General features: G+C 42.0%; 5 protein-coding genes and 2 long non-coding RNA genes across 44 annotated transcripts; 5 read left to right on the top strand and 2 right to left on the bottom strand.

Annotated features, from left to right (window-relative positions):
- Positions 1-24,903: 24,903 nt before the first annotated feature.
- Positions 24,904-34,659, top strand: LOC114020796. Its single transcript, XR_005225063.2, has 6 exons — positions 24,904-25,046; positions 28,999-29,123; positions 30,432-30,801; positions 31,327-31,435; positions 33,805-33,906; positions 34,002-34,659. It is a non-coding gene; the product is annotated as an uncharacterized LOC114020796 (long non-coding RNA).
- Positions 34,660-37,744: 3,085 nt separating this feature from the next.
- Positions 37,745-65,702, top strand: PLAC8 (placenta associated 8). 7 transcript variants are annotated; one of them, XM_037896775.2, is made up of 6 exons: positions 44,400-45,422; positions 47,042-47,163; positions 60,446-60,590; positions 61,997-62,121; positions 64,322-64,430; positions 65,544-65,702. In XM_037896775.2, the coding sequence occupies exons 3-5, from the start codon at positions 60,482-60,484 to the stop codon at positions 64,424-64,426; spliced, it is 339 nt and encodes a 112-aa protein (XP_037752703.1). In that variant the 5' UTR covers positions 44,400-45,422; positions 47,042-47,163; positions 60,446-60,481; the 3' UTR covers positions 64,427-64,430; positions 65,544-65,702. The 7 variants fall into 7 exon arrangements, with proteins under 7 accessions (XP_037752705.1, XP_043401561.1, XP_037752704.1 ...); XM_037896773.2 differs by having other exon boundaries at positions 46,989-47,163; XM_037896777.2 differs by lacking the exons at positions 44,400-45,422; positions 47,042-47,163 and adding an exon at positions 37,745-38,335.
- A 392-nt stretch (positions 65,703-66,094) lies between these two features.
- COPS4 (COP9 signalosome subunit 4) lies at positions 66,095-77,865 on the bottom strand. Its single transcript, XM_037896771.2, has 10 exons — positions 77,459-77,865; positions 75,695-75,774; positions 73,988-74,139; positions 72,565-72,668; positions 71,982-72,135; positions 70,157-70,307; positions 69,258-69,428; positions 67,696-67,811; positions 67,142-67,226; positions 66,095-66,600 (listed from the first exon to the last, which is right to left on the bottom strand). The coding sequence occupies exons 1-10, from the start codon at positions 77,530-77,532 to the stop codon at positions 66,467-66,469; spliced, it is 1,221 nt and encodes a 406-aa protein (XP_037752699.1). The 5' UTR covers positions 77,533-77,865; the 3' UTR covers positions 66,095-66,466.
- A 2,147-nt stretch (positions 77,866-80,012) lies between these two features.
- On the top strand, positions 80,013-141,645 carry LIN54 (lin-54 DREAM MuvB core complex component). Of its 6 annotated transcripts, none has more exons than XM_043545611.1 (14): positions 80,013-80,198; positions 107,855-108,585; positions 116,286-116,406; positions 120,975-121,120; positions 121,242-121,400; positions 129,307-129,523; positions 131,120-131,193; positions 131,382-131,579; positions 133,014-133,105; positions 134,488-134,559; positions 136,864-136,966; positions 137,252-137,389; positions 137,584-137,786; positions 139,028-141,645. In XM_043545611.1, the coding sequence occupies exons 2-14, from the start codon at positions 107,896-107,898 to the stop codon at positions 139,227-139,229; spliced, it is 2,415 nt and encodes an 804-aa protein (XP_043401546.1). In that variant the 5' UTR covers positions 80,013-80,198; positions 107,855-107,895; the 3' UTR covers positions 139,230-141,645. The 6 variants fall into 6 exon arrangements, with proteins under 6 accessions (XP_043401546.1, XP_043401549.1, XP_037752696.1 ...); XM_043545614.1 differs by having other exon boundaries at positions 80,127-80,198; positions 121,245-121,400; XM_037896768.2 differs by lacking the exon at positions 80,013-80,198 and adding an exon at positions 84,575-84,888.
- Positions 131,733-158,226, bottom strand: THAP9 (THAP domain containing 9). 3 transcript variants are annotated; one of them, XR_006290460.1, is made up of 6 exons: positions 157,836-158,226; positions 154,861-155,056; positions 153,063-153,369; positions 151,842-151,992; positions 145,435-150,424; positions 131,733-132,570 (listed from the first exon to the last, which is right to left on the bottom strand). XR_006290460.1 is itself a non-coding variant. In XM_027827955.3 (5 exons), the coding sequence occupies exons 1-5, from the start codon at positions 157,913-157,915 to the stop codon at positions 148,465-148,467; spliced, it is 2,694 nt and encodes an 897-aa protein (XP_027683756.2). In that variant the 5' UTR covers positions 157,916-158,226; the 3' UTR covers positions 144,238-148,464. The 3 variants fall into 3 exon arrangements, 2 of the variants coding, with proteins under 2 accessions (XP_027683756.2, XP_043401545.1); XM_027827955.3 differs by lacking the exon at positions 131,733-132,570 and having other exon boundaries at positions 144,238-150,424; XM_043545610.1 differs by lacking the exons at positions 131,733-132,570; positions 157,836-158,226 and adding an exon at positions 157,582-157,756 and having other exon boundaries at positions 144,238-150,424.
- Positions 158,227-158,292: 66 nt separating this feature from the next.
- On the top strand, positions 158,293-162,157 carry LOC114020795. Its single transcript, XR_005225061.2, has 4 exons — positions 158,293-158,871; positions 160,072-160,143; positions 161,151-161,220; positions 161,864-162,157. It is a non-coding gene; the product is annotated as an uncharacterized LOC114020795 (long non-coding RNA).
- Positions 162,158-162,998: 841 nt separating this feature from the next.
- On the top strand, positions 162,999-230,815 carry SEC31A (SEC31 homolog A, COPII coat complex component). 25 transcript variants are annotated; one of them, XM_043545591.1, is made up of 29 exons: positions 162,999-163,151; positions 169,237-169,319; positions 169,853-169,976; positions 173,488-173,686; positions 175,001-175,096; positions 177,256-177,396; positions 179,586-179,728; positions 180,784-180,883; positions 183,190-183,351; positions 183,532-183,684; positions 185,956-186,183; positions 186,854-186,928; positions 190,950-191,000; positions 193,392-193,469; positions 194,761-194,827; positions 196,165-196,343; positions 199,504-199,630; positions 202,540-202,685; positions 204,960-205,133; positions 206,020-206,193; positions 209,711-209,803; positions 210,510-210,642; positions 212,138-212,431; positions 216,984-217,022; positions 218,909-218,964; positions 221,397-221,669; positions 223,322-223,441; positions 229,022-229,093; positions 230,203-230,815. In XM_043545591.1, exons 2-29 carry the CDS (start codon positions 169,241-169,243, stop codon positions 230,380-230,382), a joined length of 3,756 nt encoding a protein of 1,251 aa, XP_043401526.1. In that variant the 5' UTR covers positions 162,999-163,151; positions 169,237-169,240; the 3' UTR covers positions 230,383-230,815. The 25 variants fall into 25 exon arrangements, with proteins under 25 accessions (XP_043401526.1, XP_027683776.2, XP_043401532.1 ...); XM_027827975.3 differs by having other exon boundaries at positions 212,138-212,476; XM_043545592.1 differs by having other exon boundaries at positions 163,003-163,151; positions 169,240-169,319.
- Positions 230,816-238,909: the final 8,094 nt, after the last annotated feature.

The raw sequence follows: 238,909 nt of genomic DNA, 5'->3' as shown, positions 1-238,909 counted from the left end.
ATCAAATCTGACTAGCTCCTTAAGAAGACAGACCACACCCTGTCACATATGAAGAATGGTAGGCAAACCCAAAATGAAGTCTTTGACAATGTCCATGTACTCTCAGGATTGTTTTAAATACAGCAGTCTACTCTGGATGGGTGGCTTGAAGGTGTTCATGTGAAGATCCTTGAAATTGCAGCTTCAAACCAGCTGGGTGGGGTTTTTTTAAGTGGATAGATCCATCCAAAATGTTCCCTCTTTTCCTAAAATTGGATTTTTGTGTATTAACTTCTCCCGGTGGTACATATAATCCGCACCCCCAGATTGGAGTGCTGAAGGAGTATCTTCAGCTATACTTGATATGAGAACTTGACGTTACTGCATGATTTTAATCCCGTACCTTTTGACAGTAATGAGAGATGCAGCTTAGGTAGTTAAGGTACCATGGTGTGTGAGTGGCCTTACAAACCTGAAAGGCCAGTACTGGCATGGATAACCAGTGATCTCTAGGGAAAATGTGAGAGCTCTCAGCCCTGCTGATTGATTTAAAATTTTAAGTAGACTTACATTTTCAAAGCAGTCTTCAAAGGGAGAAGGTTTGGGGGTCGGGGGAAGAGTTAATGAAAAGTATGTAAGAGAACATATGTATACATTTTTGCAAACCAGATCCCAGTTACCCTAAAGGTCAGCTTCAACTATTCTGTCCCCATCTATTCTCTATGTAATGGTGGGTGTGGGTGTGGCAGGGGGAGGGAGCAGGATCTCAAGATCCTTGAAGTTCATGGTTTTACTTCTACAAATCTGCTTGTTCTCCCAGATGATGATCCTGCAGGTATATATGTAGATACCCTGGTATAAAGAGTGCCAGTGTGCTGAACTGTCTAAAATTCATCCTTGGTATGGAGGCTTGAAGGCCCCCCTAGACCACGTAAACCTTGTACAGCCAGAGATTGTAGATGTCTTAGGTCTGAGGAGGCTAATATATAAGGTATTCAAGGATTAGGAATACTGGATCTGTGATTGTGTATGTAGTGGTGCAGAAATCTTCCAAAGGGGCTGAATTAATGCCCCACAGCCTCTTTCTGAGATGGAAGATGAATTCCATCTCCTTTGTAAACCCCCCCATGGAGTTCTGCAGATACAATCAGGTTACTTGGGTTGGGATTTTCAAAACTATCTAGAGGATTTAGGAGCACAAGTTCCATTGACTTTCAGTTGGACTGGTGCTTGTGAAAGTCATGTAGGAGCATTGGAAAATCCAAATCTTGGTCTTCCACGGCAGAATTTCAACTTACACAGTGTAGCAGCTCTGGAGCTAGACGTGTTAAAACGGTAAACAAACATTTTGAAATGCACCGGTCTTTATTTTTTGGACTGTAACAATTATTCCAGAAATTTTAATTTTTGTTTTAATCACAAATGTGCGCTTAATGTAAGCGTTATGGCCCCAGTTCTCAATTGACTTACACTAGTGTAAATTGGGAGTAATACTGCAGGCTGTAGAGTCAAACCAGTGTAAAACTGATGGTATAAAGAATCAGTCCACTTGGGTCAAAATTTTTACCGATTATCATTTTATGTTTACGCACTCATTTCTTCTGTTCTCCCTTTCTTTCTCCCATTCATTTTCTTTCATTCTTTCTCTGTTGGAACTTTTTTTTTTAACCCCTTGCTTACTTTTTTTTTTAATTAAAAAGCCAATTTTCACAATGGTTTTAATCATACCAAACTCAGGACATTTTAAGTTTCGTTTTCTATAATAACTGTAACTCAACCATATTTCTTGTGTATATATGCAAAATTGACAATCTGTATTCAAAATGACAGGTTTCAGAGTAGCAGCCGTGTTAGTTTGTATTCGCAAAAAGAAAAGGAGTACTTGTGGCACCTTAGAGACTAACCTGTAGCTCACGAAAGCTTATGCTCAAATAAATTGGTTAGTCTCTAAGGTGCCACAAGTCCTCCTTGTATTCAAAATATAACAAGGGACTTGAGTTACTATGTGAACAAAGATTTCAATTCTGAGTTTTGCAAGATTAAAGCTCACCCTTGGTATTGCATAATTTCTTTTGTATTTAACAAACGTCATTTTGTGATGGAAAAACAGGTGACTGTTCTTACAAAATATCTTTTCAGGTCAATTTGTGATATCCTATAATTAAATTCCTTGATGACAAGTAGCCAATAGCAATTTTGGAAAGCCGCCTGGTTAATTTACATGTTGCAATTTGTGTAGGATATGGAATATATATATATAAGGGACTTGGTTGAAGTTGGACCAAGAAAACCGATCTCTTGATCTCTCTCTCCAAGACTGCTCTGCAAGTGGTATGTGCATATGTCTTTGTTTAGTTTGAGAGAGAATTTGGCAAAGTTCAATGTATTAAAACTTGCAAAAGCTGTTAGCTGCTGAGTTGATTATTTCTGGGAAGGGAAGTTAGTAAAATGTGTAAATGTTTAGTTTTCTGTTCAGCAAACCAAGTAAGGTAAAATGAAATATGCTGTAAATCCTGTTAGTGGGTATTTGACAAAATTATGCATCTAAGCTGAAAAGCAGAAAGTCTTTTTTGTTTGGTTCTTTTTGCCTGCCACTCTTCAGATTGTACAAATATATTGAAATTGATATTTCCCAGAAAGTTTGAGGCTGATTTTACTGAAAAATGAACTTTGCTACAGTTTAAATTTGGCTGCCTATATTTCAAAATGACCGGTGGAGACCAAGTACATCTTACTAATGGTATTGTGATTGTGAAACAGATTTCAGAAGAATTAAAGGAAACTTCTATCCTATGTGTTTTGGAATTATCCATGTTTTAAGAGAAGGCATATGTTGCTTGCAGTTTTCAGGATGCTCTATCCTCCTTTCACCTATTTTCTGCCCTCTTGAAAGATGCAGTGATCTCTTCACCCGCCATCTTGTTCGGTCACAAAGATGTATGTCGTATTAGTGATGGCAGAGTGCCAGAGGCTCAGGTGCTACAAAAAGCCAGAGCTGAGCATACAGGCTGCCCCGCCCCCCCGTGGTTTCTGCTGTAAGTGCACCGAGTCCCTAGTGTAACTGAAAAGCTTCTCCAGTAAACTCAAGGTGTGTGACAGAACTACGTATCTGTACTTAAACTCAAAGAAAGACCACGCAAATACACATTTGCCTAGGGCGCCATTTTCCCTAAGGCTGGGCCTGGAGGAAGTAGCTCCGTTGCTGGCAAGCTTCCAGAGGACTCTGGAGAGCAATTCTTGTCTCTAGTCTCTGAGGGATGCCTCACGTCTCAATCCTCTCTGTGGGCTTGTTTAGACATGGCAGATTCTGCAGCCGGGGCCATGACGATGCACAGATCATCCTGGGTGCAGTCCTCTGGGATTCCTGGGGCAGTGCAACAATTGAGGACCTCCCTTTTGCGGCGTGTGCTCTAGTTGCATTTAAAACAGAGGAGGCGCTACACACGCTAAAAGATTCAAGAGTGGTGTTGAAGTCTCCAAGCCTTTATACGCCAGCAATGAAGAGGACAAAACATCACCTTCCATATTAGTCCAGGTAGCAATCCTACCCCTTCTGCCAGCCTGATCTGTCCAAGAGGTGGTAAAGGCCGATCAGGAGGAAGCCACTTCCTCACTTCCTTCTACTTCCTTATCTTCTTCATTCCAGAAGCTACAGAGCTCAAAGCAGTCATTTTGACTCTTATGTTGAGGACAGCACACTATCCGACCCAGATCTCAACTGGCCCTTTCCACCTTTCCAGGACAGATTGTCCCATTTTCTACATTGGACAAGTGGGTGCTAGTCCTGGTGGAATTGGGTTACACTCTCCAGACTCCTCTCTATCCCACCCCCATGCTCCTACCCAATCCCTCTTCAGGGCAGACATGCCAAACCCGTGAAAAAAATGCAGAAATTGGGCTTCTTTTTGGCTTAATTGGCTTGGAGTTGCTTGTTGGCTAGTTTTTGGCTTGCAGCTTGTTTGGCTTGTAGCTTGTTGCTTCTTTTTTTAATCGGTTCCTGGCAAGTAGGGGTAAGGGGGGGCAAGCAGAGGCAAGTGGGGAGAGAGTCAGAGGTGCACAGCGGGCCCACCGCAGTCCCAGACTGCACATTGTGGGGATCTAGTCACATAGGGCGTTGGGGTTCTTAGGGATTGGTTTGTTTTGGCCTTGTTTTGAAATGGGATTAGCTTGACTTTTGGCTTATTGTGAAAGTCAGGGTGCTTATTTACCACGTGAAAGTTGGCAACTGTGCTTCAGAGACCCCTCTCATGAGCCCATGCCGAGGCAAGAATTGCAGGCTCTATGTTCTTTGGAAGTGATAGAAGAGGTGCCCCTTTGTCATCGGTGCTGGGGAGTTTATTCCTGATATTTCTTAATACTCAAAGCCAGAGGAGCGCTCAGGCCCATACTGGATGTTTGGAACCTGAACAAATACACCAAGAAGATAAAGTTCCATGTGATATCCCTGACTATGATGATCCCTTCCCTGGATCTGGGAGACTGGTATGCTGCCCTTGACTTACAGGATACCTATTTCGATGTAGTGATCCATCCTGGCCCCAGGAGGTTTCTGAGGTACATCATAGGAGACAACCATTCACCGTTCTGCCCTTCAGTCTGTCATCAGCACCTACAGTTTTTACCAAGTGCATGGCAATAGCGGCAGCCTACCTTCACAAAGGATACATCCACATGTATCCTCACCTGGACGACTGGTTGGTTCGTAGTCACTACGTACATCAGGTATGGGCCACTGTACACCAAACACTGTCTGTTCAACTTCCGGGACCTGAAACAGAACAAAGAAAAATCGACCTTAATGGCTCTGCAGGGGATGGAATTAATTGGGGACAATCCTGGATTCAACCTTGGCCAGGGCTTCCCTGCATCTTTCCAGATTTCACACACTATGAGATCTCTGTGCATCCCCGCTCATGAGCCATTCCCAGACCACTATGAGGAGTCTCTCAGACTTAGGTCATATGACAGCATGTACATGTGTCACTCCTCACGCCAGGCTGCAAGTCAGAGCTTTGCAGCTATGGCTCAAATCAGTTTATCACTCTCATATTCATCACCTAGACAAGCTGGTGCATATCCGGGACAGGGTACTGTCATCTCTGACGTGGTGGGTAAGACAAGAACACCTGTGCAGGGGAGTTCCACTTTCTCCCCCTCTTCCTATCATGACTGGTAAATGGATGCCTCAGCTATGGGGTGGGGAGTATATCTGGCGATCTTCAGGCTCAAGGACCATGGACAACCCATGAGGCCACTTTGCACATAAATGTCCTTGAATTATGTGAAATATTTTGTGCATGTCAGCAGTTCTTGCCTCACGTTCAGGGCAAGGCTATCCAGGTGCTCACCGCCAGTCCCACAGCCCTGGTTTGTGTGAATAAACAGTGGGGTGCCAGGTTGGACAGGAGAATGTCAAGCTGTGCAGTGGGTGCATTTGGAGCTCAGTCACTCTCAAGCCATCACACCTGCTGGGACTTCAAAATGGCCTGGCAGATCGTCAGAGCAAGTCTTTCAGTTTGGACTATAAGTGGTCTCTCAACATGAATGATCTAGCGTGGCTGTTCAATATGCGGGGGATGGTTCCCATCTGTAGATCTGTTTATGACATGACAGAACAGGAAGGGTCCCTGTTTCTGTTCCAAGGCAAGTCACAGCCCGCGATCAATATCAGACGCTGTCCTGTTTCAATGGAACAAAGAGCTTCTATCTACACACCCACCAGTGTCCCTGATTCCTAGGGTCCTTTTCAAGCTCAAGCAAGCTCAGGATAGAATGTTCCTTATAGCTCCAGCCTGGCCAAGACAGACATGCTATTCAGCTTGGGTCACATTCGGACCTTTGCACACTGTCCACTCACGAGTCTTTACGATTACCAGTAACCAGAGCCCTACTGATACAGAATCATGGCCAGGTGCTGCACCTGAATCTGCAAGCACTGCACCTTATGGCATGGTTCATGAGTGGTTGAAAATAGAGAAAGCACATTGCTCTGCAGCAGTCCAGAATGTGCTCCTTAATATCAGGAAGCCATCCGCGTGAGGTACTTAGCTTAGTAAAACTGGAAATGTTTTTCCATGTGGGCAGCTTCCCACAGTGCATCCCCCACTCAGACAAAGATTCGATCAATTCTCGACTGTCCTTAAGGAGTCTGGTCTAGCCCTCAGTTCTGTTTGGTACATCTGGCAGCCATCTTGGCATTTCACCTTTGTGTAGATGGTAAGACTGTTTTCAGTCACTCAGTCATGACCAGGTTTCTGATCGGCAGAAACCATCTCTCAGAGACCAATGCCTTCCTGCGATTTGAATCTACTGTTGTCTGTGCTAATGGGCCCTCCTTTCAAACTCTTAACATTGTGCTGATTTCTATACCTGTCAGCAAAGATAAACTTCCTAGTGGCCATCACCACGACCTTGAGGATGGGAGAAGTGAACACATTGATGTGTTCTACGAAGACAAGGCTTAGGTGAGACAACACGGCAGGGTCCTCTTGATGGTGGTGTCTGATTTCCACTTGAATCAGTCTATCTACTTGCCAATTTTCTTTCTGAAGCTGTGTATGCACAAGGACAAACAGAGGCTCCACACCTTGGACGTTTAGCAAGCTTGGACATTTTATCTAGATAGAACAAAGTCTTTTCAGGTTACTTCTGAGCTCTTGTTTCTCATGCAGAACATATGAGAGACCACCGGATTACCATTCAGAGGCTCTAGAAATGGATCACCAGCTGCATTACAATCTTCTGTGATGCCAAAGGAGTAGCACTGCCTGCAAAACTCAGAGTGCAGTCGATCAGTGCTCATTTGACCTCAGCAGCATTACTGGCACATGTCTCAGTTATGGACCTCTGTAAAGCAGCAATGGGGTCTTCCATTCATACTTTCACCAGACGTCATGCACTGTCTGCTGCATCAAGAGAGGACACAGACACACAAAGGCGGTCCTGCAGTCCCTCTTTTGTTGAGACTCCATGCCCCACGTCCTGGGGTAATACTTGGGGAGTCACCTGGTATAACGGACACATGCAAGCACTCAAAGAAGAAAAAATGGTTACTCGCCTTCTCATATTTCAAAGAACAAGAGTTGTGTTGCATGTGTCCATTACACGACCCGTCCTCCTTCCCTGGCACCGGAGTCTACCACTGGCTTCTGGTGCAAAGGAACTGGGGGAAGAGGAGGAGGCGGAGTGGCTCTGCCCTTTATACCCTCACTTTGAAGTACCGGGAGGGAGCTTGGCTGTGGGTGGGACCTCCCCTATGGGTACGAGCAGGGAAAACTCTCCATCACCAGTGCACACACCTGTGGTGTAATGGACATATGCAACACCTCTTGAAGAACAGCAGTTATGAGAAGGAGAGTGACCATTTTTTCCTTTGTGAAAACCCAGTAATAAATGCCATTCAAACATACTAAGAAAATATGTATTTTGATATGGTGTCAAATAAAATCCAGGTGTACTAAAGGGACACTAACTATAAAACTAATTGATTTACAAAATTAATTGAACGTAGTTTCTGATCCAGTGCTTGTTTCGGAGCCCTCGCTACTTTCTGTTGTTTTACAATCAATCGCTTTTTCTTATTGCTTAAACGTGCGCTCCTCCCCTATATTACTGAGTGAAAGACACACACAAAAACCAAGGGGAAGTGAGTGTCTGACTGTACAGGGGAAACAGTTAAACCAACTACAATTAAATGTACAAAGTAAGCAAACTAAAATATGAGAAAAATGTTTTGTTTAATCTTTCATTGATAGTAATCTTAGGTGTTATGTGTAACAATAGTAGCTGAGTAACTGTCATCATGCAACATTTTCAGACTTAGGTGATTTGTTAAGTTGGTGTGCCTTTCCTATGTACATTTATAATGGGTACAATATATTCTACATATGTACAATACTATACGCTGTTGTCTAAAAATGTATGAAAACTGTTTATGGTTGCCAGAATCATTCCTGATTTAGGGCAAACCACCACGGAAGGCAAAGGGAATTTGCCAGAGTAAAGGACTGCGTGAAATCTAGTGTTCGGCTAAGTGTCAGCAGCAGCAAGAAAACCCTGATTTGAGGGCTAATCCCTGTCTTTGAGAACAGCAGCAGGAGAGATTCCTGTTTCTGCCACGGTGTCTGTAGTATTTTGCCTTGTGATGGTCTTAGATCACACATGCCAAGTAGGGTCAGTGTAGGTCTGAAGTCACCTGGAGATGGCCAAGGAGCCGTGAGATGCTGCTGGAAAATACGTTGGCCATTTAGTTAGGGGCACCCTTTCCTTTGAATCAGGAATTAACTACTCCCCAATGTGATGTTAGGGGAAAATATGCTTTTAGATTGAAACTTTACCCATTCATAACCTGGTCTGAAGAAACTGGGCTGTCCCTGGGCTAACCCCATTGACTACAATTTGGCCTAAGATGTCTACCAAAACTATCCAGGCTTTATAGCATTGCTTCTAATGAAGTGAGAAACATGGTGCCATTTCACAAAGCAATGTGAGTAACATTCCCCTCATTGCGCCCCCACAATGAATGAGATACCCTGACTGTGCAGCTCTGCTATCATTAACAGAGCTTTTTAACGTGTTCCTTTTATTTTTTTCTTCCAGGCTGTAGACTTCTAAACTGATTTAGCGAAACTAAGAATGGCCTCGTCCCATGTTGTTACGAGGCAGCCCCAGTTTGGTATTGCTTCTGTTGCACGTAATTCCTGGCAGACTGATACATTCGACTGCTGCAGTGACTGTAAAGTCTGTAAGTGAATATCTGATTTTTGTTTTGGCTTGTGGTGTCTTGTTTTTTGGATTAATGTTATATCTCTGTTCATGAATGGGAGTGACTTTTAAATAGTTGGTGGGGGAATAGTTGTCTATTATTTAAATTTAAAAAAAGAAAAAGGCTTGTAGTGAATGGTCACACATGCATACTGCAAGCCACCCACTAGATGGCGAGACACTCACCCATTCATTCACACACACAGAGCAAGTACTGGTACTTCTGCCCCAGTCAGACAACCGAGGGCCACAGATCTAATGGGCTGGTACCAGCTGGTTATGAATCTATACTCTGCAGATAACAGACACAACTGCTCAATATAAAACACACAGGTGGAGCTAAAACTTTGGTCTTTCAGTTCTAAACTATAGATCTCTACTACTTATGTTAAAGGAGAACTCCACATCAGGTATTCTTGTTTTAAAGAGAAACCTTCACACTACACCTTCAGCCCTCAAACGACATGACATCTATATTTTTTTTTTATTTATGGTTAAATTTACTTGCTACCACTATTCTGCAATTATTCTTTTGTTCTTCCGAGGAACAGTCCTACACACAGATCGTGGTTTATTGTAGAATCAAAATATTTACCAAAGATCTACATGAACGAAACACAAACCAAGTCTTCTCTATATACTAACGAAACCAGCTAGTGTTCCAATCAAACATAATGGAGTGAAACTCAAATATCGGCTATTTGTTTTGCTCTCTAAAGTTCATCATGAGATATCAGATTATTAGATCCCCTCTTTCTATTCTCTGGGGGACCTGAATCGTGATGTCATGTGCGGCTGTCACCTGCTACTTAATTTGTTGTGGGGGAGAGAGCTGCAGCTGAGGTAACAGCTTTATGTGACATCATTGCTGAGGTCTTTCAAAGACCCCACCTTCCTTTCCGCAGGCTCTGGCCCATTGGCGCATGCCTAACTTTCTCCTTCTCTTTGTCTAGGCACTTCTATGTCTCTCCTCCAAGTGGTGGTGAAAGTTAACTGACTGCATAAGGGGGGGGGAAAATATCCATTTGTTGTTTTGTCTTTATGCAGGTGCATGTGGAACGTTCGGTTTCTGTTGTCTTGGATGTAAAGTTGCAAAAGATATGGGTGAATGCTGCTGCTGTGGTACAAGCGTTGCCATGAGGACTCTCTACCGGACAAGATACAGAATCCCTGTTAGTTACTATCTAATCCTTTGTTTAGCCCATGCTCAAAAGAATGTGTGATGAACACCAATGAGGGGAGGAATAACATGAAGGGACTTGGGAAGGATAGAATTATGGCCATGACATTAGTGTTACAGTTCATGGCAACTGCACCTGTGTTCCCCCTCTGTGGCCATCAAGGGCACCCACTCTTAAGCTTCCCACTCCCCAGCTGTCATCTCTCTTAGGCGGAGACACATGTCTCTCTCCTTCCTGACTGGGGTATTTCCAGGCCGCACAGTCCCCTGCCTAGATTGTGACATCCCCAGCAATGCAGACTGCCTAATTGGTCTGCATCTGCACTTTGCTTTCTCTCTAGGGACTATGAACAGCTGTAATTGCCCACAGTTGTAAGTTACTACACAGCTTCTTCTAAGCAAGCATACTTATTCTTAGGTTTTCTCTGTAATGATTTTACCTTATTAAAACAGAAGAGCATACGAGCAAGCTAATAAGCTTACCAGAGATCACCCCCACTCTAGCAAAGGCCAGTCTTTCAAACCCCACAAAGGGGCTTTCCTGTGATCACAAGTTCGTAACAGCCTAAGCTCAGAACTAGCACAAACCATGAATAGTTCAGACTTTCCTTTATACAGCTTCAGACTCCGGGAACAGGTCGTCAGCAGACCATGGTCCTCTCAGTAGCTTCAATAGGTCGGATCTTTGCCTAACCAGAGGTGGGAATTTGCATTCACCTCCCCTCATGTATTCCCCAAGAAACCCACTTAACTCTGTACGAAAAGTTCTTTCTTGCTGGGCACATTGTTCAGTCTAGTCTTCTGAAGCTTCCAGCACTTCCCAAAGTTTACATTGGTCATCTCTCTCCCCTAAGAAGTAAAATACAATAATACCTAAACTTTGCATTTGTAATACAGTAGACCCCCAAAGACACTTAAAATTAATCATGTTTTTAAAGGATTTTGAAAAATGAGATTCAGCTTAATGTCCCTAGGAAAGAATAATCCAAAACTCAGATACTCTGTTGGTGGAAACACATGGAAAGGAATAACACTGAAATGGACTTTGGGGGTGAAACTGGTCAGCAAATTAGACATAAGCTCACAAATGTAAGATAGCAACAACAAAAGGCCAATGAAATTTTTTTTGGAATCTGTACAGATAGTAGGTTGGATTTTTCAAAAAAAGCCCAGCTTCTATTTAGGCATTTAAATGAATTATCCAGATTTTCAGAGGTGCTCACAATAGCTTCTGGGTGATGAGCACTATTCATAATGTAGCCACTTTACTTAGGAGCCAAGATCTTTTTAAAACCTGTCCCTTTGTCACAAAGCAGGAAGGCCAGAGTCCTTTTGTGCGATCCTAGCGAGCCCACACCTACAATATTTTGTTTCCTGGTGGGATCTTCAATACCAGAAGAATGTAGATACACTGGAAGGAAATCCAAGAAAAGCAGTGAAAATAATTAGGAGCCTAGTGGCACTGACTTTTAAGAAAAATTAAGAGCTAATATATATAATTTGGCCACACAATAATACAGGGGATTATAACTGCAAAGTCTGAAAGGTGTAGAGCAATATTTTAAGGTGTGGTATAAGAAATATTAATAGGATGAAGGTAAGAGAAGGAAAACATAGGGTGAGTGTCTGAAAATACTTCCTAATGTGAAAAGAAAGTAGGCTGTAGAGAAGTGTCCCAATTTAAGGGCTGAAAACCCATTACTGGAGACATTACCATGGAAACTGACAAACCCCCAGAGAACATTCTGTAAGGCACAATCCTGCACAGGTAGGGATGTGGACTATCTTGACCTAGCAGGGCTTCCACTCTCTAGTCTCATTTGATATCTAGCTGCTAAAGTGTGTTTGTTATTGGGGAAACCTCACCCGTTATTTAAATCTGCTTCCGAATGTGAGTAAATAGCTTGTTTAGTGCCTAAATCAGCCCTTTTAAGAGGCAACTTGGTACCAGCAGCCTAATCTCTTTTCCTTGTACAGCAGGCAACTGCTTGCCAGCTGTGAGCACACTTCTTTTTTTCTGCTTGTAATAGCAGGGACATGGACTAGATAACCAAGTAAGGCTTGGCCTCTTATTATCTGTGATTGTGACAAAAATCCTTTGGTAAAAGTTGTTTAATTTTTTTTCCCCCATAATGTCCCCATCACTCAAAGGCAGCATTGAAAGCCCATGCGGACCTGATTTTAGGTCCATTCAATGTACTAAAGTCACTGAAAAGTTAGATGTACATCTTCTGAAGTCTACAGCTGGTAATAATATTTTAATTCTTTTTAACTAGGGAACCCTCCTCTGTGATTGCTGCACTGCTGTGTGTTGCGCTCCATGTTCTCTTTGTCAACTGAAGAGAGATATTAACATAAGGAAAGAGATGGGGATATTCTAGCAAGGTTTGTCACTTATTTATATTTGTAAGCATGTTTGATAAATCAAGAGGCTTCTGTAATGCAATGTCTCATTTAAAGTTAGTTGCAGAACAAATGGCTCATGTGTTAGAAAAGTTAGTGTACAATTAAAATGATATGCAATTAGTGAACAGGTCTGATTAGGATAGAGAGGGAATATTCTCTTTTGCTCACCCTGTGTATATTTAACTGAAGTCTTCCTGGGCCCAAGATGGCCACCCATCTGTAATATGGCTTTTTGGAAATCAGCAGGTACTTGACATGTGTTAGAGACACCACAGCAACAAGGATTGAGTGTTACCTTAGAGACTCAAGCCAATTAGAAAGGAAAAGTGTATTGGTTTTTATGAACAAAATGTCGGGCAGGGGAAAGCAAGGCCATGAGGCAGCAAGAGCCATCTATTACTTGGGGAGAGCCTTGTTGGTAAACCAAAGGTGCAGAGTGTCCACATCTAGCTGGCATCTGCAGTGGGACTCCACAAAGGAATAGAGCATGTCAAACACAAAGAAGAATGGGGCCTGTGGGTGTGCTCTACCGAGAGCCAGCGTAACTCCACTGTTGAGTGTGTTGCAGAAGGAAGCAATTGCCACGTTTCTACTGTGCTTCATTCCAAGAAGCAGACACACCTGCTCAAGCAGTGCCCTTGCATAGCAATGTGTGGAGTGAGCAGCCATTCCCTCAGCTCCACTCCATTGCAGTGTTGTCCGCAAGTAAAAGTGGTTTGTTTAGTAGGACTTCACTTGCTTGTTCAGGATTAGCCTGAGTAATTTTACCATCTATCTGAACTTCAGCTCTATGTAAAACAAGAATTACAGTCATGTCAATAATGTGAGTGTTCTATTTACCTTCTAGTCAAGGTGTAGCTCACAGGTGGGATTTTCAAATCTCTCAGCACTGAGCTAACTCTGCTCCTTCTGAATGTCAAGGGGAAAACTCATTAACTTCAGTGAAAAGTTGAGCAAATGCTGAGAGCTTTTAAAGACCTCACCCAAAATGTAGACAAATATTTGTTCACCTTGCATTGAAAAAACAAAATCAGAGGGTCTGATTTTCAGGCACATTGAAGATCTTCGTATAAACCGAGGAAAAGGCCAAGCTCTTGTATTTATTCATTTTTTCAATAATATCCAATAAGTCACATCCTGTTCTCACACACCCCTGCAGCATCCTTGCTTTGAGGCAGATGTATACAGTAAGCATTCAAGCAAAACTTAATCCACTACCCTGTAATTTACTTAACAACACCAGTAATATTATAAATCTCATCCTTGTGTATAACTCTTTTCTCACCCATTTCAGGTGTTCCTGTATTCATTTGTGTCCTAGAGTTCCATATACAAAAGTCTTCCCATCTCCTGCTGTATGTACTGTTTACCAAAGCGCTGTTGTAGGCATTTTAACGTAATTGCTACCAAGTAATATTTGTAAGAAAACATCAATAAAGGAAACAACTTCAAAATTTGTCTTTGCTTCACTTATTGTGAAAAGATGTGTGTTAATTTTATCATTACTACAGCTTCTTGAGTTTTACCATACAAAACTGTCTTGGAAAGAGTATTCTGATCCCAATATCTTGCTAACACTAGCCTACTCTAGGTCTATTGAATACTCTCCACACAATTTCTGCTTCCATCCTACAAGTACATAAGGCAGAATAAGTTCTGATAGTTAACTTATTTTCCTGCTACCTGACTTGTAAGAGAAGGCTGTTTCTTTTCCTGGATGTTCTAGATATTTAAATTGCAAATCCAACATGGGAAACTTGGAAGGTTACAATTATATTACAGTTCTCATACGTTGAAACTCAGACGGTCAGAGTGAAGTATTACAAGTGACTGTTTTTAAAAAAGGCAACACAGGTATACCTGTTTTGTGTAGTGTCAATCACACGAGTTCTCTTAAAATTTAAAAAGCTGTTAAACACAGTTTTGTAAGTAACAAGTAAACCTGCTAAATTGCTACTTACAGTACAGACTCTGCCATCTGCTGGCTATAGCAAGACCAAGCACAGTCACTTTGAAAGTTTTATTTGGTTCATGTAGCACAGTGGTTTTCATCCAGGGGCCCCCAGGAGCAAGTTTCAGTGGGTCCATCAAGCAGGGCCAGCGTTAGACTCACTAGACTGAGCAGTTCAGCTATATTCACCTCTTGGACCGGATCCTGTGCACCACTTAGGACTAAATCAAGAATTACCTCTCTCCTTGTGGGTTTCAAGACTAGCTGTTTCAAGAAGCAGTCGTTAATGGTGTCTAGAAATTTTCTCTTTTTATCCCATCCTGAGGTGACATGTACCCAGTCAATATGGAGATAGTTGAAATTCACCCCTTATTAATGAGTTTCCTATTTTTGTAGCCTCTCTAATTATGTTGAGCATTTCGCTGTCACGATCCTGATTAGGTGGCCAGGAGTATATTCATACTGCTATACTCTTATTAATCAAGCATGGCATTTCTATCCATAGGAATTCCATTGTACAGTTTGATTCATTTAAGATTTTTACTGTATTTGACTCCAAGCTTTCTCTCACATATAGTGCCACTCCCCCACCAGCACAACCGATTCTATCATTCCTATATATTTTATACTGTGGTATTACCATGTGCCATTTCTCTCACCTACCCTATTACCAGTTGCACATTGCAAAGATTTCAAAGCTTGACCATTATCCCCATTCCACTATAACACATTGTACAAGATGCAGGAGGAGCAGTAAGAAATCACACTGCAACCATGTGGCCTAGGATCATTCCTCACTCAGCCACTGGCCTGCTGGGTGACATTGGGCAAGTCATTTCACCTCTTTGTGTGCCTCAGTTTTCCATCTGTAAAATGGGGATAATGATATAGGGTTATTTGAGATCGACTGATGACACGCACTATATAAAAGCTAGGTCTTTTGTTTATTACCTCTCCACAGTAGAGTATCCACTGTAAACCTAAGTGAGAACTACAACTGTCTAAATTACCACTTACTCCTATCAACAGACATTTCTCTCTCTGTTTAAAAAACTAGGAAATTAAATGGCAAAAACTTAATTAACACAAAGTGAAGGATGCCCGGTAATAGTTTGTTCCCTTCTGGAACGCTGAGTTCAGCAAAACTCTAACTTCTGAAAATAGGGTGTTATTTGGAGGGGAGTACCCCACATAGGCTCCGAAAGAGTTAATGATGGTCTGAGAGGCCAATTATATTCCTTGGAGACACCCCTGTGGGGGGAGGAGGTGAGAGTATGTGGCTTAATTAGAGATGAAGCCTGGCTGGGGAGAAGCTGGGGTGCGATTATAATGGGAGAAAGTCAACTGTGCATCCGTTGACCACAATAAGGTTGAACGTCCCTGTAGTAATTCTTGTAACGGTTCAATGACAGAAGCATAATTGGGAATGAATTTTGCATACCAGGAGGTAAGACCCGAGAAGGAATGTAAGGTTTGCAAATCTGTTGAAGGACGAGCATTTGAAATTGCCAGGATATGAACCGGATCAAGTTTTAGTCCAGCCTGTGAAATTGTATGCCCCAGAAAGGAGAGTTCAGTTTGTCTAAATTTGCATTTGGACCTATTGAGCTTGAGGCCTGCTTTGCTGATGCAGTTTAGTACAGACTGCAGGCTATTGTCATGCTCCTCCAAAGTATTTCCAAACACGATAATATCATCCAAATAGCACTGAACTCCATGTTGATGCTGTAAGGTCTCTGCTGTCTTCATGCAACGTAACCTGGTGGTATGCGCTCTGCAAATCAAGAGTAGAAAACATCTTTGCTCCATGGAGTTCTGCAAATACTTCTTCTATGTGAGGAAGAGGATGGCTGTCAATCACAATAGCTTGATTTGGCTCCCTTAAGTCCACACAAAGGTGAATGCCTCCACCCTTCATCTGCATCACTACTATAGGTGAAACCCATTCCGAGGAGTTAATCTCTTCAATAATGTCCTCTTGAACAAGTTTTCTAAGTTCCTCTGAAACAGCTTCCCTGACTGAAAATGGTACGTGCTGTAATTTCTGTTGTACAGGCATCACATTATTCTGCATTTTAACTTTATGCAGAAACCCAGAAGCACAGCCGAGTTTCTCCTCAACCTGGTGTTGAGTCCCAGCTGAAACTGGTGTGTGTACCACAAGAGTGCTTTGCTGAGGAAGATCAATTCGTCCACTAACTACCCTGAGATTTAAAGCAGCCGAGAAATCTCTGCCAAGGATAGGAGTGCCTTTGTGGACAATGTAGAACTCTGCAGTTAGACAGCAATCACCAAAAGTAACTATTGCTGGCATAATAGTACTGGAATACGGTTTTTCAAATAGCACACCAAGTGAAGCTTGGGTTCAGTAAGAGGCACATCTTTAAAGTAATGCAAATAGATGGAATCAGGTAGTATAGATACTGCTGAGCCAGTGTCCAACGTTAGCTGAATAGAGTGTGATTTGCCTGAGGGTATGGCGGAAACGTTTACCATGCACTTTATTTGTTCTGGAATATGTGCAGTAGTGATTTTGTCCATGCTCCGCACAGTACCATCTGGTATTGTAACCGCCTGCACCTGTTGATTGAACTGGCTGCTGCCACATACTTTAGCAAAATGCCCAATCTTTTTGCAATGATTGCACTGAGCTACTTTTGCCGGACATCCTGTGTAGTTTGCAAGGTGTTGTGGGGATCCACAGCGAAAGCATGCTTTTACTGTATTTTGAATTTGCTGGTTTGGTGGTTTTTCATTAGTTTTCCTCTTGTAATTGTTTGTCTGCAGCGATAGTGAACTTTTCTGCAAAGGAGTTACAGCCTGGACTGTGCCTCCTGTATCCTTGCTCATTGTTTTGGCTTCAGCTGTAGCTGACTCAATCTGGGTAGCAATGGTTATTGCTTTTTCTAGTGTAAGTTGTGGTTCTAGAAGTAAACGTTCTCTTACACAAAGCATGGTTGTTTTTTCAATGAGCTGGTCTCTAATCATCTCATCTGCCATATTCCCAAAGTCACAAGTTACAATCAGACTCCTCAGGGAAGCAATATACTGCATTATAGTCTCCCCTGGTTTCTGCTCACGCTGGCAAAATCTGAAGCAATTAGCTACTATATTCACTTTTGGTACAAAAAAGTTCTTTAATGCATTGAGTGCAGTCTCATATTTACAGTCCGCAAGGGGAAAAGTATAAAATATATGCTACCCTTCTGCTCCAAGGCAGTGGATTAGCAGAGCATGCTTTCTTACTTCAGAACTCTCTGTAGCACTGATTGCAAGCAGATAAGTCTCAAACATATCGATCCAGGCAGTAAAAGCAATTGGAGGCTCACCTGGGCTTTGTAGAAAGGGTGCAGGTGGGTTCAGAGGCAGAAGATCCATCGTCGTCGCCAATATGTTGTAGTAGCCAGGCAAGGTACTAACAAACTTCAACAGGACTTTATTTTTTAAAGTGGAAACCTCTTTTCCAAGCTGCTGCTGCACCCTCAGTAGCTCTCCCTCAGCCTCTTCAACTCCTCTCCTCTCCTTCCTGTTTCCTGTCCTTTCAGACCCTCCAACAGCCAGTGCTCCCAATTCTAATAATTACGAGCAACATCTAAACACCACACTTGGAATAAAAGATTTTCTCCTAAATGGACTAGGGGGAATGGAATGTGCAAAAAAAGCCTGTTTGAGTTTCCTTAAGGGGGGGGTGGGTGGGTGGGAGAAGAGAGAGAGGGAGAAAGTTTGGCTATCTAAAAGCAAATGAATGAAGAAGGTGGCAGCTATAGCTTTGTATGATGCTGCTGCTGTGCCAAAAAAAAAAAAAAAAGAAAGACAAAGGAAAGGGCTGCAGGTAGAGAGGGAGGAACTCTGCAGGCTCTCTGAGACTACAGAGGTTGGGAGGAGAAAGCCCAGGGAGAGAGTTGGATCTGGTAACGTCTCCGGAGTGGGGAAGTCTGGCAAGAGGCCAGCAGAGAGACAAAGCAACCACTGGGCATGGAACAGCCTCCAGAAGTAAGCCCTGATAAAAGGGCAGGATTTGAACAGCTAGGGAGAAAGTTCTGGGAGGCACTCAGTGTAGGAACACAGCAGGAGAGGGATAAGTGGTCAAGCCCAAAGAGGGTAGAAATTGGGGAGTTTGTATACTTTTATTTTGGGATTTTTCTAAGAGGATTCAGGGGATGAAGAGAGTGGGAAGCCCAGAGAGAAGGCTGTGAGGACCACGGGGTCTAGAGGTGAGGCTGAAGACCCTTTAGTGAGGACACTAGGCTGTTTTCTATTGGACTTTGTTGCCCCAGAAGGATGGACTTAAATCATGACCTGGCTGGAGAGCTGGGCCATGGGAAAAGGCAGACCACTGTAAAACCAGAGCAGATGTCAGCGGGAGGGCACCAGATGGGGATAGAGCCGCTACACCATGCCTGGCCATGAGGGGATGCTCCGATGGCAAGTTGACCCCTTTCACACCAGGAAACAGAGATTTAAGGTAAATGCCCATGAAGCCTTAACTCCGCCCTCTTTGAAAAATGCCCCAGCTTGCCCATAACATGCATACCCTCACTCTGCCTTTTCACTGTAATGGACAGGTGCTGTCTGCATTTGCCCTACCCTCAAACCCTGAGATCACTTCTCTGACAGAATAGCATATTTGTAAAATATAACAGCCACTTCATATCCTTTTACAAACCCTCCACACTTGCACACAAGCTACCAAAGAGGCTGTGTCCGGGACACACAAGGTTTTGCAGTGATGTAATCTTAGTTAAATAAGAGTCTTAATTAGGGTGGAGTGTCACAGACCCTGTACCTGAACTGCTCTCAGTGGTGGTACTTGTCAAGAATTAAAATAAGTGTCTTTTCCTGTTCCATATTTTAAAAACAGTATTTACCAATACAATTTTGCTACTGCTAATCCTTGATTAAATGTGAGACCTTTCCCAATTCTAACATTATAGGATGGTGCTATATGTATATACTGTATGCAGGACTAACTTATGCCATACTGTAACCGTTGCTACTCCTGGTATAGATGTGGCTACTCTGGAGCTATTGATTAGAGGACAGACCTTTTCCCAGGTTACTAAAGGTGACATGGTTACATCCACTAGCTCATAGCTAAGTGTTGTACTTACACCTGGTATGCCCTTAACATATGCTCCTTTTAGATATATATTGTTTTCTAGTGTTCTAGTGTCAGTTATATATCAGTTCATGCATTAAACTCAATACTGTCCATGTTTTAATTATTAATCTTCCTCAGATTCTGTGTACTGCCATCTGGGGACGAGATCATATTGCTTTGAAGATAATACCAGTGTACCAAAAGGTGCCCTTACAGTGGGTTGCTGCCATTGGCTCCAGACCATAGTTACTGCAGTGTTAGAGGTCACCACTTGGAGCTTTACACCAAAATCTGTTTTCTTAGCTTCCTTCACACGATACAAACACTGGAGCTTGTGAGTCTGCATTTAATTAGCCTGGTGCCTCCTGAACAGGGTGACCAGATGTCCTGATTTTATAGGGACAGTCCTGATATTTGGGGCTTTTTCTTATATAGGTGCCTATTACCACCCACACTCTGTCCCAATTTTTCATACTTGCTATCTGGTCACCCTACTCCCGGACCAACTGTCAGGACATCAAGGCTGCTACAGAAGAAGAATAAAGCTTTCATCTACGTGGTGCTGAGAGCCGGTTTTTGGCTTGGGTCTCCTCTGAGGATTTTGTATTGTTGCTGAGTACCTGTCAAGACATGTCCCTTTTCTGGTTCAACACTGTGAGACTTGACATCAGATGAATCCGATGAAGTGTGTTCTAGTCCACAAAAGCTTATGCCCAAATAAATTTGTTAGTCTCTAAAGTGCCACAAGGACTCCTTGTTGTTTTTGCTGATACAGACTAACAGGGCTACCCCTCTGAAACCTATGACTGTGAAATTGACCAAAATGAACCGTGAATTTGGATGGGTTCCTCTTATAGCAGTTGCTGTCTTTTGTGCATGTACTCGTGACCCCCCCACGTGATAACCTCATGACCCCCCTGAAGGGTCATGACCCCCAGTTTGAAAATACCTGTCCTATAGGTTAGTATATCAATGTTTTGCCATGGCCCTCTTGTGGTTAAGGCTCTGCGGATGTAACCCATGCACCTCTTATGTATGTAAATTCGTTGCCATGACACTCTTGTGGTTGGACTCATGTTCCTGTTGTTAGAATTTACTCTTGAACACTCTATTTTTAACTCCCCAACACTTGAAGTTTTCCACTGGGCTGTTTGTTTGTTTAAAGTTTCTGTTCAAAGGCCTCAAGCCTTGTGCTAACTATGCTAAAATGATGAAATTAATGTCTTACAGGTTACAGACAGTACCGGGTTCACAATGGTGCAGTGGCGCTGGGCCCACACTGGGAAGGGGCCCTGGCACCTGCCTCGAGGCCCTACTCCCCACTTCACCCATGATCTGCCCTGAGGCCCCACTCTCGCTCAGCCTCTTCCCCCTGAGGTTCTGCCTGCCGCTCACTCCTCTTTGCTCCCTCCTGAGTCCTCTCTGCACCCTCCCCCCATGCGAGCATTGGGCGGGGCCTCGGGGCAATGAGGCCAAGCAGGGGCAGGGCATCAAGGCGGAGTGTGGATGGGGCCTTGGGGGGAAGAGGCTGAGTGGGGGTGGAGTGCAGGCAGAGCGGAGGCAGGGCCCACAAAAGATTAATCCGGCCCTGGATACAGGCCTGTAGGTTCCTTGCATTACTGCTAAATATAATAAAGTCAGAATGCAATGAAGGCAAGGCAGTGAATATAATAAAGCTAGTCCTATGAGCTACAACTCTCCTATCAGAGATCTGGTTCCACTGTGGAATCTAAACTTAGTTTTACCCCACCTACTGAGTCTTCCTTTTGATCCTATGGCAATTTGTTCCACATCGCACCGTTCTACAAAGACTGCATTTTTTTAAAGCTTTTATATCAGCTGGGATAGTGTCTGAGATGCAAGCACTATTGGTGGAACCTCCATTTGCAATTTTTCACAAGAATAAAGTCTTTTTGAGGCCATATCCCAAATTTATGTCAAAAGTAATTTCATTTGAAACAAGCTGTTCATTTGTAGCTTTTTTTTCCAAAGCCTCATTGTAACCAAGGTGAGAGGAGACTGCACTCCAGGGATGTGTATAGGGCCCTGTTTTTCTATATTCATAAAACCAAACCATGTAAATAGGTTACTTTTAAATAATACAATAAGGGAAATTATAATAAAGGTTAGGCATATAACTCAAACAGTGTTTATTAGGAGTTTTAAAAGGCAATTGCTGAAGGAGTTGTGTGTAAAGAGGAAACTTTATTTGTGGTCCAGAATTAAAGAAGGCGGCTTTGGATTCTTTGACCATGGGATGGTGTTCCATGAAGGAGGAGTGCTGGGCAGAGACGGGCTCCATCTTATGAGGAGAGGGAAGAGCATCTTTGCGAGCAGGCTGGCTAACCTAGTGAGGAGGGCTTTAAATTAGGTTCACCGGGGGAAGGAGACCACAGCCCTGAGGTAAGTGGGAAAGCGGGATACCGGGAGGAAGCACAGGCAGGAACGTCTGTGAGGGGAGGGCTCCTGCCTCATACTGAGAATGAGGGGTGATCAGCAGGTTATCTCAAGTGCTTATATATGAATGCACAAAGCCTTGGAAACAAGCAGGGAGAACTGGAGGTCCTGGTGTTGTCAAGGAATTAAGACATGATTGGAATAACAGAGACTTGGTGGGATAACTCACATGACTGGAGTACTGTCATGGATGGTTATAAACTGTCCAGGAAGGACAGGCAGGGCAGAAAAGGTGGGGGAGTAGCACTGTATGTAAGGGAGCAGTATGACTGCTCAGAGCTTCAGTACGAAACTGCCGAAAAACCTGAGTGTCTCTGGATTCAGTTTAGAAGTGTGAGCAACAAGAGTGATGTAGTGGTGGGAGTCTGCTATAGACCACCGGCCCAGGGGGATGAGGTGGATGAGGCTTTCTTCCAGCAACTCGCAGAAGCTACTAGATCGCACGCCCTGGTTCTCATGGGTGACTTTAATTTTCCTGATATCTGCTGGGAGAGCAATACAGCGGTGCATAGACAATCCAGGAAGTTTTTGGAAAGCGTAGGGGACAATTTCCTGGTGCAAGTGCTAGGTGAGCCAACTAGGGGGGGAGCTTTTCTTGACCTGCTGCTCACAAACAGGGAAGAATTAGTGGGGGAAGCAAAAGTGGAGGGCTATCTGGGAGGCAGCGACCATGAGTTGGTTGAGTTCAGGATCCTGACACAGGGAAGAAAGGTAAGCAGCAGGATACGGACCCTGGACTTCAGGAAAGCAGACTTCGACTCCCTCAGGGAACGGATGGGTAGGATCCCCTGGGGGACTAACATGAAGGGGAAAGGAGACCAGGAGAGCTGGCTGTATTTCAAGGAATCCCTGTTGAGGTTACAGGGACAAACCATCCCGATGAGTCGAAAGAATAGTAAATATGGCAGGCGACCAGCTTGGCTTACCGGTGAAATCCTAGCGGATCTTGAACATAAAAAAGAAGCTTACAAGAAGTGGAAGGTTGGACATATGACCAGGGAAGAGTATAAAAATACTGCTCGGGCATGTAGGAATGAAATCAGGAGGGCCAAATCGCACCTGGAGCTGCAGCTAGCAAGAGATGTCAAGAGTAACAAGAAGGGTTTCTTCAGATATGTTGGCAACAAGAAGAAAGCCAAGGAAAGTGTGGGCCCCTTACTGAATGAGGGAGGCAACCTAGTGACAGAGGATGTGGAAAAAGCTAATGTGCTCAATGCTTTTTTTGCCTCTGTCTTCACTAACAAGGACAGCTCCCAGGCTGCTGCGCTGGGCATCACAACATGGGGAGTAGATGGCCAGCCCTCTGTGGAGAAAGAGGTGGTTAGGGACTATTTAGAAAAGCTGGACGAGCACAAGTCCATGGGGCCGAACGAGTTGCATCCGAGAGTGCTAAAGGAATTGGCGGCTGTGATTGCAGAGCCATTGGCCATTATCTTTGAAAACTTGTGGCGAACGGGGGAAGTCCTAGATGACTGGAAAAAGGCTAATGTAGTGCCCATCTTTAAAAAAGGGAAGAAGGAGGATCCTGGGAACTACAGGCCAGTCAGCCTCACCTCAGTCCCCGGAAAAATCATGGAGCAGGTCCTCAGAGAATCAATCCTGAAGCACTTACATGAGAGGAAAGTGATCAGGAACAGTCAGCATGGATTCACCAAGGGTAGGTCATGCCTGACTAATCTAACCGCCTTCTATGATGAGATTACTGGTTCTGTGGATGAAGGGAAAGCAGTGGATGTATTGTTTCTTGACTTTAGCAAAGCTTTTGACACAGTCTCCCACAGTATTCTTGTCAGCAAGTTAAAGAAGTATGGGCTGGATGAATGCACTATAAGGTGGGTAGAAAGTTGGCTAGATTGTCGGGCTCAACGGGTAGTGATCAATGGCTCCATGTCTAGTTGGCAGCCGGTGTCAAGTGGAGTGTCCCAGGGGTCGGTCCTGGGGCCAGTTTTGTTCAATATCTTCATAAATGATCTGGAGGATGGTGTGGATTGTACTCTCAGCAAATTTGCGGATGATACTAAACTGGGAGGAGTGGTAGATACGCTGGAGGGCAGGGATAGGATACAGAGGGACCTATCCAAATTGGAGGATTGGGCCAAAAGAAATCTGATGAGGTTCAATAAGGATAAGTGCAGGGTCCTGCACTTAGGACGGAAGAACCCAATGCACAGCTACAGACTAGGGATTGAATGGCTAGGCAGCAGTTCTGCGGAAAAGGACCTAGGGGTGACAGTGGACGAGAAGCTGGATATGAGTCAGCAGTGTGCCCTTGTTGCCAAGAAGACCAATGGCATTTTGGGATGTATAAGTAGGGGCATAGCGAGCAGATCGAGGGACGTGATCGTTCCCCTCTATTCGACATTGGTGAGGCCTCATCTGGAGTACTGTGTCCAGTTTTGGGCCCCACACTACAAGAAGGATGTGGATAAATTGGAGAGAGTCCAGCGAAGGGCAACAAAAATGATTAGGGGTCTGGAACACATGACTTATGAGGAGAGGCTGAGGGAACTGGGATTGTTTAGTCTGCAGAAGAGAAGAATGAGGGGGGATTTGATAGCTGCTTTCAACTACCTGAGAGGTGGTTCCAGAGAGGATGGTTCTAGACTATTCTCAGTGGTAGAAGAGGACAGGACAAGGAGTAATGGTCTCAAGTTGCAGTGGGGGAGGTTTAGGTTGGATATTAGGAAAAACTTTTTCACTAGGAGGGTGGTGAAACACTGGAATGTGTTACCTAGGGAGGTGGTAGAATCTCCTTCCTTAGAAGTTTTTAAGGTCAGGCTTGACAAAGCCCTGGCTGGGATGATTTAATTGGGGATTGGTCCTGCTTTGAGCAGGGGGTTGGACTAGATGACCTCCTGAGGTCCCTTCCAACCCTGATATTCTATGATTCTAAAAAACAAAGAAAGCTAATGCTAAAAAGAAAAAAGGAGTTTGAGAAAGAAATCACATGCTTGTTCCTTTTAATTGTTTTACCTTTAATCTACGTTCTAACATGCGACAATGAATAATTCCATAAAAGACCATGCGGTTAGAAAAACCTTCAGATTGGGTAAGAAAAACATCTGTAATTTAATATGTGAGATATGAGTCTGGAAAAGGTCACATAGTCAAAGAATACCTTCTGATTGGTTCACGTGATGTGGCTTGCTTTATCTTAAGCTCCCAGAAGAGAGGTTTTTGCCACTTGGCTGATATGGTGATGCTTTGTGGTAAGACTCTTTTTGCTCTGCTCTTTTTTACTTTCTGTGCTTTTAAAAAAACTTTCTTAGAGATCCCTGAAAGATGGCTATACACCAGCACCTTCCTTGCAAAATATAAGTAATTTAAGGTTATATTTTCTCTCTTTATCACTAATAATTAGCAGCCTTTGGGCAGTTCTTTAATAGCCTTTATTTAGAAATGTACTACCTGCATAAAACCTAATTTTCTCTAAAAATGAGGAAATGCATGATTACTATAGAAATCTAATAACACTTCTCCTTTATTCCTCTGTCATTAATACTTTGTACATTTGTTTAACAGACTTTAGAAGTGTGTTAACTGCATATCAGGCATATTTCCTTCTTAAAATGAGGGAAATGTAGGATAAGACATAGATAACTCGTCTTTATTCCTCCATTCTTAATACATTTGATGGTTATTTAATGCCTTTTTTTAGAAATGTACTAAAGGGATTCAGGCATTGCAACATTGAGCCTTGCAATGACTTACCTTTAGGCACCTAGCCACCCAGTGGAATCCACTGCCCTGCATTAGATGCTAGGCTCCCTATACAATGCATAGGGAGCGTTAGGCACCTAAGAATGGGATCTACGAAAGCCAGAATGCTGAGTGGGGAGCTGCCTAATCTAGGTAATGGGAAATACTGAGAAGAGTGGGGAGGCCTAGGCTCTTAGATCCCTTTGAAGAGTGGGGCTTAAGTCCAGGCTAGACAGAGACAGTTCCATTTGTTCTGGATTCACAGCCATGAACCATCTCTTGGAACTAGGTGCCTAACCCATTTCTGATAAGAAATGGAGTTGGCGGTGCCCCCTCAGGAACTTTTAGCCCATTGGTTAGAGCAGTGGTTCTCAACCAGAGGTACGTGTACCCCTGGGGGTACTCAGAGGTCTTCCAGTGAGTACTCAAATCATCTAGATCAGTGTTTCTCAACCTGGGGGTTGCACCGCCGAGAGGGGTGTCAAGGGATAGGTTTAGGGGGGTCGCAAGTGGAGGGCCGGCATAAAGAGGTGGCAAGCAGGGAATTGCCCAGGATTTCATGACACAGGGGGCCCCGTGAAGCTAAGTTACATGCTTCAGCCCCACTGCCTGGGACCTTGGGCTTCAGACAAGGCTCACAAGTGAAAGACAGGCTGAAGTATCACACTGAAATGTAAGTACAATATTTATACACACATTGACTTATTTTATAATGATATGGTAAAAATGAGAAAGTCAGCCATGTTTCAGTCATAGTGCACTGTGACACTTCTGCATTTTTTGTGTCTGATTTTGTAAGCAAGTAGTTTTTAAGTGGCAAAGAGTCCTGTGGCACCTTAGACTAACAGACGGATTGGAGCATAAGCTTTCATGGGTGAATACCCACTTTGTCAGAAGTTACATATAGCTAATAGATATTAATAGATATCATCAATGTCTTTCTTCTTTTATATCCAACTATAATTTAAGATAAGATAAATAATAGCCAATAAATCAAATAATTTGGGGGTTTTTCTTTCATTTTTTAAAAGAGTTTTGGTAGGGAGCACAGAAAACTAAAAATACAAATCTCTATTATGGAAGATTCCACGGTTGGGAGTGTCTCGTGTTAAGTGTGCAAAAGTGTCACTTGCAAAATGCAGATGCGCAATCCAATCTGTTCTAGTCTCACAATAAACTGTTCCAATGTGTCAAGATTTTGGACACTATTGTTTTGACACCAATGAATGTTGAGTTGACTTGTTATTGATTTACTGAAATCATTCTTTCATTATCAAAGAAAGGGGACATTATAATAATTGATAGTGGCTCATCTGGAAATAAAAGCAAGGGGTCACGATAGAGGTCTTAAGTTTAAACAGCCCATATTGATCATTATTAGTTTCCTTTCCCTATGAATAAAGACTGATAGGCGCTGATTCAAAGAAGCACTTAAGGTCAGATTTTAAAGGTGTTTAGGCACCTGAAGATGCAGATAGGTGCCCAGTGGGATTTTCAAAAGTGTCAAGTGCCTAATTGCCAATGACCGCAATGGGAGTTGGGCATTAGGCGCCTATCTGTGTCTTTAAGGGCCAAAATACCTTTAAAATCTGTCCCTAAGCCCATGCTTAACTTTAAACACTTGCTGAAGTTGCATTGAAGTCAGTCCTTAGGGTGGATCAGCTGGATCATATATTCACCCACAAAAGCTTATGCGCCAATACATCTGTTAGCCTAAATAGGATCTGGGTGCCTGGGCTGTGAATTCCCCGAGGCAGCAGGATGCCTGAACATTAAGTATTTCAACAATGAGTGTTGCAGCACCAAAGTCCCCCTCATGAATCTTGCCCATTGTTCTCTGAAAATATCTGACAAGCTGTTTACTGCTGCCAGAATAATTCTTGACTTTGACAAATCATCAGTGAAGTCAAAGGAAGTTTGCCTGAGGGAAGGACTGAGTGAGATCTCAGAATTGGGCTGAGGGTTAGCTGCAGAAGGAAAATCCTTATTTGGGGGCTAATCTCTGGTCTCAGGGTGGTCTCTTGGAGAACAGCAGCAACAGGGAGATTTCCATTTCTGCGATAACATCCATAGTGTGTTGTGTTGTGATGTTCTCAGATCACACAAACTAAGTAGGCTCAGAGTAGGTCAGAACTCACCTGGGAGAGGGCCAAGGAACCATTAGGTGTTGCTGGAAGATATGTTGTTGCCATCCCGTTAGTGGCACTCTTTCCTTTGAATCAGGAATGAACTATGCCCCAAAGTGATGTTAAGGAGAAATGTGCTTTTGAATGAAAATTTACACCCTCTCATAACCTGGACTTAAGAAAATGGGCTAAATTCATCCCTGGTCCAACTCCATTGACAACAATTTGGCCTCCTGTGTCCACCAAAATTATCCAGTTATCATATGGACAGCATTTCTTCCAATGAAGTGAGAAACATGGTGCCATATCACAAAGAAATATGAGTAACATTCCTAACCAACTTGCAAAACTGTTCCTTTTCTTGTTCTCCTTTGAGAATGTAAACTTCTGAACTCAGCTGGTGAAACTAGACATGGCCTCTCCCCAAGTCATCGTTGTACAGCCCCAACTTACTGTGGCTAATGCACCAAGTAGCTTGTGGCAGACCGGGTTGATGGATTGCTGCAGTGACTGTGGAGTCTGTAAGTGGATAGTCAAATATTGTATTTTTGTTTTGGCTTCAGGTGTCTTGATGTTTGGCTTAATATTATATCTCCAGTCTTTTACTGGGTCTGACTTTAAACGGGGGATGGAGGAATCCCGTTTGTTTATTTTATATTGATTTAAAGGAGTGGCTTGTAGTTGTATTTCCTGTATCCACTCTGAGAGCCAGTCACTAGTTGGCTACATCACCCACTCGTTCTCACACAAAGCAACTACTTGTACTCCAGTCCCACATAAAGAAAGTTAATCCGGATCTGCTGAGGGTCATAGCTCCAGAAAGGAGTGTGTTTACAGCCGGATAACTGACATGGGTTAGCCATCTTGCTGTAAAATCCTAGTGGAGGCAAAGTGCTCATGTAGCTTTTAGTGGTGTATCTGCACAAGTTCAACTCTATCTCCCCCACCTGCGGTTCACCTCGCTTAGTTACATCATGGTAAAAACTACAATGCCTCGCCTCCACTAGAATTTTACAGTGAGACAATTAAAGCGTGTGTGTGCAAATTTACTATAAAAACACACCTTTTTTGGCAGTGAAAAAATGGCCTTCATTCATTATGAGGGGGAGGGAGAGAAGAGTTGCCTATTAAAGCCTCACAAGACATCACTATATAGGTCTTTCAATGACCTTCCCCTACTTTGCACTAGCTCTGGCCCATTGGCACGTCCCTAACTTTCTCCTTCTGATTTTCTAGCCATTTCTACATCTCTCCTAAAAGTGGTGGTGAAAGGTAACTGTCTGCATGAATGAAGGGGAGAACATTGAGTGAGCCTCATTTGTTTGTCTTTATCCAGGCCTATGTGGAGCATTCTGTTTCTGTTGTCTTGAATGTCAAGTAGCAAGTGACATGAATGAATGCTGCTGTTGTGGCGGAAGCGTTGCCATGAGGACTCTCTACCGGACAAGATACGGAATCCCTGTTAGTTACTATTTAATAATATTTTGCTTTGCTCATGCTCAAAGAACAGCCCTTAAAGCAACATGTCATTGATCTAAGCAGATCAGTTGGCTACATTTTCATTAGCCAGCTTCCACCCAGTGTGATTCCTCCCCATCTGAACATGGCTGCTAGGAGTCTTCCCTTATGATTTGAGGGCACTGTGGTCTAGAAATTAGCAGAGGATTGGTCATTTGAAGACTTTGGTTCTACTTGCAACTGCCACCGACTCACTGTGTAACCTTGCACAAGTCCCTTAGCTCTTCTTTCCTTTGTTGTCCCCATCTGTAAAATAGATCATTCCTTTGGTACTGTTGTAAAGGACTTTGAGATAATTTCATGAAAAGTAGAAGTGCAATTATCCGTTATTAATTGATGCCCCTTTAAAGCAGAGATTTGCTATGTACCTGAGATAGAGAACCCCCTCTGATGAGGCATTGGTTACATTTAAATATCCATCTAAATTAAATGAATATTGGATAATTTCTAATGCAGACATTGTACATAATACTAACCTGATAATCAACCGCCATTTAGACCAAACTACTGTTCTAAATCTTGGCTCTTACTCCCTCAGCATGAATCTCTTTGCCAAGGGTTCTCCTGATGAGCTGAAAAGGTGTTGCAGAATGTAGACAGAATTCTAAATGTGTGGTTCAATCAACAAGGCGGTTGTGTATGTGTTTTTTCAAGCTACAATATTGTAGTTTCTGGAGTTAACTCCTTCTGTGCCAAAGCACAAATAAAAGAAAAGCCTAAGAAATGAAAAAACAAGATTAGATAACATATGAAAATTAAATGAATAGATCACACTGAATTGGGATGTGTTACGAACACAAGAGAGGAATAATATGAAGGGACTGAGGAAGGTTAGAACTGTGGCCATGAAATTATAAAATGAGATTCAGCCTAATGTCCCTAGGGGAAAAAAAATTGCAAACGTGTACATGTTCTGTGGGTGGAAAGACATGGAAAGGAATGTCACTGAAATGCTTCAGGGTGATACTGATCACGAAATTACACGTATGATTACACATTCAATAGAGCAATAATAACACAAAGCCAAGGAGGTTTGGGGGATCTATACAGAAATGTTATAGGCTAATTAAAAACAAACAAACCAAACCTCAGCTTCTATTTAGGCACCTAAATGATTTTCCAAAGGGCTCAACAGTAGCTTCAAAACCTGGTCACTTCACTTAGGAGCTAAGATCTTTTAAAAATGTAGAGCTATGTCAGAGCAGGAAGGCAATAATTTCTCTATCTAGAACATATTTTTTTCCTTGCTAGATCTTCAATACCTGAAGGATGCAGGTGAATTGGAAGGAAATTAGAGAAGAGCAGTGAAACTAATTTGGAGCATGGAGGCATTGACCGTTAAGGAAAATTCAGAGCTAAATATGTACAGTTTTTGACAGTCAGTGGGGGCTATAACTGCAAAGACCTGAAAGGTATAGGGCAGTGTGTTAAGGAGTGGTGTGAGGACTAGTAAAAGGATGAAGTTAAGAAAAGGAATAGTTTGGCTGAATATCAGAAACTACATCCTAACCCTAAATGCAAAAAACTGTTTACCCGTTGAAAAATTCCACCACTGGAAACATTTAAAATGGAAACTGGCCAGAACCCCAGAGGTTACTCTATAAGGAACAATCCTGCACAGGTAGGCGGACTTGATCTAGCAGAGTTTCCAATCTCTAGTCTCAGTCTGGTTTCCATCTGCTAAAGCATGGTTGTTATTGGGCAAACACCACCCATTAGATAACTCTGCTTCCTAATTTGTGTAAATAAAGTCTTTGGTGTCTTAGGAGGTAACCTGCTACCAGCACCCTGTCTCTCTGCCTCCTACAGCAAGTAATTGGACATACTTTTTTGTTGGGGGTGTGTGTGTGGAAAGGGAGGGGCTTACTGGGGTAAAAAGCAGGGCTATGGACTAGATAACCAAATAGGGTTTGATATCTTTTAATTTCTATGAATCTGGGATAAAAATCCTTTGATAAAAGAAGTTTAACTAAAATGTATCTCCCCATCCCCCTTTCCCCATAATGGCCCTGTCATCCCAGTCAAAGGCAGCACTGAAAGCCTATATTCTAGTCTGAGTTTAAATCCATTCAATATGATAAAGTCAATGAAAAGTTAGATGTACATCTTAAGTTGACAGACTTTAATATGTTTTCTTTTTAAACAGGGATCCATCTGCTCTGATTTCTGCATTATCCTGTGGTGTCCTGTGTGTTCTGTTTGTCAAATAAAGAGAGATATTAACAAAAGGAAAAAATTAAGGCTATTCTAATAAGGTTTGTCACTTACTTAATACATATTTGTAAGTGTTTGATAAATCAAGAGGCTTCTCTGATGTGATGTATCAATTAGTTCTGGGACAAATGGTAGAGGTGATGGAAAATGCAATCAATGAACAGATTTGTATCTAATACAGAAGGGAGATCCTGCTTTACCCACCCTTTATGTTACTAACTGAAGCTGTCTTGGGCCCCCAAGTTGGCCATCTATAATATTCATTTAGGGAAGCAGCAGATAAGCCTTTTACTTGACTCTGTGTTAGAGAACCACAGCAGTAAGTAGGGCTCTACCAAATTCACGGTCCATTTTGGACAATTTCACGGGCATAAGATTTTAAAAATCATAAAATTTTATGATTTCAGCTATTTAAATCTGAAATTTCACTGTGTTGTCCTGACCCAAAGAAGGGGTCCCAAGGTTATTGTAGGGAGTTTGTGGTACTCCTACCCTTGCTTCTGTGCTGGTGGTGGCGCTGTCTTCAAACCTGGGCAAATGGAGAGTGGTGGCTGCCGGCGGCTGCACGGTATGGTATTGCCACCCTTACTTCTGTGCTGCTTCCTGCAGAACTGGGCCCTCAGTGACCAGCCGCTACTCTCCGGCCACCCAACTCTGAAGGCAGCAGCACAGAAGTAAGAGAGGCCTGGTATGGTATGGCCACCCTTACTTTTGCACTGCTGCTGGTGGGGCATTGCCTTCAGAGCTGGGCGCGTGGCCAACAGCTGCCACCCTCTGGCTGTCCAGCTCTGAAGGCAGTGCAGAAGTAAGGGTGGCAATACCATGACCACCCCCCTCAGCCCCAAAATAACCTTGTGAACACCCCCGAAATTCCCTTTTTGGTCAGGACCACCAATTTGAGAAATGCTGGCCTCCCAGTGCAATAGGTATAGTATCGGGTAAAAGCACACAAAAGACCAGATTTCATGGTCCATGACGTGTTTTTCATGGCAGTGAATTTGGTAGGGCCCTAGTAATAACGAGTGAGAGTTACCTTAGTGACACAAGCCAGTTTAAAAGGAAAAGTATCATCACGAGTATGGGCAAAGTGCCTGATAGGGAATGCAAGGCCAGAAAGCAGCAAAGACCATCTGTTAGTGGGGGAGAGCCCTGTTGGTAAACCACAGGTAGCAGGTGGGCATTCCACATTAGGTGCACTTGAAATTCTGCCGTGGGACAGAAATGTGAAGGGCAGGGCTGGCCTCAGGGGAAATGGCATCCTGGGCAAACTTGTATTATGGTGCCACTAGCCCCCACTGCCTTCCCGGGTGCCACACCCATCTCCTCTGCTCCCCGGGCTCCCCACCCCCGCATCACTTCTGGACCCCCCACCATACCCCCATCTCTCCTGGCCCCTGCTACCTCCCCCCCACCTTCACCCCTGGATCAGCCACTAGAAGTGCACATTTTACCACTTTAGGGAGGGGATGAACACTGATTGGACAATGAGATTGTCAATCAGCATGGCCTCTGGAACAGAGTGCATCCAGGAAGACGGAATGTTTGGCATGTGCTCAATAAGCTGCTCCCCTCCCCACCCCCGCAGTTGCGGGATGCTGTAGCACAAATGCCCCATTGCCCCAAGCTCCCTTCCATGGTCTCTCGTCCCAGGCCTGCCCTGCTACTTGCCTCTTGACCACACCACCCCCCGACCATGGCGTTCTGGGCAGTCACCCACATCACCCACCCATAAGGCTGGCTCTGGCAAAAGGAACAGAGCATGTCAAATGCAAACAGGAATGGGGCCAGTGGGTGTTTGCCGCAGGGAACCCACATGGCTCTACTGTTGAGTGAGCTGCGGAGGAAAGCAACTGCCACATCCCCTAGTCTGCCTTCCAAGAATTAGACAGCTAGACCTGCTCTAGTAGTGCCCTTGCAGTTGCATTGCAATAGGTGGGGGTGAACAGCCATTCCGTCATCTCCTCTGTGTAGTCTCACACCTGTAAAAGGGATTTGTTTGCTAGGACTTTACTGACTTGTTCAGGATTAGGCTTTTGGTGTATCTTTGTGGGATATTACCATGTAGCAGAACTTTACATGATTGTGATTCTTGTGTTTGCACAAAGCTAAATCGTGTCGACTATGGAGAAAGTGTAGTTCCTGGGTGGCATTTTCAAAAGCACCTAGTGCTGAGCTAAATCTTCTCTCATTAGTGTCAGGGGAAAAATTCCCCTTGACTTCAGTGAAATAAATTAAGCCAATGCTGGGAGCTTTTAAAAAGTGCTCCCAAACTGTAGGCAAATACTTGTTCACCTTTTACTGGAAAAAGAAAAGACATGAAGGAGGTCTGAATTTCAGAGGCGCAGTGGAAAACAAAAGGAAAAGGCTTAGTTCTTCTGTTTGATTTATTCTTTTTTCCATTCATACTCAGAGCCAAATCCTGTCCTCATAACTCTCCAGCCTCCTTCATTTGAGGCGGATTCATTAAAATATACAGGTCTGCACTACAAGCAATGATAAGCAATCAAGCAGCGTAAGACTTAATTAAATTTCAGGAGAGTGTGTTAACAAAACCAATGGTATTATTAATCTCATCTTTGAGTGAAACTCTTCTCTCCGCTATTTCAGGTGTTCCTGTGCTTCTTGATTGTGTGTCGTACAGCCTCCATATACAAGAGTCTTCCCACCGCCTGCTGTACTTACAGTTCAAGAAAGTGCTGTATGCATTTTAATTTGATTGTTGCAAAGCACAACTTAGCTGAAAAAAGTCAAAGGAAAGAAACATCCTCAATTTTATCTTTGCATGTATGTGTGTTAACTTTCACTACTGCTTCTCAAGTACCACTGTATGTACTAAGCTGTCTTGCCTTGATTATCATACACATTGTAAGGAGATTGATCACTTTAGATAAGCTATTACCAGCAGGAGAGTGGGGTGGGGGGAGAAAACCTTTTGAAGTGATAAACACCCATTTTTTCATGGTCTGTGGGTATAAAAACATCCTCACTGCATTTTCCACTTTAATGCATCCGATGAAGTGAGCTGTAGCTCACGAAAGCTTATGCTCAAATAAATTGGTTAGTCTCTCAGGTGCCACAAGTACTCCTTTTCTTTTTGCAAATACAGACTAACACGGCTGCTACTCTGAAACTTGAAAAGAGTATTCTCCTGTTCTTAATATCATGCTAATGCTCGTATACTCTAGGCCTATTGTATTCTCTCATCGCTATTTCTGCTGCCATCCTATAAGAACACAAGACAGAATAAATGCCGATTGTTAACTTATTTTTCTGTTCCTTGAATCGTCAGACAATGGTGTTTTTCTTCCAGGATGTAGTAGATGTCTAAACTGTAAATCCAATACAGGAAACTTGGAAGATTAGAATTATACTGCAGTTTACATACACTGAAACTCAAACTGCTAGCAAGTGAAGTACTACAAGTGATCGTTTAAACAAAGGCATCATAGGATTGAATCTAGTTGGCTCATTCTTTTTTTCTTTTTATTGGAATAATTACAACTCGTAGGAACATAGAACATTTTCACAACAGCCAGTGGAAAGTGACAAGTCCACAAAGCAGTTTAGTAAACAGGATGTGCAGCAAAAATCTATCTTGTTAGCAGGTTTTACTTCTTCCTGTACTTTTAAACCACAACTTTCAAAACAGCAAAGCAGTGATACCATGCCGAGTATTCTGACAAGTGACTGATTAATCAAATCATTATTTGGTTTATGTAGTTGTGACTGGTGTCCCATTGGGCCACGCTGAGAATGCCAGCACAGGGCAGACTGCAAGAACTGGGACGGACAATCCCCAAGATTGGTGATTTATTCTGTAATTAGATTCCCCAAGCCAGTAACAAAACAACTCCTCTAATACCACACTGGTTAACCAGAAGACAAATACTGTCCCGTTTAGGCAATCCAGTGAGGGGTTATTGAAAACCGTATTCACCATACTTATAGTTCTACCAATCCCAAAGGACCAGACCCATTGCCCATCAGATCAATGAATATTTCAGATCTCACCAAAATACACGCTTACAGCCAATTCTTATTAATTAAATCTAAGATCTATTAAGAAAAAAAGAGTTAAAAGCTCAATATACATACAAATGTGTATATAATCCTTCTTTATGGAATCAATTTAAAAGGTTACAGTCCAATAGATAGTCCAGGTGCAGAGTTTGTTCACATTCTTCCATGAGAATTCCAGGGTAAATCCAGAGTAAATCTGGAGACCTCAGTCTTGTGGCTTTAGACTTTCCCCATCAAAGTTTAAGCAGATCTGAGATGAAAAGGATCAGGCCCAAAGCTTCCTTTAAAGTTGAAGCAGGTGAGGTGGTGACAGGTAATTCCACCACGTGGGCTTTGATGAAAGCAAGCTGACCATTTGATCTCCATTCAATAGGTCCTTTCTCAAACAATACATTAAACAATAACCATTCAAATTACTAAAATAGTGCACGGGTAGTTCACTATGTGGCATTACAAGTTTCAAAGAGAAATGAGGACAATAATATTATTATACCACAAGCCCCATCTCTGTAGAATACAGTCATGAAGCGTTATGAGACAGGAACAGAATTTTAGTATCTACAGGTTAATTAGATCACATTGTTAAACTTCTAACAAGATACGTGTAAACACAGACAAATTCACTTAACATTTATTCTTAATTCTCTAACAATACAGGCAAACATGTTAAAGATTCAAGTCTACTTAACATGGCTTCGATAACTATCTACAAGGAATGGCTAGGGTTGCCAACTTTCTAATGGCACAAAACCAAATATCCCTGCCCCGCCCCTTCTCTGAGGCCCCACCTCTTTCCCCTCCATCACTCACTTTCATTTGGCTGGGGCAGGGTTTGGAGTGCAGGAGGGGGTGTGGACTGTGGCTGGGGGTGTTGGCTCTGGGATGAGGGGTTTTGGGTGAAGGAGGGGGCTCAGGGCAGGGGGTTGAGGTGTTGGGGGGGTGCAGGCTCCAGGAGGGAGTTTGGGTTTGGGAGGGCTACAGGCTGGGGCGGGGGTTTGGGCTGCAGGAGGAGTTTCGGGCTGTGGGGTCCCGATGGCGCTTTATCGTGGCTCCCAGGAAGCAGCCACCAGGTCTCTGCAGCCCCTAGGTGAATGGATGGCTCCACCCCCCACAGCTCCCATTGGTCTTCGTTCCTGGACAATGGGAGCTGCAGAGCTGGCACTGGGACGGGGCAGCATGTGGAGCCTCAGAAGGACCTGGCGGCCACTTCCAGGAGCCACACAGAGCTAGGGCAGGCAGGGAGCCTGCCTTAGCTCTGGGTCCCTGCTGGGCTGACGACTGGACTTCTAACAAAAAATGGTCACCTGGCAACCCTAGGAATGGCCCTATTTGCCATTTCGGTATCCTGTTGATACGTCCTTAAGAGTTGCTTTGAGGTCACCGAGCCTGCTGGTTCCTTAACGCTCCCCAGTAGTAGATCCTCATTTTAAAATATAATTTGATCATGCTGTAGAGAACAGCTCAACCAATTAATTTTGAATTGCACTATGAAAAAATGAGGGACAACCTTATTTTCTAAATGCACCGTTCCATCAATTGGATCGATAAATCCATTCATGTGACCCTCATTTATTATCTGAGAAGCTATGTGGTCTGTCTGCAAATCAGGAATTAGAGAGACAGATCTGAGAAATTATAGTCATTTTGTTTTCAATATATTTATGAAGCTGTTAAAGTATCCCCAACCCTTACACACCTCCCCCCCAATTTATTGTTTAAGAATCTGCATCACTGCCACCAAAGCTCTCGTCAAAGATAACCAGATGGACTCCCTTTGGCATCAGTTGATGCTACTGCGTAATCCGCTTCCTCTTGTTGCTGCTGAGCGAAGATAAGTGCTCTCCCTCACTCCCCACCCCTCAAAATGGGCTCAATGTTTTGCCTTCTGAACATGTTGACCTCATGATAGTCTTTCAGTCTCCTACAGACACCTTACTTGCAGTACAGAACCTTGAACAGGAACCTCTAGTCTTTGAAAACTGTGCTATAGTATGAAACAACTGATGTAATAGAACCTCGGAGTGAGTTACGAACACCAGAGTTCTGAACTGACCAGTCAACCACACATCTCATTGGGAACTGGAAGTACACAATCAGGCAGCAGCAAGATTAAAAAGCAAAAAAGCAAATACAGTACAGGACTGTGTTAAAAGTAAACTATTAAAAAAATAAAGGGAAAGCAGCATTTTTCTTCTGCATAGTGAAGTTTCAAAGCTGTATTAAGTCAATGTTCATTTGTAAACATTTGAAAGACCAACCATAATGTTTTGCTCAGCATTACAAACATTTCAGAGTTACAAACAACTTCCATGCCTAAGGTGTTCGTAACTCTGAGGTTCTACTGTATTAAATAATTGTCCAACAGTGCCAATTAAATACCCTGTATCGCTCTTGCTCAAGCACTGAAACATGAAGAGCTGAACTGCTTCAAGTTATAGTCAAAAATATTTGTTAATATCACTGTTTGCCAATGGAATTTGTTTTTCCCATTCAAAAATTATCCCACAGGAAACAAATAATGGCTGCAGGGATCTCTCTCTAATAGTGCTCCAAACTCTTCAAAGGTAATATTGTTGTATAGTTTGCTTGCAGATAGCAAGTTGTGGTTAATAACAGCTCTGGCCAAGATACTGGAGTATCAAGATAGAGATGGAATAAAATGACACTTCATAGTTAAGAGTTTTCAATAGACTTTTGCTTGCACAGTGAGTAAGAAAAATACTTTGTTAAAATTGTATGTGTGCAGAGCATTTAACCATATCTGGTTTCCTTACAGCACTATTAGTCCTTATAGAAGAGAACTAGCACTAAGAAACTGACTCAATATAGATAACTCTTCAAAGTAGACAACCTAGAAGAAAGTCTTCAGTCTCTCCAATTCCCTTCTAAGACATCCAAGCAGAGATGGTCTTGTGGTTAAGGTACTGTACTAGATCAGAGTTCATTTTCTGACTCTGCTACAGGTTTCATGTATGACCTTAGAAAAGAGAGTTAATCTGTGCCTCATTTCTCGCCATCTGAGAAATGGGGATATTGCTACTCTCCTGCCTTTTGTCTCATTATTTTTTAGCCCTTCAGGGTAGGGACTGCTTCTTACTCTGTTTGTACATGCAGTGCCTAGCACATGGAGCTCTGAGCTTGGAGTCTCTGAGCACTACTGTAATACAAATAGGTGATAGCTATTAGCCAGAGAGGGAGAAAAGCTGCAACAGTTAAAAGCACATACTAATTAACAAGCTTTTTATTTTTATTTTTGTCAGTTTTGGACCAGACAGCATAGATTGTACCAAGTAGGTCATTGGGTTTCAAAAGATGGATACAGTTTATTTGGTAAGAGGAACATTTTCTAATTTTTTTTCTTTTTGATCTTTTTTTAATGCATTTCTTTCTTACTGTATGGCAGGAATGTCCATAAAGATAAGGCATGCGTGGCATCCGAAACCTTTCATATTCTTCATGGATTCTGAACATAAGCAATCTAATCTCAGGACTACACAAATTTGACTTGAAGGCTCTACTCTTATCAGTTAGTTTACAGAAGTTCATTTTATAAATTCTAGCCTTAACTGTATGTGACCAAAAGCTGCACTGCACTGATCAGAGAATGGATTTGGGAGGTAGGAAGCTGATGTTTTCAGATCCATGTTATGTAGCAGCAGCTAGGAAAATAAAGACTGAGATCTAGCAAGATCATAAAACAAGAGATTTGTAAAAATCTGTATGCAATAGATCAGATATAGCTAATATAGCTTTTTATATATTATGTGTATGTATATTTTATATATATGTAATGTATCTTTTCTGAGATGGAGTGATCTGAACTGCACCCAGTATTCCAGGTGTGGGTGTAATGTAAATATATAAGTGGCATTATGATATTTTCTGTCTTATTATCTATCCCTTACCAAATGGTTCCTAACATTCTGTTGGCTTTTTTGACTGCCACCGCACATTGAGCAGAGAGAGAGAACTATCCACGATGACTCCAAGAACTTTCTTGAATGGTAATAGCTAATTTAGACAACATCTTTTTGCATGTGTGATTGGAATTACATTTTCCAATGTGCATTACTTTGCATTTATCAACATTTTGAATTTCATCTGCCATTTTGTTGCCCAGTCACCCAGTTTTGTGAGATCCCTTTGTAACTCTTTGCGGTCTGCTTTGGACTTAGTTATCTTGAGTAATTTTGTATCGTCTACAGACTCTGCCACCTCACTGTTTACCCCTTTTCCCAGATCCTTTATGAATATGTTGAATAGCACTGATTGCAGTACAGATCTGTGGGGGCCCTTACTATTTACCTCTCCCCATTGCAAAAACTGACCATTTATTCCTACCCTTTGTTTTCTGTCTATAAGAGGACCTTCCCTCTTATCCCATGACTGCTTACTTTGCTTAATAGCCTTTGGTGAGGGACCTTGCCAAAGGCTTTCTGAAAGTCCAAGTACACTATATCCACTGGATCACTCTTGTCCACATGTTCATTGACCCCCCCCCCCCAAAGAATTCTAATATATTGGTGAGTTCCCTTTAGAAAAGTCCTGTTGACTCTTCCCAATATATTGTGTTCATCTATGTGTCTAATTCTATTACGGAAGTTAGGCTTACCACCTTGTAATTGCCAGGATCGCCTCTGGAGCCTTTTTTGGAAAATTGTGCGGCCTCAGGAATTTGGGAGCCATAGAGAAAGTATCTCCACAATATGAAGGCAAAAGACTTTATTCCTGCTAATTCTACCTTCTTTCACAAGAGGGGAAGAGGGTTGGCTAACACCCATGCAGGACTTGAGAAAGCTAACGAAATTAACCAGGAAGCTAAAGTTCAGGATGCTTTCACTTTCTTCCATTATGCTCTCCCTGGACTTCGGAGACTGGTTCTCTGCCCTTGATTCACAGGATGTTGATTTCCATGTGGCCACAGGAAGTATCTGAAATTAATGGTCAGACTCTCACTACCAATGCAGGGTACTCCTCTTTGGCACTTCACTGGCACAGAGAGTTTTTACCAAACGTATGTAGTGGTAGCTTCCCTTCTCCACTATTAGGGTATCCAGGTCTTTCCTTGTCTGGATGACTGGGTGGTCCGAGGCCAGTCAAAGGAGTAAGTAAAGCACAGCATTCTTCGAATCCAGTCACTGTTCATTCATCTGGTACTCAGAATAAATGCAGAAAAGTCTACTTTAGTCCAGTTCAAAAGATCAACTTGATGGGAGCAGTCCTCAGTGCTGCCACAGTGACTGCTTACTGATCTCAGGACAGGTTTCTGGCCATTGCCAATACAGTAACTCCTCTCTTAACGTTGCAGTTATGTTCCTGAAAAATGTGACTTTAAGCGAATCCAATTTCCGCATCAGAATTAATGTAAATGGGGGGATTAGGTTCTAGGGATATTTTTTTCACCAGACAAGACTATATTATATATATACATACACACCCTGTGTGTGTGTGTGTACAACCCCCTCCCCACCCTGATATAACGTGGTCCTTGGGAGCCAAAAAATCTTACATTCTTATAGGTGAGACCACGTTATATCGGGGTCGGGAGAGGAACCACTCCCCACCCCAGCTCACCTCTGCTCTGCCTCCACCTCCTCCCCTGAGTGCGCTGCTGCCGCTTCGCTTCTCCCCTCCCCCGCCCTTCCAGGCTTGCCGAGTCAATCAGCTATTTGGCGCAGGAAGCCTGGAAGGAAGGGAGAGAGGGAAGGGGGGGAGAAGCGGAGCGGCGGTGGCTCGCCCAGGGGAGGAGGTGGAGGCAGAGCGGAGGTGAGCTGGGGCGGGGGGGGGGGGGGGACCTCAGCATGTAAGGGCGGGTGCAGAGGAACCACTTGCGGGAACACGAATTCGGATATAACGAGGTAAAGCAGCCCCGCTCCCCGGGCTCTGCTTTACCACGTTATATCTGAATTCGCGTTATATCGGACCACATTATATCGGGGTAGAGGTATATATACACACAGTATAAGTTTTAAACAAACAATTTAATACAGTACATAGCTATGATGATTGTGAAGCTTGGTTGAGGTGGTGAAGTCAGAGGGTGGAAGAGGGTAGGATATTTCCCAGGGAATGCCTTACTGCTAAATGAACAGGAGTACTTGTGGCACCTTAGAGACTAACAAATTTATTAGAGCATAAGCTTTCGTGGGCTACAGCCCACTTCATCGGATGCATAGAATGGAACATATAGTAAGAGATGTGTATGTGTGTGTATATATATATATTACACACACACACACACAGATAAGTTGGAAGTTACCATACTAACTGTGAGAGGCTAATTAGTTAAGATAAGCTATTATCATCAAGAGAAAAAAAAACTTTTGTAGTGATAATCAAGATGGCCCATTTAGACAGTTGACAAGAAGGTGTGAGGATACTTAACTTAAGGAAATAGATTCAATATGTGTAATGACCCAGCCACTCAGAGTCTCTATTCAAACCCAAGTTAATGGTATCTAGATCGCATATTAATTCAAGCTCAGCAGTTTCTCCTTGGAGTCTGTTTTTGAAGCTTTTCTGTTGCAAAATTGCCACCTTAAATCTTTTACTGAGTGGCCAGAGAGGTTGAAGTGTTCTCCTACCGGCTTTTGAATGTTATGATTCCTGATGTCAGATTTGTGTCCATTTATTCTTTTGCGTAGAGACTGTCCAGTTTGGCCAATGTACATGGCAGAGGGGCATTGCTGGCACATGATGGAATTTATCACATTGGTAGATGTGCAGGTGAACGTGCCCCTGATGGCGTGGCTAATGTGATTAGGTCCTATGATGGTGTCACTTGAATAAATATGTGGACAGAGTTGGCATTGGGCTTTGTTGCAAGGATAGGTTCCTGGGTTAGTGTTTTTGTTGTGTGGTGTGTGGTTGCTGGTGAGTATTTGCTTCAGGTTGGGGGGGCTGTCTGTAAGCGAGGACTGGCCTGTCTCCCAAGATCTGTGAGAGTGAGGGATCATTTTTCGGGATAGGTTGTAAATCTTTGATGATGAGCTGGAGAGGTTTTAGTTGGGGGCTGAAGGTGACAGCTAGTGGCGTTCTGTTATTTTCTTTGTTGGGCCTGTCCTGTAGTAGGTGGCTTCTGGGTACTCTTCTGGCTCTGTCAATCTATTTTTTCACTTCAGCAGGTGGGTATTGTAGTTTTAAGAATGCTTGACAAAGATCTTGTAGATGTTTGTCTCTGTCAGAGGGATTGGAGCAAATGTGGTTGTATCTTAGAGCTTGGCTGTAGACAATTGATCTTGTGGTGTGTCCTGGATGGAAGCTGGAGGCATGTAGGTAAGTTTGTTAGTCTCTAAGGTGCCACAAGTACTCCTTTTCTTTCTGGAGGCATGTAGGTAAGTATAGCGGTCAGTAGGTTTCTAGGCACAGTAGTGTCCAGGAAATGGACCGCTTGTGTGGATTGGTCTAGGCTGAGGTTGATGGTGGGATGGAAATTGTTGAAATCATGGTGGAATTCCTCAAGGGCTTCTTTTCCAGATGATGAAGATGTCACCAATGTAGCACAAGTAGAGTTGCGGCGTTAGGGGACAAGAGCTAAGGAAGCGTTGTTCTAAGCCAGCCATAAAAATGTTGGCATACTGTGGGACCATGTGGGTACCCATAGAAGTGCCGCTGACTTGAAGGTATATATTGTCCCCAAATGTGAAATAGTTATGGGTGAGGACAAAGTCACAAAGTTCAGCCACCAGGTTTGCCGTGATATTATTGGGGATACTGTTCCTGATGGCTTGTAGTCCATCTTTGTGTGGAATGTTGGTGTAGAGGGCTTCTACGCCCATAGTGGCCAGGAGGGTATTTTCTGGAAGATCACCAATGGATTATAGTTTCCTCAGGAAGTCAGTGGTGTTTCGAAGATAGCTGGGACTGCTGGTAGTGTCGGGCCTGAGGAGGGAGTCTACATAGCCAGACAATCCTGCTGTCAGGGTGCCAATGCCTGAGATGATGGGGCGCCCAGGATTTCCAGGTTTATGGATCTTGGGTAGCAGATAGAATACCCCTGGTGAGGGTTCTAGGCATGTGTCTGCACAGATCTGTTCCTGTGCTTTTTCAGGGAGTTTCTTGAGCAGATGGTGTAGTTTCTTTTGGTAACCTTCAGTGGGATCAGAGGGTAATGGCTTGTAGAATGTGGAGTTAGAGAGCTGCCTAGCAGCCTCTTGTTCATATTCCAACTTATTCATGATGATGACTGCACCCCCTTTGTCAGCCTTTTTGATTATGGTGTCAGAGTTGTTTCTGAGGCTGTGGATGGCCTGGTGTTCAGCGTGGCTGAGGTTATGGGGCAAGTGATGCTGCTTTTCCACAATTTCAGCCCGTGCACGTCGACGGAAGCATGATGAACTAGCACTTGGCTGAGCCCTCAAGGGTTAACACATTGTTGTTAATGTAGCCTCACACGCCACAAGGCAGCACAAATGGAGGGAGGGGAGACAGCATGGCAGACAGAAACAGAGACACACACTGTGTGAGAGAGAGAGAGATGTGCATTGCCCCTTTAAGTACACTGACTCCACTCTAAGTACATTGCCTTTTTAAGTAGATCAGCAAGTTGAGACAGCAGCTGCTGCTGCTGCCAGGAAGCTCCCTCCATCCTGAGCCCTGTCGTGTGTCCCTCGCACCATGGAGATGGGGTAAGTGGGGTGCAGGATCAGGGGGGAGGGGGACACCCTGACATTAGCCCCACTCTCCCCCCCACACAGCAAGCAGGAGGCTCCCGGGAATAGCTCCAAGGCCGAGGGCAGGAGGGACAGCACATAGCAGTGGGGGGTGGGACAGCTGAACTGGCAGTTGATAGCCTGCTGGGCAGCTACTGCACAGGGAATTTAGGGGAGAGGGGAGCTGATGGGGGGCTGTTGGTCCACCCTGGTTCCAGGTTCCAAGCCCCCACCAGTTAGCTGCAACGGGCTGCTCTTCCTGCAAGCAGTGGACAAAGCAGGTGGCTGCCAAACAGTGTTATAAGGGAGCATTGCACAACTTTAAACAAGCATGTTCCCTAATTGATCAGCAACATAACAACAAAACAACATTAACTGGGACGACTTTAAGTGAGGAGTTACTGTCGTGAAGACCCTCGCCTTGAGGTGGGTAATTAGTTAAAGTGACCCATAACTACATGCAAGGCTACAGAAAGTTAAAAAAAATCGGCATGTTTTATCTTGAGAAAAGAAGACTGAGGGGGGACAATCTTCACATACGTTAAGGGCAGTTATAAAGAGGGCTGTAATCAGTTGTTCACTATGTCCACTGAAGGTAGGACAACAAATAATGGGTTTAATATTCAGCAAGGAAGATTTAGGTAAGATATTAGGAAAAACTTTCTAACTATAAAGGTACTTAAGCTCTGGAGCAGGCTTCCAAAGGAGGCTGTGGAATCCTCATCATTGGAGGTTTTTAAGAACAGGTTGGACAAAAACCTCTCAGGGATTGTCTATGTCGACTTTGTCCTGCCTCAGTGTAGAAAGCTGGACTTGATGGCTTCTTGAGGTCCCTTCCAGCCCTATATGTCTATAATTCTATGAAGACTCTACAGATTGGGATGTAGAATGTGTCCCTGATTCTGGGACAATAATCCCTTGATCAATGGCCTGGTTATTGGAGGTTGTATCAAGAGGTCTTGGAGATCTGTATACCAACACAATCTTGGCCAAGCTGGGACTATCAGTATTAATGTTGCCTGGTCCTGTTTTAGCTTTCTGATCAACCTTGGGATCAAGAGAGTTGGAGTAAAGGTATAGAGAAGACCCTCTGACCAAAAAGATGTATGATAGGTGTACCCCATTTCTGAAATAGGAGGTTCAGTATTTCGGTCTTCAAAGAGCACTCGTGGTGGCATTCGTGATAAGAATCATTGTTGTTGATTCTGGATTGCAGAAGAGAACTCAGGCACAGACATTATCTGGGTCCACCCACCAATCCAGGGAGGAAAGCACTCATTGAGGTTCACAAATCAGCATGTCCAGAGAGTGCCTGCTTGGATGTTACAGAGTGGAACCAGACCTGCAAGCACCTGAGGTAAAGGCTGCCATGTGGGCTCACATACATTCATGAAGCCACATAACCTAGAAGTCATAGGCAGGAATGGACCTTTGTCCTGGGTTCATTTTGAAGCTCTCGCAAATACAGTATTTTATTTGTGATCCACTATGACCCTGTGACAGGGCAACGACTCACCGGTGTGGCGCCTCCTGTCGGTCATCCAGGGAATTAGCTCTTTCCAGTCCGGAGCGCCCTCTTCAGGCAGGTGTCTCACCTGCCATTGGCCCCCCGTGTCCCTCCTGGACCCCAATGCCCTTCTAGATCAGGGTTCTACCTGTAACCCCGAATCTGGGTCTCCCCTCCCCGGGGAACCCCCAACCCCCTACCCCTCTGTTAGGGACACTGGGACATGGCCACTAGGTAACTCGAGGGAATGGAAGACCACGAGTGTCGATGAAGCCCCCTCGCACTAGGCCCAAGTGTCCTTGGCCCCCCCTCCCGCCTGGAGGCACTCGCAGCAGCTCTGCGTACTAGGCCCAAGTGTCCTTGGCTCCCCCCGCCTGGAGGCACACACAGCAGTTATGTGGATCTGCAACAATATGTTGCAGAGTCAGACTGCCTGAAACTAAGCAAGGCCTCACAGGGCAGATATGGAAGAACAATGCTGAATAAAACAGCTTTATGTATAGTTTAACAAATGATACAGAGAACCAGGGAACTAGCTGGGAACTGGATTGGCTGGCTATATGGATACTTAGGGCAGCTTGCTATTGGATAAGTATGCTGGGAAAAAGGATGTATAAAAGCCTGTGTAACTTCCTGCTCTGTGTGCAGGATTTGAGATTTTATTCTCCCTGTACCTTTTTGCAGCTGCAAATAAACTTTTCTGCTTCTCCACCCCGTTGTGATTACTGGAGCCCGTGTAGCACACCGGGTAGCGAACCAACTCCAGCTGTTGTTTAGCCTCTCGGCACTGGGTGCCGGCAACACCTCCCTTGCCTCAGTGGCTACCGTCAGTCATCATCTAGCCCCCGCTCCCTGGGGCAGACTGCAGTCTGTACCAGTCATCATTGGCAAGGGCGGGGTCAGACCAGCTGCCTCTGTCTAGGTCTGGGCTGCTCCTCTGCAGTCTTAGTACCCTTTCGGGGCCTTTGCCTCGGCCTGCAGCCTGGGGCTCTGCTAGGCTGGAGCTCCCCAGCTCCCTCTGCCCTTCCCCAGCACTGCTCTGCCCTAGGTACCCTCCTCAGCTTCCCAGGCAGCCAGGTCCTCCTCTCTCCATGTAGCTAGAGAGAGTGTCTGTCTCAGCTCCTGGCTAACAGCCCTCTAAAAGGGCCACCTGTGGCCTGACTGGGGCACGGCCCCACCAGTGGCTACTTCCCCCAATCAGCCTAGCTTTCCTCTGGCTATAGCCCTCTCTTAGGGCTGTTTCAAGCCCTTTGAGGCATGATGGGGTGACCATCCTGCCACAGACCCCTAGATCGTTTTCAGCAGTACTACCACCTGGCCAGTTATTCTCCATTTTGTAGTTGTGCATTTGTTTTTTCCTTCCTAAGTGAAGTACTTTGCACTTATCTTTATGGAATTTCATCTTGTTGATTTCAGACCAATTCTCCAGTTTGTCACAGTCGTTTTCAATTATAATCCTCTCCTCCCAGCTTGGTGCCATCTGCAAATTTTATAAATGTGTGCTCCATTCCATTGTCTTGATCATTGAATAGTACCAGACCCAGGACCCTACTACAGTGGCTCTCAACCAGGAGTATGCATGCCCCCAGGGGTAAGTAGAGGTCTTCCAGGAGATACATCAACACATCCAGATATTTACCTAGTTTTACAACAGGCTACAAAAAAAGTACTAGTCATCAGACAGTGACTTGTTTATACTGCTCTACATACTATACACTGAAATGTAAGTACAATATTTATATTTATATTCCAATTGATTTATTTTATTATATGATTATATGATAAAAATGAGAAAGTACGCAATTTTTCAGTAATAGTGTGTTGTGACTCTTCTGTATTTTTACGTCTGATTTTGTAAGCAAGTAGTTTTTTAAGTAAGGTGAAACTTGGGGCTACACAAGACAAATCAGACTCCCGAAAGGGGTACAGTAGTCTGGAAAGGCTTCGCGCCACTGCCCTACTAGATATGCTCTTCAAGTCTCACAGCGAACCATTGGTAACTTTGAGTGTAGTCTTTCACCCAGTTGTGCACCCACCTTATAGTAATTTCATCTAGACTGCTTTTTCCTCATTTGCTTGTGGGAATGTTATGTGTAGCTGTGTCAAAAGCTTAGCTAAAATCAAGATATATCCCATCGATAGCTCCCCCCATCCACTAGGCCAGAGACACAGTCAAAGAAGGAAATTAGGTTGGTCTGGCATGATTTGTTCTTGACAAACCTGTGCTGGCTAGTCCTTATAACCCTATTATCCTCTGGGTGCTTACAAAGTGATTGTTTAATAATTAGTTCAGTATCTTTCCAGGTATCAAAGTTAGACTGACTGGTCTATAATTCCCCAGCTCTTCTTTGTTCCCCTTTTTGAAGATAGGTACATAGTCTTCCCTTCTTCAGTCCTCTGGGACCTCACCCATCCTCCATGAGTTCTCAAGGATGATTGGTAGCACTTCTGAGATTGCTTCAGCTAGTTCTTTAAGCACTCTAGGATGACTTTCATCAGGCCCTGCCCATTTGAGTACATCTAACTTGTATTTTTATTATATAAATATATATATATAATTATATAAATATATAAAATATAATATATAAATATTTTTAACCTCTTCTTTCCCTACTTTGCCTTGCAGCCATTCCCCCTTGTTGTTAATATTAATTGTGTTGAGTATCTGGTCACCATTAATCTTTTTAGTGAAGACTGAAGCAAAATAGGCATTAAACACCTCTCCTACGTTATTAGCTTTCCTCTGCTAAGTAGCGGACCTATACTTTCCTTCGTCTTTCTTTTGCTCCTAATATATTTATAAAAGCTCTTCCTATTGCCTTTTATATCCCTTGCTAGGTGTTATTCATTTTGTGCTATAGCCTTTCTGATTTTGTCCCTACATGCTTTGTTATTCCTTTGTACTCCTCCTTAGAAGTTTGCGCATTTCCACTTTTTGTAGGATTCCTTTTTGATTTTCAGTTCATTAAAGAGCTCCTGATGGAGCCATATTTGCCTCTTATTATCTTTCTTGTCTTTTTCTTCTCATCAGGATAGTTTGCAGTTGTGCCTTTTAACATTGTCTCCTTGAGAAACTGCCAGCTCTCCTGAACAACTTTTCCCATGGGACCATACCCACCAGTTCTTCGAATTTGTTAAAGTCTGCTTTTCTGATGTCCATTGTCCTTATTCTGCTGCTCTCACTCCTTCCTTTACTTAGAATAGTGCAATCTATCGTTCCATGATCACTTTTACTCAAATTGCCTTCCACCTTCAGAGTCGCTACTAATTCCTCCCTATTGGTCAGAATCAAGTCTAAAACGTCTGTTCTGTTGGTTTCTTCTTCCTTTTTCAGAAATAAAAAGTTGTCCCCAATACATTTCAAGAACTTCTTGGAAATTTCATGTTTTGCCATATTACTTTCCCAACAGATGTCTGGGTAGTTAAAGTTCCCCATTACTATCTGGTCTTGTGGTTAAGGTATTTGTTTGTTCTAGAACTGACTCATCCAACTCCTCTTCCTGACTTTGTGGTTTATAGTAGACTCCTACCCAGATGTCCCCATATATTTTAACCCCTTTTATCTTTACCCAGAGACTTTCAACTGGTCTGCCTCTCAACTCCTTCTGGACCTCAGAACAAGTGTATCTATTCTTGATGTATAATGCAACAACTCCTCCTTTTCTATTTTGCCTGGCCTTCCTGAACAAACTATGCCCCTCTATACCAATATTCCAGTCACGAGACTTATCCCATGAAGTCTCTGTGACACCAGTTAACTCATAATTTAGCTTATGTACTCATACATTCAGTTCTTCCCATTTATTCCACATACTCCTTGCATTTACGTATCAACATCTAAGATATTAAGCAGATTCTCGCACTGATTTCCCTCGTGTTCCTCCTATGACCCTACTGTAATTTGCCATGTCCCCTCCCCGACATGTAGCCTTCTGTTAAGGTCACCCTTTTTTTTTTATGGTTACCTGGGGGCTTTTGTCACCTGCCCCTTTGAACCTAGTATAAAGCTCTCCTCACTAGATTGGCAAGTCAGTGAGCAAAGATGCACTTCCCTTTCTTGGTCAGGTAGACTCAGGGCTGGCCTTACCATGAGGCAAACTGAGGCGGCCACCTCAGTTGCCAGACTGTGGCGGGGGGGGGGGGGGGGGGGGGGGGCACCACCACTGGGACCCAGAGTGTAGAAAATTGTGTCTGCTGCTGGTGCATATGTATTCTCTCTGCTCTAGATGCACAGAGATGGTGGAGTGCTGTGCTGGAGGAAGGAGGGCACAAGAGACATAACAGGCAGGAGAAAAGCAGGCAGGAGAAAAGGTGAGAGGGAATAGCAGAAAGCAGCAAGAGCTGCAGGGAGAGAGAGGAGGAGGAGCATCTTATGTACCTCTCTAGCACCCCCAGGAGCCTGGACTGATTAACACCAGCTTCTCAGGGAGCTTCCTGTTTCCTGCTGCTTCCCTGGACCCACTTGAGGAGAACAGGCAGTCCACTGAAGTAGTAGGAGCCAGTTAGGCCCTTAAGATGCTGATATCTTCCCTCACTCAGGCCCTGCTACCAGCCTGCTCATTTGTCCCTTTCAACTGAGTGGTGAGAGTCACTAAAGCTGGCACAGAACAGCAGTCATGAGTGAAAGAAGAAAACACCCTTCGGGGCAGCATTCAGAAAAAGAAAGAAAGCAAAGGAAGCTTTTCTATCTAAGCAGGAAGGAGCTCTCCTGAGATACACAGACACCAATGTTCACGGTGAGCCTTCCGGCCCCAGTGAGGATGTGAGTGGTGAGGAGATGTCTGATCTTCCAGTTAGCCAGAGTGCAGGTGACCTGGCAGCTACTGCAGCATCCATATCTCCATCTCAAATGGATGTAACCATGCACATTCCTGAAGAAAACTGTAGATCAGAGAAGCGAGTGGTGGAGGCACAAGAAACAGCTGCTGCTGAGTTTAGTTCCTTAAGTCTAGATGATCCAGGACTGTGGACCCACTTGAGCAGTAGCCCGAGGGACTTCCTTGTACTGCATGGGCCACAGCAAGTGAAAAACTTCATGTTCCCCAAAGACAATGAAAATAGAAGTTTCCATACAACACATTACTGGCGTGAAATCCCCAGTGGTGACAAAGTGGAGAAGCCATGGCTTATGTACTCAAAAACCCAGAATGCTGCATACTGTTTTTGTTGCAAACTCTTCCAGTCTAATGTTCCAGCCACATAGGGTTCTACAGGAACAAAGGACTGGAAAAATCTGGCTAGAAATCTGGCATGCCATGAGACAGCAGCAAATCACGAGAGAGCATTCCATAGGTGGAAAGAGCTTGAGATGAGACTAAGGTTAAAGGCTACCACAGACAATCAGCATCAAGGGAAGATTGCATCAGAGCCTCATTACTGGCAAAATGTTCTGAAAAAGGCTTGTTGCCATGGTGAGAATGCCTGCTACCCCAAACCTAGCACTGCGTGGCACTTCAGATCAGCTGTATGTGCCAAACAATGGAAACTTCCTTAAAATTGTGGAGCTGATGGCTGAGTTTGATACTGTACTCCAGGAGCATCTAAGAAGAGTCACCACCCAAGAAATGTACACACACCACTACCTTGAAAAAACAATTCAAAATCAGATCATACAGTTACTGGCAACAAAAGTCAAACAGAAGAGTGTGGCAGATCTGAAGTCAGCAAGATATTACTCTGTTATTCTGGACTGCACACCTGACATCTGCCATATGGAACAAATGACTTTAATGGTGCGTTTTGTAACCACAACAGAACCCAGTGAAAATGTCCCTATAATGGTGACTGTCAGAGAGCATTTTCTAGAATTTATTGACATTGATGATACTACAGAAGCTGGTATGACAAATGTGCTTCTTAAAAAGCTGGAACATATGGGAATTGCGATAGCTGACCTGAGAGGTTAGGGCTACGATAACGGTGCCAACATGAGAGGAAAGAACAGAGGAGTGCAGACACGGATCCAAGAGTTAAACCCTCGAGGTTTTTTTGTCTCATGCAGTTCTCATTCACTGAACTTGATGATCAGTGATGCAGCATCAGCTTCTACTGAGGCTGCTGAATTTTTTAATGTAATTCAAAGCATCTATGTATTTTTCTCTGCATCAACTCATCAATGGCAAATTTTGAAGCAACATCTGGGAACATCCTCTCTGACACTGAAACCACTGAGTGCCACACGATGGGAAAGTTGATAAAGCCTATCAAACACCAAATTGGGAAGATAGATGATGCCATAGTTGCCATTATGGAGGATAATGCTATGACAGCAAAATAGTTTTACTTTGTGTAATGACACATCCACTCCCAGTCTTTATTCAAGCCTAAGTTAACTTAGGCTTGAATAAAGACTGGGAGTGGATGTGTCATTACACAAAGTAAAACTATTTCCCCTTGTTTATTTCCCCTCCTACTGTCCTTGTAAACTGCTGGAAATGGCCCACCTTGATTATCACTACAAAAGGTTCTCTCTTGCCCCCTTCCCCTCTCCGCCCCCCCCTCCCCCCGCCCCGCTCTCCTGCTGGTAATAGCTCACCTTTCCTGATCACTCTTGTTACAGTCTGTATGGTAACACCTATTGTTTCATGTTCTCTGTGTATATAAAATCTCCCCACTATATTTTCCACTGTATGCATCCGATGAAGTGAGCTGTAGCTCATGAAAGCTTATGCTCTAATAAATTTGTTAGTCTCTAAGGTGCCACAAGTACTCCTTTTCTTTTAGCATTTTTAGTGGCTATTACATCAGCCACGAGAGTGTCTGGGATGCAAACGCTATTGGCAGAACCTCCATTTGGTATTTTTCACAAAGATAAAATCTCTTTGAGGCCATATGCCAAATTTATGTCAAAAGTAATTTCAGACTTTCATTTGAACCACACTGTTCAGTTTGCTGCTGTTTTTGTTTGTTTGTTTTTTAGCTTCATGCTAACACAGGTGAGGAGAGTTTACACCCTTTCTATATCCATAGAACCAAACCATTTAGAGTCTCTCCTAGACCGTTTGTGGCCATCCCAGAAAAACTAAATGGGTGACCATTCTCAGTATCGAGATTATTGCATTGGATATCTTGCATAAGATCCTATTATATCTGTCAGTTCATAAATCTTCCAAATAAGATAAGGATTCAGGTAATCTTGAGAGCCCTTCTAAGCAACAGTCTGACTGTGGACATCTGAAAGACAGCCATGTGGTCATCTGTTCTCCAGTGTCATCGCTCCAACTTCATGAGTGTAGTGAGGCAGAATGGCCTCCCTCCAAACTGGAGTATGAGGGACCACTACACGTCCCTAAGTGGGAGGAGCCAAACCTGTCCTGCCCCCCTCACTGGAGGTACCGGGGCAGGACAGGAAGTAGAAAAGGAGAATCCTGGAGCTCAGTTGCTGCTGAGCCACAGGAGAGAGCGAATGTCTTTTCTAGGGAGCAGACATCTCTGCAAGAGCTTGGCCCAGACCCAGAGTGGATGGATACCTTGCCATCAGGGGAGGCAGACGAGGACCCTGAGGAGCTGCCAGAGCAACCAGTGGCCAAATACCCAGAGGAGACCGGGGATCTTTGGACCATGGGACTCTACACCCAAACTGTGGTAGGAAATAGCCCAGGGGAACCAGACTCTAGTCCGGTTCTGTAGGGTTACCATACGTCCGTATTTTCCCGGACATGTCCGGCTTTTTGGTTCTTAAATCACAGTCCTGGAGGAATTTTTAAATATCTAAAAACATCTGGGATTTTGCCATTATTATTTTTCCCCGAAGAAGAGTTGATCATTCAAGAAAGAGAGTGAATGTTGATCATTCTAGAAAGAAAATGAATGTTGATCACTTGAGAGAGTGCCCGCTTTTTCTCCCTAGCTCCCAGCACTTGTGCCGCGAAACAGCTGTTTCGCGTGGCTGGGAGGCGGGGGAAGGAGGGGGAATGCGGCGCGTTCAGGGGAGGAGGCGGGGCCGGGGTGGAGATTTGGGGAAGGGGTTGGAATGGGGGCGGGGAAGGGATGGAGTTCAGGCGGGGTCAGGGCCAGGGGGCACGAGCAAATCCCCCCCCTCCCCCCGGTGGAGTGTCCTCTTTTTTGAATGTTCAAATATGGTAACCCTAGGTTCTGCTACCAGAGTGTTAGTCAGCATGCTGCAAATGGATTCCCTGCTGACCCAGTGACAGATCACTTTGCCACTGTTAGGGCCTTGGCTGGGACATGGTGGAGTCAGGCGGGCCTGCATCCCCCTATCCCCTGCCATCTCACCCCTGGGGTAGCAACCTCCCCACCATAGGCCAGGAAGTCTGTATTGGTGCTTACCCCCTGCCTGAGCCCCTAGACTGCTTCGGTGCTCACCCCTGCAAGAGCCCTAACTGTTTGCCACCCGACTCTGCTTGGGGGCCTGGGCTTAGAGTGCTACAGCTCTGCCTTGAAACAGGCCAGAGCCCTAACTGTTTGTGCCTCTGCCTCATCCAGAGGGAGCCAGAGCCCATCTACAGACTGTTTGTAGCTGTCTGCCCAAGCCAGGTGGCTGTTGGCTAAAGACTGTTTGTGGCTCTGCCCTGCCGAGAGGGACAGAGCTCCCTGTTGGACTGCTGATTATAGGCTGTTAATTACTGTCTGCCCCAGCCAGGTGGCTGTCGGCTACAGACTGTTTGTGGCTCTGCCCTGCCCAGAGGGACAGAGCTCCCTGATAGACTGTGTCCACAATACATCCTGAAGAACAGCAGTACTGGAAAGGTAAGTAACTGTTGTTTTTGTTGGTTTGTTTCCTGAACTCTTCAGGGTAGCTATGTCAGTTATGGCACTAGGTAACACAGATATATAATTTGTATAAAATACAGAAAAAGGTATTAATTCTGTTCTGAAGGACACGTAGCAAGGCTGTGCATGCAAGACTTGCAAGAGCTCTCTCATATACACACACACAGTCACACACGTATTACGTACATATGTATCCATCCCCTTCCTTCTTCTCCTTCCCAGAACAATCAAGCATACATTCAAACCAAATTGTATACTGTTTAAAAGACAAACCATCCAAAACATACATTCAGACTAGTTTTATATTATTTTGTAGATAAATCACCCACACAAACACATTCATATCTGTTTTTCAGTATTAAGTTATGTAAAACACAAATGCGTGCACACACAGCCTAACCTAAAGGAAATCTAATGGGGTAATGGATAATACACATAAGCAGGAGACAAAATGCAAGCCTAGTTTAAAACATTCTATATAAAAGAATCTTTAACATTTTACATCTGTTTCAACAAACAATGTCCTTTTTGTTAAAGTAAAACTGTAAGGTTTCAGCATTTAAGGTATAGATGGAATGTAATTTATTAAAATGATTAAACTTGGCTTTAACAAATAAAATTAAAACAGCAATGAAGTAGTAAGGGAACCTGTATATTTAGTATTTGGGAGGCAGTAGATACAAACAAAATGTTCTTAAGACTCAATATATCTAATGTGCTTTACTGGTAAATATTTTGCATTAACAACTATTTTTTGCCCATTGAATGAATAGAAAAAAGAAATTAAAAATAATCCAACACATTTACATACACAAATGCACACAGAGTAACCCAGAGTAACTTTTAAAGGAAACATGAAAAAACAAAAAGAAAAGGAGTACTTGTGGCACCTTAGAGACGAACCAATTTATTTGAGCATAAGCTTTCGTGAGCTACAGCTCACTTCATCGGATGCATTTTTGCGAATACAGATTAACACGGCTGCTACTCTGAAACATGAAAAAACAAGACAATGCAGATTAGAGATTTGGTCTGGATTTGAGAGGAATCTTTGGTAGTTGTCTGTTTAGCATGGGTAAACAGACAGCTCTCCCAAACCTGAGGCAACATATTCCTCTGATGCCCCTTTGTTTTACCAACTGTCTACTCAGTTTCTCAGAGGGGTGAGGTGTCAGAAATCGTAAGTAAGTAACACCTACAAAGGCATCAGGAGGATTTGGCATACATACCAGAGTCAAATGGTGAGATGGGTCATTTCTGACTAAGATGAAAAGCCTTGTAATACAACAAAAATGCTTCCCTTTATATGCTTAGTGGTATTTTAGAGAAGTACGTCAAAAGCAACAACTGTTGTTTCGTAGTAACCTAAGGCATAAGTTGGCCCCTAAAAGAACAGCAGTAATTAAACACGAAACCTACAAGAATGGTAAGGTGCAAGCCAATGTCAGTATTGTATAGCTACTCCAGTCCAAAACTGCAAGCCCAGACATTTTTTTCAATGGCTAAAAGTGTCATGTGAGAATCAAAATGCATCAACATCCTTACATTTGTAGCAATAGTTTATAGAGTGGTCTGCAAAATAATTATTTTTTCCATTTTATTTATCATCCAATTGAAGAGGTCCCAGAGAATTAATTTTTCTGCAGTTTATATAAAACTTTACAGTGTATAGTGCCTTTAAAACTGTAACATCTAACACCCCCCCAAACCCCCCAAAAATTTTAATATTGTCTTAACCAAAGAGGTCTTGTGAATAAAAATTCCTGGACAATGTTTCAAAGAGCTATTATTATCCCAACTTTAAAAAAAAAGAAAAGAAAAAAGGTTAGCTTATTTTTAAAGCTTTGTCTAAATAAATCGCCCAGAATGCAAAAAACACGAATCAAGGAAAACTTCTCTAAATGCAATTTACAAAGATAGGCCAAAACTGTGTAGTAGGCTCATCATCTGAAGATTTTAAAGAACGTTTCAGATACGAGAGTGCAATATAAAACCCCTCATTTACAGAGACATTTTACAAAAAAAAATTTAACAGAGAAGCCATAGCTTTGTAGCTTCATGTAGAGAGAGAAGCTGTTGGGCCCAGCGCTGTTATCTGAAGAGGGATGAACTCCTACATCCACTCCATATACCCCTCCCCTCTTTTCCTGAGTTGTTTTTCTAAAACTGCCATCTTCTCCACATCCTACTGATGAACAGATCACTTTTAATCAAAGATCCAATGAAATAAGAAAGGACATCAAACAAGGTTTTAAAAAAGAAACTATCATAAACTTTTCAACGTTTAACGTGAAAAAACAGGGCATAGAAATAAGAGAGCTGGCCTGAATTTTAGTGGAAACTTTGACAACTGATAAACCTTAATTTTAGTGAAACAGCTTTGTGTCCATTCTTTGTGAGCTCTCATGCTTTCGCATGGCCAAGAGTTTGTCAAACAAACCCTCCACAGTTTTATGAAGCATTATTTCCCCCCATTGTTTTGCCTAACTTTCTAATAATTTTTCAGGAGGGCCTCAGAAAGAGTAAATAACTAACATTAACAAAAGCGTTAGGAGGATTACATACTTGGTGATGTTCTGTAGCAGTACCTGCAAAGCAACAACTACATTGTTTGTTTGTTTGTTTGTTTTACCATCACATGGACGGGGCCCTGAAGAATTAATTTTCCTGTTCTTGTATAACACTTTTACACACGCTGTAACCATAGATACTTTACGGTGGTCAATAATACAAGGCAATAGATGACAGACCTGACAAACTGCGGAAAACAGTGGCCCACCACCCGTATACCTAAAGTACTCCTGAGCCACAGACCTCCCTCATTTTCTTCAAATTTCCTCTTAAATCAGCCCCTCTTCCACTTCAACTATGCCTTTTAATTTTTTAAGATTAAAATTTCATCCTTGGTGTTGCATAACAGATTTATTTCGTATTTGATGTACAGAAGTTCAACCAGGAAAAGGGAACGCTTTCTCTCTTCAAGACTGCTCTGCAACTGGCATATGCATATTTCTTTGAGTTTGGCAAAGCTCAGTATATTAAAACTTTCAAGAGCTATCAGCTACTTAGATGGCTATTTCTGGGAAGGGAAGTTAGTAAAAAATGAGAATGTTTTGTTTTCTGCTCAACAAACCAATTAAGGCAAAATGAAATATGCTGTAAATCCTACTAACAGGTATTTGACAAAATTATGCACCCAGGGTGGGTAGCAGAAAGTCATTTTTGTTTGTTTTTTTGCCTGCCACCGTTCAGACTGTATGAATGCATCGAAGTCGATATTTCTCAGACAGTTGGAGGCTGATTTTACTGAAAAATGAACTTTGCTACAGTTTAAATTTGACTGCCTATATTTCAAAATGACCAATGGAGACAAAGTACATCTTACTAATGGTATTGGGGTTGTGAAACATTTTTCAGAAAGATTCAAGGTTCTTTCTATCCTATGTGCTTTGATATTATTATCCATGTTTTAAGAGAAGGCATATGTCGCTTGCTGTTTTCAGCATGCTCTATCCTCCTTCACCTATTTTCTGCCCTCTTGAAAGATGCAATGATCTCTTCACCCGCAATCTTGTTCAGTCACCGAGATGTGTAAAGTACCAGTAATGGCAGAGTGCCAACTTTGCAATACCTCTTAGTGAAGAGAGGAGAAGGCATGTGAATGGACCTGTAGCTTAAGTGACATGGAAACTGTATATGGGGCAGTATACGCATCTTGTAAGAGTCAGCATAATGAAGGCCTGATTTTATGTTTATGGTGTGTGTTTGTTACTTTTATTATTTTCTACCCATACAGTCACGTTAACACCAGTTAATATGTGAACAATAGGTCAGAATTTTGCCCACAGTGTTTTCACTGGAAGTGGTCTGTCATGTTTCTGATCTGCAAGAAGGAAGCAATGTTATTAAAATCATAGTCAGACTGGAGGCCCTTTGTTCTTCAAAGACCTATTGTTCAATTATCAGGAAGAAAGTGAGGTTTTATTTTTACAGCTTGATAACTATTTATTTTAGAAACAAGAAACACACAGGCTTGCTTTTAACCGTTTGCCTCACTAATCTGCAAGTGCTATCAGTAATGAGTTTCTGTTGACATTTCAATGTCCCCAATACCTGTGAATCATACAACATATAAAAAGATGACTGACTAAATGAGGGTTTCACGGTCATATATCTGCTGCTTACCGAAAATGGACCTTGAACACAATTTATTGCCCTGTTCTCATATCACATCTTTCATTGTGGTATAATTAAGATACTTCTCTAATAAAACATTATGGAAATAAGGTAGCCCTTTAGCTGAAGGAAATTCCACCTAGTGCGTAGGACACATGATGTTGATGTGGGTTCAAACACCAGGAATCATGTTACCAAGGAGCAAGGGGTGTTGCCAAGCAAATTACAGTTGCGCAAGTAACGGCAAAGTCCTGTCTTTGGAGAACTAAGAATGCTGCCACATGTGGAACAAGGAAAAAATGAAAACAGAATAATATAAATGTACCCTCATCCCAATCCTGTTGTTATTTAATATATTTGTATCACATCAGTACTAGGATCCTCAGGGTACATCTACACTGGAATTCTGTGAGCAGATGTGATCGCCCTGTCTCAACAAAGATATATTGGAATTGGAACAGGTTCAGAAAAGGGCAACAAAAATTATTAGGGGGATGGAATAGCTTCCATATGAAGAGAGATTAATAAGACTGGGACTTTTCAGCTTGGAAAAGAGGTGACTAAGGGGGGATATGATGGAGGTCTATAAAATCATGACTGGTGTGGAGAAAGTAAATAAGGAAGTGTTACTTACGCCTTCTCATAGCACAAGAACTCGGGGGTCAGCAAATGAAATTAATAGGCAGCAGGTTTAAAACAAACAAAAGGAAGCATTTCTTCACGCAACGCACAGTCAACCTGTAGAATTCTTTGCCAGAGGATGTTGTGAAGGCCAAGACTTTAACAGAGTTAAAAAAAAGAACTAGATAAATTCATGGCTATTAGCCAGGATGGGCAGGAATGGTGTCCCTAGCCTCTGTTTGCCAGAAGCTGGGAATGGGCAACAGGAGAAGGATCACTTGATGATTACCTGTTCTGCTCATTCCTTCTGGGGCGCCTGGCATTGGCCACTGTTGGAGGACAGAATACTGGGCTAGACAGACCTTTGGTCTGACCCTATATGGCCATTCTTATGTGCTTCTCTCTCCTGTTGCGGAGTGAAAAATTCAGAAAATAACAAGGGAAAGTGAGTGAGTGACTGTACAGGGGAAACAGTAAAACTGGCTGCAGTTAAATGTACAAAGTAAACAAACTGAAAAATCAGAAAAATGTTTTCTTTAATCTTTCACTGATAATCATCTTAGATGTTACATATAAAAATAGTAGCTGAGACATTTTCAGACTTTAATGATTTTTTTTAAGTTGATGGGTGCCTTTGACAGCTATATTTTCAATATGTACTAATGTACACTGTTGTTTCAAAATGTCTGAAAGCTGTTTGTTGGTGCCAGAGTAATTCCTGATTTTAGTCAGACCACCACTGAACTCAAAAGAAGTTTGCCTGAGTAAATGACATCTCAGAATTTTGTTGGCTGCAGCAGGAAAATCCTGGTTCTTGGGGCTAATCTGCCTCTTTGCGAACAGCAGGAAGAGCGAGAGTTCCATTTCTGCAATAACCTCCATAGTATTTGTGTTGTGATGGTCTCAGATCACACGGAACGGATGATCAGAGTAGGCCAGGACTCACATGGGTGATGACCAGGGAACCGTTAGGTGTTGCTGGAAGATACGTTGGCCATTAGTTAGTGGCACCCTTTCCTTTGAATCAGGAATGAACTATGCCCCAATGTGATGTTAGGGAGAGATGGTGTTTTTGGGTGAAAATGTACACCTATTCATAATCTGGACAGAAGAAACTGGGCCAAATTCATTCATGGTCTATCTCTGTCGACAACAATTTGGCCAGTTATCCAGTGGATAGCATTGCTTCCAATGAAGTGAGAAACATGCCATTTCACAAAGAGATGTGGGTAACATTCCTCTAATTACATCACCACAATGACATTAGACACCCTGACTATTTGTGACACAGCTAGTCCCTAACAGACTCTTTCAAACCATTCCTTTTATTGTTTTCCTTTCAGAAATTAAACTTCTGAACTCATCTTGTGAAACTAAAAATGAATTCTCAACCTGTCATCTTTGTACAGCCCCAATTTTCTGTGGCTACTGCACAAAGTAATGTCTGGCAGACTGGGTTGGTGGATTGCTGCAGTGACTGTGGAGTCTGTAAGTGGATAGTCAAATACTGTATTTTTGTTTTGGTTTGAGATGTCTTGATGTTTGGCTTAATATTATATCTCCAGTCTTTTAGTGGGTTTGACTTTAAATTGGGAGAATCCAGTTTGTCTGTTTTATATTTATTTATAGGAGTGGCTTGTAGTTGTATTTCCCATATCCACTCTGAGAGCCAGTGACTAGATGGCTACATCACCCACTCACACACAAAGCAAGGTGTTGCTAAGTGTAGAAGGCTGGAATGTCAGTGCCTGGGTAAGGTTGCTCAGTGCTTCTGTCCTGGGAGTGCCAGTGTTATCAATACTCGCAGCGCAGCCTGCTAATTCAGCAGGCCTCGATATTACTCAAAAAGAAAGACCACGGGCTTGGTTTGGGGACAAAGGCACTCGGCCAGGTTTATTGCCGTCAAGGCACAATACTAGCATCCCATAGGAGCTACAGATACACTAACACAAGTGCCCAGTGGCAAGGAGCGGCTCCATCAGCAGTGGGAATTTCTGCCGTCCCCTGCCATTTATAGACTGAGACAAACAACTGGGATAAACAACTTACATTCCAGCCTACGTGTTTCATGACCTCTGTTTGTTACTTCCCCTTGTTCCTGATATCTTGGGCAAAACATCCCTATTCATTATCTTGTACTCGATTGGGATGTATCTGTAGTAGCTGGACTATATTTATGTAAATATCTAGCGCCCAGTGCACTAGCAACAACTTTGCCAAGTTCATGTACTGGTCAGTGAACTTGTAAGCATCTGCTCCAATACATGGCCTGACTTTGGTTCACAGTCTGATTCAGGCCTCAGATCTTGCACCAGGCACCCTCTCTACTACAGCAAGTACTTGTACTCCTGCCCTAAGGCATCCAGATCTGCTGAAGGTCACAGACCAAAAAAGGAGTGTGTTTACAGCAGAATAACTAACATGGGTTAGCTATCTTGCTGTAAAATCCCAGTGGAGGCAAAGTGCTTATATAGCTTTTAGCAATGTAGCTATGCAAGTGCGACTCTATCTCCCCCACCTGTGGTTCACCTCACTTAGTTACATCATGGTAAAAACTATAATGCCTCGCCTCCACTGAGACAGCTGAAACATGTGTGTTATCCTACTGTAAACACACACTGTTTTTGGCAGTGAAGAAATGGCCTTAAGTCTATTATGGGGGGCAAGCTGCCATTCAGGTTACACAATCATATGACATCACTATTCCTTCAAAAGTCTTTCAAAGATCTTGCCCTCCTTTGCACTAGCTCTGGCCCATTGGCACATCCCTAACTTTCTCCTTCTGATTTTCTAGCCATTTCTACATCTCTCCTAAAAGTGGTGGTGAAAGGTAACTGTCTGCATGAATGAAGGGGAGAACATTGAGTGAGCCTCATTTGTTTGTCTTTATCCAGGCCTATGTGGAGCATTCTGTTTCTATTGTCTTGGATGTCAAGTAGCAAGTGACATGAATGAATGCTGCTGTTGTGGCGGAAGCGTTGCCATGAGGACTCTCTACCGGACAAGATACGGAATCCCTGTTAGTTACTATTTAATAATATTTTGTTTTGCTCATGCTCAAAGAACAGCCCTTAAAGCAACATGTCATTGCTCTAAGCAGATCAGTTGGCTACATTTTCATTAGCCAGCTTCCACCCAGTGTGATTCCTCCCCATCCGAACATGGCTGCTAGGAGTCTTCCCTTATGATTTGAGGGCACTGTGGTCTAGAAATTAGCGGAGGATTGGTCATTTGAAGACTTTGGTTCTACTTGCAACTGCCACCGACTCACTGTGTAACCTTGCACAAGTCCCTTAGCTCTTCTTTCCTTTGTTCTCCCCATCTGTAAAATAGATCATTCCTTTGGTACTGTTGTAAAGGACTTTGAGATAATTTCATGAAAAGTAGAAGTGCAATTATCCGTTATTAATTGATGCCCCTTTAAAGCAGAGATTTGCTATGTACCTGAGATAGAGAACCCCCTCTGATGAGGCATTGGTTACATTTAAATATCCATCTAAATTAAATGAATATTGGATAATTTCTAATGCAGACATTGTACATAATACTAACCTGATAATCAACCGCCATTTAGACCAAACTACTGTTCTAAATCTTGGCTCTTACTCCCTCAGCATGAATCTCTTTGCCAAGGGTTCTCCTGATGAGCTGAAAAGGTGTTGCAGAATGTAGACAGAATTCTAAATGTGTGGTTCAATCAACAAGGCGGTTGTGTATGTGTTTTTTCAAGCTACAATATTGTAGTTTCTGGAGTTAACTCCTTCTGTGCCAAAGCACAAATAAAAGAAAAGCCTAAGAAATGAAAAAACAAGATTAGATAACATATGAAAATTAAATGAATAGATCACACTGAATTGGGATGTGTTACAAACACAAGAGAGGAATAATATGAAGGGACTGAGGAAGGTTAGAACTGTGGCCATGAAATTATAAAATGAGATTCAGCCTAATGTCCCTAGGGGAAAAAAAATTGCAAACGTGTACATGTTCTGTGGGTGGAAAGACATGGAAAGGAATGTCACTGAAATGCTTCAGGGTGATACTGGTCATGAAATTACACGTATGATTACACATTCAATAGAACAGTAATAACACAAAGCCAAGGAGGTTTAGGAGAGCTATGAAGAAATATTATAAGCTAATTTAAAAAACAAACAAACCTCAGCTTCTATTTAGGCGCTTAAATGAATTGTCCAGATTTTCTAAAGGGCTCAACAGTATCTTCAAAATCTGGCCGCTTCACTTCGGAGCCTAAATATAGGAGCTAAGATCTTTTAAAAATTTGGAGCTATGTCAGAGCAGGAAGGCAAAAGTTTCTCTGTTAGAACATATTTTTCCCTGCTGGATCTTCAATACCTGAAGGATGCAGGTAGGAAGGAAATTTGGAAGGAAATTTGGAGCATGGAGGCATTGACCGTTAAGGAAAATTCAGAGTTAAATAAGTATAGTTTTTGACAGTTAATAATAGTGGGGGCTATAACTGCAAAGATCTGAAAGGAATATAGCAGTGTGTTAAAGAGTGGCGCGAGGACTAGCAAAAGGATGAAGTTAAGAAAAGGAATAGTTTGGCTGAATATCAGACAATACATCCCAGCCCTAAATGCAAATCAACTGGACACTAGACTCCCAGTTTACCGGTTGAAAAATCCCACTACTGGAAACATTTTAAAATGGAAATTGGCCAGAATCCCAGAGGTTACTCTATAAGGAACAATCCTGCACAGGTAGGGAGGTGGGCTGACTTGATCTAGTGGAGCTTCCAGTCTATTCTCAGTCTGGTTTCCATCTGCTAAAGCCTGGTTGTTATTGGGTAAACCCCACCCATTAGATAACTTCCTAATTAACTTCTTTGGTGCCTAAAGCAACCCTTTTAAGAGGTAACCTGCTACCAGCACCCAGTCTCTCTGTCTCCTACAGAAGGCAACTGGGAACATTTTTCTTTTTTTGGCTCGCTGCAGTAAAAAGCAGGGCTATGGATACCCAAGTAGGGTTTGGTATCTTCTAGTTTCTATGAATTTAGGCCAAAAAGTACTTTAGTAACAAGAAAAGGAAAGGATGTTTAAAATGTATTTTCCCCATAATGGCCCTGTCATCCCACTCAAAGGCAGCACAGAAAGCCCATATGCTAGTCTGACTTTAAGTCCAATGTGATAAAGTCAACAAAAAGTTAGATGTACTTCTTAAAGTTACAGCCTTTAATATTTTTTCTGTTTCAACAGGGATCCATCTGCTCTGATTTCTGCACTATCCTGTGGTGTCCTGTGTGTGCTCTTTGTCAAATAAAGAGAGATATTAACAGAAGGAAGGAAATGGGGATATTCTAGTAAGGTTTGTAAGTGTTTGATAAATCAAGAGGCTTCTCTGATGTAATGTTTCAATTAGTTCTAGGACAAATGGTAGTGGTGACGGAAAAGTTAGTGTAGAACCAAAATGATATGCAATCAGTGAACAGATTTCTATCCAATATAGAGCAGAGTCCTGCTCTACCCGCCCTTTCTGTATCTAAATGAAGTCTTCTTGGGCCCCAGCTGGCCATCTATAGTGTGGCTTTATCTAAGCAGCATATAAGCCTTTTACTTGACTCTGTATTAAGAGGAGCCACAGTAAGAAGTGGAGTGAGAGTTACCAAGCCAATTTAAAAGGAAATATATAATCATTTACAATGGGCAACGTGCCTGGCTGGGAATGCAAGATCACAGGCAGCAAGGACCATCTATTACTGGGGGAGAGCCTTGTTAGTACACCACAGGTGGCAGGTATTCCACACTAGGTGGCACTTGCAATTCTGTAGTGGAATTCCACACAGGAATGCAAAACAAACAGAACATGTCAAACACAAATCGGAAGAGGTGGGTGTGTGCTACAGGGGACCAACATGGCTCAACCGTTGAGTGGACTGTGGCAGGAAGCTAGTCTCCCTTCCAAGAATTAGGCAGCTAGACCTGCTTTAGCAGTGCCCTTGCATTGCAATAGGTGGGGGTGAACAGCCATTCCTTCATCTTCACTGTGTAGTCTCACATCTGTAAAAGGGATTTGTTTGCTCGGACTTAACTGACTTGTTCAGGATTAGGCTTTTGATGTATCTTTGTGGGATATTACCATGTGGCAGAACTTTACATGATTGTGATTCTTATGTTTGCACAAAGCTAAATAGTGTCGATTATGGAGAAAGTGTAGTTCCTGGGTTGCATTTTCAAAAGCACCCAGTGCTGAGCTAAATCTTTTTTCCATTAATACTCAGAGTCAAATCCTGTCCTCATACTACTCCATCTTCCTTGATTTGAGGTAGATTCATTAAAATACACAGCTATGCACTATATATAAGCAATAATGAGTCTTATATTGCTTGATTGCTTAAGTAAATTTCAAGGTAGTGTATTAACAAAACTAATGGTATTATTAATCTCAGCCAGAATGTAACTCTTTTCTCCCCTATTTTAGATGTTCCTATACTCGTTGGTTGTGAGTCCTATAATTTCCATAAGCAAGAGTCTTCTCATTTCCTGCTGTACTTACTGTTCAAGAAAGTGCTGTATGCATTTTAATTTGATTGTTGGAAAGCACTACTTATCTGAAATAAAGTAAAGTAACAACCTCAAATTTGTCTTTGTCTCTCTTATTGTGCATGTATGTGTTGAGAAGCAGTTGCGAAAGTTAAGTTTTATTGTATGTACTAAGCTGTCTTGGAAAGAGTATTCTCCTGTTCCCAATAACTAGCTCATGCTAGTTTGTCCATGGTATGATCATTTCACTGGTTCTGTTGTCATCCTGCCAGAACATAAGAGAGAATAAACTCTGATTGTTAACTTATTTTCCTGCTCTCTGAATTGTAAGAGAAGGGCGTTTCTTTTCCTGGATGTAGTAGATATCTAAATTGCAAATCCAATACAGGAAACTTGGAAGGTTAGAATGATGTTGCATTTTCATACTCAAACTGCTAGTGAGTGAAATACAAGCGATTGTTAAAACACAGGCATCATAGGATAGGCTAATGGGCTCTAATGGAATCTAATGGGCTCATTCCTCCCTTTATTGGAATAACCATAACTCACATGGAACATGGCACTTACATTTTCACAACCAGCAATGGAAAGTGATGAGTCCACAATTTAGTAAACAGTATGTGCAGTACAAATCTATCTTAAGATTTTACTTCTTTCTGTACTTTTAAACCACAACTTTCAAAACAGCAAAGCATATTTCTCATGCAGTGATACCATGTTGCATATTCTGACAAAATGTCAGGAGTATTATATAAGACTGTATACTACTACAATTTTCAGGTGGTCATTTCATAGTCCTAGTAGATTTAATCTGTACAGCACAGAAGGAGATTAATTATAGTCAAAAGACTAAGTGTAGGTTTACTGAGCCATCTGAGCTTCCATTGCTTGTGCTGTCCATTCCGGTACTGTCTGACTAATCTTCTCCAGAAGGTTGTTAACTTGGAAACATAGTGACTGAATCTGTTTGTCCCATGTTGGCAGAGCTTCACGTGCTAAAAAAAATAAAATAAAATAATTTGGAAAAAACAGACTGATTCTTTGCAATTCTGCTGAACTTTGACTAACAGCATTTTTATTGTTATTTCACTTAATGATGTGACAAAAAAAGTATTGTCTATTTACCAGGTCTACAGTATAGTTATTTCTAAATTTAAAAGATTAAATGATTGGGGGCTGTACGTTACATAATTAGGTATTGCACCACAACGTAAAAGTGGAGAATTTCCTACTCATCATGTATTTACAAGACTAACAAGATGAAATTTTGCAGTCTGATATAGCTTTTGTATAGAGTCAATCACACATTCTCTTAAATATTAGAAAAAGAGAGGAAAATATGACTTTGTAAGTAACAAGCAGACATAGCTGAACTGCTACTTACAATACAGACACTGCCATCTGCTGGCAATAGCAAGTCTGAGCACACTTGCTTGTAGTAGATCCTCATTTAAAAAATATAACTTCCTCGTGTTGTAGAGACCAGCTCAACCAACATATTTTGAATTGCACCATGAAAAAGAAGGAAACCCTTACTTTCAAAATGAACTATTCCATCAATCTGATCGATAAATCCATTCATGCGACCCTCAGTTATCATCTGAGAAGCTATCTTTTCTGCCTGCAAAATAGGAATGAGAGAGAGAGATCTGAGAATGATATTAATTTTGTTTCCAACATATTTATGAAGCTGCAAAATAATGCCTGACCTTTACACATCATCCCCCTCTACTTTATTGTTTAAGACTACGCATTATTGCCGCCCAACCTCTGGCCCAAAGAGAACCAGATGGACTCCCTTTGGCGCCAGTCAATGCTACTGCTTAATCCACTTCTTCTTCTTGTTGCTGCTGAGCGAAATTAAGTACTCTCCCTCTCTCCCCATCCCTCAAAATGGGTTAAATGTTTTGCATTCTGAACATGTTGGCCCTGTGATTGAAAGACTAGAGGCAGTGCAGAGTACTTAAGCACTGAAACTTGAAAAGCTGAACTCCTTAAAGTTATAACCAAAAATACTTGTTAATATCACTTTGCCAATGGAATTCATTTCTTGTATTCAAAAATTATCACACAGGAAACAAAGAAGATACCTTGGCTGCAGGGATCTCTAATAGTGCTCCAAGTTCTTCAAAGGTAATATTGTTGTATAGTTTGCTTGCAGATAACAAGTTGTGTTCAATAACAGCTCTGTCTAAGATACTGGACCCTTAGAGACGGAATAAAATGACACTTCATTGTTAAGAATTTTCAAGGGACTTTTTCTTGCACTGTGAGTAAGAAAAATACTTTGGTAAAAATTTATATGTACAGAGCATTGAAACATATCTGGTTTCCTTACAGCACTATTACTCCATACAAAAGTAGATGAGCAGTAAGACCCTAACAGTTTACATATCTGTTCAAAGAAAGCAACTTAGAAGAATGGCTTTAGTCTCTCTTGCTCAGTTCTAGGACATTCAAGTGGAGGTAGTCTTGTAGTTAAGGTATTGGACTAGGACTCTGGAGCTCTGTGTTCATTTTCTGACTCTGATTCAGGTTTCATGTATGACCTTAAAAATGAGTTAATCTGTGCCTCAGTTCTCCCCATCTGAGAAACGGGGATACTGCTGCTCTCCTTTCTTCTGCCTTTTGTCTCCACATTTTAACTCTTTAGGGTAGGGACTGCCTCTTCCTGTTTGTGCAGTACCTAGCACCTGATCTTACTCTACCACAATACAAATAGGTGACAGAATTAGCTAGGATCCAGAGAGGCAGAGACACTGCAACAGTTAAATGGACATATTAATTAACAAGGATGTTTTTCAGTTTTGGACCAGACAGCATAAGCATAGAATGTAGCCAAAAAGGAGTTTTGGGTTCAAAAGATGCATACAGCTTATCTGGTAAGAGGAACGTTTTCTAACTTTTTTTCAGTTGATTTTTTTCAAAGTATTTCTTCCTTGCTGTAGAGCAAGAGGTGTCCATAAAGGTAAGGCCTGCCTGGCACATGAAGTGTTTCATACTCTTCATGGACTTTGCACTTAACCACTCTAATCTAGAGAGCACACTAATTTGAATTTAAGGCTCCACTGATGTCATTTAGTTCATGTAACATCATTTAGTAAATTCTAGCCTGAACTGTGTTACCAAAAGCTGCACAGCACTGATCAGAGAATGGATTTGGGAGGTAAGTGGCTGATGGTTTTTAGATCTATGTTATCTGGCAGCAGCTAGGAAAACAAACACTGAGACCTATCAAACTCACAAAACAAGAGATTTGTATAAGTCTGTAGAAAATAGATCATACTATAAAAAACTGATGGGCATCATTTTACAAATATATTGAAGAACTGGAAAAGCTGAGAGGAGAAGATCTCAAAAAATGAAGGAAGATTAGAAAAATGAGTTTTATATTCTTTAGAAAAAAAGATTAAAATAGAAATTTACTGAGGTGTATAATCTAATGATGGATGGAGAAGCTGGATTCTAGAAAGCTCTTAAGAGATCAACCGGTTAAAACAGAGATAGAAATTGAATCTAAGACTGAGCACTAAAATACATTAAGGAGGGTAGAGTTCTAAAGGCAGCCAGTTGGAGTATATACACATTTCTATGCATATACTAGGCAAATCTATACTGGATAAGTATTACTGTGCTTTAAAGAAGTCTGTACCATCAGCTGTAGTTGCCTTCTGATGTGGCATGAGCATGGCAGCAAACTCTTGCAGCTGATTCCCTCGGATAATCCTGTCTAGATACATTTTCTCCAAGATCCCGTAGGCTGCAAGCTGCTGACACCTTTCATCCTTGAAAAGAGTGGCTAACATGCGAGAGCGCTGCTGTCCTAGGAGAAATAACAAGAATCCCACAAAATGACCTCCTTAATAAATTCTGTAAATATCACTTTACTAAAACAGTGCTCATGAGAGAACAATGCTTTGAAGCTGTCATGTTCACTCCTATACCATTTCCAAGGGTAGGAGTGTATCATATAGAAAATATGTGTAATAGAAAACTGTCAAGGCCTCTACTGTGCCCATCCTCATGGTGTCTAGACATCTAGTATTTCATTGCGAATAAAGGATGGGTAGGTCTCCTCATGGAGAATACATGCCTACTTTAAATACAGGCCTTAGAAAAAGGAACCATTGGCTCATTTCTGAAAAATCCTTCCTGCATTTCCCCCTTAGTTTGTCTCCAGGTATACTTTATGATCAGTGACTGAAAAAATTTCCTTAGATAATAATACCTACTGCAACCTTTTCCAAAGTGTTTTTTTTTTTTAAACAGCCTAAGCTTCTCCCACTTATTTGTTCTTTTGTGCATCCAGGTAAGATGACTGTAACTTAGGCATGTAGAGAGAAAGATACTCAAAACTCGTAGTTATTGGCCTGCTATCAAACACTCAACTTCTTACCTGTTTTCATACTTCTAGATTCCTCGCTACTACATCTTACAATGATGAGAGCTATACAAAAGGTTATGCTGAGATCAACTAAAGATTAACAATCCTTTTTTTATATGGAATATAAAAGGCCAGAAATACACAGAAATCTGTGACATTCATTTTACCTGCTGATGCTAGGATAGTACAATGCAAAGCATGCTTCAATGCCTCTAGTCTCTCACTTTCATGGACTATGCTCTTGTAAGAGAGCTCATTGTACCTTTGGGCAGCTTCAATGAACTTCCTTCTGTAATCAAGAACACGAGCGTAGCACACCTAAAGAGAGAATATGTTTCAGTAAGAAAAAAGCTAAATAGGAAAGTGACTGTACAGTGGAGATACACATTAGCTGCTGTATTACAAAGTGAGAGCATGGCTCCATAAGCATCATTTAAGTCTGCTGAGAAAAACACCATCATCTCGGGAAAGTTCTGCAAGAGTTTAAATAACTATTCTTCTGCAGTTAGAGACTTGATATTGTGGCAATCCGTCCTCCAAAGACTGTTGAGATCTCTACAGAAACTGCAGAATCTTAATCTGAATGTGAAATTCATGAGTTATTACTGAGCATAATTATTTACATAGATGTTCATATCATAGGATTCCACAGTGCTTTACCAATTTAAACAAATATGGAATTATATATACTAATACCTGCCTCACAGTAGAGATGCAGCTAATTCTAAAACGAAATTTCAATTGTTACAGGGCAATGCAATATCACACAACAGTACAGACAGGAAGTGAAGATTAATACATATCCAATAAAAGATGCAGCACAGATTTAGACAGATCCAAGTAATTATCCAGCTTGTAATTTGTCCAGGACATCAGAGTAACAACACTAACTCTGTTAAGTTATCATGTACCTTTAATGGGTCACAGGTAGTCAGGACCCTGGTTTTATATTTCATCCAAAAGATAGGGAGTACCAGCAGCTAATATGTAAATACTGTCAGTTCATTAATTTAAACTGTCAGACAGTATAAACTCAAGCAATAGGTTTTGCAAAACCTATTAAATATTTTTATATAAAGCTTCTTTGTGGGCTGGGATCAGTTTACAAAGAAAGAAACATTTCCCTTCAGTGTTTGGATCTCAAACATTGCAGTATTGTGCTAGTGCCCAACTATTAAGAATGAAAAGGAATATAAAACAGTAGTACATAAAATGTAGTACAAAGTGTTTCATAACCCAAGTCTCCCTTTGTACACTTTGCACTTACAGGATGCACTATATAATTCAAAGAGCTGTACAGAAACTAATTTTTCCTTGGTGTCTCTTCTTCAGAGTTTAGCATTTCTTTGCTTTTCAGTCTTCCCTCTCCTCCAATTTCTCTTATAATGCTTATACTCACTCTGTAATTTCATAGCTGACTGTGTAGTTCAAGCCTAGCATATTAAAAAAAATTGTACTTGTAATGCTCCGGTTGTTTAATGCTCTAGAACTCTATGCTTTTCTGCACCTATTTGATACGGTCAGTCTGACCCCAATGCTTTTACCCCACAGTGGAGTAATATTTAGGAGACTAACATTTGCTAGAGGACAAATTGCTCTAGGAGTATATGATTTTTTTAAAATAATTCATTTTATTCCTTGTTGTTTGGTGTCAGTGATTATGGTGAATTTATTTTTTCCTGATGCTTATTCAAGCGAGTTATTCTTTGTCCTTTCTGTTATCTTGATTCTTCAGATGTAAGCTAGGGATAACATTTCCAAAACTGCTTATGTAATCTAGAAATCTGAAGTGACTTAGACAAGTAGGAGCTTAGGCTCCCATTGACTTTCAATGAGACAAGTCCATTTTGAAAAATTTTTTATCAATCTATCCTAAATCTATTTATCAAAGGCTTATGTAAAGCTACCAAAAAAAAAAAAAAAAACCCCTACTATAATTCAATGTGGTGTTCTTTCCCTCGTAGAAGGAAAAACTAAAATAAATTACACCACCTTATAATGGATCTGTAGCTGTTCATTGGTTGATTCATTCTGAAGCAGCGAAGCTCGGTTAATATAAGCCTCCGCCTGAACTGGGTCATCGTCTTCCAGGTACAGTCTGGCAATTTTCAGGTAAGTCTCCAATTTATAATCCACATTATATTGTCTGTGAAGGAGCAGAAAAATACATAATGTAGAAGTCCAGTTGTGTGAGCATTTCAATCTTGCAATCACAAGAGGACATTAATCTGGGCAAAGCCTATAGCAACTCCTTATGTGTACATGGAGGCAGAAAGGGATGAACAGGGAAAAGGGGTAGAGTGTTTTTTGAAGTGAAGCTTTATTAATCACATTTGCTTGAAGGATGTTAATGACTAGGTATTCCATATATGACAGCGCTTTGAGAGCCAAGCAGTATTTTGATACTGTGGAGATGATTTTGAATTTACCTACACAATTGTCACCATGCCACACTACTGAAGATTCAGGGAAATAAGCAGAGAAAAACCAGACACACTTTACTCTAGGGAAGCATTTAAAAAAACCACAGAAGGATACTCAGCAGGACAAAATTGTGTCTAACCACAATATTTACTTTTGTCCTGTTTCCAAAGGAATCCCCACCAACACTTGTGCTGCATTTCTCCAGTCTTCTTCTTTCTCATAAATTGATGCAAGATGCTGCCTTATAGAAGCAACCTGGAAAAAAACAAAAGCATACTATAAAACTGATCCATATTCCATTAGCAATCATACCATCTGCTTCTTCTCATTTATCAACAGTATTTTTCCAGCTACCAGACACATGATACAGCATACTCCTTCCACCTAAAAATCTTTATCAAACATAGACCAAAGTTTTAAAAAATGACTAATGGTTTTGAGTGCTTCAATTTTGGCATTCCCAAATTGAGGCACTGAAAAGGGACTGATTTTTGGAAAGGGCTCAGAATCCACCCTCTGAATAATCATACCCTTTTACAGGTGCTAAGTTACTCTCTCCAAAATTGAGGTGCCCAAAATTACTAGCCATTTCTGAAGGTCTGGGCCTAAAAAATGAACCTTCACATCACCCCCATGAGGTAGGAATGCACTCGTATAACTTCGTTCCCAATCTTGAGATTTACAATGTGGGATCAAAGCCTCACAGAGGAATTGTGACAATTAATTGATCCATTTGCTTAGTGTGATAGGCTTAATCCATGTACAACCATTGTTACATGGGTAAGCCTGTTTTGATAAGCATTGAGATGAAAGCTGATTAAAATAATAAAATGGAAGCAGATGGAAATGTAAAGCAAAGCAAGTGATTGTCTGGTTTTCCAATTCAAATATTAGATTTTATAATATTTAAATAAAAACTTCTTTTCCCCATACACAAATACTACCAGCTAATACTGCAGGGTATCTAGAAAGAAAGAAATGAGCAGGCTTGACGACACACATTGAACTAAACACTTTAGCTGCCTGATGAGCTGGTATTTCAAGGAAACATTTTCCCCAATAAACAAATTTTGAGTTCTTAACTTATTTAGAGAACATTTTTTAATAAAACAAACTTAAAAAAAAAATTCTCTTCCCTCGCATACCCTGCCCACTATGTTACTGTTCTAAAATGCAGCACAATGAGTTCCAGGTTGCATCTCAGTGGTTTCTCTAATAGCCAGATTATTGTCTTGCTCTGGGAAGTCATTTTTAGTAGTGCAGGAACTACTTAACATCCTGATTAAGGGACAAATATGGAATTCTTTGCACACCCAAAATCTTCATCGAATTCAACAGGAGTTTTGGGTACACAAGAATGTAAAATTGGACCATGAGTATGAGTGTCCATTTTTTACTGAAAAACATTAAAATATAATATTTAGGATTCAAAACTCTGTTTTGAGCTTTTTAAGGTAAATATGATAGTCATTAATCTTATTGACTTTAAGACCAGAAGGGATCATTATGATAATTTAATCTGACCTCCTGCATATTGCAGGACAGAGAATCTCACCCACTCAATTCTCTCTTACCTGTTCTTCGAATGAAATGACTCTAGGCTGTATCTTTTCCAAGGTAAAGTGATAGATTTCTTTGGCCGTGCTATCGGGAAGATTTGGGAGATGCGTACAGAAATCTGTCAGCAATTGACGTGAGATCACTAGACTGACATTCTCATTTACCACTAGTTCAAAGACACAAGAGGAGGAGGAAATAAGAGAAGGAATATAGGTCAATGCTTTCGATATCACCAATCTATAGTTAATCAGCAGCTTTAATGCTAATTTTGAATATTCCTGTTTAAGTCATTAACAACAATCTTAATTTTAAGAAAACTAGATTCTACTCTCTAAGAAACCTACACTATCTGTTTGCTGCATAGCTCAGAACAGTTCTCAGGTATGACAAAGGCTAAGTAACATATGATGTCTTCCTATGGTTTAGAAAGAACTTTCATTCTAAACTGCTATTTTCAGGTGAGTACGTTATAACTAAGGCTGCGAGTTGGTCATGGATTCTGTGACCTCCATGACTTATGTAGTGGCTGGTGCGCCTGGCTCAGGGGCAGTTCAGGTAGCCCCTGTGCCAGTCCCACTGGCCGCTGCTGGGGCAGGCTTGGGCCACCGCCTCCCCAAACAGCAGTTTGGGTGTGGGAGGGCGCACCAGATGGGGTGAGGTGGGCTCTGGGCAGTACTTACCTTGGGGGGGGCTCCCCGGAAGTGATGACATACCCCTCGCTCAGCTCCTAGGCGGAGGCATGGCGAGGCAGCTCTGTGCGCTGCCTCCGCCCAGAGTGCTGGCTTCGCAGGTCTGCCTCCGCCCAGCAGCTGAGCGAGGGGGGATGTCGCCGCTTCCGGGGAGCCCCCCAGGTAAGCGCCGCCCACCTCACCCTGTCCCGTGCCCCAACCCTCTCCCACATCCAAAACGCTGCTGCTGGGGGGCGGGGAGGTGCGGAGCCAGGTAGGGAGCCTACCGGCCCTGCCAACATGCCCCCCCCTCCCCCCCCCCAGCAACAGTGGGAGTCCTGGGCTGCATGCCGCCTCCTGCACCGCCCCCAGCACCTGCGGGGCCCCCAGGCATCCCCCCCGCCAAGTTTTAGTCACAGGTATTTTTAGTAAAAGTCACAGACAGGACATGGGCAGTAAACAAAAATTCACTGTGACTTTTACTAAAAATACCTGTGACTAAAACGTAGCCTTAGTTTATAACATCTTGGACAAATTAAGACTGCATGCCAAATTTTATCATGCCTGTTCTCAGTCTGGACAATTGATAACGGAAAATTTTAGTAAAATTATTTGACAGTTCTAAGATATCCAAATATGACAAAATAAAGGTCTTGAGCATTTTTTTTCTGATACTTTTTACATTAACTCAAAAGCTTAATTTTTCGGGGGGGAACTAATCATCACTTTAGTCCTCAGCAAAGATCAGCTATTTTAGGTTTTTATGTAGTGTCCATGAGTGTATTCAAGAGCTGTACCACTGACAAGTTTGCTAGGGGGCGGGGGAGAAATCTAGTTTACAAAACAAGGTTACAATCATTTTAAAGTCTGTTTTCTAATCATGTTTTAATGTATTGATGATTTGTGCTCCAAGCAGACTCGGATGCAAGACTGAATATGCACAGAGCATCAAACATTCACATAGCCTAAGTTATATTTATCTAAATGTGTAATCCAACAGGTCTTCAGTCAACAATGAATAAACAAAACAAGTACTATTCCACACCTACTTACTTGCTTCTACAAAAGCTTTCAAGGCTTCTAGTTGTTCCACCCCTGACAGCTGAATTGCTTTTTCCAGTATCTGACGATATCTGTCCATAGATTTAAAACCAAAAAGATCACCACAATTAATATCCTTTCATTTGTTCAGTCTATTTTGGTCCTTACTTTGTAGTTTAGATTGTTTTTTATACTCTCTATTAAAGTTGCTATATTTCTTTAGATTGGGGTTTTCAAGAGAGCCTAAAGGATAGGTGCCCAAAGCCCAGTGAAATTTAGTGGGAGTTCAGCGCCCGGTTCTTTTGAAAACCCCAGGCTAAATCCTCCAAGATTTATATTTACATACTATAATATATGTAGTTGTGTACAGGTTAGAGCACCTCTCCTTAAATCTGATAAACAAGCCTATTGCCTTAGTATTATCATAAGGAAATTCTTAAATCAAGATTGGATGCCTTTTTGATACATATGCTCTAGTTCAACAGAAACCTATGAGCGTCACACAGGAATTATGTAGTGAAATTCGATGGCCTATGTTATTCAGGTCAGACTAGATAATCATATTATTCCTTTTGAATTTAAAGTCTAAGACTATCAGAAAACTTTTTTTTTTTAAACACAATTTTCTGAAATTAGCTAATTTGACAATGTAAATCAACACAAACCCATACAGTTTAGATACAGTTGGGAAGAACAGATATTGTGGGAACTAAATTATGAGAGAGATTGATTTAAACTTATGGGGTTAATGATTTGACATGTCAGCAACCAAAAGATAAGCTGTACTGTGTTTTAGCACTAGAATATTTTTGTCTAGTCTCACTATCAGAGTTTTCACTTTGCACTGTCACTCACGTAACAGTAGTTTAAAATCACATATTTTTACTAAATAAAGTTTCTGCACAGTCAAATCAAGTGTTTTCCAAGTCAGATTCAAAAATCAATGACATATCAGGAATTTAGTTGCCTCAAACACCAAAATAGTCTCACATACAGTGCTTGAAATTTGAATGAGCCCAAAGTTCTAACATTTAAAAGATCTTTAACAGAGAGCTGAGATCTTGTCTGCACTGACCCAGGAAGTCTTGGCAGCACCTTTCTTGTCCATTTTACAAAGGGAGATAAAAGTATTTCCAGGTTCTTACCTGCCCCTTAATCCTCCTTACAGATTATCATGGTTTAATATTCACGTTACTGTAACTTTAGACCCAGATGAACAACATGGAAAGTGACTGACAGAGCAGGGGTGAAACTGACTGTGCACAAAGTGTGGCCAAAAATGCACAAGGTAGATGAGGGGCTTCTCCAGTCTGTAAGGTACAGGGATCCCCGCTAAAGGGGGAAGCAATACACTCTTCCTTGTCCTTAAGCACCTGTTATACCTCCTTCCCCTCCCACCTCAGATGTCAGTGCAGCCTCCTCTACTCCACGCCCCTCCCCCCATCCTCTCTCCCCACAGCCCCTCTGATCCCCCCTCCCCCCATCCTCTCTCCCCACAGCCCCCCTGATCCCCTCTCCCCCGTCCCTCTCCCCCCCGATCCCCTCTCCCCACAGCCCCCCCGATCCCCTCTCGCTCCGTCCCTCCCTCCGTCTCCCTCTCCCCATCCCCTCTCCCCACAGCCGCCCGCCCCAGTCCGGATGTCCCTTCCCCACAGTCCCTCTCTCGATCCCCTCTCCTCCTGCCCCTCTCCTGCCCCGCTCAGCCCCAGCCCTTCTTCCCTCCCGCCGCCCCCCGGCGATTTGGCCGCAGCCCCGGGCCGCTCGGCCGTCACTCACTTCCCCGCCAGGTCCTTGTGGGAGCCGCTGGAATTCATTAGCTGGCCCAGCTCCTGCCTCACCGCGGCCGCCATCTTCCCCCGCACCGACAGACAAGGAGGGGACGCGGTCCTCCAGCTACCGGCGAGAGGGAACCCGCCTCGTCCCTTTGTATCATAGAGGAGCAACGACTAGAGTGGCCCCTGTCCCTGCGAGAAGGGTCACATGACCCCCTTCCCCTCTGCAGAGCGCCGCCTGCTGCCAGCCAGGTGCAGCCTCTGCGGGACGCGGGATGCCAAGCGCGCGGCCTGCCGAGGAGGCTGGAGTGGGTTCTCACACTGACCCGGTGCGGGGGACTACGCGAGAGGAGGCAGCAGAGCCTCTACTTGGGAGAGGACCCTCAGCCCCCTTCTCCCTCTCCGGGTCCACGACTACTGGCTCTGAGCTATTTCTTCCTCCCGGCCCCACCCCACTTGGCGGGAGGGGGCCAGTCCAAGAGTTGCACGCCCTGGTTCAGCTGCTGGGCCTGGAAAAGCAGGGTCTCCTGTCTAATGCACTCATATGGACCAGAGGGGGGAAGGGGTGAGTTGTCTCCTTCCCATGGGGTCGCTCTGTCAGAAAAGGAAGGACTCAGGGCCAGGGCCTGATTAGTGGAACATGTTATAGCTCTCAAGTATCGGGGTAGCCGTGTTAGTCTGTATCCACAAAAACAGCAAGGAGTCTGGTGGCACCTTAAAGACTAACAGATTTATTTGGGCATAAACTTTTGTGGGTAAAAAAACACGGAAAAAGTGTTTTTTTACCCACTGAAGTTTATGACCAAATAAATCTGTTAGTCTTTAAGGTGCCACTGTACTCCTTGATGTTATAGCTCTGTCTGTTTCCTTCCAAACTGTTTTGCTGGTCAGCTCTGTTTCAGTGGTGTTAATAGCATGTCTATCATACAAATGTTATTATCAGAAGATTTCAGACATTGCAGTATTTATTTTCCTTTTCTAATTTTTTTTGTATAGAGTTTATGATAGATGGAAAAGGAGACTAATAATCATACTTTCCCTGTTTTACCAATGTGTAATTGAGGTCCAGTGATATACGTCAGAAGAGCTGAGCCCCCACCTCTCTATTTATTTTAATAGAAGTAGAGTGCTGGGTGCTCCATTTATTTAAATGGGTGACAACACCTAGGCCAGGGGCTGCCCACAGGCAGTTGTTTTCAGGATTGGGCTTCAGCTGGGATCAAGAAAATAGACTGAGAAGTTTATTTTTTTACTCATTCACTAACACTTGGGTGACAAACACTGCAGAGAAATGTTTTAATGGAGACAAAAACAATATATCAATTAGGTTATATCATTTCAGCTAGGATTTCACTACATTTTAAATTTGTAGAGTTACACACTTAAAACTTAGGAAATGTCAAAGTTGCACAAGCAACCTTAACCATTTCACTCTCTCCACTACAATAATTAATGACATGGTCATATGCTATTTCTAAAATATCATACTTTCCCCCCGTAACCTTTAATGTTTATTTTGTATGGTGTACCGTGAAGAATGCTCTGCAGCAGCCATTTCACATTTTCCCCTGTGTGTGTATGTACATATGGTTTTCATGGTCTCTTTTGTCAGTTAAATGCAGATCAAATGGGCAAGAGAAAGTATTGCTCCTGGTTCAAGTCTTCAGAATTAACTCTGCAATTTTCTCACTCTTGTGCTTTACTGTGGAAATTTCTAGGGTGTGGAGGTGGAAAGCCATTAGTCTCAAAGATGTGAAGCAAGGTAAATTGAGGTGTAGCATATTTAGCAAATCACAATGCAAACGACAGAGAAATAAACAGAGAAGGTGAGAAAAATGCATTCACTGCCTTATAAGTTATTGAATGTTTAGAGTGGAGAGGGAAATTCCCTTGTTTGCCCATACCCTACAAATAAGTGGAGAGTACCTATGATACAGAAGCTGAACAAAATAAGTACATTTCCTTTGCAAGAGCGTGTAGCCCCATGAAAAAACGGCATAGCACCTCAGTACCTCGCACTTGCATAACACCTTTCATCGAAGGAGGCTCACGCAGTGCTTACAAGGCTGTTACCCCATTTTATAGATGCAGAACCAGACTGCGGAACTACCATTTTTTTTTTAACCATGTTTTGACCTAAACAGCTCCTCTGCCTAGCCGTGGCATCAGCGACGGCAGCAGTACAGCAGAGCGTGCTACGAGCGGAGGTGACTGGAGTGAAGGCACTACAAGGCATCGCCACTGCCAGGGCTCTCCCCGCGGGTAGCAACCCACTGCGCCGCGGGCTGCACAAGTAGCGGCGCCAGCCACACCTGGCAGCCAAACTCCTCCCTCAGTCTCCCAGCCCGGCCCTGGTCTGCCCCGGCTTCCCCTCCCACGCAGCGCGGTCGCTAGCCCGGCGTTGGGGTGCAGCGGCACGTGATGTGGTCACGAGCCGACGCGATGCGGTCACGTATCCGGAAGCGCCTTGTGCCGCGGCAGGCAGGCAGGAAGCGCCGGGCATACAAGGGGGAGGAGGGGGAGGAGTTGCGCTCGCGCGCTCGCTTGGTGACGCGAAGTCGGTTGCCAGGGTGTCGCTGCGCATTATTATGGGATGTGGCGGTGGAATGGCGATGGGCGCGTGATTTTGAACAAACACGGAACCTGTCCCTGGTGCTGCCGCTGCTGAGAGCGGAGCGCGAGCCCAGGGGGGGAGGAGGGAGCAGCCGCGGCGCGAGCCCGGGGGAGGGGGGAGCGCGAGCCCGGTGAGTGTGAGCGCGGGGGGGGCCCCTGCGGGGTGGGGAAGAAGGGAGGGCGCACCAGCCGGAGGGGGAGGGGGTGCCAGGGGGAGCCCAGCGTGTCGCCCTCCGTAGCGCCGCCCAGGCCACCCACCCCGCGGGGCGCCGGGCGGGGGGCTCGCCCGCGCCCTGGCAACAGGGACAGGCCGGGGCGGGGGGGGCTCCCCGCCGCCCGCAGCGCCGCGGGACGATCCCCGCTGTCGCCGCCTGGGCGCCTCTCCCCGGACGGCAGCGCTGTGCCGGCAGCCCCCTGTCAGCGGCCCGCCACACCGGGCGGGCGGCACAGGCCCGGCCAGCGCCGCGGCGCAGCCCCGCGTTGCCTCTCCTGGCCGGCCTGCGCACCTCAGCGCGTCGGGCCCGGCACCTCCGGCGGGCAGGGGCTGGTGCATCCCCCCCGCTCTCCCCCCGGCCCTGCGTGGGCAGCAGGGGGCTCGATGGGCGGCTTCAGTGCTGGGATCGGGGCGCAACGACCCGGAGAGGCTGCCGGCCTCTGACCCGGCTGCGCTGGCAGGGGAGGCTGCTGGGCCGGAGCTGTGCCCCGGCAGCGGGTTGGCGCCCGCCACCGTGGCCACTGACTGGGGCATGTGCCGTGGTGTGGGTTTAGTTGTTACTCGTTGTCCGTTTGTCACTGTAAATAAACAGTATCCAGAGACACCGCAGATGCTGAAAGTGAAAAATAAAATCATTTGATATGTGTGACTGTTTAATTGTTATGACAAATATGTTGGCATTTTATAGTAACTTGTAGAATAACTAGTAGCTTTCTTTATGTGGCTCTGTTAACCATAGACAATTTTAAGGAATTCAAGAGTTCAAAAGAACTGAGATTTACTGTGAGATGGGGTTTTTTTTTTAGCAAAGATCAAAAGGAGAGAAAAATAGGACTAACAGTTTGGGGCTTTGTTACATCAATCTCTCTCTTCTTAAAAAAAAAAAAAAAAAATCAAATCCATAAATGTACATGGGATTTTCACTTCCCCTGCATACCACAATGTATAAATAAGGATGTTTATACATGGGGCAGTGTAGAGTAGAAATGAATAATGAATCATTGCAAAAGTTCATTTTAGATATGCATCTCTGAACTGCAAAATGGTATGCCACATCTCAAATTGTCAGCTCCTTCTTTATTATGGTAGTGTTTTTCTAATTTGAGAATAGTAAAAACAATGGCAACACTATGGGAAGATGAATCTATAGACATTTTTTAGATAATGGCTGAAATTAGGTCAAATTTATAACTGGAAATTAAATAGGTAAATGCAGTGATTTGCCTGAAACTGGTGTACCTGACAACACCCTCCTATTCAAAGAGGGGAGGAGGTTCTCTGCTCACTCAGTGTTGAAGCCCTGATAATATTCCTTCACCTTTGTAGCCTCACCTTTGCATGGTTTGGGGACCCTTTGCGGAGGGGGAATAGCTTCTAAGTATTGCTGAGCATTCCTGCCTTGGGGTTGAGTATTCTGCTCCATAGTACCATTATATTTGCCTTAATTTCTGAGGTATTGATAATTTGGCTGTTTAGTTTTCCTTTGAGTTGTAACTTTGTCTAGGAGTTCTGTGCCAGTTTTATAGCTACTGGCACATTCCTCCCCACTTCTCAAAAAGAAGAAAATATTAACCAGTTGGAATCAGATGCAGCAGTACTTATGTCACTTCTCATGTTCCGTGTCTACCATACGTTGGGTTGGGAAGGAATTTTCCCAAGTCAGATTGCCAGTGACCTTGCAGGTTTTTCACCTTCTGCTGCAGTATGGGTACAGGTCACTTGATCCAAATTATCTGGGTATATCTCACTTAATCAGTTCCCTGCTATTGTAGGTGCCTTGAGCATTGGTGCACCTCAGTCCCTCTTATTCTGTGCCTGTGTTATATAGGTGTAGGCCTTGTCTACACTACAAAATTAAGTCAACCTAAGTTAGGTCAAAATACAGCAATCGCAGTAATTACTGTGATGGTTCATGTCCATAATATGCCCCCTCTGTCAGTGGTGTGCATCCTCACCAGGAGGCTTCCACTGATAACTTTAGGTTTCAGAGTAGCAGCCGTGTTAGTCTGTATTTGCAAAAAGAAAAGGAGTACTTGTGGCACCTTAGAGACAAACAAATTTATTTGAGCATAAGCTTTCGTGAGCTACAGCGCACATCATCGGATGCATTCAGTGGAAAATACAGTGGAGAGATTTATATGTATAGAGAACATGAAACAATGGGTGTTACCATACACACTGTAAGGAGAGTGATCACTTAAGATGAGCTATTACCAGCAGGAGAGCGGGGGGGGGGGGGGGAATGAGGGAGGGATGGGACCTTTTGTAGTGATAATCAAGGTGGGCCATTTCCAGCAGTTGACAAGAACATCTGAGGAACAGTGGGGGTGGGCTGGGGGAAATAAACACAGGGAAATAGTTTTACTTTTTGTAATGACCCATCCACTCCCAGTCTCTATTCAAGCCTAAGTTATTTGTATCCAGTTTGCAAATTAATTCCAATTCAGCAGTCTCTCGTTGGAGTCTGTTTTTGAAGTTTTTTTGTTGAAGAATTGCAACTTTTAGGTCTGTAATCGAGTGACCAGAGAGATTGAAGGTGTTCTCCGACTGGTTTTTGAATGTTATAATTCTTGACGTCTGATTTGTGTCCATTTATTCTTTTACGTAGAGACTGTCCAGTTTGACCAATGTACATGGCAGAGGGGCATTGCTGGCACATGATGGCATATATCACAGTGGTAGATGTGCAGGTGAACGAGCCTCTGATAGTGTGGCTGATGTGATTAGGCGCTATGATGGTGTTCCCTGAATAGATCTGTGGACACAGTTGGCAACGGGCTTTGTTGCAAGGACAGGTTCCTGGGTTAGTGGTTCTGTTGTGTGGTTGGTGGTGAGTATTTGTTTCAGGATGGGGGGCTGTCTGTAAGCAAGGACTGGCCTGTCTCCCAAGATCTGTGAGAGTGATGGGTTGTCCTTCAGGATAGGTTGTAGATCCTTGATGATAACTTTGTGGCCTAGAGCCCCCACCCGGGCGGAGAGCCAACAGGCAATGTCAGTAATGTAATGTCTATGCAGACACTGTGTTGCCCTAACTGCATCGATCTAAGCTCTACGCCGCTCATGGAGGTGAAGTTAATAGTTCGGTGTAATGGGTGACATACATTCGCAGTAGCAACGTTCTAGTGTAGACACTTACAAAGTTAGGTTGATGTAAACTGCCTTATGTTGACCTAACTGTACTGCAGACCAACCCTTAGTTTCTTGTACGCTGTAATATTTAGGCTAATTTGGGTTGTTTGGTTTAGTGTGTGGGTGGCCTATGATATACTGGAGGTCAGAATAGGTGATCTGATGGTTCCCTCTGGGCTTAAACTCTATGACTTTGAAGGATCTTGTATGTTGGTGACTTCTTGTCTGAAATAGGGGCAGTCCTAGAATTCTTGGCCTGAGAGTAATTTATTTTTTTTATTCATACTTCTTGTTGTGCTCTAACTAAAAACATACGCCTATTAAAATAATATTTTGTAGGCATGTTTTTTCACAAGACTGATATTTCCTGATACATTTTATAAAATGGCCCTGATGTTTTAGAAGTGTTGAATGGAAAAAACAAAACAGATAGTTGGATACCATGGTACAGTAGTCTAGTGTCAGAATGGTCACTTTCTGTTACTTTGTACTTCCATACAATCATCTAGAATTTTAACTTTTGGGGAGGGATCTTAATTTAATCAGCTGTGAAGTTTTCAAAATGAAAAAAACTCCAACAAATGTAACCTGCAGTAAAATATTTCCCCTTTCCCTAAGTGTCAAAATCTTTGCCTGAGCTCTGCTGTTTTTCTGCCATCTTTGTATTTCTGTCGTGAGGTATGCGTGTTGGCCAAGGTGACACCAGGTTGGTTCTCTGATTCACAGGTGCTAGGAGAGGTTCAGGGTGAGGCGTGTTGTTCAGGAACTCATGTGGCAAGGCATGCAGCTGTCTCACGGTCAGCATGTACAGCGGCTTGTGTTCTTGCCCTTGTGCTAGTTACAGGCGTCGCATCCCTGTAATAACTTGTATTTCTAAAACTCCTACCTCTTCCCCTTCCCCCATTTGGTGTCTGTCACTCACTTCCTTGTCACTCACGAGCAACTCTCCGCCCCTTTCTCCCTGGGAGGAGGGCGGAGGGCTGGTGGGGGGCTAGGGGGTTGGGGTGGGAGGAGCGCTGCCACCCCCCACGCCCTCGCCCTGTCCTGGCCGCTGCTGCCCGGCTGTCGCGACCCTCCGCGCTCCCCGGCCCGGCGCGGGGCATAACGGCGGGGGCGGGGCTCCCCGGGGTGGGCGGGCCGGCCGGGCCCGGGGGCGGGGGCCGCGCTTGGTGCCGAGCTGGGATGCGATGGTGATGACGAGGTGAAAATGGCGGATCTTTCGAAATCCAATCCCGGCCCCTGACATACCAGCCTCGGCAGCAAAACAGCCCCAGCGGCTCCCCCCCTCCTCCGCCTGCCGCTGCCAGAGGCCGGCCGGCCGCCCCCGGCCCCTCGTGCTCCGGGACCAGCCGCCGAACCCCTCCCTGCCCAGCCGGAGCTTGGCTTCCTGCTGCCGCTTCGCCTGAGCGGTGAGACACCCCCCCCCACGCAGCGGCTGGGGCTTGTGCCCTGGGGACGGGGCTGGCCTGGCTGGAAAGGTAATGAGAGCAGGGACTCCTGCTCGGGCGGTGCAGGGGGGAGAGAATTGGGAGCTGCTGCTAAGGCCTAACCCACCTCCCAAGGACTGAGCTTCTGCTTGACCTGTGCAGTGGTATCTAAGGGGGTTCCAACAAATGACTCGGTGTGTCATCCCCTACAACCTGCCTTGAGACAACAGGGTGCCTCCTGCAGGGAGAAAGCAGTGGGGAAAGAAATATGACTCATTGTGCCAGCTTTTTTATATATATATATATGTATATATAAAAAAAAATAAAGGATGGAGGTGCATATTAAAGTACTTGTAGGGATATTAGGGCTTTAAAAATAATAAACAATTGCTTTCTCTGAAGGGGGTGTTACTGATATTCATCATGGGTGGACTGTGATAGAGACTAAAATCCTTTCATAAAGTCTGGCTGCTCCTGGATTGCTGTGATCATCAAATACTATTTATATAGTGCAGTTGATCTTTAAAGCCCTAGTCAAGCACCTGCTCGCAGTGTGCATCCCCTTTACCAGGTGTAAAAGGCCAGTGAGATAGTATTATGGCACCATACTGTTTGTATCAGTATTTCTCACCGTTTGTTTTTTTAAAAAACAAATGGTTTTGTTGATACACCACTGTTCTGAAAGAATAACATCTATTAAAGTTATGAATGAGGTTAATGATACAAAGTAACTGTCAGGGTTATTATCTGGTGTTTAGTCACTACAAGTTTATGCTGAGGTTCAATAGAAATTCCTGGTCAACATCAAAATATATCATCCATATTGTAGAGATAGCAAAGGGAGACACTCACTGACAAGGTGGGTGAGATAATATTTTTTGTCTCTTAATATCATAGGACCAGTACAGCTACCCCACTGCATACAGATAGCATATGGCATTTTTCTGTAAAGGCATTTTTGTTCACGATCTGTTCACTTTGCCATATTTACAGAGTTAGGAATCATATTGTAGCATTGTTTGGTTTTGCTTGTGTAGGTGGTACCTAGCTGGGTTAGAGCCACCCTTCCAAGCTCTAGCAGAGATCCTGAGAGGTACTGAACATGATTCCCATTGCTCAGAATTTATGAGGGGCATGCCCCAGAGTACAGTCCTACCTGGGTAGTATAAAATGTTTGGAGTTTTGTTATAAGAGTACACAGAGTATATGTGATAGTTCAGCCAGGCCCTTAGACCTCTTTCATTATCTGTTTCTATAACTTTCTGAAAAAAATACTTGGGCTTAAAATTTTGTGCATTTAAATAGAATTCATCCTATTTTTTAAAAATCTCATACAGTAGAACCTTGGAGTTACAAATGCCTCAGGAACGAAGGTTGTTTGTTGCTCTGAAATGTTCGCAACTCCGAACAAAATACTAGGGTTGTTCTTTCAAAAGTTTACAACTGAACATTGACTTAATACAGCTTTGAAACTTTACTAAGCCGAAGAAAATTGCTGGTTTTAACCATCTTAATTTAAATGAAACCACTACCAGAGAAGTTTCCTTACTTTGTCAATTTTTTAAAACTTTCCTTTTATTTTTTAGTAGTTTACATTTAACAGTACTGTACAGTATCTTTTTGTCCCTGCTGCTTGATTGCATACTTTCAGTTCCAAATGAGGTGTGTGGTTGACCAGTCAGTTCAGAACTGAGGTTCTACTGTACTTGCTGTGAACTTTGTCCTTAGTGAGGCCAAGGGCCTTTGACATAGAATATCAGGATTGGAAGTGACCTCAGAAGAACATCTAGTCCAACCCCCTGCTCAAAGCAGGACCAATCCCCAATTTTTGCCCCAGATCCCTAAATGGCCCCCTCAAGGATTGAACTCACAACCCTGGGTTTAGCAGGCCAATGCTCAAACCACTGAGCTATTCCTCCCCCCTTGTGATCCATCCCTTGTCATCCAGTTCCAGATTCTGGTGGCCAGAAGTTTAGTTGAGTCTCTGACTAGCTTGGCTAATAGCCAGTGATGGACCTACTCTCCATGATCTTATCTCATTCTTTTTTGAGCCCACTTATACTTTTGGCCTTCACAACATCCCCAGCAAGGAGTTCCATGAGTTGACCGTGCATTGTGTGAAGTACTTCCTTGTGTTTGTTTCAAACCTGCTGCTTATTAATTTCATTGTATGACCCCTTGTTATGTTATGTTAAGTGAAGGGGTAAATAACACTTCCCTATTCACTTTCTCCACACTATTCGTGATTTTATAGACCTCTGTCACATCTCCCCTTAGTCAAAACAGTCCCTATCTTTTTAATCTCTCCTTGTATGGAAGCTGTTCTATACCCCTAAGCATTTTTGCTGCCCTTCTCTGTACTTTTTCCAGTCCTAATATATCTTTTTTGAGATGGGGCAACCAGAACTGTGCACAGTGTTCAAGGTGTGTAAGTACCATAGATTTATATAGTGGCATTATATTTTGTCTATTCCTTTCCTAATGGTTCCTAACATTCAGTTTGCTTTTTTGCCTGTTGCTGCACGTTAAGTGGATGCTTTCAGAGAACTATCCACAGTGACTCCAAGATCTCTTTCTTGAGTGGCAACAGTTAATTTACAGGTTTCAGAGTAGCAACCATGTTAGTCTGTATTCGCAAAAAGAAAAGGAGTACTTGTGGCACCTTAGAGACTAACAAGTTTATTTGAGCATAAGCTTTCATGAGCTACAGCTCACTTAGACTCATCATTTTGTATGCACAGTTAGGATTAATTAGCTTGTGGCCAGAGCTAATTTTCTTGTTTTCTTTCTCAGCTCTTCCCCAGAGGGGGGTGAAAGGGCTTGAGGGTACCCCACAGGAAGGAATTCCCAAGTGCTCCTTCCTGGGTTCAAAGGCTTTTTTTTTTTTTGGCATTTGGGTGGTGAAGAAACAGATTAACAGAGCCAGAAGGGTACCCAGAAGTCACCTTCTACAGGACAGGCCCAACAAAGAAAGTAACAGAACGCCACTAGCTATCACCTACAGCCCCCAACTAAAACCTCTTCAGCACATCAAGGATCTACAACCTATCCTGAAGAACAATCCCTCACTCTCACAGACCTTGGGAGGAACATGTTGTGACAGAGTGGGCATTGTCTGTATTATTTGTATGAATCTTGCCCATGCCGCAGTTTCCCTCATATTTTGCAAGGCTACCCAGTGGGAGGATGAAAGAACTGTTTGCTCTCATGTTTGAAGACATTGGTTTAGAAATGTTAAGTACTTTATTCTAAAATCCCATGACGCACTCAGTACATGGATTTACCACGTTTTTTTTAAACCCACTGAAAGATGAAACTCCAGATACACCTACGCGTGTGCAGATCTATCTGGAATTCAGTACACTGAAATGCAGGGTCAACTGGTTAAAAGGGAGCAATTAAATTTGAAGAAGGCTCAGAATTCAAAACAAGTCTAAGTATCATCCCTCCTCCCCACTCATGGTGCAACAGCATAGTATTATTTAGAAGGATTTGTCCTTATTAACTCTTTGAATAGGTTGAAACTGATTGTACTGTAGGTATTCTGAACTTTAGGTTTCAGAAACTATTGCTCCATACAGAGAATGTAAAACATGAAAGATTAGTGGAATGCCACAAGAGGAGGAGAAAAGCTGCTAGAGGTTTGGTGCTTCTTCCCCTATCACTTCAAAGCCACATCTACACTAGTAAGCTAACAGCGGCACAGCTATACTGCTGTAAGATCGCTCGTGTAGCCCCTCTATGCCAACAGGAAAGAGCTCTCACGTCGACATAATAAAACCACCTCCACACATGGCAGAAGCTCTCCTGCCAACATAGCAGTGTGCACACTACCACTTATGCCAGCGAAATTTACATTGCTGTCATAAATATAAAGGGAAGGGTAATCACCTTTCTGTGTACAGTGCTATAAAATCCCTCCTGGCCAGAGGCAACATCCTGTTACCTGTAAAGGGTTAAGAAGCTCAGCTAACCTGGCTGGCACCTGACCCAAAGGACTAATAAGGGAACAAGATACTTTCAAATCTTGGAGGGGGAAAGGCTTTTGTTTGTGCTCTTTGGTTACATGTTTGTTCTCTCTTGGGACTGAGAGAGGCCAGACAGAAATCCATCTTCTCCAACCCACCCAATCCAAGTCTCCAATATTGCAAGCAGTATAGGTAAGCCAGGCAAGGCGGATTAGTTTCTCTTTTGTTTTATGTGAATTTTCCCTGTATTAAGAGGGAGATTTATTCCTGTTTCCTGTAACTTTAAGGTTTTGCCCAGAGGGGGATCCTCCGTGTTTTGAATCTGAATACACTGTAAAGTATTTACCATCCTGATTTTACAGAGGTGATTCTTTTACCTTTTCTTTAATTAAAATTCTTCTTTTAAGAACCTGATTGATTTTTCATTGTTCTTAAGATCCAAGGGTTTGGGTCTGTGTTTACCTGTGCAAATCGGTAAGGATTATCATCAAGCCTTCCCCAGGAAAGGGGATGTAGGGCCTGGGGGGATATTTTGGGGAAAGACGTCTCCAAGTGGTCTCTTTCCCTGTTCTTTGTTTAAAACGCTTGATGGTGGCAGCATAGGGTTCAAGGCCAAGGCAAAGTTTGTATCTTGGGGAAGTTTTAACCTAAGCTGGTAAGAATAAGCTTGGGGGTCTTTCATGCAGGTCCCCACATCTGTACCCTAGAGTTCAGAGTGGGGAAGGAACCCTGACAGTCGCTCAGAGGGGTGGTTCCCCCCACATCCTCCCCGAGCGACATAAGTTACATGGCCTAACTCTTCACGTTTAAGACTTTCCCTCTCCTGGATTTAAGATGGTATTAGAGCTGGCCTATGGTAATGGCCATGCACTTAGTTTTGTCTAGATTAATAACCAGACGAAGAGGTGCCCTATGAGTCTGATGGCCTTTGTGATGCTTATAGGTAATGTACACAGGGCACTGACCTGCTGAGTCCTTTTTTCTGCTAAATTTAATATACTAGCACATTCACAAATACTCTTTGTATGTACGAACAATTTTTCTGGGTATTTATACATTGCTTATTAATGTTGTGTGAGTACATAGATTGTTAGAATGCAAGAATCAAATACTCCAGTACTCTTAAGTTGTTTTGTTTGGCAGATGTTAGATACTTAAATACCCTTTTAGTGCATGGAACATGTTTGCCATATCAGATCAAACAACTAATAGCGTCAACACTTGATGCTTCACAGCAGAGCTTTAATATTTCACCTCTTCTTGATAGCCAGGGATAGATAAAGCTGGGAATAGGAGGTTCTGGGAATTCTTCCATGGAAATGGGCCTAGATCCTGATTAGATGCTCCATCTTCTGTTTCAGCTACTGAATGGTTGATGACTTATGATACTCCTCCTTCCCTCTAGCTGGAAGGATGAGCTTATGGCTAAGGGACTCAGGAGGAAAATGTTCAATTCTTTGCTCTGCCTTCAGATATGATGTGTGAACCCAGGCTAGTCATTTAGTCTCCATGTGTGTCTACTCCCTCTTCTGCAATAAATGGAATATTACTCTCCTACTTCTCAGGGAGGATACGTTTGATATTTGAGGAGCTCAGATTCTACAGGGCTGGGCACCATATGAGTACCTACATAGAGGAACATCTTGTTGCTGCTTTCCTCTGCTCAAAAGCTCCTGAGGGAAGTGAGAAAAAATGATCTCCACTAACAGTTTTTTGGGTTGTCCTCTCTTGTGACTAACTTATCTGCCTCTGTTCATAGTTTTCCAAATCAGCAGTGTAAAACTGATGTGATTCTTGATTGCACTGCTGTGCATAGGATTCTGAATAGCAGCAGTGAAAATGACTAGAAACTTGTTAATCCAACAGTGCTGCTTATTAAAGCTATGGACAGCAACAGATAAAGGGTATGAGTCTATGCAGACAGACTTAAAGATTGGCAGGGACCATCATGATCTAGTCCAAGGGGTCTCAAACTTGATTGCACCACATCCCCCTTCTGACAGCAGAAATTACTATTGACCCCAGAAGGGGGAGACCGAAGCCTGAGCCCACCCGAGTCCCACCGCCCAGGGTGGGGAAGGCAAAGCCTGAGCTCCACTGCTTGTTGTGGGGAAGGGGGTCAAAGCTGAAGCCTAAGGACTTCCGCCCCAGCCAGAGGGCCTGAGCCCCAACGGCCTGGGCTCAATCCCTTGGGCTTTGGCTCTGAGCCCCAGCAAGCCTTAGCCAGCCCTGACAATCCCATTAAAATGCGGTTGTGACCCACAGTTTGAGAACTGCTGATCTAATCTGACCTGTCCATTGCAGGCCACAGAGCCTCACCCACCCACTATGTAATAGATTCCTGACCTCTGGCTGAGTTATTGAAGTCCTCAAATCATGGTTTAAAGAGACTCAGAGTTACAGAGACTCCACCATTTGCACTAGTTTAAACCTGCAAGTGACCTATACCCCAGGCTGCAGAGTAAGGCAAAAAATCCACAGGATTTCTGACAGTCTAACCGCAGGGGTAAATTCCTTCCTGACCCAAATACGGGTTAACTTTCTAATGCAAAGGTAATGTAGTTTTAAGACCAGCGTTGCTAGTAACATAAAGGGATACATCTGCGTTATATGGCATACTCACCACATATGCACCCCCTTGAGTCAGGGTGTTGTTACCATAGCTTTTTTTCCCCCCAACGCTCTCTGCGGGCCATGTGTCTTTGCACATCCTTGACTCCCAAGGTCTTCTGTGGCTTGGCCTTCTGGGCAAGTCACATAAAAGTTCTAAATCTCTTCTGGGATGACCAAAAAAAGTCTACTGAAAATCCAAATAAACCTCTAAACTAGTGAGTCTGCCACCCACTCAGACTCCACTGAAGTACTCTTACTGGCCCTGCCTTGGGCTTCCCTCCTACAGGTGCCTAACCCATTCATGCAGAGTTCCTCCTCAGTTGTTTCTTGTTTAGCAGGGTTTCCCCTACCGCCTCCTCGTCCTGGGAACTCCAGTAGCTTTCCATAGGCCTCTCTTATGCTCTTTCTAGGTCTTGCCTTAGGATTCACACCCCTAGGAAACTGTTTTGGTCCAATGGGTTCTTTCCTGGAAGAGTGTCCTGCCTTTTCTGGAATCATTCCCAAAGTCTGCTTATAAGGTCCAGCTGACTAACAGCTCATATCTAGTTTTGGCCAGGAGGCAATAAAGCATTCACCCAATAGGTATGGAGCCTGTTTCTAATTGGGTTCCCCCACCACAGTCACCTCCTCCTCCTCTAGCAGGTGATGGAGATTCACCCAATCACAGTCTGCTTGACATCTAGTCAGTTTTTAAAAAGAGTTTATAGTAGTTTCAGTATCGTACCTACTCCCTAAATTCTTACTGCCAGTCTTCATGGTTTTAATATCAGATTTTACTATAAAACATTTTCTCTCCCATTTGTGTGAAAGACTCGCACAAAGAGGGTAACTGATTATACAAGGGAGGTAGTGAAACTGATCACACACAAAGCATGCCAGAGTGATCAAATGCACAAGGTAAGCAAGTTGAAAAAAACCTTTTTATGTAATCTTTCACTTACAGTAATTAGAGGTGTTACTTGTAACAGTAGTAGATAAAAATATTTTCAGATATAAGATTTTAAGTTGGTGTCTCTCTAATTTTTTTTTAAATGAAATCTTTAATTTTGCAGAAATGGCTGATTAGGGAAAGATTCCTACTGGTGTGAGGGCAAACTGATTTTTCAAGCCATGCTTTTGAAGAAGAGAACCACCTGACCCCCCTGTAATGAACCGAACTAATGCTGACATGACTTACTAGTTTTCTCGTCTTTAGAAATTAAGTATATGAGACCTATATTGCCTAATACATCCTATATTGATGACATTTTGTAGTTGATAATTTAAATGCACAAAACTAATGAAATTGTCATGACTCCCACTGTTGCATACCTTGCCCATCTTGTACAGATGCAGTACCTAACTTGAATATGAGTTCTGCTACACATAAAGGCATACATTTAATAACATAGAGAAGTACAGAATAATAGATAAGTGTGAGGGAGATGAGTTGTAGTTGCCTTGAGAGAACCATAACTTTGAATTTTCTGATTCTTTTCTGGTCACATTTGTTTAACATATGTCTGAGAATGCCAGGGTGTCTTTTGGCAAAACATCTGTTTAGTTTCTGTTTAGTAGTTCTTGGGAATTAAAGGAAAAAAACTGGTGCCTTTCTCACTATGTGTTGCAACAGGGATAGGATGGGGGCAGGAATTTTTTTTGTCCTGAAATAGCCTGCTTTGGCATTGGTATTTGATAGATCTTAATAATTTCTCTCATGTCACAGTGAAGAACAAAGTCCTCTAGGACAACAGTTCTCAGCCAGGGGTCTGGGGGTTTCAGGGGGTCTGCCAAGCAGGGCCAGCAATAGACTCACTGGGGTCCAGGGCAGAAAGCTGAAGCCCCGCCGCCTCCAACCCTGCCACCTGGGGCTGAAGCTGAAGCCTGAGCAACTTAGCTTCACTGGGTCCCCTGTGGCATGGGGCCCTGGGCAGTTGCCCTGCTTGCTACCCCCTAATGCTGGCCCTAGCTTTCATATGCAGAAAAACAGTTGTAGCACAGGTGGGCCATAGAATTTTTATAGCCTGTTGGGTGGGGCCTTAGAAAGAAAAAGGTTGAGACCCCCTGCTCTAGGGCAATATAAACATTTTTCTACTTGTAACAAAGTGTCTCATATTTTTATTTGGTTGGTGGTTTGTGGAAATAAAATTATCCTTTCTCATTTGTTTCACATGATCACTTTTTTTTTTACTATCATGTTTTTCTTTTAATCTATTTCTCTGAAAGTGTAACAATGAGGATAATACATATAAAAAATCTGCAGACTTTTTGTGGCATTACATTTTTCACTTATTTCTATTGGCCAGGACTAGGTTACAAGTTCATCTTTTGATTTACTAGATTTTTACTGAAAAATGGTTTGTGTCGATACAACACACAGAATATTCATTAAAAGGACTACTGCTTTAAGGAACAGGTTTCAGAGTAGCAGCCGTGTTAGTCTGTATCCGCAAAAAGAAAAGGAGTACTTGTGGCACCTTAGAGACGAACAAACTTATTTGAGCATAATACTTCTGCGTATTCCCTCTTGAAGGTTTTACTGCTGAGCTTTAGAAACTTTCTGGAAAGCAGTGCCTATTGGGACAGCTGCATTGAATGTTCAATGCAGGGGTTATAAAAGTGCAGTGTGGCCCCAGCCACCTCACTTCCTAGCTCTCTTCAGGTAGTTATGTGCCTGTAGCTATTTTAGGGGACTTTTGGCAAAGAACTCCACCTTTCAAATTGTATCATAGGTAGTAAGAAACTGTTAAGTAGTTTGTGCCATTGCCGTTCGGCTTTGTCTGGACAAAGTTCCTTCATCCTTTTTGGTCATGGGTGATCGGACCTCCAAAGATTGAAGAAGAATGGATAAGAAGCATGGATTTAAGCAGTGTGCTCCTGCCCCCCTCCACCTTTGTTGTGTGGTGCCTTTACACTTGGCCACCTGCCACCAATAGGCAACAGAGGGTCTATGCCAGGGGTAGCCATCCTATGGCATGCGTACCAAAGGCAGCACGCGAGCTGATTTTCAGTGGAACTCACACTGCCTGGGTCCTGGACACCGGTCCGGGGGGCTCTGCATTTTAATTTAATTTTAAATGAAGCTTCTTAAACATTTTAAAAGCTTTATTTACTTTACGTACAACAATAGTTTAGTTATATATTATAGACTTATAGAAAGAGACCTTCTAAAAACATTAAAATGTATTACTGGCACGTGAAACCTTAAATTAGAGTGAATAAATGAAGACTCGGCACACCACTTCTGAAAGGTTGCCGACCCGTGGTCTATGCCTTCCTCACCAAGGATGCCTGATGAAGGAGGGCATAGATCACAAATAAGGAAGGAACTCTTGGCTTCCCTTGTGAAGGAACAAAGCAGGGCTGGCTTTGCCTTCGAAGACAGGGATGACCCCCGCTGAAAAAATTGGTGTTAAACAGATTGAGGGCCGTGTCTGTAGCGCCTAAGGCCTCATCAGCAGTAAGAATTTCCACTCTGAGAAGTGAGCCTTCCCCTGTTGAAACTTTATTGGTGTTAGCAAGCGGCTTAAGTCACAGGCTGCAGGAATGATCTGAGTAGAACTTGGAACAGCGGGGGAGCTGCTGTTCAGGTAGTGGAGCTGTCCTTTCCTAGAGCTCTTCATGGCAGACAGCAATTTTAATTGTCATCAGTTCTGTTCCAGAACAAGTGAGGACAAACTTGGATCACAAATGCATTTCTGTTCAACTGGAGAAAATCAGTGCTTTATTTGGTTCTGTTAGCAATTTAAAAATAAATAAATAAATAAATAAACCAGACTAGACCATGGTGCAGAGAGTTTGTCTGGCCCATGCTGGAAGAATCAGTGGCCCTGCTGTCTCAAGAACTCAGTCTTGTCTTGCATTTCAGTTTGGAATTTCACTGTCCCACAGCTTGCATAACAAGACATGGAATAATTCTGTCATCATATGCTCTGTGCAAGGGGAGTTTTTAGTGGAAATGTTTTTACTTGGGATAGTAGATAATCCATTTCCACATTCTACCTAAAATCTCTCAGCCTATCCCTGTCTTTTATAAAGGTAGGTGTCTGCCATCTCCGTGTATCATCTGCCAGTGGACAGTTCTTCTGCATTCAGCCCTCTCACTATCAAAACATTCCTGAAAGGTGTAGTGAACAGTTCCCCTCTAGTCAGAGATCTTAACCCTGTGCTGACATGTTTGGTGGACTCACCATTTGAGCCTTTGGAAGTGTGCTCTTTATTCCACCTGCTAGAAAAGACAGCAGTTATAATCAGAGTTTCATCTCTGAGCAGAGTGAGTGGCAGGTTTTAATTCTCTCTGTTGTATTCCACAAGGACAACTTTGTCCTGCATTGTCATCCAAAATTTATTCTGACACAAAAATGCTATGGTGTGTAACAGTCACAGTTGCTCAAGTTTGGGCTAGTAATAATTGACATTAAAGTCAAGGAGTTCTGTCAATAAGCTATCACACACACAACAACCAATCAACAATAAGATGTACTAAACACAATATTTATTTGTCCCATTCAACACAGTTACAAGCAAACCGTCCACCAAAGCAAGCTTATCTGTCCATGTGTTCTGGTCCAAACATAACATTTAAAAACAATCAGAGACAACTTTGTCCATCCATAAGAAAGTTTCGGTGATCAGTGTCCATCAAAACTATAATTCTTTATTTTTGGTTATGCAGTTGTTCTGCAAATTCAGGCTATCTTTAAATCCACAAGTAAAACATTAATAAATATTAAATAGCATGTTAGAAACCATCATTCACTCTACTAATGTGCTGCTGGCATGTGAAGTGTTGGATTATGGTAGTGCCTATACAGATCTTATAAATCTAGAAAATTTATGGAAATGAGATGAAAAAGCAAAGGGTAGTGTCCTGAGAATCTCAAAGCATTTTACATAGGTAGCTCACTTTTCCCTAGTATTTTAGATAAGGAAACTGAATCATAGAGAGATCTAAAGGGACAGTATCAAGTATGGACATACGACTTCTTACAGAATGAAGTGAGAATTTTAAAAAAAATCTAACAGCGTAGATAATTTGGTTCTGAGTATGGTCACTGGAAATAAACAGGTCTCCCATACCAGTATTGGTCTTGTTTCCAGTCAGCATCACTTTTAGGTTTTAATTCAAGAGCAAAGGATTGGGTTACAAGCTCTGCAAAGGGTATTTTGTTTAAACAATTCCATCGGAATAAAAATTTGCTGTTGGTCTTCACCTTTATAAAACCTGTATTTGAGGGTAAATTGGACCCCACAATGTCCTTCTAAGTGACTTGTCCAAGGTTACACAGTGAATCAGTCCTGGGTGGAAACAAAGCTCAAGTCTCCTGATTCCCAGCTCCCTGGTCTAACCATTAGAAAATGTTGCATTCGTTATTTGTTTCCCAAAAAGAAAAGGAAACAAAAGTCATTTTTACAGCAGCTTCAAAACTTTGTAGCCCTGAGCTTTAGGTCCCTTTGTTTCTGTATTGGTCCATTTCACAAGAGGACTAGGGAGAAGGAGGAGGAGTGGACCTTATGAAATTGAAAGTCAGGTTCAAATTTCTTGGAATTAAGAAATTATATCTGCTATTTGCCTGATGCTGAAAATCATAAGCTGTAAATATTTCACCAGAAGCAATAAAGCAATTAAAATTTCTTGTGAGCCTTCTAATACATTTGTCTTACAGTATTATAAAGGGAAGACATAGCTGCAATTATTAAGTTCTTTTCTTCATCACACCTGTTATCTTACCTTATTTCACATATTTTCAGTGTTACCACTTGCAGTTGCATAATAACAAGAAGAGAGATGTGCAGTGCAATAAGTAGTTATGAATCCAGCAATCATTATCTATCTCTTTATGGAAGTAGCACCGTTTTTGGTGATAAAAGCGAATTTTCAAAATGCTTAGCGGTTTGTTGCTAATGATAGAAAGATAACTGATGTATGATTGACCTTAGAGAATTCTTTTTAAAAAATTAATATTTGGTGTTCCATTTCTGACATATGAAGGCTCCTTGACTTTTTTTAAATAAATGCTTAAATTTGACCTCCACACTATTCAAAAATCACAGAAATAAAATTCTTAGATTTGGAATACTGTTGTGCTTGAAGTGCGTGTGTGTGTGTGTGTTTACATGCATACATGTTACAGACAAAAATAAAAGATCAGAAGACTCCTAATTAAAATCAAGTTAATTTAAAAATTACATTATCTAAATCAATGAGGCCAGTGAGTTGCTAATGAAGTGTAATTAGTCGTTTATTTTCTTATAATCTGTTTGCCTTCACATGTGATCTGATATGAATTTCATACATAATGTGGAGATGGGCAGGCATCTTACTTGTATTTTGTTTTTAAAAATATACCTGCTGTTATTTAGTGCACTGAATTTTTGGGGCACCTTGTACTGTGTATTAAAAATACTCCTATGGTTGTTAAAGGAAGATTCTGCTACTCTTGTCAAGCACCAGTTAGGGAACTTAAATATAATCCTTTAGGTATTTGTAATATTCCTGTCATCAGGTTATTTAGGCACCGACTGTTTAAAGTCTTTGTGGGTCATATTAGATTGTTTTTATTTCATCATGAACAATAAAGGGGAGACCACTCTTCCTAGTGACTAGAGAAGGGGCTTGGGAGTCAGGCCTTCTGGCTTTGCACATGATTCACAATGTGATTGTAGGCATCTTATCTAGCCTTTTCATGCTTCAGTTTAATCCATCTGTAAAATGGGTATAATATTTACATTACTCCTGTGGATGTTGTCATATTTGGTAGAGCACTTTGCAATCCTCAGCTAAAAGAGCCTTTTTATTTGCAGATTACTGCAATTATTAAGTTTTTTATCTTCATCTCACCTGTGTTGTACTGAGATTCTTCTGCTTGTCCTGAGCTCTGTTGAGGATCTGGGAATAGTAGGATAGGACCCTGAGTTTCATAGATATAATAGATTAGTTAAATTCAAGTGACAGCCTTTACGGTACCTAATTGCCATTTATGCCTTTTGGAGATTTCCTCCCCCAAATGTGAATGTGTTGCCATTATTTTTGTTTCGTTTCCTCTGGTTTTAAGACCAGGATGCAGCTAATGAAGGAATAATAATATGTTGCATAAGATACATCGGAAATTATCTTCTTACTAGGAGGTACTTTTCCATGCAATATTATCTGTTTTTGGCAACACAGTGCCCCATTGAAATCTGTGTTGTAAGTATTCTGTTCCCTGCAGTGAGACTCTACAAAGTAAACTATGAAATGTCGTTTAACTGCTTATGGAGCAGTGCTCTTAAGATACCCCAGTAACATATTATGTAATTATTACACAACATGCTATATAAAGTCCCAGTAAAATTTGTAGCTTAAGTATTCTGTTTATTGCAATGGACCTTTGTACAGTAACAATAATGCTTAGATGCACTCCTGCTGAAATTACTGGCAGAGGGCCTGATTTTGAGAGGTGCTGAGTCTAGCAACTCCCATCTAAAATCAGTGTGAATTGTGTGTGCTCCCTGCCACTCTGTGTCAGGCCCAGAATGACAGTTTAAATATTTTTTGTTCCAAAGTGTGTGTTTAATGTGATATTGTCCTCCATTCTGAAATCTTCCATGGCTTGGCACTAAAGGGACACTGTAAACTTAAGCATCATATTACAAATACACTTCTTTGCCTTGGTTACCCTTGAGGTAATTAAAGATGAAATAATTTTTAAATCTACTTTACCCCAGTTATGTTCTACATTTACTTTTTATGGTTCTCTCATTTTGGATAATGAAAATCAATGAAGATGGATTCACGATTATATGTTTTTACTTTCAGGTTCTTAGTGATGTAATGTTTGGGTATCAAACACTGCAGGGGAATGTCTGTGTATTTAAAAGCTGTTTTCACAGTTATTTTAGTTGTGGAACGATTTCTGTTGGTTCTCACAATTTAAAAAAAGGTGAATGTTGGGTCAAATTTAAGGTGAGAGTCCTTTTTTGAAGTCCAATGGGTATTTGATTGGATGATTTGAGTGTAGAGAAGCATAAGGCTGACTATATGGACATTTTCAACATGTGTTTATTCATATTGCCCATCATCTCTGGTTCTTCTTTTCAGTTTCTGTGAAACTGCATGGCATTAAATTGACAAAAGCTGTCATGTAACCAAAAGAGGGGTAAAGGAAAAGCTGTTAGTGTTTGACTTTTACACAAGAGCCTGTTGTGAAATTAGAATATGGTTTCCAATTTAAAATCCAACCTTCTAACTATTCTTAAAATGTTCTATTGGAGTGAATGGTGCATGCATCCAGTTCCTTTCTGAAGAGTGTAATATTTAATATTTGTGTAATAAATGGCAAATGTTTATAAGGTTTACATGTTAACTTAATCGTGCAGCCTAAAACCATTTCTTTTAATTAAAAGGGGGAGGGAGAGAACAAGAGAAACATGGGTATTTAAGCTAATTTGTAACTCTATTTTCTTGAAAAAAGAAAAGGAGTACTTGTGGCACCTTAGAGACTAACCAATTTATTTGAGCATAAGCTTTCGATGCATCCGATGAAGTGAGCTGTAGCTCACGAAAGCTTATGCTCAAATAAATTAGTTAGTCTCTAAGGTGCCACAAGTACTCCTTTTCTTTTTGCGAATACAGACTAACACAGCTGTTACTCTGAAATCTGTTTTCTTGGTAACCCCAGCGTTACCTTATTTGTCAAGTTGCCCACTGACAACTTGTTGCTGCCTTCCTAATCAGGACATGCCATTCATCAGCCAAAAGGCATGTATGTGAGGGGCATTTTTCTTCTTCAGATCTATGAAATGTTGATTAACCAGCTTGGTAAACAGCACTTTATATCTGTAAAGCTATATTCATTACACAAAGTAAAACTATTTCCCCGTGTTTATTCCCCCCCCCCCACCACTGTTCCTGACACGTTCTTGTCAACTGCTGGAAATGGACCACCATAATTATCACTACAAAAGTGATTTTTTTCTCTCCTGCTGGTAATAGCACACTTTACATGATCACTCTCGTTAGTGTGTGTATGGTAACACCCATTGTTTTATGTTCTCTGTGTATATAAAATCGCCCTACTGTATTTTTCACTGCATGCATCCGATGAAGTGAGCTGTAGCTCATGAAAGCTTATGCTCAAATAAATTTGTTAGTCTCTAAGGTGCCACAAGTCCTCTTTTTCTTTTTTCGGATACAGACTAACACAGCTGCTACTCTGAAACCTATCTTCAAACAGTAATTATATGGCTAGGGCTATGATTTTGTCACTAAGGTCACGGCCTCTGTGACTGGAGCCTCCACTGCCTGGGAGCTGTAGGGTTCCCCGCCACCCGTGACAGGGAGCCGGGGTCCCCGGGAGCTCTGAGCCGGTGGCCGGTACGAGCGCTCTCTACCGCCAGCATAGTGCAGCTATACGGGAGACCTTATAGCAGCGCAGCTGAAGCAGTACAGCTGTGCTGCTGTAAAGTCTGTTGTGTAGACATAGCCTTAGTGTTAAGTATTATTAAAGGGCAGTCACTGGTACTCAGCAAGGGGAGTTTCCCATTGGTTCTCTCATTCCATGTCTGTCTTTTAGCAGAACCAGATGCGCTCCTGCTGAAATTAGGCATAAATAACAATTTAGTCAGCTCTGAGAAGTTTGGCGGGTGCTACAACAAAAATATATATACACTCTTGAAAGTCAGGATGATGAAATGTAGCTATGACTTGAAATGCAGAAGAATCACAGGTTTCAGAGTAGCAGCCGTGTTAGTCTGTATCCGCAAAAAGAAAAGGAGTACTTGTGGCACCTTTGAAGTGAGCTGTAGCTCACGAAAGCTTATGCTCAAATAAATTTGTTAGTCCCTAAGGTGCCACAAGTACTCTCCCTTTTTTTTTTTTTTTTTTTGAAGAATCACAGCTGTTATGTCATGTATTGATTACATCTCTCCTCATTATGCACGTTCAGTACAGAAGAATTAGGTAACAACCGTGGGGCTTTGTTTTCTGTTGAAAAGGTCAGGTGATCTTATGAGTCAACTTAGTTCTCTAGATCCCCATAACTCAAGGTTTTTCTTTTGAAATGTTATTTAATACATCTTTATATTTTGCATCCATGCCACGCATAGGTTACGCCCCCTCCAAATGTTCTTTACTATTTGAGGTCACACTTGGGGAATTATGAGATTTTTTCTTTTATGTGGGTTACAGTGTCTAACCCTGTAATCTATGTTTTATAATTTTTTAAATAACCATGCATTTTAGAGTGCTGCTTTGTAGAAACCTGTTCAGTAGCCTGGAAGTGTTGGGCATTTCATAGGACTGCTGACAGTTGTACAATGTATTATCAAGGTTCTAGATGTGCTGTGTCCCCTAATTGTAATGTTGTGTGTCATGAGCAGGACATGAACAGTTTACAAAACATCGATTGGCTGAATCCTGTCAAAGTGCTTGGCCTTTTTTGCCACTCCCAACTGCTGCAGGGGGAGAGGGCAGTCAGATTTCTACAAGGGTCTTGTCTCTGACTCCTTCTCAGGTCCACTGTCTTTAGTTTCTGACTAGCAGGTAGCTCCACCCATTCTAGATACAGGAAGGGAGAAGAAACTCCTTTTCCCCCTCCCAGTAACTACTCTAAAGGGTAGGGCTATGTCTCCAGTACCCCCTGTGCTTAGAGGGGGCCAGTGCTTCCACAGAGCCTTCTCTGTGGTGCTACGGGGTAGAGTTGGAGGGCTTCGTCGCTCAGAGCTTTCCCAGTCAGCAGTAGCAACACTAAGGAATTGGTATCATTCTTGACAGTGTCACTGCTGCCCCATAGGGTTCTCAATCACAGCAGCTGATTCTTAATCTTCCCAGTTCTTCTTAATCTCACTCAGTTACTGCCTTGCAAAGCACAAAGCTGCAATAGATGCCCTGGAGCTGGCTTGGAAGGGCTAAAAACTTCATTTTTTAAATTAAACTTTACATTAAGGGAGAAATTGATGCCTTAGCCATACTTGGCAGGCGATGGTTCGCACTTGCTACTGATGAGTAGATTTTGGGGAAGTATTTTTCAGTTTGAATGCAGCTTATTGTAATATTCAAAATCTCTGGTTTCAAGCCATGCCTCGAGGAAACAGTAGGCTGTACTTTCAACTGTGTAGTCATTGGCCAGACGCTGCTTTAGTTTGACTGTTGCTTTTGTCTTGGGCCTAATTGTTTACTGTTGATATAGTTTCAAGAATTATAAAAAAAAATGGAGGTGGAATTTTTGATCCTTAAGTCAGTGCAGGAACTGTGTAATAGTATAGTATCTTGGGTTCATTTATTGGTGCTTTCCAGTACTTTGTATAAATGCAATTTTTATATAGTTTGTGTTGAGAAATTTTTTCTTAGTGAAGTTTACTGTAATCCTAATTATTATTTTAGAATCTAAAACTTTGATACTTGGCTCTTGTAGCAGTGATACCATCTTAATAACTTTGGTAAAGTGTGACATCTGAATGGGTTCCTTTCTGTTCTTGCATTATACGTTCAACAGAATCGGTCATAAAATCCAGCTGCCTTGCAGGTCTGTTTTTAATTTGTGTTTGTTACAATTAATTCCACTGGTCTATTGTCCCTTAATCCCCTCTTCTTTTCCCCTGTGAAGGGGAAAAAGGATTTGTGTTTTTACTTGTTCCTTTATGGTTTGTAAAAGAAGAGTCTGAACATCCTTATTCATCTTTTTTTTTCTTTCTTTTTTTGGCTTGAAAACAAGGCTTGTTCTTACCTTACCTTGCTATATATTCTCCTTGTTTTCCTTAAAAATATCAGGAATGCCAAGTAAATTGTCTTCTCTGTTTTTGATGACAAATTCCTTGATTGACTCAAGTGGAGTCAGAGCTTCCGCAGCCCTTAATTGAAGGGATTAATATGTTGTATCCTTAACAAAGAGAGATTTTTCTTTCTATCGCTTGTTAGAAAGGTGTTAAGAGAAATCGAGTTTTAAACAATCTACGTCCTTGGTATCTCTAATGTCATAACTTTAGCAGTTTTCAATTCACCTATTAACTCTTCCTGGGTATACAAGACCTGAATTTCTAATATAAAAAAATCTTAAACACATGAAAATCGTTTCCATTAGGACCTCTGTTATACATAACAAGGAAACAAAAAATAATATTCCACTTTTTTTTCCTTTGCAGGTCCAAGTTAGGAATTTAGGCTGCTTTCTCTTTCGTACCCTTTCTAGATGTACCACTATAACCTTGATGGCTGTTGACTAGAATTTGAATTGTACTCCAAGAAATCCCATTTTTGTTTTGTGTGTTTTTTTTTGTTTTGTTTTATGTCTTTTGTTGGTATATTGTTCAAAACAAAAGCAGTACATAAGTTTGTAAATGCTATTATTGTTTCCTGCATGGATCTTATTATTTTTACATTTGTGTATGGGTTTACTATTTTGGTAAAGAAGATAACCTACCATAGCGCTCTGTCTATGCTTCTGCAGAAGATTTTATTCAGCAACAATCGGTTCAATATTTAAGTACCACACACTGCCCAAATTAGTAGCTTAAAAAAAGAGTCCTGCAGACCATAACTCATGGAGGAGCCTTTTTTTTTTTTCCTCTCACCCTCTCCCTCCCCGTCTTACCTCCCCAACACTGATTTTGGAGCTACAGCCTCTCTTCAGTTCTCAGAAATTCATTAACTGCAGTTTTGTTATCTCAGCTAATTATTTACCAAGAAACATGTTTTATGCTTCTAACCATATTACAGTTCTACATACTTTTTTTTGTTGCTCTAAATGATTGCGCACAATTTTACAAAAATAAAAAAATCAAACAACCCCCAAACCAGACCACAGCCTATAATTGGTACGGCTTTTCAGACTGCTGAAATTTTAGTGTTTTTAATTTTTCTTCTGTTTTTTCATTTACAAAAAAGGATGACATGCTTCCATTATCTCTCTGTAAGGGGAGTTCTCCATACTACTCTATTTCTTTCATTGATAGTGGACACACACATTTTCCAGAGACTTATTTAAAGGCTATTTAACGGCTTTCAGGGAACAACGATATCTATGAGGTTGTCCACTATCAATCCAAAAACCAAAACACTAAGAAGGAAATCATGGATAGTCCTCCTCCTTTCCAATTTAATAGAGACCATCTTAAATCCACTGAAGTTAACAGAAAGTCTCCCATTAACTTCATTGAGCTATGGAAGACTTGGATTTACAGGGCACAAACAACATACAGAGATCTCTGCACGTTTGAGTTGTTGTAGAACTTCTGAGCAGTTCATTTTCTATTTCTGTCTCTTGGGAGCTGAAAGATTTTAATGACCTTTTCTTCTCATCCTGCAAGAAGATTATTTTTCTAATTAACCTTGTATTGTATTGTCCCACTGCTTATGGCTAGTGTAAAACCTAGAATCGTATTGCTCTGAACATGAGTAGCAGATGTGGCCCCAATGCACCTGGGTTTGTTTTTTACTCTTGAGGGCTTGTGGTAGTGTTATATCCTAGTTAGGGAAAGGTCTTGCTGAGATTTTCTTGGTTTTGGGCTTGGATTCTGAAACCCTTACTTCTGTAAGGGCTTTCTTGGTACTTTGCTCAATATGCTGACATTATTCCCTCAGCCCAGACAGTTCTAAATAGTGCTTCTGTAGGATTTGCACACTGCGTTGAAGTAGGGGTTTGTTTTTTTTTCAGCATTAAGGATCTACCAGCTGTTGTATCTGGCAAAGCTGTTACATTTTATTTGGCACAAGGCAATGGCTCTGCTGGTCACAAGAGAACGTCACTCATTTTGGGGATTATGTTGAAAGATTGATATATACATTTATGTAGCTACTTTTAGGTTTATAAAAACTAGTTGTATGTCTGAAATTGTAAATGTAAATACAAGAAGCCAGGCCATCTCCTTGTTTTTTGCATATAAGCAAGGCTCACGGCATTTATCCTTTTTCTCCTATTCCCCTCTCTCTCTTTCTCTTAAAAGTCATTGCAGCCAAAGATGGCAAGTTTGGGTACCTCCAAATATGGAAGTATATTTTATTGTATTAGGGTAGCACCTAGGAGCCCTAGTCCTGGACCAGGCCCCCATTGTGCTGGCGCTGTGGCTATAAAAACCTTCAGTAAATTTAAATCCTGATCCTCATTCACTACTCTATATATGACGACTTTCTAACAAACTGATATAGCATTACTATAATTTGGTATATACTAACACTTTCACTGGTAAAAATGCAAACCAATAAAGGTAGATAGGATTCTTTTGATGAAAATTACAGAATCAACAGAATAAGCTAATTACCTCTGTAGCACAAGTTAAATGAAAAAAAAAATCAAATTTTTTAAAATACCAAAGTTAATTACATCTATGATCCTTCCCCATTTCCTTTGACTTTGCCAAAGTAATTTCAAACTAATTTATTAATGCAGTTTTCACCAGTAAATAATTTTCCTCACATCAATCCAAAGGCAGTTGGTTAATTTCAGACATGCAGCTAGTTTTTATAAACCTAAAAGTAGCTACATAAATGTATATATCAATCTTTCAACATAATCCCCAAAATGAGTGACGTTCTCTTGTGACCATTGTGCCTTGTGAATAAATTTCTAATGCTAAGTATTGTTATGAAAATATCCCAAATTTCCCATCATATTTATTATAGAAAAAAAACCTGGCTCAAGTCATTAATACCAAACTCTGGTCTACACTACAAAATTACTGCGATATAACTACATCGCTCAGGGGTGTGGATTATTCACACCCCCTGAATGACGTAATTATACAGACCTAGGCGCCGGTGTATACAGTGCTATGTCGGCGGGAGAGCTTCTCCCACCATCATAGCTACCACCTCTCACGGAGGTGGAATTATTAAGCTGACAGGAGAGCTCTCTTCTGTCGGTTTAGAGTGTCTTCACCAGAAGCGCTACAGCGGCGCAGCTGCACCTGTGCAGCTGAGTCGCTGTAAATCTGTAGTGTAGACCTGCCCCAAGATTCTCAATTCTTCAAGTGTATTTGGTGCGAAACTCTTTGTTAATGACGTGTAAGTTCCGAACTGCACCATAAAAATGTTTTGTTAATCATCTTTTTCTTGTATAGTTTTCTTACAATATTCTAATGAACAAAAATAAACGGAAACTAGTGGGAACCTCTGACCCTGTTACAGTAATTGCTTTCATCATCAGCGTGTCAGCATATCAATTATATAACATACTGCAGTTTTTCCCTATCTTCTGTACTTCCTGGGTGAATGCTCTACAGCTATTCTATGGTCAGTGTGGTTGTTGATCATAAATGGTGCAAATTCAGATACACTATGGCATTGTTATCAATAAATGCAACCTCAGCATTTGATCCATGCATTTTAAACTATCCACAACAGTAATCCATTAATTATGAATGGCTGTGCTGTAAAAACGGCACCACTGAACTTTGCTCTGCAACGTGCAAACGCAGGTTTGCGAGGGCAAGGTGTTACGGTTGCTACACCCTGAGGTTCAGGGTGAATGTTATAAACGATAAGAGGGTACATAGTGTGCCCACCCACTACAAGGTGAAAGAAATAAGCTAATGGAAGGAGGCAAATGGTGAAGGAAGTATTTTAAAATGCTGATCATCGTTGACTGACAAAATGTTACCTTTTTAATGGGAAGTCCAATATTCATGCTTCTGATGCTTCTGTATCATATTTACAGGAGATTCAGCCATTTTCATTTTCCCCTCTTCAAGGTTTTTCAAGTTGAGACTCCCATGTATAGAACCCACTGCTAATTCTGTTTTTAAGCTAGCTTTTCTTTCTAATCAATTCAGCCCACCCTGCTGTGTCCTGCAGATTAGTTCATTTATTCACTGGATGTTTTATATTACAGTCACAATTTGAGGCTCTTTCTTTTCTAATAAGTATAGAACAAGTGAGCTGTGCTTTCCCTCCCATCCCCACCCCGTGGGACAACCGAAGCATGAAATCATCCATGGCTTTGAAAAGCAGCACTATTGGCTTGGTTCTCAAATGGGTTGGTGATCAAGTTCAATAGGTAACTAAGTTTGTCACTAAAATAACTCTGCTTTCCCATGTGCTGTTGCTGAGATCACTGAAATTAATACTCGTAAACAAGTGAACTAATTATTAGCACATTCACCACTTCAAACAACTCCATGGAATGACAGCTTGGTAATGAATGTTGGCATGTGTGACCACTAAAACCATTCATGAACTCTTACATTTTAATCCCTGGCTTTCTCTGGCCCAAGGAGATGTGGGTGTATTGCAATGCTGCTGGAGGAGGTCTGATCTAAATTAGGATTAAAAGGAAATTCAAGTAAATGTATTAAAGAATCAAGAATAAATTTCACAAGAAAATATAGTTCCACTAAAATTCCTCCATCTCCAGTATTTGTGCACTTATGTTTTCCTCTATGGTAATACTATTCCTGAAGCTTTGCAGAAATGTATGTTGTCATGGAGATAAATAATTTATGACTTACTAATTGACCTTTTATTACTTTTTTTTTTTTTAATATAGTTGCAGTGCCGGGTCGTTGCTTTACTGCCAGAACATCTGCAATGGAGGTGGTATCACCAGAGGTGAACAGCTTACTCCCTGAGGAGATAATGGACACTGGCATAACTCTGATGGAAGATGATAGCATTGAGGCTGTTATTGTGGCATCGCCTATGGGAGAGGCTATTCCTATGGAAACAGAACTGGAAGAAATAGTGAACATAAGCTCAGCCAGTGACTCTGCAACTACAACCACAGCCACCACAGAACCAGCTACCGTGCCCAGCAATCACTCAAGCCAAGTTACAGTGAATACCACAATTACAAAAACTGACACTAATGCAACAGTAAAACCTACCTTGCAAAGTGGCCTCCATAAACTTGGTGCTCAGACTCCTGTCACGATCTCAGCCAATCAGATTATTCTGAACAAGGCCACTGATCTTAAACTTGGCAATCAAACTATTAAACAAGAAGGGCAAAAGCTAATTGTGACAACTTTGGGAAAGTCTGGCCAGCCAATTGTCTTAGCGCTACCCCACAACCAGCTACCCCAGACTCAGAAGGCCACAATTCAGGCTCAGGCAGGAGACTCCAAGGTACCAGCCCAGCAGATCAAAGTAGTTACTATTGGAGGGAGGCCAGAGATGAAGCCTGTCGTTGGAGTCTCCTCTTTGACGCCAGGAAGTCAGCTGATCAATACTGCAGCCCAGTCTTCTGTATTACAGACCCAGCAGTTAAAAACAGTACAGGTAAAAGGGGTTGTATTAATGAAACTTTTTTAAAAATAAACCTTTTTTGTTTTAAAACGAAAACTGTTCCCATATGGAAGGTTCGTTTTTGTTGATAGAAATGTGTTTGCATGTGTGTGCACATGCAACCCTCAGAATTCACTGTGCGTATATATAGAATATTGCTTCTAGTGTATCCAGTCATATCTGAATGTATTTAAATTGTAAATTCTTTACATCCAACTACCTTTTGGGAGATTAAGGTTTTTCGCAGAGTATGTGTCTGTGCCATCAGAATTTATTGCAGTGGAGAGAAGTCTTCACTGAGTGTGATTCAGTTAATCCCATACACCTTTAGGAAGAGTGAACTCTGCATGGATATTAAGTTTATTTCTTCTGAATCCTTATTTCTTTCTTCCTGATTGCTGTTTAAATTTCTAAAGCACACCCAGGCTGAATCTGGAAAAAAGATCTTCCCGCAAACGTTAGCTGGGGATGGGAGAATAAAACTAACAGTCTATATAAAAATCAGAATACTTGCTGTGCTTGTGAAATGATGGAGCCATAAGCAAACAAAATAGAGTGCTAAACTCCCAAATGGATATTTCACAGGAAGCAAACCCAAACTATAGCATGCAGGACATTTGAGGCTATGTATTTTAAAGCGCCATACAATCTCGGTGTTATTTTCCAGTGCAATCTTTTCTCATATTGCTCAGTGCTTGTAGCCACATCAAAGCTGAAGATCAAATTCCTGACTAATGTTGATTTTTAATGTTTGACTGTTCCCTACTGATTTCTTTTTTACTTCCATTGTTAATGTTAAGGTTGGCAGAATATCTTTAAAAGAGGCTGTGACTCCTGACTCGGCACAGGAACATTTAAAAATGGATCAATTCCTGCCATTTGGCTTGAGTCGTAGGGCTGATGCTGGCAGTTTAAAAAAAAGCTAAAGGAAAAAATGCATAAGTTATGTTGCACTCTCAGGTTGTAGCATTTATGATTTTCCTCTTGCCCGTGGCATCTGAGACTTGAAAGGCTGTGATTCTTCCTAATTGTCCTCTGCTATTTTCTTGCCTTTAGGAATCCTGAAGGTTTTCCTGATTAATTGATTTATGTCCTTTATGTTATGATTTATGACTTATGATTGCAAGGCTTTAAGAATCACTGCTCTACAAAACAAACTTGCTCTTCCCCTTTGGTTTCTTTTATAAAACAGATGAAACTGTTTGCATTTGGCTTTTCAAAAGCTACAATTAATGTTTTTGATTAAAAACACACACACACCCATAAAGCTATGCCATCTGCATGCATGTTTAATATGTAAGAGATCCATAAGGGTAGATTATTGCTTAGTGTGGGCACTGTGGTCTACTGTATCAGTTTCTCAATGAAAAGGGCTGATCATGTGATGCTGGGTCTTTTTTTCAGATGGTTCTACAGAGAAGTTTATGTAGTAGTGTCAAAGGTGAACCAGTGGTAGGGGAAGCATTCTGGAGGGGAAGAGGACCAGGTGGCAAACAAGGAAGCACAGGAAAGCAAGGGATATAGAGAAGGGGAATGGATGGGATTGGGGAGAAAAAAATGCAGACCAAGAGTCAACAGTGTGACTAACTGTTTTAAAAACAACAAAGCACTTATTGCAACAAAGACAACAAACCACTTCCCTAATACTGCTTTTTCCTTGTAAGAAATTCCTGTAGGTATCACAGGGATGTTATGTCATTGCAAATGGGAGAGAAATCCATGATCCACAAGATCATGAATGTGAGGGAACGTGTTCTGTGAGGGAAAGATAATCTCACTATTAAGATCTTGTCCACACTTACAAAGTTTGATAATCCTGATCTAGGAGATTAATGGTGATAGAGGGAGTCAGGAGATCCAGGTTCTCTTTCTGGCTCTGATTAACTTCTCGGTTCCCCCATGTGTTAAATGGTGATGCTACTCCCCTACCTCAAGGATTTTGTGAGGCTTAATTAATTGATTTGTAAAACCATTTGAGATCCTCCAATGGAAGGCTTTGTGAAGTGCTCATAATTTATCTTATTTATTTATTTAAAATGCTGTTTGACTCTGAAAAGTGAATTGATTAAAATTAGCCTAGGATCTGAGAATCTAACTGTGTTCTTAGCATACATCATCATCAGTATTAAAAGTTCTGCAGGTCATGTTAGACCAGAGGTGGGCAAACTATGTCTCGCGAGCCACATCCAGCCTACGGGACCGTCCTGCCTGGCCCTTGAGCTCCCAGCCAGGGAGGCTAGCCCCCGGACCCTCCCCTGCTGTCCCCCGTTCCCCGCAGCCACACCGCCGCACAGGCAGTTGGCTTCGTCCGGGCGGTGGGGCTGCGAGCTCCTGCTGCTCTGAGCAGCATGGTAAGGGAGTGGAGAGTGGGGGGGTTGGATAAGGGGCAGGGAGTTCCGGGGGGCAGTCGGGGGACAGGAAGCAGGGTGGGGCAGAGGTTCGGGGGGGGGTCAGGGGATGGGGAACAGGGAGGGTTGGATAGGGTGTGGGAGTCCCGGGGGGCCTGTCAGGGGGAGGGGGTGTGGATGGGGGTAGGGGCAATCTGGGGACAGGGAGCAGGGGGGGTTGGATAGGGGGTGGGGTCCTGGGGGGCTTGTCAGGGGGCGGGGGTGTAGATAGAGGGCGGGGGGGGCAGTCAGGGGCGGGAAGAGGGAGGGAGCGGATAGGGGGCAGGGGCCAGGCTGTTTGGGGAGGCACAGCCTTCCCTACCCGGCCCTCCAGTTTTGCACCCCGATGTGGCCCTTGGGCCAAAAAGTTTGCCCACCCCTGTGTTAGACCTTCAGTTACACCAGTACAGCCCCATTGTCTTCCAGTTTGGACCTTAAGTAACTGGTACAATCCCATTACTTTGGAAAAGGCAAAACTAATTGGAATTTAATAAAACATTCTATAGAATCCAGGTCCCTCTCTTAGTGCTATATTGAATCTGCAATACTACTGAGAGTAAAATGCCTTATAAACTTGGGCCTCGACTATGCAAGGAAAGGTTTGCTGGTTTAGCTATACCAGCAAATCTTCCTAGTGTAGAAGCAACTTATACTGGCAAAAGAGAGCTTTTGATGATCTAACTTATACCAGTTCTCTAGCTGAAATAAACTGTACGAGCAAAAGGACTCTTATGATAAATGCATCTATACCAGGGCTTTTGCCAGCATAAAAATATAATAAAAAAAATCACACCCCAACCCCCATTACTATACTAGCAAAAGTTTTGAGTGCAGATCTGGCCTTACTTATGCCTCTTTCTAATCTTATGCCCAGACCGATCTCCACTCCAATTGCTAAGTTAGCCTAAATGAATTTGTCTTGCTATGATAACTGGCAGAGCCAACAGATTGCAATAGAAATTTCAGGCTCCTGTGCCAGGGCTGTTTTGGCAAAGCAAATCTTTTAAGCCACCGCAAGTGTATCTTCTCTTCAAATTAAAAACCACCATTCTCTCCTCCCCGTCCCTGTTCCAAACCCTGCTCCCTGAACCTGTTTCTTCAAGCTCAATCATCTTTCCTGAAAAATGGCTGTGGTACCTCTCTTCACCTTTGCTCTATCACGCCTCCAGATTTGATATGACAGAATACTGTGTATAGGTTAGTTGTATTTGCATGTATAGGTCAGAATCATCGAGCATATTCTTGTATAAGCATATTCTAATCTAACAGATAAGGGCAAAATCTGCCTTTAGATACATGCATGCTGTTCCCACTGAGCTGTGAGTGCACATCCCAGGGCAGAATTTTACCCTTACTGTAAATAAAGACACTTGCAAAGCAGCCTGTTTGTATTCTCTCAGGAGCAGAGGGCTGTGTGCATTTCTCTTGTGAAATTGCCACATTACATTTCCTTAGGGGAGAGCTGCTTGCGGGGAAGATTCTTCACACTCCAATTCAAAGAAACTAGTAGGGCTGGTCAGAAACTTCACTGGAAAATACTAGTTCATCAAACTTGAAATTTCTTGCGAAAGCAAGTTGGGTTTGATGAACTTTAGCTGAATCAGAGGCAGGGTTCTGTCAGAAACCTGTCTGGTTCCCTGCCTGCTGTGGAGCTGGAGGCCCTGGAAGCCTCAGCTCTGACCAGGGTTCAATTCCCAGCTCCGCCTCAGGGAGTATGGAAGTTCTGGGATGGGCTCCCGAGTTCCAGGGTCTGCAGCTCCAGGGCAGCCCCCCACGCGGCTGCCCCAGACTGGGGACCCCAGGACTTCCAGACTGCTGGGCCAGCTGGGTATTTGGGATGCCCACTGTCCCAGGAGTCTGGAAGCTCTTTCGTTCCTGGTCCGGGGAAGTCCGCATGGCAGGGCTGCTCTAGAGCTGCAGAACCTGGGAGCCCTGGGCAGCTGCTGAGTAAAATTGACATTCTTGTCAGACACAAGTAAATAGAATTAGTTGCAATCTGTTTCTGCAGCAGTTATCCCCTCCTGTTCCCCCCTCTCCTGATCTCCTGACCTGATCTCCTCACCACCCAGGCTTGTAACCTCCTCCTTCGCAAAAAACAACAACAACAACAACCAAAACTCTAGTTTGAGTGTTCCTAAAATATTTCACATGAGCAGCAGCCTGATATATGGCGGGGCTTTAAAACAAGGTTAATCGCTATTCATTAGTAATACCGAATATCATCTCAAACAAAGGTGTTCCTGCTAGATGTGGATTGTATGCTGAACTAGCTTGACTTTTTGACATCACTTGTCGCTTCAGAGGGTAACAGTGACTGAATTACAGTAATAGTCCAGAGCAGGTGAAACTGATTTCTGACAGGGCAGAGACAATTTCAGGGGGTTTATTAGTAGACGGATATTTATTGTTACAGGTATGTGTGCATTTATGATACTTTTTTAAATTGTTCAAGCAATTTTACTGAAAAATATCTCTTTAAAACAAATGTATTTTCGGATTTTAAACATCTGCCCATCATGGTAGTATCTATTATTAGAGCTAACTCTTAACTTTCATTAAACCTACATGCTACACAATTATACGCTGCAATGTAGATGAGATCTGCTCTTTCCAAACAATTAAATATAATGTACGAATAATATTTTTTTCTCTCAAACTTCTGTTTACTAATTTCTGTCTCCTTATGTTCTAACAAACTTTCATTTGGGCTAATAGTAAATTTTGCCTCATTTTAAGGCTTTCGACGCATACTCTATTATATTTTCTTTCCACATTTTTAAAAGATATTTTGATCTTTTGGTTCTGTACTTTCTGAAACTGAAGAGAAAATCAGTGCCGAGGCATAGAGTAGTATGTACAGTATATGAGGAGAATAAATCTCCAGGCCACAGCTGGACTTGATTCACAGACTGTATAAGGTAGAGCTTTTCTCTCTGGAATAATTTGCACTGCAGTGCAGAGGAGTGTATGGTTTCTGTTAAATTAGGTCTGTTTTCTAGCTGTGTCTGATTTTAAAACCATCTTATGTTTGCTGCTGTTGGCTGAGTACAGCTGAGGGAGGACAGAGGCACGGTTTGTTTTACTAGGGAGGTTTCATTGTTAAGACAGTAACACTTAATGCCTTGAAAAGGACGGCAGCCAACGTGCTAGGATGATCCTCCAGGCAGTTACAGGCCTAATGCCTCCCACAGCCATCACTAGATGTGAGCCCTGACTCCTCCAGTGGTGCTGGCTATATAACTCGTATCACAGAGTACACTGCTGTGATCTGAAATGACCCAACTGCCAGTTCTTGTTTGAAGGTCTCTGAGCTGATGCTGTGCTGATGCAGATCAATTTTAAAACTGCAGCATTTCTTAAAAAACAAAACATCATGAATGCTTTTAGTCAGTGATTGATATAACTAGGGTTTTCTATAGGAGATCACAGAAACTAGCCCACTTGGCAATAACTTCCTCTGAACAGCCTCTTTACTGTAGCCATATAAAATCATAAGTTACAAATCCAAATTCTTGCATTGTGCACAGATTTTATTCTCCATAGGTTACTCTAGAGTGAAAGGTAATTATAGTTTTGATCCCAAGTTTAGGGCCTGATTCTCTACTCTGCTGTCAGTTTTATGGCGTGACAACTCTGTTCAAGTCATTGGAATTACACTGGTGTAAATCTGGTGGTGCTGAGTGGGAAAAATAAACTCCTAATCTACCACACTGGTCATTGTCAGGGCTGACTTTTGGTCAGAGTGCCAGAGTAGGTGAGCCAAAATTTTTCTCCAATCAAGTTGGCTCACTTCCAAAAACACATAATTAGGAGGGGATATTCTTAAAGATGGAAATGGCATTCTTACCGCAAGGTGTTTCACCACTGACACACTCCAGCTTCATTACCTCTTTCCACTGCATGACTATTTGGGGGTGGACTGAAAGATCCAAGGGGCTTTGAACATCCTGTTTGTATGTTTCTCATCCCAAGGTGAGATTGTAGGCTTCTTTTATCCCATTGGCAGAAATGGAGGAGGGGCGCGATGGCGGGAGGCTAAGGAGGAACTAGACCATGACCTTGTAACTTAAGGGACAACTGGACAGAGATGTGGTCTGCTCTCCCACTATCACCCAATCTGCCTGTTGGTATTTGGGGACCAGCAACCAGCCCATTCTTCCTCCAAAGGGTCCTCGTATCCCCCCACAATTCCCCTTCTATTCATTTAGAGTATAGGCCCTTCTGACCCTTGCCCCCACACAATGCCCAGAAGCTAAAGGTAGAGCCATCCCTACTTGCATATCTAGCATATTGAGGCCGTGGGCCTCAATTTATACCTGCTGACTGATAACAGACAGCCGCAGGGAGCTTTTGTGGCCAACAAATTAAAATATATCCTAGTTACTGGAAAAAGGTACCTTAATTCTAAATCAGTAACCCACAACTCTTTTCCTGCTGGATACCAGTATCAGATTTGATCACTAACACAACCTAGTGCTCTATTGAGGAGGTCAGGTTTTGATTTCCATAAATTGGATGGGGAGATGAAAGGCTTGTTTATAAATCTTAGGTTGGACCTGAGCTCCCTCAACCAACTAAAATTACCTGTCTCTTATCAAGCCATATTTTCGAAGACTTGAATCAGTCTTCACAGGTATGGAAGGTTTGCTGCAGGAAAAAAGTACCCTTTGTTTCTGTGTCCAGAAATTTGCAGCTATTTAAAAGTAAGTGTCAAAAGTTCCCAGGGATCGATAGCGTTTTCTTACAACAGATGCTGAACATGGTTTCTCCATCACCAGCTGTGCGGTAGAAGTATACTGCCAGGTTGGGATACATGGACCAACGCTTCCAAAACACAGTTTCCTTCAGTGACTCAGACTAGGAATAAATACCTTGTTTGAAATGTTATAACTTTTTAAAAATCTCACTTCCGTATCCGCAAATATGCTTCAACTTCTTAAATAAAACTCTGGATGAGCGTGGAAACAATTTTAGGACTTCTGCCCGAGGGTCTTTTATGACCAGACATATTTTGGAAGAGATTTACTCTATCTGGAAAAGAAATAGTTTTGCTATGCTGCACCTTTGTTTACTTCTCTGGCTGACCAAATGGCACTAATGACAACCTAATTCTCTCCCTAGGGAAAAATTGGGGTTGGAATGGGAGGGAAACAACAGCAGAATATTATGGATGAATCACTTCTGCTCAATTATATGAGTGTTGTCCCCTCCCCTTTATTAGGAACCTAGCAAAATTGTATTTCAAATCCCAACACTATGAGGTTATTTTAAAATTCTTTTCTCTCTCTCTCTATGTCCCTCTTTCAGATTGCTAAGAAGACTCGAACACCAACTTCTGGTCCAGTAATCACCAAGCTGATCTTTGCAAAACCAATTAATAGCAAAGCGGTTACAGGACAGACAACTCAAGTGTCGCCAGTCATTGCAGGTTGTACTTCTTTATGACTTGTTTTGCTGTACTGTTTTTCAAGGGCTGTGGAATGAAATGGCAATACTGAATACAAATCTTGCTGTTCATTTACTGTAGCTTTTGATGCTACGTGAAGTGCATCGCATTTCAGAATTTTAGAAGTTTAAAAGAACTTATAGCTAATATGTAGCTGCTTAAGATGGTATGCCACAACTGCACGTTTTTGTTTTTTATATCAGACCTCAGTCATTCAGATTGCTAGCTGTGAAAGTATCTGCATGCTAATAAGCTTTAAAATTGCTAATAAAAACTAAACAGATCAGATATCGATAATACAGTATTTATTTTTATGCAATTCAAAAAAAGCTATCCAAGACTGTAAGTACTTTGAAATTATGTTAAACACACAATCGTGTGTAAGAAGGAAATTGCATCTTATTAATAACATTGGCTTTTTTGGCTAAAGCCTGGAATGAGGTCTCTGAGACAGTGGGAATGAATTAGGTCAATAAATGTATACTGATGTAGTTCATCAGCAGGTGTGTTGGGTCACACTTCCTTATTTTTAAATCCTATGCTGTGTAGCAGTTGCAGGGACACAATCAACTTGAAGTCTTAGAGTTTAAAAAATAGCTTAATGTCTTTGCACCTGTCCTGGAGTACCCCTGCCAGTTTTTATGGTTGTACAAGTTCACCTTCTGTTTTTTCTTAAGATGCTTTTCTTTTCCCTGATGCTATGTGGAAAAAGTCCTCACAGACAGAATGGACTGACAGATTCAGTATGCAGAAAGTGCTAGCAAATGTGTAAAGTGAATGAACTGAAAAAAGAAAGTAAATTATTTTTTCCTCTAATCTTTTCCATTTATTGTAATTGTAAATATTACTTGTTGCAGACAATATTTTCAGACAGAAATGTGACTTTAAAGCTTACAGTGCCCCTTTAATGAAATTGCATGGTGTGTCCACGTATAGGTGCTTACTTTCATAGAAATGTCTATAAATATAAACAAACATGATGAGAAATGATTTTCTACTTTGGGAAATAATCAGCTTGGTTTTGCCCTCTCCATTTTGTACTTTCAGCTCTTCTAGACCAGTGGTTCTCAGCCTGTGGTCTGCAGACCACATCTAAGGGGTCCGTGAAAGACTTAGTCTGAAAGCTGACTGAACAGAATTCAGCTATATATAATACAGACAGTAGATTTCCAAAGGGGTCCGCAAAGCCATTTGAAATCTTCTAGGGTCCTGCAAATGAAAAAAGCTTGAGAACCACTGAGACAATGTATACATTCAGTGTTGAGTATTGCCAACATAAATATAAAAATAAGATCTAGGAGATGCTGTAAATTATCTCTTAAAACAAATATGAAAGATAAGGAGTCTGCGGAGCTTGGAAATAGGTGTTTCTTCAACTTCTGAGAGAGTCACGTAGGCCCCAGTCCTGTGAAGTCTGATGACATACTGAACTTTATGCATAAATCTTTGCAGGATTGAGGCCTTGAGTGGCCCATGAAAAGACACAACTATCTCTGCAAGGTTCCTTTTAACTTTCTATCCATATAAGCTGCATGTGATATGAATTACCACCCTTTTCTTATCTGGCTTTGCTTTCTGTTCCTTACTCCTGCACCTGATTTTCAGTTTAAGTAGTATTTCTGTCTTTTCCAGGTTTCCATGTTTTTCTGAAAGAAAGTAGCTTCTGCTTTCCTTTCTCCGCTTTCTGAAAATTTGGTCTTAAACTTCTAGATGGGAAGTTTATTAATTGTATTTATACACCTTAACCCCCCCCCCCCCCAAAAAAAAAACAACAAAAAAAAACAAAACCCTTGCACAAAACCATATTAAATTTTCACTAATAATATATGAAAGAGTGGAAATTAGCTAAGACCAGGACCATAGCAAGAAATTTACATGTAAGAACATGCCATTTTATAATTTCTGCTAAGTCTGTTTCCACTGCAGTATTGGAACAGAAACACAAAATTGACAATTAATTTAGTTTTTTTTAAAAGATTTGTATTTCAACTTCATTTTTCTTTTAAACCAATGTGCTAGAATCAGGACTTCTTTCTCCCAGTCCATGCAAGAAGAGCATCACTGATAGGTGGAACTCCTGCTCTGAAAAGGGGAAAAGTGTTTTTAAAGATGTGTTCACCAAGCTTGCCATCTGAGAGAGTCTTTGGCCTTCACTCACAGAGAGGGTGTGGCACGTGTGCTTGCTGATATTTTTTAAGCTGACTGGGAGGATCTTACAACTTCTAGCTTTTAGCTTCCTAAAGTTTTAAGTAAATGTAAACAGTGAGCCTTCCAATTAGGAAGGAAGGAAGGAAAAACAAGAGTGGTGCTCAGGGGATAGACAGAGAAGGAGAAAGCTGCTGTCTTCAGAAAAACAAACTGGAAACATTGAAAAGTATTGAAGGTGAGGTTTTTATATCATGTGTGTAAGAACATCATGTTTCTTTAAGGGCTATTAGTAACAATGAAGTTGTATTTTTTTATTGTACATTTTTACTAAACTTAGATCATTTTTTAGTCTTGTGTATATCCTCCTGGGGGAGGGGATTTTTCACTAGGATAATGTTGTTTCAAGGGGGTTGTGGAACTCTGTTGACGTATGCAGAAAGTCATACGTCTGTCATCTTACTGCTTAATTCTTTCTCTTGTCTTTGTCCCTTGCCTGTAGAGCAAATACTTTCATCTTGATCAAAAATGCAGGGGAAAGTAACTTGGCTTTTTAAATATTTGGTGCTATTGTACATGGAAGATGTGAGCACAGGGGAGCAGTTGATCTCAGTAGTTCCCATTCCCGTTGGAGCATCCATTTGCAATAGATGGTGGACTGGTGTCCCACCAATTTTCCCAGTGTCATCGTTTCTTGCTCTGCATTCTGACTCCAATTGCCACCGTTTCGCCTTTTTATTTCCATTTTAATTATTTTGTTTTATTTCAGTTTTTGTTCTGTCTCTCACCAATTTCCCACCACTGCCCCTGGGCCGGATCTAACTCCTATTGAAATTAATGGGTGTGTTTCCATTGACTTCATTGGAAGTGAGATTGGGCCACAGTAGCCCTAAGCTACTCAGTGTGGGCGCCCAGTGGTCGCTGTGTCAGCCTGGGCTGCCTGCTAGGAGAAGAGAAGGTTAGGCTCCTGAGCTGCTGCTCGTACACATGACCTGTTCCCAGGGGTTGCTGCAGGAGCAGGGTGAGAAGGCTTTTAAGGAGCCAGCTATCACAGAGGCGTGTGTAGATCTAGAGTGGTGCAGTTTTTTTCCCACCCTCCCACAGTTCTTATGCACCCCCTCAGCTAGTCTGGTGCCTCCCTTTGGGAGACCTTGATCACAGTCCTGCTGTAGAGCCTGCAGAGGAGCTCATACTTTTTCTGTGGAGCTGTCAAAACAGGCCTGTTAACTTTGGATTTTCTTTTTTTCTAAAAGCAATCTAAGAAAAATGGATTATGACCTCATGCAGACTGCCAGTTTTGGGGCCTAAACTCCTTAATTATATCCCTCCTAAAGTGAATGCAAATGAAAAAATCCCGCTAGAATTAACAATGAGGTTGGATACTTGTGTCCCTATTTTACGAAATATTTCTTACCAATATAAAGTCAGTCCCATATGAGCGTCACCTCCTGCTTTCCACCACTTCTGCTCTGTTGCGTTCTTTATGTCCTGTTGATAGGGCAGCGGGGCTAAATCAGCAGTGCACTTGCCAGCATCAAGCTGTTTGTGAAAGGGTTTATGACCCTCCATGTTTTCTAATAGAAATAGAGATGAGATTTTGGTGCCACTTGTTTAGTCTTGTTACCATTGCCTGTCATCTAGGAGCAGATGTTTATTCAGATTGCACTTTGATCTGGGGATAGCACATTTACATTGCTCAGTGATACATAAAATACAAGAAACAAATCCTGAAGGAACAAACTTACAACTAATGTCTACAGATAAACTAACAAAACCTCCCCTCGCCGTCCTAAAATAGCTCATTTTTGCTGATTGGCTTTTTAATCTTTCAGTGGGTTGTACTGAATACTCAGAAGCATCTTCTGAGTATGCTTGTCTTCCTGAAAAACGGGAAAATCTCTGGGTGTTTGCGCAGCAGGCATTTATCAAGAAGGCTGGGGCAGGGTGATAGTAAGTCTCTTGCCAGAACTAGCTTTTTGTGTAGGGCACCATGATGTCAGAGTAGTGCAGAGAAAATTGAGCTAAAACTTAGCTCTGGGAGTAAGGAATCATCAGTGAAACATATTGAAGATGTCAATGTAAATTTAACTTTTCAAGGTATATTTAGACATGAGGTTTATTTGGAAAACTCCCAAAAGCAATGTGCTTGCTTTTAAGGTGGTTTTCCTCTGACTATTTGCCCATTAAACATAATCTAAATAATATTGGTGTCACTCCCTATTAAACATGATCTAGATAATATAGTGTCGCTCCAATGATATCAAGGTAACTTTCCCTTTGAGGTGGTGTCAAGGTGCATCGGCATTCTGTTAGCATCCATGATATGGAAAGAAACCTTTTGCTTGTGAGGCTGTCACAAACAAACATACAAGTAATTAGGGTGACCTTGTGCCTCTTGTTTACAGGTAGGGTTCTTTCACAGACTGCTCCGGGAACGCCACCAAAGACCATAACCATCTCTGAGAGTGGAGTTATTGGGCCTTCTTTAAGTTCTACAACGCAACAGACACCTAATAAAATAGCTATCTCCCCGCTGAAGTCCCCTAATAAGGTAAAACACCTTGCCTTTTGCGTAAGTGTGGTGTGTATGTATGCAGTGCACTGAAGAAGCTCTAGTACTGTGCAATTGTTTACTTCAGAATGAATTTAATCAGCTTCTTCATTTTGCTCAGCAGTTGACAGTGGTGTCGGTGGCCTCGCAGCCTCCGAACTCCCCTCAGAAGACAGTGGGTGTTCCTCTGAATGTAGCTTTAGGACAGCAGATCCTCACAGTGCAGCAGTCAGCACCCTCTTCCCCTGGCAAGGCCATAGTCAACCATACAACTGCTCAGGTATATATTGGCTTTCCTTGTACTGTACAGTTTTATCTTCCATGAGTCAGCTGCAATTTCCACTCTCTGTCTGAGAGCACTCAGCTGTCACAGGGTGTTCTTGTTTATGGGGACTGCCAGACACCAGAAGCATCACCTGTGGAGCAAGCAGTCTTACTACCCAAGAGCCAAAATGAATGCTATTAAATCTGAGATCACTAAGCATGCAGAGGGAAGCCAGGCAGTTAGACAGTGACTTATCAAAGCTGGGGAATTGAATGGTCCATCAGCTGCTTTTTAAATAGGAGAAGAACAGAAGCTAAATCTATAAGTATGTAAATAGGACTTTAAACTTGTTTTACTGATTAGCTGTAGAAAGCCTCTCTCTCTTTTTGGTTTGACTGCGTTACATTTGCTTTAGGCTATTTTCCTGCCTCTTAGAACTGCACAAATGTGGCATTATTTTGTCTCATCAAAATGATAGAAACTGAAATATGGCTAAATAAAAGTAAGAACGGCAGTTACTAGGAGGTGCTGCAAATCATTTTCCGTCTGGAGGCACTTACGTGGCACCTTCACTAGATGCTTGGGTTTAAGGGAGAGTTCAGAATGTAGGGCTTGAATCTCAGAGGTTTTGCAAACCTCCTGGGAGATTGTGGGCACTCTGCTTTCCACAAATCAAGCCCTAATCTGTAAGGCTGTTCCATTTCTTTATACAGCATTGTTTCTTCTTTCAAACCGTGGTGTCTTCCACAAATACAGAAGTCTTGGAGCAGGCCAAACCAGTGACAGTGAACTCAGGATTTTCAGGCTGTTGAATACAATGTGATAGCAAAGGCTGTTTTTGAAAACCTGACACTTCTTCCACATTTTGTTGTGAGTGGAAAAGGAGTAATGTGTTCAAAATCAGCTGAAAATCAGCTGAAGAAGGTGCAGAGTGAGCCCTTTGATCCTTTTGGGGAATGGAGGTTTTCCCTCATAACTTTGCAAACTGATTCAGTGTCTATTTCATATCTTCTCTGTTTAATTTTTCTTTTATTTTACTTGGTATTAACACACTATCAAGTTGCCCCACTACAAGTCCTGATTGTACAGCTGCTTCACACATGAACTCCTGTAGAAATCAATGGGAGTTCTGCACCCAAAGAGCCTGCAGAATTGGGCCTATAGTGAAGATTAAAACTCATACCAAGTTTTAGGCTGTGTATTGCAGGAGCCTATAGCTTCAGTACACAGCACTTCTGCCAAAACTCACTTATTTATCTCTGTAGATATTTGTTACTCTCATCTTTGTGCTACTTGAGCTTTATTAGGCAGATGTTATTATCTGGTTTGCATCTTATTTTATTAAGGACTGGAAAGAAGCCTGGATTGTGGTTGAGTAAATTGAATTTTAGCAGCAGAATACCTTCATCAATTTGTGTAAGTAATAAGGGACAAACACACACAAGTAAGGAAAGAGTTAAGGCTGCTACTCTGTTTTCACTGAGAACACTTGGTCAAAATACAGCAGGTCTCTCGTTTTGGCATATTATGTTCCACACATATTGTAATCCTCGAGTACCTGGGAACAATGGACATGGAGCCTTGATCTCAAAGGCACTCATGAAACTAGTGCAAAAGCTGATTTAAAACCAGAACTGGAATCTAACATCTAGTGAAATCAAACTCTTAATCTTTTTTGCTTCATCCAGCATCCAGTCCCATGCCCTTTTTAGGATGAACAAATATTTCACTCACAAAAGGAATCAGAGCTGAAAATGGAGAAAGCTGTCCACAGTTTGTGCTTGCAGAGTATGCTGTAGAAAAGAATCGAGTATCTCCCCAAACTGCTATACATTTGCCAGATGATACTCTGTTGTACTATATATGGTAATAAGGGATTTCCAAACAGCATCTCTTTGTCTGATTGCTCCAAAAGCTAGAGATAATACAAGCTTCTGATGCATAATAGGTTTCCGAATGGTAGCCATATTAGTCTGTATCAGCAAATGAAGAAGTGGGTTTTAGGCCACAAAAGCTTATGCCCAAATAAATGTATTCGTCTCTAAGGTGCCACAAGGACTCCTCGTCGTTTTTGCTGATGCATAATAGAGACTTTATACTTCTGGACGTCTGGAACGAACACTGGGTGGCTCAATTGTCTATCTTTAGAGCTGGCTGTTGGCTTGTTGTGTGGTATAACAAGACATCACTAACACCTCTGTTAGGTGGTTTCTTCTTCCTTTCATTTTTTCCCTTTTAAATTTCATCTCAGACACTCCATAATTATCCTTATAGTACGAAGCACCATGCAGTGCTGAAGATAAACAGGAACATGGGACAACACAACCCCAATAAACATTCTAGCTCAGCTTAAAAAAAATTGTTTCTTTTGGTGAACCAGTTCTCTCTCAAGGTTGTCTCACTACCAAGAGTGGCCAGTGTGTCTGACCAGGTTAAGAAAGACAAGGTGGGTGAGAATGTCTTTTATTGGACCAGGTTCTGTTGGTGAGAGAGACAAGCTTTTGAGCTACACAAACTCTTCTTCAGGTCTGGGCAAGGTACTTAGACTGTCACAGCTAAATACAAGATGAAACAAATTGTTTAAGTCATTAACACATTCTAAGAGGTCATTCAAGGTGAAGTGGCCCATAAACACCTCTGCAGTCATAGGACAAAAAAGGGGGTTTAGGGGGTTACAAATCATTGTAAATCCGTAAGCCACTGACCCCTGCTTTTCCATCCTATGACTGCAGAGGTGTTAACTGGCCACTTCACTTTGAATGCTCCCTTAAAATATGTTAACTACTTCTTCTTAGAGTATGTGCAACGTGCCTCCTCTGGCACATGACCAGGATTCATCACCGAATTTGGTCTGCTGGTTGGATCATTAGCTGCCCAGACCCAGGCCAGGTACTGACTTGGAGCACAACATGAATGCTGATCCATGCTCCCCTGTTAATTACTTATGCTAAACAAACTGTTCCACCTTCTATTTAGTTGTGACACACTGAGTACCTTTTCCAATAAGAACTCTGTGTAGCTTGAAAGCTTGTCTCTCTCATCAACAGAAATTGGTCCAGTAAAAGATATTCCCTCACCCATCTAGTCTCTCTAATATTCTGGGACCAACTCGGCCACAACAACACTGCAAACAGGTTAAGAAAGACAGCCTCTTCAGCGCAGCCTAGTGGCTATATATTCCAATAGCACAGTTCATCAGAGGAAAACCTAGTGTGGCAATGATTGCTTTGCCCAAGATGAACCAAAATATCCACAAATAGCTATGGTTACTTGCTTCTTCCAAATACCATGCCTGATAAAGCTGTTACTGAAGCATGAGCTAAGGGCTCAGATCTTTCTCTTCAAGGACTCGTTGGTGCTTTTTCTATATTCTCTTCAGGAAGGACTGTGGTTTTTGTGTCAGACTAAGACATCCGTTTATAGACTGTCCTCCAAAGACTTTGTTTCACACTATATGTTGATTGTATAGTGTAGGCGTGGGCTTTTTATGTTGGAGGGATTGTTGTGGTCTTGCCACAGGGTGCATGTTCTGGCACTGTCTGGTGGGTCACAATTCCCAGCAAAACTTATGAAGTGTGATATTAGGTATATTGGATGTTATGCTGGCTCTTTCTGGGAAGGGAACTTCCTTCGGGTCTCATCAAGAGTCAAAATATTAACTTAGTCTTTTATCGCCGGAAAAAACCTTCTTATTGCAGGAAAACCAGCCCCTTCTGAAAATAGCCATGCATCTGTGTAATGTAAAAATGTGACTTCTAGGCACTTAATGGAACATTTTTGGTTAGCTCTAAAGCAAAATAAATGGGTTTCACATTAAGCGAAGCAGCACAGTTAGATTTCCAAAGGGGTCTCCTTGTATGTAAGAACTGAGTCTTCATTTTTGCTTCTCTTTACTCTGAAAATAGCCTTTTCTTGTTGGTGTTTAAATTTGCCAATAAGTCTGTGTTGCTAAAATACGAAACGGCAATATATGCTGAACCTGATGACTTCCACCTCTGCTCAGTTACGTTATTCATTTAGCGGTAAACTTGGTTGCTGACTTGCAGAAAATTGTCTGCTTAGGATCATCCCACATGAGCAATCCCTCACTGTATTTCAGCCTAGCAAAGTTTATGGGCTGCTTATTAAAAAGGACTAGTGTATGGCCATATGTTCTAATTGCCTGACCTCAGAGTATGGATCTTCTGCAGTTGTGTGCTTATGGAAACAAAATGGCTTGATTTTATTAAAGATCATATAATTAACTACATTGAATGTTATTCTGGAGTGACAGTTGAACGCTAATGACTTTCTGTGAATGAGGTATCTGTACAATAAAATTCCAAGATTGTCGCTCTGTCTGTGTGTCACTTTGAAGCTTGGAATGTCTGAGTCAGTGTGAGGTGATGGAAACAGGTATAAGCATGGCAAGTCTCTCATCCTTACTCAGATAGATTCCTTTCACAACAGTAAAGGTTTGTTAATTTTATTTGTTTATAGTCTGTTAATTTTGTTGCAATTAACATGACGTGAAATCACACTTTATTCAGCCATCTACCTATCATCCCTTTCCAAGGTGTCTTGTAACTGTCCAGAAACATGCTGCATGCAGTGTTGTTGTAGCTGTGTGGGTCCCAGGATATAAGAGAGACAAGGTGGATCACATAATATCTTTTATTGGACCAGCTTCTGTTAGTGAGGGAGACGAGCTTTATATGTAAGCTTATGTGCTGAATACACTTGAGACAGTGAGGGGCTCTTACCGTCAATTGGCAAAGGGTTCATTGTCATGTAACAGCAACTCCTATCAGACCTGAAAACTCACTGCACCTAAAGCATTTACTGTCATGGCATTTATCTATAAAGAATGTTATGTAAGGTATCATATGAAAACAATAATATTCATGACCAATGTATTAGAAGTGAAATGTATGTATTAACACTATAGGAGAAATTAGGGATATTTCCTGATATTATGCTTTAAGTTAAGTCTGTAACCAAAGAAAAAAACTTGTTTTCTTCCAGCCAGGAGGGGAAGATATTTATCTCCCCCTGTCTCTGATGTAAATTAAGCAGGTTTAGCCAAAGACAATGGGGATTATATTTGCATACCGAGGCAATAGGAAAAGCAAATTAACTGAAGATCAACATAGACAGCTTGACATCTACACCCCAAAGAACAAACAGTGTGGGAGAGAGACTTTGTCAGGAGTTATGCTTCAAAGGATACATTTCAAAGGTGAACTGGCTTGTAAGAAGAGTGGCAAAAGACATTATGTTTATCCTTATTCTGAGGAAACCTCTTGTAGGGTGTAGGTGACTCTTGAAAATCTGGCTCCTGGTATAACTGAATACTAGCAAGCACTCCAGGAAAAGTTTTAGGTGAGAGACCTTTTTCGATAAGATTAACTTGCTAAAGTTAAGTTCTCTTCTTGTAGAAGCATGTTATATTTTTTGTTTTATTTGTAACCACATCTGTTTCTATTAGCTTTGCTTAATATCACTTAATTCTCTGTTCTTTGTCAATAAATTTTATTCTTGGTTTTACTTGTAAGTTCTTCTCAGTGTTGTAATACTAAAGCGTGAATTCTCAGGTGAACTACTTGGTAATTTCTGTGAGCATCCAGTGACGGGCTGGATATTGCAGAGAAATGCTCTTTCAGGAGGTTTGGGGACTAGGGTGCATAAAGTGTCACCAGCTAGACTTAAGCCTGTGCTACGGGGGGGGGGGGGGGGTTCAAACTAAGATATGCAACTTAGTCGAAGTATCTTAGTTCCACTTACCTGGCCGTCTTCACGGCGGCGAGTCGACCGTGGCGGCTCCCCTGTTGACTCCATTTACTCCTCCTGCCGAGGTGGAGTACAGGTGTCAATTTGGGGATCGATTTATCGTGTCTAGACAAGACGCGATAAAATCGATCCCTGATAGATCGATCACTACCCGATGATCCGGTGGGTAGTGAAGACATAGTCATAGTAAAAGTTGGCAGCGCTTTGGAGGAGATTGTTTGGTCGTGGGTTCTAGCCCATAGAAGCTTATGCCCAAATACATTTGTTAGTCTCTAAGGTGCCACAAGGACTCCTCGTTGTTTTTGCTGATACAGACTAACCCGGCTACCACTCTGAAACCTATCTCCCTGTCTGTTTGTTTAGTTCCAACAAGTCTCTTTTGCTAAGGCAGAGGGGTAACAAGGTCACCCATAGTTCTGGGCTCCCTGAGAAATTGTACAATACCAGTGACTCAGCCTGGTCTTGACTGTTTTCTCACTCCATTATGTGTATATTTGATCGTATGAATTGTTGTTTAAGGGCTTAAATACACCCTAGATCTCATTCTCAGATCAAATCCTGCTCCCTTTTTAAACCTTTGTTTAATGAACTGTTGGTTATTGCTTGGATACAAGCAATCAATGGACCATAATTAAGTCACCTGAATGTTATAGCTTTCAGGGTCTGATCCAAAGTTCATGGAAACAATGAAAGGTTTCCACTGTCTTCCACGAGATTTGGATCACGTCCTTTAAAGAACACACATTACATTTCATATAGTAGCAAAGTCGTTCTCTGACACTGGTCCTCTCTGAAAGGAAGAGAGGAAATTCTCTGCCCACATTGGTCTGTCTATGGAAACAACACCTTAGCTATAGCTATGATTACAGATGATGTTTACTCTGCATTGCTCTTGATAATTAAGGTTACAGCACAAAAAGATATTAAAAATACCCCAAGAAACAACTTTCTTATAAAATGTATTGAGTGGGTTTATGCTTTCAGTGAAATATAAGTAGATCTGGACTTCGCTTCTGCTCAGAACTGTAGCTGCTGAAAGTTGGAAGATGAGGAGGGAGTAGGCAGCCAGGCTGGAAAAGAAATGGAAATAGCCCATCTAGACAAGACAGTTTCATGGCATGAATCAAAATTTTGGCAGTGGGACTGAAGAGAAAAGAGCAGATTTTAGAAATATTACGGAGGAAGAAGGAACAAGTTTTGTAAGAGCCTGGATGTGAGGAGAGGAGGAAAATAAGGGAGTCAAGGTTTGGAGTTTGAGAGATGGGGAGGTTGGAAAAGTTGTAAGCAGTGATTGAGGAAGTCAGGTGAGCAGCAAATGTGTATATTTAAAATAAACACATGCTCTCTACTCAGTGTGTAGATTGGGAAAAGCCTGAAATAATGAAGTCTCACATGTTCTAAATGTACTGCTGTCCTCGACTGCAATTTCACGTGCATGCTGCCTACCAAATTCCTTTCCTGCTTCCTCTCCCCTTTTTAAAATGTTTTTTACTCTGGCTTCTGCTAGTGATTTCATGGATTTAAACTTGTTTACCATGTTCTCAGTACTTCCCGTTACTTCCTTTTTGTCCTTAGCCAGCCCACACACAATTGCCCACTGCTTCAAAGCCTCAAGGCTCACAGCCTCAGTTCCATTTCCAGTTGGAGGCTGCAGGGTGACATGTAGGCTTCCTGTACTGAGCTGTGGAAGGGGATGTTCTACATATGTAGAGCTGAGTGGTGGAGTGACAGTGCGAGTGTGGGACATCCACTTCCACACGGACTGAAAAATCATAAAATTGATTTTGTTTTTATTCACAGTAATTTGGGGAAAGCTCTTTCTCAAACTGTCTGCTGTAGAGTCTTTGTTTATTTGACATTGGCTCTTGATTGAGGGACAGTTGGTTTTGCTTATATAAATGATTCTGGTTATTTGGGAGTCTGGTATAATGGCTTGAGAATGGGACCGAGCTCCCTTGGCCCTGCTACCGGCTCCCTCTGTGGCCTGGGGACTTAATCTTGCTGTGCCTCAGGTTTTAGTTGATAATAGTGACATGCTTCACAGAGCTACTGGGCAGGTTAATGAATTGTTCACGAGCAAATATAGGGATAGAAATGGTGACACCTCCGTACCACTGTCAGGTAACTTTGTGCTGCCTGTGTTGTTTAACAGGCTGTGAAGTCAGCAGTACAGACCTTCACTGTGGGAGGAGTGAGTACATCTCAATTTAAGACCATAATTCCCTTGGCAACGGCCCCCAATGTTCAGCAGATTCAGGTACCTGGAAGCAAATTCCATTATGTCAGACTTGTTACGGCCACAACAGCCAACAGTTCAACCCAGTCAGCCAGTCAGAATCCTAGTACCAACACACAGCCTCTTCAGCAAGGTCAGTGGTGTCAATTCATACCCTATTTTATTTGTCTAATTTAGTTTATTAAGCACTAACAAATATAACACCCCCCCCCACACACACAAAGGGTAAATAACTGTCAAATGATATAAATCTGTGGCCCTGGCCAGACGCGCTAGTTTTGTACCAGGCACCTGGCTTTGAAAGGCTCTGTATCCCATTACCAACTCCAGGATGCATTTGGAAGTGCTCTGATGTTGAACTCCTCATTCCCTGGAGACTGGCTCCTGGGGTGCCTAATATGCTGTTGTTCCCAGGGAAGAATGTCGGCCACTCATCTGCTTGTTGGGGGATTGTTGCAAGTCTGATACCCTGTCCCTGCCTCAGCATGCCCAAATGTGAAATCTGGGCAGTACCATACATGCCACACTGGGATGTTGTGAGGATTAATTAATGTTTGCCCGGCTTGTTGAGATCCTTTGATAGACAGTGATTAGAACTGCAAAGTACCCCTTGTTTTTACCATGCATTTTCTGATGGTGGTGATGGAATGGACAGTAGCAAACAGAAGATTTCATGCCTGTTCTCCCCTGCGCATATTTACAAACCACTGCCACTAATGCCAAGAGGAGCTCTGCACACAGACTGATAAGAACTGTTGGTCTTAAATGTGTGCAGTTGGCTAGGTGGCAGTACTGAATATTTAGTAAATACATTATGTTGGCATAAATTGAAGGGGCAAGGGGAATGAGTTGGTGAGCAAAATTAGGGGAGAAAAGGCTGCCTAGAGAGCCTTGTTTAAGGGGAAAATGTAAGATCCAATTTGACCCTAAATTTAGGTTTTGTTGAAAACAAACTTTGACCAAACTTTAAGATAAATTCCAATAGAAAATAAAATCCTGTAATGTTTTAGTGCAGACATTGCAGCCTAGTGCTAATACTATGGTAAATTGAAAGTGAAATAGATTAGAGTGAAACTGACTAGTCTGTTTTCAGTTAGTTTTTGCATTTCTTTCTTTCCACTTGGACAACCAGCATAAATAGTGAAGAGTTAAACCAGTTTTAAAATTCCCTTGTTCCTTACAGTAACACTGGTTTTAAAAAAAGCTTAGGTTTTTTTGACCTACCAGTATTCTCCCAGGACCTGATCCTGCCAAACACACATTTCTCTTTATGCGCTTGAGTAACCATCATTCATCGGTGCTTCTCATGTGTGTCAGTGCTTGACTGGGGCCTAAATGAGAGAGATCTAGAGAATCAGCTGGCAATTGCTTGCAGTACTGTGTTTCCTGCAAATAACAGGTTTAGCTCTATTTTCAAAGAGCTTCTGGAAAAAATTGTAATAAAATAATCACTTTATAAATTAAGTCCACTCTCAGTGCACAAGTTAAAATGTAAAAACACATAGAACAGTAAATAAAACTAAAATAAACAGGATGGAACCCAAATAAAATGTCACAAGCATAACCAAAATACATTTAAAAAAGGCAATAAACCCCACCATCTTACACACAAAAATAAGTGTTTATTCTATGTATGCGAAAGTGATAAATTGCTTCAGGATTAAATTCTAGAGACTCTTTATAAATATGCACATATAGTGTGACATGTGATATTGTTTCTTTTAACCAGCTAAGCCAGTGGTGGTGAATGCAACGCCAGTGCGGATGTCTGTCCCAATAGTACCAGCTCAGACTGTCAAACAGGTGAGTTCAACTTGAAATCCATATTGTAGTCTCATTTCAGCGGGCAAACAGATGTCAAAATTCTGACTCTGGAGGTAAAATATTGTTCTGCATGGATTCTTATCTTTTTTTAAATGTACAGTGTAGTTTTCTGCAGCGGATAAAGAAAGGTATGTTGACAATGTCATAAAGATTTCTTCTCTTTCCAGGTGGTGCCCAAACCAATCAACCCAACTTCACAGATAGTTACTACTAGTCAGCCACAACAGAGACTTATTATGCCAGCTACTCCACTGCCACAGATACAGCCAAACCTCACTAACCTCCCGCCGGGCACTGTGCTGGCGCCAGCACCCGGCACAGGAAATGTAGGCTATGCAGTTCTTCCAGCTCAATACGTCACTCAGGTATGGTGTTTGCACGGGGCAAAATGATGAAATTACAGAAGTAATTGTAGAAGGCATCCTACATTTGTGTTAATGTTCTTGATCCCTTCCTTCAGTTTAGGGCTTTGGCTTGTCCTTTGCCAAAACATAGTCAAGAATCAGAATGAAAAAGAACGGGAATTAAATCCATGATTTTAAGATGTACAGGGATTTTTGTTGGCATGCTGCGTATAATTGGTAGAGACCTTGTTGTACAGTTCTTCCTGGAGTGGCCTGCTTTATGTAGGTAAAAAAGATCTGGTACAACACAGTATTACATGAATGGCAGGAGGGAAATGATGCTACAAGATATTTATTGTTGGTACAAAGAAGCAATGGAAGAAAGACAATAGGCCAGATTTTCTGAAGTGTCCAGCACTCACAGTTGGGGCCAGATTTTTAAAAGAGCTCCTCCTATTTTCTGGCATCTGAATGAAGTGGCCAGATTTTCAGAAGTGCTCAGCACCCAAATAGCTCATATTGTTCTCAGAAGGGGAACTGTTGGCTGCCGAATACTTGGAAAAATGTGGCCACTTTGTCTAGATGCCTAAAATGGAGCGGTTAGAGGCTGAGCTCTCTTGAAAATCTGGCCCAGTGCAGAAAAAGTAAATGTACCCTGAGAAAGCAATGAGTAAAAAAAATACAAAGACGAGCCACCTGCAAGGGATTGTGATGAGTGATGTGTGAGGAATGCTCCTGTAGTGTGTGCTTCTTAGGAGAAGGTCCTGGGTGCCTAGGTCTTGCTACTCATATTTCTTGCACCAAACTCATCGTGGCATGAAACAAGAAAGTATGCAGGTAAATGCTTAACAGTACCACAGTCAAAGGGAGTGCAAATCAGCCATGGTTTCTTATTTTTGTTCAAGTTGATTCTGAATGGATCATGACCTTTCAGGTCGCTTCAGTGACTTGTGTGACTGCTCTGATTCATCCCTTGTAGCACAGGTGCAGTGATCAGGCACCAAGGTCCACTCTGTAAAGAAAGAAAAGAGATCTGATTAAAGGGGTGAGAACCATTTGTAACTCCAAGCTTTCACCTGGTGGGTGCAGGCATTCCTGTAGATAGATAGCTGATATACAAGCTATTGGTAAAGCATTTTAGCATCCATCTGCCTGAAAGTTATTACATAACGTTAGTAGCTTAAAAATAATGCAATCCAAAGGTTCACAGATAAAATGGACAAAAACATAATGTAAAATAGACCAGGACATTTCTGCTGAATACAGAGTACCCCTTAAACTGCTTAGGTCTTGTGAGTTTGTGAAACTTTGAAACCATTCATAAACATGGATTAGGAGAGTACATGATGCATGTAGCAGTTTCAGAAATGCTTACTAAAAACTGTGTACTTCAAAGCCCGTTGTATGTTCTGTAGCTTCTACAATTTTATACGTTTATACTTTGTGTTTTGTTAGCTACAGCAGTCATCATACGTATCTATAGCAAGCAACACTGGTTTTACTGGGACATCTAATATCCAGACCCAAGCAAGGCTACCATTCAATGGGTGAGTATTTTGAAAATAGTTTTAAAAGCTTGCCACAACATCTCCCCAAAATATGGTAAGTGATGTATTTAATTGGGACAGACTATCCTTGTTTGAAGAGTTTTTTAGGAAAAATTAGCAAGGCGGGGTAGGGTGGGGAGGCTGCTGTCTGTGCTATTCTTGTTCTGTGGCTAAATAAAGAACATCTGTTTTTTCTCTGGCTGTCAATCCAGCACCTTTTACAATCACTAAACTTGGTCAAAGTAAAATCTTGGTTTGTTTTTTTTCCAAAGCCCATAGTAGGAGTTTGAACAGAGAGCTGGCCCATGGTAATTTATTATATGTATTGCAGTAGCACATAGGAGCCCTGGTCATGGACTTTCCCTGGAAGTTGATTGGAGCAGCTGGGGGCTGAGCACTTGTGAAAACCCAGCCATTTATGTAGATGCCTGAATATGAATTTGGGAACCTAACTTCAGGCTTTTTTTTTTTTTTTTTAATTAAATCTTGGCTTAGTTCCAAGGTAACACATTGAAAGTGGAAACTTCAAATTGATATGCCTCCCCCTCCTCCCACGCCGGCTTAGAAATTCTACCCTGTTCTGCTGAGTCTGCCTTTTTCTGGAAGTCTTACGATTAAAAGGGTTTGCTGTGATTTAAAAAATACAAAACAAACAAACAAAAGTTGTCTGAGCTAATCCTGAACCCCTGCCTGACACCTCCCCCTCCAATATATGGCTTTGTCTTTGAGGGTACGTCATGATCAGAAGGTCACCACATATGGTCAGAATATAGCTGGCCAGATATGATCACTGAAAAATCCTAGCTTTCAGTGGTTGTTAAGGCTGATCTCTGACACAGAATACTCTTTATGTTAAACTAAATGTCAGGGTTCATACGCTGCTTGCCCTTTGCTCAGGTCTCTGTCTGCTTTCCTAGGACAGTCACTTTGTCATTTCATTGTCATTTTTAATTCACACATAACTTGGATGAAGGGAGAGGCATAGTCTGAATTTATTTCTCCTCTATGGTACTGGATTTGGTTAGATTCACAACAGCGTCACAAAACCCTGCTCCGAGTGTAGATACAATCCTCATGGAGAGTGGTCTTCATTCAGGGTAATGGCTGCAGCACGCTCAGTTGCACTTTCTTCTCATGTGGTCCCCTCCTAGCTTGTCTCCTTTCTTTCTCTTCTTTAAGCATAGCGTGCAGCCAGGGTCATGGCAATCGCCTACCTCTTCCTTGATTTTTTACCTACTAATTGTATTTTGTAATCAGTGACATAGATATTTTAAAGCTCACATTGTAGGAGAAACGTCTAGTTTGGCTTATGGGATTTCAGTGGATCAACATTCTGAACTTAAAAAAAGAGAGAAGCCAATAATAAAATGGTTCTTTTTCAGAATTATGCCATCCGAACCTGCAAACCGCCCCAGGAAGCCATGCAATTGTACAAAATCGCTGTGTTTGAAATTGTAAGTGTATTTGGTTTTAAGTATTTTCTCTTTAACAAATATTTTAGTATATTGCCAAAATTAAATAGAAATATTAAAGTAACTCTAAAGTGTGAATTCTGTATATAAAAAGGATTCCAATGTAAGGCTCTCAATTCATCCACAAATCATCCTGCCATAAGTGCATATGATACTTAATGAGACAAACTTTAGGCTGTCTATCCTAGCAATTTTCTAAGTTTCTGAATCTTGTGGTTTCACTGGTGATAGTATTATGGGAATGCTGGGGTAGATTGCCCATTGGCATTTCAACTGGATGACAGAGGTACCAGTGGTCACCTGAACCCTGTCTGCATGAAGGCTTCCACTGTTGCTACCACCACTGGAGTTGCATCCGTGGGAGACTAAGTACAATAGTCTGGTAGACAAAGCCTTAAAATGTCATTTAGTGAAAAAAGAAACTTACAAATGGAACTTTGAAGCTCCTTACATTCTGTGTGATGTCTCATAGACTTTAAAGTCAGAAGGGACCATTGTGATCATCTAGTCTGAGCTCCTGTATATTGCAGGCCACAGAACCTCACCTACCCACTCCTGTAATGGACTCCTAACCTCTGGCTGATTTACTGAAGTCCTCAAACCCTAGTTCAAAGACTTCAAGTTGCAGAGAATTCACCATTTACACTAGTTTAAACCCACAAGTGACCCATGCCCCATTCTGCAAAGAAAGGTGAAAACCCCCAGGGCCTCTGCCAAATTCCTTTATGACCCCAAATATGGTAATCAGTTAGACCCTGAGCATGTGGGCAAGGCCCACAAGCTAGACACCTGGGAAAGAATTCACTGTGGTAACTCAGAGCCCTCCCCATCTAGTGTCCCATCTCCTGCCATTCCATTCCAATGCCTGCATCAGTATCTGGTGTAATTATGCGATAACGTTCAGTTGGAATGATGCCACACTTTCCCACATAGTACAACATCAAGATGAGGTACTGAAATTACTTTGCGGCTCCTAATCCTTGGATGACGAAGAGGGCATTCAGAGTGATTGTGCTACTGTTAGAGAAGCTCATATAACAGCCATCTGAGTCCAAATTAGGAAATCTGTCTGGCACCTGCCAATTTTAGGTTATTTTCAATGTAATGCATGTCATGTTCATAATGTGGGCGTGAACATACTTCTGAGCTTAGAAATTTTTCATCACACTAGAACAGAACTAATCATGTATGTTTAGTTTTCCTTCAGATATCTCACAGCCTGCATGATTGTTATTTATAGAGAGCCAAATGTGTGCTAGACATGAGGTTTCCTCCTGGATATCAGCTTTCTGATTCCAAAATGCCCTGTGAAATCTAAAGGGGAGAAGAGATGCTGCTATACTTTTCATTTATATAACACTGTACAGAAATTAACTCAGGCCTTGTCCACCGCATGATTTGCTCAAAGTGCAGCCATCCGTGCCCAGACACCGGTGCAGTGTGCTGTCATCCGCTAATGTAAGCTGGCCAAGCTGCCATTTGCACCAGGGAAACTTTCCCGTTTGCACATGGGTAGTCCTAGCAGTACACCTGTGAGGCAGGTTAGGCACCTAATTCCCATAGGTTTCAGTTTATTTATCAGTGAATAAGCTGACCCTTACTCTCTCTGGGCGTCAGATCACCATTTTAAAGATGGGGGGAATATAGCACTTCCCTACCTCACAGGGATGCTGTAAAGTTTGTGAGGTACTGAGACACTACGGTAATGGAGGTCACAGAAGTACCTAAGATACACAGCTATCCAATCAGCTCCTCTCTTAAGCACCTTTGTGATTTGTTCCTCCCACCCCAATGCGTAGGAAAAATCCCTGATATAATCCATACAGCCATATTCCTTCAAATCACCTCTGCTGCAAAGCCTGCAATACCCTGGCTATTGCTCATGACGAGTCAGCTGATGAGCTGTGACTGCCCCCTTCCTTCCTTTTCCTACTCCCTGACTCTTACTCCAGCCTCCATCCCTGCCATTTCTCACCCTACCCCAATAAAAAAATTAACCAGCAAAAACAACAAAACTTGCCACTACCAAAGCAGTGCCGATCCTTGGCCAGGTTACTTATAGATTATACCCCCACACTTACCTTAGTTTGGGGTCTTATGCTGTATGTCCTCCAGGCCAGAAATGGTCTCATTCATGTCTATACAGTACTTGGCCCAATGGGGTCCCAATCCCAACTGGGGCTTTTAGGAGTTACTGTAATAGAAATGTTTATTGTGGCTACTACCACAGCTAGTGTGATGCCTGCATACCATGTTTGTAAATCCCTTCTGCATCTCCTATTTCAGGTATTGTGATTGTTTTGCAAATGGTGAATTCTGCAATAACTGCAACTGTACCAATTGCTATAACAACCTGGACCATGAAAATGATAGGCAAAAAGCAATAAAGGTAAGGGGTTTTTTGTTTCTCTCCTTTAAAGTTTGCAAAACACATTGTGACATGCTTTTCTATCTATTTCAATGTACGCAACGCTGCTATTGAAACTGGACAGTTTGCTTCTTGTTTTACATCTCTATAGCTGGGATGAAAGTAGGCCGCCTTTTCCTGTTGGGTTGGGAGGAGAATGTGATTTACTTACTCCAGCACAGTCTTGGGTTTGTCCTTACTGCACTGGTGCTCTAGATCTTGCTCCCTGCATGAACTGTGACACACCTTTTGGATCTGCATTGATAGGCCTGCCTTGATAGAAACCCTGAAGCCTTCAAGCCCAAAATAGGGAAAGGAAAGGAAGGGGAATCAGACCGGCGGCACAGCAAAGGCTGCAACTGCAAACGATCAGGCTGTCTCAAAAACTATTGTGAATGCTATGAGGTAAGATGGGTTTCTTGCCTTGAAGAAATACATCGGCTTTTCTCCTTTCTAAATGTCACTCTTGCCCATTGCACTGTCTGTAATGAAAACTTTTAACTATTTGTAATTTCTCCAGCACATACTAAGTGTATGAGCCAGCAATGGAGAATAAAATAGTATTTTAGGCCAATCATGCTTTCTTTTGTTCTTTTTAGGCAAAAATCATGTGTTCCTCAATATGTAAATGTGTTGGCTGTAAAAACTTTGAAGAAAGCCCAGAACGAAAGACTCTGATGCACTTAGCAGATGCAGCAGAAGTAAGAGTCCAGCAACAGACAGCTGCAAAGACAAAGTTATCCTCCCAAATCTCAGACCTGTTAACTAGGCCAACCCCAGCACTGACTAGTGGAGGGGGGAAGTAAGTGAACACATTCCATTTTCTTGACTTGGCTTTAACACTGGTTTATATCTTGCTACTCTACTAGGGTGGATTTTCGCAAGCTAAGATTACTTCAGTCTTTGACACTTGTATTCATTCTTTAGGTTTTGTTGGCTAATGTTATTTAATATTTGTATTACCATAGCACTCAGAGCCTTCAATCATACTTGGGGCTCTTTTGAGCGAGGTGCTGTACAAATGCATATTACTCTCTGTCTTCAATAATAGTGAAACCTTTCTGGAATATTTAAGCCGTCTAAATTTGCAGTTGAGCTAATTTCATAGTTAATTGTCTCATCCCCGAATGCATCTAAGTGCTGTTGGCTGAAAAGATGTATAGTGCATGGCTGCTGCCTAAACTATTAAAATACGTCCCTTACAGAGAAGAGAATTTATATAACAAGTTTGTCAGTCAAGATACACTGGATCATTATGACATTGAAATGAGTGCAAGTAAAATAAAATTTAAAAAAACAATTACAAGAGACTATATATATGTGTATCTGTGGTACAGAAAAACTGATTTGTGTTACATTGTAGCATTTGAGGAACAGTAATGAAAAACCCGCACCAAAATGTATACAGAGAAGGAGACAGAGTTAAATTTACATGTGTAAACTTGAATTTGCCACACTTCTGTGTCTCTAACCATGTAACTTTAACATTCTCTTAATTCAGTTTTTAGCATCAATACAGGTGAAATCCTAATGTTAAATCCGTAAATTCGCAGTTTTCCTAGAGCAAAAAATTATATGGAAAATTATGCGTTCTCTATCTGTCTCAAAATGTACAGAGATGGAAGCAGCAACAAAGCTGTCAGCGTTGCCTCTGAGGAGTGATCTTCCTGTTTAGCTGTAGGGCTTGTTCAGTATTTTCAGGTTGGGGCAACCTCAGATGTACCCCAGAAACTGTGGAGCAGATTCATTCTGGTCACATCAGCCTGATTTAAAACTTCGAATGTGCTCTACCTCTGTTTGAAAGGGCATAATCCTAAAGTTAAATAATTGGATTCATGGACCTTAGTACAGGGAAAATGGAGAGGTAAGCAACATTTTCCTTGTTTGACAACATGTCCAAGTATATATAGGTATTGCTAGAGGGACTGTCTAGAGGGCTTCCTTCAGCTTCTGACTTTTCAGTGCTTCAGAGAGAGTTTTGTAGATCGTGCATGTGGTGTAGGTTACTGATGACAACAGTTAACGTTTTTATTTCCATTTCAGATTGCCATTTACCTTTGTAACCAAGGAGGTGGCTGACGCGACCTGTGAGTGCCTGCTTGCGCAGGCCGAGCAAGCTGAAAAGATGGGCAAGTCAAAAGCAGCGGCAGAGCGTATGATCCTGGAGGAATTTGGACGTTGTTTGATGAGAGTCATTAACTCGGCAGGAAAGTCCAAAAGTGACCCCTGTGCCATGAACTGCTGACTCTTGCATAGGAGCCGTGGTAAATTGGACTGAACATGAAACTTAAGGCACAGGGACACTTTGGTTCACAGCAGAGGATTTAATACTATTTTATTGTTAATTTGGTGCTTGTTTTAAATTGACTTGCATAATGTTGAAACAAGAAAATCTTTTATAATTAGGAGTAGATTCTTTTAAATTTTAGCTAAATTCTCTTCTACTTATGACGATGCCTAAAGGTGAATTTTTCTTCCTGTTGTACAGCTTTTAACTTTCTTGGGTTTGGTAAGAGTTAGATGTTTTCTTCCTTCCCCCTTTCTCTAAGAAAATTGTCCAGAGAGCCTTTATAAATTATTATTATAATATATATTATTTACAGTGTATAGAGTTGAATCACTTTGTTCATATGGCAGACACTGGCAGAAAATTTTTTTGGCAGTAGCCCAAGAAAACAGTATATCTGTGGAGGAATTAATTCTGAAAAGAAATATATAGAAATGAGCATCTTCACAATACTGACAACCTACCAAATTAGAACATCACTCTACAACCCTGGAAGGCAGTGGATCAGTGTTAAAGACCCAATTCAGCAAGGTCCTTAAACACAAATGTTAAACACGTGGGCAGTTGAGTTTTTTGGACAGCTTACATGGTTAGCATTGCATATGTTCTTAAAAAGCTTGATGAATCTGGGCCTCAGGGCACAACTTTTAAAATGGAAAGTATTTAAATTTTTCTTTAAATGATGACAGATTTCATTACTGGCTTGCTGAATAGTCTAAAATGGAAGTTGAAGGACAGACGATGGGCTATACATTCAGAAAGAATTAAAAGCAATGCTGTAAAAGCAAGTTGTCCATCCAACTTTTATCATTAGATAAACATCAAGCAGCGAGATGCTGTTGTGCATCTAGGGCTCAATCCTGCAAGGTCCTGAGCATCCAAGCTTCTCACTGAAGCCAGAGAGGGTTTGCAGTCCTTAGCACCTCATAGGATAAAGCCCTTAAACTGGCAGAAAATGAGATATTTGTTGTGTACATTTACACACAAACTGAGATTACTGGGTGTGAGGGAACCAGCCCTTGTGTTTTCCTGTTAGCACAGTTTTCATGTGGGATAGATTTCAAATTAGCTGCATCCAAGTTAATCAGAGAACATGTGTAAAGATCAGACTCTGCGTACAGCTGTGGACCTTTTTGATATCCCTTCTCTAATCTTGGAGACTCATTTTGGCTTATTTTTTTAACAGTGTTATTTAGGATTGCAGTTTGAGCCACGACATGCAAGTACACTGGTACGGACTCAAGGTCACCGTCAAAAATAGATGCATCTGACCTTTCTGTGTGTGGGGAACAGGGAAAGAATCAAATCAGGTCAAATACAGTTGTGCATAGAAGACACTTAAGGATGGGAACTTTTTCTAGTATTTACTACAAACAGTCCCAAATCACATTTTTGGTAGTGTAGCACGTTTACAAATTGTTAAACCTGTTTAAGTAGCTCTAAATTTAATGAAAGGAAATAACCATGTTTAAATTCACAGGCATTTATTTAGTTAGGTATCTTAATTCTCTCTGTAATTATCAGAACAAGATTGATACTTTTATTTTCCAAAAGGGATTTTACATTCTCTCCATGTGGAACTGTGTGTATATATTCTTTAACAATATTTGTGTATATGTAGCAAATACACATACACACACCTGCGAAAAGGGAATCTACCATTCATTAAAAAGTTTTTTTTTTTTTTAATAATTAGGATCTGGATTTCTAAAACGTCAGTGCGATAACTTTAAATGTAGATAGTTCAGCCATTCATCTTACTTTTAGTGACTCAATATAGTATGTCCAGATTTGTATAAATGTAAATTAGTGTAAGTGGATAAAGTAATATCTAATCAAGTTATTTTTCAAACAGATTGCAATACACCTTCTTTTGTCTAGAAATAAATCCATGTTAATTTTGTATATATTCGATGTCCTATTCCAAATTGCACCTTTTGTGATGTGTATTTATATACAATGTGGAGAAAATGTTTGTGAAATTTTGGATTACACTTGTAGATTATGTATGATGGCATTGCTTGTAAAGATTTTGAAGGTGCAATCAAATACTCTTAGTTCTACTTGTTTTGAACAAGCTTTCTGAAACATTGAGCTTGTTTCCAAACGCCCCCGCTTAATATGTACTACATCATTTTTGTACTTCCTTAGCCATTTGCAACGAACTGCTGAACAAGATTTACAGTCAAGTTCATCCAGTTATTTTAAACAGATCTGGGGTGGGGACAAAGGTTCATTTTCTAGTTCTGTTTACACCTAAAAGTAGAAAGATTAAATTTATATTTACTAGACCAATTCAAAAAATACACTTTTCTATACTGTAAAAAGTCAGCTAAATCACAAAGAAAAATAAACATTTATACTATTCTGTAAACATGATTTTTGCACTCTGTTCCTTTAGAGCTGGCAAGAACATTAACTGTTTTATTAAAGTACCTGATTTATTAATTAGGGGCCAGGTTGTCACTAAAGTTGCATTCACTAAGGCCCCAAATCAGCAAAGCACTTCCTTGTCATTAAGCATGGGATTAAATCCCATTGACTTCAATAGGACTGGAGCACATTCTCAAAGCATGTATGTGCTTGTATGCTTTTCTGAGCAAGGATGGACTTAAGTATGTGCTTAAGTACTCTGAAATAGGGCCAAAATAGATACATGCACTACCAGGTAATTGGGCCCAAAATGGTATTTTTGTATTTAGTTAACTCTCCTGCATGAGCAAATCCAGGTTCTATCCCTGTGGAGAGTGAACAAACATAGTACTTGATCCAACAAACAGATCCATATGAATGGACCGTCATGCCCCGTCAGGATCCCACTCTTCTGTTCTGCCACTGCTTAATAAAGAGAGCTCTAGGTATTAAATACTCACTCAAACACTTCATTAGAAGGGCAAAAATTTGCAACAAAAGACTAACCATGTCCTTGTCATACATAGGAATAATCACTGTTTAGCAGAGTTGCACCCTGCCTTAGAAAATGGGCTGAATGATTCTATGCGCTCCTGAATGTAGTAAGGTGCTTTGGCAAACGAATTAATCCTGTTAACATGGTACATACCATCGTCCTGCTTTGCAAAATAAGTGACTAAACTGCAGTTAAACAGGGCATTACTGTTTTATATAAAGCACCATATGCAAGGGCAGCTTCACTGCAACAAAGTAACTGAATGAGGAGTCACGAAAGTCCAGGCAACCACTCTGCCTCTTGGCATGAAATCAGAGCCAATGACTGGTGTTCTTCACTTTGTAAAAACGACTGTAGAATAAATGGGCTCCTTTGTGAACTGTATTGCTGGATAAATTAGTCTGATGTGATAGTTGTGAGGAGACAGTGTCCTGTTGCATGGATCATTTAATAGGGCCATATGACCACCAGAGTTTAACAAGCAGTTCAACACAATGGTGCTCTGTCTATGCCACTCAGCAGAAGCAGCAACAGAACCCCTTGCCCTTCCAGCAAAGGAAGCTAAAAGGGCCTTTTGGAGCATCATCTGGTATACTTCAAGGAACCTGCAGCATTTTAAGTGCATCAGCACTGCCATCTAGTATTGAGTCATGGAAAGGCAAGAAAATTCACTGACGGTCTCGAAAGTTGTGTATCCTCAGCAGTGTAAATATTTGTAAATTTCCATAGCACTGTTCACCTCATCCAAAGGAGACTGTCCTCAACTTAGCTGTTAAACTGCACAGGATATTTCTTTGTTCTAAGGTAGAAGAATGTACATTATAAAACTGTTTTATACACAATGATTTTTAGGCTACAGCTCTGCCATTCATACATAACACTTGGTAAGAACACAAGAATGGCCATGGTCCCTCTAGCTCAGTATCCTGTCTTCTGACAGTGGTCAATGCCAGATGTTTCAAAGGGAATGAACAGAACAGGGCAATTTATGGAGTGCTCCACAACCTGTCTTCCGGTCCTAGTGCCTAGCAGTCAGAGGTTTAGGGGCACCCAGACCATGGGGTTTCATCCCTGATCATCTTGGCTAATAGCCATTGATGGACCTTGTCAAGGTTTCTTCCCCACTCTGAACTCTAGGGTACAGATGTGGGGACCTGCATGAAAAACTCCCTAAGCTTATTTTTACCAGCTTAGGTTAAAACATCCCCAAGGTATAACTATTTTACCTTTTGTCCCTGGACTTCATTGCTGCCTCCACGAAGCGTCTAACAAAATATAACCGGGAAAGAGCCCACTTGGAAACATCTTTCCCCCCAAAATCCCCCCAAGCCCTACACCCCCTTTCCTGGGGAAGGCTTGATAAAAATCCTCACCAATTTGTATAGGTGAACACAGACCCAAACCCTTGGATCTTAAGAACAAGGAAAAAGCAGTCAGGTTCTTAAAAGAAGAATTTTAATTGAAGTAAAAGAATCACCTCTGTAAAATCAGGATGGGAAATACCTTACAGGGTAATCAGATTCAAAACATAGAGAATCCCTCTAGGCAAAACATGAAGTTACAAAAAGACACAAAAACAGGAATATACATTCCATTCAGCACAACTTATTTTATCAGCCATTTAAACAAAACAGAATCTAACGCATATCTAACTAGATTGCTTATTAATCCTTTACAGGAGCTCTGACCTGCATTCCTGCTCTGGTCCCAGCAAAAGCGACAGACAGACAGACAGACACACAGAGAAAACCCTTTGTTTCTTCCCCCCCCCAGCTTTGAAAGTATCTTGTCTCCTCATTGGTCATTTTGGTCAGGTGCCAGTGAGGTTATCTTAGCTTCTTAACGCTTTACAGGTGAAAGGGTTTTTCCTCTGGCCAGGAGGGATTTAAAGGTGGTTAGCCTTCCCTTTATATTTATGAGACCTAACCTCCATGAACTTACCTAATTCTTCTTTGAACCCAGTTATGTGTTTAGCCTTTGAACCTCCTCTGGCAATGAGGTTCAGATTGACTGTGCGTTGTGTGAAGAAGTACTTCCTTTTGTTTTTTCATAAACCTGCTGCCTATTCATTTAATTAGTTATCCCCTGGTTCATGTATTATGTAAAAGGGGTAAATAACACTTCCTAATTCATGTTCTTCACAACATTCATGATTGTATAGACCTCTATCATATCCCTCTTCAGTCATCTCTTCTTCCAAGCTGACAAGCCCCAGTCTTTTTTATCTTTCCTCATGTGGAAGCTGTTCCATACCCCTAATCATTTTTGTTGCCCTTCTGTAAAATATTCTGTAAAATATCAGAACCATTAGGAAAGGAATAAATAATAGGACAGAAAATATAATGCCACTATATAAATCCATGGTATGCCTACACCTTGAACACTCTGCAATTCTGGTCACTCTATCTCAAAAAAAGACATTAGAATTAGGAAACGTACAACCAGCTAAAATAAAGCAAGGAGAAATTGAATTGGAAAACGTATTGCTATACCTCAAGGTCAACTTATTGTTTTCAATAACATGCGTAAAGTCACAGCTACATAACTCTGGACACCTTCCTTTAGAGTTCTGGAAAACAAAACTTTAATTCAGGCCTTACTTAATAATAATAATAATTGGCCTGCAATCACACTGCCTTGTAGTGTCACCCTGTCATATCTCACAAACTACATTGGTTTGTCTGGGTAAACCTCCAAAAAACACTTAGTTATAACAGGAACCCACACTGGTGATTCAGTAGATGTTTCTCTTTCTTAGACTCGGTCTTGAAATCAGTGCCCCAGGACAGTTTAAGGCGACTGTGTGAGTGGCCATGCTCTATTTTGGATGACATGTAAAATGGAGGTCGTACCTGCTCGCAATCATTAAAGACACCTAGGGGAATCTTTAGGCAAGACAGAGGAGACACTTTACTGGTGTCTGACTAACTTCTAGCTGGGGTAAGTGTATTTTACATATCTAGATTTCTCCAACACTTTTTGGGATTGTTTGGGTACTCATAAGTACTAAAAGGGGAAGTGAATTCTTCACCTCCAGCCCTAACCTATTGTGTAAGTCACATTACCATGTGCTGCTAAACAGTTATGTTCATCCTTAGCTTTTCATGTCAGAGGTGAGTGAAATAATCACTGTGTCTTCCTCACTTCACAAAGCTATTGGAAGGGATAATTAAAGTTTGTAAAGCATTTTGAGGTCCTCAGCTGAAATCTTTCTGTTCATACACCACCCATCACCATGATGTTTGAAGGCCTTACCCATTTCTTAGTGAACATACAAAGTTCTCGAGTTTTCTGTTTCCATCATCCAGTCAACAGGAATTCCATTGTTTTCTCTCATGATGCTTGTAACAGGGCCATCTGCCCTTTTAGTGGCTGGAGTAGGCAGGGACAAGGAGCTGATCCTACTCCAGAGAGACGCCCAGCAGACAGGTGTTGGGAATCAGTGGCTGCAGCTGAACAGTACCTCGATTGGCCCATGCTGTCAGCTGAGCAATATAAAGGCGGGGCCCAGCTCCATGAGAAAGGGCACTCTCTTCCTTCCGTTTCCCCATTCTTCTGTAATCAGAACAGCTGACTGTAGGCAGGGCCTGTTTGGTAGTTACCAGAGGCCCCCAGTCTGAACCCTTCATCAGATGGTTGTCTGTGTTACTTTTGCACATTTTTCTTTCTTTTTTTGTAAGAAGAATAAGCACAGCCCTGAGGAAAGCTGGGTGTGGCCATTTGTCCTCAGCTGATGATCAGGACCACCAGCCTATATGTAGTGAACAATGCAGGCATAGCTTGCCACTGCTCAGAGAGAAGCATGATCCTGAAACTCTCATGAAGTGGATGGGAGAGCAACAGCAGCTGCAGCAGATCCTACCATAGCAGCAACACCAGCAGCTACAAATACAGCACCATCTGTTACAGCAGTAATTCAGGCTTCAGCTGTTGTCTTGGGTTGTCCACAACCACAGGCTGGTACAGGACATGGTATGTGAGAGGGAGGAATCCTCATTAAAATGGGGACAGAAGATGACCTCTTTAATGGCTCAAGCAAAGCTGACTGCTCCAGAGAGAAGCCCATCAGGCAGGTGGTGGGAATCAGCTGATGGAGCTGAGCAGTACTTCATGAATGGCCCATGTTCTCATCTGAACAATAGAAAGGAGGACCCAGCTCCATGGAAGGGTGGGGGAAATTAGGGAGCACACACTCTTATACCTAGAGCAGGAAGCTGTAGGCAGGCCTTGTGGATTCACCACCCCCACCCCCCGAATGGGGGGAAGGGTCTGCTCAGTAACTACCCTTCCCCAAATGGGTGTTTGTGTTACTTTTACACCTTCTTTATTATCTTCACAAAGAAATAAACGAGCCCTGCAGAAAGGGACAGGAACTAACCTTGGCATGACTATTTGTCCCCAGCTAGTGATTAGGACCACAAGCCTACAATGCTATTAAGCGGGGGTTGTTCCTGGAAGGTCTTGAGCACCCTAAACTACTGAAGTCAACTGGACTACAAAGTATCCTGTATCTCACAGGATTGGGCCCATTAAAATGCAAATTACTTAATTTCCTCTTTGTGGGGAATTGTAACCTTAAAGGGAAAAAACAAAATTATACTGAAGAAATGAGAACCCAGTAGATGGAAATAAGCAGATGAATTTTAAACTGTTGTTTAGTACAAAACAGTGCAGAATGGAGGGAGTCAAACAGCTAGATACAGAAAGGTACTGGAAAGAGGAATTAATAACAAAGTTAAAAGAAGAGAAACAGTAACCTGCACTTTTATTATTTTGTGTATTTGTTAACAATATTAATATAATATACACACAACCTGAAGAACATATGTCTGATTCGCAGCAGGAGGCTATTACACCACACACTGCAGTTATGTCAAATCTTTCCCCCCAAGTCCCAGGGTTGCTATGTACAGCTTCTTTCAAATGGACTTTTCCCCCTTACCCACCTAATCAAATGTTAATATCTCTTCCTTGCCCTTGAGGCCTTGTATAATCAGCTGATGGCACAGCCTGGATCTCATTTTGCCCTTCCTCACTCTCTTAACCCACCAATACTAGTCTTCCACCCACTTTCATTTCTTTCTCCCTCCCTTCTGCATGGTCAACAACAATAGGTTGGGCCTTCACTTCTCTGATGAGCTCTGCAAACACTAATCTTTGTCAGTCAAATACACATTTTTGACTGTCTTCCCCACATTTTATTAAGAGGAGGAAACAAGCAAACCAAAAGTTTCTTGCCAACACTTTGCACTAAGTCTCCTACTGGGTCCTGAGTTATTCTGTCTTTAGACTGCAAGCTCCCCAAGGCAGGATACCTCCTACACTGCCAAGCACATCTGCAGATATTAAATTACTTCCTAAATATTTTCAAGGATTATCTGGCCCACCCTGTATATAGTATTTTCTAGAATCCTGCATAGAGAAATGCATGACAAGTCTTGTTTTTTCTATCTATTCCATTCTATGACAGATCCCCTGCACCTGACCCTATTCCATCAGTTTTATTTCTTACCTGACTGACTTGTTTTCCCATTGGGGTAGCCAAAATCAAGGTCTTTTCGTCACTTCATGTTATCCTAATTCATGTTCAGATTTAAGCACTTAAAGGAAGCAGTTTGGAATCCTTTATTTTTCTAATAAGCTGCCAGTGGAATTAAAGGGTGAAAGGCAGAGTGATTACATAATCAGTAAGTACAAGTAAAACATGTTGTTTCTAGTACAAATCTTTTTTTTTTTTTTTAATAGCTTTGTGTAAGCTGTTTTGCTGCTTAATTTTTTTTCTACAGCTCTATGGAGTTATCTGCTGCTATAGTACACCATCAGTTCTTTCCCCCCAGCCCCTTTTCTAAACATGTATGAGGAAACTTTGTATTCATCATAGTCAGGGGCTAACAGCCCTACCCAGAGCCAGGCATAGCATAGATAGGTATTCAGCAAGCTTCCCCACATAACTGCCAATGAACCTCAATGTGGATTTCCAGTAGCTTCTGTAATCTAGTCCTTTCATAGACACTGTTGTTCTAAAATAGGTTGTGGTCGTGCAATCTGCATAAATGAGAATTTAGGATGAGATCAAGCTCATTTTCCACTTCTAACCCCAGGCATGACTGGAACCTAGTACAGTTAATCCTCCTAGGACTCCCCTTTATTAGCCACCGCTGGACACAGTATTGCCAAGAGATCAACTGAAATACACCATCCCTGTTCTCCGACACTTGTGTTGCATAGATCAGACCTTATCTAAACATTACTCAAGGGGAGATCATTTAACAAATTAGTAAGAAATTATGGCACAGGAAAGATTTGGATAGATTTATAAGTCTTTAATGATGATGAAAATGGATGTTTCCTAGTCAACTTCTTCGATCCATGCCTTCCAGAACAGTATTCCAAACCCCATTCTTTTGCATGTTCAGCTCTGACATTTAAGTAACATTGCACTATGTTCCTTAACAGCATTGTGTAGTGATTGGTGACACACAACTCCCCTTCAAATAGGTGATTGTTTAACTCCGAGAAAAGGTGACTCTGTTCAGATAACTCATATAAAATTTTCTGTTCTAAATACATAGCCTGTTGCTTGAGGCTTAGGTTATAGTCTTTCACTCTTGCATGCGTTTTTAGGATTTGCTCAGAAATGCTCACAATCTGACGCACGCTCTCTGATGGCAAACTCCAGCTCCCAATCTTTTTAATGCACAACAGTGAACCACATTTTAGGATTTTTTCATCTGACACAAAGAGAGAAGTGACACAGGCTTCACATCTTATGGCAGCTGCTAACTTCTCAGCAACACAGCCAGCAGTATAGGTGATGCTTTCTGCATATAGTGACAGATCTGTCAATGCATCACTCAGTGTACAGTTAAATGAAATATGGCCTGTATAGTAAATGTAGTCCATTGATGGAATCGCCACACAACCCCGATCGTACTGAGAATGAATGGTACCAAGGGCCAAATCTGTCCTACGAACAATAGATACATCTAAGGTGTTCATGTCACCTAAAAGATTTTGATGTAATCCTGGTGCCAAATTATACTTGGTCAGGAGTTTAGAATAAGCAGTCTGGAACATCATGCAGGTAGGGTTATTGCAGCTAGCACATGCTTGCCTGAGGGTGCTGAGAAATAATTCCAGATGATCTAGGCTGAATGTGTAAGTCAGGAGGTAGCGGAAGGGCATGCTCTTTGGAAAGACATAGTTTGTGTAAAGCCATTTTAAGCTCTCAGCATTAAGCAAAAACCCTAGAAATCCTAATTTGTGTTTACCTTTCAGAAAGTGTCTCCCTGAAGTGTCAGTTAACGCAACAAAGACACTTTTAGCCTCAGTTAAGAGGCGATGTATCTTGACGTAATTTTCAGAGGACACAGGCCCTTTCAATCCCGTTCCATAACAGCTTCTTCCATGAAAAATGTCAAACAGAGAGCTCATCAAGCGCACAAATTTGATGGTCCCACTGCAGTTCTGAAAAGAAGGCAGGCCCAACAACTGGAGACATTCCAGCGTGCCAGTGACACTCTCACTGAACAGCTGTGCTACGTAGTTCACCCTCAAGTGACAGCTTTCACTATTTCTGGGTCTTCCTGACAATCGGTCACTAATATACAGTAATTCCTTCTCCTGCAGAGTCACTAGGTCCACTATGTGTTGCCAATGTGCTGTTTCATTAATGAACTGTATCCTATGAAAGCACTGAAACACGTTTCTTATTAACTGGAGCATATGGCAAGCATCAAAGAAGTATGTGATCTGATGAGTGGCACTGTGAGGATGCTGAAAAGTGCACTGCATGTTGTTGGCATCCATACGTATGCCCAACGCCTTTGCCAGCTCAACACCGTGAGCAGTGGCCGCAGACGTCACAGAGAGAACTCTGACACCTATGCTGGTCAGCTTGCTGATGGTCTGATAAAGCAGCTGAGCTAGTAAATGGCCAGTGGTTCCATTTACAAAGAAATAACCCAGGGGAGCTCTCCAGTGACCAAGAACACCTACTGCCATTAGGACTATAGCTTCTGAGGCCAGTGGTGCTTCATCAGCATCAAGTGCTCCTGCACCTACGTCTACAAACCCAATCAGACGTCGAGTCACAGGGTCCCACTCCAGCTGTTTCTTGAGAGCCATACCTTCGATCATCAGTGAGCAGTACTGGTATGCCTGTTCTCCTTGCTCTACTCTCTGCTGAAGGTGAAAGAAAATACTGTTGCTGAAGCCTGGACTACCTTCATCATTAGACAACCAGCTGGAAGACAGAAGATAGAAATAATTAGGAGCTATAATCTAAGGGGGGAAAAAAGAAACTATTAACAGACTTTAGGACTTAGTAAAGTGCTGACAGATTTTTAATGCAAATTAATATACATAGCATCCATTTCTAAAGTAATAAGGCTTACCTAGATGACACACTTTGCAACCTGAAACATACCAGTACTTTCCTACAGTTCAACTTTCATCCTCTCCTCCATTTGCCTGATGCTCTGGCATTCTCTCCAATGTTTCCTCTATTGCCTCTCACTACTTTCATATATATTTGTTTTTTCATGCTGTCCTGTATGCTTGGAACAGCTCCTGCCTTATTTCCCCTTCACACTTAGTACATTTGCTTGGCCTTCCGTCATAACATAGGAATTGCTATACTGAATCAGACCTGTCAATAGCTCTTTGAATCTTACTAAATTCTCAATGAGTTCTACAATCTATTTGTACACAAAATATATTTCCTTCTATAAGTTATGAATTTGTACTGTGGCGTCCCCTTGCTTTTGTGTTGCATGACACATCTAATCTACTTCCTGTATAACATTTATAATTTTATATGCTTTTAAGCATGTCCCCTCTTATCCTTCTCCCTTCTAAGGAGAACAATCCCAATCTTTTCAATTTCTCCTTACAGGAAAGTAGTTGGTTGTTTTTTCCCATGCCAGTAAACATTCTCATCTCCCTTCTCTGAACCCCATCTAACTCTTCAATATCTTCTGGGTGACCAGTGCTGCACACAGCACTCTAAATGTGGGCACTGATCTCTTCTAGTGCAGCCTGCTCCCTCTCCCAGGACTGATCTTTATAGTTTCTCTATCTAGTATTTGGCCCAGTCATCCTCTCACTGAAGTCAATGGATCTGGATCTTAGATTGTAAACTCCTCACGTCAGAGACACGGTCATGCTTTGTGTTTGCAAAGTACCATGTATACCCATGGTACTATGTAAATAATAGTAATGAAAGTAGTCATTGCATTTTAGTATTTGTTCCCTCTTTTTATTATAGGCTGAAATGAATACAGGTATCAAAGTCAAGCACTTGATGTCTGTCTTTCCCCACTGGTCAGTCACCTGGAAGAATGCAGCGTGCTTCTGACTACCTCTGCTACTGTAAATTTAATCTTTGGATGTGTTACTTTATGATGGTGCAACTGTTTTGCACAGCCTCGCCCCGCCACCCCACCAACATTCTCTGACATGAGTTAATATTCCTGTAACAATTGCAGCCTATTCTGCTTAGCTTAAATAATAAAAATGCTTAAATAATAAAAATGTAAGACAATAGCATAGGTGTCATGTTGAATTGTTTTTTATGAAATCTCTACTCTGAACACTCCATCTCTTACTTATTATAGGACAACCTGGAAATATAACTTGAGATAACGAGAATAAATACTCACTTTGTCAGGCTGGAAGGATGAGGCAGGGGGCAATTCTTTCTTACATAATCATAGCCTTTACTACTATAGAGGTGGAGAGTACAGGCAAACTGCCTCATTTCTGTGGAGCACTCAGTCAGCTGTCTCCAGCTGTATGGTTCCCACTGCAAATCTGTTTTTAAAAATATAGATCAGCTTTGGTAAGAAGCATGAACAGCCTGATCATTTAATTCAGATGAAAAGTACCTCTACATGGCAGGGCACGAGAGAGACAGCAAAAAAAAAAAAAAAAAAAAGAATGCTGTTTGACAAGGCACAAGCCTAATGCCGAAGTGCCATCACTCAAGTACTCTTGTTGCAGTAAAACAAAATTCAGACCTGATTACTGAGTTCTCTCCCCTACAGAAAGGGGAAAGGGAGTGAAATCCTCCATGCCCCTGCCAGAACTCTCACTTATGCTAGCCTCTTTCTCTGGGTGTTGCAGTGGATTCTGTCTTATCCAGACTTGTTTGCCTTCTAGCAGGGATGGCACTTAATATTTAACATTAACAACAACCCAGATATCCCCATTTTCCTCATACCTTAACACTTCACTGCCTTTCAGGACCCACGTCACAGCCAACATCCTTCTAATGGAGAAGGATAAAATGTGGCTCTATTCAGAGAGGGTCAGTGCTGTTCCTGAATTAGCTGGGAAAAGTTGCTTTGAGATCTACAGATGAAAAGTGCTATATAAGTGCTAGGTATTACTATTCATGACTCAGTTAGGATTAAAGCAATTTAAATGATTTTTCTCCCATATTATCAAAATGAACGGAGCCAATTTTCTAAACACTTTCTAAGTGAGAGAGGAATATAAGGTTCCCTTAAACAGAATTTAGATTCAAGCTTGAATCTCTTTAAGCTGAATGTTTATTCAATAAAGCCTAGTATCTCACATCACACACACTGTTCTAGGGCCCAGATACGAGGGGTGGCCACCCCTCAACTCATCTTCATCTCAGTACAAGTTGAGGGACTTAAATACCTTGGAGGACAGGCCCATATTGTGTAACTTTTAGTAACCAATTTGAGATACAGTATCTTCACAAAAAAGCCTTCGGTTGTGGTTCTTATTTTTATATTACATTAGTGCCTAGAGGCCCCCAACTGAAATCCAGGGCCCAGTGCGGTAGGCACTGGAAAAACAAATGTACAGTTTCTGCACTGAAGAGTTTACTGTCTAACCAAGGCCCTTAATACCTGAAAACTGGGCCTGCAGCAGGCTCATAGCTTCTTCAGAGAGCAGCTTCTTCTTTACAAGCTCATTGATTACGCTAAAGACATTTCGTTCTCGGTAAGAGAGACCCCTTCGTGCTGCAACAAGTTTCTTTTTAGGCAACTGTACTATTTCTTTCATTTCTGTCTGTTGCTCAGCAGCCGTTGCAGGATTCTTTAAGCTATAGTTGTGATCCGCAGTAATGACCTCCTCATCAGAAGAATTGTGTGAGAGTGGCTGCTTTAATGCTTTCTGGGATCTTCTATTTCTAAGATATGTACTCAGAGGATCCTACAATACAGAAAAGAATATGGGGCTATTATGGGGGAAAATACTAGAACTCAGTGCACAGCTACAGTGAAACAATGCAAGCCAGATTCTTGGTTGTATTAACTGAAAAATAGGAAGTGTTGGTATTTCTAAGTAAGGTCTTTTTTTGGACTTCCACCCCTCGTAACTGAATGCTGGGTACCGCACAAGTTTTTCTGGCATAAGGATATTATTGTGTCAAACTACACAGGACAAAAAAGATGCCATCAGATCTCAACAATCAAATCAGTGGTTCCCAGACTCTTACTAAGGGGACCACCTGTGACCCATCGTTAGATACATGCACCCTGCACCTTGAACCTCAACCCTGATCCTGTCTGGATACAAAGGGGAGGCCTCAGGGCGCAGGGGTGGTGGTTAGAGAGCGAGCCTGCCCCACATCTACGCTGTAGTGGCAGCTCCTGTACCACAGGGCTGTACCCGTGTCCTAAATATAAAGGGAAGGGTAAACACCTTTAAATCCCTCCTGGCCAGAGAAAAAACCCTTTCACCTGTAAAGGATTAAGAAGCTAGGATAACCTCGCTGGCACCTGACCAAAATGACCAATGAGGAGACAAGATACTTTCAAAGCTGGAGGGGGGGAGAAACAAAGGTTCTCTCTCTCTCTGTGTGATGCTTTTGCGGGAACAGAAAAAGAATGGAATCTTAGAACTTAGTAAGTAATCTAGTTAGATATGCGTTAGATTCTGTTTTGTTTAAATGGCTGATAAAATAAGCTGTGCTGAATGGAATGTATATTCCTGTTTTTGTGCCTTTTTGTAACTTTGCCACACTTTGCATACATATAATATGCCTTCAATCTGGGGATTTCAAAGTGCTTTCCAAATACAGGGGAGTTGTGAGATTTCATTCATGAGTATCTGTGCTTTAGCCAAAAGATCACCCTTCCCCTGAGCATGGTTATAGCCTCATCCTTCAAACAATGACCACCCCAGTAGGCATGAAAGCCTACCAGAATAAATATTTAAATATAAATGAGAAAAAATATACATATACAGTAACAAGAGGGTTGTATTTTTTTACTGTAGTTTTAATGGGCATGGCAGGAATCAAGTTACCTAGATTTGATAGATCAGAATAAAATTGTCTTAAATTTAGTTAGTTTACCGGAAAAAGACAAGGTTCTTTCTAAGCAATAGTAGTTTCAAAAGAGCTGTTAGCAGGATGAGGGTTATTCAAGTTTAAACTGAAAGAGCACTAATGCCAGCAATGTATTTAAAATGATTCAAAATGGCTTTTATAAAGAATGTTTTCCTTCCCCCATCCCTCTTTCAGTGTATTTGTGACACAGCATAAAATAAACTAAGACGTTTCAACTTGTGTTGCTATAGCTTTACAACATAAGTTGCAACCTCTATTTTTCAAGTAATTTTAGAATTTGTCTTTAAGGTTTCTAATGTGTTTCCAATCTATTAAAAATGGTAATTGCATTTAAAGTTCTTTTTAACTACCTTGTATAGAAAAACAGAAGGTACAGCTCCTTTCCTTAGTTTTCTTCTCATGCCATATGATTCGAAATCCGCTTCTGCAAAATGTCTGGAACACAATATGGCACCAGGTCCTGGAATCCAAACCTTTTTGCTTTTGGGGTCTGCTCGATTAACAGCATGGATCCACTTTGTACGCTGTATGTCATCAATAGGAAACCTGAAATGTGAGCAGAGCTCTCTCATAATATAGTCAAAGTGAAATTCTACTCTGTTAAACTGCTGTAAATCTTGAGTAATTCCATTGAAGGCAATGGTACTATTCCAAACTTATAAAGGGTGTAAAAAAGCAGAAAAAGTGTCCTCAATATTCAAAGACTTTCGTTTTGAAAAGTTACAGTTTTACAGTTACAAATTCCCTAGTTAAACTGATTAAGGAGCACTTCAGAACACTTCTGAGATCAGGCACCTAATCCTGTGCAGTTAGGATTGCTTAATTGCTGAATCCCACTCTGTGAGATGCCCCAGCATGTACTCTGCAAATGCAATGTTAATCTACCCTGAAATATTAGGGCTTCAAATGGAGATCCATGCATGGAGGAGGCCTGCAAGACATCTTCCCTTCTCTGGTCTATCCACCTTGACCTCTGTCTGTTTTGACTGGGTCTCTTTCAAACATACATACTACCCTTTTCAAAATACAGCAGTTATAAAAGATGCTATTTTTCACCTGCACACTTTCACTTTCTGAAAAATTCAGCATTGGGGCTGAAATGACATATACTTGGTACTGCCCAAATGCAATTTTGGGGGGCGGGGGGGTGTGGAAGGGTGGAGGAAGACGAGAGGGATGAAATTTGGGAAAACTTTGTTCTGGGGTTATACAACAGTGCTTTTTCCCATGGAGATAAATCATAAAAGCTGAATTTTGAAAGTTCAAACTTAGGACTCCCTACAGCCAGGTGCAAGCAGACTCTGGAATGGTCCACGTGCACACGTCTAATTGCAGGGTTAGGGATCAAGCATGGAAAGAGTCCTGAATTAAGTACGATTGCTCGACTTGAAAATTATTACATTCCTTATTTTTGGGATGTGAATCGACATAGTCAATATCCACAGAGAACTCAAATTACAGGTGAATTACTTTATTTTTAAGCTCACAAAGCTATGACCATTTGCAAATACAATTGGGAATGTAAGAAAAAAAAAATCTCCGAGGCCTTGCTCACTGAAGTTAATGAGGGTTTCAGCCATAGAGTGGCTGCAGGGTCAAGCTTTGGTGTAAAAGTGCATCCTAACAGGGTTTGATCCGGCACCACGGCAGTCAATGGGAACTAAAGGATCAGAATGGACATACATGGGTATGTAAGTAAGGGTCAATTTATTCCTAGAATAAGATACAACTCAGTGCAAGTAAGTGGGGAAGAATCTGGGTGAATGTGTACTGTTACCCATGATTAGTAAGTGACACTAAACAGTTAGTAAACTGGGACTTTAATTTTTTTGCATCGGACATAAGAAAAACAATAATGCAATGTTAACATGTGAGATCAAGGCCTCAAAATCATACTGGCCTATGATGGAGAAGTGAAAAGCCTGAGATCTTTTTCTCAGCAGACCCATGTGCTCTCCTGTTTCCCTCCCACAACATCTGAAATAAAAATTAATTTCATTTTTATTTAAACTCAGAAGAATAATGGATTTATCCTGCCCTCATTTTAAGTAAGGGCAGATAATTGTGGGGCTCCGTAGTTCAGGACCTATGGCTCCAATTCTGCAAATGCTTAAGCATGTGTAAGTTTAAGTATGATAGTCCCACTGAAATGGGACTACTCACTTGAGTAAAGCTACAATATTTTCAGGATCAGGTCCTGCTAGGACTCTCTATTTCCCTTTAATTCTCTTCAACATAATAATTTTCATAGGTAAATCCTGTGTCCGTGGGTAACTGTAGTTGAAAGTTCTGAGGTTTTAGAGACCGCTCTGGGGGCCTGAAATATTACTCAACAGTCCGGGTTAAATTATAAAATCTCAGTTTAAAATTGAAAAGGCAACTCACAATTTTAAAAAACAAAATCTGTCTGAAAATACTTGATCTTCTATATTTACAGGTACCCTCTAAGATTACGATAAAAGAAAGAATAATTGTTTTGTCTCTTCCAACACCGAATGTCAGTAGAGCTTGCTAAAATGGTTAAAATGACAAAATTTGAAAAACAGGGCAAAATGTTTATGAACATATATCCTCCCCACCATCACCCTGTTTTTCAACCACTGATTGAGCGGATACAATTTTTCTTTTTAATATACCACAGAGACAAGAATGTTTTATAATTCTTTTGGCAGCTCTAAGAGTCAATTTCAGCATTTACGCTTATTGTCATCTGCTGTGATATTGCGGGGGGGGCATCTTTCACTTTGCCGCAGGGGAGAGAAAAACATAGGGAAAGGCGATTGTGAAGTCACAATGATTTACAGGGATTTCTGTGGGGAAGGTGTAGATCCCAAGGCTGTTTAACTCTTTAAAACTCAGGTGTGGGTGAGCGGCCACATCCTCCCAGTCTATGCCAGCAGGGCTCCGGCTCTTCAGACCACGTCCTAAGGCTCTAGCCTTCCCTCCCACCTCCATGGTTCTCAAAATATTGCCCGCGGGCAGGTCGCCTCCCGCCAACGCTAGTCGTGGCTGGTGTTTTCAAGCCCCAGCTCCTGGAGTCTAGGGATGAGGAGAAAAATCTCGCCTTTTACCATTATAAAAATTCCTTCCAGGTATCCACCTAAGGCGGCTGCGGAGGAAGGCGCCCCTCCCCCGTCTCTTGATGTTTAAGCTACTCATGATTTGGGTGAGGGCGGAGGTGGCTCGTGAGTCTGACCGCGCGGGTACGGCCCTGGCGAGGCCCACGCGTGGCGGTCTGACTCGTCCGCGCGGGGCTGAGGGGAGCCCCCCGGTGTCCCCTCTCAGCGCTACCCCTCGCGGCTGAGGGGGCCCCCGCCCCACTCACTGGTGGAAGGAGATGCCCCGCTTCCGGCTCAGCCCGGTGTCCCGCGTGGTGCAGCCCAGAGCGGAGCAGCTGCGGGTCATGGTCCGCGCGCCGCACGGCACCCGGCCGCCCGGCTGTCGCGCGCCCTCGGCCACGTCCCGCTGTCGCGCGCAGCCAAGTCAAGAGCCCCCACGCTCCCGTCCCGGCCAGCGTTGATGGAACGCGCCTTCAGATTGGTGAGCGCCTGTCCTCTGCCCTTTCCGATTGGTTCTCGCTTTTTTTTTTTTTTTTTAATTTCCGTTCGCTAGCCCCGGAGCTGCGGAAGAGAGCCTTTCATTGGTCGCTGTCCCCCTCACGTTCCTGTGACCACACCTCCTCGGCGCCGGGGACTCTCTGCGACACCGCCCCACATGGCAAAGCGGAAGCCGGAACTAGGGAAGGAAGAGGAAGGAGAGTTGAACCAATCAGAAACGGCACAGGAGGAGGCAGCCAATCAAACCCAGCGTACTTGGAGCCAATGGAAGCGGCGCTCTCTGTCTGGGGGCGGCTGTATCCGGGTTGCTGGTCACACGCTCGTTCCTTTCCGTGTCTAGCGGCCATGGGGTGTGTGGCGCTGGCGCGGAGCGGGGGCCCAGGCTTCCCGATGGGGAAGGAGCTGCCCGCGGGGACGCTGACCAGGCCCCAGCCAGCACCGTGGGCCCCAGGCGGGACGCCACGTGGCGTCTCTGCGCTCGCCGCCTGGGGCCGAGGCGGGGCTGGCTCTGCCTGAGGGGGGTGGCCGAGCTGTTGGAAATGTGCCGCTTCCCTCCGGCGGCTGCGCCTCGGAACGGGGGCCGGCGTGTAGGGGGCAAACACCAGCCCGCCCGGCGGGGTTCGCGGGCCGGGCCCGGCCAGGCTCATTCCTGTGTGGACGGAAGGGGCCTGCGGCTTGAACCTGAGTCCGGGTTCACGTGCTGTGTAGCCGGGGCCTGAGCAGCAGGGAACAGTGGGGGCTTGCGAGCGCTGAGCCGAGCCCCCCCCCCCCATGCCCACGCATGGAGCGTCCCCCAGGCCCGGGGTAAGTTCTGAGTCGTGGTTAGCGCTAGCCTGTCCTTGTGCCTTGACTTGTCTGGGTTCGGCAGCGAGCCTGGTGGCTCACGTTGTGTCTACAGACACGCCTTCCCTCTCAAGCCTTGCACGGCAGCCTCTGAGCACGTCAGCGTGAGGCTCTTAGGTTGCCTACTTTATGGGGAGGAGGCCCTACGTATCTTGATTGGTGCACCAGCCAAAATTAGACTAACCCTTAAGGGCTTTGCGGGAACAAATCCATGGATGGCTAACTTCTCCTGTGCCGTACCAGATACGTTCACTGTAGCTCTACTAGCCAGTTGGGCTAGTGAGCACTGCTGTTTTACAGATCTCATGTAAGGATTAATGTTGGTGTGAGGGCATGTTCAGAATTACTGACATGCTCTGGTATAAGAATGTAAAACTTTCGGGAATTTAAGACACTCTAGTGATAAATAGGGAACCTTGACACCTATTCTAAAACTAAAGTAGCCGTTGATTGATCTACCTGAGTATGAGGGGATGAAAGGAGGAGAGAGATGGAACATCAGCAAGAACTTGCCATATTGATGGCTCTCAATACTGAACTGTGAATGAACTAATCCAACTTGAAGTTCCACAGAACAGATACCTTGCAGACAATAGTGGTGTGAGATTCACCGCACCATTGGCATGCCTTAGCCTTGACTGGAGGAACCTTTCTGGGTGCAAGTGTAACTGAGTTGCCCTGAGCATTAACTTGTTGCCCACACTTGACACTAGACGAATACCCAGTGTTGTATTGTGCTGGTTTTTAATGTATATAACCTGCCCATTAGAAAATGGACCTAAGCCATCAACTAGTTATCAGATAGTGAAACCTTTGTCGCGTGACAGCCATCTACTACTTTTTAGAGTCAAGTGAAGTGTTGGTTCAAGGAGTGGCTCAGAGCTACTTTTCACTTAATATTTACTTGACACATGTCCAATGATTAAAACCTTTTCACTGCTGTTCACATCATGATGTGCTGTGATTAGTATCTGTTTGGATGAGGATATGTGGTTTAAAAACCGACATAATGTGCTGACATAATTTAAGTGGAAGGCTGTGTAAAGCCAATAAATATTACTAATGCAAATAACTGTTGCTGTTAATGTTTGATACTTTTTGCACTGCTGTACTTTTGGGAAGAAAAATCACTGTTTAAATGTATGTTCTTACTCCTTTAAGGATTGTTCTACTGACAAGATCTGCCAGGCATGCTTGGAATCTGGAAGTTCATATTACTTAGCTATTGTTCAGGTGAGGGTTTCATTAAGTGATTTTGAAGTATAGCTGAATTCCGTAATTAAACTTCCAATTTGAAAGACTATTGGTGAATCCAACAATAATTTAAGAATGAATGTTTAAAAATGAGAACTAAATATTTTATTTTACCTACATCCTTGAGGAATGGGCATCACTTCCCATAAAAGTCTAAACTGCTTGTAGAAGAGAAGGTTTGGCAACTTAGCAGTGAATTGCAAGAAGCTGTAACTTACTGATTTTTAGGTGTAAGTAGTCCTCTTCTCTGATGTGGTTTTGGCTTTTCTCACACCCTGACTGACATAACTGCCAAAATAACTTAAGTGTAGATCAAATACCAAACATCAAAGAAAAAGGGGCCTTTGATCTTTTGATTCCTTTTGCGCCATAACAGTAGTTGCAGTGGTAGAATCCCTTGTGCCCTACCCCAAAAGTATCTTCCTCCTTGGCCTGTGTCCACTGCTGGCCTGTTTCTTGTCCTGAGCAGATAAAGTTAGTTCATGGTTCAGCATGTTCTGTTCGGGGGGGGGGAGAGAATAAAAGATGAAAATAGAATATTTTAAAACTATTGAAATAAAAGCCTCAAATAATAGATTTAGAGAGCCTCCCAAATTTTAAATATGGTTAGAGAATAATGAGCTTGGTTTTTTCTTCAAAAAAGTGTATTTTTTATCAACTTTAGACCTTGATTGGGAAATGGCAAATCATGTATAGTAAGCTAGGCTTAAAGATTTGGAAGAGGAACATGGTAAGTTATTTTGAACTTATTGTGTTAATTTGTTTTGCCGAGTGTCCAATGATTAAAACTTTTCACTGCTGTTCACATCATGACTCACTGTGATTAGTGTTTGACTGGATGAGGACACAGGGTAAAAAATTCAAAACTAGATTTAAAACCATTGAGAGTCAGTTCAGTTTGCAGATTTAAGAAAAACATAAAATACACTTCTGGAATTCATTTGGTTTGCATATATAACAAAAGAACTTGTCCTTTCCCTCCCCAGCATTAAATTATTACTCTTGACTTGTGAAAGGTGAACTAAGACTGTTCTGACTGCACTTGTTGACATGTGGGTAAGCATTAACACTTTTTTGTTAATTTCTTTGTCTGCTGATTCAGTTTGTGCCTGGTATTGTAAGTATCTCAGTATTTCAGCATATTAGCATGTACTACAGTACCTCAATGCAACTAATTTGGATCTGACCTTGTTTCTGATTCTGAATTTTTTATTTTTGTTAGACCCATCATGTTTGTTAGGTGTTTATTTTGTATATTCAGACTTCAGGTCTTGGAGATGACAGGGGGATAATTTAAAATAAACTGAACCAGGCAGTAATGAGCATGCTCTCTAAAATAAACCTGTAAAAATTGCATGAGTCTGTTTCTAGAAATACAAAAAATTGTTTAAACACTACTGGGAGGACATCCTAATTGTGGTTGTAATAGATGGTGGGCTTTACTGAACTGTTACTGAGCTTGGTAACATGCAGAGACAAGATGGGTGAGCTAATTTTTATTCAACCAGTTACTGTTGGGGAAAGAGACAAGCTTACACAAAGCTGTTCTTCAGGTCTGGGGAACTTAGGAACATTTACTGAAGTTGTGGGCTTACTGAGTGAAGGACTCCTAAGAATGTTGAGAAGTAGATGTTAATCTGCACTAAATTAGACATGTATCTATATTGTCAAAGATCTAATACGCTTTTTTACTTTTCAGGTAATTGTGAAGAGTTCTTATGTTCCATCTGAATTTCTTCTTTCATCTCTAACGAAGATGCTTGAAAATTGTTCAGTTTGCTTCCTCTTTTTTCATTGAGGGGGTTAAAGTAATCTAGTTGCTGATGTAATGCTTTTTATAGTGGAAAAAGTAGTGGTGAAGGCAAGAAATCAGTCTCAAAGCATTTGTTTCAACTACAACCTGTGAATCTTGGGAGGTTGTTTTTGGAGGCTGTTATAAAAATCCTCTTCATTTGTATTGATAATAAACATGATATGCTGCCCTTGATTTAAATATGTGGTGTCTTGGCTTTATTTCTATCAATTCTCTGGTACTCACTGCTGTAGAATAAGTGCCTCAAACATGAATGAGCTGTAAGCCTCATAACACTGCTGTTAGTTAGGAAACCATCCCTGTTTTCATCTGGGGAATTATACTAGTAGTGGTCACATACAGTACTCAACATGGAGAAAGAAATGTGACCTTTCCATGACAATGGCAAATCCCAGTCATTCACCCCAGTAAAGGTGATCAAAATGCCTTGCCCTTGCTGGGGCTTGTCTGGCCCCTGGGCTACCCTGCTTTGGGGAGGCAAACTACAGTGAAGGGGGCCAGTTGCCCGTAACTTACCTTTTGCCTTCAATGCTAGTGTCTTGTACTGAGTAGCAGAACATTTTGGCCATGGAATCTGGTCACAGATCAGAAACAAAGGTGAGGCTCCAGCTTTGTACGTGGCCAGTACGGTGGAGCCTTACCTTGTGTAAGGTTTTGGGGCTCTTACCAAGGGAAGGAGAAGGGACAAAGCCTCTCAGAGACTGGGGGCCTAGAACAATCTGTACTGGGGGGGGCCCGGGAGCCATTGAACCAAACCGTATTCCTTGTATATGACGGAAACCAGTTCACGCCAGGGGCTGCGGCAGCACCTCTTGGTCAGGGCAATGCTGATACGCAACCCTGTACCGGGGGGGCGAGGGCAGCCATCCAGCGGCTCTAACGTTACCGCCCTATTGAAACGAGCCGGGCTGCCGTGGCCGGGGCTGTAGAAGTGCAGCGGCCCGGTGCCGCCCCTACGGACACGCACTGGGCCCGGCTCTGGCGGGGAGCTGCGCGGCCCGGAAGGCGCCGGGCGGGGTCTCGGTGCCGGAAGCCGGGCTGACGAGGGCGGCGCTCCGGCTGCCACGTTGAAGCGGAACGCGGAGGAGCCTGCGGCCGGGGGCAGGCGGCTGAGGCGAAGCAGCGGGAGGGCGCAGCGGGCCGTGGGGCGCAGCAGAGAGCCCGGCCCCGCCAGGTGAGGGGGAGCGGGCCGGGCGCTGCCGGGTCGCCCCGCTCTGGGGCCGCAGGGTTGCCGGCTGGGGCCCGGGGTCCAAGGGCCCCCCCAGCTCCTCGGGCGCTGGGCAAGGCAGCTTCGCTCCCCCGGGGCTTCCAGCTCGCTGGTGGGGCCCGGCCCTTGCTTCGAGTTGTGTTGCTCTGGGACTGGGATGGGGCGTTTTCTCTGCTGCTGGGCCAGTCCCTAAAAGCCAGTGCTTAATTTGTGCCAGGGCTCAGCCCCGGCACCCCTGGGCTTGGCACTTAATAGCTCCGGCACTGCTGGGCTTGCCTTGTCAGCTATTAAAGTAGAAAAATTGCTCGTGTCCTGGCTCCTCTTCCGTTGCAAATTAAGCACGGCAGAAAGCTGCCTTGCTGTCAGCTGACAAGTGACAAACTCTCCCCCCAGCCTCTCTACCCCGGAGCAGTGGTGGAGTCCTGTGGACTCCAGTGGTGTTGGAAGAGTGACTAGACATAGCTTAGTCATAGTAGCCTCTGAGGTTCTTTAATATATTTTGCTAATCTCTGTCTCATAATTTACTCCAAGACACTCGTAATATGGATTTGGTACTTCTAGGGTTTATAACCTAACCTTAATTTTAAAAAAAATGTTATGCTCCATTTACACCTCTTGCAACTATGTTTGCAAAAACCTTCTATATAAGCCATCTGTAAACACAGTATCCAACCGCAAGGGAAACCATAGTGTAGATGGAGCCTTAAAGCTGTTAAGGAAAAGGGATTCTAGGAAGACAAAGAAGAAAGATTGCACAATTGCTCTGAGGATCACATATTAATAACCATTTTGAGATTTTAATCTTGCTTGTATTATCCAAGCTAGTAGGTATGTAAATATGACCCTACCACAGTTACAGGGACATACAGCTGTTTTGTAGCAAAACTTATCTGAATGGGAAAATAGTTTTGGGAATATTTTCAGTGACTAGCCCAAATACAATCCTGACTCTTTGATTTGCAGCTCCCAGATGTTCTCAGTGGTTACTGTAAAAATACTTGTAATTATAAATGTGCATTAAGAAAATATGTTTCTCCACTCTTTTAGTCAGTGAATTTAGTATTGTTAGTGAGATAATAGCTTTTTATTTTTATTTGTAAAATATATGCATCTTTTATAGCCTTTCTGTACCGTAATATATTGACATTACCCTGCTATAAGTAAAAAATAAAAGAAAATATCTGGAAAAATCATGAACCTGAAAGGTGCTGAATCACTCAGGATATCAGGCCACATGCTAGAACTTCTCTAATGAACTATATTTATGAGTAGTTCACTAGAAAAGTGTGATAATGTGTTTTTCCTGGACAGTATAAATGGGGCTGTAGTGCCAACATGGCAACAGCAAGACTTTCAATATACAAATTTTCCTTTGCCAATACCCTTGTGACTCAAAGTGAACCTATGTCATTACTATGGTGTAAAACAGATACTGTCAAACAGATGTATTCCTTAGACCAGTGGTTCTCAAACTTTTTTTTTCGCAGACCACTTGAAAATTGCTGAGAGTCTTGGTGGACCACTTAATGATCTTTCCAAATGTTGTTTGTACCATTAGCTAACTATTGTAAAGCTCTTTGGATAAAAGTGCTTTATAAAAAAACTTTAATAATAATTAACTTTTTTTGTTCTACAAATAAAAGCACGCAACTCATATTTTAATATCAGTAGTCTTACCTTTCTAGTGCGATGGATGTGCCCTCTCTCCCCTGCTGCAGCAGCCCCTGACCTGGGACTGCGAAGGAGGGCCATCTCTCCCCGGCAGCCGCAGCCCTGGAGCTGGGGAAAGTCATCTCTTTCTCTGGCCGCTACAGCCCTGCACATCTCAAATTCACCCCACCCCCCTCTTCTCATCCCATTGCCCCTTCCCACCAACCCCTTATTTCCCCCAAGGCCACCTCCTCACCTTACACGTGCATCTTCTCCAGCGTCCAGGCACCAAATAAGTGGAGCCACGCCTGCGTGGGTGGGTGGCCCTTCATTCTCTTGTGTGTGGCCGCCCAGGCATGCACCTTAGAGGGAACTATCCACGGACCACCTGAATGGAGCTCGTGGACCACTGGTGGTCCGTGGACCACAGTTTGAGAACTTCTGCCTTAGACTGTCATCCAACCAATCTTGTGGTACTAAAGAATTGATGAAATTTACTGTTATGTTATAGAGAGGAGGGGAGCCCGTCTGTTTTTGTTATGTTCTCTTTTAAAAGGGTGTTTGGTTCATGAAAGTCATTAAATACGTCACTCAGTGTCCACCTGGCAGTGATCTCTCCTATGAGGGAGGGGTCCCAGTTGGTTCTGGCAGAGAGTGGGCAGCCAAGTACCCTGCATGTATTGCTTTTTTTAACAGTAAAAGTATAGGCTATGTGAAAACGAGAGTAGGATTTGTACATCAATCATAGAAGGAAATCACTTTTAATATCCCCAAAAAACTCTGGAAAAACAAGCCTTGTTATAAACAAATGAAAGAGGATCCTTATCTAAAACTGAACTGCACACAGTAATATGCATCTCTATGATTCCCCAGGTGCATCATAGGTGTCTGCACACTTGATGTTGACGCCCAGTAATGACCTTTTCCTTGAGCAGTTTCAGCGAGAGATTGTGCAGTCTTGTCCTTTTTTACTTAAGTGTTTGAAGTCCAGTCAGGATCTTTCCACACAACAGACTTCTTCAGCCCAGTGGAGCACACACCTGCTTGGCTCAGAGCCAGACTCCCAACTAAACCTCACTCAAGTTTGGGAAAAGCATTTTTAGCACGGGTATTCCTTGTGTTCAGGCTGACTGTACAAGGTCAGTTCTCGAGGTTCTCAAGCACACGGCTAACTCCAGATTCACGTGGCATGACCTGTAAACTGTTTGAGACTACTTTTTAGTTTTAAAAATAGAACGAGGATACACATGGTACTTTCAGCATAAGGTGCCCTACTAGAATGGTTTTAAATCCAGTTATATAAAGAGATCTAATTTTTAAAATTATTTTTGAGGTCAGCTACAAACTAACTTTGTTAAATATTTCCCTAAAGGATACAAAATTCAGATGAGTGAGAAAAACTGTGTTGCTTGTTAAATTATCAAGAGCTCTGTTGAAAAGACTTTTGTATATCAACAGTCTGATAACTCCTGATATTGATTATGATGTGCATATTTGATGTAAGATGAAGGGTTCATAGTTAGGGCCATACCAAATTCACGGCCATGAAAAACGCATCACGGACCATGAAATCTGGTCTTTTGTGTGCATTTACCATATACTATACAGATTACATGGGGCGAGACCAGCCCTTCTCACATTGGGGGTCCTGACCCAAAAGGGAGCTGCAGAGGGGTCACAAGGTTATTTTAGGGGAGTTGCAGTATTGTCACCCTTGCTTCTGTGCTGCCTTCAGAGCTGGGTGGCTGGAGAGGGGTGGCTGTTGGCCGGGCACCCAGCTCTGAAGTCAGCACCCTGTCAGCAGCAGCAGTGCAGAAATAAGGGTGGCAATACCACACCATGCTATCCTTGCTGCTGCTGACAGTGGCTCTGCCTTCAGAGCTGGGCTCTCAGACAGCAGCTGCCACTCTCCAGCTGCCCAGGTTTGAAGGCAGCGCAATCGCCACCAGCAGCGCAGAAGTAAGGGAAGCAGTATCGTAACCCCCGCTACAATAACCTTGCAACCCCCACACAACTCCTTTTTGGGTCAGGACCCCTACAATTACAACACAGTGAAATTTCAGATTTAAATAGCTGAAAACATGAAATTTGTGATTTTTAAAATCCTATGACTGTGAAATTGACTGAAATGGACCATAAATTTGGTAGCCTCTGTTCATAGTATAATTATCTAGGTATGTGTTGTCAGAATGAAATTCTGTAGTGTCAAGATTGAAATCAAGTACAGGAAAGAATTAATTGAAACCTTCCCATTATCACAGAGTAAGTGTGGCTGATAAAGACATTTACATTGTGTGTGTTCCCACTACTCCTTTCTTTAAGAAAATGTTCCTCATTAAATAAAAATCAGAGAACAAGATATGTTGTGCCTTAATGTTAATTTGCCCTGCAATTTTAAAATATATTTTTGGGTCAGTGTAACATTAGATTAATTATTATAAGCATTTTACAAAGGTTGAACAAACTCTTTTTTTTCTGTTGGAAGTAATTTTCAAATTACCATTGCAACCTTGCAAAACTCACCAGTCCAGCTATTGCAAAAAGTTATACTTTATACACCTTTGGTCAGGGTTGGCAGTTTTCCAGGAAAAACTATTTTAGGAGGGAGTGCTGCTGAATATGGTTTAAACCAGGAAAGTGGGGAAAAGAATTGCTTCAGTGTCCAGCAACTTCAGCAAGCATAAGACAAATCTTTTCAAACTTTGGTTACATCCATTCAAAACTGAGGAATAGGCGCAGTCTATCCACTACATCAAAGTTGGTCTTCTGCTACAGAATGTTGTCGGCCAAATGGATTAAGGTCGTTGTTTTAGCTGTTGTAGTAATAGTACAACTGGTAGTCTGCAACTCTTCAAGCTTCTGATTGCTTAATGCAACTGTGCATTATTGTTGTTTTTATATAATCAAATGTTTTTGAGTTTTGTTTATATAATATTGAAATATGACATGTATAACTTCCTTGAGAAAATACAAACCCAAATATATAGACATTCCCATGTTCAGCATCATGATGACTATATTATTATTACACCCCAATGCAGTTTTACTTTTTATTTGTACAATCCTAAATTAATCTGTGTAGCTACTGCCTTATGTAACCACAGTTTGAATATGTAACTTAAACTAGTACAATGCGATGTGGATGAATGAAACAATTTTTAAAATAGAAAATGCCTTAAACTGGGACTAACTAGTTTTACCCGGGTTTGTAAAAAACATGATTTTACTTGGTAACAACCAGCTCTGGTAATTACCATGCCATCCCTGCCTTGAGTATGTACATTTTTGCAAGCCTGAATTATTATATTTTGTTTAAAATTTCTGTGTGTTGCAAAGTCTTTTAGATTACTATGTGCTGGGCTCTGTTTAGGAGGCATTTGATGAAAAAATTGAGTGTTTTTCAGCAGACCTTTAGCTGGAAGACCAGTTTATCAGTTGCTTTTTTTTTCTGAATTATCTTGCATCACATGCTAATAATAATAATTAACCTTTGCACTTCTTCACACAACTTTTTGTTCATGCACAAAAGCTACATAAATCCACTTGTGAGGACAGTGTGACTCAAAGTTGTTGAGCATTTCAGGCTTTCGCTTAAACTTTCACTTCCTTTCCAACCGTTAACTGGAAGCCACAATTATGAGAAAATTCTTGGCACTTCAGAATGTCATTATTATGAGGACCATATAACCTTTTCATGGGTGATAGGGTAGAGATGGTGACTGAAAAACTGTTGATGTCTGAAATGAGTATTTCGCATTACTTATCTTTTTATATATACATGCTTCCTCAGCCTGCATGGGAAGAGGAACATACCTAAAGGGATACTTTTAAATTTTTTTGTACTAACTATTGCTAGAAGTAACACCTCAAGGACAGGTATTGCACTTGAAACTACGTTAATTTCTTGAGATTGCTAGAATGCAAGTTAACTATGTCCCTAAAATATTACTAAGGAACTAGATTAGGAAATTCTTTGACATGATTTTAGAAACCAGTGTGGTGGTTTTCAGTAGCGACTTTGTGGTAAGTTTCAGTAGTTTCAGCTCTGATGACCGTTTATGAATGTCAGTTTGGGCATTTAGAAACACGGACTGTATTTTAATTTAAATGTAATAGCTGCTGCAAGATATCCAGGTATATCATGTAAACTCTTATTAGCAAAGGCATTTGGTCTAAGAACAGAATCTCACAGCAGTTGCTATGTTCCCCAGGTTTATTGAGATGCATTCAACATGTTTAGCAAGTATTAATTTCCTGTAAACTTCAATAATATTTCACCATTTCCCTGTTCCCTACAAACGCCACATCATACCCACAGTTCCATGTACAGCCCATTTCCCTTCTGTTGTACTGGTGCCATTTCCTCCAGATTTTCTGTATTACAAAAGTTATCTTCTTTTAGCAGGATGAAGTTAAAGGAGATAGATCGTACTGCTATGCAGGCATGGAGTCCTGCCCAACAACATCCCATTTACCTGGCTACAGGTAACTTGTTGAAGAGTATGGTCCCTACCCATAGGGCTTTGTATGCATATGGCGTAGATTATAATATACTCACTGTACTTGTACTTTATAATAGAAAATTAATGTCCTGAAGGCTGAAATAGTAATTGAGAATGCAGTGCCCACTTGAAATCACTTTTCAACCTCTGGAGTAGCTTTCCCTAGAAATCAAAACCCCAGCCTACATATACCTTGTAAACGTGCATGTTTGCCCTAAATGTACGGCAGCAGTGGTAACTTAATTTCAAGGCTTCTCTCTCCTAAATCATAGGATTACATGACCCAGTCTTTACCAATGGCTTACAGTTTCTCAGTAGTTTTGGCTGCCAAAACTATTGCCTTTCTGAGTTTCCTCTGTTGTTTGTGTGGGATTTTCACACAGCAGCAGGGGAGTGTTCAGTGTACCTCTGAAACACTGAAGATTTTATTTCCTTTGTATGATTTGGTGCTTTCATAATTTGAAATTCCATACTTTGTATTATGTCATTCTGATACCATAGTGTGTTTCTGTGTAGGTACATCTGCTCAACAGTTGGATGCAACTTTCAGTACCAATGCTTCTCTGGAAATATTTGAACTGGACTTGTCTGATCCTTCGTTGGATATGAAATCCTGTGCAACTTTCTCCTCCTCGCACAGGTATGAATTGGGGTTCCAAATTTATGGTCTGCTTTATAAAAATACATTTTTTGTGGCAACTTCAGTCCATGATATGGGCTGAAAGGACAGTGTATGAAGCTTTAGCTCTGTGTCAGTGTTATTAGGAAAGGTAAGAAGGATGGGCTTGTGGTTAAAGTTGTAGACTTGGACACTGGAGACCTGGTTTCAGTTCCTGTTCTGTCACAGGTATCTTCGGCTGGTATCCGTTGGGTGGTAGAATCATAGAAATGTGGGACTGGAAAGGAACTTGATAGGTCATCTAGTCCAGTCTCCTGTACTCATGGTATTATCTAGACCATCCCTGACCGGTGTTTGTCTAACCTGTTCTTAAAAACCCCACAGTCTCTTTCAGTAATTTGTTCTGGTACTTAACTACCCTTATAGTTAGAAAGTTTATTTTCTAACGTCTACCTTAAATCTTCCTTGCTGCAATTTTAGTCCATTACTTCTTTTCCTGTCCTCAGTGGTTAAGGAGAACAATTTATCACCCTCCTCTTCATAACAGCCTTTTACATATTTGAAGATTGTTATCATGTCTCCCCTCAGCTTTCTCTTCTTCAGACTCAAGAAACCCAGTTTTTTTTCCATCTTTCCTCCATAGGTCATGTTTTCTAGACCTTTTTTTGTTGATCTTCTCTGGACTGTCTCCAATTTGTTCACGTTTCCCAAAGCGTGGCACCCAGAACTGGACATAGTACTCCTGTTGAGGCCTTATCAGTTCTGAGTAGAGTGGAAGAATTACTTCTCATGTCTTGCTTATAGTATTCCTGCTAATACATCCCAGAACGATGATTACTTCTTTTGCAACAGTATTACATTGTTGACTCGTACTTAGATTGTAATCAGCTATTACCCGCAATCCTTTTCTGCAGTTCTCCTTCCTAGGCAGTCATTGCCCATTTTGCATTTGTCAGTTGATCATTCCTTCCTACGTGTAATACTTTGCATTTGTCCTTATTGAATTTCATCCTGTGTAATTCAGACCATTTTTCCGGTTTGTCAAGATCATTGTGAATTCTAATCCTGTCCTCTAGAGTGCTTGCAACCCCTCCTAGCTTTGTATCGTCCACAAAGTTTATGTGTGCTCTCTTTTGTTGGCATCCTTCCGTCTGCGAGAGACAGTGCGAATTGCAGCCTATGATGTAGATGGTTTGCAACGTCTCTTGTGACTAAATAGTCCAATCCAAGATTTGCATGATCTTTAGTGTATTCTGTATGCTAATATCTAAATCATTTATAAAGATATTAAATAGGACTACACCCGGGACTCATCCTTGCAGGGCCCCACGCAATATACTCTTCCAGCTTGATTGTGAACCACTGATAACTACTCTCTGAGTACCGTTTTCCAGCCAGTTGTGCACCCACTTTATAGGAGGTTCATCTAGGCTGTATTTTCTAGTTTGTTTATGAGGTCATGTGAGACAGTATCAAAAGCCTCACTAAAGTTGAGCTATATCACATCTACTTCTTCCCCCAATCCTCAAGGCTTGTTACCTTGTCAAAGAAGGATATTAGTTTGGTTTGACATGATTTGTTTTGTTTTTGATGTAAAGGAAGATAACAGTCAGAGCCCTGAGGAATTTCCAGAGAGCAGAGGGAAAGTGTTAAGTGTGCTCTTAAAAATAGGAAAGGGCAGTTACAGCTTTCACATGTTGTGTCATCCTATTGTGTTTAGGTATTGCGGGGGACTCATTTGATGTACCTGTGTGTTTTATTTTTGCCTTCCATATGTAGTTCAGTATTTACACCTGGCTATTGGGAAGAAACGTTCCTGATTGTTTTGCTTCATTTAGACCCATATTACTTCTAACTTCATGCTGTATGTTTAGCTATAACTTATATAATTAGCATTAAAAATCCAAAAAGCCATCCTATTGACATCTTAGTGACACTTGCAGTAGCATTGTAGTGCCTTCTGTTCATTGTAAATTGGCCATAACAATGTCAATGAAATCGAGAGGTGCTCTTCTTGGAGGTAGAGACGGATCTGAAAACTTTCCATTAACCTGGATTAGATCCATTAATCTTTCATACCAGATACAATGTCAGCACAAACATTAGTCCATCCATTGACCCATAGTACTCTCAGTGGATGTGTGTGCAACACTTACAGATTGCCAGCTGTTCATCAATTATTAAGCTGTAGTGTCAGCATTAGTGTATTTTTATCAAAGATATGTATGACAGAAATATAGTGTATTGTAGCTCGGATACACTGAGATATATAAAAATCTAAATCCATTGAGGGATGATGATCATGTTTTACACCACCTTATTATGTAGATGGAAGTTAATTCCATTTCATTCTCCACAGTCCATTTTTAAATAATGATGTACAAGTCTAAAACTGTCTTCCAAAGATTTACACCAAACACGACTGCCTGAACTTTTAGAAATTATAAATTGATTAAATTGCAATCTGTACAGAACAGGAACTATGTCTTCCTTGTACAGTATCTAACAAGATGGGGCCCTGAATCTGATTAGGGACCTGGGCTGCTATCCTAATATAGATAATAACTGGGAACTGCTCAACTCCAGGTTAGAGAGATAAAATTTAAGTAAGTCGTGCTGCATATACTCTTCTTGCTCCTTGGAGCATTCAGCATATAATACTGACTAATGGTGGCATTGTTAGTGCTGATGTAATTTAAAAAAAAAGCCCTATCTCTTGGGTTTGTTTTGTTTTTTGTAGAAACTTATTAGTTTGCTTTCCAAATGCATTAAGGCCACTTTGTAAGAGCAGTGCCACAAGAGGGTGTGTGTGGTTATGTGGAAGAAATGTACTCTTTGCATGGCTGAACATACAGGAATATTGTTTTATTATAAAACAACTTTGTTTAAAAAAAGGAAATATGGATACTTACAGATTCAGTGTACTAGCTTGGGTATATTTCAAGTCTAAAAATGTACTCTAAGCTCTCTTTTAACATTAAATAAAACATACTACACTCCAGGCAACACGCTTTCTTGTTTGTGTATAAGTGTTGCCACTTGATAAGCATGAAGTACAAAAATCATTTTAATTGCAAGAGTGCGGTTGAGGAATAGGGCTTATGTCAAGGAGACCATTCTCATTCACTCTCTGTTTGCCTCTTGCATAAGCAGCTGTTCATCAATATCAGAGATTTATGTGATTGCTTGTAGTTGGCTATGCTTATAATTCTCAATCAGGGATCATCTCACAGTCCTTTGCAAACATCATCTCAAAAAACCCTGCGAGGTAAGTAAGTATTCTGACTTTAGAGCCTTGAACTGAGGCATATATAGGTTGTGACCTGTCCACTGTCACATTTTTGGCAGAATGGAAGAGCTAGGAATAGAAGCTAGCAGTTCTCAGTCTCATCATGCCTTTGATCTTACGACCAGCCTGCACTTCCTCCCATAAAGTGTTTGTGTTTTTTATCAGGGAAAACATGATGATGTTCTGGCACTTATAATGATACGGCAGTGGATCTTCTTAAATTCTTTATTTTTTATCTTGTAGGTACCATAAATTGATATGGGGACCTCATAAAATGGCTTCAGATGGCAGTCTTTCTGGAGTTCTAATTGCAGGTGGTGAAAATGGAAATATTATTCTGTATGATCCATCTAAAATTATAGCTGGAGAGAGTGAAGTTACAATTGCACAGAAAGACAAGCACACTGGGCCAGTAAGAGCTTTGGACGTGAATATTTTCCAGGTTAGATTTTTTTTTCTTCAATATACACTGACATGGATTAGTAAAATACTATAGGAAATGCTCTTCTCTTGTGATTTTTGCAGGAAAGTTGTATAGATATTTTTGCATATTTAAAAAAAGAAAACAATCTTTGATACTAATCATGATTTGACTGGAAATAATCTTAAAAATCTGATTTGTTTTTCACCATTTAGGCTATTTACTTTGTGTATTTTTCTGTTTAGACATTGAAATACAATTTTTTCATTTTCTTTCTAGTCAGTTTCACTTTTCAGTTCTCATGCACTACTCAGGGTTGTCATGGTTGCAGACAGATGTTTTGAAATTCTTCCCAAAAACTGTTTTCACTGAAATTTAAAAAACAACTACTAAATATTAGTTTTTAGGTTTTGTAACCCTTCCATTTTTGTATGTTGTTCCAAAATAAAGATAAAATGTTGGGGCCTGAAACTCATTGGCTTGACACAATTCTTAAAAGTAATAAAGACTTAATCACAGAGCTAATTTAATTCCATTACTAATGAGGATTTACCTCTCAAGATACAGCATCTTTTCTCATCCATGACTGTTCTGTGAGAATTCAGTTTGTTTCAATTTACTAAGTAGCATTTTTTCTTTTGGCACATGTTTTTACTAAGGCAGTAATTAGTTCAGTGAACTGTGTTTAAATTGCATTGTTTCTGTTCTTGTTTATTATGAAGTTGGAACCGTTTTGCAACCAGCATTAGGGTATGAGCAAAATGCATTGATATAATAGTTATTTTCCCTCAAGTTCATTCTCCTCAGATCCCATTGTTATTATCTTGGCATTCCTCTTCCACCTGTAAAACTGTTTCAAATGCTTCTTTTAATCTAGGAAATGTTCTTATAGGCCTTGATCCTGTGAATGCTTACTCATACATTTATCTTTACTCACATTTGGGATCCCACTGAAGTCAGTGGGATTAGTAACACAAATAGTTAAGCACAATCTTAATTGTTTACAGGTTTGGGGCATTAGTACAATGGAGTCATTTTGTGCAACCCCATTCTTTGTGAGTCCATTTTCTGCGTAAGAGTACTGCAGAAACCAAGAACACTGCCCTGGGAATTTAGGTCCAGCTTGCTGCAGAGTATAGGGAGTCTTGGCTAATAAACAGTATTAGAAATCTTAAGGATTCATGTACCTTCTCTAAAGTGCTCTTGTTGTGACAAGGGCTACATTCTGAGCTAATGTCAGTTGGCACAGCTCCATGATTGGGCCCACAGCGTTTGGGAAGGTGAAGGCTGATGCCAGAAATACTCTCAATGTCCATTGGCATCTTTCTATTACAGACAAACCTTGTAGCATCAGGTGCTAATGAGTCTGAAATCTATATCTGGGACTTGAACAACTTTGCCACACCAATGACACCAGGAGCTAAGACCCAGGTACTGGAGTTATGTTTGTCAACTGATTTGAAGAATGCTGAAAAATATGCAGATTATTTAATTTATTTGAAATCTCATACAGTATTGAAGCAGTTCTAAGCACCAATCTCTGTTTTCAAAAACTTAATTTATATATTGCAAATATTACCTTGAATGTAGTTAAGCCCTGGATAAACATCTGCTACTGTGAGATACATTCCTTAAAATAATTATATAGATTTCTGTTGGGGTTAAGAATCTTACAAATATGTTGTTATATTACGTATATTGTATATATTTTGCTCCTGAACAATAAAATAACCCCCAGTGGATGTTTGTTTTTCTGATTGTAAATTTATTGACTGTTAAGGCTAAAAGTGGAGATTTCTTTGTTTTGTTTTGAATATGATTCATTAATGGCTTCAACCTTTATGAAGCACTACAGGCCGGTTGTAATGAACACCACTTTTGTGAAAATTGACTCTGAATTTACTGGAGACTTAAATTGCATTCCAAGTAACCAACAATGACTCTATTTATAATGATGTTAATTGTGACTGTAGTGCTTACATGCAGTTTGTGTCCAGTTCTGAATTTTTTTGCACACCCAAACCTGCCAGTAAGGTTACAACACTTAACTCTTGTGTCGTGTGTCATCAGAACAACTTATCAGTTGTCACACTTTCAGGTATGAGTGAGCAAAATCCCATTGTTGTGCATTCCTTGTACTGTGTTTTGTTTGGTTCCTAAGTGAGATTTTCTACCATAATAGTTGTAGAGACCTCTCCCAAACAGATCAAAGGGTTGACATTAGAGGCAGTTTTAACAAGAAAAGGCATGAAAGTTTGAGTTAGCTGTGGAATTAGCCAGTAATGACTCATCTTTTTGTGGGGTAAGATTTTGCAGCAGGTTAAATCTGATGGGTCATTTTTGACCTGTCCCTAACTTTCATGGATGGAGTTGCGTTTCAGTTCACCAATGGTTGTTAGAAAGCCAAGTCTCTCTAGTTTTTTCAGCGTGCTTTAAACATCCTTCACAGCTCCATGGAGGCTGTTTTTTGTAGTCTACTTTGGCGTGTTCTTCTGTGTGTTTAAGTCTGAAGGATCTTCATGCTGCTGTGAAAGATGCAGATTAAAAAATAAGGTCTTAAACCTGGCTATTAATAGGTGGTAGTTTATTAGGCGATAGGTGTGACAGTTGTAGATATTCATATGGAATGTATCATCTTAATATCTAAGCACCGCTATTTAGCATGTGTTTTGTTTAAAGAAGACGTGGAGAAAAGAAGAAAATGTTAGGCTTCTGTCCTTTTTTCCCCTTCTCCGTGCTGTGTAAAGAAGGCCTGAAAGGTACTTGTGTTATAGTGTATTTTAAAGTTTATTTTTCTCTGTGTGAGTTTATATAGTTGTTAGTAGAAAAGCAGGTTTTATTTACCACGAAAGACTTTATGGTGACTGGAGAACTAGTGAAGTTATTACATAATAGTTATTGAGAGAATGAAAGTTGAGCAGTTGAGTAGCAATCTGTGGTCAGACTGTTTTAAAACACCTTGGTTTTAGCTTGTTTTTTGTTATCAAATTAGTCCAATGACTAATGAACATTTTGGAGACGTGTTAAAGATCCATGCCCTTTGAATTAAGGTGTGAGAGCTTGTAATGCACATGCTCTGAGACACCCAAGAAATCTTCTAACATAATCAGGGAAGACCAGACTTAACAATCCTAAGAAAGTAAAAAAAAATAAGCAGAAAAGAATTAACACTCCAAACAAAAACAAAAAAACTCCACCTTTCATTTTTCTATACATCACAAAAGACCAACCAATCAAGGGCACGAGTCCAATTTTTAAATACTTTTTTACGGGTCACTATTAAGCTCTTGGAGACAACAAATGTGCTCTGTCTTCCTCCATAGCTGGCTAATGCATCAAATTTATCACAGGCAGAAAGGAAGGAGGGGTGCAGATAGCCAGCCCATAGACAAAGCTACTGTATATTTAAATGCATGGGTTATAAAATTTCCTCATGTCAATTTTATTTATTCAGGAAGGTAAAACAAACACATGGGCTATGAGGATTAGCTTTGAAAACTCGTAGTTTTAGCCAACTTATCTAATAAAAAAAAAATTGAGTTCTCTGTTGGAAAAAAAGATAATGTTGGGACGTGTTTTGTTTGCAATAGCCTCCAGAAGACATCAGCTGCATTGCATGGAATAGGCAAGTCCAGCACATCTTGGCATCTGCCAGTCCTAGTGGTCGTGCTACCGTGTGGGATCTGAGGAAAAATGAACCTATCATCAAAGTCAGCGACCACAGCAACCGGGTAATTTATTATGTTAAACTATCAAGAGCCTGTATTAATAATCATGATTAACTATTAGACGTATTTTTACCATAGTAAGACAAGTGACTGCACAGATTCTCATTAGACTCTTAAGTGACACAGGAACATGTCCCCATTTTATACTACCTGCTGTAGAATCTGTTAATTTTTTAAAGGGCTATAATTATATGCCAAAGGTGGATTATTACTTTAAATAATTAATTTTTGCAAATGATTCAATTAATATTGACAGGGAAGGATTTTGGTAGGAAGTTTAGGGTTCAGGCAAGAGAAGGGGACATTATGTATTACTCAGCAGTGAGAAGTCAGACTGGGTAAGTGATGCACACGATGCTGATAAATTCAGTATTGACCCATTCATGGCTGCAGTGGGAAGATTTTATTAAAATAGGCTGAAGTCCTGTCGTCTGGAACAGTGTGTGTCTGAGAGAGAATAAAGCAACTGATGCATTTACCAGTAGGTTTAAATAGTTTTACTTCCACAGTGAAGCTACTCCTGGAGGTTGACCTTGTGCCTTACAGCTCAGATGGAGGGTGCAAAGAACTCCAGCTCCCTTACTCTTCTGTACAGCAGCCAGGCACAGGTGCTCGGACTGCTCCCTGGCAAGACACTCCAGAGGTGTCAGGGGCAATGGCCCACATCCCCGGTGCACTGGACAGAAGAGCAGGCTGCCTTGCTGTGGAAGGCATGATATTGGGGATGTAGAAATGGGAACATCCTCTTTGTCCCATGGAGAGCTCACCGAAGCAGAATTCCTTCCAGGGCTCACCCTGATGCACGGGCTGTGTCTCAGTAGCACAAGTGAATATTCCACATGAGGCTGACCACCCCCTGGTTGTTTGCAGCATTGTTGTCGCCATGTTCGTTCCAGGATACGAGAAAAACAAGGGGGTGTGGGATGAGGTAATATCTTCTATTGGACCAATTCCTGTTGGCGAGAGAGACAAGCTTTCTAGCTCCACAGGGCTCTTCTTCGGTCATACGGTTCACAGTTGGGGTATCTGGTTAAAGATTCATGTTTATAGTTAGGCATCTTACATTTATGAACAAGTTTATTAAAGGAAATTATTAATCAATGATTGCAAATATTTATATTGATAAATGATTTAAAGAGTCTAAAACCTTTAAGAGGAACTAACAGTTTAAAAATATACTTAACAAACAAGTTCTTGCTTATTTGAGTTACTAATAATAACTTAGACTTCCAGTCTTAATCTGATTTACTTTTCACAATCTGCATTTTGCCAGTTTCTCAGCATAGCTTGTTTCACCTTTGAGTTCCAGCACAATGCTGTAGTGTTTGCAAGGGACTAGTTGCATGCTAACAAGTGGTTTTAATTAAAATCTATATATTTTAAATTTCATTAAAATATTTATGTAAAGGTTTTTCTGTATTTGTTGTATTAAAACACATGTTTTGGACATAAACCACATGAGTGTCCTTTTGAGATAGCCTTTAAAACACTAAATTCAAGTAGCATTCGAGATGTTATTAAATCAATGTTCTGGGAGCTGGATTGGGAGCTTATTCCATTTGTCAGTTCTTTGCTTTGAAATAGAGGAGAGAATTTGGATCTAATCATGGTGTAACCTGGCCTATAGTCTAGTTCAGTGCTTCCTAACCAGGAGTATGTGTGCCCGTGAGGGTACGCAGAGGTCTTCTAAGGGGTACATCAACTCGCCTAGATATTTGCCTAGTTTTACAACAGTCTACATAAAAACCTCTAATGAAGTCAGTACAAACAAAAATTTCATATAGACAATGACTTGTTTATACTGCTCTATATATGATACACTGACATATAAGTACAATATTTATATTTCAATTGATTTATTTTATAATTATATGGTAAAATGAGAACGTCAGCAATTTTTCAGTAATAGTGCACTGTGACACATTTGTATTTTTGTGTGTGATTTTGTAAGCAAGTAGTTTTTAAGTGAGGTGAAGCCTGGGGTACGCAAGACAAATCAGACTCCTGAAAGGGGAACAGTTGTCTGGAAAGGTTGAGAGCCACTGGTCTAGTTACGGACGAATACAGTCACGAAATGGGAATAAACAGGGCCACACTCAAGCCAGCATTCTCCGTGCTTCTGTTTTGGAGGGTTCCTTTTTTTTATAGCTCTGCTTAATTATCTTGTGGTCTAACACTACTTTATCTATCAGATGCACTGCTCAGACTTGGCATGGCACCCTGATGTGGCTACACAGATGGTCCTGGCTTCAGAAGATGACAGGTTGCCTGTAATTCAGATGTGGGATCTTAGGTTTGCTTCTTCTCCTCTTCGTGTTTTGGAAAACCATACAAGGTATTTACGGCGGCTCGCCTGTAAGTCTTGACTTTTCTTTATTGTTTAGCCATTTCCTCATTCTAATCTTGTATTTTTACCCTCTATCAGTTGGTATAAATGCCATCTCAATTTTAAGCTCCAAGGCAGGTGCTTTAGCAGCTACTGTAATGCTTAATCTAGACTTTTAGTGATACGGCTAGCCTTTGTGCCCAGCAAACCTGTGCCAGTGGGCCACACTGATTTTAAGGAGCTAGAACTGTGAAGAAGGTTTCTAGCTTTAATTTTTTTTTTTTAAAGTACAGTACGTTTCTAGCTGTTTCCTTTGAGAAGAAAGTCTCAAAAACTTAAACATATGTAAACCGATTGCAAGGGTGCAAAGGAAGAAGCAGCTGGGCTCTACTTCTGCCGGAGGGGTTGGGGAATCTAAAGATCCCCCACCCATACAAACACTAATACATGCTGTCTAATCCAAAACGAGTTGCATAAATTTGGGGTGTATTTCTAATGAATCCTTTCACTAACTCTCCCCTAAAACCTTTTGGCTGACCTGGTGTACAGTGGTGTGAAAATGATGGACAGGAGTTTACTGCATTTGAGGATGGAGGGCAGCAAAACACTGTGTTGCAAGCACTCCCTGAAAATGCCGATGTTGACTCTGCTAATGTTAGCCCTTTAGTAATAAAAAAGAAGATTGCCACAAGTATTATTCACAGTCCTTATCCTGCAATTTTCCGAGTCAGGTATTCGTGCGATATTTTATTCCACAATCTACCTTTTGATATCCATGTTTTTTATCAATGGGTATAGTATTTGGCTTTCAGGTACCTTGCTGGATTGTGCCCTAAGTCTGTGGCTACACTGTCATGACTCCTAGCGTAGAAAGTGGAAAAAATCTATTTCAATAAAACAAATGTTGGCAGCACCTTCTCTACACTCTCAACATAATGGGCGTGGCGAGGGACTTGGCATTTAATGATGAAGTGGCCAGGTAATCTAGATGCGTGCTAATGAGGGTGCCTCATTAATCATCATGCATTTATATTAATATTTTCTTACTATGGCTTTTCACACAGGGGTATTTTGACCATTGCTTGGAGTATGGCAGATCCTGAGCTGTTACTCAGCTGTGGAAAGGATGCTAAGATTCTCTGCTCTAACCCTAATACAGGGGAGGTATTGTATGCAACCCATTTTTAAAGGTCATAAACAGAGAAAGATTTTTTGCATTACATTTGTTGTGGAGTGTCGTGGAGAACATACCGACTTTGTACATAGATGACAGTGATGTGAGCAAAATATTTTTTTAAGAGTCGTTAATATTTGTTTTACAATTTTCCCCTTCATACCAAAACTATGTTCTCTGATCCCAAGCATTTTGTACACGCAACCCAACTGAGAAAAATTGGGTCAGTCTTGTACAAAGGTGACCTCTTTAAAACCTGCGAGTGTTAGCTGCTACTGTCAGTCATATATATTATAAACCAGCACAGGACAAGACTTGTCACCTGCTCACTCTTAGGGTTCACTGAAGGGACACTGTCAGTTCAATTTTATTCATTTCATCTGCCTCTTCTAAAAGTAGCTTTGTGAAGTGTACCTGTCTATGGGCTCTTGGTTTTTTGTCCATGGTTTCCTTGAGGTGTGTTTTTTTGCACACCTGCTGTTCTTTGCAACCCAAAGAAATCATGAGTCAAAAATCTGGAGTCCGGTGATACATATGGGCAGGGGTGGAAGTGAGATAAAATACTTACCGGTACGGGGGCCAGTCTTGGGTGGAAGGGGCGGGGCTGGGCGTCAGCCAGCCCTTCCACACTGCCCAGTGCTGCACTGGGCTGTGGCAGCAATTTAAAGGGCCCAGGGCTCTGGGCGCTGCTGCGGTAGCAGCGGCGGTGGCCAGGAGCCCTGGCCCCTTTTAAATCGCTGGGCTCCGGGGCAGCTGCCCTCCCCTACCCCATCAGCGGCCCTGGGGGGGGCGCAAAAGGGGCAGTGACGTTAAAGCGCTGCCATGGCAGCGCTTTAACGTCAGCTGTGTATGAGCCGGTAAGGTGGCCACTTCTTACTGGTACGCTGTACCAGCCTACTTTCACCCCTGCATGTGGGAACCCTGAACCCTTTCCCTTGCACATGTGAAAGCCTTTGTAGACCACACACTTGCTCACTACCTCCTTTGGCCCCCACAGAGTAGGGTATTTGAGAGGTCCTGCTTTCTTTGCCCCTACTCCAAGGACGGCGTTTTTGAAGGTGTTGAGTCTTCCTGGCCATGGGTTTTTGACTTGATTTCATCCCTTCAGAGTTACACATGAGAACTCTGATTTGGGGGAGAAATCAAATTAGAATTGATTGTGTCATTTCTTACTCCACCATTTAAATGGCAGTACCCTACTCTAATACAGATGTTTTTGTTCCTACATCTTTATGGCTCTGATTTGGCAAAGCACTTAATCACATGCTTAAAGTTAAGCAGGTGCGTAGTCCCACTGAAGTTAAGTATGTTTCACTGCTTTGTTGGATGGGAATTTATATGTCTCCCCCTCCCCCCGCTTTCTTTTTTTAAGCTACAAGGCATTTTCAACCAGACACTATTTTGTATTTGCTGTAGAAGTGGTAAGAATTAATGTCTGATTGTACTGATGGAAAATTAATAGAAGCTTTAATAATTACATTCCTTCCAGGTTTTTAACTGAACAACTTTTTAAAAGGGTGGGGATTCTTTATTCAGTAGACTTGAGTCTTTGACTAAAATCTATGGGAAGTAAAGAGGTAGGTTTTCGCCCACCAGAGGGCTCCCATAGTTGCTATATGACACAAGAGAAACTCATTGAGTCATGGAAACATAGTTTTAAAATATGAATACATTTTCTTTCGCTGTTTGAAATGTGCCCTAACACCTTCCTATGGATGTTGCCATAATGCAAAAAGACCCAAAACTGCACAAAACAATGGTGAAAGTCAGCATAAGTAAACAGGCTTCTCTGAAGGTTCAGCTATACCTCATTCTTCCAATCATGCCCTCATGCCAAAGCAACCAGCCTTCTGCTGTGCCCTGATCGGCAGCAGACCATGGTTCTGTTGAATCAAAGTGGGAAGCCAAGGGTTCTCAGCTGAGAAACTTAGCATAATTTCCAATGGGATTTAGGCTCCTAAATCCCTTAGGGTTTTCTGAAAAATTTACCCTAAGTGACTAGCCCAGGGTTGCACAGGATGTCTGTGGCAGAGATGGGCACAGAAGCCAGATCTCCTGAGTCGCATTCCAGCACCTTAACCACAAAACCATCATTTTTCTCTTGAAAGCCTTTAGCCACAGTTTTTAGCCCCTCCTTTCTCTCGTCCCATGGAGATGATTTTAAAGTAGGACACCCTAATCCTGTTTCAGAGTGTAGTTGCCCATCGTATGGACACAGGATCTTTAGTGACACATTAGCGTCTATAGTGTCGTTTATTATGTTAATACTGTTTTATCAAACTCTGTTTTGGCACAGGTGTTGTATGAGCTTCCCACAAATACCCAGTGGTGCTTTGACGTTCAGTGGTGTCCCAGAAACCCTGCTCTCCTTTCAGCTGCTTCTTTTGATGGACGGATCAGCATTTACTCCATCATGGGAGGGAGCACAGATGGTTTGAGGCAGAAACAGGTAGACAAGGTATTGAAAAATGTGAAGTTAGAGAAGAAAATACTTAGTTCCATGTGACAAAATTTGAAAATGGCGGAAGCATTGACAGTCGAAGTAGTACGCTAGACTGTTGAATAATTATCATGTACAAATATGTATCTTACATTGAACACTGCAGGAAATGTGCAATCAGTTTCTTTCTCTTTAAAGCTCTCATCCTCCTTTGGGAATCTTGATCCATTTGGCACGGGACAGCCCCTTCCTCCGTTGCAGCTTCCACAGCAGACGACTCCTCAGAGCACTGTTCTACCATTAAAGAAGCCACCCAAATGGGTCCGACGGCCTGTGGGTGCATCGTTTTCAGTAAGTGAGAGGCCCTTTGTAGGCTACTGAGTGGGCAAAATTGACTTTGCGATAACGTTTCTGATATATTCTCTGCAAGCAGTGTAGAAGGGGTTCCATATTGCATTACAACAGAGCTTCACTCATTTGCAATAATGACTGGAAGGTCCACTGTGGGGTACCGCGTTTTGCAGTTGGCAGCCAAGCGAATAAATACGTTCCAGAATAATTTTTATAGGTGCTGCATCACCATACACTTTGTTAATGTAGTTTGCTATGTCTACTTTAGTTTTCAATTATGAACTACACTTCATAGTAAAAAGAAAAGGAGTACTTGTGGCACCTTAGAGACTAACCAATTTATTTGAGCGTAAGCTTTCGTGAGCTACAGCTCACTTCATTGGATGCATACTAAAAAAGTGTACAGCTCACTTCATCGGATGCATACTGTGGAAAGTGTAGAAGATCTTCTTCATGCATCCGATGAAGTGAGCTGTAGCTCACGAAAGCTTATGCTCAAATAAATTGGTTAGTCTCTAAGGTGCCACAAATACTCCTTTTCTTTTTGCGAATACAGACTAACACGGCTGTTACTCTGAAACCTTCATAGTAAATACACTCTATGTTTAGTAACACCTTTGAAGTGTATGAGACCTCTCTGCTAAGTCTTTGCTGAGAAGCAGGGTGAGAGTGCCAAGTTTTATTGATTTTTTTTTTTTTTTTTTTTTTGTATTTTAAGGATTATCGAAGTCACAGATTAACCAAGTGAGATTTAGCAAGGTTCCACTGTACTTTGAGAGCAGAGCCATCTGTTCTATAAGTACATTGTTCACTTACTTCTAAGTTACAGGGTTTTAAACTGAGAACTAGAATATGCCAGGTTTTTGTTCTCTCAGTGAACCCTGACTCAGAATAGATATCTGTGCCAAAATACTGATCTAGTCTCAGCATAGTGTTATCTGATTCATAGGTTAAAGTGAAATTTGACGTCTCCAGTAGGGTATAATTCATGTTGTTTTAGAAACAATTCATATATACTTCTAACTGTACTTTGGGATGTTGATTCCCATTATCTCATCCTAGTTCTCTATTAGCTAACTGAGAAATTTGGATTTGTGTGGGTTTTCTGTTTTGTATTATACTGGCTTCATTTAGAGCCAAATTGGTTAACTTCTTTTTTTCTTCTTTCCCTATTATCCAAATCTTGTTTTTTTCTTGGCCACTTTTATTTCTGTCGCTCTAATCTGCCAGTTGTGTGCTGTCTAAGGTAGAGTTGCACATTTTTAGGCATATTTTCAGGTAGCACTTACCATGCCATATGTATATGCATAATTTAATTATTTAACAATTATATTGTAGCAAAGGAGTGGGGTGGGCAAACTGCGGCCCGGGGGGTCACATCTGGCCCTCCAGACATTTTAATCCGGCCCTCGAGCTCCCGCCGGGGAGCAGGGTACAGGGCTTGCCCCGCTCTGCGTGGCTCCTGGAAGCAGCGGCATGTCCCTCCTCTGGCTCCTATGCGTAGGGGCAGCCAGGGGGCTCCGCGCGCCACCCCCGCAGCTCCCATTGGCCGGGAACTGCGGCCAGTGGGAGCTGCAGGGGCAGCACCTGTGGATAGGGCAGCATGCAGAGCTGCCTGGCCGTGCCTCCATGTAGGAGCTGGAGGGGGGGACATGCCACTGCTTCTGGGAGCCGCTTGAGGTAAGTGCCACATAGAGCCTGCACCCCTGCCCTTCTCCCATGCCCCAGCCCTGATCCCCCTCCTGCCCTCAGTCCCAGCCCAGAGCACCCTCTGCACCCTGAACCCCTCATTCCCAGCCCCACCCCAGAGCCCGCACCCCCAGCTTGAGCCCTCCCCCGCCCTCCCTTACCTGAGTGAATTCTGTGAGCATTCATGGCCCGCCATACAATTTCCATACCCAGATGTGGCTCTCGGACCAAAAAGTTTGTCCACCCCTGTTGTAGCAGCACCAGAAGCCCCAATCAAGATTAGAGCCCCATTGTGCGAGATGTACAAATAGACTGTCCCTGTTCCTAGGAGCTTTCAGTCTGAGGCTGTGATCCTACAAACGTTTATGCAAATGAGTAACTTTACTCTTGTGTGTAGTCTCAGTGCGTTCAGTGGGACTACTCACATGTGTAAGTGTTTGCAGGATTTGGGCATTAGAATGAATCAAGAGAGAAAATGTGTGTGTAAGTAATATATAAAGTGTGTGTGCGTGTATAAATGTGTGTGCATTGTATAAATACGTTATATATGTAATATTTGGTACATTATTTATTCAATTACAGTTTGGAGGGAAGCTAGTTACATTTGAGAATATAAAGTCTCATCAACAAGGAGCTGAGCAGCAGCAGCACCACGTGTATGTGAGTCAAGTTGTCACCGAGAAAGAGTTTCTGAACCGTTCGGATCAGCTGCAAGAAGCTGTGCAGTCCGAAGGCTTCTTCAACTACTGTCAGAAAAAAATAGAAGCTGCCCAGACTGATTTTGAGAAAAATGTGTGGTCTTTCTTAAAGGTAATGTTTTTCAGATGTTTCTGAATTATTAAAGGATTCCCTAGCCTCTAAAAACCAATACTAAAAGTGGTTCTCAGTGCATGGTAAAACATTTTAAACAGAAGACACTGTGTAAAGATAATGAGGCAATTTCTAGTTTGTACAGTAGAATGAGATTAGATTCTGAAAATGGTATCAAATAATCCATATACTTGATCAAAAGAGATTACTGATGGCAGGACAAGGAATCTTTGAAATAGGTATGCTTTAGTGTCTGCTCTTAAAGCTGTTCTAGCAGAAGCAAAGAGCTACAGATTCTGGGGAAGGTTTGACACAATTTAACCATTTGGCCTAGTATTGGTACATCTTTATACTAGCTCAGGTAGTGAGAGATATCAGTTTTAGTATTTGGTAAGGTAAAATATAATATGCTTTCTGTTATTAGTTATGACATTTTGTATTTTCAGAATAAGAACCAAATGGAAATTCAAGAGGTCCAGTTACTAGACATAGCTATACTCAGAGGCCCAGGTCCTCGGAGTCCACAATTAAGTTCTCCCTTTTTAACACATTTTGCTTAATCATCGATTCCCAATAAATGATTACGCATGTCAGTTGAAATTACAATGGGGAAAATGAAATTAGGATTCAAAACATGCTTCTTTTGACTATGAGTTTTTTTTTTTTTAAGGTGAATTTTGAAGAAGATTCTCGTGGCAAATACCTTGAACTTTTGGGGTACAGGAAGGAAGACCTAGGGCAAAAGGTAAATCTGTTTGAAAGTTGTGTATTTATTAAGTATTTATACTGAGGAATATATTGAAATATAAAATATTAGAGACAGGATCAGAAGTTGAGGTGCTTATATTATTTGGCATATAGATGGAGAGTTGGAATGGCAGTAACAAAACAGAGCATGTGAGAGGACAGAACATTTTTCTGTGTAGTAGTATCTTGAGGATGCTTCCTGATAACTCAGTTAAAGCTGTATTATCCCAGAATGCAGTTATTACCCTATGTTAACTACTATAATTCAATTACTATCCTATAAACTAGTGGTCTCCAACCTTTTTATGCCCAAGATCACTTTTTGAATCTAAGGGCAATCCAGGACCTAACCGCCTCTTCCCCGTGGCCCTGCCCCACTCACTCCGTCCCCCCCTCCCTCCGTCCCTCACTCTCCCCCACCCTCACGCACTTTCACCAGGCTGGGGTAGGGGGTTGGGGTTCGGGAGGGGGTACAGGCTTTGGGCTGGGGCCGAGGGGTTCGCAGTGTGGGAGGGGGCTCTGGGCTGAGCCTGGGGCAGGGGGTTGGGGTGCAGGAGGGGGTGGGGGTGCAAGCTCTAGGAGGGAGTTTAGGTGCAGGAGGAGGTATAGGGTGCTGGCTCTGGGAAGGAGGTCAGGGGTGGGGCAGGGGTTTGGGGTGCAGGAGGGGGTATGGGGCGCTGGCTCCAGGAGGGGGCTGGGGTGTGGCCTCCTGCCGGGCAGCACTTACCTCTGGTGGCTCCCGGTCAGCAACCGGTGCAGTGAGGCTAAGGCAGGCTCCCTGCCTACCCTGGCCCCACAGTGCTCCCGGAAGGGGCCTACGCGCCCCTGCAGCCCCTGTGGAGGGGGCACGTGGCTCTGCGCACTGCCCCTCTCTGCAAGCTCTGCCCCCGCAGCACTCCTGGCCAATGGGAGCTGCAGGAATGGTGTTTGCAGGCAGGAGCAGTGCGCAGAGAGAGACACCTGTCCCCCCTCCCCAGGGCCGCGCCGGCCACTTCCGGGAGCGGCGTGGGGCCAGAGTCGGCGGGGAGCCTGCCTTAGCGGCAACCACACTGCACCACCGGAGCTTGCGATCAATCGACTGGTTGGTGACCACTGCTGTGAACAGTACCCTCAGGTTATTTAAATACCGCTAACTTGAAGACTTATTATTTAAGCACCAGCAGTGTGCTCATTGTTCAAGAAGGTCCAGAAAAACCACAGCATCTGTGAAATTTTTGTCTAGATACAAAACACCTGACGAGACCATGGAGAAATTTCTGTCTGGAGCTTTCTAGGGCAGTAGCAATATTTTTTAAGGTATAGATTTTCCTCTTGTTGTAGACACTCAGGTTAAATATTTAAAAGCGGTTGGGAGGATTTAGATACGTCTACTCAGTTTAATAAATGTGTGTCTTATCCTCTAGACTGCTTTGAAAATCCGAACATCATTTTTTCCCTGTTAATAGGAATTACTCATGTATGTGGAGATGCAATTCAGTGCAATTACACATGTATAGTACATAGTTAAAAAAACTGAACCCTCTTTTCAGTGTTAGATTAGCATAAAATACAAAGATTAATACTTTTTTTTGATCTGGGTGGTAATAATTTTTAGGAAACAGGAACCCCCCTTCCTCCCCCCCCCCCCAAAAATGAACCCCCCGCCACCAATCAAAGCCATTTACATTCAGAAAGATAGATGTTTTCTCCACCTCTTGAAATAGCAATTTGCACTGTTTGGGTACAGTTCACCTCTTTCTAACCTAGAAAAACATCCTTATCTTGGAGTGACAGAATTAAATCTGGTCTCCAGAAACAACCGTCGCCGAAGTAGGATACAGGGATAAGTCTACAGACCCACAGTTTTTCATTCTTGTGTTTAAAATTGGTGTCTGGTGCCTGTTATCAAGAAGACAGCAAGACACTTCAGACCCTCAAACCTGTACTTTGATTAGGTGACAGTTCAAAAAAGTCTGTAAGTGTTAATGGTAAGGAATTTAGTGATGTATGTAAGTGTGGTGGTATGGGACTTGATTGACCTTTTAGGTGAATTGATGTGCTTTGAAATAGAAAATGAGTTTTCTGCGTCAGTGCTCTGCATCTTCATAGTATTTTCTGTGTCTCTGCTTACACGAATCCTTGAAATCTGACGTTAGGGCTGCCAACTTTCTGCTTGCACAAAACTGAACACACTTGCCCAGCCCCTTCTCCGAGGCCCTGCTCACTCCATCCTCCCCTCCCTCTGTTGCTTGCTCTCCCCACCCTCCCTCAGTCGCTCATTTTCACCAGGCTGGCTCAGGGGGCTGGGGTGTGGGAAGGGGTGAGGGCTCTGGCTGGGGGTGCGAGCTCTGGGGTGGGGCCAGTGATGAGGGGTTTGTGGTGCAGGAGCGGGCTCCTGGCTGAGGGGTGGAGCCGAGGGATTCGGAGTATAGGAGGGGGCTCCGGGCAGAGGCAGGAGGTTGGGGTGTGAGAGGAGGTATGGGCTCTGGGCTGGGGGGTGCAGGTTCTGGGGTGGGGCCAGAAATGAGAGGTTCACGGTGCGGGACGAGATTCTGGGCTGGGGCAGGGGGTTGGAGTGCAGGGTTAGCATGTGGAGCCCCCTGGCTGCACCTGCGTGTAGGAGCTGGAAGGGGGACATGCCAGCTTTTTCCCGGAAACCACGAAGCACAGAGGCTAGCAGGGAGCCTGCCAGCCCCGGCACCACCAACTGGACAGTCAACGGCCCAGGCAGCAGTCCTGACCGGAGCCACCAGGATCCCTTTTCGACCGGGTGTTCTGGTCGAACTTTTCTGAGCTTACTTTTCAAGCCATCTACTTTATCTCGCAGTGCTGTGTTCTTCACTTTTTCAGTAGAACAGTGTTGCATCTATTATGAAATCTCTAGTTTGTTTTCCTTTAATTTTGACTAAATTGGTTCAAACACTTCACTCATTTTTGTAATCTGTAGCACCTCCAAACTTAAGTGTGTCTGAAAAATAGCTAGTTTTCAGCAAAGAATTGCACTTTAAACTGAATCCGTGTTATCTATTGAGTTGAAAAAATACAGAGTGACTGGCTAATTTTAGAGTTAATGACATCTTGACAACAAAAAACAGTGAATCTCAATTTATTCTTTAACATTTTTAGGTTTCTTACCTTATCCCTAATATAAAAAGAGCAATTGGTGTCAGTTTGCCAAAATAAGCTTCTAGTAGCATGCGGATTTATTTTATTATTTTTTGGTCTGGCACTCTGGCCAACACAAGGGAACTTCTGGAATATCACTTTTCATTGCTGTATTTACAGTAATGTAAATAAAAATGAGAGTCTAGAAAAAACCCTGTGCATTAAGCTAAATTTACAGATTAGAACAGCCTTTAGGGATACTATTCAACCTGTAGAACTAGAAGTAATCGGATGAGATTAGTGGTATTAGAAAAGTCGTCCGGTCCAGCTGCTAGACTAATGCTTTTCCAGTCTGTATTTTAACTCTTTATGTATACATTAGGTTGGGATTTTCAAAGGGACCTAAAGGAGTTAGACACCCACTTCACATTGAAAGTCAATGAGAGGTAGGTGTCTGAACTCTTCCGCCTGTTTGAAAATCCTGCCCTGACACATTGTCCTGCTGTGGTTGAAGCAATCCTAACAAAACCCAGTTTTTCCTAATCACTATAGACAGGGATTTTTTTCCCCCTGAGAGCTGTGTTGTAACATTATTATTTTATTACTACACTAGAACTCAGAAGCCCCAATCAGGATTGGGGCCCTATTGTGCAACACAACGGAAGACGCAGTCTCTGCCCCCAGAAAGCTAAAATCCAAGAAGATTTTAACCTTTAGAAGCAGTCAGTTCCATCACAGTTTGGTTAGCATGGGTCTCAAAGTAAATTCCTCTGCACAATGATCAGGGCAACGTTCTAGCATGGTTTCAACTCTCATGCAATCAGGGCCTTCTCTTCATCTCCAACTTATGGTGACCTGCGAGATGTTAACACTCGCTACATACCCTAAAGTAAGAGAGAAAACCACTTCTCTAATAAATCTTATTTATTTTGTAGATTACTTCAGCTCTGAATAAAGAGAGTCTTGTAGATGGCAAACTAGAGGAGGTAAGCAAACAAAAACAACAAAAATCTTTTTTGCCATATTAATATAACAAAAATGTGCCAGGTAAGAATAATTTCTCTTTTAACTCAGTAGTTATAGCAGAACATATGAATGACTCAGATTATGAGAATGTTGCAAATTTACAATTTCCACATAAAATACGAAAGTTCATATGAAGAAAAATCCCTGAAATCTCTGGCTCTAGAACTGTGTGAATATCATTAGTTAGTTTATTTCTTATCACCCAGTTAGCAGTTAATGGTGTGTTTGTTTTAGGATCTCTGTCTACAGGTAGAGAAATTAATCTTGACACGAGTTTTGTAGGGTTTCTTTGTTCCTCTGTATTGGTTGCTTTTTTAATCCCTTTGTAGTGTCCATTACAATGTTTATATTGTCTATGGGTGTAGAAAGGTGCCATATCCTTCCTGTTGTCAGGCATTCTCTGCAGCCTCCGGATCATTAACAAAAAGAATTGCAACGTGTTGGGGGAAGAACCACCCTGGTTTTTTATCATTTTAAAATAAAAAATGGATTTAAAAAGAAATCTTTTTCAATATTTGGGGTGGGGGGAGAGTAAAGGACTTCTGTGATGTCCTCTCCCTCCTCTGGTCTGAGGAGAACCACAATGGCTTGGAAAGCACAGAGTAAATAACAACCTTCTTAGCTAGCCCAGAAATAAACAGCTCCTCTTCTCTCTTTCTCTCTGCAGCCCCACATTCTCAGCAAGTCATGTTTGTTGTAGGCAATCACTACTTATATTGCAATTTCTACCTTCCCTTAAACAATTGCTAAAACAAAGTGCTGTGACCTCTGGTTAAATCTAATTAAAGTAGTAATTCACACTAATGGTAGTTCCAGGGAGAAATATAATCTGTGACATTTAAGTGCTCATCACTCTGGAGACAGACAGTAGGGAGAATCCTGCCCTTATCATATGGAATGAGGAAGCTGGGGAAGGGAGCTCTCACCACAACAATAATCTAGGGGCTGTCCAGGTCCAGGATTGTAGGGGTGGGAGAAGGCAGGGAATGCACTGCCAGGCAGCATGCTTTGCTCCTGTCAAGAGGAGCAGTTTGTGGCCCTGGCTAGTGTGTGCTGTACATTGCTGGATACGGATTGAGGGGGCTGCCCACTCTTCCCAGAGTGAATATGGCGCACCCGCCGGTCTGGAAGCTAGGCCCTTCTTGTAACGGGGTACTCACCGCGCCCTGCTGGGGTCAGCCTCCTGGCCCCACTCCCCAATGAGTCAGGACCACTTCAAGCTGGTGCAACACCTGTGCTCTTTATTCCTGTGTCCGGTCCCCCCCCCAACCAGCTCCAATTATTTACAGAGCATTTACAGGTTTGGCCTAGCACAGGCCTCAGTCCCAACAGGCTCCTGGCTCCTTCTGAGCATACTCTCCCCTCCTGGTCTCCACCACTGTCCCCCCCAACTCACTTCCTCTCAAGCTTTTAGCCCCTGTTAATGAGGCTGGCAGGTGTGGCCAGCTTCCAGGACAGTCCTAAGTAGTGGCCCAGCCCCAACCCACTTCCCCTGACTGGGGCCGGGGTGGCAGGGGCTGATTAGGGCTTCCCCTGCAGCGCCTTGCCGTACTTCTACCTTAGCATATCTGTCTGCATTACAGAGAAGGATTTGGCCTAATGGTTTAATTTTCAGCATGTGGGACTGAATCTGAGATTCCCACAGCTTTCTTGTAAGAATGGCTTGCATTGAATATGCATATTTTTTTTCTTTTAATGGTCTAAAGCGGTAGTGAAATATACCCTCGCCCTACATTCTCTCCCTCACACTCTCTCCTTCGTCAGAGTCTGTTACAAACGCTCTTCGTGTCATCATAGTGCACGTGCTCTTTTGGCTACTGTCAATTAGTGTCAAATTAAAAAAAAGTGGCTACATGTGTTCAGATGGCTAATTTGAAACCTGTGGCCTGGTTTACACCTACAAATTATATTGACCTAGCTGCATTGCTCAGGGCTATGAAGAACTCTGTGCCCTGTGCAAAGTAGTTAGGTCGTCCTAACCCCCACTGTAGATGAAAGAATTCTTCCATCAGCATAGCTACCATCTCTCAGAGAGGCGGATTGTCTGCATCAGTGGAAAAACCCCTTCTGTCAGCGTAGGAAGCATCTACCCTACAGCAGCTACAATGGCGAATCTGCAGCGCTGTAGCAGTATGGATGTGGCCTAAGTGTGGCTCTAGTTAGTGGGGAAAACCAAGGAAGTGAAGACATTTACATTTCTGCAAATGGAGTTCTGCTCTTGGCAGACTCGCTCTGTATATTGTTGGGCTCGTGTTCCTTTTAATCTGCGTTCTTCACAGCTGAGTGTCTCTCTCTCTCTCTCCCCCTCCTGCTAACTTTTTCCAAATGTCATCTTCCGTTCTCTGCAAAAGGCTCTTAAAGAATCTGACCAATCAGTACAAAGTGATGAAGAAGATAGCCAGGCTACTGAAGAGCCATTCTTGGGAGAGGTAAGCATTGGCTTCTGTATTAACTATGTTAGGTTATCACACACTTACCCACTGCCTTAACAGCTCATTTCCTTTCTAGTGCGTCTTTCTAATGTTCTCTTTGTGTGTGTATTGTACCTGTGTATATTTGCACAATGGCAAATGAGAGGGGAGGTAGTCAATCAACAGTTTCTCTGCTCAGGTTTGGTCCACACGATGAAAAGGCTGAGAACTCATGTTCGAAGGAGACTCACACTGGGTAGTACACATTTCTATATGAATTTTATTTTAAATTCAAAAATTAACACGTTGTGCATAGATTTTCACATTGGATTTGAGATAGTTGGGGGGGGGGGGTTAAGTGAAAGATCACAAAGGGTTCTATTGTAGAGGCTGCTGAATGCTCTGGCCCTTATCCAGTTTAGCATTTTTAAGCATGTGCTTAATTTTCAGCATGAGAGTGGTCTCATTTCAATGCCCAGAGCTAAGCATGTGTTTAAATGCTTTGCAGGATTGAGCCAGGTTGCCCAGGACTTTGCAGGATCACGCACCAGATCTCTGTGCAGTAAAGTTAAGTGTTAGCTAGATAGCATTAACATACAGAGCAGCCTTTTTGTGGGGAAAAAATTTATGCTTATTTAAAAAGCAGTACATACCAACCTGATGCATCATGCTGGAGCAATTAGATGCTTGGACACTGACTCACCCTGACACCTTGAGCAGGTGACGTAACTTTTTGGTTTCCCTCTCTGTAAAATGAGGATGTTATCATCTGCAGTCCTCACAGTGGGACTGGGAGGATTGATTACCTAAAGTTTCTGGAGGTTTTTATTATTATTATTCTATGCATTCATGCATGGAAATCCCAAGGCTGTACTTTGTTGTCCAAGTAATTGCTCGCAATGTCTAAATACTTGCCCATGTACTTAAATGAGCCTCTTCCCAGTGAGGTGAACCCTGGCATTTTTGAAGTGTTTTTCCACTAATTGCATCTAGTTTTAATAATGCTCACCAGTGATCTGTCAGCAGTGGTGTTTGTGCATTTACATAGCTAGGTAGATCACTAGGTACACTCAGGGCTTTTCCACAGTGCCCGGAGATTTGCTTTGTGCAGGTGCCAGGAGACGTTAATGGCATTGTGTAGAAACACGGAGCATAACAATGCTCTTTAATTCTAAGTTAGTAGCCTCTTGGGGAATGGCAGTAAGAAAGCATACCATGCCCTCCAATATAAGGTGTATGTCTTCAAACATGGATTTATTTAGCCAAATCTTTGCATAGGCTGAAAAACTGCACTTTTCCTCTCTAATAGAGAACAAAAGAGGAGACTGAAGATCTGACATCTGGAAAAGAAACGTTTAACATCTCTGTCAGTGGAGGTAAAACCTGTTTATATTGATTTCATGGTACTTGCAAATATTTTTACTTACTGAACTATCACAACTGTAGTATTACCTAAATTCTCTTTATATGGAGCCTTCTGCCTAGGGAATGTCAGAGAGTCTGTTATTTACCCGCATTTCAATTATTTTCATATTATTTCTATATTAGCTTTCACCCAACAATCTCAAAGTACTACAACACCTGTGTTAGGAAAAGTAAGGAATTACACAGGGATTGCTTTCCCCATCACTGCAATGCATCCACCTCTGGGTAGTTTGACACCTTTTTAACTGCATATAGCAACTCTACACAACAGTTTAGGACAGACTGTTAGGAAGTATCCTGTACCAGTTGACACTGAAACTAGAGGAAGCGTTTAGTAGACAGCCTATTGATACCGGAGTTCAGATTTTGTCGGGACATGGGTGTTAACACTTCATTCTTACCAACATTCCCTGGGGATCTTTAATGACAGGTTTCAGAGTAACAGCCGTGTTAGTTTGTATTCGCAAAAAGAAAAGGAGTACTTGTGGCACCTTAGAGACTAACCAATTTATTCGAGCATAAGCTTTCGTGAGCTACAGCTCACTTCATCGGATCCGATCCGATCCGATCCGATGAAGTGAGCTGTAGCTCACAAAAGCTTATGCTCAAATAAATTGGTTAGTCTCTAAGGTGCCACAAGTACTCCTTTTCTTTTTGGGGATCTTTAGCGACCACCGAAGTTCAAGGCCTTCCTTGTATATCTCATCCACAAGATAACACTTCAAGCATTCCTCTGTGGCACCTGGCATTGGCCACTGTCGGCAGACAGGATACTGGGCTGGATGGACCTTTGGTGTGACCCAGTATGGCCATTCTTATGTTCTTATGTTCATCCCCAACAAAATACATTGGGTCATAGTTTCAGTACTGACTCAGAAGAAAGAGCGCTGCCTAGTGAAATACCAGCAGTACTTCCTATGACACTAAAGTACGTGATTCTTGGAGATCTCTTATCCAAGTACTTGTTTGGCCTGACGAAGTGGGTTTGAGATTTCTTGGGGTCATAGTACAAGGTGATAATGCTACAGGCTCTTTGGCCTTGATTCAGGAAATCCATCCTATTGAGGGCAGCCCTTAAGCACATACGAAAGTGTTGTCTTGAATAGCAATGAACTTAAACATGTGCTTAATTTTTTTCCTGAATCAAGGTCTTTAAGAAGAAAACAGCCCAGCATCTCAGAGTGAGAGAAACTGCTACTTGACTCACCTATATAACTGTATGTTTAATGCCTGTTTTATTTTGAAGCAGTAAAATTGTTTCAAAACTAAATTATTCTTCCTGTTGCAGATGTTGATGGTTTGATTACCCAGGCTTTGCTGACTGGTAACTTTGAAAGTGCGGTTGATCTCTGCTTACATGATAATCGCATGGCTGATGCCATCATATTGGCCATAGCAGGTGGACAAGAGCTGCTGTTGAGGACACAGAAAAAGTACTTTGTTAAGATGCAGAGCAAAATTACTAGGGTATGTAGCTTTTCAACTGAAAACTAAAGCAAAATTTGTGTGTATAGGCTTTCAGCAGACTCCTGAAACTGTTTATGTTCTGGTGACATACGACTTTCCTTGCTATCTTTGTACATTTTGTTTCTAGGAGAATTGAATGTAGGGTAAATTCAGTCATTGGATCTGTGAGTGAAAGGGTGTTTTTCTGTTTTGTATATTGTTAAGCAGAGAACAGGCTTATTAGCTGGGATGAAGAGCAGCTTTTATTTCTACTCTCTCTCCCCATCCTTTTAACATTTGTTGATCACATTGAGTAAAAAGTATCCTCGCTGATGAGCAAGGATAAATATCTAGTTTAAACTCAGTGTTTAGTGTATGTGCAGTGTCTTATCTGGTCATCTTTAGCAAGTACTGTACTTACTCCAGCTGCAGCACTTCTTATGTTACTTTCCGTCCAGTCAGTTGGAGGAGACATTTTTGCTGATGTTTTGCTCTATTGTGTACAAGGGTTATCTAAGAATAGCAGGACTAATCTAATCACACGACATCTATGAGACAGTGTGATATGGACATCTGGTTATATCTGCTCTTCAGCTTCTGCCTTGCTGGCAATGCTGCTTCAGTTCTTTGCCCCCTGCCGCTCTCTTAGGTCAGAGCGTCAGCAGAAGGTGCATGCAAGAGGAGCAGCCATCAAGACACTCTGTTACCAAAGTTGGCGTTTTGAAACTGACCGCGTATTTCAGTTTTTGCTTCTCACTGTTCCTTTGTCAGGGAACGGCATTTAACGGTGCAGTAGGAGGAGGCAACATTGAAAATAGCAGGTTTTTATCCCCATGCTAAGGTCCTGAATTAGCAAAGCACTTAATCACATGCTTAACAGGGAGCAGTGGCTTCAAATGGGACTGCTCCTGTGCTTAAAGTTGAGCAGATTGCTCAAGTATTTTTCTGGCTCAGGGCTTAAGGCTGCAAAGCATGATCAGCACTAACACACGGTCTCTAAGCGGGTCTTTACTGACCATTCCCTATGATATGATTGGGGCAAGGGCAGTTCCAATTTCTTTTGTCTGGGGCAAGAGTAAAGAGGGAAAATCTGCCCACCTCTCTGAGACCTTTTCTAGATATTTTTAGTAGGCTTAAAGAACAGAAGTACAGGTATTTCAAATACTTCTTTTGGCAATCCATCCTTTGGAGAGAGGCAATTCTGTGGAACACCAATCCCTTACCTATGTGTTGTGTTAGCAAATGAGTGATACATTTGTCATTGCACAAATTTTTTTTTGATTAGTTACTTGCCTTTGCTTTTCTTCTAAAGTCACGCAAACCGTTTGTTTGATGCCTGATTGTGTTACTTACAAGGCCTTTGTTCACTAAATATCAACACAGCTGCAGAGTAAATCAGTATGTTGTCTAAAGTGGATGAGTAACTGGAGGGCAGAGCGGAGGCAGGGAAGGGAAAACTGAATACTATCAAGATCCTGGCAGGTTGGCTCACAGGACAAAGGGCAGGCTTGTTCAGTTAGTGGACAGAGTATTGTTGATGCAAGTCTGGGTTGCCTCTGCTTAGGGCATTCTTTTTTAACTGCAGTGAAGTAGGCTGCCAGGGGTGTAGAGTTTAATAAAATGGAATTAAAAGGTTTGGTCAGCATGCAGTTTAGCAACAAAATCAGTGACGCCCCTCACTTTGCCCTGTGTTGTGCAGAAGTTTTATAACTAAATTCTTAACCAAACAAAGATAACCTTGTACTGTAAAATAATTTTTCAAAGCTTCTGCAGGGTCCCTGATTTGCTGATTACTGTACCCGTGTGACATCGTGCTCAGGACACCCAGAGCTGTGAGCCACCATGTTCCCACTCTGCCTTAGCAAGAGTGAGAGCATTGCTGCTGATAAGCTATGTGTCAGCTCCCTGACACACCAGCCTGTTTGCCTTGCCAGCAAATGCTTCAGGACTCCGCCAGCCTAAACCTTGCCTTGTAGGTGACAATCAGTGAACCCCAGCTCTCGAGTTCCCCAGAGATGTCTCCCTGCAGGGGCCAGTCCCTCTCACTGGACAGTCACAGAAATTAAGTTCCCTGCCTCCAGAGAGACAATACATACACCAGCATGTTAGGTTAGCTAAGACTCACACTTCCATACAACAGCACTGAGATGGTTTTGTAATAAAACAAGAATAAGTTTATGAACAAAGAATAGAGATTGAAGTGATACTAAGCAAGAGAAGGAGACAGGTATGGTTACAAATAAAACAAAAGAAAACCTGCTAAAAAATAAAAGTGACTAAAACTTAATCTTTCTTTGCGTAAGTTCTTTGTATGTACATCAAATTACCAGCATTCCTAGCCTTTCAGACTGGGGATCCAACTTTTACAGGCTCAAAGCATGCTGTACCTATGTCCTCTCAGTGATGGGCCCCTTCGGGGTTCTCTCCCTTTCTTGTTATAGACAATAACCCCCAGAAATGTATTATTTGAAAAGTAAGTGCATAAGAAGTTCCCCTCCCCTGCTGTTTGTTCTTCAGGCTGCAGAGACCAAGCCCCTTCTTTCACCCTCTGGTCAATTTGCTTTTTTAATTAGTTTGATCACTTTATTTCCCTTAGATGCAAATGTACTTTCTGTTGTACTTTGCTTGACCCTGGCAGGCTGGTGAATCCACATTCCTGGGTCTAGGACAAACCTGTTCATCTACTCTACTCAGATTGCTTAGTCTGAACACATTTTAGGAACATATTTCCAGCACACATATGTAACACTTTACACGCTACCCATGCATACCTCAATCAATAACGCTAATCACCACTGTGTCACCAAATTTCAGAAAATATCTTATTCAATACATGTTTATAGTATAATACTGGATACAGTCAGTTGATTCCATTGTTTATTCTTTGTGGTTCAGACCCTCTCTTTCCCCCTGGGACATCTGCACCCTGATCAGCACATCATGTGGTGTGCATTTTATAATAAGGATACTTGCTGTGCTGTGTTGCCTTTGCCCTAGTTTCTAAGTTTCACAGGATCCCATCTAAATGAGAATTCACATAATCTTTCAGATGAGTAGAGTCATGGTGAAGTATCTGTCCCAGATACGCTGGGGTTGGGCACACAGCATAGATGTAAATGATATGGGGTCAGGAATGGGAATTCTACAAAGACATCATTCGGTCTTTCTCTTTCCTTTCCAGCTCATCACTGCAGTTGTGACAAAGAACTGGAAGGAGATAGTTCAGTCATGTGATTTGCAAAACTGGAGAGAGGCGCTGGCTGCTGTGTTGACTTATGCTAGGCCAGATGAATTTGCAGCTCTCTGTGGTAAGAAAATTTAAGAATGGATGTAATTTATTTTACTCAACTTAAGTGAAACTATGCTTTTAAATACTCCAAAGTTATTTTCCTTCATATTAATTCCTTCATGAATTAATTTATTCATGATTAGTTCCTTTATTGGATAATTCCTTTATTTTGGATTATGGGAACTCATTGGAATTTTAAAGGAATACAATCAATTTGAAATCAATATTTGATTATCTTTCATCTCCCACCCAACCAGATCTGTCCCTGGTCCTGGTCCAACATGCAGCTCCCGCTGTTGTATCTGTTCTGTGAGCAGACGGCTTTTCAGTCTCCAGGGATGCCAGTCCAACTCTTTTTTTCATAAGGCAGTTAATTCATTGTTTTAATTTTTTGGAATAAAAGAAACATAACCCCTAAAGGTGATCCATTCCTATATCATTGTAAAATTCAAAGGTGTTTCTACAAGGAAAGAACAGGTATGCCTCTTCATGGCCAAAGCAAACCACAACCACTGTTATCTTTTCCTATAAGCCAGCAGTGCTGACCATTAATATGAGAGCTGCGTCTGCTAAGAAAACAATATATAATATTCTTTGCTTACGGGATGCCAATTAAAATGTTTCAAAAACATGACTAGATGAGGCAGAATTGTCAGACAGATAGATTAACGTGATATGTTAGGGAAGAGTCAACATGGCTTTTGTATAGGGAAATCATGCTTTGCACATCTATTAGAATTCTTTGAGAGCATCCACAAACGTGGACAGGGGTGATCCAGTGTACATTGTGTAGTTGGGCTTTCAGAAAGTCTTTGACAGGGTCCCTCACCAAAGGCTCTTAAGCACAGTAAGCAGTCATGGGACAAGCGGAAAGGTCCTCTTATGGATTAGTAACTGGTTAAAAGAGGAAACAAAGGGTAGGAATAAATGGTCAGTTTTCACAGTGGACAGGTAAATAAAAGGGTCCCCCAAGGATCTGTACCAGTGCAGTTCAACATATTCATAAATGATCTGGAAAAAGGGATAAACACTGAGGTGGCAAAGTTTGCAGATGATACAACATTACTCAAGATAGTTAAGTCCAAAGCTGCCTGTGAAGAATTACAAAGGGATCTCAAAACTGAGTGACTGGGCAACAAAATGGCAGATGAATTTCAATGTTGATAAATGCAAAGTAATGCACTTTGGAAAATGTAATCCCAACTGTACATACAGAATGTTAAGGTCTGTATTAGCTGTTACTACTCAAGAAAGTGTTCTTGGAGTCGTCATGAAAACGATTCTCTGAAAATATCTGCTCAATGTGCAGCAGCAGTCAAAAAAATCTAACAATGTTAGGAACCATTAGGAAAGGGTTACATAATAAGACAGAAAATATTATATCGCCTCTATATAAATCCAGGGAACGCCCCCACATCTTGAATACTGTGTGCAGTTCAGGTTGCCCCATCTCAGAAAAGATACATTAGCATTGGAAAAGGTACAGGGAAGGGCAACAAATATGATTAGGGGTATGGAACAGCTTCCATATGAGGAGAGCTTAAAAAATCTGGGACTGTTCATCTTGGAAAAGAGATGATGAAAGGGGTAATGGAAGTGTTATTTACCCCTTCACATAACAGAAGAGCCGGGGTCATCCAATGAAATTAATAGGCAGCAGGTTTAAAACACACAAAAGGAAGTACACCTTCACACAACACACAGTCAGCCTGTGGAACTCGGTGCCAGGGGATATTGTGAAGGCCAAAACTATAACAGGATTCAAAAAAGCATTAGATAAGTTCCTGGAGGAAAGGTCCATCAATGGCTATTAGCCAAGATGGTCAAGGATGCAACCCCATGCTCTGGGTGTCCCTAAACCTCTGTTAGATCATTTAAACCTCTGACTGCCAGATGCTGGGCCTGGATGACAAGACTGATCACTTGATAATTGCCACATTCTGTTCATTCCCTTTGAAACATGTAACATTGGCCAGTGTCGGAAGACAGGATACTGGCTTGATGGACCATTGGTCTGACTGAGTGTAGCTGTTCTTATGTACAACCATGTTAGCACTTTAAGTTGTTAAAGCACCTTGTAAAAATTAATTCTCCCACCGCAGTAGGAGGAGAGAAGTGCTGTCTCCTTTCCACAGATGCCCACACTGAGGCAGAGAGGAGTTAAAGGCCTGCTCTTGCTTCTATTGAAGTCAGTGGATGAAGAAACAGGTCCTTGAGACTCAGCAAAGGCCACACAGCAAGTCAGTAGGAAATCCAGGATGAACGTGGAGGAAATCCAGTCACCCACGCCATGTGTTCACTCCTGCACACCACACTGTCTCGTCTCGCCTTATTAGCATAATAAACCAATGGCTAGCCATGGTTACACCAGCCTTATGTTCTAAACTTTGTTAGCATTACTCACATGATGGATACTGCCATTGATGCAAGCCAAAATATATTGTTCTAGCAAATCAGATTGCCAGGCACGTGCAAATAAAACAGCAAAATGAAAGGCAAGCTCAGACTAGCCCCCCTCATTTGTCCCCTTTGGACACATGAACATGTTGCACAATTTATCTGTTTTCAGCATGAGTGTCAGGGAAGAGGGTTCCCGCACTTTGGATTCCTATGACTTTTCAGATAAACACTGAGCCACATTGGCCAAGCAGCATCAGGAATGTGTCACAATGCCTGCCTTCCCTCTGTGCAAGATGGGTAACATTTTCAAGAGCACCCTAAATGACCGAGTACGTATGCAAAAACAATGACAATTTTAATGTTTCTCTTCTACGTTTTGCTAGATTTAGAGTTTTGGCATATATTTGAGTATCACAACAATTTTCATTGTCTTACCCAGAGGTAGTCCAAGCATCCTGAGTGGTACTTTGTTTTAACTATCAAGTATTTTATGAGATGACTCAAATGCTTTTTATTCGTAATTCTTAGATCTGTTGGGCAATAGACTTGAAAACGAAGGGGACAACCTCCTGCAGACACAGGCTTGTCTGTGTTATATTTGTGCTGGGAATGTAGAGAAATTAGTTGCGTGTTGGACTAAAGCTCAGGATGGAAACAGCCCCTTGTCCCTTCAGGTTAGTGTCTTTGTGAAAAAAGGTGTTGAGTGACATGCTGTAATATGACTTGGTGTGGTACTTTTGGTAAATATGTGGGTTTGGCTTTTAAATAAGTTTATTTTTATACAGGATTTTGACAGACCCTCTGATACTTGCATATCCTTCAACATGAAAGTGATGTGTTACTTTAATGAGTAAAATACGATTAGTTATAAATGGCCTGTGCTGACACTATATTGCAAAACATGTTCAACGTTTATCTCAGCTTGTAAAAATAAGGCTGTTGCATTTCTGAATATATATACTTTCTTTGCAAGGGTTGATAGATCATTTAAATTCATTAGAGACCTTGATTTCTTTTGAAATTTGCTTTTGGAATAGATGGTTTAGAAACTTTGGGGACTAAGTACCTAAAAGTAAAACCCAGAATAGTTAGTCACAGGTGTTTTTGAAGGTGGACATGGATATATTTATTTTTTGGACTTACATATATGTGTTGTGCTCCTTTTAAGGCAAAGTCAATATCTATTTCCCTGCTATAAGGGAATTCTTGCATATTTTCTTTTTCTTTTTATGATGCCATCCTATGAAATTGCTTTGGATTTCAATTTTAGAAGTAATACTGCCACACAGTGCCATAGGTCAATATTTGCAGTAGGCTGAAGAAAACAGAAATATTTTAGAACTGTATTTTATGTTATCATGCATTTGTAGTTGAATTTCAAATAACTAGAATTACTTCTAAGTCTTCTGAACAAGATTTCTTTGTTACAAAAATATCTTAGATTTGAATTTGCATTTTGATTGTTTTGCTTCACCAGCTCAGACTATAAAAAACACAAATGAGCTAATATTAGGCCTCAGCGAACTGTGGTATGGGAGAGCTGGAAATCCCAGAAACTATTATTTTAATCCTGGGTGGAAAAAAGCTTGTTGATTGATTAAGATATTCACTTACTTGGAAAAAAACAAGAGTGAACTAGAGAACAGTCCAATAAACACACAATACTAGTGGTGTACTGTTGCGATTCATGTGTGGGTCTGGGTTTTTTAAATACTGTATCTTCATTCATGGTCTAGAAGAGGGAGTAAACTGCACATGAATGAAATTAACAAATTATACTTAACTGGGAGCTATTGCAAACACGAGTGAGGATGGAGGAATAAGAGAAAGATAAGAAAAGTGAACAGAAAATAAGACGGTGAGATTAGGGTGATCAGATAGTAAGTATGAAAAATTGGAATGGGGCCCGGGGGGGGAGCGGCGCAATAGGCACCTATATAAGACAAAGCCCTGAATATCGGGACTGTCCCTATAAAATCAGGACATCTGGTCACCCTAGGTGAGATGCAACTGGGAAAAAAAATACTAATGAGTACATCTGGGGGAAAAATAATCCAAAGCACAGCTGTTCAGTGGGAAGGAGGAAACTGGGGAATAGGTTTCAGACAGAGAGCAAGGGTTGATAGATGTTTCATTGAACATGGAGTTTGCAGTGCTGTTTGGTAGTTAACATTTTTGAAAAAAAGGACCAATGCAATTTTGGGCTGCATATACAGAGGCACAGTTGTTAAAGGGTGGTGCAAGCGATGAGGAGAATGATTTTGAATGGTACATGGGTTTGACTAGGAGTCATGGAATGGAATCAAGAAATGGAAAATTTATGATGAATATCAAGAACAGTTTCTTGTCAGTAAGAACAATGAGACTGTGCAATAGTCTCCCAGAGGGAGTGGTGGAATCCTCTTTGCTTAAGATGATTAAAACTAGAATTGCCAAAACACTATTAATGGTACATTAGGGAACAATCCTGCATTTGCGAGAAGATGGATTAGATGACCTAACAGGTCTTTCCCATCCCTACTTTACGTTTCTAGGAAATTTTTGTAACAGCAGTAAATAACATTTTTTGTTGACTAATGAAAATGAAAAAATGGCTGCTGATAATCTACAGGTACCTTAGATCTCATAAAATAAGAATTTTTAAAAGCTTTTCTTTATGGAGTAACCAGATTACTGCTGGTTTATTTAATGTCAGTACATTTTAAAATGCACTGAAATTGATGGTCACTTATTACTGTTCTATTATCTTGCTCTGAATGTTACACAGAACACGAGCTAATAATCGTTGGGAAAATCTTTATTTTCACTCTGCTTAAAATAATGTAATGAGACCTGTGTAGTATGCCAGGTTGATCTCGAGTCTATTACTGACATGCTATAGTTAGTGGCCATTTTCTCTCACTTGATCCAGTGAACTTGTTGTTTTTCCCTCTGTCATAATCCTCCAGGACCTCATTGAGAAAGTAGTAATCCTGCGTAAGGCTGTGCAGTTTACACGATCTATGGACGCCGATGCTGTCGGGGCTCTTCTGGCTGAGAAGATGAGTCAGTATGCCAATCTGTTGGCTGCCCAGGGCAGCATTGCTACTGCATTGGCTTTCCTTCCTGCGGACACCAACCAGGTAAGTGGCCTTCACTTTCCTTCTGCTCCCTTCTAGATGAACAAGCTTTAATTGATAATTAATATGTGTGGCACACATCGTGTACAAAACTGTCACTTGAAGTCATGTTCCAATGTGGTTTGGAGTTCTTCTTCCCGCTTAGAACTGCATTGACAGGGATTATTATTGTGCGTAGGTGGGAAAAGTCACTGGAATGGAACATGGTCTCAGTATAATCGTCTCCTGGTGCCTCAGAAGTTGCAGGGTGTTTTGGAAAATAAATCAAGGTGAAGCCAAGACTTTGCTTTGTGGACCCCAAGTGACAATGCTTGCTCTCTAACAATGAATGGTTTAAGTCCTCTCCTGATGACCACTTAGTGTGAATTCCACAGGTTTTCCAGGGTGGCTACTGGACTATCAGTTAATTCCTGTATATGTATTGAAGTTCTTTTTATTACTCTGAGCTGTGAGAATTGCATTTCATTCTTCTCCCTTTTTGGCTCATGGCGTGCCATTCTCCTGGCCAGTGAGGATTAGAGAAGAGCCCTCCAGAGCCAGTCACCAGTGGTCGTAGCTGCAGTCACCCCTCATGCCCCACTTTTCCCCTCTCTCCGCATTTCTGTGGCATTCCCACCATTGCCGGCCTGGGAATGAGAGTACCAAACTTGGGATTCAACCCACACTTCCAGTAGAGTCACCTGCACCGGATCCAGCTGGAATGCCTGTTTTTTGGCTGACTAACAGATTTGCTTCAGCCAACCAGAACACTGTTCAGTGGAATATCCCATCCTCTTTCGAACAGTTGTTTGAAGTTTAACTGATCAGTAAGTGGCCATCCATCTGTTGATTTGATGCCAGAGATTCCACTTGGTGTAATTACATGTTTGCTTTGGTTTACTATTTGTAGCCAAAGATCGTGCTGTTGCGGGACAGACTTTGCAGAGCCCAGGGAGAACTTCCAATGGGACAGGAGGCACCAAAGTCCCAATATGAGAGAGAACCCATGCCCAAGGGAAGAGCTGGACCTGTGGCTGGACAAATGCAGATGCCCCAAGGCCCAGCCCAGCAGTATTATCAGCAGGTAAGTGACTTACAGCAGTCAAGCTGAAGCAGTGCTCCCACTGCGTGGGGTTTGAAGATGATGGCTTGTGCACTTTGTTTCCTTCAATGAATCCGAAGCGTGTGTGATGTGCCTAAAAGCCCTTTGGACAGCAATTCCTTTGTGCTTTCTTGCCATCTGCGTAGATGCCTCCTTTACTCTGCTTTTGGACACACCTCTCATATATCTGATCAAGCAGCCTAGGTTTGGAGATACATTTTAAATTAAGGAAAAAAGTATTTCAGTGCAAATCGCTACATCTTCGGGGATATTTTTATTTTTGTTTTCCCCTGCGACATGCAGCCTTTGGGATGCAGTCCTGTCGTGCAGTTACCATCTCTTCAGCTAAGGACAGGCTGGCTTTTCACTCTGCAGCCCGTTGCTCTGTAATCGGCCAGAGAAATTGCTGTACAGCTGCAATAGCAAACTCACGGCAGGTCATGCCGATTCTGCTGTCCCGTGCTGTGAATCAAATGACGGACATTACAGAAGACTGTGCCAGAGGATTGGGTGGCCAGTAAAGCCTCATGCTTAAAATCTCTTCCCCGTGGTGTGGGGAACAGGCAGGTGGAGTAGGAGCAGTGTAAGGAGAGCATCCGCACCCTGGATAGGGATGAGGTGCTGTGAGGGAGGCCTGGAAAACCAAAGCGTGAGGTGTGCTGAAAGAATGAGTGAGTGAGTCTGGGGTAGAGGAGGAAGTTGTTGGGTGGGAAGGCAAATGAGATATAAAGGAGGTGGGGACCTTTGTGCTAGATTGGACTCAAGGCTGTACCAAATCAGACTACATGGCAGAAGGGGGGGAAACAGGTTTGCCGTTACTGCCATGGGTTGGTGTGAGACACGCCATCTCAGCTGTTCTCCTAGTTAAAATGTGATCGCCAATCCCTTAGCAAGCCATTATTGATTGGCTGGCTTTTGTGCCACCAGCTGCTTTCAGCCAATTCCTTGAGAACGGAAAGCGTGTATTAGTGTTATGGGAACTGTTTTTAAATGAAGAAAATGGAACTAGGTCTGCACTTTTGGTTTCCCGTCACACCGTGGGCCCTGAAGAAGTGGATTTACTGAAATGCTCGCACTTCCCGGCCTTGAAGCATCTGATGCGTCAAGTAAATCAAGTAGTTGCATCTTCCCAGCGATTTTGGATTCTGGCTGCGGAGGGGTTTATGTTGCATCGCATCGCATCAGGGAAATGAAATTATTTGCTTTTTTTGAGGGCAGAAGGAAGAGGAAAGGCTGAAGGGTCAGGGGTGTTTGGCATTGTTGTCTTCCTTTGTATATCAGTGGCTTTGAATGCCTTACTGCAGAGTTAACCCCAGGTGATTTCCTGGATGTAGAATTTACAAAAAGTAACTTTCAGAGTGGTCAAAAGACTTCATTAGATTGATGCAAACATCACTGTGCTTGATCTGTTTTCAGATCCATTATTAAAAATAATTAAGCCAGCTTTTCCTTTCTGTGTCTCTCTTACCTTCCTTCCTGTAACCAATGAATTGTAGTTGCAATAACCTGTTATGGAAAATGTTAGCTTTCCTAGATATGAGATGGTCTTGGTAATGCTTCAAACTGAAGTTTCACGTTTTCTACCCATTAGAGTGTTAAATGCTAGGAAGGGGATGGGAGAACTGTTACTGAAAAACAACAACAAAAGTTGTTGTTGGTTTAAACACAAACCAACAAGTACATTCCAAGTGAACTGTGCAAAGAAATTTTTGACTTGCTTCCTTGTGTTAAAAACACAATTCCACATTTAGGTACTGCAGGGATTTGATATTAACGGGGTATTACAGATGGACATGCAACATTGTGTAGATTGGACAGAGCAAAGTAAAATGTAGTATTTGAGCCTTCACTTTTAGTTTCATTGCCATTGGCTCCAACTTGGGAGAGCGCTTGAACACACGTGTAAGTCCATCATTCCTAGTCAGGCCAGCACTTAAGCATGTGATTAACTTTAAGCATGTGCTTAATTATGGGCCTCCGTCTGTGTTGCATTGTAATACTCTTTTTTTCAGTAGGCGAAAAGCATCTAATTAACTTTTTAAAATTGCAAACTGGTTATTGATCAGATCGTGCACATTCATATTTAGGAAGTTATTAAAATGTTCATATTTGTTGTTATAATGGCTCATTATATAAAAAAATACATAGAATCATAGAACTGGAAGGGACTCGAGAGGTCATCTAGTCCAGTCCCCTGCATTCAAGGCAGGACTAAGTATTATCTAGACCATCCCTGACGGGTGTTTGTTCAACCTGCTCTTAAAATCCCCAATGTTGGAGATTCCACAACCTCCCTAGGCAATTTATTCCAGTGCTTAACCACTCTGACAGTTAGGAAGTTTTTCCTAATGTGCAACCTAAACCGTCCTTGCTGCAATTTAAGCCCATTGTTTCTTGTCCTCTCCTCAGAGGTTAAGAAGAACAATTTTTCTCCCTCCTCCTTGTAACAACCTATTATGTACTTGAAAACTGTCCCCTCTCAGTCTTCTCTTCTCCAGACTAAACAAACCACTGCTGTTATTAGAAATAGATGTATTAAAGTCATTCCTGAGCCAGGTGGTAACTTCATGTTGTTGCTTTTACTCTAACTATGCAAAGCCCTAGATTTAAGGCTCCCCTCCCATCTCCTTCCTCTGACATGCAACACAGGCACTGTGAATTCAGTGTGCGGCAGTATTTCCCATTGCTCAACAGCACCCTCTCTCGCCAGTTAAAGATGTGGTATAGATGAGCCAACTGAGTCCCGCTCATTCACCCTTGGTCAGGAAGACAATGATTACAATGTCAGGCTAAGGGCTTGGGAAAGTATGGAAAACATGGGCATAGGAGATATCTGGTGTCCCGTGGGAGCTCTGAGGACCCAGTTGTGGGAAGAGACTAACACTGGGGAAGAAGCTTATTGTGCATGTGCGACAGCTGGATTTTAAATTTTGTTTTTTTAACAAGACACCTCAGAGGATCTTGTGAACCCAAATTAAAGAAACCCCACTTACATGAAGGCAGTCAACCTCCATTTAACTGAAGCCTTGTAACTTACAGGCTATTGTTTAAGCACTGCTTGGTGTGAGCCCTCAGCATGGGGTGGATTTTTGCAGCAGTTACGAAAGTGTGACAAAAGGAGGCTTTGTAATTATGACACTCTGACAGACCTGGCTTTAGGGGCATGTATAATGCTGTTCAAACACCAGTCTGCTTTCTAACTGCTAGAACCTTCTCTGTGCTCCATCTTCCTGCTGTGGTTCCCTTTAGATACCAAAACTCTTCACCTCTTGTCTTCTCTGTTTGCTTTTGAATGTGCAATGATTTAGGCTGTGTCTTTATTTTTATTTTATTACCTTGATTTCATGGCTGCTTTGAACTACTGGGATGCCTGATTTTGTGTGTTCACAGAGTTCCTATAACCTGCATTGCATCTGGTAATGTGATACCCGTTAGGGTGTTTTTATTTTATTTTTTTTCATTTTATTTTCCGTGATTGGTATTTCTTTGTTCAATTCAGGTTAGAATTGCCCCTACTGTCACTACCTGGAGTAACAAAACTCCTACTGCCCTTCCCAGCCATCCTTCTGCAGCCTCTCCCTCTGACACACAGGTATAACATTCATTATTCCTCTTTGAGCGGATCGTGCTCCCTTTAAATAAATACCCCCGAATACAGTTTGTGTGCTTAATGCATTCCGGTGCATTTGGGAGACAGCAACAGGTGTTGAGGTCAATCTGACTTTTTGTTTCCATGCAGCTCTTGTTAGGTTTCCAGATATTACCCAGACGGCTAGCCTTGAAAAAGTATTAGCTGGTGTTTAATAAAAAATTGTGTTCAAGTGAGAACTTCCACAGCTTCCTTTTGGCAGTGGAATCATGCAAGTGTCGCAAGAGTAGTGTCTCTCTCTCTCTCTCTTTTTCCCCCTAATGTTGGAAATAACAGGTTTAACCTTTAAAAAGTGTCTTGGTTGAAATATCAAGATGTCAGGTTTTTGTGACTTGCTACACATCATCTACACATCATTAAATCGAAGGGTTTGTGTTCTAAGGATGTCTGCTTCTTCATTTCCTGTTTAAAGGATAGTGCATCACTTTGGTTGTGGTTCACCTTTATATTGTTCAAGAAGCCTGGCTCATGGAGGTGGTGGAATGATCAGCACAGTTATGCCAGTGGTGATGGCTATTTTCTGTTGATGTCAGTTTGAGGCCTTTAAATATGAAATTGTGAAATCCCATTCAACTCCTCCTCTGGCAACCTGTTAGCAGCACTGATTAAATCTAATCTCCTTTCTCTTTAATGCATTCTTGTGTCCTAGGGAGACAATCCTCCGCCCCCAGGTTTTATTATGCCACCAGGGGCTGCTCATCCGAATGTGTTGCCACATCAGGCTGCCTCTCCCGGCTACAACGTGTATTCGCAGGCGGCGGCACGACAGACGTACCCACAGAGTAAGTAGCAATGTCTTATTTACACAACATTCGCATGAGTGAGTTTGTTCGGGAGGTTCAGAGCAATGGGGAAACCAGTCCCACTCTTCGGGTGAGAGAACAATCCACGGAAAGCTCCTGCTACTTATTCCCGGTCACTCGCCATACCGAGGGGTACTTTGTCAGTGATGATGTGGCACTGCCTATTGAACAGCTAAATTATAGTTAAGCAGGTGGCTACCAACAAATCTTAGTTTGAGGCCTAGACTGGCCCTTCCTAAAAGCTCAGAGGGCCAAAGATCCCTACGAGTACTCCAGAGCCAGGTATTTCTCAAGCAGCATGCCTGCTTGTTGAGAAGGAACTTAACCTAATTCAGTTATTGCAGAGTCGGCTCGAAGTGAGAGAGAGAGAGAAAAAGGGGACAGGGAAGAGACCATAGATAAGGACGAAGATGGGAGATAAATGAGGAAAGGAAACTGCAGTAGCCTGTTTAAAACAAACAATAACAAAAGAAACACGGGATGTGGAAGAGTAACAAGGCGGGGAGTGAGAGAGAATATGGAGAAAGGATCTTATGGCAGCAGAGGAGAATTGACAAACACCAAGATTAAACCAGGCACAGTGTTTGAGTTGTGTCATCTAGTGTTGAGATTGGGGCCTTGCAGTGAGAAGACCTGAGTCCTGGCCTTGGTTCTGCTACTAACTGTGACTGCGAACATGTCATTTATCTCCTCTGTATGGGTTTCCCTGTCTGTCAAGTGGGGACCCTACTTTCCTGCCTGACGGGTATCGTGTGGATGATGTTGCTCCTAACTTTCCGAATCTAGAAGGCTCCCACAGAAGTAGCCACCAGTCTTTCTACCACCTGTTAATTTTCCTCGCCTGTTAATTTTGAGTGTATGGGTTGTGTAATGGCCTGACACTTATGAGTTTTGGGAAAGAAGCAGAGAGCTGCTGATAATCAAGGTCTTTGTGAAAAAGGACATAATTCCCATTGCCTCCCAGGCTCCAGCAACAGGGTGAGGTGACATGGTCCTCTGAGTCCAAGCACCACATTGTGGGAGTGGGAACTGGCTAGCCAGGAAGCCGTTTCAAGTGGGTTGGGAAGGGAGGAGGTGAGCATTGCCACTAAGGGAAGCTGATGTGAAATTTGACCCTCCACTACAGAGAGGGACAAGCCGGCACCTTTAACCTGCACGAGCAGGATACTAGCTTATTACCTACCAGCAGCAAGACTCTCCCCTGTAGCTGGCTTTTGGAGAAAGGCCCACAACATCTGAGGCCTGAGCTTGCTATTCAAGTTAGGTGTCCTACGTGACGGGGCGTTTTTATATTTATTAAGCCATCAAACTAGTCTAAAATGTAAGTGTTCTGCTCAACTGAAATCAGGAGGAAAGTTGTGATCCTTGGTAGCTAGGAAGAGGGAATGGGGCATAAAAACTGGAGAGGATAGTAGCTTTCTCCTATTCTAATAATGTTACTAACAAAACCTCTCCCTTTTCTCCCCCTATATAGCTTATCAGCCAACACAGCAGTATTCTTTTGGAACGGGGGGACCAGCACTCTATCAGCCTCAACAACCTATTGCTCCTCCTGCTTCAACCTCCTACGCTAACCCTCCCTATATGCCTCCTGTTTCTCCCCATTCCGTGCCCTCTCAGTTGTACCCAGGACAACCTCAACCCTCTCCAGCAAGCTTGAATCCTGGCTCTTCTTTCCCCACTCCTCCTTCTGGTGCATCCTTCCAGCATGGCAGACCAGGAGCTCCAGCAACTTCTGTGGCTTATGCACTGTCTACTGGACCAACAGGTACTCTGCCTGCAACCAATGAGCTTCCTGCATCCCAAAGAACAGGTCTGCGCTTGAAAGGAGTTATTTTGCTTATGTGAGGTTTTGTTGTTATAGTTTGTGTGTTCTGGTGAATTATTAATAATATAAAATTTGGCTGCATTTTAGGGTTAATGCACAGTGTTTCTAAAAATGGCATTATCCTTTCTGTGCATAGTACAGCTGTAAGGCCTTGTCCACTACAGTTGAAATGGTGCTAGCATAATAGCTCTGATTCCCTGATCAATGTGTGCAGAGATCTTCTGAGAGTCACACTGTGCTACAGAAAAAGAATCTCTGTCTGCCCTGGTCAGAGGAACCATGCTAGAACAGTATTCCTACGCAATTGATGCTGGCACAATTTTAACCATCGCGTGGACAGAGCCAAAATTGCTGCGTGGTTGGTGAACCAGTACCTAAAAATGAGCAAATATCATGGATGCAGTGAGCTTGGTTTTCTTCTGACTCGCAGCATTTTTGCTAGCATAACTTCTCAGTAGTTTCATCCCCAAGTCACACACATCTATAAATGAAAGGAAGGTCAAGCCCAGTGTTGGATCAGATTTAATTTAAGAAGCCCTTTCTACTGAATAGCCTCACGGAGACAAACAAAAATACAAACAAAAATAGCATGTGTCTGTTGCTAGAACTCAAGAGCATGTTTGAGTGTGCATGATAACAGAGTCTGCCAGCATGGTGAGAAACAGAGGGACTCCAGCATCCTTTATTGTTGTTTACAGTTTGAGCTGCTTTAGTGACCTGCATGATGCTCGACCTATCTCTTTATTAATGTCACTTATTCCTCAGATAACTTTTAAACAGCATTTCTGGTCCTGATGTATACATGAGTGTGAGGAATTTTGATTTAAACATTGTTTTAGCTCTACCCTGTTAACGCAAAGGGGATAAGGGAATAATGCAGCAGATGGAAAACAGGGCTGTGTTTGGGCAAGGAGTCCGTTGTTTAAAGGGACAGTGTCCTGTTAATGGGCTCTGAGACCAAACCATTGGACTTTCTTTTAAATGTCTTTTCTGGTGGGGAAATGGTTTGCTCAGAGCATTGTTAATGCGCTATAGAGCCTCTAGGTTGCCTGCTGGAATCCAGCCCAAGTTGGTAGCGACTGAAAGGCTGACGCTGTTTGTTGATCGATATGAAGTGTATTTGGTCTCGGTCCATTCCAATGGACAAGTGTCCCCAACACAAAAAGCTCAGATCCACTTGGTACTAATTGGCCACATTATTGTCCGTCTCATCAGAGATGTTATGGTTTGAATGGACGTGGAAGCTGATCTGTCCTCTGAGCAGCCAAGCTGGGTCAGGAATGAGGCACCCTTGACCAGGAGGAGCCCGAAAGGGTGGCTCGGGGCACATGGGTGTTACTTGCATTTATCTGAAGCTGGTTCTGCCCCTACCCTGACTGTGCCTGTTCTCTGGATAAACAGGACTGCTGTCTCCCAGGCTGTGGCTCCAGGTCCTTTCACGAGTATTACATTAACGCACACACGTTAGGAGAAAAATGTCCACTCTGTCCAGGGAAGAGTGGAGTCAGTTTTGGGGGCCTGTCAGCCTGGGCAGCATTGTTTAACATTGTAGGGATGTGTCTTCCCAAAGGGTGCATCCTGTTGAGACTGTTAATATCCCATATGTTCTACAAACGGACAGAATACCTTCTCCTTTCCTTTTCTTGATGAGGCAGTTGGATACCCTTCCCCATCTTTGTGTGAGGATGGTGTACACCACAAGGAGGAGGTATTAGTGTACCGGGTGGAGTGGGAGTTGCTTCCAAGTTTCGTAGCCTTGCAGAAGCAAAGTAGCACACTGTAATGCAGACAGCATTGCTCCTGTACCTTCCAAAAAATGCAAGTAGCAGGAAACCGCTTTAACAGTTTTCTCTCTAATCCATTTTACTATTATATATGGGTCACTAGAATGCCGTTGAGAGATCTGTCACCTGTTAAGTTTCTTGTGTTAAAAGTTTAAGCAATATAGTCCATATGGCTCTTTCAAAGTAGGGTACAGCTCTCACTTATGCACTGTAGAAGCTTCCAGCCTTAATAATAAGCACTGTAAAATGGGTCACTTTCAGTTTCCACTTTTTGCTCAAAGGTGACCTATACTTCTTTTTATCAAGTTCTGTCAACATTAGCAATATCGGCTGAATTTGTCCCAGTAGCTAGTAAGGGGGGAGATCTGGTGTAAAGTTTAAAACTTTTAAACTTGGGTGCTGAAAATTCTTTGAATTGATTATTAGCAGATTTCAGCACTGAGGCCCCAGTGCCCCAAAGCCTTTAAGTGTGTAAGTCCATCCCTATTCACCAGAGCATTTGAGCACATACTTAACTTTAGTCACGTGCTTAGTCCCATTGCGTCTTAAGTGCTGAATTGCTCTATTGCACAGGGATGGGCTGCTGAGTGGAAACCATATTGCTGCAATTGAGGGAACTTTGTAAAAAAGATGTTTCAGGGAACCTTCAACAGACTGTTCTGCTCAGGTTGTTAGATCATTTCTCTCAGAAAACTGTACCAACCAGAGAGGGAAAACTTGCTTTTTAAAACTCTTTTAATGCTGAAAGTACAATATATAGTCTGTTCAAACTCCATCCCCTCAGAGTAGTCTTGATAAATAGACTGTACTTACCGTGCCTTAGCCACCAACATTATTCACAGAAGCTGCACGGCATAGTGAAAAAGGCCTCTCAGTATGTCACCATTATATTAAATACATGAAAACATAAAGCCAACGTGAAGGTCATAGCTATACCTCCAAATGTCTAGGTGCAAACAGAGAGACGAGGTGGATGGGGTAATATCTTTTATGAGGCCAAATTCTGTTGGTGAGAGAGACAAGTTTACGTAGAGCTCTTCTTCAAGTCTGCACTACAGACCTATATCAGTACGTCGCTTAGGCATCTGAAACATCCACAACCCTGAGCGACGTAGTGATACCGACCTCATCCGCCCCGCCCCCCGTGTACAGCGCTGCGTTGAAAAGCTCTCCAGCTGGCGTAGGAGCATCTTTACTTTGGCAGCACAGCTGTGCCGATGCAGCATGTTGTGTGTATGTAGACCTGCCCTTTATCGGAGTCACAGCGAAATACAAGGTGGAGCAGATTGTTTAGCATAAGTAGTTAATGCACATTTCAAGGGACCATTCAAGGTGAAGTGGCCCGTTAACACCCCTCCAGTCATAGGGAGGAAAGGAAGTGGGGGCAGGGAGCAGCTGGGTGGGGGGTTGTTAGTGGATTATAGATTGTTGTAATAAACCATAAATCCAGTGTCTCTATTCAATCCATGATGTTTAGTGTCTACCAAAGTGTATTAATTTAAGCAAACAGGATGGTTATGCCTAGTAATGGAGGTTTGATCCTTGACTTTGAATTTCTGTGCTTTCATATGTTGTAATCCAGGATCTTAATATCATTTTGATGTGGGTTGTTTTTCTTTTTAAACTTTATTCATTCAAAATAAATACATAAAAATAAAAATCTCATGCTTTAAGATTAAAGGATATATGCAGTAAGCCAGCGAAATTTGAAGATGCAGGTAGAAAAGCTAGAACTCCATGCGCAGTTTTTTCCATTAGTTTTTTTACGGAAAAATGTAAAAATTGGTAGGCTAAACAATATCAATAAGATCATATTAGAAAGTAAGTGCTTTCAAATGTCATTTTAAACCATCTGGACTTTCACAACAGCAGATGTTTAAGGAACCTATCTGTGGCATCCATCTTAAGCATGAAGTGATTTTTAGTGTTGCACAGTATTCCTTTTTTCGGGTTATGACACTGCACGTCTCAGTCCAGTGAGACGTTTGTGCAAGGATTATAAATCTCTAAAAACCAGGGTTAATGACAGATGGTGCCTAACAAATCTTAAATATACTGTAGAATAGCTGTCTAGTGCTCCCCTTTTTCCTTGTAGGTGATGTAAAATATCTTGCTGTGTCATGTTATTTGGATTGTCAGCTGAGTTAGGGCAGGGAATTTGCTTTATATTTCTGTGCGAAGCTCCTATCATAACAAACGTGATATTGACATGCAGTATAAATACAAAATAATCATACAGGTCTTGATTCAGGAAAGCACTTAAGCATGTGCTGAAGTCCTACTGAAGTCTAGCCCTTTGAGCAGATACTTAAATGCTTTCCTGAGTGGAAGCCATTGTGATGAGGGAATTTTGTCTCTGATGGGTAGTCTCTTGGTTCAGTTGGCTTGATAACAAAAGTGAGTCAGGATTCTGCAACAGTTATTAGGAGCCACTTGAAATGATGACATCCTAAATGGGAAAGGAGTCAGACTCTTGTTTTGGGAGGGCAGAGGAAAGTCATTCTGCAGGGTTGATGGGGCAGCATATAGCACTAATTAATGTTGTCATTAAACTGGCTATTTAATTCTATTAGATATTTTTGTCAGGTGATGAAAATTCAAGCTTTGCACACTTACTGAAATGAAATAGCTAATGAGAAAAATAATTACAGGTTAGGCTATGTTTACTTTTTTTAAACGCCTTAGTCATTTTTGCATTTTATCTACAGAAAATCAGTCTTCTCAAGACCAGGCCTCTACCCTGCAAGGTGAACTAGCTACAGTATAACATGGAAATCAATTAAGCCACCATATGAAATTAATGGAATGCATGTGACCCTCATAGTACGCTAAATTCAACGCTCTTTGTCAATACAATTTTAATTGAATCAAATTTTATAATATCCTAATGAACATAAATAATACCAGAACTGGAATTTTTAACCACAGAAATGAGTTGATGCATTTTAACTGAATTCTATAAAATTATTACCAGTATTAGTAATGCTAAAACAAATTGATGTCATAGTCTGTGCTACAAAAGCCAGGCTCTCCATATCTGAAATCTTATGAAAACTGATGTGCCAGCTAGGTAGGGGACATGATACCTGATGTTCTCGTTGGTCAGGGGATGTGACTGAGTTTTGGTTAACAAGAAGGTTTTTAAGTAATTAATAGGCCCCTTTAAGGTATTACAGGCATGCTGGCTATGGAACTTGTTTAACAAAACTCTCAAGTGCTTGTTAAATTTAGAGTCCAGCTAAGTCTGTACTGAAGTAGCACAGTCCACTGTGTGAACATGAATTCATAGTTTACAAAGACAAAAACACTGTGGTGAAAAAGTCCATTGAATTTTTTTCTTTTGGCTTTTTGTGGCTTTGAACAATAAATCCTCATTACCCCAGTTTAAGCAGCATTAATGTTGAGTTTTAATACAGTGGCCCCTATTAAATGTGCATAATGAAATACTGGAACAATTTTTAATTCACTAATCTAAGCTTTGTACTGCAAATTTTGCAAGTACACAGAAAACGCTTTCTTTTAATGAGCTGATTTGTCATGAAAACCACTGAAAAAATGAGTAGAAACAGTTCTGCTCAGATAACCTATATTCTGTATTTCTCTTTCCTTGTTACTACGACATTGGCCTGAATGCAAGGGGCCAGAATCACCAGTCTGCTCAGGCAGCTTTACTCTGCTTTTGTGACCCAACACGACCATAAACGTTATTTAACTGGCTGGGTAAACCTGGTTTATGACTGCCTTGTATCTCTAGACTGAGCACATGGGTGAATGTGACCTAGGATTTTAAGAGTCCTACTGATGTTTATTCTTCACATGGAGTATCCTCTCTGTTTTCCTTCTGTTGTTCTTGGAGAACACATCTTGTTGCTATGTAAACATCCGTCACAAAAAAGCAGAGGAGCAACTCTCAGAAAACGTCTTAAGCAGAATTCAGTGCCCATGAACTGCTTTTTTCCAAACTACTCTGAGGTGCCCACTGTTGATTAACTTTTATCATAAAGTTAACGTAGTCGTGCAAACAAAATTGCCCAGCAAATGGTCTAATTTGTTTTGTTACAAACAGATATAGTGAAACCTTCAGAGATAACTGAGAGACTGTTAACATAATTTGGCTGTGTGGTCCTAACTGTGTTTCTGCCAGCAACATTGCCAAAATTCAGAAGGTTTGGCAGTGCAGCGTTGCTCTCTTGGGATGGTTGGTAGTTTGCTTTTTATGTTGTCTACGAGGAATTTAATTTAATGCATTCAGGTGATTTATATTATGTACAGGAGGGGAAGCTCAAGATGACTAGGTCAAATTCTAACTTAGCTGTAAAGAAAGTAACCTCTCTAAGGCAGATACAGCAAACGGGCTTTCAGTGTAAAGAACTGCAGGGCTTGCTGCTTAGCACAAGGGATGTGTTATTCTACCATCATGGATATTAGTGGTGCAGTAGCAGATTTGAGAACCAAGACTTTGGTTATCAGGTCACATAACCACCAGTTTTACAACTATGGCACAGAGCCAGCCTTGCTTAAGAGTTTTGGATGTTGCTAGAGCAGTTATTTGGAGGTGTAGTGTGGCAAATAGGTCTATTCCCCAACTTCTAGGATTCTGACAAATGATTAATGTTGCCTTTTTTTGTTATAGGACCTCAAAATGGTTGGAATGATCCTCCTGCTTTGAACAGAATTACAAAGAAGAAGGTATTGTATGAGATTGGTATCCCCTAAACTGCATACGATGCATTTTAAAAAGCAGTATCTTAACTAAATGTTATGAAAACCATTGCTGGAAGAAGAAAAAAATGAAGTGTTATCATCAAACAGCAATTTAATAGCATTGTGAATAAAAGTTGTGTTTAAAGGGAAGGAAGACATGTAAATTTTCAGCATATATTATCTCCTGAAATACATTCGTAAACACCCTGAAATATGCATCCAAAGGAGGCTGAGTTCTTGGGAAAATTGTTGTTAATAATCGGTGGTCACAGTTTGAGACAAAAGTACTACGGACCATTGTTATTTGCAGAAAAGCAGGTGAATTGTGAATGTTTTCTCTAGGGCCAGACTCTGAGCTGGCGTATGTTGTCATAACTCCATTGACCTTCTCTTTAGCTACAACAGTGTCCACAAGTTGAGGATCTGGCCCCTGGTATTTACTAATGGTATGACAAGTGTCACGATGAGAGACCATGATATAAAACTTCACCTTTATCAAAGAGTCTGGGTGGGAAAATGCAGCATGACCAGCATAGACGGCAGGAGTGAGGAGCTCAGGACACTTTTATTAGGGTAGAATGAGCCTTCTAATTCTAGCCTCTGGGTTCATTGTGGAACATTTTGCAGTGATCAAAATTCTGTCATAGTGGCCCACATGAAATCAGATAGTGGTGATCTGTCCAGTTCTTCATGGCAGTCTGAGGACACAGAATAAGGTTGTGAATGTACATAGAGACAAAACTACAGTAACTAGTAACCCCTGGAGTTTGTCTGTGCAGGTCAGGATGAGCAAACATCATTGGCAGGATGGAGTTGAGGAAGCTTGCACTGTTCCTGTACATGACAAAGTCAGGGCTTTGGTCTCCAAAGCTGTCAGTCTGGGGTACCTTTTAGAGGGGGTTAATACTCTCAAAGAGGAGGAGGAAGCATACCAGTCTGGATAACGCCCTGACGATAAATTAATAAAAAAATTGGTTAGAAAATGCTGTCTTTTTAATTGGATTTGTTGTTGTGGAATGTTTTGGTCATAGCCGTGGCTTCTGTTACACAACCTGATCTTTAGGGTTTGGGAGTTATTTCAATAAAAAGTCATGATCTTTGTCACCCTGCCCGAATTGGTTCCAGCCAAGCTTCCATTATGCATATTTACGCACTGATTTATTTCCTGTTTATTTTCAGTATAATAGAGTATGCGTTTCTTAATGGTTTTTAAACTATTACTTAAATATTGTTAAATAGTTTTAAAACAATTTTTATCGTAAAATAAAGGATATTTTGCATTTTCCCCCCAAACAAGCCTTTTTTATAATTTCCCATGACTAATGACTTAATATTTATTAATTAAAACAGTGAGGGCCATGATTTTTCTTTTTTATAGCTAAAACTGTGACTTTTGCTTTTTTTTGCTGTGACCAAAACATGTCTTTTGCCATGACAAGCGACCAGCCATAATTACAGTTTCATTAAACCAGAACTACATTTAGCATCTTGGACTTTCTTGTTGTTTTCTTTAATACCCTTAAAAAGTGTGGAAAGTCTAACTGGGGTTTGTTTTTCACGTTATTGTAGTTGTAACAGAAGCCAGCATCCCATTTAGTCATCTGTTCTTTCCTCTCCCAAACTCACTCTCTCTCACGTTTGTGGCCTTTTGTGAGTATGTACATACAAACATTTAGGCGCTAGTTCTGAACTGCATTAATAATTGGACTTAATAGCAATCTGTTTGCCAGAGGCTTGACTCTCATTTGAAAGATGTATTGTTTGGATAGTGCCAGCTGTGGGGTAGGCGCTTTACAGATGAGAATAAAAAACTGTTCTTGCAAATAAGATCTTAAAATATAAACACAGATTAAAAAACAATAAGAAATGAAGTATTCATAGACTATTTCTCATCTGAGTAATGCTATCATTAAATAATCTGGATATTTGGGAGTTAATTTTCTGTTATTAACTGAGATTCATTCTCACTTACACTTTCGTTTTCTTGAAAGTAAAACGCCACGTTGTAATGACTGTATGCCACTCTGTGAGTTCTAGAGTGTCTTCTACTATGTGTACCCACTACTGCCTGTAGATCCCAATCCTGTACGCACTTAATCACATGCTTTTCCAGTTGGTGACGAGCCCTTTGGCTTGAAGTTAAGCATGTGTGTAAGTGTTCGCTGGATTGGGGTTTTAGATTGTAAGATTTTTGGAACAGAGACCTTTTATGTACTTGTTATCTGTCACTTTTACAACTTATGTCAATTTATGTCATAAGTCAGAATGTATAAGGAGATGGGAGAAAGGGATTGTTTCCTACGTTTCTGTATTACAGGTACATCATGTTTGAAAGACAGGGTTAGTACAATACAGCCCTTTTTGTGGAAATAATGAGCAGAGAAGGCATGGTAAACTTCTTGTTTGATTTTCTTTAGACACCTGATCACTTCATGCCTCCTGTTCCCATCACATCCCCAATAATGAACCCTCTGCTGGATCCACAATCCCAGATGCAGCAGCCGCCAGCTTCACTGCCACCGGCAGCCCAGGCTGCGTTTCAGCCCTCGCATCTTCCATCAGGGCAGCCCATTTTACAAAACCCTTTCCAGCCTGTTCAGCAGCCTCTGGGGCAGGCAGTCGTGCCTCCGGCTGTCTCAAAAACTAGTACAGACGGGGCACCAGGAGCTCCAATTGGCAACACCATACAGGTAATGGCAATTAAGCTGATGTTGTTTTGTATTCCGGTAGTGCTTAACCCCCCCATCCAGGATTGGGGACTCATTGTGCTAGGCACGGAACAGACACAGAATGAGAACTTTCTCTCTTCATCTTAGGCTTCAACTGCACAAGAAAGTTGCACCGGTTTAACTAAACTGATTCAAAAGGCTGTGTGTACACTCTTGTTTTGGTTTAGCATAAGTCGATTGGGAATTGGTTTCTGTTAAACTGAAATAAGCCCCTCTTAAGCTGAAGTAAGAATGTCCACATGGGGGTTTGCACGGTTTAAATGGGTATAAAAGCCAATTTAAGTTGAACCAGTACCTCTTTCTCATGTAGACAAATCCAGAGAGAGGCTGAGAGAGAAGGCAAAATCGAGTAAACCGTCTCACGGTTCAAGGCTATCTGCACCTCTGCCCCCTTCAGTGGTCTCTCTGAATGCAACCCCTTCAGACTTTAGGCCTCAAGGCTTTAGGTCTCCAGGGTGGAATCTCATGATTCTCCCACTCTCAGACAAGAGGGTGGGCTGCGGCCTCCTGTGCACCAACCGTGATGGCTGAGCAGGCCTGACTAAATTTGGCTGCCAGCAGCCTTTCTTTCACAGCTGTGACCAGTGTGAATATAGAGACCCAGTACAGCTTTGACAAACCAAAGTATTGTGTAACTTTAATAGTACGGCCAAGCATAACAAGGGAACGGGAGGGTTAACACAACAAATCTACAGGCATATCTGTCTGACCTAGATTCTCCCAGGCTCCCCCACTTCTGGGGGCTGGGGTTCACTTTGCTTCCCATGATCCCTGTGTCTTCCTCCCCGTGCTTTAGAATCTCTGTTTGTCAGTCCGAAGGTTCTTTGTTTCCAGCTTCCTGCCTGACGACCTCTTCATTGGCTTACAGATTAGTACCTCCCATACTGGGTCCCCTCCTGACGGTTGATCTCAACCTGGTCATAGGTAGCGATGCCTGTCTCATTTGGTATCTGTGAATGGGGCAACCTGAAGCCATCATCCCCTTTCCTGCAGAGATGCCAGGAACTCCTGCTGGAATTAACCCCTGGTAATCATGACAAACAATGCAATAGCAACCAGTTGGACATAAATTATAGATCAATTATTACAGGCATGTCCTGTGTCCTTCTCCCACCCATCCTGTGTTTATATTGACCAACCCCAACCTCAGAGCATTCGTCCCCTTTCCCCAAACCGGAACAAGACTAATGCCAGGAGGTGTTCATCTCACTGTGAGTAGCAGGATCTTACACAGCTGAAAGAGCATCGTGGGGTTTGTATCCGCCATCTTCATTCAAGATTGTCACTTTATAACCATAAACACCTAGTTGCTGCTGCTTTGCACTTGCTACTACCTGAACCAGGCAGTCAGGCTGATTGAGTCGCTCCTCCCTGTGACTACCCTGCTTTTCACAGCTGCTGCTGAAGAAGAGACATCAGATGCACTCCCCAACTGAGACACTGCTAATGTTGCCTCTTCAGTGATCTCAGCTCCGCAGGCATGGAAGGGAGGAGTGAGTGAGCGTGCTCAGATTGTTAGTAACTTGTGATGAGTTTAAGAAACAATGATAGAGTACCTACAATTCCCGAGGAGTTTCCAAAGTGACTTTAACACTCCATCTTCTCTTCTTTAGCATGTGCAGTCGTTGCCAGCGGAGAAGATTACAAAGAAGCCTATTCCTGATGAGCACCTTATTCTGAAGACCACATTTGAAGCACTCATCCAGAGATGCCTGTCGTCTGCCACAGATCCAGTAGGTCTTTGCATTGGTGATCCATTAGTGGAGCAGCACTCTATAATTTTAATTCGATGTACACCGTGGTGGCTGCATTAACCAGTGATAAGTCTCTCATTCGTTTTAACTCTTTCTGGCCCAAGGGATCCCTCGGCACTTTACAGACATAAAGCAGACACAGACTGTAGACAGAGACCCACGCGCACCATGGAGAGGCAGCCACGCTGGGGACGGAACGTGGCAGCCGCTCAGCAGCAGCACAGCAAAGCACCACAGGCATTTCAAATGGGAAACAAAGAATCAAGGGTGATGAAATCCTGGCCACGTTGATGTTAATGGCAAAACTCCCATTGACCTCAGCGGGAGCAGGATTCCACCTCAGATCTTTAGTAGCTCTGTGACCTAGTGCTAACGATCTGCCCCACCACACGGGAAACATGGCTCCAGGTCTGGGTCACCTTGTCGCTGGATAAGTAGGCCTAGATAGAGCACTGCTTCTGGGAGAAAGGCAGGAAGGAATTCCTTCTGTCCACAAGGGCAAATTCCTTCCATGGTATTAGTGGCATCGTTGGGCTCCCTTCTGGCTCTCTTCTGGCTGGAAGAACTGGAGCTCTGGTCTGGGTTGGGGGGTGGAGAGCAATGGGATCCCTGCTCTATTTCTGTTTAGGAGAAAAGGATTCCTCTGCCTCTCTTCATACTAAACCCGCCCCCTTAAGGTAGGAGCTACGCTAATCTGATTTGGCATGTCATTGTCTGTTTAGCCCATTCCTTTAACTGGAGCAAGAAACCTCATATGCCGAGGTGGGTATTCGCTGAGGCTATTGTGCATCCGAGCTGAGAGATGGGCAGAAGGATCATATTAAGCCTCCATTTTTGATAGGTGTGTGACACTCCCCAGGGGTATTCAGGGTGTGAGGTGCCTCATCACCACCTGCCCATAGCATGAAGCAGCTTTGCCTGATGCCTGCTGTAGATCAGTTCCCTGAAACCAACAGCCTGTGGCCCCAGACAAGCACTGACTTCCAGGTGTCCACAGCCCCACCCTCTCTATGCGGGCTAGTCACAATCACACCCCGAGCCCCATCTACCAGCATCCCCCTCCGTAATATCTAGCCCTTGTCACTGGGCCCGCACAGGAATTACCAGCTAAGCTGTCCCTGAAGGCACAGAGTACGCACAGCTTGACTAGAACAACTCAGGATCAGATCCTTTATAACAACGCAGCACGGCAATCTCTTTATAGTGAAAACAAATACGAACCTCTAAATGAAGGTTAAGATTTTAAGAGCTAGCGAGCAAGGATAAGAAGAAGAATAGATTTCAAATAAAAGAAAACATAAAATGCAATCCCAGGTCTATACTTATGGATGGTCACCTTTTCCTATTTGAAAGAATCTGTTCTCTCCGAAGGATTCAGTCTTTAACAGAGCTGTTTTAGTCATAGCTCAGATACTGGTTTTCATGAATACCTCCTGCCCTTTAAGCAGTTTCCTCAGTCAATAGATGACAGAAAGTCTTTTAGTTTTTTCCTTATATTTCCCAAAACTCATTATTTTGTCCCCAAAGATGGGGAGACCCCTGAGATTTCCTTCTTGGAGAGCTGGCTCCAAGGTGTCTTCCCGCAGGTCTGTTTATTTCACATCCATATGTTGACTTGAAATCCAAGTGTAGCTCCCATTGTGTTTGGCTTACCATGCTTAATCTATATATGAACCTAAGCAGTCATGCAAATACACATCCCTTGTCTGGCTAAACCAGTTTTTCACCTTTGCTGGGGACTAACATCTGGACACAAACTTGTAAGGACGTATTTTCAGTATATTGACATAACTTCTTAAATATAATGAGTACACACACTTCACAATGATATTTTTGGCCAGCATCATCCTGGCTTTCATTTAAGATCTCACATGGTATTCTATACAGCAGCAATGTGTTAGGTGTAGTGAGTTTGTCAGGCCTGTTAGGAGTTCCTGACCCAGCTCAGAGAGCCCTTTACCTATTGGCATCAATGGGCCTCTATGTCACAAGGTGACGTGTGTGTCATGATAACAAACAGGCTTCAGAAGAAGGGGAGAGGGGGAAAAGTATTAAGTGGTTAGCTAACCAGTTTTTAATCATTGGGTTTATTCAGTGTCTCTTGTCTCTGTAGTAATAGATGGTTGTGCCAATGTCCTCCCATACCATGTGACCACTGCGGTCTAAAGCAATGTTTCTCAAACTGGGGGTCCTGATCCAAAAGGGGGTTGTAAGCCTATTGTAGGGGGGTCGATATATTGCCACCTTTACTTCTGCACTACTGTCAGAGCTGGGCGGTTGGACAGCGGTGGCTGCTGACTGGGCACCCAGCTCTGAAGGCAGCGCTGCGCCAAAGTAAGGGTGGCATGGCATGGTATGCGGGAGGTAGGGGGGGTCATCACAGCCTGAAATACTTTCAAAGTGAGGCCCAGCAAAAATAGTTGGAGAACCCCTGCTATAAAGGATGGAATTTCAGATCTGCTCAAGTGTTTTATCATGCTGCCCTCTAGTGGCAACATACAGAGACTAGACTAGAGCCCTACTACTTTTGCAGAAACATTTTACTGTGGTTTATTACGGTAAAGTACAACAGCTGTGCCTGGCTCATTTACTGCAAGTGCCAGTCCATGATCTTTTTAACAGCTTCAGTGCACTTCCTGAGTTGTCACTCCAATTCCAAAGAAAACAAACATTTCTAAGTAAGCAATGGAAATATCGGTGAGACTCCGAGAGAGAGATTTGCGTTGAGTCAATAACACTGCAGCTGTAAAGAATCATATTTACTCCTCAGCTTGTGCCAACAGTAAGTAGGTTATGAAAGGAAGATTGAGTGGCTATTGGCCTCCTGTATGCTGAATATATTTTAACCAGTGACAGAGACACAGGTTTCCATTATTAATATAAACTGACATGTTGGTGCTGGAATACAATAATGGCTTTGTAGTAAGCATTCAGTGGACTGTTCACAAATTGGCTTTATGTCATATTTACTGAACCGCTATCTAACATTTAAACTAGAGATGTAGTTTTGGTTTGATACCAACTTGTATCATAGTCTGTTTCCTCCTCCTCTTGTTTCTCATCCCAACCATTTCCTGGTAGATCTGTACAGGTTGTCTTCATGGGAGGTGGGAAAGAGTCCCTTCATTTTCCTTTTGATAGTTTTCAGAATACTATCTGTGACTATTCAGTAGCAGTTGATTGCCCAATGCTTTTCTCTACAGCGGGATGGGAGCAAAAGTCAAATACAATAAAGAAGTCTGGCCTTTTGCTCCCATAATTCTACCTTCTCCGTTCTGGGCAGCAAACGTAAGAATGGCCTGAAGAAAATTCAGTTCACGTTCTGACACCACTTCACTTTTTCTTGTTTTCTGCATATGAAAAGGTCACTTTTTCTGGTGCATCAGCCCAGTCATTTGTTTAATTCTTTAAAAATCTCTCAGATTTTCTTGGGCAGAGCAAACATTCCCTGGACACAGTAGCTGGAAAAGCTTTCATGAGTCCTTCCGTATATTTGAGGAATAGATATCATTAGCACATGGGCAGTCTCTACCAGGCTATGTACAAATACAGGACTTGGTATGAAAGACAGTGTTGTCTAGTGGTTAAAACAGGGAACTGGGAGTCTGTAGAACTACTTGCAGCTCTGCTGCCGACTTGTGTTGTGACTTTGTGCCATTTGCTGAACACAGTTGTTATTCTCATCACTTAATCCTTCTATGCGTCAATTCCTCCATCTGTAAAAAGAGGATAGTACCCAGGCTGTCAAGTGATTTGAGACAAATGGTACAAAATCTTATATGTGGGAGGTCACGCTAAGAGGCTCTTTTCTCACCCTGTCATGTCATTTTGGGAAATCATTTTTGTCTTTAAATCCCTGGATACCACGCAGGGTTATGCCACGCTAGCTCTAGAATGTGCTTGTGGAATGACATTCTCCTTGAAGCTTTTGCCATTTGAAATAACCTTGCTTTATCTGAACCATCCATCATACTTCAAATCTCTACTGAAATACAGCCATATAACTTTTAATTCTCTCTCTCTGTTAGTGCTTTACTGAGTACAATAACTCAGTGAAATGCTCTCTGGTAAATGAAGTTATTGATTCTAGAAGGTCCTGAGACTGCATTGGAAGAAGGAATCCCAAAATCTTCACCAAACTAGGGTGTCTCCAATGCTGCTGGCCTCTCCTCGTTCATGTTTCACTAGCCGCGGCATGTGTGCTGTGCTATTTACAGCTGGAGGACTCTCAGTTTTTACTTTGATTAGTCATGTGCAAAACTTCATATTCACAGCTGTTCACAAACATGATGTGGGAGGAAAATTCACCATCTCACTAATGAATGTGCCACTTTTGGTGGAACATAGTGAAATCCCACCCCACACCCTGGGCAGGAATCATGAATCTATCTTAGGTGAAAACTTGCTATTCTAAGAAAAATGTCGTCGTTTTTGTGGCAGAAAAGATCACACTGCACCCATAAATTTCTGTCTTTGCAAAATTAGAACTCTCAATGGGCACAAAAGATGTTTTGTAGCTTGGGGTTTGTTTGTTTTTTCCTGCTTGCAGTAAGAATTTGTTTACACATGTTCCTATTTTTACTCTTAATAGCCTTGCCATTAAAATACAGTCAGAATAAGTTTTAAACTAGTGAATTTCATTTCTTGTTTTTTGTCTTTTTTTACTGTCAGTCCTTGAACTCTCAGGACAAAATTATTCCTTGGGCTGGATATTTTGATCTTAGCGTTATTTTTACTTAACAGAAATCATGTTTTCCCAGTTAGCTGCAAAAGAAAATTTATACTATGTATTTGTGTGTCACTTTTTAAAATCCCAAAACATTGAGGATGTTTCACAAACTGCAGATGTGCTGTACTACTGCAGTACAGTAGGTAGGCAGAACCTTAGGTGTGGGGGTTGGCTCCTTTCTACTATCACCTAGTCTTCGTCTTTCGTAGTACAATCAATGGCAAAAGGTACTGAGCAAACAGCTTAAGAACAGAACATAAGAATGGCCATACTGGGTCAGACCAAAGGTCCATCCAGCCCAGTATCCTGTCTACCGACAGTGGCCAATGCCAAGTGCCCCAGAGGGAGTGAACCTAACAGGTAATGATCAAGGGATCTCTCTCCTGCCATCCATCTCCACCTTCTGACAAACAGAGGCTAGGGACACCATTTCTTACCCATCCTGGCTAATAGCCATTAATAGACTTAACCTCCATGAATTTATCCAGTTCTCTTTTAAACCCTGTTATAGTCCTAACCTTCACAACCTCCTCAGGCAAGGAGTTCCACAGGTTGACTGTGCGCTGAGTGAAGAAGAACGTCCTTTTATTTGTTTTAAACCTGCTGCCCATTAATTTCATTTGGTGACCCCTAGTTCTTATATTATGGGAACAAGTAAATAACTTTTCCTTATTCTAAGCTTAAAGTCTTACTGAAAACAATGCTAATCAGGGAATCTTAGTTGCTGCTGTTCATTCACTATACAGTTCCCTTTGTGACTAAATTATATTCTCACTATAAAATCAGAACTCTGTTCTTAGTACTGCTCCACTTCCTTTTTTCCCCTTCAGCAAACCAAGAGGAAGTTAGATGATGCCAACAAACGCCTGGAGTTTCTGTATGACAAACTTAGGGAACAGACAGTAAGTAGTTTTGTTCTTTTATTACTTTGTCTTTAAATATTTTTTCCATATGATGTTGCATTTATATATATTATATCATTGGTTAGATGCACAGCATTTCAGTAGAATACTAATGCAGAGGTTGTTCTTATGCTGTAGGCATTTCTAAGACTTTCTTGAAAAGATGGCATTGATACAGGTTTAATTATCACATATTAATCATTACCTAGAATGATTGGCACTGTGAGTGTGTGCAGACTTTTCATGCATGTGGTGGAGTTGTGGCGTTTGTATTGTGGTAGTGCCTCGAGTCCCTGACTGAGATCAGGGTCCCACTGTGCTAAAAGCACACAATTGAAGTCCCTGGTCCAAAGAGCTTATCATCTAAATAGATAAATCAGACAGAGGAAGTATCATCCCATTCTACAGATGGGGAGCTAAGGCACGTGGAGACTGAGTGAGTGGTCCAAGGTCACACAGGAAGTTTTGTGGATTGGCCAACTACCGAACTCAGTTCTGCTGAGTACTAGTCCAGTGGCTTTACCATAAGACCCTCTTTCCTTCGTGATAAATCTTTTTGTTGTTGACACTTGCTCGTGGGATGCTTCCAGAAGAGGAGACAAACCTTAACGTACGTAAATAAATAACAATAAAGCCATTAATGAGTCTTGTTCATAGTCATCACTAACACAGGTGCTCTGAACTCAGGGAGATGCTGGTGTAATAGTGGTGTAAAGCCATGTGTGGAGTTGGCTGTATGTCCCAGAATAGAAGTTTGCCTTGAGCCTCTGCCCCATTCCAGAAGAGCTCTGTAGGCATTTTTTCTTATTCTGGTATTTTGATGATTCAGTTAATATTCTTCCACTCTGAACAGCCTGTAAACACTGGTGTAAAAGGGCTTGACCAAAGTCACCTGAGGTCAATGAGAAGACGGCCATTGAGTTCATTAGGCTTTATTTTAGGTCCAAAATGCTTTAGTTCTTTGCCGCACCTTTTCCAAGGGATGACCCAGGTTCCACAGCAGCACTGTGGTTTGATGCTTGACCTTGGCTATTCAATCTTCTGACTTTGGCGTACTGGATGTTTTTCCTTCTGCTGAACTTCCTTCTGTGTCCTCGGCTTCATTTCAGCTCTCCCCAGCAATCATCAATGGCTTGCACAGCATTGCGAAGAGCATCGAAACGCGCAACTACACAGAGGGACTGAACATCCACACTCACATAGTCAGCACCAGCAACTTCAGCGAGACATCTGCCTTCATGCCAGTGCTGAAAGTCGTCCTCACCCAAGCCAATAAGCTGGGGGTCTGATGTTACCCCCCTCCCTCGCCTATGCAGAGCTTGTGATGTCACTTTTTCAAAGAAGTACATTTCTGCAAAACATGTGCAAGAAGGGGACCAAATACCAGACCTTATAGCATGTTGCAGTAGATCTCTGATCAATGGCACGACACTATCCCTGCAGATCTGCGTCATTTTAGAATGGCATTTGAGCCCGGGTGCTTTTTTATTTTAATCTTTTATCATCCCTAATGATTCCTGTCTACAGACAGTATATTTAATGGATTACAGCTCGTAGTGTCAATTTTAAGTGCATGTTGTACTACTAAACAGTGGTTTTTAATACAGAAATGTGTGGTAAAAGCTGATGGCAGGTTGTGTATCAGACAGACCTTATAACACATTCTTTCCACCTCCCCTGCCATTCCTCCATATCCACCAGATTAAAGTGTCTGATCCTCTTTTTAAGTGTATTTTGTCATTCATTTTTTAAAGCTACCTTCAATTCAGTTTATTCCAATTCGATGTTAAATAGCTTAATTTTGCACTGGGGCAAATAAGAAAAATAAAGGTTGATGTGATCTTTTCAATAAAGATTAATTTATTAAAACATGTCTGTATGACATGAAGCTTTGACATTTGAACCTGGAACCAGGGGGAGAGATATCCATCACTTTGGGGAGACGTGGACATGTTTTCTCAGTGTTGAGTGCATTATGGAAGTCCTGGTACAGAGGGATTAAGACAATTCTATTCCAAGTTTACATCAGGGTGTTCACATGTCAAGGAAGGGCTTAGCAGAGCATTGAAAGATCTGAAATCATTACAAGTTGCTAAGGCAACTAATAGAGAGAGGTGGGCATTCAGCACGTAAACAAAGGCAAACCTTTTCTTGCATTCCCCTGATGTTAGAAGTTATAGGTGGCCATTTTCACATCTGCAGTGCTCTGACGTGCACTATGCTGTGACATGACCGCTGCCATGCCACTGGCCCCATACCAAGTCAGGTAAGTTTCTTGCATGCTTGTTATTTACTGATGCCATTTTCGGCTTTGTTTAAAATGGTACTTGAGTTTTTAAAATTTGAAAAACGTGTCATGAGTGGCAAATAAGTGTGGTAAGGACAATTCCATCATTACTGGACTCTCTCATTAAAAGGTAATGCCCGCAACAGCCTGTGTTTGTGAGACTATAGACCCATAGAAGCTATCAAAACTGCGCTTGAGGAGCTGCAGTAGAGAACTGTTTCACTCCATCAGATGCTGAGACTTTTAAATATAGACTAAAAAGTGAGGTTCCTAAATCCATAATTAGGCACCTACATAATCCTCCTCCTATTCTTCTGTAGTGGGCTATTGTATTGGCTGAATAGTGGCAGACAGATGAAATATGGCAGCACTGCCAGAACCGAGTGATGAGGCTCAGGAATCCTTTTTCTTGTCTCCAGGAGAAAAATAAGCTGGTCAGTCGTCCACCCATGGATTCTTGGACCATATGGTCGAGTAAGTATTTCCCATCAGCTCTGTAAATGGACTGATTAGATGTGTCCCAGTTCAGCATCATGTGGCATTTCCTCTTGTGGGGAACAGTCTCACAGATCCAGTGTGGCTAGCCCATGTTACAGGCTCTGTTTCATAGGCTGTAGCTGCGGTTGTGGGTATTGTGAAACCACACGGCTAGCCTGTCACCATATCACCAGCACGGCTATTCTGGCTTTGTCAGTAGCCTGCCTCTACTTAGGCAGTCCTCCAAGCTGGAGACCCAAGCTTTCGAAAAATAGAACAGAAATGTATTTAATGGGAAAAATCTGCTACTTTATCAACGAGAACAGTTTGGGAACAACATGGTGATAGTTCATCAGTCACCTTCTGCTTCCATCTTCAAAGAATGTCCAGTAAGTAAACCGCTCTCTGGTGTTTATAAACGCAAAGGGTCATTTTCGTGTAAGGAAGCCAATGAAGCGCTGCCTGTTTCTCACTGAAACCAGATTTCACTGGAACCCCATTTATATCACTGGAGTTACTTCTGATTTACATCAGCCTGGTCAGATCAGAATAAATCCCAGAGGTTGTGGGGAAAAATAATAAAACGTTTAAACTTTGGCACGAGGAGTCTTGTCTTATGATAGCTGGATGGGTCCTGTAAGAAGAGGAGCCTGTCCTGGAAAAGAGAGCGTTCTCTAGCCAGTGCAAAATCTACATATACATAGGGAGGGAAGAGTTCACCGGCATGTGCAGTTTTAATAGAATTTTCTAGTACCACCTTGCAACAGATGGGGAGGTAAGGTGGAGTCTATTGACAGTACTATAGAAATAACGGATACTTCAGCAAAAAACCTTTCTTGCTTGTAAATCCTTGTCATAGGTTTACCGTGTTTTACCTGGAGAATTTCCTAAGACTGGCCTACAAAGGAATGTTTTGGATTATCTTTTAATCACAATGGCTTTTCCGTCCTGTCCACTGTTTATATAAGATATTTAATTCAGTGCTTTTGGGATAACAGAGCTCCCTGACATACATACTGGGAATGTGGGTTTTGTTCCATGCTGCTTAGTAACAATGGTCCTACTGTCAGAAGAACAGATTCTAAACTGGACCCCTGGGAGGAAAAAAGGGGAGAGGAACCATTTAATCCTTAATGTCTTCCCATCAAATGGGGGTGGTGTTCTCCTGATCCTGTTCTAGAATGTGGAGCAGTCAGATTCTTGCCTCCTCCGCTCAGAGGCTCCTGGTAGTTGGATGGTTGCTTAAGTCCTTGGATTTTTGCCCGCATTTGTCTTCTAAAAAATGTGTGTCTAGCAAGCCTCAACTCCCTTGAGGTGCTTTGAGCCTCAGGTGACCCAAGCGGTGAGATGATTCCATTTGATTAGTCTGGTTGGCACTGTGCTTACAATTTAGCAGGGAAACCGTTCCTCCTCCATCAGTTATTTCCCCGCTCCCTGCTCCTCAACCATATGTTGGTCCTGGATGACTCTGCAGAAAAGACATCTAATGTGGATTAGCAATTCAAAACCATATTAAGCATCGATTAGAGAGAGAGAAAGGGTAGGCAAGGGCAGATCACATTCAAGCCTAAATGCTAAAACAGGATGATTACTGCATCTCTCTTGCTTTCCCTCCATAGCAGTGAGATTCTGGTTCCACTGAAATCAGTGACAAAACTTTACTGGTGCAGGACTATGCAGTGTTGTTGTAGCCATTTCAGTCCCACGATATTAGAGAGACAAGGTGGGTGAGGTAATATCTTTTATTGGACCATTTGTGTTGGTGAAAGAGACAAGCTTTCAGGCTGGACTAGGCTTTGGGGGCAGGACTAAGCCCTAGAATTGGACTAAAGTGAAGTCAGTTTTCATTATATGTTGTAAAAAGAAAAGGAGGACTTGTGGCACCTTAGAGACTAACAAATTTATTTGAGCATAAGCTTTCGTGAGCTACAGCTTATTTGAGCTTATGCTCAAAGAAATTTCTTAGTCTCTAAGGTGCCACAAGTACTCCCTTTCTTTTTGCGAATACAGACTAACACGGCTGCTACTCTGAAACCTGTCATTATATGTTGTGTTATTTTCACAAATAATGATACAAAGCACAGTTTTAACATGTAACATTCTGTATGTAAGCGCACAACATGAGGATTGAGCTTCCAACCTTAACTCAGCTCACCCAGGTTTGTGCATCCAGTCTCTTTTTTAGGTAGTTCTAAGGCTCTATGATCTTTTAGTTTTTTCTAATTTCTCTTTCAATTACCCTGTGCAACTCATTACCACAATATATCATTAATGCCAAAAGTTTATCAGATTTTTGATGTTTTTTTTAAAAAAAAAAACATTGGACATTTATATGGATAACAAGATTATCCAGTTTTGGAATAGTAAATGTTTTTAAAAAAGAGTTTTGATCGGGGTATAAACCCTCAATCTTCAGGGCATAAGCCATTCTCTGACTATTTGAGTTAGGAACAAACTGAGGACTGGTTATCCCGCAGCTGCCTATTGCAATGTTTCTTGCACCGTTCTCTGAAGCATTGGTTCTGACCACTGTTAAAGACAGGATACTGGCCAGATCAACCGCTGACCCGATCCAGTCTGCCAGGAGCTATGTTTGTGCGTGTTATCTAATACAACATTTATGTTGTTTTTAAAAGGTAAATAAAAATTGCCATTAGAGCTTGTGATATCTCTGAGCATTAGGTATTTGACAGGGTGTCTTTTTAACTCCGCCATTCTCATCTTTGAGATACCCCAAGGCCAGGTTATTAAGAGAACCAGAGAGCACAACTCCAATGTTCGTGCACAAAATTTCCCACTTACTAATTTTGTTAGATCTTCATGAAAGCTACAAAGCAAGCCGTTTGTTTTCCTATTCATTCTCTTATCTCTGCACAGAATTACTGATCAGAACAGATACTTTTTTTCATGCAACCATAATTCAAAAATCTCTAAATCAATTCCTCTCAGACTTTTCACAAGCAAACAAAAAAATACTTTTCTGAGCAAATTTCAATCCCAAATTTATTTGCTTGAGAATGTTAGCAACAGAAACAGAGGAATCAGAATGGAAGCAATCCTCAGCCTGAGCTATAATGCACACAACTCATGGCTACTTCAGTAATCTTCCAACAAAGGAAAATATTCTTTTTAAATTTTTTATTTTAAAGTAATCTTATACATAATATGCAGTGCATCAAAGGGAATTTAGGCCCCAATCCAGCAGAACACTTGAGCATGTGCTTAACTTGAAAGCACATAAATGGTTCCATTGACACATTTGAAGTAAAGGGGACTATTCACATGATTAAAGTTGATCACATGCTTAAGTGCTTTGCTGGATCAGGGCCTTTGGTTGTCTCCGTTCCCTTCTCTGTCACTCAGTGAGTTCATAGGTTTTTGAACAATATTTTAAGATCACTTGCTAGGATCACAACTGATACATTTAAAAAAAGAAAAGAAAAATCAATATAATTCTCTTTGTAACATTTTTTACAGCTCGGTGCTGAGATTTCATGATGGCTGGATACTGTAACCTTCCTGCATTCCCTTTAACAGGCACTTGCTTCTCCTCTGCATTTTTCCAGAGAGAGAATTCTAGAAGAACATTTAAAATACATCTATAAAAGACCTGGGTTTAATTATATACTCTCTGCTGATTCAGTTGCCTCCGGAGCTCTAGTTGGTAATTAATTAGCACACTAAGCAAATGTGCTTTGCCCCAGTACACCTCATAAAATTGCTCTTTTCAAGCTCTATTGAGCTAACATTTGAACATTAAAAACAAAGTGTTTACCCAAGAGGGAGTTTGCTTTTTTTATATTCCTCAGCCCAGTTCATTCAGTTGGGAAGAGACTTTGTGCTTCACCAGAACAGTGCTATTCATTGTGGGGTATACGAAGCCGGCATCATTATTCCAAAGGGGCGTTGTATTGTACAGGGCAGGTAGGAATGAGCAATCAAGGTGCCTTCTTAATTAGATCATGCCCTACTGCTCTGCTCCGAGAGAGAAACCAACTTGCATTTGCTTTTGATTTGAGCATAGTTACAAACCGGGGGCCCAATTCTAGCAAAACTCCCACTGACTTGAATGGGAGCAGGCCTGGAAAACCCCAGTGCCTTTTGGTCTCATTTTCTCTCTTTTGTGGCTTTGTTTATAGTGCATGTAATCAGGTTGATCATGAGCAATTGACAATGCGGGTACTCATTCGCACACTCATAATCCATGTTGTCGCATCCCTTCTTTCAGCAAGATGGAAGTGCTCATGTTTCACACGGCCTCTGATGTTCCCATTTGCTTCGATGGAGAACACGTAAATAATCTAATGACATGTTTGATGACTGGACAGACTCAGTGAATATTGTTTCTTCTTCTATCAATGCAGTTAGTTCACAAATACATTTTTTGTTGGTCAGATGGTGAAGAGGGCTGTGTTCTCCTATAGTTCCTGATTAAACAAAACATGTAAACTTGTGCTTAACTGCATGTACATGCTTAATTCCGTTCCTATTCAGCAAGGCACTTTGGCACTTTATCAGTGGAACTTATGACCATGCTTAAATGACTTGCTGAGTAGGAAAGAACTTAAGCATATGCTTACAGTTAAGCATTGATGTCAGTGAGACTCGAGCCCCTGCATAAGTGCTGTGGACATAAACACGAGGAATAGCCCCCTAAGTTTTACTTTAAATTCGGTTGCTTACTGGGTTTTAACTTTCCACCTTCAAAAACAATAGCATAGTGCAAAAATAGTATCCATGGCAACTTACAGGTCACCCTCACCACATATATATGTTCTGTAATTGTTCAACCTGCATGTAAAAGACATACTGAAGCACAATGGGCCACACTCTGCCATCAGATATACACATACAATCCTCAAGGAAGTCCAGTGGGAATTGATCGTGACTAGCTGATGGCGGAATTTGGCCCAAAGTGAATGCTCTGTGCCCTGCATCAAAATCCATCTCCTAACTGGGTTGTTATCAAGTCAATGCATCCTAAGATAAACCCCAGTTCAGCAAGGCACATAAGCACATACCTAACTCTAAGCATGTGAGTGGTTCCATCGAAGCTGATAGAACTACTTATGTGCTTACCGTTCATCAAATGCTTAAATGCTTTGCTGGATCAAGGCCTTTTATTTGCATGCTAAATGTTAGACACATGCTTAAATTCCTTGCTAAATCAGGGCATAAGAGGCAGATCTATACATTAATAAAAGATATTAACTAACAAGAAAATAATGTTGAACACAGCATAGCAGAAGTGGTTTGTACTCCATACATATTTGTAGTCTTGCGTGAACATGTTGAACTGTATTGAAAAAGTAAACAAACTAGAAACTATGCTCTGTGACAGAATATGGCCACAACAGTGAAGTGAGGCAGTCTAACAGGAGCTGAGTTAACCCTTACTCATTTTTTAAATAGCACCAATCTTCTGACTCTGTTTCTGAAGCCGGATCAGGGATCACAAAGGGATTTTTTTATTAATCTTGTCTCCCCCTCCCACCAGTTGGTTATGGTTTGTTTCCCATTTCCATTGGAATGTCTTTGTCCTCTGAACCAAAAGGTAATTTTAAAAGGTTTGAATGTTTTTGGTTTTGTTTAGAACTAAACTCTTAAAACAGTCTAGGCTAGAGATAGCAGAGGTGTCATGAGACCATTCCTGAGGCGATGGGCTCATACCCTGGCTCTATCTGACCGTGTAACTGTCTGAGAAAACCTTTGCACTTCAGATCTCTTCTGGATTTTCTTTCAGGATGCTCCTTGGCTCTGGAGACCAGGAAATGCTGCAATTATTTTTTTTCCCCCATTGGCATTCCTCCTTATCCTCGTCTGCAGGAAGAATGCTATAGCTTTCCTCTGCAAAAATTGAATCCACTTATGTCCCAATTCCATGCAGTCACTAAGAGCGTCACCATTAAATCGATCAGTTTTGGCAACTCTTTTCTAGCCATCACACCAGGTAGAGCATCATGTCCCCGGTTTCTAATTGTGATGTCAGACTTCAATGGGTTGCTATTTTGTTTGTTGTTTTTTTACATTTGTTGCCTTCTCTTCGCTTTTAAAAAGATCATTTCCGAGGTGTTTGTTAAGGTAGGTCTCTGTTCGTATGTTTGCATGATCAGGTCTTTGAATTTCCCCTCCAGGCCAGTCATGATCCTTTGCATGCTATTGGCCACAGAGAGGTGCTCTTCAAACATTGCTTTGGTGTTGGAGGCAGAGTCTTGAACTCCCCCTCTTCTGCATGTGATGCTACAAATGAGGCACCGATAGCCCAGTGGCCCAGAGCCAGCTGTACCCCTGGTGTAAATCCAGTTGGTATGATTTAGAGTGATTTTTTTTTTAAGAGATTAAACCTTTCCCTTGCATTTTCCCCAAAAATATACTGCTGTAGATAACAGCCATGGATATTGTGGAAAAGATTCTGACCCCTTTATTGGTGTTGTGAAGCTCCTAACTGCATTATTTCGATGGGAGCTCTTAAGGAGCTAAGGTACCCTTCAACAAGAATCAGAGTATCGGAATCCGGCCCTCAACAAATCAGACAAAATGCTTGGATTTTAATCCTGGGCCCCTTGACTTCACTGAGGCCAGTATTTCACCCCTGGTCTTTGTGCTCCCATGACACAAGTCCTCCCCCACGCGGGCTACCACAGAACTCCACAGCTGAAAGCAGGCACTGATCCCTCTTGCTGTTTGTGGGCCACTAAGCCATGACATCACTCTTTCAATTTTCACTCCTGCACTAACCGATTTAGGAGGTTTTACTGGGAGAAAAGCAAACTCAGAGTTCGTGGTCGTCCTCAGAAGGTCGGCCCCCGCCCCTTCAGCCCAGTGAGTTTTAAAGCAGCTGAAGATTAAAGAATGTGTCAAAATCACAATATAGCATTTGTTACAAGCAGAGTCCTCCTGTATGTTTAGTTGATGTATGTGGTGCTTACATAGTGGCTAAAATGTAACAAACTAGTAAAAATTCCTGCTCCAAAGACCTTGCGGTATAAGGAAGAACAAATCAAAGGACAGAATAGAGAACAAACAAACAAGGAGGTGAGGGCCTTATAGCT

This window comes from Chelonia mydas, chromosome 4 (assembly GCF_015237465.2).
Source record: "Chelonia mydas isolate rCheMyd1 chromosome 4, rCheMyd1.pri.v2, whole genome shotgun sequence".
NCBI lineage: Eukaryota > Metazoa > Chordata > Testudines > Cheloniidae > Chelonia > Chelonia mydas.
Note: the sequence above shows the minus strand (reverse complement) of the source record. Positions and strands in the feature narration are given on the sequence as shown.

Coding starts and splice junctions, on each gene's coding strand:
- PLAC8 (XM_037896777.2), top strand. CDS start 60,482: ATGAATTCTCAACCTGTCATCTTTGTACAGCCCCAATTTTCTGTGGCT. Junction 60,591..61,996: donor CTGCAGTGACTGTGGAGTCT/GTAAGTGGATAG, acceptor GTCTTTATCCAG/GCCTATGTGGAGCATTCTGT. Junction 62,122..64,321: donor GGACAAGATACGGAATCCCT/GTTAGTTACTAT, acceptor CTGTTTCAACAG/GGATCCATCTGCTCTGATTT.
- COPS4 (XM_037896771.2), bottom strand. CDS start 77,532: ATGGCGGCCGCGGTGAGGCAGGAGCTGGGCCAGCTAATGAATTCCAGC. Junction 70,308..71,981: donor AGCTACAGATCCATTATAAG/GTGGTGTAATTT, acceptor TTCTCTCTTTAG/GTGTGCTACGCTCGTGTTCT. Junction 67,227..67,695: donor TAGAGATCCCTGCAGCCAAG/GTATCTTCTTTG, acceptor CCTATTTTGCAG/GCAGAAAAGATAGCTTCTCA.
- LIN54 (XM_043545611.1), top strand. CDS start 107,896: ATGGAGGTGGTATCACCAGAGGTGAACAGCTTACTCCCTGAGGAGATA. Junction 108,586..116,285: donor AGCAGTTAAAAACAGTACAG/GTAAAAGGGGTT, acceptor TCCCTCTTTCAG/ATTGCTAAGAAGACTCGAAC. Junction 133,106..134,487: donor GCAAGGCTACCATTCAATGG/GTGAGTATTTTG, acceptor GTTCTTTTTCAG/AATTATGCCATCCGAACCTG.
- THAP9 (XM_027827955.3), bottom strand. CDS start 157,915: ATGACCCGCAGCTGCTCCGCTCTGGGCTGCACCACGCGGGACACCGGG. Junction 155,057..157,835: donor CGGGGCATCTCCTTCCACCA/GTGAGTGGGGCG, acceptor CTCACATTTCAG/GTTTCCTATTGATGACATAC. Junction 151,993..153,062: donor GCTGCAGGCCCAGTTTTCAG/GTATTAAGGGCC, acceptor TTTTAAAAACAG/ATTTGCAGTGGGAACCATAC.
- SEC31A (XM_027827975.3), top strand. CDS start 169,241: ATGAAGTTAAAGGAGATAGATCGTACTGCTATGCAGGCATGGAGTCCT. Junction 175,097..177,255: donor CACCAGGAGCTAAGACCCAG/GTACTGGAGTTA, acceptor TGTTTGCAATAG/CCTCCAGAAGACATCAGCTG. Junction 180,884..183,189: donor CTAACCCTAATACAGGGGAG/GTATTGTATGCA, acceptor GTTTTGGCACAG/GTGTTGTATGAGCTTCCCAC.